The 288,358-nt window shown below is 38.4% G+C and overlaps 1 protein-coding gene and 1 pseudogene across 6 annotated transcripts; one reads left to right on the plus strand and one right to left on the minus strand.

The window, feature by feature from the left end:
* Nucleotides 1-9,329: 9,329 nt before the first annotated feature.
* Nucleotides 9,330-137,735, minus strand: ATP2B1 (ATPase plasma membrane Ca2+ transporting 1). 6 transcript variants are annotated; one of them, XM_049884027.1, is made up of 22 exons: nt 136,830-137,384; nt 128,539-128,631; nt 80,943-81,371; nt 70,758-70,955; nt 61,812-62,066; nt 61,593-61,718; nt 55,788-55,928; nt 52,806-52,844; nt 51,665-51,826; nt 49,758-49,972; nt 47,186-47,428; nt 45,620-45,861; nt 43,345-43,582; nt 35,724-35,903; nt 34,979-35,066; nt 34,509-34,615; nt 28,149-28,340; nt 27,707-27,920; nt 27,033-27,244; nt 23,318-23,425; nt 20,797-20,979; nt 9,330-12,592 (listed from the first exon to the last, which is right to left on the minus strand). In XM_049884027.1, exons 3-22 carry the CDS (start codon nt 81,148-81,150, stop codon nt 12,281-12,283), a joined length of 3,663 nt encoding a protein of 1,220 aa, XP_049739984.1. In that variant the 5' UTR covers nt 81,151-81,371; nt 128,539-128,631; nt 136,830-137,384; the 3' UTR covers nt 9,330-12,280. The 6 variants fall into 6 exon arrangements, with proteins under 6 accessions (XP_049739984.1, XP_049739983.1, XP_049739982.1 ...); XM_049884026.1 differs by lacking the exons at nt 128,539-128,631; nt 136,830-137,384 and adding an exon at nt 137,417-137,735; XM_049884025.1 differs by lacking the exon at nt 128,539-128,631.
* Nucleotides 105,212-105,724, plus strand: LOC126075859 (40S ribosomal protein S13-like; annotated as a pseudogene).
* Nucleotides 137,736-288,358: the final 150,623 nt, after the last annotated feature.

Here is a 288,358-nt window from a genome sequence, read left to right on the forward strand (position 1 = left end):
ATGGTCGGGGTTAACCTTTTTTGACTTATCGATTGCCCTTAGAAATTAAAAAAAAAATCAATTAGTCATTTTTTCAGGGTATGTGGTAAGGTGATTTCAGATTTAAAAAAAAACACCTATTTTCAAGAAGTATACAATTAATGATTGTATATTTATATATGTATATTTGCATATTTTAATACAATATTTAATATTCATCATTAAATAAAATCTGCCATTTTCCCATCACATAACATGATTCATGCTGTTTACTTTCAACTATACAAAAAAGCATAATAGGCTAGAAATAAATTTTAAAATGATATATTGCTTTATTTTGAGACTGTACAGACTAGAATTTCAAAACCAAGTAAACTTTTATGACCTGATACTTGAAATGCTTTCATTTAGCTTTTATAAAACCAACTAGTGTATTTTAAAATTTATTGTAATTTTTTTTTTTTTTTTCAAATAATGAGACAAGGAGGCTTTAGTCTGCTATTAGTAAGCACATTTTCACAAAAAATAAATATCAGGCTAGTTTTCAATCACAGTAAGTTAAAAAAAAAAAACAAAAACCTATGTTTAATATAATCGTCCATAGGCATTCTCTTCTCCACAATGATTTTTTGTAGTATTAGAGCTAACCTTTTTTTTCCCCAGAGCATTTTGACCAAGCAAACAAAACTTCAGGTACTGAACATCATCTTGATGAGCAAATTTACAAATTCTTATTTTTTAAACCCTGTTGTTATTTTTTATGCACAGTGATCAAGCACTTGGCTGCCAACTGAAAGGTTGGTAGTTCAAACCCACCAGCGGCTCCCCGGGAGAAAAGACCTGGCAATCTGTTCATGTAAAGATTACAGCCTAGGAAACCCTAAGGGGCATTTCTACTCTGTCCTATCAGAATCGACTGGAGGGCACACAACGTTAACCTCTTGCACTTCAGCATTGTGGTTACAATACTCCCCTCTGTTTAACCCAGTAATTTCCAAACCTTGGCTAAAATTAGAATCATTTGAGAAGGTTTTAGTAATTCCAATACCCAGGCTACACTTCAGATCATTAAATAACAATGCCCGGGGGTGGGCATCTGTGACTGTATTTTTTAAAGCTCCCCAGGTAATTCCAATGTGCAGCAAAGTTTGGGAACTACTGATTTATCCCATGGTCCATTTTGGGATAAAAAGATATAACCAGAAACAAAACAGTGAATTAAAACTGGGTAACAATCATTTTACTTGGGTCCACAATCAGCACCCATGGAAGCAGCAGTCAAGAAATCAAATCACATATTGCATTGGGCAAATCTGATGCAAAAGACCTTTTTAAAATGTTGAAAAGCAAAGATGTCACTTTGAGGACGAAGGTGTGCCTGACCCAAGCCATGGTACTTTCAGTCACCTCATATGCATGTGAAAATTGGACAATGAATAAGGTAGACTGAAAAAGAGTTGATGCCTTTTAATTATGGTGTTGGCAAGGAATATTGAATATACCATGGACTGCCAAAAGAATGAACAAGACTGTCTTGGAAGAAGTACAGCCAGAGTGCTCTTTGGAAGGATAGGAAGACTTCGTCTCATCTACTTTGGACATGTTATCAGGAGGGACCAGTTCCTGGAGAAGGACTTCATGTTTGGTAATGTAGAGGGTCAGTGAAAAAGAGGAAGACCGTCAATGAAATGGATTGACACAGTGCTTGCAACAACGGGCTCAAACATAGCAGTGGTTTTGAGTATGGCGCAGGACTGGGCAGTGTTTCATTCCATCGTGCATAGGGTTGCTACGAGTCAGAACCAACTCCACGGTACCTAACAACAATCCAAAACCACCAGAGCATTTAGTGGTATTCAGCTAAGGAGTTGCTTATCATAGATTTTAGGTTATTTGACAAAGTCGTGCCAGTGACTTTCAATATCTGTGAAATCAACAAAAGCCCTCTATGTTTTTCAATATGTATCCAAAAAACCAAACCAAACCCAGTAACGTTGAGTCGATTCTGACTCATTGCGACCCTACAGGACAGAGGAGAACTGCCCCCGAGTTTCCAAGGAGCGCCTGGCGGATTTGAACTGCCAACCCTTTGGTTAGCAGCCGTAGCACTTAACCACTATGCCACCAGTGTCTCCTCAATCTGTATAAAAGCCCTAAAAATGTCAGCCATGACTTAAAGAACTGAAGGAAAAGAGGCTAATGGACTGTTTCAATGGGCTTTGTTAATGCTGCCATCGGAATGCCCATCCTAGGTGATTTTTATACAATAGCTACAATTTTTAGCCTCTAAAAAACAAATGTCTTAGGAGGTGGACTTTTTATTGTCTATATATATAACCGTCTAAGTTTTTTAAGTAGAATAGAGTACTGAAACATGCAGGTATTTAAGGTAGGAAAAGCAAAAGAGAAAAAGTTACAAAGAAGGGGGAAAAAAGAAAAATAAATTTGTCCAAGAATATTAAAAAGTGACAGTAAGAGTTCAAACTTACTCTACTTTTCTTGGATATGTTTTCCTAGGATTTCTCTTTAGGAATTTGCAATGATTGTGGAAAAGATACTATTAAAACATACACAGTAGCACTGTTAAGAGGTTACACTCTTTTTCTTCTCTTTCTTCAGAATTAACAGAGCTGAGTAATCAAACTTTTTTCCATATTAAAAAATATGAGGTATACAATGGGCAAGGAATTGTGGTTATACATGTTAGTGAGACAAGATTTTACTGAATAAACAACGTACTTACATTAAAGCATCATTAGATGTGATGGTAAATACAAAGATGAGGCAGAATCCTTGGTGTCAGTCATGTAGCAAAATTATTTTGAAATCCTCTTCCAGGACATGGCCTCTGAAGGAGTCTGGGGTAGGAAAGGAGGTCAGATGTTGGGTTGCTAGATATAAACTCAGTCAATTCTGCACATAAAGATTGGCCATTTCTAAGGTAAAACCTGAGATGTATATATTAGTTTATATTTTTATTTATATATAAGATTTATTTTAACTGGGCACAATAGCTGCTTAATGTCCCTTGTGGGAGAAATGGGGATCATACTACACTAGGCAGACTTCCATGTTAGACCTAGGAATTTTAACATCATTGCTCCCAACAAGGGGAATGAAGAATTTCCAAAGTTATTCTCATCTGTGACATCTCTTCACCTATCCCCTCCGGTGAGATGTCAGCAAGATCGTGTCCATCAGATCTATAGGACCATTCAAGATAGATTCTCCATCAAACTTATCTGGGCCTGTAGATTACGGCGTGTGTCGCCGAGCTGCATTCTTGCAAGTAGTCAAAGAAATAGCAAATAATATTAATTGCTAAAGTTTTTTGGCTAAAGAGCATATATGTTCTGCAAAGATTGAGTGCTGTGCTCCCAGGTTCTATAGTCAAAACAAAATTAGTTTCTTAACTGTGCTTGAAGCATCGTTTTCTTTAAAAATTCTAATCACTAGAGGTGTAATAGGTGAAATCTGGAAATATGATACCAAGATTAGAACATGACACACAGGGCTGGAAAACTTCAGTATCGAAATCACATTGTCAGATCACTACCAGGCTCCTCCACTTTTTAAAATGCTTTGGTTGCTATTTCTGATTCACAAGCATAATATTATTTCAAGTTTGGAGAATTTAAGAACATCAAGTCATTGTAAAAATATTTGAATGACTACTGAATAACACTTACACCAAAGAGTTCCTAAAAAGCAAATAAGGAGCTGTTTAAAGCTTTTTTGGGGGTATTTATATTTTGAGGAGAGGAGTGATGATGTGGGCAAAAGGTGATTTAGGAAGGTTCTGGACCACATGTTCAATGGGCTGGTGATGGGAGAGACTGAGGATATGGAGGGAACAGTGATGAAATCTAAGCGTATAAGCCTGAGGCGAAGAGGGAATAGACTGGGTAGTAACAGTGGAAACAGGCAAGAGTACTTGAAATCAAGGAAGGAGTATCTGTAGCAAAGCAGGGAATGTAGCTGTTAGGATTTCCACAAAGCATGATCTACTTTTAATTTGATGGTTATGTGTGTGTAAGATGGCAGAATATTTAATTAGATGGTCCCTAATGGGTTGAGGAGCCCTAGTGGCGTCAGTGGTTAAGCGTTTGGCTGCTAACCAGAAGGGTGGCAGTTCGAATCCACCAGCTTCTCCTTGGAAACCCTACTCAGCAGTTCTACTCTGTCCTATAGAGTCCCTATGAGTTGGATTTGACTCAATGGCAACAAGTTTTTTATGGGTCGATTGGGTGACTGGATTAATGAGCATTAATATCAGCCTGGTAGTGGTTTTCACAAGTCAGGCAAAGGGCTGTTTGCAGATCTGTCTTGGTCAAGCCTTTTGGTTTTGTCGTGGAAGAGTTGTTTCAATAAAGCAGAAACAAAACTTACCACTGTCTTGAGCATCATTTCACTGAGGAGGGTTGAGAGTAAACTAGATAACAAATGAGGAGTTAAAGTGATATGAATTGACAAAACCAAAACCAAACTTGTTGCTGTTGAGCCAATTCTGACTCATGGCAACCCCTTGCGTTACAGAGTAGAACTGAGATCCATAGGGTTTTCCTGGCTGTAATCTTTACGGAAGCAGATCACTAGGCCATTCTTCCACTGGGTGGGTTCAAACCATCAACCTCTCAGTTAGCAGAGGTAAACTGCTTGCACCACCCAGGGACCTCTGACAAAAACAATCGTTTCATAAAGATGTAAAACCCTGTTTTTGAGGACCAAAAACCAGTAACAAAAGAACAATGAGAGGCGGATGTTTGCTAAAATGATTGAGGAATGACCCCGGAAAGATTAAAAGAAAAGGTATGAGTACCAGTGAGGAAAACCAGGGAGTGTGAATTCTGGTCACCAGCAAGATAGTGAGCACACTCTAAAGCTTAGATCAGGTATGAAGTTGAAGGTGGTTCAGGCTTAGGCACGAAGGTGGTGAAAAGTCAAGGAGGCAAACCCATCAGTGGGAGTGAGGTAGCCAACTCTAGTGGCTTGATTAGGCTACAGTCTGTAAAGGTTAGGAGTCTACAGAAGACTGGGGGGAGATGGAAGAACCGAGCATGGCAGTCATACTTAGAATAAAGAATGTTTAGCAGGTGTGAAGAGCTTTTACAAAGCAAGAAAAAGAACGTGTTGAAGACACTATGATCGTGGAGACTGAACAGGTGAAAACGGTTATGTTACAGAACGACCCAGAGTAAAAACAAAGGTTATTATGATCCATGTGGGAAAGTACATATGAAGTCCATGAGGAAAATACATAGGGTCTTGAGAGATGGCAATAAGACATGAAAGGATTGAGTAAGTAGCCCGATTTGTATCATCTGGATAAAGAAAATTAAAGGAGAGAGAGGAAATAATGGGTCTACATGACTCTTTAGAAGAGAGCTACAAATAGAAAAAGCTAATCTGAAATGGAATGAATATAAAAAAGGCACAGCTTCTTAACTGGTTTTCTAGCTTCTAACCTAGCCCTCTCAACAGAGCAATCAATGATCTTTCAAAGGTCAGATACGTTGCCCCTCTTCTCAAAACTTTCCATGGACTTTGTATCTTACTTAGCATAAGACCCAAAGTTCTTGCCAAGACTGTAAGGTCAAGCAGTCCCCTATTATTACCTCTAGGCTTATTTTTACCTCCCACTGGTTCACTTCACTCCAGATAAGCCTAGAGGTAATAATAGGAGACTTTGGCCTCCTTGTTATTCCTAACTTGCTAAGCATAACCTACTGAAACTTCTGCCTGGAAGGCTCTTCTACATAGCCAAGCAGTTAGTTGGCTCTTTCATATCTCTGCTCCAGTATCATCTTATCTGACAGGATTTCTCTGATCACACTGTGTAACATAACATTCATCCCCTACCTGACATAGATTTGGCTCCCCCCGCCCAGAACATAAAAAAATCTTGCTTGGTTTTCCTGAGTATAGATACAGTGCGAACTCCACATGGCAGATACCATTTGTTGAATGAATACATGAAGGGTAGGAAATATAGAGATTAAAGTGGGTAGTAGTTAATTATTGACGAAGGGAAAAGGCGATGGACTCTAGGTTAGTGTTACCAGAAGTTCAAAGAATCGTAGACTCCAAAAACTTGGTGTGGCTTTACTATTAAAATTCACCCACTCGCCCACCACAAGTTCAGATGTTGAGAGACCTACCACTTACCCATTCTAAGTCTATAGCAGTGAAAAAGAGATGAATGATTTTAGATACTACAGATTGACCTTTCTCAAAGAATTTTAAACCTAACTGAAAGGGCAGGCTTGTGGTTAAAAGTTTTAGAATACTAGGGAAATTAAAAGCATACTAATTTGAATTTCTAACCTCAGTCCTCCATGAAGTCTGATTCTTGTATTTTAAAAATACTTTTCAGAATCAACTCGACGGCAATGGGTTTGGTTTTGGTTTAAGGTCAATGCTACCTTAAAGCTTATTAAAATCAGCAAGCATCTCATTTTTACAGACCCTAAAGGGGATGAGGAGCCCTGGTGGGGCAGTGGTTAAGCCTTCGGTGCTAACCAAAAGGTCAGCAGTACAAATCCACCAGCTACTCTTTGAAAACCCTATAGGACAGTTCTACTCTGTCTTACACGGTCACTGTGAGCTGGAATATACTCGATGGCAATGTTTTTTTTTTTTTTTTAAAGGGGTCAACTATTCACAAACTATAAAGAACATTAGGAACCACCATCACGAACTCCCTTACCACATGAAACACTGGTATTTTTATAAGGCTTATTCTAAAAGCAAGGTAATATCCTTCAAAGATTATTATTAGGAAGGTGGCATAATTATGCTAACAAAAGTATCTTTTTTTTTTTTTTAACCTGTAAAGGAGTATAACAGTAATTTAAAAAGATAAAGGTTGGTACGGGGTTTGGGCATAAGAACCTTTGAGTTTGAGTGGCTTAGGCTAAATGAAAGAAGGCAGTATAAAATGGTATTAAAGCAGTAAAATAATGGCTACGATTTTACTTTAAAAATTGACAATCTAAAATCCAATGTGCAATGGTCAATTCTTTTGGGCTAAACATTAAAGCATTAAGGATTTTTTGATGGACAATATAATTCCAGCGAAAACTAACCTGTCTCAAAGTAAAACATCATACTCTTTAGTTCCACAAGTTTCAAATTAGTTTCATGATTAAAAAAAAAATAATAATAATGTGATAAAACTCATTCTCATCTCAAGTTATGCAGGAAATAAATCAATAATGTTAACCTATGAAATTCAGAATAAGCATACCTATCTTAAAAATACTGAACCATGAAATTCTCCAAACAAATAAGCTACTTAAAACATCACTCTACTGAGGCGATTCTTTACCTCAGTCTCTTGAGCTGTTCTTCAAGAAGGTTATGATGAAGCTCAACATTATCTCTGAGCATTTGATACAAGAACAACAACAAAAGGGACATTTACAGCCCAAACACAGGTAGGCACTGGGCCCTGACTCAGGCTAACAAAATGTTAGCTAGCACTGCAGGAAAGTACGGCTCTGAGCTTCCGCTCCAGCAGAGGCTGCTTTACACCTGAATCCCAGCTCTGCCACCTAACCATATGGCCTGGAGCAAGTTACTTCAACTTGCTAAACCTCAGTTTTCCCACTTGTAAAAAAAAAAGGTAATAAAAGAGTTGACAAAGTTACTTTTTACATAACTCTTGTAAAATGCTTAGTACATAGTAACTACTCCACCAATACTAATTTACGTGGTCACAACATCCCTTTTACCTACCTAAGGACAGTACCAGCACTCATACCTAATGATCTGAAAAGTGATTTAGGGAAAGGGTAGCCCTTATAAACAGCTTAAATGGAGAGACTCTTAGGGACTCCCCGCACTGAACTCAACCCCCTCCTCTGTGTTACTGATTTGGAAACTAGTTTTTCTAGGATATAACGCTGGTTAAGAAAGTTGTGCCAGATACTGATATTGTATAAGCACATAGACTTTTTTTTTTTAATTCCCCATGTCAGAGCCATTAGCATTATATTGCTCAGTCATCACACCTTGAACTCAGAGAATACAGATTAGACATTCCTACACATTTAGTATGGAGTCTCTGGGTGGTGCAAACGGCTCCTAACGGATAGTCTGGTAATTTGAATCCACTCAAAGGTACCTTGGAAGAAAGGCCAGGCAATCTACTTCTGAAAAATCTGCCACTGAAAATCCTATGAGCACAGTTCTACTCTGACCCACATGGAGTCATCATGAGTCAGAATCTACTTGATGGCACCTGGTATTTTTACATTTAATATATTCATTTGTGAGCTGAAGTGTTTTTCTAACAAATAGGGAAAATGTTAAACAGTTCCTGTGACAAAAAGTGTAAAAGTAAACCCTCAATTGAAAATTTAAGGGGGAAAATAATCTGTTGGATTTACAAGTATAAAGGTCACTTTGTTTTTTGACGCCCTCATGGACGAAAGCAGCACAGAAAACACCATTAGGAACTCCCTTACTACATGGAGCGTTGTAAAAGCCAGGTAACACATCTTTCAAAGATTACTTTCAGTAAGGTGGCATAACTATCCTAACAAAAGTATCTTTTGATTTATAAAGGAGTGTAAAACAGTAATTTAAAAAGATAAAGGCTGATATGGTGTTTGGAAATAAGGATCTTAGATTGGCTTAGGCTAAATCAAAGAGGCAGCTTCGATACAACCCACATTCTCTAAAGATGTGAGGAAGGAAAAATATCCACAGGCTTTAAAATCTCCTTTTTCTTATTCAGCTAACTTTTACAAAGGGAACTTAATTCATAATTCAATCCTAATACATGATACATATATAAAACTCAATTTGATACAATGACAAATACCTTCCAGGCCATATATGATTACTTACATACAATCAACAATTTACTAATAATTTATCCTTATAGAAAGATATGGTATTCATAATCACTTTAAGTTTACTCAGTATTTGAACGAAGTTGCTAATCTATGCTAATAATTATTAAAAACTAAGGATAATTTTATTAGTTTTTACCAGAGTTCATATAATTGCTACTGACGTTTGGATTAGTTAATGAGAAAATAAGGTCTTAGAGTTAACGTGGAATACTAACCTGTTCTAAAACCAAAATATTACACTTCCGTGGGCTGCGGAAATGATCTATTTTGTTTTAAGGGTTGAAGATGGTGGGTAAGACAGTAGGGACCATGTATTCACTTTCACTTTAGAGGCAAGACCATGCAAATTAGAACACTGATTCACTGTAACGCAACCATTAACATTTCAAGCACATTATAGAATTTTCATCCGACAGAAAAAATTTCAAGTAAAAAGGGTAATTTCAAGATACGATGTTCAAATTAATGTCAATATTCAAAAAGTTCAGTCCCCATTCAGAAACAGATAAACAGTATATTTATTAAATGAGTTAAGACAAATAAACTTTACAAATAGACAAATAATAAAAGGCTCAGTGGCTAAAATAGATGGTAAGCATCATTTAAAGAAATCAACACCATCACGGTATCTCCGTTGGCTTACACGTGTAAAAAGAAATTTTCAAAGAGCAATTTCACAGAAATGAAGCCAGTTTTTTTCTTATAAACAAATCACCATTTCTTGGTTCAAAACTGACATCTGTTATGAAAATTACCATATCACATATTTGTAAGATGACAAGGAGTAACTCATCTTCAAAGTGCAAGTAAGTCTATATACAACCACAAAAAAGGCAATGATGAGGAGACAAGGATTTTTAAAAAATATACAAAGATTAAAAACATTTGGGATGCAAAATTAAACAATTTTTTGGTTAGAGGATAAAAGAGAAAAAGTGATTGAGTTACAGAGGCTGATTTCAGCTATACATACTATATAAAGGGATCCAAGATCTTAACAGCTTGCTTGCATTTTTCTCTACTTACATAATGCTCTGGAAATTTCTGGTAGAAATTACAGTGTCTCAAAGAGAGAAATACACACTAAGCATGTCTTGCTACTACTTCATGGATGTCATAAGACCCGTTTATGGATTAGAGTTGGTGTAAAAAGCCATTGCCTTGAGTTGAAAAATGAATACTGTAAAAGCTCAATACAAATCCCCCAAAGCACATGCACTTCTAAATCTTTTAGTAATTACATTCATATTTAAGCATAACCAAAATAAAAAGTAAAACTAACACTTCCCTTTTCTCTATTCCCTATGCCTCGTAGGCTCTCCAGTTGATAGGGTCAATGTTCATAGTTGAAAGGGTTCAAGATAGTCTAGTCCACCGCCCTCATTTTATGAGGCTAAATGATTTTCTCAAGGTCATGCAGCAAGTTAATGGCAAAACCAGGACTAGAAGGCAGGTCTTGACTCCTAGCCTAGTATGCTTTTCAGCATATCATGCTACCTCTTTTTACAGTGTGATGTGCTATAATTACCTGATGAATAAAATGTACAGTCACAAATGCTGACAGAGCCAATGTGTTTCTAAGAATTGCAGAGGATTACTGCAAGGATTGTTAGAGAGAAAAAGATTTTCCCCCACCCACCAAAAATATCAAGCACCATCAACTAGATGTTTCTTTGCTGGGTCAGCACTTTCAGACGTTGTAGTAGTCCTCGTAAACTTCATGTCAGCCTGAGGATAATATATCTGGTGAAACCTGGGCCCTAACACGATGTCAGTTCCTAAAGGGTAAAGACAGAGGCAAAAAGAAGGTAGACAGATAAAGGAAAGAGACAGAGAGCTGACAAATCCAGTTGGCTTAGAGGTGAGCACTCCAGTATATGATTAATTTTTAAGTCTAAATAAATATGTCTTTTTAGGACTTTTTCTACCTTTTCATATAATCTCATTTTACCTAATCTGTTATTTGGCCACTTAAAAAATTAAAGTAAATGTTATCAAGACAATGGTGGTCACCACTTTTTTTTTAAACTGTGAGACTATTTTACACAAAACTAAATCTATGAAGAGCATCTCAAATGGTGAAATTGCAGTAATTTCCTTACTCTGATTCTATTAGATTACCACCAAGCAATTAAAGTGGTTCTTCATAGGGCTGTTACCATCTTGAAATTTATTCCAATTGTGGCTAAACAGAAAAGACTAATGTGCAGAATTGAGTAAAGCAGCTGAAGTTTCTTTTAAAAAAAAAAAAAAAAGTTGCCGTGTATTTATTTAATAAAAGGGCATATTTATTTATGTTTACAAACAAGTTTCAAAAACAAAAGGAAAACATGTGCTTGTACTTATTAACCTTTTTCAAAATGCCAACAGCCCTCATGCTGTCTGAAGGTTTCTAAGGATTGATTGGAAAAAAAAATCAACACAGTTCACTCACAGTTCACCAAGACATCACTGAACTAACATGTTTCGACAAAAACAAAAAGGACTAAGGTTCTCTTGTAGTTGGAGAGTTTGATTTAATTTGATTTGCCTGAAATAACAAAAGCGTTTCAAGCATCTTTCATTATGTAGTTGATGTCCCGCATTAAACAATCTACTAAATTCTGAACAAAAGGTTATTAGCAAGGTTTTCAAAATCTTTAAAAATTAAACAGTTGTTTCAAAACCATTAAGTAGTAAATGTATTTAAGAAACTAATTAGGACAGATGCCATAACTTCATTAGAACACCACTGCTCGTGTTTTTTTGTTTTGTTTTTTTTTTTTTTAAACAAAGCATTAGTGTTATCTATTTGGCTATTAGTATTAGCAATTTATCTACAATATTTAACAAGGTAAATTGTAGGCAAAAATTTAGTACAGTTTCAATAGAAACACCCCCCCCCCCTTTTTTTTTCCTGAAAATACAGCAGTATTTGAAGGACTAATTTTTCTCTGCATCAGTTATAAGGAAGCTTCCCATCTATGAACAGGAACAAAAAAAGTATCTACAAACCTTGTAAACAGATCTGTATCATTTATAAACATAAATAATCCAAATTATTAACAGCCAACAGCAGAAATTAAAGTATCAATTCAATGATCCAGGGCTCTTTTGCCTTGCCCAGCTCCACTCCTCCCTCACGCCCACCAAAGGCTGAGATAAACTAAGCTCTGCTCATACACTGCTCAGGACCATTCTTAGGTACTGATGGTCCACGGGTCACGTACGCTGAGTTACTGTTTATCTGTCAGTTCATTTCTCCCACCCCCCAAAAAGCACCCTCAGTCTGGCAGAAAGCTTTGCTTTTTTTTAAAAAAATAAATCTACATTCGTACAAGAGTATCTTCTGTTGAAGTCCAAAGACAAGAATACTATCTTGTCCGTCACAATATGTGAAAAGACCCAGTTTCGATTTGTTTCTTTACAATGCAGCTAGTGTGTTCACATTCAGCTTACAATCAGAGCGATGTTTCCAAACTGTGTAGTGGGCTTCCTGGGGATGAAGAGGTAGCAGACTTGTTCATTTCTATGGTGAGGTGAATCCCGCTGTCAACGGCGTTGTTGTTTTTGTTGGGAGAGGGCGGAGGGCTGGGGTTACGTTTTGTAGGAGCATCATCTTCAGCATCAGTGTCATCAATAAGGGGGATATGGGGTTCTGAATCTTCTATCCTAAACTCAGGATGTGACATGAAGTTGTGAATCGAACTTCTTGATTCCGGTTTTTCTAACCCTTCATATAAAGAACTACGAAATGCATTCACCACTCGAATCTGTAAATATCAGAAAACACAGAAAGATGTCAGTACGTTATTAACTTAAGAACAGTCCCTTTATGAGTCTGAATCCACAAACAGCTAGGTATGGGTGAATTATATTTGCATGTAATGCAGTGGAGCTTGCAATACACTGTAAAAAAATGAATATTTTAGTAGGACACTACAGAACAACAAAACCACAGACTCTAAGAACTAAGAGCTGTTGATTTCAAAGTAATACTAAGAAAACCTCATTGTCACTAGCTAAAAATTTAATAGCCATTTTATAGTTTTTCCTAAGAAAATAAAATCAAACACAAAACAAACAAAACAAAAAAACATACACAAGCTTAGCTGATCTAAAGAAAAAAAAATATATTCTTGAAAACAATTCATATAAGTTAAACAAATTCAAGCACAAAGGGTTACTATTTATCATGCTAGGAATCAGGGTGTCACCGACTATGAAAAAGCCAAGCAGATATAAGCTGAATGTCACAATGAACTGACATCTACCCCACAATTCCCTTAATTAAAAAATAAAAATAAAGACACAGGCCAAATAAATATCTATAAAATGCCATTAAACAGCTATAAATAGTTGAGTATATGCCATTCGTCTATAAAGTGTTAGTGTTTTTCTGTGTAACAGAAAGATTAAAACTTAAATCAATTTACATACTATAGATCACTACAAAGATTAAAAAAAAACAAGCACAAAGAAACAAGCAAAAAAAACCCACACCCTGGGATTTTTCTATGAAAATGTCCCTAAGGAGAAGACACACAGTTTTCTAGTATTTTCACCCTTAAACATATAGCTCAACAATTTCTATCACCCTCCTTCCTGGAAGTCTGCTGTATGGATGGAAAGAAGTTATCATGAAATCAAACTTAAAAACATCACTGCACACAGTAACATTAGGTCTCATTAACCTGGTGTCATTGATGTTTAAAAAAAAAATCCAAACAGTTGAGCACCTACTATATATACATGTATATATATATCAATAAAAATAGTGTTCACTTTTGCTTTGATCCAAATGAACTGTTTAATAATGAAGACATCATTTACTCAAGTTAAGAGAAGTAAACATTCTGATATTCAAGAAAAAAAAGATGTGGTCACAAAAATCACCTCATGAGACAATTATGAAATAAATTTATTCAAATGGACATTTGAATATACTGTTTAAAAATGTAAGGAGGAGTTTCAAAACTAATCTACTCAAGGATGTTCTCTCCTAATTTACCAAGCAGGCTACTTTAAAGCAGTCCATGTCCATATTCACTTAGTCCGTTATATGGAGAGTACGGACCCCTGGTGGTGCCGTGGTTATGAGTTTGGCTACTAACCAAAATGTCAGCAGCTGGAATCCACCAGCTGTTCCTTGGAAACCCTATGGGACAGTTCTACTCCCAATAGGGTCGCTATGAGTTGGAATCGACTCAACAGCAATGGTTTCTTTTTAATGGCAAGTACAGCATCAGAGATGAGTGAGGACACTAGAGCTAAAACGTTTGGGTATGAATTCCAGTTCTGCCACTTACCAGCTGAAGGAAAATGGGCAAACTATGTAAATCTCAAAGGTTTACTTGGCTACAAAATGGGTAATGGCAATAGTACTGACCTTACAGGGTTTAGGAGATTAGTTAGTACATGTACAGACTTAGTGTTGGTTTTTTGTTTGGTTTAACTAAATACCAGGGCTTCCTGGAGTTTAATGTGCACATGAATCACCTGGGCACGCATTCTAAGAAGCCCCCAGTATTGTTGATGCTGGTGGTCCATAAACCACACTCTGAGTGGTATGTATATTTCCTATTTCTTTTATTGCTCTTGTTCCTCCTCTACTAAAATGTAAAGTGTTTCACGTATAGTATGTAAACAATGCTTGCTAAATATACTTTTATAATTATACAATTGATTATTTATTGTGAAATCCTCCTATAATTCACATTTTATACATGTGGATATTTAGCGAAAAGTGTTAAAAAAAAAAAAAAAATCTGTCGATGTCAGTGACCAGTAGGAATGAAGGAGAACACGAATTGGAAAGAGAGATTCAAGTAGACCAGGTAGTAAACTTGATCGATGACGAGAGCTGTTGACGATCACCGTGGAGTTGTTGCTTATTTGACTAGGTTGCTAACAGAACTAGAGAAATAGTTATAAGTTTTCTATCACTTCTGTTCTATTTTGTTAGTACCAGTCAGGGCAGACGAGAGTGAGTGGTTAAAGAATCCAGGAGGAAACAAATGCATTTTCTGAACATGCGAAAGATGCAGAACATACCAGTAAAAACATCTCAAACTTAGGAGAGCAGTATGAGGTCATGTTACCGATTTAGGAGCTCACAAAGCTCTATGAGAAGCAGGGTGTCAAGAGTGAGCAGGTGAGGGCACTAAGTTCGTGTGTACACACACTTATACACACACACTTGTGGCTGGTGAAATCAGATTAAACCTTTTTTACCCCAAATATTCAATTCTAGTAAGAATTTTTCCTTTCAGAAAAAATTAAAAAAAAAAAAAATCCTAGAATTTCAGAGCTTGAAAGGACATGAGAGAGATTTTATTCTCACCACTTTATAAATGATAAACTGAGCAACTGATAGGTGACTGACTTGTCAAGGTCATTCCTAATCAGTGTCAAGAGTCTCAGAACCAAGGTTTCTGAACTCTCATTTCCAGGTTCCTTGGAAGTGAACGTAAGAATAGAATATTTACTTAATAGAATGCAGTATCTCAGAAGATTAACGCTTCTTCCCTCTGACTCTTCTTAAGTCACATGCCGACTGGTAATTGGTGTCAGCACAGTAAAAAGACAGCTTAGGAAAGCTCCAAAGCAATACAATTTTCCAAAGTTCTCGCATTAGATACACAACAAAACCCATCGTCAATGAACCAGATTCCTTTTACACTCTAAGAACAGAAATGAGCGAGCACTCCAATCTCAGGCATGACATTGAGCTAGCTTACACTTACTGATTTTTTTCTTTCTCTACGTCAAATTCTCACGATACAGTAGTAACTCTAAAGAAAAAATAACTGTGTTCAGGTAGGCAGTAGACTATATCAATACCACAAAGAATTCAGTTTAAGCAGAAATGTAAGAAGTAACCCTAACTACCCATTCTTGAAAACTGAAGCCTTGCATTTATTTTATTCTTTTAATATCTATTAAGAACCACTATGCACCAACATCATTATCACTCTTAAAATTGAAGAAAAATTCATGTCAAGAAAATTATGTCTAAATTATCCAGTACAAAAAAATCTGAGGAAAGCACATATGAAGAACACATAATAAACAAAAACAAAAAAATTGAAATGATTATTATAATCATAAAGTAACTTTAAGAAACTAATCAAAAACCAGGTCACGTACCCTGCAAAACCACCCATTTTTCCTAAATACAACCTTAACTTTTGATAGTAGAAAGGCGTAACAACCAATTGTCCAAAATATGATATGAAAGGAGACAGCTTTAAAACACTAGGCTATTTAATCACTAGCTGGTATATCTTACTTTATACAACAGATTGCCTATTTCTGAAATTTGTTTTCATTATTACTTTCCCTATGTACTAAGAAAATAATTGCAATGGTAAAGCAAAAGATACTTGGAAATAAGAAAGAAAATCCTAGGTTACTTTCCAAAGTTGGGTCCTTGCATATCGAATTTTCTCAAAACCAGATCCACTTCTGTAATATATAATGTCTGAATTATCTGGGACAGGGCTCAGCAAGTTTTTTCTGTAAAGGGTCAGACAGTAAGTATTTCAGGCTAATATTATAGTCTGTCACAACTACTCGACTCTGCCTTCATAGCACAAAAACTGCCATTGATAACGCTTAAACAAGTGAGTGTGGCTGTATTCTAATAAAATTGTGACTCAAACCTGGCCCAACACTGGTTTTTGGGAAAAAAAAAAAAAGCTTTATTGGAACACAGCCACACTCACCTAGAAGACCAATTTGTCTTTCTCTCAATCTGTCCTCCAGGCAGGCTCAGCTAGCTGTTGATTCAGCAAAAGAATTTACTAATGATGAACACTGATATTATAGAATGTTTTTTCCAAAGACCTTTAATAGTAAAGATCTGAATAATAAATGAGGGGAACAAAGGTGACCTCTCCAGAGTGGTTTCAAGCCTAGTAACAGATGAAGTTGAGATGGATAATTATTTCTTCCATTTAGCAAGGACTCCAATAAGTCCAAGAAGTCTGACATTCACAGGTATTTCTACATAGGGCAGGAACACAGTGAGGACTAAGCCTTTCATCAAACGTATTAACATTATCCATTAATTCTGTATATTGGCTGATGTTCTGTGCCATCTAAGAAAATGCACCACCAGCAAGGTTGAAAGAAAATTATGTTAACAGCAATACAATTACTACAACTGTAATGATAATTACCTCACATGCATTATATTATATATAGTCCTTGGATGCCTCCTTATTTCCAAAAACACAGAATATAGAAATGAAGAAGTAAACATCCCAAACCCTGATAAAGAAACACCTACAAACCTTCCCTTGCCATTCTCTGACGTTTGCCCCAGGAATGGAGTGCTAGTTCCCCAGGCCAACGGATCTTAGGTTGGCATCAGTATGGCCTAAATTTACCTTTCTATCATCATCAGCTATGGCCCTGGCCTCATCTCCTAGCAACTTGGAGACTTTTATACATAGGTGGGCAGAAGAGAGACTGGTGCATGTGAGTGTGTGGGCAGAAGAGAGACTGGTGCATGTGTGTGAGGAGGGTTTGTGATCAATTTGATATTTAAGATAAAATCAGGAACATAATTAAATGAAAAAACAGAGTATACTGAAAATGTGTATGTGTATAAGGTATATATATGATACTCCCAAATAAAAAAGAATAAGTCAATTATTTAAAACGATGCTTAAATAAAAATGCACAGAATATATATATGCATCAGTCATGAGATATCTTTCTTGAAAACGTTTAACATGAAGCTAATTTGTCAGAAAATAATCAGACAAAGCCAGACTGTAGGACACTCTCTAAGACAATTGGCCTAGACTCTTCCAAAAGGTCACTGTCAAAAAATAAAGGCAGCAATGGATGCTAGCTCAAAAAAGACAAAAGGACATTTGGGGGCAACTGAAAAAATCTGACAGTGGGCTATAAATCAGGTAAGATAGTATCAATGTTATATTTCCTGCATGTGATAAAACAGTATGATTATACAGGATGCATCTTATTCATACCAAAACGAAAACCCAGTGCTGTCGAGTTGATTCCGACTCATAGCGACCCTATATAGGACAGAGTAGAACTGCCCCATAGAGTCTCCAAGGAGTGCCTGGTGGGTTCGAACCACTGACCCTTTGGTTAGCAGCCGTAGCACTTAACCACTACGCCACCAGGGTTTCCATCTTATTCACAGGAGGGACAAACTCAAATATTTAGGGATGAAATGTCATGATGTCTACCATCTACTTTCAAATGGTTCAGCAAAAAAAATAAATAAATAAAATAATGTATAGAAAGATAAAGTAGTGCTCATATTAAGAAGTGTTTGCAAACCCAAGTAAATGGTTTCAAGATGGGGGGAACTTTCAGGATAAAGTCTTAGTTTGGTTCCTTCATGTAGCATATGAATGGGCCTTATCTTCCACTCCAGCCTCATCGACCCCTCACATTTTATTACTCTTTAGTACCAAACAAGTTATTGTGGCCTGGAATGCATTCTCTGCTTTTCTTAACTGGCAGATTTCATCAAGGGTCAGCTTGGGAGTCATTTCCCAGGGCGGATTAAAGACCATCCTCAGTAATAATATACTGTTCTATTATTCTTATCATGTAGAAATTTCCAGCTACTTTTTTGTTTCCCTCACTAGACTTCTAGAGTAGCCTGGGTATATGGTAGGCTCTCCATAAATGTTTGTGGAACGTAACCGACGAAACACTAATAGTAAAGCATGAAAGGTTGGGTAGTAAGAAGCCCTAGAAAGCCAGTACAGTATAAAATTCAAATCCAGGGTAGAGGGAGGCAACTGAATTGACTGTATTAAGCCTAAGGCTGGAGCCCCTGTGGTGCAGTGGTTAAGAGCTCAGGCTGCTAACCAAAAGGTCGGCAGTTTGAATCTACCAGCCGCTCATTGGAAACCCTACGGGGCAGTTCTACTCTGTCCTATAAGGTCACTATGAGTTGGAATCGACTTGACGGCACACAACAACAACAGGCCTAAGCAATTTGTATTTGTCATCTCATTGAGGTAGGAGTTACCATGCTAAAGTTACAAAGAAAGAATCATACATGTTTATACTTGTAAATTTAACATCCTATCTAGTGTTATCGGGTCAGTTTGTCCTTAGAGCACTTGTCTGTTCTTGTACTATACCATGCTGCCATTGCTTACTAGCCCTGTAACCAGACAGGTCATTTAAACACCAAATCAGTTTCCACACCTGTAACATGGGGATAGTTCTTGTTTCGCCTGTCTTACAACATTGTTAAAAATATCAAATGAAGTAACTGAGCCTTCTGAAAACTATAAAACCTCATGGAAACTGCCAAATATAAGGAAACATTTTTTATTACATAGGCTTTGACTTCTTCTGAGCTCCAGAAAGGCTTCTGTCAAGTTGCTGAAACGCACAATGAACAGGCAGACATTGAGTAAATGGTCCTCCTCAAAACAGTACTGTTTTCTCCTTCAATTTATCCTCTCTACAGCTTCCCATCAAATATGGAAAAGGCAGGCCTCTACCCAATACAAAGATAACCTTAGGTGCTGGAGCAGATTTCTTGGGTGGGGGCAGGGGACGGGTCGATATCTTCAGTGCTTCCAAAATACAAGAATCCACCATGAAATCAGAAGACGAATCCACAGTAAGGATAACATAATAACATAGATGATAATGCTTTTAGGGAAGTCTGCCATTTTCCAAAAACCTTAAAGGAAGTTTCTTATTCTAGTCAATTAATGGAAATTACAGACATGAAATTGTTCAGTAATTAATCAATGGTATACTTTTCCTACTTTTTTTTTTTTTTGAACACTTAAGATAGCAGAGCATTCCTTATCTATGGTGTAGTTTTAAGTTATACTGATTATACAAATGAAAACAAACACCATAGAACTTTTAAGTTTATACAGAGACCCTCTTTTAAAACAAAACAAAAATCCAAAGCAAGGCAAACAAAATTCAGGCTAAGAAAGCAAGCAACTAGCTCTTTTATTTAGACTACTAACTTACTTTTCTAAACTGAGAAAGATGAAAGTCAAAATACTAAATTCATTTTTAGCTTTAAAAATGCAATGTCCTTGTTCTGTTAGATCAGTTTCAAATCACATGCTTCTGGGACCCATGCAGTATGAACATGTTTAAAGGCATATACTCAAAAATTTATAGTAGTTTCACAAATTCTAAGCTACAATTTTATTCCCCATATTAATTATAAGCATAGAGATAAGCTCACAGATTTCACATCTAATCTTTGGTTGTAAATTGTTCCACCTGTTATCTAGCCCACTAAGAAATAAAACAACAACAACGACAACACTTTGAGGTCTCAATCCACTTTACGAAAAGAAAGCTTTATGAAAAGCCTGAACAATGAATTTAAACATTAAGGAGAAAATGAGAAACGTTAGGTGTGTGAAGTAGGAAATGTTAATTTCATGCACTTAGGAACACACACTCACACCCCACAGTAGTAGAAGCAGTAGAAGAGGAAAACACTACATGTGTAGGGGTAGAAATATTTGTTACATCATGATGCTGGCTGGCGATGGAGGGTTGCCGCCTTAGAGCCCCCTGAATGGAACTTCCACTCTGGAAAGCATTCACTACATCCATCTGCAAGGAATCAGAGATTGTGACAGCTTGCTCAGCAAGAGAGAGAGAACAAGAGAAAGAACCATTCCATCTATTAACATACAAAAAGTAAAGAAAAAGGCACTTTGTACACAGCAGATAAATAGGCAAGAGTAGCATTTTGAGATGAAGGGGGAAAAAGCTAGGAAAAAAGGAGCTTAGAGGAGTATCGACACATTCTTTCATGACCCTTAAAACTTTCGCTCATTCCAGTCACCAGTATTATTTTTCAAAAGAATAAGTTTTGTGGGCTGGGAAGGCTAGAAAAGAAGTTAAGGAGCACACTCAAGTCTCCTCCCCAGGCCGAAAAGCCCTGCTTGGCCCCGTCACCTCTCCTACCTGTCTACCAGGCCCGTACCTGTGTCTGGATTCTGTTCAGACCTCTAAACCACAAGATCTGGCCACGCCGCAACTCCCTTTCCGCATGATCAATTTCTTCAACATCTTCTGCTAATTCTTCCTCAGGTATTTCTTCCTTTTGTGTCCCATGACCAGCTTCTTTTAGGAATTTTAAACGGCTAGTTGGAATTGTTGAAATAAGCTACAACACAGGGGAAAGAATTTAGAAACAAATCCTATCAAGTGCAATTAGTGATCAACTTTAATACAAAAAATATTACAACTTGAAAGCATATCCAATTCGCTTTACCAATGAAGTACTGAGATCCTGTTGCTTAGACTTACTTTCCAAGAAAAAAAGATAATCTTCTGGTAGCTACACAAGTGAAGGATAAAAAGTTTCCCTAAATGGAAATTAACCTGATTATATTTTTCAAATTTTAACTAGGACATATAGGACAGTAAATTACATGGCCATGCCTTGATATATTTATTTAAACTATTATTAGCTGTATTTATTCAAAATAAAATATAAAGGACAGGAGGCTTTACTGGACATAAAACAAGTTTATGTTAGTGCTGCAGAGTTTATGAGAAAAACATGCCTAAATTCAAAAAAGCTTCAAACTTAAATTGAAAAGTTTTATTAAATGAACTTTTTTTTTAAATGAAATATAACCATTTGAAATTGGATTAACACTGATTGATAATGCCACCAAATAGGAACAGATGCCCCCAAACATAAAGGATACAAAACACCAATAAATATGTATTAACTTATAATTATTTATGGCCATTCCTTAAGGCAATATGGCTTATCAGGAGGAAGCAAGCATTCAGTCACATACAGAACTGCTTGGGGAACTGCCAGTCGAACCTTCTAATTTCAAAAAGGTGAGACAGGCTGAGAGCCACATCGAGAGACTAAGACCCTGGGTCTCTAGGTCATCAAAGTCAGTGCTTTTTTTTTTTTTTTTTACCATGGCATACTTAAAATCAATAGAAGACGTCAATCAAAGAGAGTAACCAAAGTCCACTGAGTACACTGTATCGACAGGGAAATTTCCTCTTCCTAAAGTTAGGTAAATATTTTGGGAGGTTGTGAGGTTTGTTCTGACCATGGGGGAACCTTATAAAATAATTGAAATGGTAATCAAAAAATAAAGCTGAACCCAGTATGGATCCTACTTAAAAAAGATCTCTATTAATAAGGTTTTCAAAATGAGTACGATGAGAAACCTTAGAACCTAGAAATACAATGAAGAAAAAGATGAGATGAAAGGTAGGAGCCCTGGTGGCACAATGGTTAAGCACTCAGCTGCTAACTGAAAGGTCAGCAGTTCAAACCCACCAGCTGCACTCCTCGAGAGAAAAGATCTGGCCATCTGCTCATGTAAAGGTTACAGCCAAAGAAAACAGATGGAGCAATTCTACCCTGCCCTGTAGGGTCGCTGTGAGTTGGAATGGACTCGATGGCATACCACTAACACCACAAAGTTAGGCAAATACTTTGGGAGGTTATGAGGTTTGTTCTGCCCATGGGGGAACCTTAAAACGTAATTTAAATGGTCAAAAAAGAAAGGTGAACTAAGTATGGATCCTACTTAAAAGATCTCTATTAGTGAGGTCTTCGAAATGAGTAAGATGAGAAACCTCAGAGCCTACAAATATAATAAAGCAAGAGATAAGATAAAAATGATATAAAAATTGAGCTAAGTGTAAGTAAAACGTGGATGTTTGGTTCGACTGACTTGCAGAGTAATAATACATTCACACAAGTTATATACTGTAATATACATGTTAACTTATGAAAATGTTAGTACAGATTCTCAATTAGCTAGTTTTTTAGTAACGGTAATGGGCTTAAAGTGAACTATGCACACCACACTACGGTATCACTTACTTAACTTTAAAAAAATAATGACACACATTTGCAAATAAGTTACCTACTGTAAAAAGTGACGTATATCTCATTTTTAGAATATACATATACTTTTAAAGCTAAAACCCAACCAAAAACCAAAAACTTTTAAAGCTACTCAATCTAAATAATCTAAAAGAGTTACTTTGTAGGCCACTTTTTCCAGATACCTTTATTTAAAAAAAAAAAAAAATTCTTTACGTGAAGCTCAAGATTTTTTCTATGCTACATTTTGGATTATTTAACACAATCAAAAAGTCAACCGCACAAACTAATTTTACATTTTTGTAAAACAAATTATTCTAAAAGTATAAAAATAGATCAAGCATAAAAATATACAGATAAGAGCATCCTAACTGGCTGTAAACATATCGTCTTTAATAAACGTAAAACTCATTGTAAAAAACAAGTAAAAAACTCACTAAGAAAATTAAAATAGTCTCTTCTCTGTATAGGCAGGTGACATACTGGAACAAATACTGCATTTTTAAAAAACAAATCCATAAATGGCCTCTCTTGGTAACTACTTAGCATCAAATAACAAAACTGATGAAAGAAAATAAAATACTAGAAATTAAAAAAAATCACTTTAGGTTTAAACAAATAATGAGATTTTTACCTGGCCCCAGAGTAACGTTCCCATTCCTAGGAATATTGACCATAGCCACTGTTCTATTGAAAGTTCTGAACAACTGAAAGGTTTTCCACCAAACTGCACAATTATTATCTAGAGGGATAATCAAGAGTAAATTTATTGAAATCTTTAAAAATTTTCAAATCAATACTTTTAAAAATATGCAAATTTTTATCTTCTAAAACTCAGGCTGAACAAGTATTACTGTGATGGTGAAGTGTATTATAATATTTGCAAATGAATATATGACAAATGAAATAAAGTCTCTAACCAAAATATCAAATACATGTATATTTTAATTATGCTTACATAAATAACAAAAAAATTCTTATGACCAAGAAGAATAACTTCATACTATTTGCAATGGAAAATTCCAAGTAACTACATTCCTCTGTATTTACTATAATTCTTTGAATAATTTATGCCTTTCTACAAAAGACAGTGCACTTCTGTGGCAAAGACCATGTTATAGAAAAGCGGACATAATATTCAATCTCTTTTTCCCTGTATAGCTGTTCATTCGCAGGTAACATTTCGATGTTACGATAAGTATGAATGGACTGGCAGAGAAGACAGGCAACTTGCGAAGTTCTATGAAATATGCACTAGCTCAGGTGACACGTCCTCAGAGGTTTGCTCTCCCTTATAAAGACAGTCAAGTCCAACAATCTATGTAAATAAAATTCATAATATAATACTTACACTTCTCTTCCTATTTAACAAGACCTAAAACAGTCTGTGTGGAAATATTAAGACTTAAGTAGCTATATTCACCCTCTTGTGAGTCTGACAAGCCTCTCTTCCATATGGCAGATAGTAGCTGCCAAACATTCAAAGGAAAAAGAATCATTTCAGCAGTTTAACATGTTTAAATTAAAAAAAAAAAAAAAAAAAGATTTTTTTTTCTAACTCCATTCCTAGCAATTGTACTTTATTCCAATTCAAGTGATAGGTAACTGCCAATTCTACTATCCTTCAAAGTCAAGAATATTTCTATGCTTATATTCCCAACTTGTTTGTTAACAGCCCAACCAGCTGGACTGTAACTGATCTGACAATCTCACTTGGGTTTTAATAGTGACATAAAAATAGAATAATTTTCCTTTGTAAACTAATAATGAGCACAAAAAAAGTTCAACACTGATTTTTATTTGTGCTCTCAAAATGTTTTAAATTTAAACTTCATCTTTTTTTTGTAAAATAAAAGATATAAAAAGGAAGATATTATAATACTGGGGAAACAAACCAATGATTATTTTGATTGGCTAGTTTAGCTTCACTAGGAATACTGATCTTTTGCTTTAAAGTTGGAAGAAATAATATTCTTCAGTAGACACCTCAGATCAACACTGTACTAGGGAACTGTAGTTTCAACTTCTGTCATTTTATTTATCACTGTATACTACACGACTAGGTTAATATAAATAGTAATGTGTATTTTAAAAAAAATTTTAAAATTTTTATTGTGCTTTCAGTGAAAGTTTACAAATCAAGTCAGTCTCTCATACAAAAATTTATACACACCTTTATACTCCTAGTTGCTCTGCCCCTAATACGACAGCACACTTCTCTCCACCCTCTATTTCTGTGTCCATTCAGCCAGCTTCTGTCTCCTCTGCCTTCTTATCTCCCCTCCAGACAGGAGCTGCCCACACAGTCTCCTGTTTCTACTTGAGCCAAGAAGCTCACTCCTCCTCACCAGTATCATTTTCTATCTTATAGTCCAGTCCAATCCCTGTCCGAAGAGTTGGCTTTGGGAATGGTTCCAGTCTTGGGCTAACAGAAGGTCGGGGGGCCATGACCTCCAGGGTAGTAATGTATAATTTTAAATTTTGCATATTTAAATGGACTACTGAAGCATTTCCTAAATGTGTACTAAAGAAATCAGGTGTTATCTCTTAAACAGAATATGCTGAATTAAACAAAGACCAAACAGGTTTCCTAACTGTACGATTTCTACAAGACTTTGAATTGTTTGGGGGAAAAGAAAGCAGCTGATATCTGAGTGTTTACTTATTGTCAAGCACTAAGTGCAGAGCTTTATACGCATGGTCTTCTTTAATGCTTCACTATTTCTACGGTGTGACCTAACATTTGATCTCCATTTCACAGATGAAAAAAATTGTAGCTTATATAAGGTCATACAACTAGCAAGAGGCAGTGCAATGATTTGAACCCAGGGCTGACTGACTCCAAAGTTCACACTCATAAGCACTAAAATTATATTGCTTTAACAATCTCCAAGAGGTAGGTAAGAATAGGAAACATTTCCTAAATGTATCATCTGATGATTTAAGGGTAACTCCAGGGCTTAATGTTTCTTGGAACATATTTTGAAAAAACAGTAATTTTGTGTTAAGTGCTACAAAGAAGAAAAGAAACTACAAGTATTTACAAAGATCTAAGGATTATTATGTACTTCATGATCTATCATAAAAAGGGTAAGAATGAGAATCAGCTGTTAAATAAAATAGAAATTAAATTTAATACAATTTATAAGGCGAAGTTCTCCAAGTACTTCAGATCTACAACCAAGACTCTGGGTAGACTGCCTAAGAAACAAAAGGAAGTACGTGTAAATCAAGGGTCACATATTCCCACCTAACCGTCAACAACAGTGCTACCCAAAAGTGTTGGCCCATGACAGGGTAAGGCACGTTCACTAAAAGGTAAATCAATGCACTATTTCCTTCGTCAAGGAACTTTTACTACAACTACTTAACCAACAGCAACAATAAAAAATCCAGCAGCAACAACAACAATAAAACCCTCACCTGAAATAGTGTGATAACTGTTGCTGATTTATATCCTGGTCCGAACTCTGTACCTCACTATGGACCAGCAGCTGGTCCTCAGATCACACTTTGAGTAGCATTGAAATTCTTAGATCTTCACTTCTAAACATGTACTGTCCCTGTATGATTCCACTGTTGAAAAGGCTCACTTTTTAATTCTAAATCTTATTTTGTTCACTGACTTCCTGGTGTAAACACGCACAATTCACTCATCTGTCTTGATTCCTGATTCTACCATTAACAATCTTTTGTACAGAAAAGTATCATAAAGCTGAAAATCATATAAAGACACAGATGTAGTACAGAGTTATATAAAATGATTGAATGCAAACATCAGTCCTACCCCTCACACCCCATTCTCCACTTTGTTTTAGGCCTTGTTTTGACAATATTACAAAATGAAAAACTGGTATGTACCACATGATACAGTCATTCAGAATCATGTGGATTTTAAGATATTCATGTCAAAACTGTTATTATTTAATAATAAGCTCAATTATAGAAATACAACTGCTATTTACTGCTAGAAGCCCTAAAGTGATCACTATGACTAAACTAGAAAAAGTGGTTACCCTAACGTCTATTTTAAACATCATCAAAATTATAATAGCTTTGATAATGATGTAGACTGAACAATTAGATCTGACGAGTGTGAAGTACCACAACCACAGAATCACTAGTACAACTGAGGTTATACAACTTGATATACTCTTCTCACATTCAGAATGCCAGGATAGGGCAAACTGTCACTTAAGATACTTAGAACACTTTTTAAAGCATCACTGAGGTAATACGTAGAAGCCCCAAACATGTAGCTGTCGCATAATTTCTGAAACAAGCCATCTGTTTACCTGATCTTTCCTACATAAAAACTGAATTTGAAACTATCTTCTATGATTACCCACCTGTACCACAAAAGTCCCTAAAACAATTGCGCAGAAGATGGCATTATTAAAGATTCCTTCAAACACATTTCTTTCGCCATGAATTTTCCGGGCATTTATTTCATTGAAAAGTTGCATCAGCACGAAGGTATTAAAAACAATAGTATAATGTTCCGAAGGAGGAGCATGCAAAGGAGCATTTCTTCCACTATCAATATCAAAAAATTTTTCTCCTGAAAGAATGGAAAATTACTATTTTGAAATTAACACACAAAACGACATTTCAAAGAAGTATGAAATAATAAAGCTCAGCCAGACCCTTTATTTGATCTCAAGTGACAGAAAGTAAGGGTTGGAAAGGACCTGTAATTATCTAGTACAACTCTGTTGTTCTATAGCTGAGGAAACTGAAGTTCCTAACACTATGGTTGTATGTACAAGGTCATATATCTAGGTTAGTGGCAGAGCCAGGACAAGAAATCAGGACTCTTTACACTCCACCCCACCACCTATCATACTGATTCCCAAAATTTACTAAGCATTCTCTGATCAACGGGAGACGTTAAAAGATAAACAAGGAGTTGGAAGGAAAATTACTAACTTCTTGAAAAAATTGTAACATTAAAACATCTTGGATGATACTGGCTTTGAACAGAATCAATTAACTGAAGTTTTGTTAGAGATAAAATTCTTACCAGCAAATAAGAGTGTAAAGACTACCACAAGTTGATAGAATGCATGACCCAAAATATTCTTCATCATCGTGCGTGAGATGAGAGGCTTATTTCTACCGTAAGGTTTCCGAAGCAAGAGAGACTCAGTGGGTGGTTCAGTTGCCAGAGCCAGGGAAGCGAGTGTATCCATTATGAGGTTTACCCATAGCATCTGCACAGCCTTAAGCGGTGAATCCTAAAAAAGATATGTTTCCTAATAGATATTCAGAACTATCCAGGGACTCAGCAATTCTCAGAAAGCCTTTAGTATTTTAAAAATTTAAGAAATGGGACTACATTCTTATAGCAATTAACCTAAAATATTAAGCGTCTGCTTGTTTAAATATTAAGTATTTTTAAAAGGTACGTTACATACATTTTTACTTTAAATTAAACAAGTTTCAATAAATAAACTGTCACCTACTTGAGTAATACAGGCACCCGTGAAAGCAACAATCACTGCTACTACATTAACAGTAAGCTGGAACTGAAGGAATTTTGAGATGCTGTCATAGACATTTCGTCCCCACATAACTGCTTTAACAATGCTCGTAAAGTTGTCATCTGTGAGAATAATATCAGATGCTTCTTTAGCTACGTCAGTTCCAGCAATACCCTATTAAAAAAAATTCTGTGAATTAGACTAGACGTTTAAAATATTAACTTCTAAATATTCAAAAAGATAATATAAAATTAGCAAAAGACACTCATGCTTAATAATTACTGACTTAAATTTACTGTGAAAGAAGGCAATTTAGTTAAGAGATATATCTCAAAGACACGGTAGAAATCAAACACAAACAGCGAGGCATTGAAAATAAAGCTCAAATTGGATTAAAAATGGAGGAATAAACAAAGGCATTTACCCAAGTTCTTTTCAAAAGTCACAAAAAAAATGGTTTAAAAAAAAAGTCTCACCAAAACACAGACAGTGGGAAAGGAGATACTGAAGGAAACTCAGGCTGGAGAGCAAATAACTAAATGGTAAGGAATTTAGCAGACCCAGGAAAGCTGAACCCTAAGCCAGCAGTAGGGAAAGCAGAGAAGCAACCTTTAGTGCTCTGCAGAACCCTCGTAAGGCTAAGGATTTGGCAGCGTTAGTAACACTGGAAGTCCGAGTGAAGATGGGACTAAGAACAGGAGGATTTCTTCAAAGTCTACTGAAGACAATGAGGACATACTTAGAAACTCCACACTATGAACAACCCAAAGGTCTATCAACAGTACAATGGGACAGCTTAATTGTGGATTAATAAAAATAACTGAGCTATAGCTATATGCCATAACATAGATGACTCTCACAAACATAATGCTGAACGGAAGCCAGATTTACAATTACATACATTGTGTGATTCTTTTGCACAAAGCTCAAAAACAGCCAAAAGTAATCCTCTTTAGCATTAAAGATCAGAATACTGGTTACCTTTCCAAGGAGAGAGGGCTTAGTAATTGGCAGGAATGAATGGGGCATCTGGGGGTATACATAATGTTCTATTTCTTGTTCTGCATGCATTGAACAGGTTTGTGCACAGAATGGTAATTTATTCAGTTGTACACTTATAATTTGTGCACTTTTGTGTATATGTGTTATATGTCAATAACAAAATTAAAAGAAAAAGCAGTTAGATCCTTAAAGCCCCTTCTCACATCCATGCAACCAGGCAATTTGCCACTTCCATACTCTGGGAGGAGACTGCCTGCTTATTGGCTAGAGGTGATATGACAGAGAACGTCTTAACTGGAGAACACCAGGCACTGTTGAGTGAAGGGGGCTGCCATATTGAAAAACGAGGGTTAAGAGTAATTCCATTTATTGTATGTTGAGACCTCCAGCCTTCTGGATCCAACATTGTCCTGTAGGCAGCAAGCCTGAAGACTCTTTGTGGATGAATCCGATCAGCCTTAAACAATACTGCAATAAAGGATCCCTAAGGAAAAGACCAAGCCAGATCACTTTGAGAAGTTTCCAATTGACAAATCCCACCTATAGAAACAGAGCTTTCCAGCTTCCTAGCTTCTCACTGATAAATATGCATAGACAACCAAGAATCACCTGACATCTGAGGAAAGCACTAACCTGAAAGAGACTCTGGGGGAGACAAAAGCTGATTTAAGGAAAAAAAAAAAAAATCCTGAGAAAGGTAAAAGGTATATCATTAAAACAAGATCAGATTCTAAAACAAGAAGACAAATTTAGAGATCAAAAAAGTACTCTTGGAAGTTAAATACAAAACAAAACGAATATCCCTGAAATTAAGCAAGATGAAAAAGGTAAACAGGAGAAAAGAGATAATAGGATAATAAGTCCAAGAGGTCCAAAATAAAAGGGGATGGGGTGGGGTGGGGAGAAAGAAATTACAGAAAGAAGGAACAGTAAAAGGAAAACAACATTAATTTAGGAAAATTTTGTAAAACTGAATAGGAGTTTTCAGAGTAAAAAGCTACCTTAAGACAAATCATTATGACATTTCAGAGGACTGAAAATAAAGGATCTACATGCCTCCAGACAGGAAAAAAGAGATCTTACAAAGGTTCAACATTCAGAATAGTATGATTTATGATGGAGGAATGAATTAAAAATTCTGAGTGATAATGATTTTTAATCTAAATTTTTAGATCAAGTCAGATTAAGAAACAAGAGTCAGGGAGGATAAGAGATTTTCGGTCATAAAAGTTATGAAAAAGTTTACCTCCCATGAACCCTTTCTCACGAAGCTATTGGAAGAGACGGCTCTACTAGATAAAAGAGTAAAGCAAAAGAGACCATGGCATCAAACCCAGGAAATAAAATGCCAACACAAGAGAGGTACAGGGGATCCCCATGTTTGGAGATCAATGAGATTAATAGCCAGTCCACATTAAAGCAGGTCAGGAGATCTGGGAAAGCTAATTTCAAGAAGATGAGATTCGTAAGAGTGCCAGATGTCTCTGGGGGTACTGAAAGGAGAATCTGGAGATGAATTAATGTAAATGCAAATCTTATCATTCCCTTGTTCAAAACCCTTAAACATTTAAAAGGTAACTTTAAGATAGTAACTGGTGAATAGAAGGTGCTAGACAGAGTGGGAGAAAAATGTAAAACAAAATTCAAATTTATAGAAAAGTCCACACTTGCTGGTATGACAGAGACTGGAGGAACCCCCGAGACTAGGGCCTCCAGACACCCTGCTAACTCAGAACTGAAGCCACACCTGAAGTTCACCATTCAGCCAAAGATCAGACAGGCCTTAAAAACAAACAATAACACACCCATGAGGAACGTACCCCTTAGATCAAGTATACAAGACCAAATGGGCAACACCTGCCCAAAAGCAAAACCGAGAAGACAGGAAGGGACAGGGAGACTGGATGAATGGAAATGGGGAATCTGGGTAAGTGCTCACACACTACGGGGATTGCAACCAATGTCATCAATTTGTGTATAAATTTCTGAATGAGAAACTAATTTGCTCCATAAACTTTCACCTAAGGTACACACACAAAGATATTTGTAATTGGTGTCCAAATAAAAATTGCTTCCATTGTCAAACAAATTTGAGCAACTTCAAATGAAAAAAAGTTAAACAGCTTTGAGTCTCCATTAGGACTCTGCTTGGGAAAGGCTCATCTACAGGAAAAAAACCCAGAATTCCTTATTTTGGTATTCAAGGCCCTTTTTAGGTGGCCCCCTTGTCAATCCTCCCAGCTTCTAGCCCACTACTCACCAACGTCATACCCTCCTTTAGTTATGTTAAACTACTTCTAAGAAGCCCTAGCGGCACAGTGGTTAAATGCCAGGCTGCTAATGGAAAGGTCTGTGTTTTGAACCCACTAGCGGCTCCACGGGAGAAAAAACTTGGCCATCTGGTCCTGTAAGGAGCACGCCTAGGAAATCCTAGGGGCAGTTCTACTCTGTCACGGAGGGTTGTTATGAGTTGGAATCGACTGGACAGCATGCACCAACGCTAAAAACAAAAAAACAAATCCAAATTTTTTGCCATGGAGTCAATTCTGACTCAGAGCGGCCTTACAGGACAGAGTAGAACTGCACGCTAGGTTTCCGAGGAGCTGCTGGCGGATTCTGACTACTGGTCTTTTGGTTAACAGCTGCAGCTCTTAACCAAAAGGTCAGCAGTTGGAATCCACCAGTGAAACCCTGTGGAGGAGCAGTTCTACTCCGTCCCACAGGGTCAAGTCAGAATTGACTCGATGGCAATGGGTTTGGTTTTTCGGTTTAATTCATTGTTGAATGAGGGTCTCTTTGCTGGTATTTTCCTACTGCTCTTCTCCCTCAGCTCCAATGGCACCTCTTTCAGAAAATCTTTCCCAGTCTCTACAGTTAGAGTTAAGGACTTCTTCCTGGAGGCTCTCAGTGTGTTGCGTTTAGTCCTTTCTTGGCTTACTCTGCTGTGATTATTTATTTGCATGTCTGCTGAACATTTAGGAGGTAGGAACTATTCCTATTCACCTCTGGTCCAGATTTTTAAAAACCTCTTAACGTCTGGGGGAATAAACTGACTTCTCACTAATCAAAATAAAGCTTAAAAAGACAGTATTTTAATTACCCTGGGGAAGGTTTTACTACCATAGATGTATTTAGTTATAGGAATATGTCACAGGCGTTTAGCCTTTGATGACAGAAATATCTGTACATGTGGTTAACTGATTTTTGGTAAAAATGTAATATAATAATAATACAATCATACTTTACATGTACCAATGAAGACTTGCTATCTGAAGGAATTCAGTGGGCAGTGACTATACTGTAAAACCCTAGACCTTTGCAAACTAATAATGTACCCATATTAGATTTCTCTTGTAAATCTTATTTTAAATTTTCTAAATTTTATTTGAATGTTGAGTTTGTAAAGTACTGAGTGCTCAAAATGCTCTTTCTGCTTGAAAAATAAGAGACATGTTTACCATTAGAAAGGACTGATCAATAGCAATTTTTCTCGTGGGTATCTAGTAAAATCTCTAAGACAAATAATTTTGTTTTTCAGTTTTAAAATAGGAAACTGAAGAATTGAATACACAACCAAAGCAAATCCAAGCTTGAACAACACTGCTTTCAAGTCCAAGCCACTACGCACTTCTTTTTCTGTATTTTTCAAGTAAATTTAGATTTTTGATAAGCTACCATTAAAAAAAAAAAAAAAAGAAAGGTAGAACAATGGACCTAAGACCGTCAGGGCTTTGGGGGAATAAAGACAAAAAAAAAAAAAAAACTAAACCCAAAAACCAAACCCACACACAGCCACTGAACAATATGTATTTTTGTTTGTAGTACTACATTTACCTGTACTTATTTAAAGCTCTTGGTATATCTGTCTCACACCCAAGTTTTGGGAAGGAAGCTTTTTTAATTTTAAAATGGATTCTATTATGTAAATTGACTTCATGTTCAACTGTCTATAAGAAAGTAGCCAAAAAAAAAAAAAAATCCTACTACATGCTCAAGGGCAGTGATGAATGATTCTGTTCTCCTAAACTCAATGATCCTGTGTGCCTAAAGCAAAAGAAGAGCACTTAATGACTTCTTCAGCTACTCTTCACGAACCTTCAGAAGTTCATACTGGCTGAAGCTGCCGACCCTGTTCGGTTTGCGATGGGGAAGAGTGGGTGTATTTGGGTTCAGAGCAACTGACTGAGAAACAATTTATTCCATTTTTTCCCCAGCTCTCTCTCTCCCTACCTCATATTCAAAGAACCACGATGGTTCTTCTAATGTAGCAGCAAAATGTCAGGGGGACAAATTATGCAAATAAACACTGGAACAGGTCAATATCCACTTGCTTGAAACCTTTCTGATGGGTTTCAAAATGCAAAATCTCTTATTTTAGAAAGATAATGAGTGCACATACCTTATAGTATGAAATATTCCCCGAGGGGAGTTAGCACCCCATAAAAACACATTAACATCCTTACAATTACTATGAAGTCTCACACTAAGTGGGATAAATGATTGCCTCACATCAATTCACAACAAGTTTTGCAGTAAAACGAGTCTGCTGCAAATGTAGGAAAAACATTTCAGGTTTTCAGAGATTTCTGGATTTGGGAATCATAAATGTGGATCTGCATTTTCTAAAATTTAGTAAAACACTTCACATGTTCTATGGTACTGAAGGCATTATGATTCATTCCAACACTGAAAAACTCTACAAGAAACTGATTCTAAGATTTAACAACTTAACTTCATTCATGTACTACTTGTACACGTGTACATGTATTTCATGATATCCATTTTATAGTAAACATTTCATCTATACCTATACTTAGAGTATAAGAAAATGGTAATAAAATGCTGAAATTTTCTAACACTTTAAATAATCAAATTTAAATTGAGGGTTTCAGTGAATACAAGTAGGTTTTTCTCAGTCAAAAAGATGATGTCCATATATTAAATGATGACATTCAACTACACTTAAGAGACATTTTTCAGCTTAGTGGAAGATTCTCAATTATATTTTTAATTTAAATACACATAACTGTTCTAAGCATGTCTTTACTTAAAGAGGGTTGTTGTGAGGTTCCCATGAGAATGACAGATATTAAAATATTTTACGGAATACAAGGTAAACGAATATTATTGCAACTGTCCAAGAAATAATTTTCTAGCCAGACTGAGTGTATCAAATAATAGTACTGTATAAACTAATTAGATTTATAAACCAATTTAGGCTTAATTGATTATCCCTCAAACTAATCTGAGGGACAGTATTTAAAATCAATAGTAATTAAAAAAAACAAAAAACCCCAGCCAGTAAATTACATCTGAGTATCGGAATAGGTAAGTTCCTACCATTGCAAATCCAACATCTGCTTTCTTTAGTGCCGGGCCATCATTCGTACCATCACCAGTTACAGCTACCACCTGGCGTTGTTCTGAGACAGTGCTGTCAATTATACCTTAAATAAAAATATTTGTGCTTTAAAGACATTCTCATTAAGTAATAAGGTAATTCTGCAGAATACCCTGACTAGTTCATTATGGAGACTCACTGTTAAAAATAAACACACACAGAAATGGGAACTGTTTAGACGTTCAGTAAAGACCAACTTTAGAAACCAAGATACGTAAGAAGCAATATCCTAACCTAATCACCGAAGATAAACATATTCACCTAAAGTAGCAAAAAGAAATGTATTTTGATTTTACTGGAAAAGATGATATCCATGATTCAATCTAATATTCAGTATCTATTACTATTTTCCTAAGTAGGACATGTTTCTCTGTTAAGAAACTGTGAAATAACAGTAAAATCTACTCACCTTTAACCAGTGTATGTTTGTCAGTAGGAGATGATCTTGCAAGTACTCGAAGTTTTGGCCAAATCTTGTCTATCCGCTCCTGCTCAATCTATAAATTTTTACCAAAGTTAAAATGTGCCCAAAGCTAGCTTCATCATTCCAAAATTAGTTATCATATGTACCAGTGGTCCTCAAAGTGTGGTCAACAGACCAGCAGCAGCCTCAGCAACACCTGGGAACTTGTGAGAAATGCAAATTATGGAGCACTACTCCAGGCCTCTCTCATCTGAAACTCTAGAATGGGGCCCAGCAAGCTGTGATTGCCAGGTGACTCTTGAGGAGAACCGCTGCTACATATCAGTGTAAGATCAAATTTTCAAAATCTCCCCATTGCCTAAGAAAATGGAAACTCCTTGGTTTAGCACGGAAAAAGCTCAGGGAGTTTGAAATATACTCCGTCTCAAGTTTTCCAAACTCATCTCCCCATACTTCCTTACACATACTCTACTTCGCAAACGGACCTATACTGAAGACTACTTCTGAAATCTCATACAGCATACCTGGCTGGAAACATTCACTCCCTTTAGATGCATTTCTCACTTTTCCTTTTGATCCCCTAGAATGTTAGTTTTTTGCCCTTGAGGGGTGGACTGCATTTATACATATGTGGTGCCTAATATATAGTACATCTTTAACACATATTTAATGAAACTCCTAATATTAAAAAAAAAAAGATCAACTAAAAAAAATTGTTTTAAAACCTTACCTCTCCTTTTTCATTTCGTATTCTTCTGTTGAAATCTTTACCTTCTAGGCACAGGAAATCTTCCCCAGGGTGTAAAATGCCACATTTGGTAGCAATAGCCCGAGCAGTATTAATATTATCACCGGTAACCATCCGCACAGTAATTCCAGCCCTCTGGCATTTCTTTATTGCATCTGGTACCTGGTTTACAAGGAAAAATTCCTGTTACCATTAGAAGAATAGTATTTCTGGGGGTGGGGTGGGGGGGAGATATCCTACAGAATATGCATTACATTTAAGTTCCCCAATAATTTCATCTCAAAAAAAAAAATATTTCTTGAACTGTTTCTAGTAATCTTTTCTTTTTCTTCCACTGCCACAGTCCTAGTTCAGGCTTCATTTTCAGTTGTCACTCTACTTAAACTGTTTGCATTATTTAGTTCCAAAGGCTTTGGAAAGCTCCCCACTCACCATCATTCAGTTATTCTTTTCCAGTTGGCTTTTTACTTTTCTAGTTTTACAGCCCAGATAACACTAGAGTAAATGTTAGGTGGTTCTGGTTGGCTCACTTTTCTTCTCACTCTATATATACTTTTCAGGGATACCTCATCTACTCCCATACCTTCACCTACTATCTACGTGATAACGACTTCCAATTCTCTATTTTTCCCTCACCTCACTGTGAGAGCTGGATTCATAATTCTGCCTGAAAACTGAACATCAGTATTTGGGTGTTTAAAAGGGAGGCCTTGTTTTCTAAACCTAACTATCTATCTAACAGAACCCGAAGGACCACCTGCGCCTCTTTCATCTCTCTTACCCTGCCATCTCTAAAGGCTAAGCAGTCTTACAGATACTACCTCAAACCTTCTCTGCACCACGCCTCTCTATTAAACAGCTTTTTAATTGGCATCTCTGCCTTTATGTTTGATCTTCCTTTAAAACATCTTATATACTTGATGGTAGAGTTCTTTTTCCTAACACCAATACACTTTCTTAAAAATGTTTGATGATTGCTCAACTGTTATACTATAAACCACAAAGTTTTCAGTACAACAGAGTACCACAACTGAGCCTCAGCTTCGTTTTCTGGCTTGTCTAAAATTATTCTCTATTACCCATCACTTGTTATAAATAATAAGTCTATGTTTTTGGTTTTATGTATCATTTCTATGTCTCTGCTTCTGCCCTTAAAAAAAAAAAATCTTTTCCTACTCCTCTCTAACCAGATAATCCATACTGATTCTACCAGAGCAGGGACTGCATATTCAAATGCTAGACAGTCTCGTAGGTAACATAAATAAGAAAAACACTGAAAAGTGACAAACCTGAGACAAATACCTAAGGAAAGAGCTACTCAGCTTTAGATTATTTCTGCCATGGCAGAATTAAAGTCGGAAGATTTCAAGAGAAAGCAGAAATCCAGATTTGTGTGTCACCTCCCAATACTTAAAAATGTTTTACACACACACACAGGCCAAAGATAACTTGACCAATGGCTAAATTTGGCCTGTAGACATTCACATACGTGATGTCTATTCTAAATCCAGTTTAAAGGTAACTTCTCTGGAGCTTTCTTGGCCTGCATAGGCAGAATTGTTCCCTCATCTTATACAAACCTCTATTATAGGTCATTACATCATATTATAGTTGTCTACCTGAGTCCTTAGAAAGTCAATGAGCTCCTTGAAGGTAGGGCCTTTATCTTCTCATCTCTGTATCAACAATGCCTGGTACAATACCTTTTGTGCATTTAACAAACAAGTGCCTGGCATACAACTGGAACTTATACTAGTCACTGAACTATTAAATACCTTTAGGAATATAATCACTCTTAGATATTTTCTAAGAGGGGCACTTCCTGATAGGGTACCATGAGTCTTAAAATATGTGCGCAATATAATTATTTGCAACTTAAACACGTATGTTATCTCTAAGTATTACGGTTTACATCGTAAAGATTTTTCTCCCTAATCAACTGTTGGTCATTCAAATCATCACAGGGGGATATCCTATGTATTCACTCAAATTAATATTTACTGAATACCAGGAACTAGGCTTGGTATCAGTGATACAACGGTGAGCAAAAGGAGAGAGTCTACCCAGATTATTTAAAAAAATCAACATTTGATTTTGAAAACATTAGTCAACTGTATAAGTATAATACATATCCTGATATCCCATTTAAGACAAAAAGAAAATTAATTTATATAAATGCTCACTGATTAGGCAGTAACCCTAAATCATTTGGACAGGGGAACAATGAATAAGAGGAAGAAATTGGTCTGAAATCAAACTGTGTAGCAAATAATGTTTAAGAAAGGCAAACTAACATGTATTGACTACTTATCGTGTGCTATTGGGTAAATTCCATAGCGACCCTATAGGACAGAGTAGAATTGCCCCATAGGGTTTCTGAGGCTGTAACCTTTACATATATAGGGTTGCTATGAGTCAGAACTGAGTCAACAGCACCTAACAACAACAATCTTTATGGAAGCAGACTGCCACATCTTTCTCCTGTGGAGTGGCCTGTGGGCTCAAACCGCTGACCTTTCAGTTAACAGCCAAGCGCTTAACCACTGCACCACCAGCGTATTTTATGGACTACTTAACAACCACCAAGTACTTCCACTTAAAATTCAAACTACCTCCACTTGTACAGAAAAGGAACTGAAGAGAAGTCCAGTATCCAAGTGCCTATGCATACATAATAAAGCTGGATTTCTTCCAGGTACCTAATTAATCAAGATTCCCTACACCGAGAGTATACAGTCTAGAATATTCAGAGAAAGCTTTTATATTACAGTGTTTGATGTTAGTTTAAAAGTATCCATCTCATTTTGTGATACCGAAAAATAAAGTGCCGCTCACGTTTAAAAAGGATGACGTTCTCCATCAACCTCAATGCCAAGAGCATTATACTAGTAATGTTTTCAAAGGACAAAAGCTGAAGATATCTTGGTTTAACATTAAATTTAGATTAAGTTTTAAACTATAAGTCAGTACATAAAACTTTGAATGGTCTTCCTTCGATCAAAGGTTGGTGGATGTATCTACCAGAACTCACGGTGATTTCTAAAAGGCTGCTTCTTCTGTCTTATTACATCTGTAATACCATCTACCATCGACCTAGTCCTGCAATTTAAAGGCTGGTTCCTCCTCCTCTGCAACACTTTTAATTGTTCCCGTATCTCAGTCTTACAGCCTCTTCTGTAGCTACACTTTCCCTGGATCTCATTTAGTCTCACCTGTGAATTCTCCAGGCTAGACCACTTTCAGACTCCCAGGTCCAAACGCCTACTTGACATATACACTTGAATGAGACACCTCAACAATGCCTAAAATAGTATATCCAAACCCAACATATTCAATCCTATTGGTACTATCTCCACCTAGTTTAACTCATCCTTTTCTTTCCACCTTCAGTGCCACAACCATAGTCCAAGCCATCATCATCTCTTGTCTGGATCACAGCAATAATCTTACTGGCTTCCTTGCATTTACTTCTCTTTCTCTCTAATCCATTTCTTACACAGTACCCAGAATAGTATTTTAACAACATAAATCATGTCACTTCCCAATCTGAATTTCTTTAATGACTTCTCACTGAATTTTAGAATAAAATTCAGAGTCCTTATGGTTTAGTAAGGCCAAATATAATCCTGTCTCCCCCTTCTTCTCCACACTTACAGCCACACTGGCCTCCTTTCCATCTCTGCAAATAGCTATACTTTTCTCACCTTCAGGCCTCTACATTTTTTTGTCCCCTTTGCCTGGAATGCTCTTCTTCCAAGCCACATACATGGTTGGCTCATTTTTGGCTGTCTGATCTTAGCTCAAATGTCATAGCCTGAGAGATTCTTATTGTGGTCTCCTTCAGCTGGCTTACTTCATCATCCTGTGTATAGCCTTCCTAGTCCTTATCACATTTGTAATTGTCTTATATGACGTCATCCTCTGTATGCCATCCAGAATGTCAGGTCCCTGAGAGCAGGGACAAAGTCTGATTTTTTATGTTTATTTTCACTTGGTATACCATCCATGCAGCTATCACTCTATTTTCCCTCTCTAGAATATAAACACCATGACTAATTTTGTTCACTGGTATGTTCCCAGTGCCTAGAAGGGTGCTTGGTACAACACATTAGGTGTTGAATCAGTTAGGTGATACATCAATTAGCTGATAAAGTCATGTGCTTTTACTCATGTTGCCTTCTTTTCTCAGAATGTGCTTACTGCTATGTCTCTTGGTCTAACTAATACATCATCATTCTTTAAGACCCAGATCAGGTAATTAACCTCTAGGAAATCTTGTCTAATCTTCTCCCAGTACTTAATACAGCATTGTTGTTGTTAGCTACTATAGAACTGGTCCTGGGCTAATGGTACGCCAATGCACAATGGGACTGGACTGTTGTGACCCATAGAATTTACACTGGCTAACTTTCAGAAGCAGATCACCAGGCCTTTTTTTTTCTAGCCTGCCTTAATCTGGAAGCTCTGCTGAAACCTGTTCAGAGTCACAGAAACATGAAAACTTCCACTGATAGGTGAGTGGTGGCTGTGCTTTAGGTATACTGGCAAGGAACTGAACCTGGGACTCTTGCACGGAAGGTTGAGAATTATACCACTAACCACCACTGCCCTCTAACATAGCAGAGTGGTGTTTTAAGACCATGCACTTTTGACAGAGGTGGGATTTAAACCATACTAGTTCTATTGTCTAGTGTTAACCTCTTATGTCTCATTTTTTTTTTCATCTGTCAGAACGTGGCACATGATGAGAACCCAAGGAAAGAATGTTGTTGCTTTAGACTAGGGCAGGGGCTCATGTGTGGTACTCTTTCAAAATGCTCTGTATATTATATAGCCAAAAACACAGAAACATCCTGGGTTATAATTACCATGTGTGTGTCCTCCCCCACCCAAGACAGTGAGTGACTTCTTTGAGGACATGGATCAGATCTCAAAAATCTTTAGGTCTCTAGTGCCTAGTACAGTGCCTGACACACAGCAGTTATTCAATAAATGGTTTTTGCTTTGAATGAACAAAACAAAACTTTTTTTTTTTTTAAGAAGAAAAGCAAAGTCTAGAATTGCAAATTTTCCAGTAGTATAGTCATTAGTCACATGTGGCTATTAAATTTAAATTAAAAGTTCAGTTTTTCAGTTGCACTTGCCACACTTCAAGAACTCAATAGTCACATGCAGCTAGTGGCTACATGTCATGGATTGAATTATGTCCCCCCGAAAATGAGTGTTTCAATTTGGCTGGGCCATGACTTGCAGCATTGCGTGGTTGTCCTCCATTCTGTGATTGTTATTTTATGTTAAGAGGATGAGAGTGGGATTGTAACACCCTTATTAAGGTCATATCCCTGATCCAATGCAAAGGGAGTTTCCATGAGGTGTGGCCTGCAGCACCTTTTATCTTACAAGACATAAAAGGAAAGGTAAGCAAGCAGAAAGTGGGGGACCTCCTACCACCAAGAAATCAGCGCTAGGAGTAGAGTGCATCCTTTGGACCTGGGTTTCCTGCGTGGAGAAGCTCCTAGTCCGGGGAAGATTAATGAGAAGGCCAAAGATTGATGAGAAGGCCAAAGAAAGAGAAAGCCTGCCTCTGGGGTTGATGCCCTGAATTTGGACTTTTAGCCTAAATAAATTTCTCTTTGTTAAATCCATCCACTGTGGTGTTTCTGTTAAAGCAGCACTAGCTAACTAAGAGAGAATCTGGTACCAAGAGTGGGGTGCTGCTCTAACAGATATCTAAAATGTGGAAGCAGTTTTGAAACTGTGAATGGATAGAGGACCAGTAGCAGTAGAACCAGGAGACCAGCGCAAAATGGCACTGGAGCCAATCCACAGAGAGAGAGAGAGAGCTGAGTGCCTGTGCATAGGAGGCTTCCTGGTGGAGTGGGGTATCTCCAGGTACTTATCTGTGCAGCTACAGAGCTTTGGAACACTTGCCCCAGCAGGGCAGATGTGGGCGTGAGGCCTGAGGAGTCAAGGCACCAAGAAACCAGGAAGCAGAAGCTGAAGAGATAAGGAAAACAGGAAGCTGAGGTGCCTCAGTCTCAGAAGGTATGGTCACAACCTTGTTGGTTTCAAAGGGTGGGGCCGTGGACTGTGGTGTTTCTAAGGGTGGACTCACCACTCAGATGGACTAGGATAATGGTGCCCTACAACTGAAGGTGCAGAGCTGCCATCCCAGTGGGCCCAGAAGGTGGAGATGAAGCCCAGGGCCAATAGGCCTCCACTCAGAAATCAGAGTGTGGTGAACACCTAGAGTCTGGAGGGCAGGGCCATTGTGTAAACTGTCTCAAGAGAACAGAGGACTACTTTCAAAGCCTTGAGGGCTAATGTGTTCTGCTGACTTGCTTGGTGCCTGTTATCCCTTCTTTTCCTCCACTTTCTCCCATTTATGATGGAAATGTCTAGCTTGTACCTGTTCTACCATCATATCTTTGGAAGCAGATAATTTGTATTCTAGATTTCACAGATGAAGAATCTTCGGATTTTGAATGTGGAGTTAGGACTTTTGCTATGATCATGGGATGAATATGTTTCGCACATTGCCAAGGATGTGATTTTTGGGGGCCAAAGGGTGGAATGTCATGGATTGAATTATGTCCCCCCAAAAATGTGTGTTTCAATTTGGCTGGGCCATGATTCCCAGTATTGTGTGGTTGTCCTCCATCTTGTGATTGTAAATTTATGCTAAAGGAAGATTGTGGTGGGATTTTAACACCCTTCCTAGGGTCACATCCCTGATCTAATGTAGTTTTCCTGGTGTGTGGCCTGTAGCACCTTTTATCTTACAAAAAGCAAGCAGAGAGTGGGGGACCTCACACCACTAAGAAAGCAGTGCTGGGAGCAGAGTGCATCCTTAAGATCCATGGTCCCTGCGTAGAGAAGCTCCTAGTCTAGGAGATGACTGATGAGAGGGACAACAGAAGGAGAAAGCATTCCCCTGGGGCTGATACCCTGAATTTGGACTACTTGACTGTGAGAAAATAAATTTTTCTTTGTTAAAAGCCACCTGCTTGTGATATTTCTGTTAAAGCAGCACTAGATAACTAAGATGCTACTGTACTGAACAACACAGAGAAAATTTCTATCATTGCAGAAAGTGCTGTTGGACAGTAATGGTCTAGAGACTGTGAAAACAATGATTTAATGGTCACTAGTAGATTATTTAATTTAGGAGCCCAGGTGGCACAGCGGTTAAGAGCTCAGCTGCTAACCTAAAGGTCAGCAGTTCGAACCCACCAGCCGTTCCTTGGAAACCCATGGGGCAGTTCTACTTTTTCCTTTAGCGTCACTATGAGTCAGAATTGACTCAGCAGCAACGTGTTTGGTCCTGGGTTTGGTTATTATTTAAACATCAAATGAAAAACCTACCCAGTGTGAAAGCACTATTCTAGGTAATGGTGCTATAAACACCAAGGAAGCTAATTAAAAACTCTAGAAAGGTAGCGTATGCATCACAAACACTATTATTTCAATTATCTTGGATTCACATAGAAAAAAATAAAATCACAAATACCAAGAATTTTACCAGAAAATTAATTACAATTAATGTCTAGGTCTTCTACAGTTAAGAGATTCTGCATATGAAGAACACAGAATGCTTTATCACCTCAGGTCTCACAGGATCTTCAATTCCCACAACAGCAATGCATGTGAGGCCGGTGACAATATCATTTTCATTATCCCACTCTGGTTCTGGTTCTCCTGCTGGGAAATCTCTGAATGCAAGACACATGGTTCTCAAGCCTTCCGATGCCATAGGTTCAATCACAGTTTTTACAATATCATCACGGTCCCTTGGTCTGAATACTTTTGCCTCACCATTAGCACTCAAGATTTTGAAACACCTAAAAGAAAATGTTGAATCCAAATAAATATCAATGATTAACAAAAATAATGGTTAATGCCACTTAAGTGAACTGGAAGGGCTGGAAATCATGAGATCTGATGATCTGAGAATTACATGTATTGCATTTTTACAGACCTAAATCATATCCACTTTTCACCTTCCCCTTTACAAAAGAGAGGGTTGTTATCTTCAGGATTTTCATTTGCTAGTCCTCCATTTTGTCAGTTATGCTATATATTCTCTAATCTTTCTCATCTGGAAATGCAGTGTCTTTAAATTTTTAGTATAGAATGGGTCATTAATTTGAATTAACACAAACTTGGCAAATATTTTCTTTTTAAAGTAAAAGCTTATGTTTAATCAGCTCTTTACCCAGGTGCAGGAAGTTACTTTATTACCTATATGTTAACCATGGAAAAAAATAACTTATTGTTAAAACACTGTCTCCAGTCCATCCTTTTTCTTCCTACCCACCTTATTCCCCGATGCAAAAATTTTCAATCACAGCTTGATTAAACAAAACAAAACAAAAACTTCAGTTATACTATCTGGTCTACTTAATTAAGTTTTAATTGCTCAGCCTAACATTCCAGAGGCTCTACAACAAAATGTGAACACAGCCATGGGAACACTTACTGTACACTTACTATCAGGCCTGCACTAGATGTTTTATATTCATTGTTTTATTTCACCGGCAAAGAGTTGATGGTGAGCACTTCCTTCTTCAGTGAAGAAAACAGAAAAATCTGCCCAAGATTCCATAGTTAGATTGCTAAGAGTCAAAGCCTAATCTGTCTTGATTAAAAAACCTCCCTATTCATTCCACTATACCATCTACCTGCTACTCAACTAGCCACAAATGAGAAAGAGATTTCTAACCTTTCACACTGAAATCAGATAACCAGGTATACCCTGAAGGTAAGAAAGCTCTGCTTGCCCTGTGGGCCATTACAGCCCATCACTCCGCAGTTCGCAGCTGACCTACACAACAGCTCTTCTCTCAATGTGACCTGCACATTCCTGTCTCCTTTTCTTTGATGGAGCTTCCTTCACACTGATGATCTTACTTCACACTAAAACCTATCTTAAATGTCACATACTCTGTAGAGTGATCTCTCATCTTAAAACTTTGTACCCATTTATCATGTGCTACTTTTTCAGTTGTCTTAAACCTATTAAATTACAATCTGTCAAGTGTTCACTAAAATAACCTTGTTTCCACACATAATTCACATATAAACAAATTAAAAGCAGGTATTTTAAATGTTACAATTTCAAATGATTTCCAATTCTTCCAAAACTGTCTTAACAGTTCTTTGCTAGGATTAAGGAAAGCAAAATAATTTTAACACCTGTAGTAACAAACATTACGGAAATTACACGTAAACAGATAAAGTCAAAACGATGCTAACAGTCTGCAAGAGGGCAGTAAGAAACACTACCATTCAAAATGACAGAATATATTTAAATATGACATTGAAGCAGAATAAATATGATAAAACTCATTGATATAAAAGAATTCTCAACATCTAACTTTAATGCCTTGCTATTCTAGGGACACTGAATCGGAATAGACTCGACGGCACTGTGTTTGTTGTTTTTTGTGTTTTTATTCTAGAAGCTAATCTATAGTTCATTCATCCCAGTTTTTCGAGCCTACAATCTATAATGCAGTGGTGAAGATAAAAACTTGTTTTTCTTCCCAGGAGGTTTTTAATTTTCATGATACTATAACAATGGAATCAACAGGTCTAAAAACAAACATCAAAGTTTACTTCATTAAATCTACCAGATTGAATGTAATGGGTTTTTTCCTCCCTGTATCAAAATACAAAGGAATAAGAGAAGCTAGAGTATGAAAATGGTAGAGTACCACGGACAAATGTCTAGATACCATAAAATACACAGCCCAAAGCTCTGAAGGCCCTGTCAATTGTCTGACGTTCATAAAGAGAAGACAATAACAACAACAATGTACATATGCCATAAAGCAACTACAAACAGCAATTTATTCATCTAAGTGTTTTACTCTTACTTTTTCAGAATTATCTCAGAGGCACCCTTGCTGAATATTCGAAAACTTCCATCTGAATTTTTCAAGACAGTACTCATGGACTTCCTAACAGAATTGAAGGTGTAGACTTTGTACAGTGCTTCTTCTGGTATTTCATTTCTAACATCCTGATAATCCCGTTTTAAATCCAAAAGAAGTCCCAACAAGGCACATTCAGTTTTATTACCAACATGACGAGGTAATCCACCCTCTTTCTCTGGTGGCTGTAAGAGAAAAAGGTTTAGAAGCTAGAATCATTTTGTTTCTCTATGAAAGTTTTATTTATAATGTAAAACAGAATGCTACATTCCAAAATGAAATCATACAAGAAACTTTTACTGATGTCAGCATTTTCAAGAGGGACACAGAATTTAAGGTAGAAAAGAACTCTTGGCCGAGAATGACACTGATTCCAATCTCAGCCCTGACGGATACTAGCTACATGAACTTCCGGCAAGTTACCCAACCACTGTGATCCTTGGCGTCAGCATCTGTAAAACAGCACTTATGATTTATGAATTAAATCTGCTAAGAAGCATCACAGTGGACTTAATAAATTTTAATTTTCCTTTTTTCATTGAATATCCACTTATTTGTAAATAACTAAAAATTAAATCTACATTAAATATTCTTTACAAGCTTAAAATAAAACTACATGAATTAAAATAAAGTACTGTTTGCCTTAAATGTATAGAAAAACTTTAGTTCCTTTATTGTCTCTTCACAAATATTATAAGATCATCACAATAGCATTAAGGGCAGATGTGATCATCTTAACAACTGAAGAAAGTAAAGCTCAGATTTTTAGCTATAAAAAAGGCAAAGTTAGATCTAGAACCAAGACCCTGTAAGTCTCCAGTCCAATAATTCAATTCATGTATATTTTCAATAGTTCAACAACTTGGATGTCAACTTTGTCAAGAGTTTTCACACATACATCACTGAACATTTATCAACAAGTCAAACAATTTCATGCTTTAACTTATAAATATGATTTAATAAAACCTGAGAAGTTGAAAATATTCTAAGGTAACACTAACCTAGAATTACTTTATTGCATTAAAAGTGAGAGAACCATCTTACAGGTGGGACCTACTGAGAAACCAAAACAGAGTATATATCAAACATATAAAATGTATTATTTTAAGTTGAAATCCGGTTTCAAAATTTCCTCTAGAAAATTGAGAACTGACTTTCTATTCTATAGTAAAATAGCCTGGTCTTTCACAAAATAAGCTTAACAAGAACGTAAAACTAAGAACCACCCTCCTTTGATTATAGAGCTTAAGAGTTCTTGAATACAGGAATTTCAAAACATAGGATAAAAAATACAAGCAAACAGAATGTATATGTGATCAACGGACCTTACTCATAACACAAATTATTATCAAAAGAAACTTTATACAGTATATTGATACATGCCTTTTAAAAACCTAAAACAATCCAGTTCCTCAATTTTTTAAAATAATGATAGGTATGAAGAACTTTAATCATTACAGGTTTGAAAATTAATTTTAATACATAAACTAATTATTGAAGAAATCTCACCAATATTTTTGATGTATAAGCACAGTTCACAGAAATTCCTGTTACCAGATAGGACAGAATATTTGGTGGAATAGCTTCGGGTTCAGGAACCTTTTTATAATGTTTTTCATTTATGTAAGCTTGGACAACTGTCATCCTGTTCATTGTCAATGTTCCTGTTTTATCTGAACAAATGGCTGTAGCATTTCCCATGGTTTCACAAGCATCCAGATGCCTTACCAAGTTATTATCTTTCATCATTTTCTACAGTGACAAAAAAAAAATAATAATCTAGTTAAAGTTACTTATAAAACCCAGTCATCTCATTGTATTAAAATTATTACACCTGCTTTAAAAATCACAACTAAAACTCCCAAATACATACAGTTGCATAGTAACTGGAAGAATTTAAGCATATTTGACATATTCATATAAACTGAAGAGAGTACCAGCTTTTTCTGTTTTCAATCATTTTATCACCAAACAGCATAATCTAGTAAATGAATGCAGTTACCCGCATGCATACCCAAATCACCTTGACTATGTGCCTCCAGTAGCTCCTGCTGAGTTACAAGAGCAGTGACAATCTGTACTCTAAGTATAAGGTACTTAAAGTAGTATAAGAATATATTACATTTAAGCGTTAAGTCTCCTTATTAAATGGAAAACACAAGATACTTGTATCAATCACCAAGAGAAAAAAGTAGCATTTAACAGCTAAAATAAAGAGTTTGTGGGCATGAAGTTGTTTGACTTTTAAAATTCTGATTGACTGAGTTAACATATCAAAACCAGAATGGATCATTTGCATCTATTCCATATGCTGGCTGACTTGGAATTATCACCCTTAGCAGCAGAATATGTCTCACCTCTTTTTCTCACTTAACAACAACAAAAAAATCACTCTAAAAAAGCAACAGTTTTCAGAATTGGCCCAGACAGCATTTAAATTAAAATACAGCAAGTCTCCACACATATGTGGAACGGGTTAAAAACTACCTAAGGTTATTTTTACAAAGTGTGTCCTGTGACAACTAATATGCAAGATACTGCAAAAACTGGTTCCTTGAAGAAATAAATATGGGGAAGACATATGTATACCTCCCAAATTACTTCTGATTTGCATTAAATATTAAAGATTAAAAGAATAAAGTTCTGCAGTAAAGAAAACTTGTTCAATTTTGTCAAACACTAAGAGAAAATCCCTTATGAATATAACCCAGTGAAAGGACGAGAAACTGGTAATATAAGAGATAAATTACATATTTAATCAAGTTTACAGGACAACAGTTAAAATGCTTTTATTAATTTTCTACTCAACACAAGTCAATCTTGCGTATCCTTCTGATCAACTGAAAAACTGTTATCATTAATGACCACTCATAAAAAATTGATACTATTGGTAAAATGACTGATCAATGTGTCTGAAACTTGTATTTCCCCATTATTTCTAATTTTAAACATCAAAAAAGAATAGATGAATACATCATAATTCATCATCATTTTGATACATTTACCATTTTATTTTTGAAACAAAAGATGTTAAATGCCTGAAAATACTCCACGATAAACAAAAAGTATTCCCATCATGGCAGGTCTATTATAAAACACTTTGGAGTATTTATCTATTCTTTATATTGCTCAATGTCATCAACGCTACTTAAGGAGAACTGCTAATTAACATTAGAAAATTTATAAGAACATCTTCTTCCATAAAGCATACATTTTTTTACTTGGAAAGCCATTTTGGAAGATCAAAATTATACAAGCTAAACTTCCATATGATATGAAATTAATAAAAATAAATGAACAATCTTCAAACAGATTATTACTCTCTGTAAATGGCAGTTAGCAAGGCCATTGAAGCACACTTTCGGTATTCTACTTGGAAATCAAGGACTGTAAATCCAGTGGTCTGAATAGTTATTCAAGGGAATAAGCAAGTGGGCACTGAAGTGGGAACACAGTCGGGGTATTTGAAAAGCAGCAGGTAGGCTGGTGAAACTAGGCCAGAGGGAGTGAGAGGAAGAATGGCGGGGAAATGAGTAAGCAGAGGCCAGACTGCGGAGGGCCATGGTGTAAGGAGTTTGGATTTGATTTTAAGTGTGATGAGAAGTCACTGGAGGGTTTCAGCAAGGAAACAGTAGGCTCTGAATTAATTTTTAGAAACATGAGTCTGTTACTATGCAGAGATTAGACTACTTGTCAGGGTGTGAGGAGAGAAGAGTGGAAGCAAGCAGGCCTTGAAGCCTGGACTAGAGAGAAGCCTCTTTTGGCCTTGTACCACAGGTAAATGACCAACATTCTTACCTTAATTTTACAGATGGGAAATGGAGACGATATGATTTGACAACATAACTTCCATATAATGAAAATGAGGCTAAAACTTTGTCTAGTAGAGTTGTGCTTAGCTTTGTGTCACTATGTACAGAGACACTCAACTGGGGAGAGGAGACAGCAATTCTAAAGCAAACAGTGCAAAGTTATGTGAATCCTCCACTTTCAAAACCAGAAAAGACAGGAATCAGATTTGCATTTCTATGCCAGATGTGGCTTTCAATATAATACATCTCCTTAACTATTTTCTACTTACCTTGACTGAATAAGCCAGTGAGATAGTGACCGCAAGTGGAAGACCTTCCGGCACTGCTACCACTAAAACTGTAACTCCGATAATGAAGAACTTCACAAAATATTGTATGTAAATCGGTGTACACTCAGCAAGCCATGGTCTCTTCTGAACCCAGAATGTATCAATTACAAAATATAATACTAGGATGATAACCGTGATGGCAGACATCAACAGACCTTTCAGTGTATTTAAAAAAAAAAAAAAGAAAAAAAATGTAATTACTTAAATATTTCAGACACTACCCATTGCAGTTACATTTTAGCCTCTGAAAGCATTGTAATTGGCTTGATAAGATTTTTATTTTAATTTCTCTGAGAAACTGTTACCTCCTTTCTGCAGCTAACTCATCATTTGACACCGTCAGACTAAATTTTCTTTTTGCCTCCAAGTGTAGCCTGTCCTCAGGAAGAGCTAGGAGAAAAGCATTTAAGATTCTTTCCTAAACTTCACTGTATCTTCTGCTTCCTACAAAAGCTGACAAAGTAATAGGAAAAACCAAAGAAAAAATGAAAAGCTTAGCAAAAGTGGGTACTTTACATGCTTAAGAGGCAACCTGCCTAATGATAAAAAAGAAGCAAGTAAGAATCTGATCAATGGGGACACATGAAATTAAATATTCAACGCTATGCTTAAAAAAAAGAACGAGAAAAAAAAAAAGGAGCCCTCCTAACGCAGTTGTTAAAGCTTAGCTGCGAACCTAAAGGTCAGCAGTCAAACCCATCAGCCACTTTGCAAGAGAAAGATGTCAGTCTGCTTCTGTAAAGCCTTGGAAATCCTATAGGGCAGTTCTATCCCGTTCCTATAGGGTTGCTGTAAGAGGGAATCATCTTGATGGCAACAGGTTTGGGTTTGGATGATTAAAAACCACATACAAAATTTTCTGAATTATTATTACTTAAAAAATTGTGGTCCATTAACTTAAAAATTATAGCTCCATTAACTTAAAAGACTAAGAACATTTAATTCTACTTTGTTGGATGTTTAGCGTTTTATCAATGAGTATTAAAAAATACATCAAGTGCATGTATTTGGGTCTAATAATTCAATCCAATGTCTACTAAACACCATTAGCCACTTCAAATTGACCCTTTCTCCTAACACTATATGAATTAGTATTACCATTTGCTTTGCTTACATATTACAAAAAGCAAGTATCTGCTATTAGATAAAAAGCTTAATGAGAAATAAAAAGTTCACTTTTTCCAACATACTCCTAGAAACTAGTAAGAAGGATGCAATTTAACTGATTTTAATAATATATGCTGATTTATCCAGTTTTCTTTTGTGAAGATGATACTACTGGAGGGCATTTGCGAAGTAACAGTAACAGGTGCTATTAACAGGTGTTTTAACAGGTGTTTTCTAGTGATGATGACAATTTATCAAATTCAGCCTCACTAGGATCACACTTCCATTCAGTTTAAAATATAACCGTTATAAAAACATATACTTAAATTATTACACAGAAAACCAGTAAAAATGATGAACAAAATGTGCAGAGAAGCTTTTTATTTAAATGCAGTTGGGTGATCTGTACTGAATAACCTCACAGCTACCTGGAGTGTTTCTTCTGTCCCCGAAAATTCAGAGATGAGAGCAAGGGCTTGTGAATGGGCACTAATCTTAGCGTGGCCCTGTATTTACTAGCTGACAGTGGACAACTGTTTCTGTGTAAAATCTGCAAGTTGCAATGGTATTATGAGGATTTACAGTAACTCAAAGGTTACTGGCACATGGTGGGTAAAACTGAATTTTAAAAACTCCTTTTCTACTCACTAAGCCACAAAGTTACGTCAAAAGACAACGTCTAAGAAGAAAATCGGTGTATGCTGAAACAAAACACCCTTATTATTTTTTATATATCATACCTGCTTTGCCAATCTGAACAGCCAGTTTTGTAAGTTTCCCCTGTAAAACGGATTTTTCCTTTTTTGGCAAATTTGCTTTCTTTTTGTCTTTTTCATCACTATCTCCACCGTCTTCACTCTTCAAAGGCTGCATTTCCATGGCTGCACCATCTTGGGCTTTTGCTGCATTTAAAAGCAAACATCACCTCATTATATTTTAAAGGCACAGATCACTCATCACATTCGAAGCATTTTTTTAAATTAGTTTTTTATTACAGAAACTAGAAAAGCTTTAACCACCCAAACGTGTGTGTGTTTCTACACAGACAAAATGAGGCAATTGATACATGAGGTTGTGAAACTTTGCACAAAACATGAGAATGTTGTGCTAGTTAACAAGAAATTAAATCAAGTGTCTTTAAAGTAAGAACTAAAAAATACTACATCATCTCTCTTCACGTGCGCTGTTAGGTTATGCGACTTATCCCAACTAGCACACACTTCTCCCGTATAATGTAGGATGGTAATGTAGGCCATTCTGTGTGATCACACATGCAGACAAATATGCATACATTTACAGACTCTTTTTAAACTAAATGCAAGAATCTCTGGGTTGTACAAACAGTTAAGTGGTCAACTACAAACCGAAACGTTGGTGGCTTGAACCCACCCAGAGTTGTCTCAGGGGACAGGCCTGGCAATCTGTTTCTGAAAGGTCACAGCCTTGAAAACCCTATGGAGCAGTTCTACTCTGCACAAATACGGGCGGGCGCTATGAGTCAGAATCAACTCCACAGACAACTAACCTCGATGACAAGTAAATGCAAAACCACTTATATATACATATAGTGTTTTTTGTTTCTTATGCATTTTTGCTAGCAATCATCCAAAGTAACTGATGTTAAAACACCTGAAATGCTTAAGTTGAAAATTACTTACACGTGAATCTTCCTGAACTTACTATCTAAAATTATAATCTTATTAACACTGTAGAGGTGGCACACCTACAGCACTAGTAGGCAGAGGTTAAGCCAAGTTAACATATATTGCTGGTTTTCCCTGCTACATATATCTTACTTCTGGGTGAATATCTGTACACTGTTGATATATTTTTGGGTATAAAGAAAACAATCTAACTGTACTTTTATCCTCCTGAGTTTACCTTTGTTGCGATTCTCGATAGCTCCATCTTGTTTCTTATCTGTAGGAACAAAATGGGAATTTAAAGCTTTCCAAAAGAAATGAATACAGCCACGCTAAATTATGCAGAGGTAGTTCACATTTCTATAACACAATTACTACACAATGGGTATGGTGTGTGTGTGTGTGTGTCTACAGATTACACAACACTTGGCTTGTAAGGACCTGCTTGATCAACCACTCCTTAGATATTGCCCATAAAGGAATATTCCAAAGTAATTTGGAACATCTATACTTGTTTGAAACAACATGTTATCAGGAGGGAACAGTCCCTGGAGAAGGACATCATGCTTGGTAAAGTTAGAAGGTCAGAGAAAAAGAGGAAGACCCTCAACAAGATGGACTGACACAGTGGCTACAACAATGAGCTTAAGCACAACAATTGTGAGGATGGGGCAGGACCGGGCAGTGTTTCATTCTGTTGTACACAGGGCCACCATGAGTCGGAACCAACTTGACAGTACCTAACAACAACAACATACTTCTTTGATTTCTCCTTCAATCTTCACTCTTTTATATACTGTAATAAAGTCAAATATTGTAAAAGAGGTTTCCAAATTAAATACAGTTATGACTCTAAGAAAGCAGAAAAGGGTTGAGAGGGAGGGAAGAATGTCATAGAAACAGGCACACAGGAGAGCTTTGATGGCAGTGAGAAGAAAAACATGTATTAAAAATAGGAGAGACAAACAAGTAAAACCAGACTATGAATGTATGAATGTACAGAATAAACCAGTAAGACTATCAGTTAAGGTAATACCCCGAATTAGTACAGATTTTGAGAAAACATAAAAATGAGAATGTCTGTGTGCGTGCAGCAATAAAGTGACCAAGGCATGATCTATTGTTTAGAGTACACAATAGGATATTAAAAACAACAAAAAAGCAGAAGCATCCAGTCTATTTTTCTCCCAACTTCTCTATCAAGGAGAACTATCTTCAAACTGAAAAGGTGGAAAAACATGGTCACTAAGGAACTGAAGCTCAAGACAGATGAGGAGATAGTAAGAGAATACCTAGGTACTTTCAGTGAGCTCAAGTTTGGAGACAGACCAGATAGCCACATTCCAGGCTACTGAGGGAACTGAGACATTACCCTTGGACTGCTTTTGAGTAATTGCCAAAGCAGTCAAGAGAAAGGGAAAAGGGCTGGAACTCCACAGATAGAAAAATGTTTTCTGTTCTACAAAAAACAATGATAACAAAATAAGATTAAAAAATGGTAGACAGTGAGTTAGATGTTAATTCCTGGGAATATTCTGGACTGGATTAATAAAAATGGATGCATAAGACCTTAGAAAAAGGGTGCCTATTGGAAAAGATATCGTGGGGTCAAATACAGAGTCATGCAAACTTCTCTTCCTTTTTAGAAAGGATTCTCCTTGACTTGAGGCTCCTGTATATTAGGATGCAAGTCTGTGGTTAAGAGAACAGATTGTGCCAAAGAGAAGAGGGTCTGATGTATCACTTCCTAGCTCTCTGACCTGGAACAAGTTACACAACTTCCATAAGCCTCAGTTTACTCATCAGAAAAACAAACAAACAACAACAACAACCTTTACCTCATAGCTGTAAGGGCTAATGAGATTATGCATATAAAGTGCTCAAAAAATGACGTCACTGCCGCTCGTTTTTAAGTTACATTCCACACAGCCTTCAAGAACCTAAGCAGGCACATCAAGGGCTGCCATAAGGAGTGGTACAGGGGAAACCCAGAACATGGGACTTCCCCTTCTCACCTACAGTCAGAACTTTTTAAAAAGGCTTTTGTTTGAAATATGGGCTTCATAGCTAAAGACAAAACCCAAAAAACAAAAGAAAATATCTTAGTATTAAAAACACTGCTGTAGTTAAAAGAAACCAAGACTTTTGCAAGGCATTTATTTTAGAACTTAAAATACGTAATGTGAGAAAGAAATATGGACTTACTATCCTAAGTAAGGGGAGCCCTGGTTGTGTAGTGGGTAAGAACTTGGCTACTAAGCAAAAGGTCAGCAATTCGAACCCACCAGCCGATACCTGGAAACCCTATGGCACGGTTCTACTCTGTCCTACTGGGTCGCTATGAGTTGGAATCAACTTGATGGCAATGGGTTTGGTTTTGGTTGGTTTGCTATCCTAAATAAAATTAAGTGGTTAGACCACGGTAAATTGCTGTTAACCTAAAGAGAAAAAATTCAAAAGCAGTGATTCCAAGTTAAGGGTGGTATATCAGAAACTATTTCTAAAAAAACAGTTCAACTAAGATATTCTGAGATGTCTCCCTGTATATAACAGCGCTTCTTGTAAGATCCTTAGGGATAAATACTATGGTTATCAAGTCTGCTGATGACAGATCACTTGGAGGGATAGCAGATAACAATGGATCAAAATAAAAAAGATCTCAATAATGACGGGCTGAATATGACGGGGCAAGCATAAGAGGTATCAAACTCAAGTCCTAGCCTTGTGTCAAAAAACCAACTGCATATATATAGAATGGGAATTGTGAATAGTAAAAAAAAAAAAATTGTAGCCAGCTTTAAAAGACTAAAAGCTCACTGAGACCAAAATAAGATACAGTTGACAAAGAAAGCTATTATTGAAGACACAGAAAAAACAGAAAAGTAGGAAGTGATATTTTGCTGGTCAGACAACACGGGGAGATTCTAAACCTAAGTAAAAAGCAGAAAAACGTCAATGGAAGTGTAAAAGCAGATGATGAATTTGTCTGGCTACTGTAAAGGGAACTGATGTAAAGTCACTAGATGTCCTTCATGGACTATTAAAAAAAAAAAAACTTTCATTAATTCTACTACTCAAAAGTACAACACTGAGTTATTAACTTTTTGTAGAATTTTCACATCAGAGTCTCATGAAGTCTGTATTTTGTACCAGTCCTTAAGAGTCTAACTGCCATATCAATTTCCAAGTATCAACTCTTAAAGCAAATCGGTACACTTACTTTTCTTTTCCTTTTTCTTCTCATCTTTCTTTTCTTCCTCTTCACCTCCAGCTCCAAGTAAGGTAAAGATAATTCCAGTTTGAGAATTTACACCTACAGCTGTAACTACCATTCTTCCAGAGCCTTCCATTACATGAGTACCTACAACAGAAAAGTTTGTTTCCTATAATTATGACAGGCCTCCCCACCAAATGTCAAACTTTAGTAACACTGTCTTTAATATCCTTAATATTGACTAAAATAAGAGGATATTAAACAAAACCTAAATACTTGTGCTTAAGGTTTTAATTCTTATCAGTCATATCTGAGTTCAAATCTCACTCTGCCTCTTATTTACTATGTGAAATTGGACAAATTACAACACCTCAACTCCTCCTCTAAAATGGGACGAATAACGGTACCTACACTTCATAGAAATATGAGAATCCAAAAGCTATGCATGTTAAGTGCTTAGCACACTGCCTGCAATTTGTACAAGTTCAATGAATGCTTACTATAGTTATTATTTATAACCCAAGGTTATTAAAACTCTATGGGGTAGTTCTACTCTGTCCTATAGGGTTGCTCTGAGTCGGAACTGACTTGAAGGCAGTGGGCTGGTTAGGGGGGTAAGGTTTTTAGGGACAGTTTTTCTAAGAAATACACTGCTTATAAATGAAAGGATTCTACAGCAGCGAATGTCACATTTCACACCCCCAACCTGCAACCCAGCCCCCTAGATTACTGCAATAGCCTCTTATCTAGTCTCCCTGCCTTTTCAGCTCATCCTGCGATCAGATTAATCCTCCTAAAATACTGATTTCATCATATGGCTGGCTTTCTTGGCTCTAAAAAACTTCCAACTCTATACTGTCTGCTGAATTATGTCCGAATTCTTCATCTTGACACCAACCAACCTTTCAAACCCTTTTGCCCACTACTTTAATGTAACATTCCATTACAGAAAGCTAAGGAGCAGAGATGGGAACGTTTATTGAATTCTGTGTTCCTCATAACAATCTTGCAGGTTGGCAGGCATTATTATTATGTTCTAGAAACTTGTCCAAGGTTACACAACTATTACGTGGTAAAGATTTAATCCAGGTCTATCAGAGGATACAGACCATACTCTTCCTACTGTAATATATAATGCTGATAAATTTACTTAGTTTTCCAACTTGTGCATCCTCATTTATGTATCTTTCCTCACCCTTTTGAAGGCTTCCTTCCCTTTCAGTCTATAATCTGTTTGTGACTCTTATGTACCCTTAAAAACTTATATATATATTTTAAAACCCAATAGAGCCTTCTTTACAGTAATTACTTATTTGTACTCGATCTCCTAGTTTAAACCTTATGGAAGGGCAGGATTGATAGCACCTACTACCATCCTCTGTACCAAACTGATACTCAGGGGTTATTTACTAAGAGGATAAAGTAGTTGTACTTAGGAATTTTTTTAGGGCACTGGTTCTACTGCTTTTAAAAATATTATTCTGGGACACTGGACAGGTTATGGAGACTGCATTAGCGCCATCACCATATTCCTATCCACAGTCTCCTTTGCCAAGAGCAACTCAAAAAACCACCCTGGTGAAAATGATGAGACAAGCTGGGACACGTTAAACCTTCAGCAACAAGAGAAACTGACTATAAGAAAATGACTCTTCTGCATTATGATCTAAATGCATACAAAAAATTTTCTTTGTGAAAAAGAAAAAAAATATGCCCCACTAAACAATGGATTAGATATGAATTTGATTTATAAGTGAGAAGTCTGGAGGGCAAGGATACAGATTCAGAAATCCTGTAGCATGTAATAAAAGAGAAGGAAATGGCATGGATTCAATCCTCCTATGATTTGAAGGCCATTATGAACATGGCGAAAGGAAGTTCTCCATAGTAGGACATGTATGGTTGTGTTGCTGTTGTTAGGTGCAGTCAAGTCGGCTCCAACTCATAGGGACCCTATACACAACAGAACTAAACACTGCCCTGTCCTGCGCCATCCTTACAATTGTTGTTATGCTTGAGCTCACTGTTGCAGCCACTGTGTCAATCCACCTTGTTGAGGGTCGTCCTCTTTTCCGCTGACCCTGTTCTCTGCCAGGCATGATGTCCTTCTCCAGGGACTGATCCCTCCTGACAGCATGTCCAAAGTATATAAGATGCAGTCTCACCATCCTTGCCACCAAGGAGCATTCTGGTTGTACTTCTTCCAAGACAGATCTGTTTGTTCTCTTGGTAGTCCATGGTATATATTCAATATTCTTCACCAACACCACACTTCAGAGGTGTCAATTCTTCTTCGGTCTTCCTTATTCATTGTCCAGCTTTCACATGCATATGATGCGATTGAAAATACCATGGCTTGAATCAGGCGCACCTTAGTCTTCAGGGTGACAGCTTTGCTCTTCAACACTTTGATGGGGTACTCTGCAGCAGATTTCCCCAATGCAATGCGTCTTTTGATTTCTTGACTGCTGCTCCCATGGCAGCTCTTCTCTAGTCATCTTTTGAGTGCCTTCCAACCCGGGGGGCTCATCTTACAGCACTATATCAGACAGTGTTCCTCTGCTATTCATAAGGTTTTCACTGGTTAATGCTTTTTAGAAGTAGACTGCCGGGTCCTTCTCCTTAGTCTGCCTTAGTCTGGAAGCTCAGCTGAAACCTGTCCTCCATGGGTGACCCTGCTGGTATCTGAATACCAGTGGCATAGCTTCCAGCATCACAGCAACACACAAGCTCCTCAGTACGAAGAACTGACAGGCAAGTGGGGGATGTATTGTTGTATCACAGTTATTTACCTAAGCCCTTAATAAAAAATATTTTTAAAATGTATATTCTGAACAGATCACTAATTCTTAACTTCTTTGCTAGTGAAAATACAAAGGAATTTATTGAAGCAACAAAAAATGAAATTCAGCACGGTAAAACAATATTTACCAAGTAAGTACTATATGCAAAAGACAATGTATTTCTCTTAATAATTCTGACCTGCAGACTTCAAATTTTTACTTTTTTTTTACTATATGCAAAAGACAATGTATTTCTCTTAATAATTCTGACCTGCAGACTTCAAATTTTTACTTTTTGTTCTTCCTTACCACAGGTAACTAGTTAAATACCACAGGTAAGGAAGTTAATGTGCTCTGGCAAAGTAAACAGTTTTTGTTCTGGTCATATCCCCACCAACCACTGACTGGATAACTGCTTTTAAAAATCTAAATTTAAGATGCTGAGAACAGCAGTGGGAGATGGCATCATGAGAATAAATTTAAAAATAAATACATTTCTTTTTTCAGTACATTTTTGGAATAGGGAAATAAATGCAGAAAAACTTTCCCACCAATAATGCGATAAGGGACTCAACAAAGTTATTTCAGTCTTTTCTTAAGCATGGAAAATTTAAAGAGTTCTCCTAGTATACTTGGTGTGTTAGAAACATGAGTCTACATAAAACTTACAAGTCATCTCTGCCAAAAGAGCAAAGGATCAAACCTCAGTTAAGGGAGTCAATCTGAAGAGCTAAGCATGATGTAAATAAGCTAAATGCACATCAAAGTCCATGTAAGAGTATACAGCAAAAGGGCAACAGGAGACTCTCTCTGTTCCTGAAGAGCATGGCTGAGTTAGTCTGTGGTGGAGAGCTTCCTTCCCCTTTAGAGAGTTTACAGGTTTAATTTAGTTAATATTACAGTTTCTTGGAAGCACTGCCAGGAACAAGTGGAATATGTATACATTGTACTTAAATACACTTAATATCCAAATATGCTTAAGTATATTATATCCAAATATAAACACATCCAAAATATACTTAAATATCTAAGATATTTCTATCCATTTGGTATGAATAACAAACACAATAACATAAAGAAGCAACCCATGTAGAGCATGAATTTTCTAAATGGTACAGAATATATACTGAAGGTATACACATCTCAAGATTTCATCAAAGGAAGGCTAGAACTTTTACCCTAAATAATATGTTTATATACATTTATATAAGTAATTATAACATGTATATGTGTGTGCATGCATAAACACAATATACATATGTGTAATCACTGATTTTTAGTGGTGAGGATGTTTTGCGATACGCTTTCTAAGCACACATCTATAAATCTTAAAGGTAATGTGCTTTGAAGTTGTAATTCTATCTTAGTAGACTCTTATGAGGATATCACAGGTTTGACTTTGGCGAAATCATGTTCAAACAATTAAAATATAAAGTTCACAGAGGACTGAAAAATTAAAGCTGCAAAGGTATTAAATAGTTAAATAAGCAGGAGTCTTGTGACAGTGTATAAAATGTTAGTAATCCACTAACACTGCCTCTCCAAAACTGGAGTATGAATTCAGCTGAACAAATTACAGTTCATACAGACAATTTTATAAATTCTTTAAAGAATATTAGAAAATTAAGAGTAAGAGCTTGTCATGGATTGAATTACATCCCCCCAAAAGTGTGTGCATCAACTTGATTAGGCCATGATTCCCAGTATTGTATGGCTGTCCTCCATTTTGTGATTGTAATTTTATGTTGAGAGGATTAGGGTGGGATTGTAACACCACCTTTACTCAGGTCACCTCACTGATCCAAGGTAAAGGGAGTTTCCCTGGGGTGTGGCCTGCACCACCTTTTATCTCTTCAAGAGATAAAAGCAAAGGAAAGCAAGCAGAGAGTTGGAGACCTCATACTATCAAGAAAGTAGCACCAGGAGCAGAACGTGTCCTTTGAACATGAGGTCCCTGTGCCTGAGAAGCTCCTCGAACAGGGGAAGGAAGACTGAGGACAAGGACCTTCCTCCAAAGCCAAAAGAGAGAGGAAGCCTTCCCCTGGAGCCGATACCCTGAATTTGGACTTGTAACCTACTAGACTGTGAGAAAATAAATTTCTCTTTGTTAAAGCCATCCACTTGTCGTATTTCTGTTATGGCAGCACTAGATGACTAAGACAGACCTGGAAACCAAAAGTTAAGGAACTGACATGCTTTTCGAGTCATGTTATACTCTGGCTTCCTCCCATTTAGCATTTTAGAAGGCAGCTTATAATTTTCCTCATCATCCCTTTCATTTCATTTTTAATTAACTTCAGTTCAGATTATCATAGTTAGGCTGTTACATGAGCCTCCCAAGTAGACACCCACGTCTTCCTCTCAAACAGTACCCTTACTTACCACAAATTCTTCCCCCTCCATTTCCACAACATGTCTTAACCATTAGCAAAGTCAATCCTGACTAGTAGAAGTGGGTGTTACTTTTGGATTTACTGTCCATTAGTCAAATAATCTTAAACAGTTTATGTCTCAGACTCATCCCTCAGCGAGTTTAGGAGGAAGTTAAATTAGGTAGACTTCAAGAATTTTATCATTCTTTAAAAAAAAAAAAAACAAAAAACCTGTCCTTTGTAGACTATCACATAGAATTTATTCATTTTCTTTAAACACATATTCATTTTAAATTTTATACCTCAAGAGGCCTTAAGAAAAAATATGATACAGAAAAACAGAACAATTCAATAGATGTCATTAGTTCTCCACTTTAGTTTTATTGTTACACTAACCCATTGTTTGACTATTAAATCTACTGATCTCATGGACTCAGTTTCCTTATTTTTAAAATGCAGTTTTGGATTCAAAGATCTCTAATGTCTCTACCAGGTGACAACAACAAAAAAAGGTTTCTAAGAACTAGAAGGGCAGAAGACAGCATCAATTACAGAGTCATCTTCACAGTACAGGCGATCAGGGAAAATCTGTGTGCTGACAACAGTATATAGTTGTGGGAGAAAAAGCAGTTCAAACTTATCAAAGAAATTCATACCTGATAAAAGTAAAGGGTCTTTATCTAATGACTTCTTAACGTGATCAGATTCACCAGTCAACGAACTTTCATCAATTTTAAGATCATTGCCTTGAATAAGTATGCCGTCAGCTGGAAGAAGATCACCTGAAACAAAAAGCAACAATGTGCTGAACTACAATATCCAAGATCACAATAATTTTACTTGTAGTGTCAGATGTATTGTTCTGTTTTACTTACCATATTTCACTTGAGCAATATCCCCAACGGTAATGTCAGCTACAGGTATCTGAATGACCTGACCACCCCTGATGACAGTGAACTTCTGTTCTTGTTCAATTCGACTCTGCAAACCTCTGAACTGTTTTTCCTTACTCCAGTCATTGAAAGCTGTTACTAATACCACACACACTACTGACAAAAGGATTGCAGCTCCTTCAATCCAACCAGTTTCACCTTCACCTTCTTCCTCCCCAAGAGAAACTTCTCCACAAACTATTTGGAAAAAAAGAAAAATGTTTATCAAAAGACATTCTGAATTGATGGCAGCACTCATGCAATAAGTCCAAACTACACACATTTTGGTTGTTAATTATGACCGTGTTTATTTACTTCATCAATTTTATAAAGCATGCTCTCCAATGTGAAATACAGGTAAGATAACTGAGAGGGCCGCTCCCTTCCAAAGACTTTATTTTCAAGCTGAGGAAATGACCATGCATCACTGTGTATGTGAATCAGTTAAGTGACTCTGAAGTTTACATTCTTTTCAATAGCAGATGTTATAAAGACAGCTTCTCCCTCACTCCTTCCCCTACCCAGAAGACAGGAGATTAATCTCTGTCAAATCTGAACTCAGGAACAGCTGAAGGCAGAAGTGCTATGCTGACTCTTTTCCCCAAACTGGAAACACAGCTAAAATATTACCTTCCAAATGAAGCATTTCACCAAGTTTTGATCTCATTTGGTAAATGTATTAAAATGCAATACATTATACTAGTACGTAAGAACAAAAGATTGACAACAGACATGAAATTTACCAGTTAAATTTCAACAATGACAAATCAGCCTCAGTATTTCGTTTCACAGTTCTACTCTATAGTATACGTATAACATTGGAAGGGCCTTGAAATAGATCATAATCGAATATTTCTAGAGACTTAATCATTCCCCTACTGACAACCATAAAAATTTTTACATGAGCTGCAGGGGAAAAAAGAAATTAATCCCAAGAACAAAGTCAAAAAAGGACTGTAGTTTACCAATGATAAAACATATTTTAATAGTGTTTTCAGTAAAGTCCAAGTATAAATATAATAACAACCTGTTTTACCAAAGGTGTTCCCTTGTAAATCTATCCATTTGAGAGAGATGTACAATCTACATTTAGTCCATGCTCTCAATCACAAGGCAAACATTTCACTTTAAATCCCTACTTGAACTATTCCTTGAGTGGCGTATTAAGCATATGCATTAATAGTAAAGAGAAGCAGTTCTCAAACTATTGTCCAGGAACCCGTGGGAGACCCCTAGAGTCAAAACTATTTTCATAACAATACTAAGACACCATTTGCCTCTCATTCTCTCAATGTATAGTGGAATTTTCCAAAGATTGTATTACAAATGCGATAATGCAACACACTGAAGACAGGAGCAGATACGAGAATTCAGCTTTCTTTAATTAAGCCAGACATTAAAGAGGCACAATAACATGGAAACAATGCCACTGTTCGTATTAATTTCTTTGGAACATGGCTTTTTTTTTTAGTCAAAATTTTAACACACAATGGGTTTATTAAGGAGCCCTGGTGGTGCAACGGAGCCCTGGTGGCACGGTGGTTAAGGGCTTGGCGGCTAATCAAAAGGTCAGCAGTTCAAATCCACCAGATGCTTCTTGGAAAGCCTATAGAGTAGTTCTACCCTGTCCTATAGGGTCGCTATGCGTTGGAATCGACTCAACGACTATGAGTTTGGGTTTTTATGGTGGTGCAATGGTTAAGCTCTTGGCTGCAATGCAAAAGGTTGGCAGTTCAAACCCAACAGCCACTCTGCGAGAGGAAAGACCTGATTTGCTCCCACAGAGATTACAGCCTACTCTGTCAAATAGGGTCACTATGAGTCAGAATCGACTCGATGGCAAACAACAACAATGGGTTTATTATTCTTTTTAAATGCAATGACAAATACTTTTAACTTTTCTTAATTTTAATTTCAAATACATAAATATCCATAGATAAAATTCACATAATAAAAAGTTCTTTGGAGTCCTCAATAATTTAAGAGTGTACAGGAGGCCCTGAGACAAAAGTTTTGAGAATCACTGGATGCACATACTAGTAGATTTATTTATGGTGCAGCTACAGTGCATATTTTCATACCAAACAATACTATTAGTAAATCTTGACGACTCAGATTTCTATGACTGCAGATTTAAAAGTAATGGATTTTCTTCTAGCAAATTATTACTTCTTAGTATTAAAACATAAAACATGATGAAAACATGCATACACTACACATTTATGGATTGAACTGTGTCTCCCAAAATGCTGTGTTATAAATCCTAAGCCATATACCTGTGGTTATAATCCCATTTGGGAATGGGTTTTCTTTGTTATGTTAATGAAGCAGTAATAGTGTAGGGCGTATCATAAATCAGTCTCTTTTAAGATATAAGAGACTACTGTATTTTTATGGACGTACTAAGGAAACCCTGGTGGTGTACTGGTTAAGAGCTACGACTGCAAACGAAAAGGCTGGCAGTTTGAATCCACCAGCCATTCCTTGGAAACTCTATGGGGCAGTTCTACTCTGTCCCATAGGGTCGCTATGAGTCAGGATCGATTCAACGGCAAAGGGTTTTTGGTTAGTAAGGAAGAAGTGTCATTGACTCTGGACTTAATGGTAGAATATTTGCATGTTAACCCAGATCTTTGCATGTTAGAGGGTAGGAAATTAATACAACAAAAATTCAGGCACCTTCCACCTCAGTGCAATTTTTAAGTGTCCAGTGGTGTGGGGGCACGTCAAGCTATCCCTCTCAAAGTGAAAGTTACTGCATCCGGCCCCTTCCAAAACTAAAAGGAAGGCACAACGCCTAGTGGGTCTCTTTGGATTTTGAAGGCAGCATATCCCTCCTGTGGGTGTGCTACTCTGGACTATTTATCAAGTAACTCAAAAAGCTGCTACTTGTGAGTTGGGCCCAGAACAAGAGAAGGCTCTGCGACAGGTTCAGGCTGTCATGTAAGCCACTCTGCCACTTGGGCCATATGATCCAGCTGATCCAATGGTGCCTGAAGTGTCAGTGGCAGACAGAGATGCTGTTTGGAGTCTTCAGTAGGCTCCTATTAGTGAATCACAGCACAGACCTTTAAGATTTTGGAGCAAACCCCTGCCATCCTCTGCGGTAACTACTCTCCTTTTGAGAAACAGCTTTTGGCTTATTACAGGGTCTTAGTAGAGACTGAACACTTAACCATGGGCTACCAGGTCACCAGGCAGCCTGAGCTGCCCACCATAAACTGGGTATTGTCTGACTCACGGAGTCATAAAGTTGGACACGCACAGCAGCACTCCACCATTAAAGGGAAGTAGTACATACGAGATTGGGCCTAGCAGGACCTGAAGGCACAAGTACATTGCATGAGGAAGTTGCCTAAATGCCCACGGTCTTCACTCCTGTCACATTACCTTCTATCTCCTAGTCTGCACCTATGGCCTCGTGGGGGAGTTCCTTATTATCAGCTGACTGAGGAAGAGAAAACCTGTGTCTGGTTTACAGATGGTTCTGCACTATACACAGGCACCACTTGAAACTGGACAGCAGCAGCACTACAGCCCCTTTCTGGGACCACCCTGAAGGACAGTGGTGAAAGGAAATCCTCTCAACGGGCAGAACTTCAAGCAGTGTGCCTGACTGTTCACTTTGCCTTGTTAGAAGAACACTAGATAACTAAGACATACACTAATAAATGTTAAAAAAATAAATAAATAAAATGCAAACACTAAATAACTTTTCGACTTGTAGCAAAAATATCTTTGTATGTTTTATTAACACCTTCCAGTGGGTTTTGACGGACAAAAAAAATCCTAATTGTCTGCAATGTAAACATCACAGATTCATTCACTCTGTTTTAACACCTAACACTCATTAAAAAAAAAAAATGTTAAAGTAGTAAATGCAACCACGCCCCCAATATTATGACTGAAGAGGCTCTACATCAAAATCTTTAGTGTTAATATATAATGCCTACACAGCAGTCTCTAACATCGTGGATATAAACCCAGTTATTAAACTTTGACAAGAACTTTTCTCCAGTTAATACAGTGAGTTTAGTCTGTTAGTTTATATAGCACTATCAAGAAAAATCAGATTGAAAATTCATAATTGTAGCCAACTACAGACTCTAACCTAACAGAGACGCACTTTCCAACCAATAATCAGACAGCATATAATCCACGTGAGTCCTCTTTAAAGCCATGGTGTTTAAATCCCTACAACCAGAGGTTCCAACAGTAAAAGGTTAGTAATCACAGGTGAGGAGTTATATCCTTTTCTTTCCTCATCTTGTACTTTCAGAGACCAACAATGGAAGTGCTGAGAAAACAAACAGAAGTCCTCAGGAGGGACTCATCTTTAGGTGGAGTATATCCTGCAATGGCCATAATCATATCTGTTCCTGACTTTCTTAAAGAAGAGATGATTTGAAACCATTAGAGCTATCCTCTTCCCCTGCACCCAAATCATTAAGTCATCCATGCCAGTCGGGAGATCTGGTGGCATAGTGGTTAAGAACTTGGCTGCTAACCTAAAGGTCAGGAGGTTGAATCCACCAGCTGCTCCTTGGAAACACTATGGGGGCAGTCCTACTCTGTGCTATACGGCTGCTGTGAGTCGGAAATGACTTGCTGGCAATGGATTTTTTTTTTTTTTTAAGCCCCAATTTATTAAAGTTACAACAAGCTTTCCTTAACATCAAAAAACAAAGGGAAAAAGTAGATAAACTGTAAAAATATACTTTCCCCAAATTACGTTAATTAAAAATCTTGGCAAACCATTATTCTGGTACTGTTAATTTTCATTTTAAAAAACTAAAGGATGAACAAATCTCACACCTGAAATTCACTGGGAATAATGCTGCATTTGTTGTGCTTCCTGTGTGTCACCTCAGAGCCATGATTTGCTTTGCTCCTTCTCTTGGCCGTGCCCTACTGGTCTGCTTCGAGTACAGTACTGTGTGTTTTCAAAGTTTTATGGCCTTGATCCAGCTGTAGTATTACCCTGGTACTCAGAACAAGTCCCACTGATGACAACTTTTAATTTAATACATTAACCACTTTCTCTTTTTTTAAAAGAAAATCACTTGTTTTCCTTTGAGTTTAGGACAAAAAGCTATAAAAACAGTGATTTTCATAATACTCCCCTTTCAAGCCACTTATTCTCTTGAGATATAACCAGATGATATAAAGAGCAAAAGCAGGAAAAATCCCTGGTAAAATCAAACCTTTAACTTCAAATTACTAACAATTCAGATTTAAGAAGGTGAACTTAAAGCAGGGCTGAACTGTGTGAGATAACATTAGGCCTACTCCACTAGAAAACTATTGTAATTAAGCAGACTAGATTTTAAATACTTAAAGATTGAATTTTCTAGCACAGAAGTGAGCCGAAGTTTACAATTTTACCTTGGAAAGGCTATCTGAAACAGACAAAAAACAAGATTTAAAAATTATATGTATGAATAAAGTAATACATTTAAATTTACTGTTCAGAAAGTATTAAAGTAGAATTAAAGTGTCTAAACAGTCAGAAGAAACAACAGCTATTAAGGATAAACCAAAAAGTAACTCTCAAACATTTCTAAAGAATCTAAAAGGGTCAATTACTTAGACGCTGCAAGTTTTAAGATCACTTGGGACAAAAGGGTAGCGATGACCAATTCTTTTTAAAGGTTCTTAATGGCACTGACAAGTCTACACTTTCCTCTCGGTTGAATTCTAATACCAGTATCTCCCTAAGCAAGTTTGGGAAAGGACCTGTCATTATACAAATGAAGCAGTACAAATTTCAAAAAGATTAGATCTAGTGGGTGACAAATTTTCCACTTATGGTGAAAATACTTTTCTTATATTCTTGGAAAGTAATGTTTAAAGTGAAATGTTTTTAATGATCTGCTAACTCACTTAAGTCTAGAATGCCATTCCCAATATTCTATAGCGAGCTGGGTAAACTTTTTCAAAACTAAAGAATTCAGCTGAATGTGGCTAAACAAGATTGCATGACCTAACTTTTCACATAACAAATACCAACATCTACACACTCCCATATACACACACACACAACATACTTTTAAAATCTGGGAGGATAAATATTCAAAATGCTACATCAGTTATTTCTAAGACGTGGAATTCTTGGTGAACATCATTTCCTTTAGATTGCCCTTTCTCCCTACTTCTATAGCAAAATAGGTCCTATGTATTTAATTTCCGTACAGTTAATTGCTTAATATGGGCCTTCTAGTAATGAAGGCCACAAAGTGATTGGGGGGGACTACGCAAGTAAGGTGCTTGTGGTCCACTAAGGGGACTGGACAGCCTGTTCATAATGCAAATAAGGTACACGGAACCCTTGTGGGGGTGCGACCATGCAAATAAGGTATATGGAACCCTAACAAGAAGTCTGCCATCCCACTAGGCTTAAAGGGAGCCAATTCCAGAGGCAAGAGGGGGAACCTCACTACCATCAAGGTGAGTTGGGAGTCAAGTGCATCCTTTAGAGCCAGGGTTTCTGCACTAAAAACCTCCCCAACCCGGGAGACAGAGAGAGCTGTAACACTGGAGACTGTGTGAGATGGCAGCAGAGAACCAGTGGCAGCAGAACCAGGTGGCATGGGGGACTTCCCAGTCCAAGATGCTAGGTAGCTACAGTGGGTGTGCCGAGCCACAGAGCGAGAGAGAGCTGAGTGCCTTCAGGCATGAGGCTTGCTGGCAGAGCGGGGTGTCTCCGGACACTTAATGGTGGAACTAAAGAGCTTTGTAACATTTGCTGAGGGTCTGAGGGCTAAGAGAAAGTCTGCTTGCGGGCATGGCCAAGCTGTCCTGACCAAAGAACTGTATCCTGGGTTGTTCCTGATTCTGAATTGTAACCTATCACTTCCCTAATAAACCACGTAACTGTGAGTATCATCTATGAGTTTGGGTGGCCATTGCAATGAATTATCAAACCCAGCAGAGAAGTAGAAAGTGCCATGAGAGGGATGACTAGTGTTAGAACTGATAAAGAGGTTGGAGAGAGAAGGTATGTTTCAACTCCACCTCAGCAATCAGCCTTGGCTGATGATCTTGATTCTCTCCTCCCTCTTGTGAAGTCAGATGAGGTCTGCTGCCATGCCACCCTTTTTACATAATAAAAATAAATGAAAGTTTTAAAAATAATTTGGCTCAATGCTGACTAGAGTGCTCTTAAATCTCTTAGTTACATCAATGATTCTCAACCAGGAGCAACTGTGTCCCACTAGGGGATACTTGGCAATACCTGGAGATACTGCTTGTTGCCCTGAATAGGAGTTGGGGTGGGGGTTGTTAGTACTAGTATCTACTGGGTAGAGGCCAGTGATGTTAATAAACACCCTACAATGAATGGGGCATCCCCCCAAAACAAAGAATTTTTTGGCAAGAAATATCAATAGTGCTGCAGCTGCTGAGAAACCCTCATCTACACTGATCTCAGGTAAACTGCCTTACTTCTCAAAAATAAAAAAGTTCTCATGTGAGTCCTAGGCCCACCTTCAAGGAAATCACTTTAAATGATTACCTAAACCTACTTTTCTCTCTGAGTCCTGGGGCATAATATTTAAGTGCTTGGCTGCTAACCAAAAGGTTGGCAGTTCAAACCCACCCAGCAGCTCCATGGGAGAAAGACCTGGCAATCTCCTCCCATAACAATTACACCCTAGAAAACCCTACGCGGCAGTTATATTCTGTCATATGGGGTTGCTATTAGTCAAAAATTGACTCAACAATAACCCAAAACAATAAACCAACTTTTAGACTCAGGCAAGTATTTATTAAACTTTTCATAACTTGAAAAGGCATGAGAAGAAACTTTCATAAACAAAAATATTTTCATGAATCACTCTTCTGATATATAACATAATCTTGGTTCACTTTATAGCTACTCTAATACATAGTGACCAAAACCCAAGCTACATTTCCTAGTAGTTATAAGATGTACTGGCAAAAACATTCATTTTAAATTAAAACAAAACAAAAAGGCTAAGAAGAAATTTAAAAGAGAAATGAAGGGCACAAAAAAGTGGGAGGAAAAAAAATTTTAGATACAAGTTAAAAGCAGATCTACCATTCTATAATGTATTTCTTGGTTGGTCAGAATACTTTGTAGTACTGTCTAAACATTCTCAGAATAGCAAATAAACTACCCAAATGGGTATACCCAAATGTTATATACATAACAAAATATCTTAAGATCATGAAAGTAATGAATTTGGAAAGACAATAAAATTTTACTTTAATGTTGATGCACAGACCACATCGTAAATATTGCTTAGCTCTGTGCTAGACACGTAGTTTGTGTATGTTGTTGTTAGATGCCATTGAGTCAGAGTCGACCCCCAGCCCGTGTGAGAGAGCAGAACTGCTGCACAGGGTTTTCTAGGTTGCCGCTTTTATAGCAACAGATCATCAGATTTTGACTTCCATGGAGCAATACGGGCAGATTATTTTACTCTGTGCCTCCCTATAAAATTAAGGGGATGCTCAGCACTATATTTTTTTTCTCTACCTTATAGGGTTATTGTGAAAATTACCCAAAGTAATATATTTAAAGTGCTTAGAATAGCACCTAAAACCAAAACCAAATCCGCTGCCTTCAAGATGATTCGAACTCACAGCAGCCCTACAGGACGCAGTAGAACTGCCCCACAGGGTTTCCAAGGCTATAATCTTTACAGAAGCCGACTGCCACATCTTTCTCCCAAGGAGTGGCTGGTGGGTTCGAGCCACCAACCTTTCGGTTAGCAGCCGAGCGCTTAATCACTTCTCCACCAGGCGCTCCTTAGAATAGTGCCTAGGACATAGTTCAACAGTCATGAAATGCTGGCCTGCTATTATTATTATGTATTAATGAACTGAGGTCCGTACCACATGTGAAAGTCATTTTTATTTACTTACGTGCACTATTCCCTTCTGGAGGTTGATAAAAAGAAAGGCCCAGTGATACTATGGCTGCAATTTCTAATATAATTAAAGTAACATCTTGTAATGCTTCCCATACTAATTGAAGAAAAGTTTTTGGCTTTTTAGGAGGTATAAAATTCTTTCCAAACACTGCTTCTCTTCTTTCTATATCTGCAGGATTTCCACTTAAACCTTAAAAAAAAAAAAAAAACCAACAGTTTTAGTATTTACAAATGAAAATATTCATTTGATCCAAAATATATCAATTCATTACACTTTAAATCTTTATTTATAAAAACCCCATCAAATTGATTTATTTTTGTGCTTCAGATTAAGTGTATAGAATTTAAATCACCGAAAAATAAGTAGGTAACTCAAGAATGGATTAAAATTTTTCACTTTTCCAAACTGCTTATTTTTGACCATTCTATTTTATACTATCACGAGACGGCTGTAGATTAGAACTGATAACAACAGTTTGAGGTTTTTATATTGTAATTAAACAGTTCCCTCGCCTTTACCAAAGATGCTTTTAGGACAGAAATGGGGAAGTGTATAAAGGTACTTATTGTACCCTGGGTAACTTTAATCAGTAAAAGTCTGTGATTTTTATTCTTATTTAATGAATAATAATAAAAAATTAATCTGTCACAAACTCTAAAAGCTCCCCTATTGAAATGTCTGTTACACTTGATTGATAAAAAGATTTGCAAGTCACAAAACACAGTATACTTGGAATGACTTTTCTTTCAGGTTTTACTTTTAGGATTAATTCCAACTGAAGAAAGAGTTGCTATGGGTTGAATGTACTTACTCTCACCATAAGGGAAATGGTACACTGTAGGGTATACTATTTATTGTCTGGAGTATGAAACTGGAAGAGGTTAAAAGAGAGTTGGATGAACATGAATATTGCCTTTCCTTCACCTATCAAGTACTTCTTTAATCCTGTTGATCCCACCAAGCCTAGGTACATCCAAATGCAAGATATGTGCATCTGCACATTAGTGTGGGCACATAAAAACTGACAGCAGTGACAAATGACATTTCTCCTTAATCTATTTAAGAGGGGGCAGAGATACCAGATGACACAACTTTTAATTTATCATATTAAACCTAACTTCAACCTGAAATTTTTTTGGCAAGAGCCTATTCTAAGAGAACCTCAAAGGAGAAAAGACAAGAAAACAGATTACTGGAAGGTTCCCAGATTTCCCTGTTTCAGCCATTAACCTCAATGCTAAGGCTGGAAGAGAACAGAAGCGAGAAAATAAAGAGTACATTGTTAGAATAAACAATGAGAAATGGATATGTAGATTTAAAGTAATTATTTACTCTGTTGAAGGTACCAAAAAGTTTCAAGAGGATGTTTTCAACAGCAACCATAATGGGGTCCACAGTGGGAGGCTGAGAAAACAATTTAGATTTCTGATGACAAAAGTAATCAATGGGAAGCCTCCACAGAGCTCTCAGCTTTGAGAGAGTTACTGGAAAGGCAGGCAGTGAAGGATTTTAATAATTCTGATTAGAGGAAAAGACAACATGAGAGCTGAAACATACAAATTATAATTCAGAATGCTCATACTGTTTGTGTAGACTAAATCAATGCTCCCTAATCACATCTAACCTGTACCAAACCAAAGCCGTTGCTGTCGACTGCGACTCACGGCGACCCTACAGGAAAGAGTACAACTGCCCCATAGGGTTCCCAAGGAGCAGCTGGTAGATTCGAACTGCCCATCTTTTAGTTAGCAGCTCGTAACCAATCACACCTGGTTGCAACCAATTCCACCGGTCAATGGCATTAAATGGGGGAGAGGAGAATCACTGTAACAAGGTTTTCCAAGAAATAAAATTTATTCATTTCAAAGAACTACACTTTGACATGCTCTGAGATTATGCCCTTCCTGCTTTTCAGATTAAAAATCATTCCTGTTATGACAGGATGATATTAGATAGTGGATAGGTTTATTTTGTCTTATATTTTAACGTTCTTACTAGTAAAAATAAAAGATTGCTATCCCTTCATGTAATGTCAAATTTCTGTTGTTGAAATTTTACTGGTAAAAGAAATCCAGACCCTAGACGGAAACTAAATTCAACTGCTTATTTCCCAATCTTTAAAGCACATATATTTTTTAATTTCAACGAAGCCTCTCACAGCAAGCCTTTGGTGTGCAAAATGTTTGTATCATTTAAGTGTACGTAATAAATATTTTATGTCCCCATTAATATTCTAAGAAATTTGAAAATAATGGTTACATCAGTTTAACTTACACTTCATAGGGCCTACCAGAAACTGCATATATATAACACTTCTCTGCTCCGTTGGGAAAGATGTAGTGTCTACTTCCGTAAGGATTACAGCCTAAAAAACCCTGTGGGGCAGTTCTGCTTTGTCCATGGGGTTGTTATGAGGTGGAACTGACTCAATGCCAACGGGTTAGTTTTAAATATCACTACTGAAATTACGAATAGAACTGATCAACTCTTAACTTACATTGGTTATAATAAGGACAAATATTTTATGTTAATGCTGAGAAGTCACAGAGCTAAAGATAGCCCAAAAATGTATCTTGAGCAGATTTTGGAAAGTAAAAAAAGCAACTGTTCCTAAAGGGTATTATAATTCTTCTAAACCACCACTACCGCAAACACAAGCACATACCCGGGGCGCTAAACTAAGAACTTGACTTGTTTAGAAATCAGAAAACCTAGATTCCAGTTCACATACTGAAATCTTATATAAGTCACTTAACCTCGTTAGGGACAGGGGGTCACTAACATTTGTTCATCTAACTAATGCTTTGAAGTTACCAAAGGAAAAGGTAAGTGAGCACAGTTTGTAAATCGTAAACTATAGGGGTATTGTTATCAAACTAAGGGAAAAGTCATAAAGTGATTAAACACTCTAGGTTTTAACTTCGTTTTGGAAGTATTTAATTTCTATTGGAGCCCTGGTGGCGTAGTGGTTAAGAGCTTGGCTGCTAACAAAAGGATCAGCAGTTTGAATCTACCAGCTCTTCCCTGGAAACTCTTATGAGGCAATTCTACTCTGTCCTATGAGTTGGAATGGACTCGATGCCAACAGGTTTTGGTTAATTTCTATTACTATAAAATAATCAATTTATATAATCTAAATATAATTAAGAGCTTTGTACTGATAGTCTGTTGGCCAATATTTACTCAACATCTATTACTTTCAGGGATTGTTCTACAAGTGAGGAGTCAGTGTGAAGAAGACAAGTCCTATATTCAAAAAGCTTGTATTATGCTGGAGAGAAAGGAACAAGTAGACAATTAAAATAATTATAGGCACTATTAAGTACAATGAAGAAGATAAAAGAAGGTAAAGGTAGAGTGCTTGTGGACTGTGTTAGCCTTTCCGAGGAGGTAACATCTGACATGAGGTATGACCGGTAAGGAGCCAGGTATGGAAAGACCTTAGAGCAAAGCATTCTCATCAGCACAAAAGCAAATGCAAAGGCCCTGAGACCAAAACAAGGTTAGAAGATTCAAGGTTAAGAAATACAGCCAACTGTGGCTAGAGCCTAGTGACCAAGGGGAAAAGAGGAGAGGGTTGAAAATAAGAAAATCGGCCAGAGGCAAGATCATGGGGGATTTGGGGAGGGTTTGGGCATTTATTCTAGTGCAATGGGAACCACTAAGCCACTGCTGTTAATTCCAACCCATAAAGGTTTTAAATCACGGTTGTGGTAACTAATTTGCATTTTAGAAAGATCATTTTAATTGTGTGACGAATCAGTGGAAGAGTGCTGGAGTGGAGGAGAAAGACCAGTTGGGAGGCTGTTGCAGTATTGTCCAAATAAGACATGTTGGTAGCTTGAACCTGGGCTTTAGAAATGGAAGCAGAGAGTAGTAACTGAATCTGCCAGGTATCTTGGAAGGAAAAAATCAGAATTCGCTAAAGGATTGGATATGGGTGAGTTGGAAAAAGCAGAATGAAGAATTATTTCTAGATTTTTTTCACCAGGCACCTGAGTTAGATGAATTTAAGAGTTATTTACCAAGATACAACAGACACTGGGAACTGCAGAGTTGGAGGAGAGATGGAGGCAAGAGTTAGTAGTTCTGTCCCCGGACACCCTTTTAGCTCGGTAGTGAAGTCACTCTTGAGGTTCACTCTTCAGCCAAAGATTAGACAGGCCCATAAAACAAAATGAGACTAAAAGGGCATGCCAGCCCAGGGGCAAGACTAGAAGGCAAGAGGGGACAGGAATACTGGTAATAGGGAACCCAAGATCAAGAAAGAGAGTGTTGACATGTCGTGGGGTTCATAGCCAACGTCACAAAACAATGTGTACTGTTTAATGAGAAGCTAGTTTGTTCTGTAAGCCTTCATCTAAAGTACGATAACAACAAAAAAAAAAGTTACTAGTTCTGTTTTATACATTTAAACGAGAGATGCCCATTAAACAAGTAAGTGGAGATGTCTACTAGGCAGCTGGTTATCCAAATTCATAAGTGAGAGACAGGCCTGAGATATATGTATGTGTGTGTATATACACACACACACATATATATGCATATATGATTTTGAAGCCACTGGCCTACATGAGAGCTTCTAGAGAAAGCGGACAACAGAGCAGGGCTGAGGCTAGAATCCTGGTGCACCCCAACATCTGATGGTCAGGTAGAAGAGAAATCAAAGGCAACCAGAAAGAAACGGCTAGAAAGGTGGGTCACTTTTATTGGAAAGGGGGACAAAAGATGTATGCTTTCAGAGGGGAAAGTTTGAGAGGTTGAGACAATGGAAATGTCTAAAAGAAATCAGGCTTTCAAAATTTGGGAGGAAAATCTGGACCAGAAATACAGATTTAGGAATCATGGGCACAGAGATGATAAGCGAAGTCAAAGGAGTGGATGCTGACAACCACAGAGAATAAATAGATGAAGAGGAAAGTACACAGAAGAACAGAAACGTGAGGACCACCAACATCTAAAGAAGAGCACAGGAGACTGATAATACTGGCCAGATAGGAAGAAGAAAATCCTCAGAGTATAATGTTATGAAAGCCAGTGGGGAGTGTTTGGAGGAAGAAATGTCTGTTGTATTCAGATAACTGAATTTATAAAACCTCTAACTAAAGCCATGCTACTTCAGACTATCAAATTAGACTTTAAAAAATAATACATATGTTACAGAGTTGCAGAAGTATTCAGTATTAGAACTATTTTCAAAAAGTTCACGGCCATTAAAAATAGTAAACTGAGCAGGTATTAAATTAAATTTGTAATTCTCTATTATGGCAGGAATAAATTTCCAGGGCAAGGTTATGCAGAATCATCAATGTAAAACCCTCACTGGTAACTCTATAAAAGTATTAAGATGTACAGGACTGGCACAACGAAAACACCTGTTGGATGCCTGAATAAGCAGGCTGCTGTTCCAGTCTGGATAACCAAGCAAATATATCAGAGCATTAGAGTGTTATTATACTTGCCTACAACAATGATTTATCCTGGGCAAGGGTCTGTTTTTTGTTTTAAAAGTTAAATATGTTTCCCAAATTTGAATGTTAGTTTTAATATATTATACCATAAACCAGACCAAACCCAGCGCTGCTGACTGGATTTTGACTCATAGCAGTCCTACAGGACAGAGCAGAGCTGCCCCATAGGGCTTCCAAGGAGTGCCTGGTGGATCTGAACTGCTGACCTTTAGGTCAGCAGCCACAGCTGTTAATCACTGTGCCACCGGGGCTCCATTATACCATAAAGACAGTCAAAGCACACCATTGCTAGAAGTCTTATTTCTACTAATTACAAACATAAACTGCTATCTGAAAAATTATAGAAACATTAGGCAGGCAGGGACAACTGCTATTGGCCCTACCCTGCTGCCCACCACATAGCTCTTTCGCTTCCCTCTACCACGGTCTTTATTTCCTCTGCTTTTTTTTTTTTTTTTTCACTTCTACCTAATTTTAGCAACCGCTATTTAAAAAGCTTGGTGTCTCATTTGCTTGCTTGCCCTTTACAAGCTAATGACGTCATGCCTCTTAACAAGATACCACATGGCACCTGCCTTTAATTTTTATAAAATCACTTTTGTCCCTTGATTAATGCAGTACTACTGAATGATAAACATGTTATCGGTGCTAGAGGCTTCCATTCCAGAAATCTTACTGGAGATTCTACTCTATAATTCAATATAAAATATAACATAGATAACATAAGAATACATTAAAATAGAAAAGATACTAAAGTTAGAGTAAAAATAAAAGGGTCAAGAAATGTGATTTAGAACACAAATAAATGGTCAATGTAGGAAAACAACAAGGGTATAGAATTAAAAATATATAAAGGTAATTTCATGCAGTTAGGCTATTATAAGCAGCTTATTTTGGTATAAAAAGGGAATTCTTAGATTTAGAGGATTATGAGATAGGTACTTGTTCTAACAGATAGTTGAAAATATGAAGTTAGGAATGTCAATTGCAGTTAACTTTGAAATCTACAGTTCCAATTCCTGTAATAAGAGTGACTATCATTAATCAAAACCAATGGAAAATTTTTACTATGAAAATCGTATTTGGTTCACAACACTTCCTGTTGATCAATATACAGACGGCATTTTTCAAATCACGTTAAAGGAAGACTCTGAAGAAAATGAGTGATCATTTGATGGGCCAAATGAGGAAAAAACACAATTTCCTTAATACGGTACATTTTTAAAGACCAGGCTGATAAATAGAACCTTAAATTAAAATTTTTTTCATCATGTAGTTTCTGCCATCAAAAATATTACCAATATAAGGGAATGCAGGCACTTCTTTTTCAATATTTTGCAAGCTCTAAGTCAGAATCGACTGGATGGCACTGGGTTTTATCAGCTGAACTTAACAGTATGAAGTATAAACCCCAAACCAAACCCAATGCCGTTGCGTCGATTCCGACTCATAGCGACCCTATAGGAAGAGCAGGACTGCCCCATAGAGTTTTCAAGGAGCACCTGGCGGATTCGAATTGCCAGCCTCTTGGTTAGCAGCCATAGCACTTAACCACTACGTCACCAGGGTTTCCAGTAGGCAGTATACTACGGGTAAAAGCAAGGCCCCTGAAGCCAGAATGGCAAGGTTTGAATCTCAGCTTCGGTAGCACCTAAGAGCCATGGGTTCCTCAGCTATAAAATAGGAAGTGCTAACAACCAACCTGGCACAAAAAGTACTATTATAAATGTTACCTATCATTTTTTGTTATTAATGTTCTTAAGAAATGTCTTGGGTTGTTCTCTCAGATTGTATAGCAATCTGATATTGGAACACCCAATAATTTTGATTTTCCTTCTCCACTCATGTTTTTCTTTTAAGCACCTATCACTAACACATTACATATTTCATTTCATTTCCTTATGAATTGTCTGTCTACCCCATGTGAAAATAAGGCAAAGATTTTTGTTGTAATCATGGTGTGTGCCCACAGCCTAGAAAAGTACCTGCCACACAGCAGATATAAATGCTGAATCCCAGCAAGCCTAAGAGGCATATATTTTTACATTTTATTTACATCTCTAAAATTGGGATATGATTCAAAATTGATGGCATCTTACAATTCTAACTGCCAACATTTTTTCTTCTTAGGGGTTATATAAAGCGTATTCTGATCAATATCTGAGGTCTGATCAAAGATGTATCAATGAATGAATTAACAAATGAAAGAATGATCAGGTAAGATGAACTAAAACCAAACACCAAACCCGTTGCCATCGAGTCACAGCGACCCTACAGGACAGAGTAGAACTGTTCCACAGAGTTTCCAAGGAGCACCTGGTGGATTTGAACTGCAGACCTTTTGGTTAGCAGCCACAGCACTTAACCACTACACCACCACAAATAAACAACTTCAGTTGTACCTAATCAAAATTCATGCACTTGAAAAATCATTTAATTTTCACTTTCCCAAGTACAAATGGGTTACTCTTACAAGAGTACTTGCTGTCTATGTCATTTCCTTGGGCATACAAATTGATAATTCCTGATCATACTTGTTTACTATGAAGAGTGACAAAATGTTCACTATGAAGATTCCTTTGTAAATAATATTGAGACGGCTGCTGCTGTTTTTATTTATACTTTCAACAACCATAAACACAAATATAATGCTTAAAATGGCTTGTTTCACATTTTGAAATGACAAATATACATAAATGAAGATAACTGTACAAATTTTAGCAAAAATTAAATTCAAAATGCTAGAAGATAAGCATGACTTCCTAAGAATAAAAGGGAAAATAAAATAAAAAAATACAAAAGACTATTACATAATAAAAAACTCAGGCATATTAAACTCAAAAGGCAAGAAAAACAACACAAAAAAACACTGAGACCTCAACGCGAAAGCAGACAAAGGAATGAAACAGAAATACAAAATGGAACTACTGGCCAGGAAGTCACAAACACACACACACAATCCTTGACTCTTTATACTCCACAAACTAAAAATAATACTCAACCCCACTGGTATTCAAAGAAATCAAACTCCTCACTTATGAAATTAGAAAACTGAGTAACTTAATGCTAATAAAGATTTGTTAAAAACAGCTTTCTCATACATTGCTTGTGGTGTGCAAATTGGTAAGATATTTCTAGAAATAATTTGAAACTATTTATCACCTTTAAACTTGAACATATACCAATCTGATCCAGTAATCTCATTTCAGGGAGGAAAAACTGCTTAGAAAATAATCTGAAATTTATATAATATTAAACGGCAAGTAAGAGCTGTCCATAAATCAGACGTTGGTAATCCTGGGACTTACTGCATTGGAGACTTTTTCACCATGAGCCTAACAGCTCAAGGAAAACCAATGAGGGGTCTTAAACAAAAGATAAAAATGAGTGCATCCTTTTATTTTAAAAACAATGCTCTGACTTTAAGGTGGAGAACGGGTATGGTAGGGGGGTAAAAAGGGGGTCCCAGCTACCTTAAAATGAAAACGGATGATCTAAATAAATAAGATGTGCGTGTTTCTAGTGGTACCAACCTAAGGAAAAGATCTTGAAAATCTTGAAGAGTTAACAGGCCTTGCGCGTGCGCACGCGTGCACACACACACACACACAAAACACTCCAAGTGGTCTGCTGAAGTCCCTTTAGGACAGCTGTGAATACTGACACAGGCTTCCTCAGGGAAATCAAAGTAACTATCCATTATTAAAATAATTAGCAAGTCACACAAAATTACATGAACGCTTTAAAGAATTTTTTAGTGTGATTTAAAATTCTTCAGCAATTTTGGAGATAACTCTTTGCTATTACTTTAAATCTTATAAGGAGCACAGCATCAGATGTCTCAGGAAAAATTTTCAGAAAAACACTGCTGCATAATTTCTCTAGAACTGGCTTCAGAATATACACTAAAATAATTTTAAGTTTTCACATCAATAATTTCTCACCCTTACTCAAGCCTTCCTTTTTCTCTAAGTGAATGTCTTCACCCTCATGTGTCCTCCTCCTGTCCCTGCAATTTGGAAATACCTTCCTGAAACTCCATTCATATCCTTAATTTTATATTCGACATGATCAATGTATATAAAAAGTCCATCCTTCTCAAACCATCTCAAAGACCATGTACAATGAAGTTATAATGAGTCATAATGAATTTTCCTTGCTTGAGCCTCAAGAAAAAACTTACTACAAAATCAAAGGCTTTGCTGAGCAAAGGGAAATTCAACAACATTGAAAGACTGGATAACTATTTTTAATCAAAGGAAACATTTGCTAGATCAAAAACTAACTGCCATTTAACCTATTGCATTTGGTTTAAGGCTTCCTGCACTAATTATTAAAGTTTGGATTAAGCTCCATAAGCTAAACACAACTTGGTCAGCTACTATTTTAAGCCACCCGGCAAAAATGAAGGGGAGTGAGCAGGGCTTATTTCCACGGAATCCCTGGGGCTACTGACAGCTCAGCTCCATCCCCTGTAGCAGGAGCTGAGAGACAATCATGATATCATAGACAGGTAATTTGCAGCATTATTCCTTGAGGTAAAATTACTTTAACCGCACCAATCTCATAACTAACTCATCTGTAATGTCACTAAAATTACAGCATAATCATACAAGAGCCTAAAAATTATAAGCATATTTATTTATGAGCCAAATATACAACACTCTTTGCACAAAGGACTAAAAATGAATGTAATAAAGCTCACCTTCATTGGGAGATGTTTTCAACTTGGTGCAAATTCCATAGACGTCTCCATAGCTTTCCTGTATTTTCCGTAATGCATCTGTGGATCTGAGCTCCATGAGAGCTCGCAGTTCCGCGAGGGTAATTCCAAAGTCTCCATCATGATTAGCTTCCTTCAAAGAGTTTTTCACACCACCATATGAAACTGAGTTGTTTGCCATATCGCCCATTACAAGTATAACTTATTAGGAGGAAAATGTTTCCCAAAAGAATCTAATTTTCACTTGATATAGTTCCAAGATGAAAATCTTTTAAATATGAAAATCTTCCTTAAACCAAACACTCATTGTATCACTTTATAAAGCAGCATCAGCAGCAACATTTCCCAGAGAAGTATCTTGACCTTTGGCCCATGACTAGTTTCTTCATATCAATCATGAGATGCATATATCTGTAAGAAGAAAATATTTAAAAGTTAATAAAATCCACTGTACAGTATTATGTATATAAGCATACTTTCTAAATGTCATCAAGTAGCTAATCAAAGCATATCAATTAATTATAAAAATATCTGTTAACATTTTCCAACAGTAGTTTCATGCCTCTAAAATTTGTTGCATGATAAAAAATCAAAGTGCAACTCTGAAATGAAATTGCATATAAAGACATTATAGCTCAGGATTATTAAATGAAACTGTGCTCTGCATGACTGAATTTTATATTCTATTCAGTATTAGTATTAATACCATTAACTACTACTAGTAGTTACCAGTTAACCATTAATAGTTACCAATATCAGGACTTACTTCCAAGCACTATGCTAGTTGCTTTAAACTCATTCTCTCATTTAATCATCCCTTAAGGTGTTATTACTCCTCAGTCTACTGAGAAAAGTTAAGACTCAGTGAATTTGAGGATCTTGTGCACAGCTAACCCTAACCCTAATGCTGGTGGTGTAGTGGTTAAGTGCTACAGCTACTAAACAAAAAGGTAGGTAGTTTGAATCCACTAGCCACTTCTTAAAAAACCCGATGGGGCAGCTCTATTCTGTCCTACAGGGTCACCATGATTCGGAATCGACTCGGTGGCAATGGATTTGGTTTTGGTTTTGGGCACAGCTAATAAATGGCTAAAATGGCTGAGCTGGGTTCTAACCCTCTAAATCTTTCAAATCAGATAGCCTCTGAAAGGGCAAAAAAGTACAACGAACCCCTTAATAGGGCCTTCTTGCAACTCTCCTTGGCTGCACTATGACTCTACTATCTTTTGGCTTCCTAGAACTATCTTCCACCATGACTTTTGTCACTTGTCATTGCCTCAGGTCTTCCCTCGGCTATCTAAAGAAATATTCCACCCCTTAGTCACTTTTTACTGTTACTGTTCTCTTTGCAATCTTTATCTTAAATTATCTTCTTCATTAGTTTAGGTGTTATATTTTTGTCATCCTCTACTTAGAATATTAATTCTAAGGGCAGGGCAATGGTTTGTCCATCACTGTATTCTGAGACCCTCGAACTGTGACAGGCACATGGAAGGTGCTTTGGTAGATAAATGAATAAGGAATGGATGCATTACTTTCTCTTCAGAATACTTTCAAGTCCTTTTCTTACTCTAATCTGAGTTCTCTTTCAATATATGTTCTTTAAGGAACTCATCCACCATTCTCTTCAACTAGTTCAGTCTATTAACTCCTAAGTTCTGCACTCTTAGTGATCCTTCAATCACCTCAAAGTTAACATGTATAGCATTGCATTCATTTCACTCCCGACCAAACACCTGCTTTCCCCAATTTTAATCTGTCTGAGACTCACCATTATCCTAACCACCTGGGCTTGAACTTGTACGTCATCTTTGATTCCATCATCTCTCGTTTTAGTTAAATTACTGAGTTCAATCCTTTCTTTGAAAAGTCTCTTCCATATAACCATTTTTTTAAGTTATAATCACTACTCCTAAATTCTACCTCACTCTAATATTACATCCGATCCCTTGTGCATTTCACTGTTACATTTATTTTTTATATAGGCATCATGCCACTCCTGATCATATGCCACCTCTTGAAATGGTTGAACACTGACTAATTCTTTTTGGTATAATGACTCTGTGTATTCCTTCCATCTTCCTTTGATGCTTCCTGGATCGTTTAATATTTTCCCCATAGAATCCTTCACTATTGCAACTCGAGGCTTGAATTTTTTCTTCAGTTCTTTCAGCTTGAGAAATGCCAAGTGTGTTCTTCCCTTGTGGTTTTCCATTTCCAGTTCTTTCCACGTTATTATAATACTTTACTTTGTCTTCTCGAGCCACCGTTTGAAATCTTTTGTTCAGTTCTTTATCAATTCTTCCTTTTGCTTTAGCTGCTCGACGTTTAAGAGCTAGTTTCAGAGTCTCCTCTGACTTTCATCTTGGTCTTTTCTTTCTTTCCTGTCTTTTCAATGACCTCTTGCTTTCTTCACATATAATGTCCTTGATGTCATTCCACGACTCATCTGGTCTGCGGTCACTAGTGTTCAATGCGTCAAATCTATTCTTCAGATGGTCTCTAAATTCAGGTGGGATATACTCAAGGTCATATTTTGGCTCTCACGGACTTGCTCTGATTTTCTTCAGTTTCAGATTAAACTTGCATAGGAGCAATTGATGGTCTGTTCCACAGTCTGCCCCTGGCCTTGTTCTGACTGATGATATTGAGCTTTTCCATTGTCTCCTTCCACAGATATAGTCAACTTGATTTCTGTGTGCTCCATCTGGGTGAGGTCCATGTGTACAGTCGCTGTTTATGTTGGTGAAAGAAGGTATTTGCAATGAAGAAGTCGTTGGTCTTGCAAACTTCTATCACTCGATCCCTGGCATTGTTCCTATCACCAAGGCCATATTTTTCCAACTACTGATCCTTCTTCTTAGTCTCCAACTTTTGCATTCCAATCACCAGTAATTATCAATGTATCTTGATTGCATGTTTGATCAATTTCAGACTGCAGCAGCTGATAAAAATCTTCTCTTCATCTTTGGCTCTAGTGGTTGGTACGTAAACTTGAATAATAGTCGTATTAACTGGTCTTCCTTGTAGGCATATGGATATTATCCTATCACTGACAGCGTTGTGCTTCAGGATAGATCTTGGAAACCCCATTGAGCAGTTCTACTCTGTCCTCTAGGGTTGCTATGAGCTGGAATCAACTGGACGGTAATGGTTTTTGAGTGTGTGTATAGCCTTCTTATGAAAGCCAGACAGCTACAGGAATAACGCATTCTGGTCTCTATTTTTTGGAGTAGACTCCCAGGTAAAAAACTCACTACTGTTCAAAGAACCTGGGTTGGGGGAGTAGATAAATGTTTAGCTCTAGAGTTCAATATTAGAACCCTACTGTTACCACTCAAAAGCCATACAAGAAACCTAGTTTTTCCATTTCAACTTGCATCAGTAATAAAACTGATACTTTTATTTCTATGTGCTGAAATTTGTTTTTTCTCTCAACAGAATTCAAGTGGAAGAAAAAGGGGTTATTTAGTGGGTACCCATAATAAATTCCTCAACAATAAGGACAATACATACGTGGTGCCATAGATTGCTTTTGTGTAGGCTTTCTAGCCATGGTCTTGTAACTCCCACCCACATGATTGGACCGGACTGTGTGATAGGGTAATTGTTGCCCACCAAGGGGACTGATCATTTTGCCATCCTTCTGGGCTTGAAATGAGCCACCCCAGAGACAGCAAAGAGAGAACCCTACCACCACCAAGGAAGAGCAGCCGGGAGCCAGGACGTCCTTTGGACCTGGGATCTGTGTGCTGAGAAGCTCCTAGAACCATGTGACCAAGACAGAGAATGAGCTGTACTCCTGAAGACAGTGAGAAGCAGTGGCAGGAGACCTGGCAGCAGAGACTTGGCGGCAGGAGATGGTGTGGTATCCTTCCTGCCCCATGGAGAAAGAAAGCTGAGTGCCTCTGGGCAGAGACTGAGGGCCAGGGAGAAGTGCGCCTGTGAGCACGGCTGGGAAGAGGCTGTCCTGATGAAAGAACTGCATTCTTGAGTGTTCCTGAGCCTAAATTGTAACCTGTCACTTCCCTAATAAACCCCACAATTGCTGAGTATGGTCTGTGAGTTCTGTTTGGCCCTTGCAATGAATTATCGAACCCAGAAGAGAAGTAGGAAGTGCCGTGGGATGGATAGTTGGTGTCAGAATTGGTAAGGATGGTGGAGAGAGAAGGTATGTCTGACCTCCGCCTCACAGGAATCAGCCTTGGACTGTTGATCTTGCTTCTCCTGCACCCTGGTGAAGTGAAAGGAGGTCAGACACTACCCCCGTGCCATATTTATAGTACCTAATAGGTCTTTTTTTTTTTTTTTAATACAGGATCTGAACCTAGATTTGTGATTCAAAAAGCCATGCCCCTTCATTTTTAGAATGAACGAAAGTTAGACAGTGGTAAATTCTGGCTAAATAAAGCAGACCACCTGCACCCACCCCCCCCAAAAAATCATTCCCGTAGAGTCGATTCTGACACATAGCAACCCTACAGGACAGAGTAGAACTGTACCATAGGGTTTTCAAGGTTGTAACCTTTACGGGCTGTCACATCTTTCTCCTTAGAGCAGCTGGTGGTTCAAACTGCCAACCTTGCAGTTGATAGCTGAGCACTTAACCACTACACAACCAGGGTTTCCAAAGCTACTATATCTAAATCAAAATACAGTAAAATACTACCCATAAACAAATGCCACCCATCATTCTGTTAACTAATGATTACAAAGAAAAAAAATCACAGAATTTAAGGGTTAAAAGGGATGTTGGAAACCACATCCAATTGTTCATTTTATAGCCACTGACACCAAAAACTCATAATCACCTACTTCTCAAAGGGTAAAGATATTTGTAATAATAATAAAAAAAAAGCATTAAACACAAAAATCATTAAAACAACAGCAAAAGTCCAAAACTTAAATTGTGGAACAAATCATAGTAACGTAGAGATTTTAAGTGACTCGATGGCAACTGAAAAAAACTATAACGGAACATAAATGACATTGTACTTCAAAAGCACTAACACCCCAGCCATTAGATGCACCATTTGATTGACAAAGAGTCAAAAACAGTTTTTGACTACAGCCTTTCAAAAAAGAACACTTGAGATTTCTTTATTCTTCGCGTTTTATATATAAAAATCAATTCAATTCTCTCTGTACGCAGACAAGTAGTTGTGGAAAGAGGGTTGCTACTGGCATGTCTGGTGATGATTCTTCATTGACAGTGAACACGACCACATAAGTTAAGGAAACCACAACCCTCCAATCCCACTAGATGCCAGCAGTGACCCTCAGTAAGTGTGACAATATAAAAGCCACCACATTAAATGCTGTGGGCGGGGGGCGGGGGGGAGTTGGACAATATAACTACTATATAATTAGTCTTAAATTTACGGTCCATTATACTAAAAAATTATTTAAAGGCAAAAACCGTGGCTTATTCATCTTTGATCTCCATGTTTTAGGAAGAGGTAACCACGCTCTATCAACCTTCTTAAACAGTCACTTTCTGTAGGGGGAAAAAAACTTTTACCTAATTCACACCCTGAAAATTTGAACTATCCCAGCAATAACATTCAAAGAGTCCAATTTTTAATACAAAACAACAATCTTTTACTGTAAACTACTAAATATAAAAGTACTGAAATTATTTTTACTTCAGGTTTTTAAAAATTGGAATCATTCTAAATAACAGTATGTGTAGAATCACAGGTTTGATTTACTAGTTTGTTTTTCCTGAAGCACACTAAAATACATGACAATTACAGTTCTTTTTTAAAAGCAACTTATCAGTAATCTCTCACTGTAATGAGAGAAAAGCAGATAGTCTAATATACATATAAAAGAGTAGCTATCTCAACATTATCAGTGGTGGGGACTTTCTTTAAGTTTTGGTATATTCAAATTACTTCATTAAAACACTCCAAAGAACCAAAGGATGACTCAATTTTAACATTACTAGGAACTCCCATTTTTCATTTTTGAGGTGGCTTAAAGAAAGCATACATACTTGCATAAATGCACACTAAGCCTATAAAGCTTGTTTAGGAAGTAATTTTTATCAGGTGAGTATAAATAAAAGTAAATTCATCAAACAGGATTTCAGTTTTATAGAACCGATAAAGCAAAAATAAGACTTGCGTTTTACAATGCCTCATTTATTCGTTTCCAGGGATTTATAATCAGCACTAACTACTGTGTCTGTGGTGGCTGAGACTGGTACCGCCCCTCAATATCTTACTTATCATCTACTAGACTCTTCCAGAGGCACAGACCAGACTGAGTTCTGTAAGTGAAGGGAAAGTTACCTGCTGCCAATTAAAAATTTACCACGACCCCTTCAGCAAATCTCTCAGGGGGATAACAAGGAGATGAGAATAGTGGAGTCACTATTTTGTTCTTACTTCTATTGCAGCTCTTATCACACAGCTGCAGTGATTTGTTTACTTGTCTGTATTTCCCAGTGAACTGTGAACTATAGGCAGGATTTGTGCTATTTATTTTTAACCCCCAGGACCTAGCACTGTAGGCGTAGCACCTAGTACATGTTCAATATTCACTGAATAAAAATCTTCCTGTTTGAACCTTCAACTGAAAATCAAATTGAAAAACAGTTTCTGAAATAACAATGACAATTCACACAGCAGAGCAAAACAGAACCTCCTAACACTGTTTAAAATAATATGATAGCTGTGTAAATGAGTTAAGAGAGAAGTCAGAGTATTCGAAGAGTTTTCAAACCACCTTGGTATGCAAGATATATGAAGTTTACTTTCATTTAAATCCTTTCAGAGAGCAGAAAGTAAAAGGCTTTTGAGATTGCCAAAAGAATTATACAAACTGACTGAGGCATGGCAATCACTTTCAACCAGGGTCCTAGATCTCTAAGGACATGCAAAGCTAGTAATAAAAAAAAAAAAAAGTAATAATACTGAGTTTTAATGTTTCATAAAGCCTGGAGGAAATGATACATTTACTTGGGAAATAATTTGTTAGGGTTACCCACGCTAAACAAGATTATACCAAATCAAATATGGTAATAAGGTTAGTTGTTATGTGTCAATAAAAAAAGGAAATAAAAATCTTACCTAGTGAATGCAATTTGGTAAGAAAACCTTCAAACTTACATCTAGCTATCATCCTCTAAATGAAATTTGTCATTTCTACTTTATTTTCCACTCACAGTTCAATCCAATGCAATCTAGCTTCTTCTCCTGTGCTGCACTGAACTACTTACTCTTCAAGATGACCACTGACCCCTCTTATTGCTAAATCAGACAGACAGGTTTAGTCCTTCTTATCTGACTTATTGGCAACCTTTAGTTACTGCTAACCACTCCCTCACTCTTGAAAGGTTCTGTTGCCTTAAATGCTAGACTCCAGCCCCACCTCACACACACCCACACGCACACCCCCCTCCACACACCAAGCAATCTCTGGCTGTTGTTCTTACTTTGCACTGCTGCTTCCTCTTCCTTGATTGACAAATCAGCAATCGTCAAGGGAGTCAGTTGGGGAGGGGGGTGTTGGGTGGCACTGTAATATTAAAAAGCAGACCCAATATCTTGTTTTCAGATAATAGTAAAAATTTATTTGCATGTGCATTTACAAACCTTATTTTTTTTGTTTCTCTCATGTTTCAGAACTTCACAATTCAGTTAAAATAATGAAGCCACTCTACAGCAGTCTGGCTCTGTGAAAGTATGAAAAAACCACCCAGGTTCCTTATTCTAGTCTCACATCCAACTCCTGCTCTCTACAGCAATGCCAGCCCAAATCAAAACAGGTTCTATAAATTGGTGACTCACACCCCTCCCTGGGGCTGTAAAGCAATTGCTCTGGCTTTTGATAACTATCATTTCCAGCACAGATGATTTGTTTATGCCAACGAAGTACTTAATTAAGCAGAAAATGTGATAATAAAATTAATATGAATGATTCTAATCAGAGTTGTCCTGAGGTTCACTACAGAGATTTTTGCTTTACAGTCAGGTTAACTGGAACCATTTTATGCCAAACACTGATGATACTTGCATTTCGGGGGGGGGGGGGGGAGGGGATTCGCCTAATATTGCAAGGTTGTATATAAAGAAGCAAAAAACATAATCCCTCTGAATTTGCCACAACTAGGATAAGTTTTAAAGTTCTGGCTCACACAGCGGATTATTAACATTATTTGTATACTAATTACACACACTGCAGATCAGTAGTTCTCAAACTTCATCAGGGTCAACTCACCCCGGGGGCGTGGTGGTTAAGAGCTATGGCTGCTAACCAAAAGGTCAGCAATTCGAATCCACCAGGTGCTCCCTGTAAATCCTACGGGGCAGTTTTACTCTGTCCTGTTTTTTTTTTTTTTTTTTTTAATAGGGTCGCTATGAGTCAGAATGGACTCGACGCCAACGGGTTTCACATAAATACTGCAAATAATTTCCTTCATTCAAAATAAAAATGTAGGACTCAGACTGCTACACTTTGCATATCTGCAAGATGGTTTTAAATATCTGAAAGTATTAATTTTAAAAAAATTTACCAGAAATTACACAGAGAACTGTAACAGAAAATGGCTCTCCCTCAAAGTAAACTACACTTGTTTCCGGCTATTCTATTTTATTTAGACCTTTTAGGAAGCTTGCATCTTTATGGAGGCCTGCTGGTACAGTGGTTAAGCATTCAGCTGCCCCACGGAAGGAAGACGTGGCAGTTTTCTTCCATAAAGACTGACAGCCTTGGAAACCTAATGGGGCAGTTTTACTCTGTCCTAGCCAGGTGCTCCTTGGAAGCTCTCCGGGGCAGTTCTACTCTGTCCTATAGGGTCGCTATGAGTTGGAATCGACTCTACGGCACTGGGTTTTGTTTTTATGGGGTCACTTCGAGTTGGAGGAAACCCCGGTGGTGTAGTGGTTAAGTGCTACGGCTGCTAACCAAAGGGTCGGCAGTTCCAATCCACCAGGCGCTCCTTGGAAACTCTATGGGGCAGTTCTACTCTGTCCTATAGGGTTGCTATGAGTCGGAACTGACTTTACGGCACTGGGTTTCTGGGTATGAGTTGGAATCAACTAGACAGTGGCAGTGGGTTTGCATCTTTATAGTAAGTTTCCTACTAAAATATAAGCCTTTGAATAACTCAAAAATAAGAAAATTTTATATAATGCTGTGCCGTTTACCATCAAATATAAGAACATATTATATCTCCAGTTAAATATCAGAACCAAATGTTCTATCATTTTCTAGTCTCACTGGTGTTGAGAATTTCAGCTATAGTCAAAGAAGAGATTTCTAAATTAAAACAGTGTTTTTTTCCTTCTGTTCAGGAGCTAGAAGGCAATATGAACACTTGAATGTCACACCAGCTGCTCTGTCAGCCTACTCAGTTCTTAAGAGCTTCTATCCTGTCAGTTCACAAGAACCTACACTTAAATGCTTAAGGAAACAGGATGCTCATTATGTCACTGAACAAGCTCACAAAAATAAAGTTGGCAATATTTAGAGAAGCATAACTCCTATCTGTAAATGTAACATGAGCTTTCTGTTTTCTTAATTAAGAACTCTAGATTTCAAGGATGATTTATTCCAATATTTGAACATTTGAATATAGAACTACAGGTAGAACACATGCTTTCATTTCTTTATCTTTTTCTTAATTTATAAAGTATGATTGGTAATTCACCATTTCCAATTGGGATTAGGCTCAGTAAATCAATACTCAATTTTGTAACATGTTCAAAGAATCTCATTAAAAAGTAAGGTAGGCTGTGTTTTTAGAGGATGCTGGGCAACAATTTATGTTTAACTCACCAAAGCGCAAAGAATATGGACATTAGGGATGTGTTGAATTGTAACCACTCCATCACATCATATTGATTGATCCTTCAAACTCTCTGGCTTCACACAGTTCCTGACCTTCATTCCAAGACTCTGATTTGTACTCTGTGACTGCCATTCAAGGGTACAGCCACACATCATCACTTGGAATTTTCTGTTTTCAAGATTTCCTGTCTGGGCATAACTTATCTCCCTTTATTTATTCTTTACTTACACTGAACTTGTGTACACATTCTGACCTCCAGGCTCAAAGGCTGTCAAGAGCCTTTCTGATCACACTTGCCTCCCCAAAAGAGCTAACTTCCCCGTAGTCAATGACTCCAACTTTGCTCTCGCAGCTCTTCCCGTGCTCTTTTTATCTTCCCTACTACACCTACCTGCTTAATTAGCTAACCCTGAATAGATACATCACCTGGCTGAGCAATACTGGTAAAATTCAAAAAACTGAGTTGTTAGTTCCATTAGAAATTTATTTTTCTCAGTCATATACAATCCACTGATGCATTTCCATCTCCTAGCATGTTCCTCTTTCTATACAAGTCTTTCCTAAATTACTCCAGCTCTCACTCTCTATCGACTGGTATTCGTAAGGTTTTCACTGGCTAATACTTTTCAGAAGTAGACTGCTGGGTCCTTCTTCCTAGTCTGTCTTAGTTTGGAAAGCTCAGAAGGATGTTTACCTGTGTTTTATTGACTATGCAAAGGCATTCGACTGTGTGGATCATAACAAACTATGGATAACACTGTGAAGAATGCGAATTCCAGAACACTTAATTGTGCTCATGAGGAACCTTTACATAGATCAAGAGGCGATTGTTCAGACAGAACAAGGGGATACTGATTGGTTTAAAGTCAGGAAAGGTGTGCGTCAGAGTTGTATTCTTTCACCATACCTATCCAATCTGTATGCTGAGCAATAATACGACAAGCTGGACTATATGAAGAAGAACAGGGCATCAGGATTGGAGGAAGATTCATTAACAACCTGCATTATGGAGATGACACAACCTTGCTTGCTGAAAGTCAAGAGGACTTGAAGCACTTACTAATGAAGATCAAAGACCACAGCCTTCAGTATGGATTGCACCTCAACATCAAGAAAACAAAAATCCTCACAACTGGACCAATGAGCAACATCATGAAAAACGGAGAAAAGATTGAAGTTGTCAAGGATTTCATTTTACTTGGATCCACAATCAACAGCCATGAAGCAGCAGTCAGGAAATCAAAAGATGCACTGCATTGGGTCAATCTGCTGCAAAGGACCTCTTTAAAGTACTGAAGAGCAAAGATGTCACCTTGAAGACTAAGGTGCACCTGACCCAAGCCATGGTATTTTCAATCGCATCATATGCATGTGAAAGCTGGACAATGAATAAGGAAGACTGAAGAAGAATTGACGCCTTTGAATTGTGGTGTTGGCGAAGAATATTGAATTTACCATGGACTGCCAAAAGAACGAACAAATCTGTCTTAGAAGAAGTACAGCCAGAATGCTCCTTAGAGGCAAAGATGGCGTAACTGCGTCCTAAATACTTTGGACATGTTGTCAGGAGGGATCAGTCTCTGGAGAAGGACATCACGCTTGGCAGAGTACAGGGTCAGAGGAAAAGAGAAGACCCTCAACGAGGTGGATAGACACAGTAGCTGCAACAATGAGCTCGAGCATAACAACAATTATAAGGATGGCTCAGGACCAGGCTGTGTTTTGTTCTGTTGTGCATAGGGTCGCTATGAGTCGGCACCTAACAACAACACTCTCTATCCAGGCTACTCAAGTCTTTCAGCTCCAAGAGCTTATTTCCTTGAGTGCCACTGTAAGCCACTACCCAGCTTCAATCTCCCGTTTTCTATTGGTTTCTTCACTTAGCCTAACACCAGGTATAATTTACCACATAAAAACAAAAAAGCCCAACCCCCAAAAATAAGCCTCTTCTGGATTTTATTAACACTTCAAATTATGGTCCTCCCCCCTTTTTTTTCTTCCGTCATACCTCTTAAAAGGTCTATACCTCAATGCTTCTTCCTATTCACCCTCTCCCCTTGACCACTAACAAACTGGATCCATCCATACTATTGAGGCCACTCACAAGGGTGATGATGACCTCATCCTCCTCCATATTTGTATCATTTTTCCAGGATTCTCTCCCCGCACCCAATATATCACTTATTTAGTTCTCATGGGTGTCTATCCAGTTCTCCTCTGCACACATTCATTGGCTTTTAAAATTTTTACCACACCTTAAACCAGAGAATATCGCTCAGGGATCTTGCCACAGGCATCTCTTGCCTACAACTTTCTCTCCTCTCAACTCCTACTATGTCAGTGACCTACATCTAGAGCCTTGATCAGGCCTATGTTTTCCACTGTTAACAGATCTCTCCATTTGAATATTTTGCCTGATTTCAAATGCAATCTCCAATCTGAACTTATCTTGTCCTTCCCAAACCTGATTTTCTTCAAAGTTCCTAACAATCTCTAACTTATCTGAGTAAGCCCCAAGTCCAAGGCTGTATCTTCTAGGAAGAAAAACAAGTACCAAGCAAGTAAAATTATATGCTGTAGAAAGCATCACAAAAGGTATGAGAAACACACAAAGGAGAAAGTAGTAAAAGGGATACATGACTTGAAGAAAGGCTCAACTGTCTGGGATACACCCAAATCTGGTTGGAGTGGGACAGAGGTGGAAAGTGGCTGAAAGCACGTAAGTGTGACTGATAGTTTGATATAGGTAAGCACAGGGGAACAATGTGGCACCACAAGGAAAAAGCCGATACTCTGATGAAAACTCATTATCTATTTGTACTTGTGTAGATTTTCTTAAAAGTTCATCAACTCTCCTCAAGTAGAATTTGGGCTTCCCTAGGGCAGTAACCACAACTTGTATTTCTTTTATAGCCCTTACAGTAGCTAACCAATTGCTTAACTGTTCGCTAGAATAAAAATGGGCAAGTGTGAAGTTTAAATTGTGAAAGATTAATGCTACTAAAGTTCTCAAGCTCCCCAAAAGAAAACCTGGATAACTCAACAGGCATATGCATACACAGACACCCCCAAAACTCACTGAGAGGGAGAAATCACGTAGTTTTCAGAAGTTCTGACTTCCTAACCCTTTCTGAGAATTTTTTAATATAGGTGGCTGAACTCATTTTATAAGATGATTTAGGAGGTTACAATTGGAGTCATTATGCCCTGTCCTTAAGCATAAAGAATGTGGCCCTGCTGCAGCTGGACTCACAAGGACACATCAACTGGGCTCTGAGGTATAAGACAATAGCTAGGACAAACCTGGAAAACATCTTTTAGGGAATCTTTCATATAAACTAATTATATAGAGCAAAAAAAGACCTACATACTTTCCACTCTTATCTTTTTCTATTAGCATTTAGTGAATAGTAAGATTTTTGGACCAATGAAGATCTTCCTGACTGTCCTTACTAAAACCTGTACCAATGATTATTAAGAAAGACAATTCAAAATGTAGAATCACAGTGATTTGGCAGTGTTTAGCCAATGTGTGAAAAGGTGAAGCTTTCAATGATTTTACCCCTCTGTAACATTAATATATACTGATCATTCTGTAACTCGGATTTGGGCAGACATGGCTCTAGTAGCATGCGTGTCCATTTTCCTACTTTTGCCTACTCTTTAATATTCCCTGGACTTGGGCAGACATAGCTCCAGCAGCATGCTTGCCCGTTTCCCACTTTTGCCTCTTTGAACACAGGCCTAATTAAACTTTTCTTTTTGCCTTACTGTAACCTTATGGTGATTTTTCCCTAGAACAAAGACTGAAGAGAGAGTTATGCCATCTTTTGAGAAGATCGGAATGTCTAATTCCCTTCCTAGAAACTGGAGAAAGTAAAATGAATTAACCAGGGAGGCAATGAAAAGGAGGGATTAGTTCCATGACAGTCATGGAAACTGGGCAGCATCTAGCCTGTAAGCATCTCCCCTCAACAGAAGAGGCGAGGCTATTGACAGCGGCATGTGGCCAATCAGCATCCCTCTTCTCATCCATTTCTACCAGTACAGCTCTCCGACCCTTCACCTCCTTTTTTTTTTTTTTATTTTTGCCAAGTTTCAAATAACTGTCTCCTATTGTCATTTTGCGAGTCCCTGGGTGGTACAAAAGGTTTGGTTAGCTCTCAACTGCTTACTAAAACATTGGAAATTCGAGTTCACCTAGGGACACTTCGGAAGAAAGGCCTGGTAATCTATTTCCGAAAAATAAGCCACTGCATACCCTACTGAACATGGTTCTACTTGGCATGCATGGGGTCTCCATGCAGCCACCGCAAACCCTATGGAGTACAGTTCTACTTGACACACATGGGGTCCTCATGAGTTGGAACTGACTCCTTGGCAACTGGTTTAGTTTTGTTATTGTCATTCTGAAGAAATTTTCCCTACAGAAAGCTGGCTTATTCCTTTTGCTTTCTACTAACTTCTTCTGGGTTTAATCTGTTTCTTTTTTTTTTTTCTTCAAGTCTTTGTAACACAGACATTTACTACAATTACTATACACAACTCTAAGCTCTGAGACAGGGTGGTCTTGCTCATCTCTCTATCTCCTAATGACCACTATAGCAACAGCACCTTGCCTATCCATGGGAACTACTCAATGCAGGGGAGCTGAACTGAATTAGCAAACATTTGACAACGCCATTGAAGACAAACAGTAGTCCTTTAGTAAATCCCATCTCAGGTGCTAGCAAAAAAGACTGTCAGTCTCAGAGATGCAGAGATTCTTTCAACACTCAAGAAACTGCCTGGCCTGCCAGTGAATCATCACTAGGATAATGGCAGGTCCATTAATTCTTAGATTACACTCAGCACTTTCCCTTACTAGCTGAGTGACCTTGGCCAATTTGCCCAGTGCTTCAGTGTCTTCATCTGTAAAATGAGGATAACACTATCTCTTGAAACTTTTTAGGAAATTAAGTGAATTAGTAAGTGAAATATCTTAGAACTATTCCAATGTCTTAGAACTCGTGCCTAGCATTTAATAATACTCAATAAACTACAACTATTATAACTTATTATTAGCAGTAACATTTTTAATTCACTTCCAATAAACTGTCATATTCAGTATGCATTGTATGTTTTAGTTAGCCTAGTGATACAGGAGACACACAACACTTATCTGTTAAGTAAATACAATTTAATTCAGTATTTTAATGTCATGTCCTTATACATAATGACACATAATAGCATTTAAGATTTAGAAAGCTAGAAGGCTATATGACACATCTAGAAATTTTTAAAAGCTCAACTCCAAACTAGATTGGTTTACTTTAAAAAGAAAAGTGACACCCCAGGGGTAGAAAAAGATTTTCTTTCCACAATTAAAATAAGATGATTAGCTGTTTAAGATTCTTAAAGGCTTAAAAATTATGATTAGGAAAATTAAATACCAACCTGGAAAACTATTTGTGACACAATGTTCAGAGGGGTAAAGGGAAGACACAGAAATATATCTACCCAATGATTACAACCATGCAGAAGTCATATACTGTACATGGGGGAGAACTACAAATCTATCAGAGAATTAGTTCTACAGAGTGTTTTCTTTCCTAAGTTTGTTAGGCATTCTGACTTTGATCCATCAGCATTACACTGACATTCAATTCCAGTGCAACCGAAGAGTTTGCCACCTCTGGTACTGACACACAATATCCTTACCAAACTGTGAACATAGTAAAGTTGATGCTTATGATCTAGGATATCATACACGGAATGTATACTGAGCAGCAAACACTGGCTTAATAATCAGAATTTTTACTTAATAAACACATAGTTTAAATTACCAATCCAGGAAGTACAAATAATCGTTATATGTTCAATGCTGGCCTAAGCAAATGGCTTAAATGTAAAGAGAAAAGGAAAAATGATATACTACATGGAAGACAAGCATACGTACAATAAACGGAACCTTCTCAGAACCTGATCACAGGTAAAGAAGAGAAGTATAAAGGCAGAGACTCCTGCATTTAAAACAAAGGCTTCAGATCTCATCAACGTGGTCAGCCTCTTTACCAGGAAATGCTGGGACCATCTGAGAGGAATTAGATTTTAAAATCAGTATTACATTAAACCATACGATACTGCTATTTTTGCATGTCAAAAACCAGTAGAACACCAGCAATTTCACAGAGTTTAACCAAATATAAACAAATGGATCAGAGCATCCAAAGCCACCTAAATAGGACAGAATGGAATCCAGGACCCAAGACCTGATATTAGCTAGATTAAATGAATCAATTTAATTTAATGGAAAAAAAGCATTTAGCAGTCAGAAATGGGCTGGTCAGCCATGAAAGCACAGGCAATGGACAGTCATCAGAACAGGAAAAGAAAATCTGGCTATTATTCAAAAAGCGTTTAGGAGAGAGTGTGTTCTAAGCCCACACTGCCTCTGGGGTTCCAGAAGTGCTTTTGTCCTAATTGTGGAGAATTATAACACTGATTTTACCCATTGTCATCGAGTCAATTCTGGCTCATGGAGACCTTACAAGAAGACAGAGCAGAATCACCCCAAAAGGTTTCCAAGGAGCGGCTAGTGGATTCGAACTGCCGACCTTTTGGTTAGCAGACAAACGCTTTACCACCATGCCACCAGGGCTCTATAACATCGAGAGCAGTTGCCAATTAAAAGTAAGACACCTGTGTCAGGTATTGTGTTGAGCAACTTGCAGTACATGGATCGTTCTACCTAATTATTCCAAAACCCTTTAAGCAAGGTACTATTATTACCCTCAATTGCCAGATGAGGTTACTAGTCTTTGAGAGGTTAAGAAAAGCCTGATTCCATTACACATTCCAAACATACCACTTGTTCTTCCTACATACTCACTAAGCAACCTTCTAATTATAATGTGGTTTTCCACATGGCAAATCTATGGGGAAGAGAATGTGCTAGCCAAGACTTGCGAGTCTGTTTCCCAAGGCAGCTGTATTTTTTTTACTGTAAATTAATAAACTGACAACTGATTTTTACATCAATCTCATGAGCTTTGTTAATGAGTATGGCCCCAAAAATTGATCACTGAAGTGTGGATGAATTGGGTTTTAGAGACTACAGATTTCAGACTCTTTACCACGGTAAATCCACTAAGGCCATGCAATCACTAACATATGAGGCCTCTTGGGGGACAGTCACCCTTCCCCCAAGGGATGATATTTCTCACCATCACCATTAGCAATCTCTTCCCTTCTGAACCTCTAAACAATTACAAAGGGACACAATTCTAATCCTAACTTTGCTGTGCTAACATTTAATCTTGAGCAAATCACTCTAACTCCCTGAGATTTAACTTTCTAAACGTATGAAATAAAGAGATCGGCTCAATGATCTTATAATCCTTCCATATCTAACACCTATGGCTACCTATCCAGTGAAGCACTCCTCTTCTGGTTTCTAGTTTTCTATCCACCTCTCTGAGCATTCCTTTTCTGTATCTCACTGGATTCCGCATCCACTTTCTAACTCTTCTTCATGTAACCAATGTTCTGCCTGGGGTCCTCTGCTCTAACCTCACCAGTAACCACAGTTATGATTCTAGATTCATATTTATAAATATTACCTGTACCCCTCGTTATATGACCACTGCGGGTCATATAGAGTCTAGCATGACATCTGTATACACCTTAGGTCCTGAAAAACTGAAAGACACACACAGCTCAATAGTCTTTTGGGTTCAGGATAATTGGCATTAGTATTTTCCTTTACAAAATTTGCCTTCTTGCTTCCATTCAGCTGACCTATAAAACTATACTTTCAAGCCTCATTTCTCACTCTTTTCCAAAATCTCCGGTAATTTCTAATCCTAACCTCAAACTCAATCTCAAACTCAGAAACTACATTCCTGTTCCCAATCTCCAAATTCCTCTAGACAAGCCTTTTGCAAACTGGAGTCTTACGGAAGACTAATTCACTGTACATTAATAGTTACGCTGTAAAAAGGTGTTTTGTGTTCGGTACAAACAAGTTTCTTCAGTCAGTGACTTTTCATAGCCTTGAGCATTTGTGGATCTACAAGAGGGATATATAATATGAAACGTTTCCTTATTTATTTTTAACTACTCTTTTTTTTCCATGGAACACCTATTAATATCTCCTGGAACTAATGTTTCACAGAATACTGTAGGTAACACTGCTCTAGTCTTTCCTATTTCAGTCAAAGTATCCACCACAGATGCCCAAAAGCACCTCTTGATTTCTCTTTCTCCAATATCTGATCAGTAGCTAAGGTCCTCTCCCGGCACAATCTTACCACATTCATCCCTTCTTTCTATTCCCCCTAAAATCACTTAATTTCAGACCCTGTCACACATGACTTATATGTCTTGTCTATAAAATAAATACTAGATATGCTGCTATCAATTCTTCAAGGTTGTCATGAGGATTAAAGAAGAATGAATGTGACATTTTGCATAATGTCTCTTTGCCTAAGCATCCAACATTTCTCCCTGAGAGACAGCTGTAATCTTTATTATGCTAAGTTTTAATTCAAAGCTTAAGGATTTCCATATCCTTGATAAAGGTATATAGCCAGCACTGATGTTACATGCATTAGCCATGACTGGAGACTTTTAAATGAAGTAAATAAATACAGAGACTATGAATACACCATGAGTAAGAACAGTGGTACAGTAGGCATCATAGCTTCACACTGAGTCACTATCTACTCCAAAATATAAAAAAAAATAGATCTCACTTATTCAGGTATTTAGAATTGGGGCTTTTCTTACTCTTCATGTCTGTATTATGTACCTCCCTAGGTCTCCAATAAGTTTCTGAAGAAGTGAAGATTATGCATATTTTTTAAAATCCCTTATCATGAAAAGAACAGATATTCAAAGATTGTCTTATTCAAGGAGTATCTGAGCACTATTCAGTGCTAGTGTTATACTGGGAACACAAGAGGGGAGCAAGACAGACTCATCTCTATCCCCATGGTGCTTATATTCTTTTAGAGGAGACACACACACAAAAATAATAAATATACAGATGTTTAATTACATTTGTGTAAGTATACATCAATCAAATAGGCAACCAAATTATAGCATGGTACAAGACCAGGTGGCATTCTATTCTATCATGCATGTGGTCACCATGAGTCATGGGGCCAACTTGATGGCGGCTAACAACAACAACAAAGAACAATCAACACATTAGTTGATTCTTTTTTAACCTTTGGTTAGTCCTAGTTCAATAAGAAGAGGCTTAAGGAGTTATTATTTTAAGGAGTAGGTATTACGCTCATACCAAAACCAAACCCACTGCCATCAAGTCAATTTCAACTCACAGAGTAGAACTGCTCCATAGGGTTTCCAAGACTGTAAATCTTTATGTGAGCGAACTGCCACATATTTCTCCCATGGAGCAGCTGGTGGGTTTGAACCACTGACCTTTTGGTTAGCAACCAAGTGCTTTAACCACTGCACCATCAGGGCTCCTACAGGGCTCAAAAGAGTATGCTTCATTACAACTTTTTGGACTGGCCACAAGATACAATTTTTGAACATAGGGTATTTGGGAAAGACAGCCATGGGTAAGTGGGGAACCTGTGACCACAAAGCAGTATTAGAAGCAAATTCTTTGAAACTGGGCCTATGATAGGAAACACACTTCAGAGTATTACCTGTTTGGCTTGTTGTCTAATGTAAATGAAATACCACCCAATTTTGAATGATTCCTATATAGAGTATTATGATGTCAGTTACGGTGCAATGGGTTTCTGTCTATATGGCCTTTCTGGCCTTGGGCTTGTTCTGCCAAAAAAAATGGTTGGCTGCAGCCTACCCTGTGACTGATCAATTTTACACACCTCGCAGAGATTGGTCAGTCTACTATGAAATAGGATGCATAACACCACTCAATAGGATTAAGTGACCTTGTGGGCACTGTCAATTACTACACAAATTAAATGACTGTGGCCTACGAAGGGGACTGGTCAGTTGATGGTATGGTGGGAGAGTTATAACTTGAAATGACAAGTAGTAGGCTTAATAAGCACCAATTGCACAGAGGTTTAGTGGGACCTAACTACCATCAGGAGTCTGGAGCAGACCAAGTCCTTTGGACCCGGGGTCCCTGGGCTGAGAACCTCCTCAACCCAGAAGAGAGGGCTGTAACACTGAAGACGGCCAGAGACTGTGCAAGATGGCACAGGATGGCACAGTAATACAAGCGGCAGCAGTAGGAGCGGCAGGCACCAGGAGACCAGCACAAGGTGGCTACAGTGGACTTGCTGACCCAGAGTGAGAGAGAGCTGAGTACCTTCAGGCAGGAGGCTTGCTGACAGAGTGGAGTACCTCTGGGCACTTGACTGAGCTAAAGAGCTATAACACCTGCCCAAGGAGGGCATGGGCAAGAGAAGGCCTGGAAGTGGGGCACAGCCAAGAGAAGGGCCACCTGCCTGCAGGCATCTCTGAGAAGAAGCTGAGAGCTCCCTAGGTGGGAAGCTGTCCTGATGGAAGAACTGTATGCTTTCTCCTCAGTTGTATCCTGTTACTTTCAAGTTGATCCTGATCCCAAGTTGTAGCCTGTTACTTCCCTAATAAACCTCTTAACTGTGAGTATGGTCTGTGAGTTCTGTGCGGCCACTACAAAGAACTATCAAACTCAGCAAAGAGGTAGAGAGTGCCATGAGGGGTGGACGGGGTAGTATCAGAAATAGTAATGCTGGGAGAATGAAGATATGTGGGACCTTCGGCACACAGGCATCAGTTTTGTACTGATGGTGATTCTCATCCCTCCTCCTGAATGCAGACAGGCCCTGATGCTACCAGACTGCATCAATTTTATATAAAGTGACTGATTATGATGCAGCAGATGCCAGTAAAATAGCTAATATTTACTATGATCCCATGAAATTGGTATGATTACTTTTCCACCAAGGCAAAGCAGGTTAAATCACTTGACCAAAGTCATACAAGTATTAAGGGGCAGAGCTGGGATTCACATGTAGGCAGTGTGGTTTGCTCGTCACCACACTGCCCTAACTACCTTTGCATGTATGTATATGGAGGCATGGCACATGACCTCTCCCAGATCATCATCTGTTTGGAAAAACAGCACATACAATTAAGAAGATAGGAAATAAAAAACAGCCTACCAAGGAAATATGAAATATTGTCCCACAGAACTGGAAGCATGGCCTAATGAAAGTGAATTTACTTGAATCAGATATTTAAGCACTTAAAATTGTCACAAATCTGTAAAGCTATGCAGGTATCCCTGGTGAGGAGTGGAAGAAAGGGTGTTATGTAGTAGGAGACCATGCACCAAAATTCAGGGGAATTTTAACTCTGAAAGAAATTCTAATTTCCTCTGATGTTTACGAGATCAGGTTTTTATTATCAATATTTACCAAAGCCCATTAAAAAATTATGTAAATATACAGGTGGGTCCCAAAAAAGTTTACAATTCAAGAACAGAATTTTTCATTAAAAATGAGCTAGAAACCTCAATGTGTTCTAGCAATTACGCATATTCTCATTCTTTTCACAAGACTTATATGTAACAAATTACAGAAAACCTTACATAAATATCAGTTTATCTCTTTCCGAGTCAAAATACTCAGAGGTTAACTCATCTACACTGAAGGATGGCACACTTGTTCCTGAAGGCACTTTACTATTACTAGTTGCTCCTTCTTTCAAAAATATTATTCTGAACCTTATGAATATTTGTGTTATTGCTATGTTTACAATGAGCCTAAGAAGCCCATCTTTTATCCCTAGAGTGAAGTATGTAGTCTGGCACAAGGAAGACATCTAACATTTGCCAAATGAACACAAATGGTATTTATTTTACTATAATGCTTAAAAAAAAATGCAATTATAAAATCTGCACAACCCCCAATATTGATGAAGCAATGAAGTGCTTTTATTATATTTCAGAAAAGTCAACCTCACAACTCATGTTCGTGACCACAAATATTTCACAAGATTCAGTCACTCTAATAACCAAACCCAATGCCATCAAGTCAATTCCAACTCATAGCGACCCTATAGGACAGGGTAGAACTGCCCATAGAGTTTCCAAGGAGCGCCTGGCGGATTTGAGCTGCAGACCCTTTGGTTAGCAGGCGTAGCACTTAACCACTACGCCACCAGGGTTTCCAAAACTCTAATAAAGCAGGTAAAAAAGGGGCCCTTTCCATGCTGGCCCCCCACACGATTACAACTCCATGGTAGGTGTGCCGTTATCTTTCTGAGGAAGATATTCCTTTTGCCTTAAAGCTTTGATAGGCCAGGACTTATTTTCAGGTGTCATCATTTCAAAAACAAATGATAAAATGTCCCCAGAAAATAATGTTGCTCAAAGAACACTTCAAAGCCACTGAAGGTGCTCTGGAAAAGTTCTGGGAAGTACAGATTAAATGGTTAAAACCAAGGTTTTTCAATTTACTCTCAATAATATATATTTCCTGAATTCATTTTGGATGCACAGAACCATAGAAGGCACTGCATAAGAATTACTGACAAGGTTGACAAAGCTGATCACTGGTACAACTGCTGGTGATATATTTTGTTAGATTTCAGGTGGCAGTATCAGATGACCTGCATATGGCTTGGAACATTCATTTAAAAATTATTATGTTCTTCCAGATAAGATCTGAAAAAGAAGCATTTACTATATTTCAATTTTTTTTTAATGGGAAAAATGTTTCTACTGTTTTGATGTTCATGCAGGTAATATTTAAAAAAATTTTTTTTTTTTCAATTTTTTAAAAAAATATTTAAAGGGTTAACAAAATGGTACTCACAGTCTGGAGAATATATGAAGCTTGGTCCCTAAGCAATGACATCACTTTTAACAGACGGTATAAAAACTGCAAATAGGTGCAGCTTATTCCTTTTACAACTGTTGCTACAGTTGTGCTACATGTGCACAAAAGAAACCAAAACTTTTTGGCTCTCACATTCTTGTAATTATTCTTCTAAATTCACGTTAAAAAAAAAAAATTGTAATTTTCAGACTTACAAAGCAGCCATCTTTTTACTACTACAAGTCAAAAACAAAAAGTGAGCTTTTTTTACAGTGGCAAATCAACTTATTTCCTCAGAGGAAAACTTTGTAGGAATCACTGTCCACTATGAAATAAAAATTTTTTTTTTTTCTCACAAGTTTCTCTCTCTCATCCTCTCTCAAAAAACAACCAAAAAAGGGGGGGGGGGGGGGAGAAAACTATAGCGCTACTATGAAAAGTAATTCACAATTCTGAAGATTAACACTACTTCATTATGGCTGATGGTGCCAACCAAGTAACACAAGGACCAGGGATAGAAATTTCCTTTATCATTGCCAAATGATACTGAATACATACCCAGTAGGATATTAAACACCTGGTATTTTTTTTTTGTTTTACATGGATCCCGGACCCAGCTTTTGAAGTACTCCTATGCAGAGCCCAGCTGTTCTTAGTGATATATCCACAGGAGTTTAATTTCAATTGTGTGCTAAGAAGTAGGAGGCAGTGATTATACCCTAGAAACAGTTTCCAACTGGGGTTAATTTGTCCTTCAAATATTCTCCTCCTAACTCACTAATGGCAGTATCTGATTCACTATACTTTAAATGGAAGAACACAAGACCAGGCTTGGGAAACTTATGCTTTACTCATTTTAAGATTGAAAATGCCACAGAACAAATGTACTCTCTCCGCAGCTTCCTCTACAAAGAAAACTGTACTGGAAGTACTACTACTGTTTCTTTGAAAATACGTACATGAACTGGTTCTTTCAACTCTTTTCTCACTTGCTTATTCCTCCTACTATAAAACATTACCAGTGTTCATTTCTTCTTCTCTACAGTACCAGAAAATCAAGTGTGGCTATTCAGAATTTAGCATAATAGAATAACAAATTAAATTATTTGCTCATCCTGTGTTCACTGTTTTTAATCAACAACTTGAATGAAGACATAAAAGACGCAATTTTCAAATGCCACAAGGTGATATCTCGTAAGCCAGATGACAGGCTACAGGTTCAAAAAGTGGGACAAAATAAGGAACAAAATGAAATTTTACAAATACAAAACCCAGCATTCAGATTTCTTAAGGGAAGAAAAAGCCATACATAAGGACAGAATATTCAGAGTTTCAAAAGAAGGTGAGCTTTAGTTCACTATAAACTCAACTCAGCCTAAACCCACCTGCAGAACATTGGGCTAAGTAAGCAGGAAAGGTAGCAGTGGATCTCCAGTTTCCTGAAGAAATTAAGACTAAACATTAGTTGCCTGAACGGGTCTTTGGAGCTGGGAAAACTCTGTTCAGTTTTAGAAGCACACGACTCATGAAAAGGGAAGGGGCTAAAACCTGTCAACGCTTAAGGCAACTTCAGGGTCAAGTCACTGCTACAGAAATCTAAATTCAGTTTCCACCCTCGCTCTCTTTTTCGTTGCCTGACTGCCACCATTGTGGGTCCCATGCATGCTCCTGGGAAGCACCTGTCCCAGTTGGCTCTGCCCTATCGCTGCAGCGTCCCCGCCTGGCTGAAGCTGACGTCTAACGACGTGAAGGAGCAGATCTAAAAATTGGTCAAGAAGGGCCTGACTCCTTCACAAATTGGTGTGATCCTAAGAGATCAGCAATGCGTTGCACTAGTATGTTTTGTGATAGGCAATAAAATCTTAAGAGTCCTTAAGTCCAAAGGACTTGCTCCTGATCTTCCTGAGAATCTCTACCATTTAATTAAGGAAGCTATTGCTGTTCAAAAGCATCTCGAGAAGAACGGAAAGGATAAGGATGCTAAACTCCGTCTCACTGAGAGTGGAATTCATCAATTGGCTAGATATTATAAGACGAAGACAGTCCTCCCCTCCAATTGGAAATATGAATCATCCACAGCCTCTGCCCTGGTTGCATAAATTTGTCTATATACTTCAGCAATAAAATCATTGTTTAACTACCAAAAAAAAAAAAAAAAAAGGAAAGAACTCTAAATTCAGATGCTCTTACAGGAAAACAGACATACAACTTTGTTTTTCTAGAAAACAAAAGCACAGGTAAATGCAACTTATTAACTAACTCATGAAACTGAACACTGAAATAATAATTAAAAAAAAAACGGTAACTGATTACAGATAACTCTCCCAGTTACAGTTAAGAGTCATTATTATATGGTTATCCTTAATGATGAAATCTTCCTTTAAATAAAACTTTACTGCTACAAACCATGGGTCAGGGAAAGTCAAACCATGGAAGAGATATCACCAGTTACATTAGCCTTTCACTTCCACTGAATTTCTTTCAGTGGGGTAAGGGAATGCATACACCACTGTATACATTTTATCAATAAAGAAAGATACTTTAATTGAAATAAAAATCACATGGATTGGCGAAAACTTCCATTCATTCCTCAAAATGGGTGCCTACTGTGTGCCAGACACTATTTTGGGAACAGGACTCATTGGTGAACACGGCAGAGTCCCTGACCTAATGAGCACTGGATTTCTACTAATTATCCATCTTCACCATCTAATCTACTTTCAAAAAAGTGACAGGGATACTGTGCAGGTGAGGGCACTATTTTAGTGAGCATGATTCAGGAAGAAGAGTATCACATGCATATTGGGATGACATTATCTGAGGTGATAAGCAGTCTCCAAAACAATAAGGAGGCAGCTTCAAGAAGATACAAAGGAAGAGCATTCCTGGTGGAAAGAATAGAAAGGTCCTGGGGCAAGAATGAGTTTGAAACGTTTCAAAGGGGCAGAAAAAAGACCAACGTGGCTGATACAGTGTACAAGAAGGAGACGAGTAGGCAATGAGGTGGAAAACTGGACCCAAAAAAAAAAAAAATCAAACCAAACCCGTGGCCACCGAGCTGATTCCGAGTCACAGTGATCCTACAGGGCAGAGGAGAACTGCCCCACAGTTTCCAAGGAGCTGCTGGTGAATTGAACTGCTCACCTTTTTGCTTAGCAGCTGAGCTTTTAACCACTTTGCCACTAGGACTCCAGGAAAGTTGGGACGGGGGCCAGACACTGAGGACACTGTAGGCCATGGCAAGGAATTTGATTATTATTTTAATTACAAAGTGATATGGTCTGATTGGAAACAGTGGTTAAGTGCTATGGCTGCTAACCAAAAGGTCAGCAGTTCGAATCCGCCAGGCGCTCCTTGAAAACTCTATGGGGCAGTTCTACTCTGCCCTATAGGGTCGCTATGAGTTGGAATCGACTCGATGGCAGCGGGTTTTTATGGTCTGATTTACGCTTTATGATTACTCTGGCTCCTGAGAAAAATGGATCATAAGAGGAAAGGGCATAAGAGGGAATGAAACCATTTAACAACTACTGTCCATTTTTCTTGTTTGGCAAGGAAATGAAAATCATATTATCTCCAACACAGGGGAGAAGGAGCCCAGGTGACTGTACCAAGCAAAACTATTATGTTAACTGCAGTCCCCCACACAAAGTAAGAGTCTGTGTAAAAGGACTTTTAAACAGACTGCATCAGTGAATAATGAAGATAAACAGGATAATTTGTGACCAAAGAGAAAGCTGACTAACACGCTGCCTTTTTTTCCACCAACTCCATGTTCAAATAATAGTGATTCAACAATGGAAAATCAATGTTTTCACAAAATACGAAAGGCTTAAATGACGTGGCTCTAAAAAAGTTAAAAAAAGTCATTTTTAAAAAGTGGGCATTTGGTCTCCATTTCATGCTTCTTCTAGTGGGTGGAGGAAGAAGAACCTGTCAGTGAGTGACATTCGGAGATGCTCGATTACTAGTGAGCCTGCTAATAAGCCCACTCCTTCTCACTTCTATACTGTTATTCAAGTATCTAAGAATGGCCTCTGTGCTCACTGGGTGAACGCTAGTCTTTTAATACTACTGTCGGGGAATCAGAAATGGTAAAGGTGGTCATTCAAAGAGTAAGATTTCACCCACCTTCTCCAATACATTCAGACCATATGATACAGCTTTAACACTAAGAGCAAACCCTCTGACCATGAGCAATAGGAAGACATTTTGTCTGTCTTGCTAACACAAATCAGAAGTTACATTAAGAAGTAACTAAACCCGTATACTGCCAGAAAAGCTCACTATCAGCCATGCAAAAGTCAAAATAACTTTGGTATAAATTCCTTAACATTTAAACAAATAATTTTGGAGGGATCTTTACAATTTATTCTCCAAGGACTTGTGATTCACATATTTACAGGCATAGTAGGTATAGGTACTAAGCAATGTGATGATCTGTGTGCTGGGCACCGAAGTACAGCATTTTGTGAACTCAGGTGTTTTACAGGTATCATATAAAGCTCTTCTGTTGTTGAAGCAGCAAACTGGTAACATCTACATTTATATTTCTCATTTCATATCGTCACTTCCATACTTAGTGGCTTGCACCTCAACCCATGCCCTGGTTTATACTCCTGAGTAGATCCAAAGATGCTTAAGGTAATAAAAACACTCCTTGTTTCAGGCTCTCAAAAAAGTAAACATCACACTAATTTTCATACCAAGCTGGGGGGGGGGGGGAGGTGTTTGAAGCAGGTGTTCTGGGGCAGGGGTTCGTCAAAGTCACCCACAGCCTGTTTCTGCAAAGCCTAAGGCTAAGAAAGGAGTCCTAGTGGCACAGTGGTTGAAACGCTTGGCTGCTAACCAAAAAGTTGGCGGTTCGAACCCACCAGCCACTCCTTGGGAGAAAGATGTGGCAGTTTGCTTCCGTAAAGATTTATTGCCTTGGAAACCCTACAGGACAGTTCTACTCTATCCTATAGGGTCGCTAGGAGTTGGAATTGACTTGGTATCAGTGGGTTTGGTTTTTTGGTTTTAAGGCTAAAAATGATTTTTTTGGGTACAATTTTTAAAGTGTTATTTAAAAAAAGAAAAACATGCAATAAAGACTATATGATCCACAAAGCGCAAAATATTTAATATCTGGCCTTTTATAGAGCAAGTTTGTTGGTTCCCTAAGACAAGCAGTTCCCTAAACTGGCTTTGTATCAAAAAATCATCTAAAGCACTTAAAAAAATTTCAGAGTCCTAGGCCCACTCCATACTGACAGAATCAGAATTTCCAGGATTAGACTCTTCATTTTAAAAAGCTCCTCCGGAACTCGTGAAGTCAGGAGGAGATAAAAGCAGCAGCCTGAATCCCAATCTTTCCTCACATCCTTCATGAAAAGCATAAAATCAGAAGGACTACAAATAAAACAACACATGGCCCATACCTCTAGCATTACTAGGAGACAAAATACCACAAATTACTTGTAAGAAGAGAAATAAACACCAAAATCCAACATAGTACCCAGTGCCTCCGCAAACCTGTGATGCTTAGCACATTAGAGGTGAGGCTTAGGAGACCCTATGAAAAGAGAAGAGAGGATCAGAGGGCCCAAATGAAGTACAGAAAAAAATCATCCAGAAAAACAAAGTCCAACACCAATTGCCAAAATATTTAACACTGGAACTTGCTAAGCTCACAATACTAGCTACACAGAAATTGAAAGGAACAGCAACAGAAGTGGTAGGCTCAAACAGTGCTTTGGGGGACAGGTGCTTCTCAGGGATACGAAAGTAACGGAAAAGAAGGGAAAACTAAGGATTCTGCAGAAGCCAAAGAGAAAAAGATATACAACACCCTGCCTCTTCCTTTTACCACCACTAACACTTAAAAAAAAAAAAAATGCATCTTCTCTATCTTAATAGAGGAAAGCATTCTTGAACTAAGAACCTTGTCCACAAAACACCTAGGAATAAGGGGGATTAAACCAACTTCATACAATACTAATGGAAGAAGACAACAGAGAATATAAATCATAACATTTCACCTGATAGATTCTCCCTACACAATAGTAACACTACCACCACATACACACAAACCATGAAACAGAAGACAACTGTGAAGCAACACCTCATATTGAATAAAATAGCCTCAAACAAGTATTTGGAGATATCGTGAACAAAAATAAGATGGCCTAAAATAAAAAATTCAAAAGAACTAAAATCCAGGAAGAAATGAGTATCGTCCAAACTCAGGGAAGTAATTGGCAGAAAAAAAAAAAAAATCACAAAATCATCTCAGAAATTAAATTACAAAATGCCCAAGGGAGCACAAATTTGAGTGAAAATCTAATAAGGCATATGAAACGCAGGAAAATAAGAGAATGAAAATGAGATAAATTAAGTAAAAAGGGTCAGAACAAAGTGGGTGAAACAGAAGACATGCAAGAGCTCCAACATATGTATAACTGGAATCCTTTAAAAAGGAAAAAAAAGGGAACAAAATATTTTAAACTGTAAGTCAAGACAAGAAACCTTCCCAGAAATAAGAGATAATCTAAACTAGCATACTGAAAAGGTCCACTGTATACCTGGGAAATCTGATCTAGAACAATCCAAAACACATTCTAGTAAAATCAGTAGAGTTTAAAGACAAAGAAAAAATCCTCAGAGCCTTAGAGCAAAAAAAAATTCAAATTACTCAAAAAAAAAAGAAAATTAGACTTTGAAAGCAGCACATAAAGAAAGTCAATAGTGGAGCAGCACTTCTAAGAAACTTAAGGAGAGTATGTGGGAGAAAGCTTTCCTTCCAATACTAGGATTACAGAAAGAAAAGGAGTTTTGAATGTATAAGAACTCAGAAAACACTGTATAAATCTTCCCTTTCTGAGAAATTCACTAGAGCATTAGCTGCATCCAACCAAGACAAAACTAGGGAAGCTTTTGCAAAAAGACTAATGGTAAGCATTTAGCATGTTTAACTGCAGAGGTAAGACAAAGGTGGAAACTGGATAAAAGAGTGGAAAGTAAATGTTATATATGCTGGCAAAGAAGAAACAATGCATAAATATACAAAATAAAATAGCAAAGATGGAACTATTCATACAGAGAAAACTAAAAAAAAAAAAAAAAAAAAGAGATTGCACACCTCTATTCAAATAATAATGGAAACCCTGGTGGCATAGTGGTTAAGTGCTACAGCTGCTAACCAAAGTGTCAGCAGTTGAATCCACCAGGCGCTCTTTGAAAACTCTACGTGGCAGTTCTACTCTGTTCTATAGGGTCGCTATGAGTCAGAATGAACTCGACAGCACTAGGTTTGGTTTGGGTTTGGTATCAGAAAATAAATAAGACAAAGCCCCAAACTGAGCCACAATTTAGATTGAGTATCAAGTTCACTTTAATGGTTCAGAATCTTGGTTCACTGTATTGACTCCAGTGTTTCCATTCTGCATCTAAAAACCTCCTGTCCACTCTGGTCCACAATGATCAGATGCTCTTCAAACTTTGTTTCCAATATTGGTATCCTTTTAAAAACTTTTGTATTATCTGTCTAGATGTTAGCTTCCTGTTTTCCACCTTAGACAAACAATTCATCGACTGTTTCATCAAGTGCTAGCAGGGCTGCCAGATAAAATGCAGGACACCTAGTTAAATTTCAGATAAACATCAAATAATTTTTTAGTATAAGTTTGCCCCATGCAATATGTTGGACGTAACCCATTCCCATCAAGTCGATTTCGGCTCATAGCGACCCTGGACAGAGTAGAACTGCCCCATAGAGTTTCCAAGGAGCGCCTGGTGGATTCAAACTGCTGACCTCTTGGTAAGCAGCTATAGCTCTTAACCACTATGCCACCAGGGTTTCCACCTGGGACATACTTACACTAAAAAAAAAAAAAAAAAAAACGAAATTCAATTTAACTAAATAATCTGTTTTTTATTTGCTATATCTGTGAAGCCTAAAACCAAAAAAAAAAAAACCAAACCACCTGTTGCCATCAAGTTAATTCCGACTCGTAGCAACCCTATAGGAGAGTAGAACTGACCCATATGGTTTCCAAGGAGCATCTGGTGGGTTTGAACTGCCAACCTTTTGGTTAGCAGCCATAGTTCTTATCCCCTACACAACCAGGATTTCCTGGCAACCCTAGTCCTTGATAAATCAAAACCCATTTCCTATTTATATATCACCGCCCGCGACCCGCGGCCGTCAAGTCCATTCTGACTCATAGCGACCCTATAGGGCAGAGTAGAACTGCCCCACAGAGTTTACAAGGTACGCCTGGAGGATCTGAACTGCCAACCTCTTGGGTAGCAGCTGTAGCACTTAACCACTACGCCACCAGGGTTTCCTAAATATCACCAGTATCCAATAAAATATAATTAAAAAAAAGACTAAACACTAAATATAATATCTTTCTGTGTTATACGGTCGCTATGAGTCATAATTGACTTGATGGCAACAAGTTTGGTTTTTCTGGTTCACTTCAGAAGCAAATTCAGTCTTCATGTAGCTGACCTTCACCTCACTCTGTTCCCTTAGCCCACAACATGTGCAATACATTGTAAATGGATTACAGCCCCTTCCATCTGTCCTACCTTATTGGTCCCACACTAACCACTCCCCCGCCCCCTGCAAAAAAACCAAACCCATCACTGTCAAGTCAATTCTGACTCATAGACCCTATAGCACAGGGTAGAACCGCCCCATAGGGTTTTCAAGGCTGTGATCTTTATGGAAGCAGACTGCCACGTCTTTCTCCTGTGGAGCGGCTGAACACTTAAATCACTGCACCACCAGGGCTCCTTAGCCCACACTAACAGGACTCTAATCACGCCTCTGAAACAGAATTAAAAAACACCAAGTCCCCAGTTTACAGCCCAGAGGCTCCTTATTCCATATTCACTCCATAGTCAACAAAGTTCTTTCCTTAATCCTCACCTTCTCTTTAATTTACTATACTAGTAGTTAGGGAACTTTTGCTTTTTTTTTGGTACCCTCACCTTCACCTCTATTCCCATATGCACAGTAGACACCGTGTTTGCTATGTACACAAAAGTTCAGCGAGTGTCTTCTAAATATTAAATGTCATTATACCCCACTGCCATCGATGTAAATACATGAGTTGTGATGGGCTGCATTACATTCATATTAATCCTACCCTAGAATTCACTTTTTGAAATAAACTCATAACATCAATTATTTTCCTGACTTTTCTACAGTTTATATATAAAATGTATAGAAATTCCGGTTAAGGAGTTTCTGGAAGCTTAGAACGTTTCCAGTTAGCATTTACTGAGCATTTACTACATTCTAGACTCTCCTAGATGCTGCTTATCTACACAGTATGACTATACCTACCGATATTTTAAAATAAATAAGTATTGGAACATATACAGCCTAAAACATATTTATTTTTCTACCAAGAATTACTTTAACTCATCCTGATAATGCTGCCACTGCTTGAAATATTCATCCATTTCTGTTTATGAAATTTCTTTTAGGGACTAAGGCACTTTTTCCCCCTTCAATAGCAGCAAATCTTCACGTTTTTTACAGATATACTATCAAGAACAGAGCCTTGGTGGTACAGTGGTTAAGAACTCAGCTGCTAACCAAAAGGTCAGCAGTTCAAATCCACCAGCCTCTCCTTGGAAACCGAATAGGTCAGTTCTACTAATTGACTTGATGGCAACGAGTTTGGTTTTTTGGTTTTATTATCAAAAATAATTTTGTAAAGACATTTCATTAATAAGGTGGAGGGGTTAAAACACTGTATTTTACAGGAAGGTTAATAAAAGGTTATGTCACAAAAATTGTTTATTAGAGGTAAGTCTCTACAAAAAACTGTATTTTGCAATAGTCACCTGAATCAATTCGTAGTACGTCAACATTCTAAGCTCAATATCAATCCTGTGAGATGAACTCTACAGATCCGTGCTCTTTCACATTAACACATTTTGTCATTTACAGTTTTGACATAAGTGCTTTCTTGAAGCTTGAGTATATTCTTCTACTACAAACTTTTTCCCCCAGGTATCATCCAAAACACTACTTTTTATCAATGGTCACTATTTTCTTTTAAAATGTGAAGTCAATTCTGACATAAATCCATCCAAATATGTGCAGCTGATATTTCACAAAGGCCCAGAGTCAGTTAAATAGGGAAAATACAGTCTCTTTAACAAATGGTGCTGGCATAACTGGATATTCATCCGCAAAAAAGTGAAACAAGACCCATACCTCACACCATCACGAAAACTAACTCAAAATGGATCAAAGACCTAAATACAAAATCTGAAACGATAGAGATCGTGGAAGAAAAAATAGGCACAACGTTAGGAGCCCTAATACATGGCATAAAGAGTATACAGAACATTACTAACAAGGTACGAACACCAGAGGGGAAACTAGATAACTGGGAGCTCCTAAAAATCAAACACCTATGCTCATCCAAAGACTTTACCAAAAGAATAAAAAGATTACCTACAGACTGTGAAAAAGTTTTTAGCTATAACATTTCCAATCAGCGTCTGATTTCTGAAACCTACATGATACTGCAAAAGCTCAACAACAGAAAGACAACCCTACTAAAAAATGGGCAAAGGATATGAAAAGGCACTTCACCGAAGAAGACATTCAGGCAGCTAACAGATACATAAGGAAATGCTCACAATCATTAGCCATTAGAGAAATGCAAATCAAAACTAAAATGAGATACCATCTCACTCCAATAAGGCTGGTGTTAATCCAAAAAACACAAAATAATAAACGTTGGAGAGGTTGTGGAGAGACTGGAACACTTACATGGTGCTGCTGGGAATATAAAACGGTACAACCGCTTTGGAAGTCAATTTTGCGCTTCCTTAAAAAAGCTAGAAATAGAAGTACCACATGATCCAGCAATCCCACTCCTTGGAATATATCCTAGAGAAATAGCAGCCTTTACATGAACAGATCTATGCACACCTATGTTCACTGCAGCACTGTTTACAACAGCAAAAAAGATGGAAGCAACCAAGGTGCCCATCATTGGATGAATGAATAAATTATGGTACGTTCACATAGTAGAATCCTATGCATCGATAAAGAACAATGATGAATCCGTGAAACATTGCATAACGTGGAGGAATCTGAACAAGATTATGCTTAGTGAAATTAGCTGCAAAAGGACAAATATTGTACGAGACCACTATTATAAGAACTCAAGAAACAGTTTAAACAGAGAGGGAAGGAGAGGGGTATTCACTAACTAGATAGTAGACAAGAAACTATTTTAGGTGAAGGGAAAGACAACATATAATATAGGAGAGGTCAGCACAACTGGACTAAACTAAAAGCAAAGAAGTTTCCTGAATAAACTGAATGCTTCGAAGGCCAGAGTAGCAGGGGCGGGGGTCTGCGGACCACGGTTTTAGGGGACATCTAGGTCAATCGGCATAATAAAATCTATTAAGAAAACATTCTGCATCCCACTTTGGTGAGTGGTGTCTCTGGGGTCTTAAATGCTAGCAAGTAGCCATCTAAAATACATCAATTGGTCTCAACCCACCTGGGCCAAAGGAGAATGAAGAACACCAAAGACACGAGGTAATTATGAGCCCAAGAGACAGAAAGGGCCACATAAACCAGAGGCTACATCAGCCTGAGATCAGAACTAGATGGTGCCTGGCTACAACCGATGACTGCCATGACAGGGAACGCAACAGAGAATCCCTGATGGAGCAGGGGGGCAGTGGGATGCAGACCTCAAATTCTCATAACAAGACCAGACTTAATGATCTGAGACCAGAAAGACCCCTAAGGTCATGGTCCCCAGACCTTCTGTTAGCCCAAGACAGGAACCATTCCTAAAGCCAACTCTTCAGACAGGGATTACACTGGTCTGTAAGACAGAAAATGATACTGGTGAGGAGTGAGCTTCTTGGCTCAAGTAGTCACATGAGACTATGTGGGCAGCTCTTGCCTGGAGGGGAGATGAGAAGGCAGAGGGGGACAGAAGCTGGCTGAACGGATACAGGGAATACAGGGTGGAGAGAAGGAGTGTGCTGTCTCAGGAGGAGAGCAACCAGGAGTACATAGTAAGGTGTATATAAATTTTTTCGTATGAGACTGACTTGATTTGTAAACTTTCACTTAAAGCACAGTAAAAATTAAAAAAAAAAAAAAAAAGAATTCTGCTGCTAATCAAAAGGTCTACAGTTCAAATCTACCAGCTGCTCCTTGGAAACCCTGTGGGGCAGTTCTACTCTGTGCTAAAGGGTCACTACGAGTTCGAACCAACTCCACGGTAACAGGTTTTTTTTGGTTTTTTACAGGGCATATTTAGAGTCAGTGAGAATAAACCAAATCCCTAACCTATTTTACAGTTTTCCTCAATCCTTAGATAAGCGCTTTAAGAATCATGCAAAAATATTTTAATTCTAAGGAAAGAAAAAAATCTAGTTCTTGACATTACTTTAAACTCCTGGTACATGTCAGAGGTATACCAGTATATAACAGGAAGAGTAGTGGACTAGGGAGTTAAGAGACTTCAGTCAACATGGCTTTTTAGCTACTCATCATTCGGATAAGTAAACTGACTCATTTCTGTCTATAGAGAATGAAACCATCACCTTACCTGGAGGCCTGTTACAGAGATTAACTCAAATGTTACATGCAACACACTTCTGACAGAATCACTCCTCTTCTAACTCTATTCTCCTAACTGTAAATATGAAAGCAGTAAGCCAAAGTCAATTTCTCAAATTAAAGCAAGGTCTGAAGTCCGGGACTGCTACCGGTATAATACTCAAACTTTCTCCCTGTCAAAAGCACTCATTTTATTTGGCAGATTCAGGTTATATTTGCCATAAGCTGAAGCTTATCCTTATAAAATGAAAATTTTAAGCATTTCACATAAAAATCTCTCAATGATATAAACAAATTATCTTGGACAATTAAGAAATTTCAAACTATTTAAAAAAGCAAATGATGATACCAGGTTACTACTCTTTTTTTTCTTTTAAGGCCCACTCTGAACCAGGGTTCCACCCTTTCACGCTTATTAAATCTGTATGCTGAGCAAATAACCTGAGAAGCTGTACTGTATGAAGAAGAACCGGGCATCAGGATTGGAGGAAGACTCATTAACAACCTGCAATGTGTAGGTGACACAACCCTATCTGCTGGAAGTGAAGAGGACTTGAAGCACTCGCTAACGAAAATCAACGACCACAGCCTTCAGTACGCCTCACACCTCAACATAAAGAAAACAAAAATCCTCACAGCTAGACCGGTAAGCAACATCATGATAAACGGAGAAAAGATCTAAGTTGCCAAGGATCTCATTTTACTTGGATCCACAAGCAACACCTATGGAAGCAGCAGTCAAGAAATCAAAAGATGCACTGTACTGGGCAAATGTGCTGCAAAAAACTTCTTTAAAGTGTTAAAAAGCAAAGTGTTCACCTTGAAGACTAAGGTGCCCCTGACCCAAGCCATGGTATTTTCAATCACCTCATGTGCATGTGAAAGCTGGACAATGAATAAGGAAAACTGAAGAATTGATGTTTCTGAATTTTGGTGTTGGCGAAGAATATTCAATCTACCATGCACTGCCAGAAAAATGAACCAATCTGCCTTGGAAGAAGTACAGCCAGAATGCTCATTAGAAACAAGGATGGCGAGACTTCATCTCACATACTTTGGACATGTTATCAGCAGGCATCAATCCTGGAGAAGGACATCATGCTTAGTAGAGGGTAGGCAAAAAAGAGGAAGATCCTCAACGAGACGGACTGACACAGTGGCGGCAACGATGAGCTCAAGCATAACAATGATTGTGAGGATGGCACGGGACCTGGCAGTGTTTCCTCTTGTACATACAGTCGCTATAAGTCAGAATCGACTTGATGGCACCTAACAACAACTGTACCAGATGGAGCCCTGGAGCGCAGTGGTTGAGTTTGGCTGCTAACCAAAAGGTCAATAGTTGGAATCCACCAGGTGCTCCTTGGAAACCCTATGGGGCAGTTCTACACTGTCCCGTAGGGTCTCTAGGAGTCGGAATTGACCAGGTTTGGTTTCTGGTTTTCTGTACCAGATACTACGCTAGGTCCTAGGCATACAAACTACCACCAACTTAGAACTTCCCCTTGAAAAACTCAGTCTACCTAAGGCTATCTAAGCAGACAGACTTGTAATAAATATGAATAAATACGAATTTTAAAATACAATATTTCCCTTGCTCAAATAATTTCAGGAATCATTCATTCTACCTCTCAGCATTCTTAGCCCCCAAAATAGGACATTCAAGTCTTTTTTCCATATTGAGTCTATGAGAATTTGAATCCCTCATTTTTGCTTAAAATTAGTAACTCTATAATTAAGAAGTAGCAGTAAACCCAAAAGCTAGTATACACAGATTGCCTGTCACAAGCCAGGCAAAGCAATTAAAAAAAAAAATACTAAAAAAGGGTAGTGTCTCCTTTTTATGCATTAGCACTCAGGGTCACTATTCCACTAAGGATAAAAAATTTAAAAAGCACAAAGACTATTACAGAAACTGATTTTAACAAATAGGAAATTCAAACAAACATCAACATACTTCATTAATTTTCAAAGTTATAGGCCAGTTTTAAGAGCTAAGGAAATTACGATCACAGAACATAGGTTATAAAAAGCAACATGCTACCATCATATTCTTACAAATGGCCAAAATGACTCAGTTGACTTCAGAAGCCTTGGCAGACTCAATTTTTTTGAATATTACTGAAAAAAGTGGAACGTGCCTAGAAGAATATGCTTTTGTCAGTTAATAAAAATACTTCCGCATTTTATTTAAGGAGCCAGGGTTGCACAAGCGTTTTGCAATCAGTTGCTAACTCGAAGGCTGGCAGTTCGAACCTACCCAGTAGCTCTGCAGAAGAAACAGCCCAGCAATCTGTGACAATCACAGCCAAGAAAACCCTATGACGCAGGTCTACTCTGAAACATATGGAGTTGCCATGAGTCGGGGACCGAATGCACTGCAGCTAACGACAACTGTAACATGTTTATTAAATGTAATTTTTCATTTTTAACCTCTAAACTTTTACTAAATCATTATTTTCTAATTGATGTTTCAGAATCATGGAAGCACTGATTCAATACAAAGTTATGGCAACAGACATGGAACTGACCCTACCTACAGAAGTTGGGGGAATGTCTCATCGAAAAAACGACTTTTAAAATGGGTCTTGGAGCAAGAGTAAGACTTTGTAACCTGAGAAATTTGGGCAAGGAGATTCTTAAAAAACACCATTTTCAGCAACAAGAAGTCAGGTTTCACTTCTTTCTTATAATACTTTTGCTTCCCTCTGAACCACCTTTCCAGTTTCTTCAAATTTGGTTAAGAGCTGGGCTGTTAACCAAAAAAGGTCAGCAGTTTGAATCCACCAGTTGCTCCTTGGAAACCCTAGAGTGAAGTTCTACTCTGTTGTATAGGGTCGCTATCAGTTGAATCTACCTGCTATGAGTCGAATCTACTGGACAGCAATGGGTTTATCTGCATTCACAGTGTGCTAGAAAACTACTTAACAAAATATTATAAAAATGTATCCAAAATATGAGTAAACATACTCAGTAAGCACCTAAAGTGAGGCATGAGAGTTTTAAAGCATGGCCTTCTGGCGTCTTAGACAGCTTTCTTGCCAATTTCCTGGTTCTCTACCTTGTTTTACATGGTTCAGGGAGCTGGATAAATAGCCTTAAGCCAGGAGATAAATTACTGTACATCTATGTCTCCTCATTCTTCCTTAGTCTTCTTCCTTCTTCATTCCTTCCCATGCCAGAGACATTCCAGATAGCAATTAGCCCCCAAAGCTGCGTTTCAGTACAAGAAGCTCATTATGCATTGACCTTAACAACATTAGAAGAATGGCATGATACAGTTAATTTGATATATTGCATCCTTTTACACCTGTAACTTTTCTAAGTAATTAAGAGGCACTACCTGAGAGGAACAGCCCTGGTCACCCAGTGGTTAAGAGTTCAGCTGCTAACCAAAAGGTTGCCAGTTCGAATCCACCAGCTGCTCCTCAGAAACCCTATGGGGCAGTTCTACTCTTTCCTATAGGGTCGATAAGAGTTGGAATTGACTCAAAGGCAATGGGTTTATTTTGGTTTTGGTTTACGTGAGAGGTTTATTTTGGTTTTGGTTTACCTAGTGAGGCAGTGGTTAGGCGTTAGGCTGCTAACCAAAAGGTTGGCAGTTCTAATCTACCAGCTGCTCCCTGGAAACCTTATGGGTAGTTCTCCTCTAAGGAGCTCTGGTGACACAGTGGTTAAGTGCTCGGCTGCTGCTAACTGAAAGATGGGCAGTTTGAACCCACCAGCGGCTCCTCAAAAGGAAATACTTGGTGATCATGTCAAATCTATTCTGATGAACAGTGACCCTACAGGACAGAGTAAGGGCTCTAATCTTTACTGAAGCAGACTGTCACAACTTTCTCCCATGGAGCAGCTGGTGGGTTCAATCCTCTGACCCTTCGGTTGACAGCTGAAGCCTTAACCACTATGCAACCAGGTCTCCTTGTATGAAGATTTCAGCCTAGGAAACATTATGAGGCATTTCTACTCTGTCCTATAAGGTTGCTATGAGTTAGAATCGATTCCATGACACACAAAACGTAAGTGTAAACAAAGTAACATTCAACCAACTATATAATCTATCCCGTTCTCCCTCCCCATCATGGTTTACTTCTACACTTGTCATATTATTTTAAAGTTCCCAATATCACTATCGTCCAGTGAATTTCAATGAGGACCCAAAACTCTCTGCATACATCTGCAGCTCTAGGTTCAAGTATCATTTCAGAATTTATAATTCAAAATTATAATACTCAACATTCCTTCCTTTCAACTTCATGGGACATACAATTTATGTGGCTTTCTGGTGTTACATACAGAGGGGCATGGCCAAAGAACTCCTCAGAGGTTTTTATCCCTTAAGAGTTTTCCCTCCTGTCAGGACAAAGACTTTTGTCAATACAGCCCCCATCCTGGAGAAATGATCCACTTATATCTAGGGTTGCAGGCATGTACCAAGAAGAGAGAGAATAGGAGCAAGTCCAAGTTTATGACTCAACTCACAACTGATACCCCAGCTCTCTAACTTGGTTGTACGTAGAAATATATGCAGAGCTCAGTGCGATGTAGAAAAACCCTTCCAAAGTAATAGTGCCAGAAGGTCAGAGGTCACCATCAAGAGTTCTAAGACTAGGATACAATGGTAGAAAAACCACTAAGGTTTTGATGATTAACAGCAGATTCCAGAATGTATTCTTTGTGTAAGAAGAGCTGGAAACAATATATTCCCATGCATTATAGGAAGAGAACAAAGATCAGGAAGAAAACATGTGCACACACTTACACTGGTTCCCTGGATGAACAGCACCTGATGAATCACTGCACAAATAAAGAAAACAGGAAAGGAACACTGGACACTGATTGAGGCATTACCTACAGAGCTGCGTAACAGCATCTCTCTTCTAGGCAGGTCACAGTTGTTATGGTCTAGCACAGTGATCATATAAATATTATTTCAAGGAATCTATCCAAAATCTTAACCTTCCCACTGCCTGAAGATTAAAATTAAAAATAAATAAATGAAATAAAATGTCATAGAAAGAGCCTGCTGATTCACCTTCCTAAAACTTCTCTAAAGTTTTATTTCATATACAACACTGAATATTCACTTTTTTTTTTTTTTTTACTTTTTCTTTTTTTATTGTGCTTTACGTGCAACTTTACAGCTCAAGTTAACTTCTCATGTGACCCTAGTTACAATCCCTATAATGTGACAGCACACTCCCCTTTCCACTCCGGGTTTCCCATGTCCATTCGACCAGCTCCTATCCCTTTCTGCGTTCTCATCCTGACTCCGAACAGAAGCTGCCCATTTAGTTTCGTGTATCTACTTTTTTTTTTAAAAAAAAAAAAAACAAAGCACGTTCTTCTTAAGTAGTATTTTATGTTTTATAGTCCAGTCTAACCTTTGTCTGCAGAGTTGGCTTCAGGAACAGTTTTAGTTCTGGGTTAACAGAGAGTTTGGGGGCCATGTCTTCTGGGGTTCCTCTAGTCTCAGTCAGACCATTAAGTCTGGTCTTTTTATGTAAATCTGAGTTCTGCGCCACACTTTTCTCCTGCTCCATCAGGGACTCTCTGTTGTGTTCCCTGTCAGGGCGGTCATTGGCGATAGCCAGGAACCATCTAGTTCTTCTCGTCTCAGGCTCACCGAGTCTCTAGTTTATGTTGCCCTTCTGTCTCTTGGGCTAATATTTTCCTTGTGCCTTTAGAGTTCTTCGTTCTCCTCCTTTGCTCCAGGTGGGCTGGGACCAATTGATGCATCTTAGATGTCTGCTCACAAGCTTTTAACACCCCAGATGCCACTCACCAAAGTGAGATGCAGAACATTTTCTTAATCAACTTTGTTATGCCAATTGGCCTAGGAATCCCCCAAAACCATGGACCCCAGACCCCGCCCTGTATTAACTTTTAACATGCATTTGCACTTAAAAAGTTTGATGTTAAACTTGTATAGAGTTCTCTCCTTTATTAAGGAAAAGATTAATCTGTAAAGAAGCATTTAGAAAAACTGCTCAACTATTCACTGATATTTTAAATAAAAGTAATTTCTCTTTCTATAGGCTTCTCCTTAATATGCTCTTCCATTTAGAAAAGTCTACCCTGTCGTTCAGAAGCAGAGATGGGGGAGTTTTTTTTTTTTTTTTTTCCAGAAAAGAGTTAATTCATAAAACATAGTTATAACAAAATATTTCTCTTCTCCAACAACGTCATTCACCCGACACATCATTCAGCTGAAGTAAAAGCAGAAGTGCTTTGTGATAAATTCTCACCCCAAGCGTATTACAGTTTCCAAGGAGAAAACAAGTATTTTACAGGAGTCAAAGGTCAGTGGGATTCAGGCTCATGACTGGACAAATGATATTCATTCAAGGGTCATCAAGAATCTCACAGGCATACAGCACTGTGCCAGGGGCAAATAACAGGAAGATTACCAGTAACAGTCCTCCTCTACATGGAGGTGTCAATTATGGAAACGACAAAAATCACTGCACAAATTATTTTATAACGAATTATACATTGTAACAAGTGCTATGGGAATTTGAGAAAGTACAGCAGAGACCTAGAAGTCGGTGGCAAAAAACAGGGAGAAAAAAACAAAGATTCCCAAAGACTGAATCAGTCTCGCAAAAAGGAGGCTGAAAGAAAATTTCAATCAGAAGACCACAAACAACCAAAACCCTTTAAACTCAATAATTACAAAGGAAATAATCAGACATAAAGATAAGCATCTACAATAAAGATGTTCACTAGAGGATTATTAAACAGAGAAAAACTCAAAAATGATACGAATTAAAAACATTTTAAAGATATGAGAAAATTATATAAAGTTTTTTAAAAGCACACAATTATATCTACATTACCTCAAGCATGTTAATAGCTATACAAATAAACAAAAATAAATCAAAATGTTAAAAGCTAGCTACTTCTCAGAGGTAGAATTATGAGTGATTTTTTTTTGTTTTTACATTCTTCTATACATGGCCAAACCTGCTGCAAAAGACTTCTTCGAAGTGCTGAAAAGCAAAGATGTAACTTTAAAAGGACTAAGGTGCGCCTGACTCAAACCATGATGTTTTCAATCACCTCATATGCACTCCAAAGCTGGACGACGAACAAGGAAGGCAAAAGAAGAGTTGATGCTTTTGAATTATGGTACTGGCGAAAAATATTGAATATACCATGGACTGCCAGAAAAACAAACAAATCTGTCTCAGAAGAAGTACAGCCAGAATGCTCATTAGAAGCAAGGATGGTTAGGCTTCGCCTCATGTACTTTGGACATGTTATCAGGAGGGACCAGTTCCTGGAGAATAACATCTTGCTTGGTGGAGTGCCAGCAAAAAAGAGGAAGACCCTCAACGAGATGGACTAACACAGTGGCTGCAGTAATGGGCTCAAGCACAACAATTGTGAGGATGGGGCAGGACCAGCAGTGGTGCGTTCCACTGTCCATGGGGTCGCTATGAGTCAGAATGGACTCGAGGATACCTAACAACATATTTTCTAAACAAATGCAGTATGCATTGTTACATTTTTAACTGGTAAAAAGATTACGTAAGTCACCTTACTTTAAGATTTTCCTTTAAAACCATCAATTACCCTTTCATCTTTTCCTGTAGACAATATTTCACCCACAGATTCCACAGAGCCCACTCATTTAAATGAACTGGTATTTGTAAACTGCTTAGGACAGCATCTGGCAGATAGGAAGCAGCCACATAGGTGTTCATTTTACTCAATCATTTTAATTTTCCTTTCTAGTCAAAGTAACTAGTTTTAGAGCTAGTCTATTTTTCATGGCACCTTGGCAGAAGAATATTCTTTATTCCCCTTCTGAATTCTAACATCTCTTAAAAGATACCTGTTCTCTCCCTCTAACATTCTAGTTCTGTCAAAGAAAGAGCAAGAAAAATAAATTCAAATATCAAATTCCTCAAAGGGAAGATGGAGAATTAATGAAGGAATCAGAATTTTAAAATCAACTGTTTAAGACACGTCACCTACAAAAATGTGCTCCTTAACAGATTTATTAAAGCGCCTCTCTTAAATCAGCATTTCATGGGATTAAACGCTAACATTAAAAAGAATATACACTTATCCTGACGCACAAATGAAGAAATCATATGCCAGATGCCAGACTCTCATCAGAGGCAGCTATGTGTAACTATTTGGAAATAAAATGTCTTCAAAAGTCTTTATGAGCAGCTTGGTGTGTGTGTATGCATGTACATGTACTCGATGAGGGAAGAGACAGTGGTGGTGAGGGAGATCCCAGGGGACTCTGCAAGAAACCAAAGATGGCAGAAAACTGTTCTACATAAACGGATGAGGAATTTGAACCTGGAAAGTAACGGAAGACTTGAGGGAAAAATCAAGGAATCAAAGAGGATTTTAGGTTGTTTGCTGTAGATTTATTTCCACTAGCACGTTTTCAGTAACGTCCCCATTGCTCACTTAAGCTTTTGTATAAGCTGACTACTTTATCCAACGTAATACTGAGTTCTACATCTAATTTCTACAAAAGTGCACAGACACAGGAATCAGAGTGACATATTTGGGTTATCCACACATTTAAATGTACTCTGTATATATATTAATTCTTAGTTTTGACAAACTTATACATGCATAAATCTTGTTTAGAGAAACAGATATACGAAAGAGTTTTTTTTTTTAAACATCAGCAGTCCTCTTGCCCTACTTTCCACTCAGAGGCAGCTAGGACCAGAACTTTCAAATCTTTTAGCTGTTTTGGTACCTAACTCCATGCCCACAAATAATGCTTACAATATTACTCACTTTCTCAATTTTAAGCATCATATATGTCTTTCATCACCATTCTTTCCCCAAATCCCAGCACAAACACAAATGCTTTTCAAAATGCTTTTATTTTGAAATAAAAAGAAATTACAACTCAAAAAAAGACAACCCAATTAAAAAGTGGACAAAATATTTGAACATATGCTTCACCAAAACAGATATATGTTGTGAGAATCCAGTATGTCAATCACCAAGTAAAAGGGTAAACTAATTGTGGTATACCTATACAAAGAAATATTAATCACCGATAATAAGTAATGAACTGTGAAACATATGCAATATGAAATTTGAAACTCAAAACAGTTATGCTGAGTAAAAGAAGCCGGACCAAAAAAGAGGACATACTATATGACCACATGTAAATAAAATTATAGAAAATTCAAACTAACCTATAGTGACAGAAAACAAATGTGGTTACCTATGGAAAGGAGGTGGGGGAAGCGAAGGAGACTGCAAAGAGGCACCAGGAAAATTTTAGGAGGATGGCTGTGCTCATTAACTTGATTGTGGTGATGGTTTCAGTGGTATACACTACATTTTTACATAAATAAAACGTGACCTCTACATTTTTTTGCCAACCATGCCCTCCGCTGTGAGGTATTTTCGTAAGTACCGCTATGCTCATTTTTGTTTTACATGTTGCTGTGAGAAAAAATGAGCACAGCGCATTTATAAAAATACCTTGTGAGGAGGAGGAGGGCGCTGTTTGCAAACACAGAAGGTATGCATTATTTGCATAAAAATATGTTACAAAACACAAGTTTTTCACTTTATACATGTGTAGTTAACTGTGTTGGTTATACCTTAATAAGGGTTTTTTTTTTTTAATTATGACAGAAAAGAGCAGGTATGAATAAGCTAAATAGAAGCTCTGGATCCACAGGTGGGGCTCTCGACTCTGGAATTTATTGTAGGGTGATCTGACTGGGTCATTTTCTTTGGGCAACTCCCCCACCAAGTCCCAGTGTCAACATCTTTAGGTCTTTTCCCTTGAGCTGGTTAGAGTTCTTACAGAAGACTCATCCACTCTTGCTGCCAGCATTCTGAAAGCTAAGTGAGGAAGGTGGCTGGGTCTTAACAGTAAATATGTAAACTCACTTAGTTTCAGTGTGGTACCCTGGTTGTCAACCGTGCCTGGTGTTCCCCAACATGCTTAGCCTTTTCCAGAAAATAAGCTTCCAGTCTTCTGCAAGGATGGAGGAAGAGGGGGTCACCGAGCTGCAGGGAGTGAGGAAAGGGATCTGGGTATCAAATTCTTAAACTTCCAGTTAGCTCTCTGGTTTTCCTCTCACTATCACCTAGTTTCCCCAAACTCTGGAGATTCTGTAATATACACTGAGTTGCTTTGGGGCTTTTCTATTACTGACTTATGATTCAGTTTTCTGTGTCTACTAAGCCAGGTAGCACTCAGCCAGCTCCTTCCAAAATTTTGCTGTGGCTTTCTCTTCTCCCTTGTGGATTTATGGCTTCTTAAAAAGTCTCCTACAGTCATTTTAGCATACTTTTGGCACGGAACAAAGTTAAATGCCTATTATATGCCACTTCTTTAACTGAAAATCTCAGATTAGGTTTTCAGTAAATGTATTCATCTTCACGGATGAAACACACATTATACCACAGATAAAACATTAAATGATAAGCCAGTCAGAAAACCAAATTACAAGGCAAACCTAAAATAATTAAAAAATAAAACAAACTATATTTTGAAAACTTAGGAGGAGGATAAACCTGCTATTGACTCCCCGGGTAGTACAAACAGTTAACACATTTGGCTGCTAACCGAAAGGCTGGAGGTTTGAGTTCACCCAAAGGCACCTCTGAAAAAAGGCCTGGTAATCTACTTCTGAAAAATCAGCCACTGAAAACCCTGTAGAGCACAGTTCTACTCTAACACACAGCAGTTGCCATGAGTTGGAGTTGACCCAACCGCAACTGGTAAACTTGCTGTAGCCACACATTTTTTTTTTTTTTTAAACCAAAACTACAAAGAGAAAATCAGTAAAACCACCTGACTTTATTTGTCTAATACTTTGTAACCTGGGGGGAGGTAACAAAAAAGCAAGTGATTTACCCAAGGTCCCTTGGCTTTTTTGGGCTAAGATAAAACTCATGTTTAGATCTAGAAGGACCTTAGATGCCATCACAGAGTAAAAATCAAAACCAAAAGTTTTAGGTTGAATCACAGACAAGAAAATCATAAAGACACACAGACTCTGAGAAAGGTGAGCGTTCCTAGCAAAAGGAAAGCTCTCAGCACGAGATCCACGGGTAGGTCCCAACATCAAATAAACCAAACCTACTGCTGCCGAGTTGATTCTGACTCATAAAGACCCTACAGGACAGACTAGAACTGCCCCACAGGGTTTCCGAGGCTGTAAATCTTTAGAAAAGCAGACTGCCACGTCTTTCTTCCACGGAACAGCTGCTGAGTTTGAACTACCGACCTTTCAATTAGCAGCCTAGTGTTTTAATCACTGTGCCACCAGGGTTCTTTCAACGTCTGATAACGTACATAAAAAGAATGGAGTTTAAATTAAGCTCTAAAAAAAAAGCTCTAGAGCAGATTAATTTAAACTTTACCCTAAATCCACTAAATCCAGAGAAAGAGTACATGACTGATCTTTGTTTCTCTGAGACGGGATATCCAGAGGGTTTGCTGCTGGAGGATCTTTTCTTAGGCTTTGTCACCATGTATTGCCCATTGCATCGACTAACCCTTCCTTGATTTCAGACCTCTACCTGCACTACCCAGTCACCTCAGTGCCGTCGAGTCGATTCCGACTCATTTACCTGCACTAGTGTCCTTTAACTCAGTTTTCAACCACTGTATTAGTTGTAATAAGCATCAAAAGTAAAAGTACCTGAAGTTCATGAGTCACTTTTTTAAACAAATAAAAAAAGCAGTTATCCTTATAGCATCACTTGATTTTGGGCATGGTTTCTTGAGTAGAGAAGAGGACAGAATTACAGCAAAGGAAAAGAAAATCTCACATAACTGTAGGTATTAGCAAAGCAACATGTAGTATACTTATCAATGTCATTCATTTGCGTTACAGTAAAAAAGATGGAGACTTACCGCTCTAGCCTATTTCACTTTTGCTGGTTCCATTTATCTCTACCTTTATAAACGTTTTACTCTTTTCACTAACAAAACCATGATCTGTTTCTCTTTTGACCAACAATTTCATTACGATTACTATTGCAATGTTAAAGTTAAGAGCAAATCCTAGAATTCCTTCTACAATATATTACCAACCAGTACATCTATAAAAGTCAAAAAAAAAAAAAGGATTGAGAGAATACTCAAAAGAAGCGCACCTGCATAATTTCAGCTGTGCTAATTGCTGGAAAATCTTTGCCAGAACAATTTTTATTTTTTCATCTTTTTTTAATATAAAGGCTTACATACTAAACCTATACAAATCATCAATTGCTCAAACGTTTCAAACTACTACTCCATGTATTACACGAGCATTCAACAGAAATGATAAAGTACATGCGTTCCTTCTTGACCTAAGGAGGGCAGGTGGAAGAATTACACTGCTATGTTTTAAACTTTAACAGAGATTGTATACCTACACTTCTTCTGATGTCTACAGTGATTCTGTACCAGTCATGGACCAACAGTTCACTCTCAGTTCATGGAAAAGAACTCTCCAGAAAAATTAGAACCTGCAGCAAACAGAGATTTCAAAACTTAGTTCCAATAGTATTCCTATGAATAAATAGCAACTACAAGAGTATCACAGTTTAAACTGTAAACTATAATACATGCTTTAAATTACAGCATTTTGTATCATACGATGTGCTAATGGAGTGTAAATCCAACAAGCACATCTTAACAACATCAATCCTGATGAAAGGGAAAGATGCCACAAGCCAAAGGAACGTGAAATCAGTCATTTTAAAAATACAAATTTTAACTGCTACTATAACGACTTACTACAATCAAAATAAAATCTAAAATGAACAAATAACCATAATGAAATTCAGAAATGGAGAAGTACTTCCTACATAAAAGCTGAATTCTACTGTCTTAGCGACGTTCTAGGAAATGAGGCTGCCCTCCAAAAGTAAAACAAGTTGTCCTATGAAGTCATCTGAGAAAGGTCAGAATTTCAAAGGTAAAAAGGCTTTAAAATTTCTCCAACAAGAATTTCCTAAACCTTATCAGCTTTAACAAAGCAATCTAAACAATGTCTAAATCATAAATCTACTTGTCAAAAAATACTGATAGAAACTCTACATAGTCTCAAGAAGCTACCTCTTATCTCAACACCACTATATTATGCCCAATTGAAATTGGTGAATAAGACAAAAGGATATAAATTTAGGTGGGACACTCAAGACCCAGACTACAAAAGCAGAGAAATTTAGACAAGAAAATCAGTGAAGGGTGACAGGAAAAGGTAAACTAACGCTTAGTTTTGAAGGATGGGCAGACTTAGACAAAAAGATTGAGGGGGTACTATGAAGGAAGAGAAAACCCTGGTGGCGTAGTGGTTAAGAGCTACAGCAGCTAACCAAAAGATGAGCAGTTCAAATCCACCAGGCGCTCCTTGGGAACAGTATGGGGCAGTTCTACTCTGGACTACAGGGTTGCTATGAGGTGGAATCGACTCGAAGGCAGTGGTTTTTTGGGTTTATCAAGGAAGAGGAAAAACATAAGTGAAGTCACAGCGCGGGTATATACAGGAGACTGCCAGACTACGCGGCTGTCATACAGTGGGCAATCAGCAGTATAATCTATAGTAAGTACTACAGTACTGCAGCACTGCTCAATGACAAGAAGCACGAGTCATATTGTGTTCTATGTGAATAGCACCACCTGGAGGTGTGCAAAGTGCTGATTCTGGTTAGTGGTACAGAAAAGTTACAGTGAGATACTTCACAAACAGGGATTCTGTGAAATAAGGGAGCAAAATGCTATATGCCTTTGGATAGATTCAGTCCATATTAGCATATTAAATATTCACAAAAGTTCCAAACGTGAACGCTGCATAAACCAGCATATCCTGGATCTTGGTCTTGCCCGCCTTTCCCCAGGAAACCTCTATTAACATTTGTTAGAACAAGTGTTCTAAAACTCTTCAGAAAACACTGAACTACTACAGCATCCAGTCATGTCTTTATAAAGAGAGAAATGAGGAACTGTAGAATGTGTTAGTAAAGAAACGGCAACAGGAAAGCTATTTTAAAATAACAACAACAAAAATCTAGCACAAATACGAAAGATTGAAGCCACAGATCTATGAATTTTGAGAGTTTAAGATTGTTTTAAACTCTCCTCCTGGGAGCAAAGTAGCTCACTGGGTTAATGTAACTAACAGACTCAAATAGCTAATAATCAAATTATTAAAACGCATCTTTTAAATTAAACGGTCAAATCCTTTTTTAAGATCTATTTTTTCAAGAAACAAATTTTACTCTTAAATTTATCACGTTTTTATAGTAGCCATACCAGTTTACAGTTAGATGGTATAATCTCAGATTTCACACTATAAGCACGCATTGGTCGATTCAAAACTACCCTTATTCTTTCCCTGGTGACAGTTAATATTAATACAAAGCAAGTATCCCAGATTTCAAGAAACCATATTGTTAGAAGTTATAATACTTAGAAACACCACATAATATTCTTACCAAAAAAGTAATTAAAAACACTATACACTATTTAGAATAGTTAGCTGTCCCAGGAAAATCTAAAACAAGATAGCTTTAAGTGACTATGGAGAAAAGTTTACCCATAGTTTATCTAGATTTCTCTCTGCCAGTAATCTCCATTAATTTAGATTTCAACAAATTTCACTAAATTATAACCTATGATTAGAAAATATACCTTAAGCTATGGCCAACAACCCTAACTTTTTGGAACAACAACAACTAACGGTCAACACAGTCCTGAGATGGACTGCTTTGAGATTAATATCACTGTAAATATATTTTAATATAAGTCCAGGCTATTTATTTACTATATTGATAAGAGTGAAGACAACTGCAATTTGAAACTGGTCTTAAATAGAAAAATTATTAAAGGAGAGTAATCCGTACGTAGTACACAATATTAGATAAAACAGTTCAAAAGTCAGACTGGTTTATATCAAATAGACCTTACAATAGCTTGCTAAACTATACAAATTGTTATACATAACTTAAATGGAATACCACTAACTTCTGTTTTAAATGCACAGAATGGTAAATTAAATTATCAATTAGCGATATCACTGAACTCTTAAAAGAGATCATTCAGCACTAAGCTGCTGTTTTTGTGGAACAGCATTGGACCATTGGACATCTACCAGCTTATGTCCTTTTAGTCTGATGGACCATCCCAGCTCGTTCCTTCTAGCAAAAAATAAGAGCTAAATATACAGTAATGGACTAACATGGCATACAGTAGTTTTATGAAAACAAAGCCTCATACGCAAGTCATCCAGAAATAGCATTAAGACAAAAAGTGAAGAACATTGTCTAGTTCACTGCACTTCGAAACTTAACAAGTAACTACCGATGAATCTTCTGAAAGAAGATAGTGCACACACAGGTAACAGAAGTATTTTAAATCTGTCAGTTCTACAGTTGGAAAAAACCCACCCAAATCAACAAATCAAACTGCCACAATAGTCAAAACTATGTGAAAGTGCTAACTCAGCTATGTTCAAAGTCAAATAAATCAATAACATCCTTCAGATTTATAAAGGCATTTCTACTACATAATACAACTGTAACCTAGTTATAGATTCAATATAAGTGTTTCTCTGAATGCAAGTTTCTGGGGCCCCACCCCAAACCTGCTGAATCAGAATGGCAGGGGCAATGCCAAGGATTCTGCACTTTCAATAACTTCCCAGGTGATCCTCATGGCCACTAATGCTGCAGACACTCTCTTCCTCGTGAGATTTATAGCAAGGTTTTGGGTTTCAGAAACTAAAAATCTCATTTGAGACCTCTTTTAAACTAAATTTTATTACACAGGTTAGTATCTCTAAAAGATTTAGGTAACAAACATACTGTGGCAAGAAAAACCAGAGTATTAAAAAAATTAAAGCAGAAATTACAGGAAAAAACTTTTCATACAAATATCATTTTCCAACAGGTCTCTGAAAACAAATTTCCTAACATTAAAAAGCCAAATTCCCAATATTAAAAATACAGTATTTTAAATACCTTCAATTCACTATCTGTTAAGTAAGTGTATGAACTGTTTATACTATATCGAATACAAGCAATGAATGAATTTATAAAGCCGAACCCAAACAAACCTGTTTATATTCCACTATTAAATTTACTCTGGCTGGAAATCGATTTTTTATAAACTTAAATACAACTTTCACAAACTTACATAAACATGTATAATGGAAAGAGTAATGGAGCAAAAGTTAGAAGCCACCTAGATTCCAATTTTGGCTAATCTACCTGTCAGCTATATGACCTCAAGGCCTAGTCAAATCATTTTATCTACCTGTGGGGGGCGGGGGGAGTATAATTGTCTACCCTACTCATATCACAGTTACTTTTCGTGAGAATCAAGTAAGATAGCACTGTATGTAAGTAAAAACGTTTCAAGAATTATACGATTTATGAAGAAACCCTGGGGGCACATAGGTTGAAGAGTTCAGCTGCTTACCAAAAGGTCAGCAGTTTGAATCCACCAGGCGCTCCTTGGAAACCCTAAGGGGCAGTTATACTCCGTCCTATAAAATCACTGAGTCAGGACCAACTCAACGGCAAAGGGTTTGATTTTTTGGTTTTACAGTTTATGATTTATGAAGTGCTGTACAGTTTTTCTCATTATGTAAATAATTCCGAAATACTATAAAAAAAAAAAAAAGCACTTCATAAACCATAGGCATTATTAAGGCAGAACAATTTGAGGCATATTATCCTTAGCTGCTTGCTATAAAACAGACTATCACCAGAAAAATTAAAATGAATATGCTATATAAACAATGAAAAACATAAGAATTGATCTTTCAGGTTCAATTAGATATTGGGCACTACTGTATATATTTTATAAATTATAAGCATAAAACATAAGATTTTGACTAGGTTATTTTTCCTATGTCCCTATTTATAACAAATTTATTTCTTGTCTGGAGATATAAATGAAACTAAACGGGCCATAAATTGATAATTGTCAAAACTGGTCAGTATATAAATTCAGTGTACATATTTACTCATAAAGTGTATATAATACATATACATATACACTCAACTATACTTACAGGGTTGCCATGAGTCGGAATTGACGGCAACTGGCCTGGGGCTTGGCTTGGTTTACAAATATACATATAGATATATATATAAATCTACTTTCACAGGTATTTGACAATTTCTGTAACAAAAAAATTTAAGACAACATGTAGGTGGTATAAATACATAACACTTGTCAAAATTTTAAAAAAATTTTTTAAAAGTTTACATCTATCTGAAAATTCTTCCCATACTATCTTTTTTTTTTTTTGCAATGTTACCTCAGATTCTATACATTGTAAAATAAGCTACTACCAGAATCTGTCTACATGTCATGACACCTAGTAGAATATAACTATTCCTTTCAACTGGTTGAGTAAATACTCTTACCTGAGCTGTAAAAATTTAATTCTTACTTTTCTGCTTCCTGACCTTTACTGCTTTTGGTGGGGTTTTTTTTTGCTCATTCATTCCAAAAGCTGTGGAAACAACCAGTTTTAGCTGTATGTTTGAATAAAAAGTTAAGAGGAAAAGGGCAAATACTCTTTCTTTGCTCAGTATTGAAAAAGATAACGTTATCTGTTATTTGTTTTAAAATCTGTTAACCTATACCATTCACTTCACATGGTAAAAGACTGTTTCTACCCAGGTGAAGTTAAAGTGTCTGCCAGTCAAAGGAGATTAGTAAATCTGAACCCAAAATGAAAGATTCTATCAAAGCATATACAATAACGTGTAACTACCCTGCACACATCAACCTAACTGCTCAAATAAACCTGGGGCCATACGGCTTGAAAAAGACCACGGAAAAGTAAGGGTATAAGCTACCTTTCATCTCAGACAGATTTTCTGTTTAATTTTAACTTAATAAAGACTTATCTACAGCTCTAATGTTTTATAGTAGACTATAAAGGAATAGCAAGTGTTAAATCAAAACTATAATGCAAATAGGTAACAGTATTGTGTGGTTTGTAGTTACAACTATATTTGGTAATATCCGTACATAAACTTACTTATTATTTGAACGCTCAATTACTAACTCTTCATGTTGCATCTTCAGTCACAATAACCAAAAAGTACCCTGTGCCTAAAAAAAGTGTACCTTAAATTTTTTATTGGGGGGGTAGGTAGTAAGCAAGTGGGTAGGAAGGAAATCTCACTACAGCATTTGTTTTCTAAGCATTAAAAACTCCGTTTATTTTTATAGGAGGTAAATATGAGAGAAGGCATGTATAGAAACCACTTCTTCCAACATGGACTCTAATAACTTTGAAAATAAGTGCTCCTGCTGGAAATTTTTATTGGGTATTATTTAAAAACAAATAATTGTAAAACCATAAAAGACAGGTTGTTGGAAGATGGCAAAAAAAATTATACCGTATTCAAGCAAGATTAATAATTTTACTTGTTTATCTTATTATCTGTTAATAGCACAGCAGCTAACAAATTGTAGAACTGTTATCATGCTGGCAGGCACCCTTATTTGGTGGCAGTGGCTACTTTTAGACATGTATTTACAATGCAGCTATTACCTTCTTTCCCGAAGAAGAGTCAGGCTATCAACATCCTTATTAAATTATCATAAATACATATCAAAACTAATTTCTCATCTCATCTCTGAATCCTACATTTAGTCCCAAGTTGCAATTAAAAATCCAAGATTTCCCACACAACTGCAGAAACTGCCCCCAAAAGGAGAGTGAGGGATAACAAATACAGAACAAGAGAACAAGGATGTCAGTAACGAAAGTGCGATAAAAATCAGGAAGGCATATCTAAATTTTTCCCGTTTTAATAAAATAAAATCACAAAATTTTAAATTAAAGGCGGCGCTCTGTCCTCAACTCACCCGAATGTGACTCACTTTTGCAGACTATATGGTGGGAAATAACAGTTACTTTTCAAAGATCCTTGCAGTTACACTCAAGCCAAAATCAGGACAGAGATCCACACTTAATTACAGCAATTTACTGTCTCATCCAAAGCAAGGTAGAATCTAAAACGTCCCCCTGAAATCAAGGCTAAATAAGCCCATTTCTCACACTCGCTTTCAAAAGCTTCCGATAAGGAAAAAACGTTTCTATTTACTTCAATTTGAACTAGCCAAGAAGATTAAAAAAGAGAGAGAGAGAGAAGGGGAGGGACCCAAATGAAAAGCACAAGTACAGAAAGCAGATTCTCCAATCCCTCTTAATTCCCCCAATCCGCCCCTGCCACACACCAAGGACAGGGAGTCTAGAGAAGGCTGGCAGCCCGGCAAGTGGTGAAGGCCCTCCATTCACTCACGTGGGCCACCATTCAAGGGGTTACACACCCTCTGACCGATGAGAGTCTCATACAAACGAGGCCATTACAAGTAGTTCTTATTATAAAATACACCCACGCTTAGCAAGAACCTTATTTTTAAAATAAGGCTTTCCTCAGGTGGGGGAGGGCAAACACAACAAAGGCTTCCGTGTTGAAAGGCAGACAGTACAGATATATACATACATCTACATGCGTAAAAGAAAAAAACTCATGTAACTGATTGATATTGGCAATCGATACCAACGGGAGCCATTTAGATTATTAATAGCCCAAGAAAAGTAGCGAGCACAGCAGCCAAAGGTGGCTCTCTACAGCGCTGAGAACCCCGGGGAAAGGTGAAAATGCGCCCGCTGATGAAGGTCCAGCCCTATGCGGATTTACAGATCCCCTCAGGGCACCCCGACCAAACTCCTGCCCTCCACTCGGCGCGAAGCACCGCTACACCGCGCAGGGTGCGAGCGCTCCCAGCACTGCGAGTCCCGCAGAAAGCTGGTGAATGAAATGCGTACAGACCAACCTGACTAGTGACTGCAGCACAGGACCAGGGGTCGCTAACTAGCTTAGCCACAGGATTCTCCCGCAGGAAGGCATAAAGGGAGCACAACTTGCCCCCTGAAACTGGAAGGCGGTCTTCTTTCTTACTGACCCTTTCCGAAAAGGTAGAGCAGGGGGCGCAGATTTTTTTTTTTTTTTTTTTTTACTAAGTCCATAAACACGAATCGGAAGGAACCGTGAACATCTCGGGAGCCTCTGACAGAAGACGCGAGGAAAAAAGCCAGGCGAAGTGGTTCTCCAATTCCGGGGCATCACCGACCCGCCTGACACACATAAGTCAACCAGCCCCGGCCAGGGGCCGACCAGGGGCCCCAACTCCCCGCCCGCGAGATGCCAGGGGGACTGAGGCCGGGGATCAAAGGGGTGACCCTCCCGGCGAGCGGGGAGAAGGTGCGCCGGGCACCACTGCCCTCAAGGTCACCACGAGCCGGGGCGGGGGCGGCCGGCGGCGGGATGGGCTGCGGCGCGACCGAGACGCCTCGGATAAGCCAAAGAGTTGCGGGTGTGGATACCAAGCCCCACGGAGCCCCGTCCCTCCGGCCCTGGGCGGGGACTCCCGGTAGAACCAGGCGCTGAGGCGCACGGCGAGGAACCCGCTCACCTTTACGATCTCCCCGGGCGCGCAGTTCAGCAGGAAACCTGTTAGGGGCCCCCGGGACGCCCCCGCCAACTTCTCCCGAATCTGCCGCAGTCCGCTCAGCACCGGGCTGTCAGGATCCCCTCCGCGACGCCCGACCCCCGCGTTCCGCCCGGCCTCCCCGCAGGTGACCTGCCCCACCGTCCCCCGCCGCGGGCGGGCGGCGGCCGCCACTCACCTCGCCCGGCACCAGGAACCATTTTCCGAGGGGGGAAGGAAGGGGAGGTTGCAGGAGGGTCGGGGGACACTGAGGAGCAGCGAGAAGCACAGAGAATGCGGGCTTGGTCCTAGGCGACTCCGCAGCCTGACCGCAGGGCTCGGGGCGCCACGCGGAGGTGCGGCTGCACCTCGAGGATGAGGCGCCCGCGCAGCCGAGAGGCTCGGCGTCCACCAGCCGGGGTTCACTACTCACGCTGCACTGCGAGGAGGCGGCGGTGAAGGAGGAGGAGGCGGCGCCCGGCCCGGCCCCCGCCCAGAGCCCAGCAGCCTCCGAGTGGCCGCCCGCGTCCCCGCAAGACCCGCCTCCTCGGCTCAGCTCTCGGCACGGGCAGCTCTGCCGGCCTCACGCAACCGTCCGCAGCGGTAGCGGAGGGAGGGGTGCACCCCCTCCCTGAGCACCGCAGCCCGGCCCGCTCGGGGCGGATCCCGCGGCCACCGGAGAGCCTCCAAACACGAGGGGGCTTCGCGCCGCTCCGGGGAGGGGCCCCGGCAGCACCGGGTGGCCCGCAAGATTACCGGGGTAGGCAGGGGGAGGAGAACTCTCACCCGTTCCGGCCCGGCGCTCCTTCTTTCCACACCCACACGCCTCCCGCTCCACGTTGGCGGCGCAGCTGCTCCCGCTGCCACTGCCGCCGCCACCACCGCCGCCGAAGCTCGCGCCGTCGCTGCTGCCGCCTCGGCTGGGCGCGGTCACGTGACGCGGCCTGCGGGGAGCCTGGGGGCGGGCGGGCGCGCGCGCGGAGGAAGCGCGCCTCGGACGGGGACCGGGAGCGGAGCCGCTCCAAGGGGGGCGTTTAAGGGGAGGGCCCGGTGAGCGCGCCCCCGGCTGGCGAGCGTGCGCCAGGCGATTAGAACTTGCGGCGCGGTCAGGAAAGGGTGGCCGGAGTGAGGGGCGGGGGAACTCGCGTCTCCAGGAGCCCCTCCCTCTCTTCCTTACCGAGCGCCGCGGCTGGTTCCAGCTCCCGCCTCCTCCCCCTCCCTTTCGCCCCTTCTCTCCTGCCGATGCCTGCGATTGGCTGAGAGGCTCTGACGTCCGTGTTTCCATGACGTATCGGGGCGGGGGGAGCGGCGGGGGAGGTGGAGGGGGTGGCTCGGGCGCGCGGGGCGATGATTCCATCAGTCACCGCCGCTGCTCCGGCGCGGGGCCGAGCGGCTTGTGCGACGTGTGGAGGCCCGGGAGCGATGACTGCCGCAGGAGTGCGGACGACCTTCACCTGGGGCCCCGCCAGGGCACCCCTGGGCCTGCGCCCCTCTAGGGCCATGGAGATGGGCTGGCGGGCCGACGAGGGCGAAGGCTCCTGGCGAGGAAGGTTAAGGCGGACTCCGCGTGAGCGGACTCTTGAGCGGCTTCTCGTCCTTTCTCGGCCCTCACCCCTTACCGGACTCGATGCCTTCCCCAGGCCGTGACGCACGTGCCGGACATTCAAAAGTGGCTCCCGGCTTGATCTCTTTTTTTAGGAGGAGAGCCCACTCCCCCTTTGGGTTGTCTTGTCTCTGTCCCCGCCGCCCGGGCTCTCGCGCCGCCGCGGCTGCTGCAGCGCCCCAAGGGTTAACTCAGGCGGGCGGCCGGTGCAAACAGGCCCGGTAGGATCCGCGCTTAAGATCCCCGTGTTTTCATTTTGGCTTTGCTTTTTTCTACCTATGCCAAGCATTTGGCTCGTTTTGTTCACTTGTACATCTCAACCCAGCACCCTTCCTTCATGAGGGGAAAAGAAAATGGAAAAATACTGGATAGTAATGTGCAGAATTTAGATGCTAAAAGGCAACCTGCTTTGCCCCAACCCTCAATTAGTAGAAAATAACCACCCTTCGAACATCTACTTTAAAAATAAAACTTGTTTTTCCTTACCCCCCCCCACACGTGTTTATTAGATGTGTACTTTAACTAGGATACACATCTTCGTCTAATCGCCTCACTCAAAGACCTCGTCAGTGTCATTTTCGGTACCACTTACGACAAAAAATCAACTCTGCAGAGCTCTCTAAACCCAACCCTGTGCCGTCGACTCGATTCCGACTCATAGTGACCCTATAGGATAGGGTGGAACTGCCATTCACTCAACAGCAGTGGGTTGGAGTGAGAGAGCCCTCCACTCTCTTCTAACTCCAACCCACTGCCATCGAGTGAATGCGGACTCATAGCGACCCTATAGGACAGAGTAGAAGTGCCCCATAGAGCTTCCAAGGAGCGCCTGGCGTATTGGAACTGCCGATCTCTTGGTTAGCAGCTGTAGCACTTAACCACTATGGCACCAGAACTGGCAAATTGATGTTTGTAATGTCTTCTCAAAAGCGTACAGACGATGCAAAGTGCTTTATTATGTATTCCCTCTATGGTAGCATTTATTTTCAGTTGTTTTTACCAGGTTGGAAACAAGATAAGTAAAAGAAGCTTAAAACGCAAAAATTTCCAAGTTAATCCTGTTGAAGGAGAATATAAATTAGTTTATCTCCTCAGGTTTGACGTTACCAATATTTTGAACTGTGCCCTTGATTTGAGAAATTAGCACTGGGCAGAATGATACTGTTTTCCTTTTTAATCAATCTTAGGGAATTGGTTGGTATGGTATAATAGCCCTTCCTGACACTATTTCAGAACTTAACAGAAAAAACAGATTAGCTAAATTTCATTAGCTGATCTTCCGTATTTTCTCATTCAGAAATATTCTTCAAAACGGTTCAGACATTTAAGAATCATTGGCTTTTTTTTTTTTCCAACTTTTCTTCCGAGGAAGTCAATACAAAATTGAGTTATGCATTCTGCTTTAATCAAGAATTTGACATTAAAGGTATATCTGAATCATTGCAATAGTACACTACAAAATGAGTAATAGAATCTGTTGACTGGGTTTGTTGCAGTTCCAAAATATAAAATACATGCTCTTAAAGTGTTGTGGTCATGAGAAATTACTCAGCATGATTTCAGTAAAGTTCATTTTAGAGCATGATTTCAATAAAGTTTTCATTTATGGGTATATATATCCCAGAACATATTTATATGCATTTTAATGAAATGTGAATCACGTACAATGGTATATTTTTACTGTCATTGTCAAGACGATTGTGCTCTGTAGTTTTACTTTTATATTTTCATTCTTCAAATAGCAAGTAATTGCACATTACATTAAGAAATATAAATTTCTATCAAAGCTTAACTGAAACCTTCTTAATGGCACATTTCTGATTGTGAAAATCAAGAAAATATTGGATTGTAATGGACCACCTCACCTTTCACCAGACTGAGTCTAGCACAATGAGATGGTGCCCAGCTACTGCCACTGACTGCTCTGATAGGGATCACAGAGGGTCCAGAGGGTCCTGGACAGAGCTGGAAAAAAAATGGAGAACAAAACTCTAACAAAAAAAGACCAGACTTACTGGTCTGACAGAGACTGGAGAAGCCCTAAGGGTATGGCCCCCAGACACCCTTTTAGCTCAGTAATGAAGTCACTCCTGAGGTTCACCTGTCAGCCAAAGATTAGACAGGCCCATAAAACAAAATGAGACTAAAGGGGCACACCAGCCCAGGGGCAAGGACGAGAGGGCAGGAGGGGACAGGAAAGCTGGTAATGGGAAATCCAAAGTCAAGAAGGGGAGAACGTTGACATGTTGTGAGGTTGGCAAACAATGTCACAAAATATGTGTATTAGTTGATTAATAAGAAACTAATTTGCTTTGTAAACCTTCATCTAAAAAAAAAAATACAATTAAAAAAATTACTTTATTAGTACTTCCTGAGAAATTTAGCAAACTTAATTCAAAGATGCCACTGTATATGATATAACCATATTCTCTTATATACCTCATTTATTCCAGGGATTTAATTTAATATGAATGTATATCACTACCTAATAAGAAACAACAATAATATGATTTTCTGTTGAAATGCTTAATCCTGCAAAGTTTTTAAAAATACCTTTTGAATATCTTTTTAAAGTTACAGTACAATATTTAAAAAAAGATTTAAATCCTATAGCAAATGACTATATGGGATATTAATTTTCTTTGAAAAGAGACCACATATTTGAAATAATGTATTTAGAAAATGTATGTTTTTTTTTTCTTTTATAGAGTAGATTCCTTTTAATGGAGTAAATCTAAACTATTGACCTCTTTGCTAATAAGTCAATCTATCCAAGACAAACTAATCATGTTTAACTCAGAGACAGCTTTCTAAAATCACCAGTGTAATTAAATATAAAGGGGAACAACATTAAAAAAAAAGCCCACTGCCGTTTAGGATCTTTATTTTCTCAAGAATACTATCACATGCATCTAGCAATGGAACAAAATAAGGAGAAACCAATGGGAACATATTTTTTAAATTATACTCTTTCTCAAAATGCACATTTATACTTACATGAATTCATCAGTCCTGATCAGTGGAGAATGCTAATGAGGACTGACAGGTATGGGGAGGTGGGGGAGAAGGGATAGTCAATGCTTCATAAAAATTATGTACTTAAATTTCTGTTGACCTGGAGCACCAAAGAGAGATGTTAAGAGAAACATTCCTTAGCTGAAAAAAACAGAGAAGAGTTATCTATTAGTTATAAATTAATTATATTTATTTAAATGAATGAAGTATAATTATAGATAAGCCGAAAATATAATTTTCAAGGCACATAATGAAATATTTTTATAGGTCAAAAATACCTATACGTTATTTATTGTCATTTGACAGAAATTATTTAGTGCCTAACCAAAATATTAGCTGTTCAAACCCACCCAGCAGCTCCATGGAAGAAAGGCCTTGCCATTATGCTTAGATTAAGATTACAGCCAAGAAATCCCTATGGAATGCAGTTCTACTCTGCGGCATATGAAGCCACCATGAGTTGGAATCGACTGGATGGCAATGGGTTTATTTTCATTTTGTTTTGTTTTTGGTTTAAACACCCTGTACAATTTGTGCCAAAATTGACTAGACAACAACTAAAAATAACAACTCTTCTAGGTATAAGACATTTTTTTTCTGCCTCAAATGTTGTGTAATCTAGGACCAGATAAGTACGGTTTTAATCTAAATTCCAGAGGATCATAAAAGGGAAAGCTCATACCTAAATGTAGTTCAGGAGAATTTGGACTTGACTTGTGCCATGAAAGGGGAATAGAATTTAGATTCATGCAAAAGAAGATGCACAGTGGAAATGCCAGAAAAAGTACCTAGGAATTTTTTGCCACATCCATTTTCTCATCCTTTCATTGTCCACGAAATATATATGTAATACCTTTGAAATATTTAGAAATAAAGATGTTCCTCACCTCCATAAATGGAACTCTTATCAATTTTCCTGTTAATTATGAAGATTTATGAGGTATTGTAAGGTTGTTCTGAGGTTTTGATGGAATATTTGTGTAAGACTCTTAACATAGTGCTTGGTGGGTAGTAGATCCTTGATAAATGTCATTGTTATTCATAAGCATTCACTCTTTACCTATTATTTCCAGGTAAATGTACTGTAACCAAGAGTATGCATTTTTACTTGGTAAAATAGATTATTATAACAGAATTGTTTGTTTCCTGTGAAACCCTATTTGAGATTCTGTTAAAACACACCAAGTTTAACCACTACTCATCACTTATGTTGACTGATACAGTCTAAGCCTCTTCCCAGCAAATAAAATCTTAAATGTACTGAATCAATTAGATGTGCTTTTGGCTGCAAGTAACCCAAAACCAGACAAATAGTGACATTAATAAACAGGGTTTATTATTCTCCTATAAAAAGTTTAGAGAGGATGATACCGTGATTCCTGTAGCTGCTCAGTAGGCCACCAAGGACCCACACTCCCAGATTGCTGCTCCGCCATTCCTGGTGTTTGTGTTCTTCAATATCTTTTCATAATAACAATAAGAAAATCAGAGTTTTCTCATCTATTGAAAAATGCAAGGCTGAAAGCAATATAGAAATAACCTACATCTTTCAGATTTTTAGTGCTTAAATTTTTGTATAATTTTCCATTTTGTCTACCTTTTATTTTAAACTCCTTTTTTTTTTTAATGACATTAGCCTATGCAGAAGAATAACCTGAGTAAATGTAACAAAAAATGGAGATTTGGGGCTATGCTCCCAAAGCTTTTGAATAAACCAGTTTAGATTGAAGCCAGTGGATCTGCAATATTGAGTCTTTTTAGATGATCTGATGCACCACATGTCTCTATTTCCCTTCTCTGCCGTGGTATTCTTTTGCTGTGTTTTTCACAAACTCTGCCCTTGGGTATTTCCGATTTTAATTTCTTGCACTCATGTGGAGCCCTGGTGTGGAGCTCAACTGCTAACCAAAAGGTTGGCAGTTCGAATCCACCAGCTGCTCCTTAGAAACCCTATGGGGCAGTTCTACTCTGTCCTATTGGATTGCTATGAGTTGCAATCCTTTCACGTTTTATACTGACGTATTTCTATCTATCTTAACTTCTATGTAGCCTACTCATTTTTATGACTTCAGCCCCTTAAGGTCAAGGATAATGTTACTCATTCATTTATTCATTAATCATTTGTTGATCCTGACAAACATTGTCTCAACCAGGATGGGAAAACAAGGAAGATTTCTATTTAGGAGTCATTATTTTTTTTTTAATGTCAATGTGATAGTTTGTTTAGTCTTTTTACCAAGATGCTTTTACTAGGCACTCATTATGTGCCATGCCTAGCAGGGCCTGGCACAGAATGTTGTTGTTAGGTGCCACTGAGGTGGTTCCAACTCATAGCAACCCTATGTACCACAGAACGAAACACTGCCCAGTCCTGCACCATCCTCAAAATCATTGCTATGCTTGAGCACATTGTTGCAGCCACTGTGTCAATCCATCTCATTGATAGCCTTCATTTTTCTCTGACTGTGTTTTACCAAGCATGATGTCCTTCTCCAGGGCCTGGTTCCTCCTAATAAGATGTCCAAAGGATGTGAGATGAGGTCTTGCCATCCTCGCTTCTAAGAAGCATTGTGGCCATTCTGCTTCCAAGACTTGTTCATTCTTTTGGCAGCCCCTGGTATTTTCAGTATTCTTCACCAACACCATAATTTGAAGGCATCAATTCTTTGGTCTTCCTTATTCATTGTCCAACTTTTGCATGCATATGAGCAGATTGAAAACACCACAGCTTGAATCAGGTGCACCCTAGTTCTTAAAATGACATCTTTGCTTTTTTAGCACTTTAAAAAGGTCTTTTGCAGTGGATCTGCCCAATACAGTGTCATTTGATTTCTTGACTGCTGCTTCCATGGGTGTTGTGTTAGTCACTTAGTGCTACCATAACAGAAATACTACAAGTAAATGGCTTTAACAAAGAAAAATTTATTTTCTCACAGTCTAGTAAGTTACAAGTCCAAATTCAGGGCTTTGGCTCCAGGGGAAGGGTTTCTCTCCCTGTCAGCTCTGGAGGGAGGTCCTTGTCCTCAATCTTCCTATGGTCAAGGAGCTTCTCAGGCACAGGGATCCTGTGTTCAAAGGACATGCTCTGCTCCTGGTGCTGCTTTCTTGGTGGTATGAGGTCCCCAACTCCCTGCTTGCTTCCCTTTCCTTTTATCTCTTGAGAGAGAAAAGGTGGTGCAGGCCACACCCCAGGGAAACTCTCTTTACCTTGGATCGGGGAGGTTTTACAATCCCACCCTAATCCTCTCAACATAAAATTAGAATTACAAAATGGAGGACAACCACATGTGGCCTAACCAAGTTGAGTACACAGATTTTTGGTGGGACATAATTCAATCCATGACAGGTGTTGATTGTGAATCCAAGTAAAATGAAATCCCTGACAATTTCAACCTTTTTCCTGTTTATCATGATGTTGCTTATTGGTTCAGTTTTGAGGATTTTTGTTTTCTTTATGTTGAGGTGTAATCCATACTGAAGGCTGTGGTCTTTGATCTTCATCAGTAAGTGCTTCAAGTCCTCTTCCTCTTCAGCAAGTAACATTGTGTCATCTGCATAACGCAGGTTGTTAATGAGTCTTCCTTCAACCCTGATGCCCTGTTCTTCTTCATATGGTTCAGTTTCTCAAATTATTTGCTCAGCATACAGATTGAATAGGTATGGTGAAAGGATACAAACCTGACGCATACTTTTCCTGACTTTAAACCGTGCAGTATCTCCTTGTTCTATTTGAATGACTGCCTCTTGGTCTATGTACAGATTCCACATGAGCACAATTGCATGTTCTGGAATTTCTGTTCTTCACAATGTTATCCATCACTTGTTATGATCCACACAGTCAAATGCCTTTGCATAGTCAATAAAATGCAGGTAAGCATCTTTCTGGTATTCTCTGCTTTCATCAAGGATCTATCTGACATCAGCAATGATATCGCTTTTTCCATTTCCTCTTCTGAATCTGGCTGGAATTTCTGGCAGTTCCCTATGGATTATTGCTGCAACTGCTTTTGAATGATTTTCAGCACAATTTAACTTGTGTGTGATATTAATACTGTTTGATAATTTTTGTATTCAGTTGGATCACCTTACTTTGGAAAAGGTGTGAATATGATCTCTTCCAGTTGTTTGGCCGGGTAGCTGTCTTCCAAATTTCTTGGCATAGGCGAGTAAGCACTTCCAGCGCTGCATCCACTTGTTGAAACATCTCAACTGGTATTCCGTCAATTTCTAGAGTCTTATTTTTTGTCAATGTCTTTAGTGCAGCTTAGACTTCTTCCTTCAGTATTCTTGGTTCTTGATCATATGCTACTTCATGAAATGGTTGAACATCAACCAACTTTTTGGTACAGTGACTGTGTATTCCTTCCATGTTCTTTTGATGCTCCCTACTCATTCAGTATCTTGCCCATAGAATGCTTCAATATTGCAAGTCGAGGCTTGAATTTTTTGTTCAGTTCTTTCAGCTTGAGAAATGCTGAGCATGTTCTTCCTTTTTGGTTTTCTAACTCCAGGTCTTTGCACATGTCGTTGTAATACTTTCCTTTGTCTTTTTGATCCATCCTTTTACATCTTCTGTTCAGCTCTTTGGCTTCATCATTTCTTCCTTACACTTTAGCTACTGGACATTCAAAAGCAAGTTTCAGAGTCTCTTTTGACATCCATTTTTGTCTTTTTCTCTTTACTGTCTTTTTAATGACCTCTTGCTTTCTTCATGTATGATGTCGTTCATGTCTTTCCACAGCTCACCTGGTCTTCGGTCATTAATGTTCAATGCATCAAAACTATTCTTGCGATGGTTTCTAAATCCAGGTGGGATATACTCAAGATTTTACTTTGGCTCTCATGGATTTATTCTAATTTTCTTCAGTTTCAATTTGAACTTGCATATGAGCAATTGATGGTCTATTCTGCATTCAGCCCCTGGCCTTGTTCTGACTGACGATACTAAATTTTTCCATTGTCTCTTTCCATGGATGTAGTTGATTTGATTCTGGTGTATCCCATCTGGCGAGGTCCACATGTGTAGTCACCGTTTATGTTGTCGAAAAAAGGTATTTGCAAAGTTGTTGATCTTGCAAAATTCTATCATGCAATCTCTGGCATCATTTTCTTCACCAAGGCCATATTTTCCTACTGCTGATTCTCTTTGTTTCCAGATTTAGCATTCCAATCACAGTAATTATCAATGCATCTTGATTGCATGTTCGATCAATTCACACTGCAGACCAAAAAAACCAAACCTAGTGCCGTCGAGTCGATTCTGACTCATAGAGACCCTATAGGACAGAGTAGAACTGCCCCATAGAGTTTCCAAGGAGCGCCTGGTGGATTCAAACTGCTGACCTACTGGTTAGCAGCCGTAGCACTTAACCACTACACCATGAGGGTTTCCTCAGACTGCAAAAGTTAGTAAAAAATCTTCAGTTCCTCATCTTTGGCCTTAGTGGTTGGTGAGTAAATTCGAATAATAAGCATATTAACTGGTCTTCCTTGTATGCATATGGATATTATCCTATTACTGACAGCATTATACTTCAGGATCTTGGAACGTTCTTTTTGACTATGAATGCAACACCATTCCTCCTTTATGCACAGAATAGGTGCTAAAAATAAAAATTGATTGAAATGAATGACTGATGATGATGAATTCTAAATTTGTATCCATAACCTTGTTTTTATTATTTTGGTGACTTGAAACTTCTTTCAGAGTCATTTTATTTTTCTTCCACATAGAGATAATGGGAAAAGGTCAATTCACTAGTCATCAAAATTCATGTCACTGAAAGCCAATTTGTTTACTTATGCATTTTTTTATGGCAGGGGCCAAGGGAGGAGAACTGAAAATGCTGGGGAATGGAGGAATAAGTGAGAGGAGTGAAATCCATAACATATAGAGGGGATTCATCTTGAAAAGGAAAAGGAACACCTTTTTCTCTGAGGTAGAAGAAAAAGGCAAAGTTTTGTTTGTTTATTATTGTTTCTGGTAGCGTGTTAATGAGACTAACATCACGTAACAGGATTTCAAATGAATATTTCTTGTTGTCTAGAAATTTGAGCTTAGGACCCAGTTTCAGGAAAAAGGGGCAGTAAACAACCCACATCCTCAACAGAGCCATCAGCCATTGGGCCACACACCTAAGGCTTATTAAGGGCTTATTAAGCTCTTATTAAGAACAGCCCAACTGTGTTAATTTTATCAGTCACCCATCATCTCGTTTTTAAAGGAGGGCTTGGGTGTGGTGGGAAGAAAAGGAGTGATGAGGGAATCATTGGCCTTCTATGGTGTGTAGTATTCCTAGTGAAATGTATTTTCACCCAACTCCAAACAAAGGGAGTGGGACTCACTTATAAATGCTGAAAGCTGCTGCATTCCCTAGTTGGATGTTTGCATAAACAGCAGATGTATTGATTAGCACCTGCTTTTATCTAAGCAGAGTAAAGAGAAATGGTGAGGAATGTCAGTGAGGGAAGGAGCAGCAGTAGAGCAGTTTACTCACCCATCAGTTGTCTAAGAATGGATGACTGGGTTACTGGTGGGACCAGTTGGAAGGTAGCTGCCAGCCAGGTGATGGCACCTATGAGGAAACTACAAGGTGAAGCTCCAGTAGAGACAGTGGGGGTGAGGGAGCAAGAGGTTGGTAGGGAGCGTATCTCCTACAATACGTAACTGAGCAGTGGGAGGCCTTACTGGGATCTTCCAAAAATGTCCACATGAGTGTCAGCGTTTGGATGCCCGCCACCGAAGAAGACACAGCAGCCAGGAGGGACTGCAATCAAGCCTAGCCAAGAAAAGAAACTTTTCCCTTTTCTCCTCCTCTCTCCTTCCTGTCCTCAGGAAGAGCCACAGCTTAAGAGGGCAAATATTGAGCCCTCCCTCCCCCAAACCCCCAGACAGTAATGAGAAGGGGAAAACCTTTGACTCAGATAAGAGATTCAAGTTTTAAACAGTAGCAGACTAAGTTTTCAGAATTGAAAAGTCCCAGAAAGTGAAAGAATCTGTTCCAGATATTGTTAAGGAACAGGTAAGGGCGATTCATTGGCTCACGTTGAAATCAATTGTTTAAGAAAAACGGTTCATTGAGTTTTGTTGAGGCCATAACCTAATAAAAACCAAATGTCATCCCAGTAAGAATAATCGAGTGAATCGAATGAATGGGAAGAGATGAAGCAATTGCAAATCATAGTTACATAAAAAATAGCTTTGGTAGATTTCTAGAGAGAGAACTGAGGTGACAGGTAAGGAGTTACTTTGTGGTGAGAGAAAGGGAGGGAACACCAACTTTGAGATTTTTGTAGATAAAATTGATGAATGATTATTACCATGAAAACCTGGCTATAAATTGTGTCTGGTCAGATGCACCTTACAATTTTTCCTCCGGAGACCTGGAATGCCAAGACCTTTTCTTTGTGGTAATGGCGAAGAAACTTCTGGAGCTTGTCACAGATTCAAATTGTTCTACCTACTTTACCCCCATGGCTACTGTGAGTTTTCTGATCCCAGATCATCAGTCCAGTTCTGACTACATTCCTTGCTTTTCTACTCCGGAGCCTGTGTCCTCTGAATTCTCACCATTTGCCCTGAACTCTAGTAACTGTGTTCTCTCATTAATCTTCTCCTTGCCGACCTAGCTTCTGACCCAATGATTAGGCTTACTTCTCACATCTATTTATACTCAGTTGTGCTTGCTTGTTGCTTAGTTTCTAACCTCACTGATTCTCATCTTGAACTTTAATTATGAGCGTTTCTGAAAAATTTCCTGATGGCTGAATCCCTAACCTTATTGAGAGTTTGAAGTCCTCCATATTTCTGGCTTTCCCAGTTCCAAATTCTAGCTCTTTTTTAACGCTCTGCTACCATTACCATCACACACAGTCCCAGCATTGAGAGTTACCATTTCATTTTTACTTTATTGACTTTTGTTTTTCTTGATACATCTCTCAAATGCCTTGTTTCTATGTTATGTGAAGTCGCTGTACTCTAGAACAAAAACTTTACCATAGCAAAATTGTCTTTTCCAAGGCCCAGTTGATGACATAGTTATAGTGTCTTGTTTATAGAACTACAAATACACTTCTACACTAAATAATTCTGTCAAAAAGAATGAAGTTTTAATCATTTGGATTTGGTCATGTTAAATTCTCTGTGAGCAGCCATCATTAGTCCACAGATATAATAACATATTTGTGTGGCCGTTTGTATTCTTCTTAATGTATTTGGGAGTAGTCCTATTCTAAGTAAAGATTGTTGTATTTCTGTTTCTCCCATTTTCTTAAATGTGATCCATCTTTTTTCCTTTCATCATTTTTATGCTTGTTTTGCATACATTTTACAATCCCTATCTGACTGTGATATTTATTCTCACCATCCTTAAGAGTTCCTCTTTGTATCTTTAAAAATAATATAACTTAAGTGCTGGGTGCTCCATGACCTTATATTCTTCCTATTTCTGTGCCTTACCCATCCTTTTCCAGATTTTTAGATTCTTATCCATTACTGTTATAAACTGAAAAAGTAATTGATCTGCCTCCTGATTTTCTGCCTGCTGTTTTCTTTTTTAACCTGCAAGAGTTCAAGCAGTAAAGCCAGGTGTATTACCGTATAAATGTGTGTGTACTCTCTGTACTTTTTTCCCTTAGTATCTTCTATATTGGACATTTATCATTAGATTTTTTAAATACTAGGTATAGATAATTATCTAGTATATGCATGTATATTTTCAAATATGAATGAGGAGCACTCTGAACAAATTATAATAACTATTTCCCCTGGTTATATTTGAATATGGTTACAGATACCTTTCACTTTGTACATTATCCTTTTCTGTATTGTTTAAATTAAAAAAATAATGATATCCTAAAATCTAACAAATAATGCCTTCATATTCTCTGTAGCAATGGAATTTTTGAATGATTGATTTGATTTCCTACCAGCTCAAAACTAGGGTGATATAAAACCACTTAGGAAAAGTTTCCATAGCTTTACACAGAAAGTGGCAAATTTCAGCTTGTCTGAATGACAGGCGAGGTATTTATTTTTTTCCCAGTCTTTGGTGAGTAGATGATAGTGCCTCACAGAGATGGAAGTAAAGAACGGGTTTATTACTTTTAGAGTGCTTATACCTGCCCACTGACCCTTAAAGTTATCTTTTCCTTCTCCGATTTTTCTTGTACCTTGCATTACTATTACACTGATGGTAACTTTTCTTACTATCCAGGATTCCAATGTTTTCCCTCTTCTTTACTTGTCATTGTTTCAACCAGTTCTGGGTATGGGGAAACAAACTAACATGTCTGTTTAACGTACTTTTGTTTAATATTTTTAGGCTGTATTTAGGAAGAGTCTAAATAAGACTGCATCTTCCTGCTTATTTAAAATGGTTTATCAATAGATGTTTGGATCAAGATGGAAAAAAAAGCATAGCTAGTAAACACATTTATTAATTCTTCTGCTTATTCTTTAATTGTCAAAGGTATTTCTTTGCCTAAATAGAAGCAGACTAGTATAAATTACAAATATACATATTTGTAAATACATTTTTATTTTTAATAATACATTATAAAAATTTACAGTTCTTTCATTTCATGTTATGAAGTCAAACTCATCCAGTACTTTTGACACACCACTCTTAAAAAGTACATGAGATTTTATTTAAATAATCAATCAACTTTAGAAATAGGGTATAACTTTGTTTTTTTCCCCATGGCAATAATGAAATACTTAACAGAAATGTAATTACTTTGGTTTCCATCAATACTGGTATTTGTTCTTGGTTTTTCAGAATTTGTCAGTGAATTTATCATTATAAGCATTTCATATTTTCAAGAGTTAAATTGGAAAGGATAGGCAAACCATCACTTCCATAATTTTTTTTACACTTTTAAAAGCTACTGATTTATGATGTTGCTTTATAACATTTTGCTTTCTTTTTCTTGTCTCTTTTTCTCAAATTGCTTTAGGTTGTAAAGGCAAATTATCGCTAGTATTTTCCTTTACCTACTACTACTTCTATACCTGATAATTACTCTTAGGTATTGTTTGTACACATGAAAAATTCAAGGTATTTTATACTCTGATAACAATTTAATTTCAATTTCTTCATTCACCTCTCATAAAATCATGTAACAACAAAGTAATGAACTAGCTATATTTAGCTTACTGGTTGAAAGTTCAGGCCCTTAAACCAGAATTTTGGCTCTGTCACTTACTAATTGGGTGAATGTGACTAAGTTAATCTCTCTGTACCTCAATAGTTTCACCTGTAATCTGATAACATATGGTGAGGAATAAATGAGTTGACATATGTAAAGTGCTTGAAAAAGTAGTTATCATATCGTAAAAGCTCAAATAAAAGTAAGCCGTTACATTAAAAAAAAAGTCTCTTAAAATCTCTGAGAAGAGAGCCTGCAGAGAAACTAGCTAGATGAACTGGTATGTTGACTATATTTTTTATATTAATTGGAAAGATCATCATGGAGGAGGACAGCCCAAGATGGTGGCTTAGTCAGACATACCATGCCATCCCCCTCCAGCAAAGATCTGGAAATCAAGTAAAACAGATACAGATGACAATTCTGGAAATGTGAGCATCAAAACAAAGGATGAAAAATTAGATCAAACGCCAATTCAAAGGAGAAACTAAACAAAAACAGCAAATGAGGAGAGTTATGAATCAGAAGTGTCCTGCCAGCCGGCCCAGTGCAGTGTGACTATCTTGAGACAAAGCAAGCAGGTGAGGAGCACATGAAGGGAACTTCATGGAATTGCCAGTAGGAGAAAAAGAAACTGTATAGACAAACAAGGAGTGTTGCAAGGTGAGTAGGACATGAACCTGATTTAAGAAGGAAAAGTACAGGAAGGTGGGAGACAGCTCCAGGGATCCTGGTGAGCACAGAAGAGGGAGGAAGCCAGGAACCAGAGACGGGACTACTTACCAGTGGCAATCCCTACCATTAGAGTGAGTGGCACCCACACAGTGGTGCATCCATAGAGTGTCAGCAGAAGGTCCCCCGACTGACCAAACTCTGGGCAGCTCCCATCTCCTTCACACATTTGGTCAGGGCCAGGTCCTGACTGCTGGCTACAGCCTACGGGAAGTACACCAGCACCCATGCCCAGTAACCAGAGGAACACACTTCCCCCTGCCTCCTCTCCCTCCTGGTGACCAGCACCATGAACCCCCACCCACCCCCACTACTGCATCTTCCCAGGGACAGTGGTACGAGTTCCTTCTTCCCCTCCACCCAGCCCTGCCTTGTCTGCAACTGGCAATGTGCACCTGCCTTGTCCCCCACACTGCTGCCACACCACCCACCAGGTGAGTGGCAGTGCACACACCTGCACTGCCAGACCAACAACTGGTGGCAGCATGCGCCCACCCTGCCTACCTCCTTGCCATCCCACCCACCTAGCAAGCAGTAGCACACACTGCTGTACCTGCTCTGCCTGACCTCCCACCACCCCACCCATCCAGTGAGCGGCAGTGCGTGCTCCTGCACCACCTAACCAAGAATCAGCAGCGATATGCACCCACCCTACCTACTCCTACCATCACCTCACTCGCCCAGTGATTGGCTACATGCACCCATACCACCTGCCCCCCTCCCACTATCCCCCCTTCCGTCCTGCCATTGTTGTCCCACCTACCTGGCAATAGATGGCGAGTGCTCCCATGCCACCAGACCACTGATCAGTGTTGCACACCTGTCCCACCTACCCTGATATATCAAAACAAAACAAAATAAACAACAACAACAAAAAGTCAGGACAAAACAAATACACAATCAATCAATAATGTCTTAATGTGTTGGAGATAGCAGACAATAACAAACCATAGGAAGAAACAGGATAAGATGGCTAAAAGAATTGAGCAAGACAGATGGAAAGAGACCCTTTAGAACTACCTGAGAAGGAATTCAAAAGACTTGTATTTAGGATTTTCAAAGAGATCAAGGAAAACACAGGGAAAAAAAAACAAAAACAAAACAAAAAAACCCTAGAAGAATTCAGGAAAACAATACCAGAACAAAAAGATAGACTCAATAGAAAATTAGAAACCATATGAAAACAACAACTAGAAATTCAGGAGATTAACAATAAAATATCAAGAGATAACATAATGGAAGGACACAGAAGTAGAATTGAATCAATGGAAGAAAGAAGTAGCAAACTAGAGGACAAATCCTTTCGTACTGATTTTTTTGATGAATGATCCCAAAAAAGAATGAAGAAAGTCTAAGAGTGGGACATCACCAAGAGGAATCATTTACATATAATTGGAATTCCAGAAGAGGAGGAGAAAAATAAAAGTACAGAAAAAATATTCAAACATACATTGGTAGAAAACTTCCCAAATATCATGAAAGACAAGAAGTTTCCATCCAAAAAACTCAATAAACCCCATACAGGATAGACCCCAAAAGAAACTCACAAAGACATAACCCAACTTTCCAAAGACAAAGAGAATTCTGAAAGCGGCTTATAAAAAATGAAATATCACTTACGAAGGGGCACCAATAAAACTAAGCAGTGATTTCTCATCAGAAACCATGCAGGCAAGAAGGCAATGGGATGATATATATAAAATCCTGAAAAAAAAAGAATTACCAAACAAGAATCATATAAAAAATTCTTGTTTGGTACATATATCCAGCAAAATTGTCTTTCAAAAACAATGGTGAAACTAAGCTATTTCCACATAGGAAGATATTGAGAGAATTTGTAAAAACCAGAAATATTAAATGGAGTTCTTCAGATAGAGAATCGATGACATCAGACAACAACCTGAGATAAAGACACATGATAGAATTACCCAGATACCAACCCAGATAAAGATGTCACAAAAGTAAAATAAAGCTACAAAACTGGCTCTAGGGAACCAGAGTTATTAAGCTGTGAATGAAGACAGCTGTAAAACATAAAGGGGGAATAAAAGGTGTAGTTATAGAACTTCCATACGAAGAAGAGGTCAACGTGATTTTACATATAACAGACTGTTTTAAATTTAAGAGGATAAAGGTAAACGTCAGGGTAACCACAAAGAAAATTAATAAATCTACTCACCAAAATAAAGAAAATGAAAATAAAAAAGACTCAGAGAATACAAAAACAACAATGATAATTAGGAAAAGAAAATCCACCTACAAAAATATCTCAGTGCAGAAAATTAAGAGGAACAAAGAAACTATTAACAATAAAAATAGTATAATGAAATGATAACAAAATTAATTTTTACCTATCATTAATCACACTGAATGTAAATGGATTAAATCCACCAGTCAAGAGACAGAGAGTGGCAGAATGGATAAACATGGCCCATCAATACGTTGCCTACAAAAGACACACCTTAGACACAAAGACATAAATAAGTTAAAAATCAAAAGATGGAAAAAAATATTTTAATGAAACAGTAACCAAGGAGAGCAGGAGTAGCAATAATAATTCTGGATAAAATAGGCTTTAAGTCAAAATCCACTATTAGAGGCAAAGACAGATATTTTACAATGATTAAAGGGTCAATTTACAAGAAGACATAACAATAATAAATACATATGCATCCAGTGACAGAGCTCCAAAATATATAAAATAAACCCTAACAGAATTGAAAAGAGAAATAGTTCCACAATAATAGTTATTAGGTTCTGTTGAGTCAGTTCCAACTCATAGCAACCCCATGTCCAACAAAATGAAACATTGCTCAGTCCTGTGCCATCCTCACAATCGTTGTCATGCTTGAGCCCACTGTTGCAGCCACTGTGTCAATCCATCTCCTCAAGGATCTTCGTCTTTTTTGCTGACCCTCCACTTTACCAAGCATGATGTCCTTCTCCAGGGACTGATTCCTCCTGATAACATGTCCAAAGTATGTGAGACATAGTCTCACCATCCTTGCTTCTAAGGAGCATTCTGGTTGTAGTTTTTCCACAACAGATTTGTTCGTTCTTTTAGCAGTCCATGGTATATTCAATAATCTTTGCCAACACCACAATTCAAAGGCATCAATTATTCTTTGAGCTTCCTTATACATTGTCCAACTTTCCCATGCATATGAGGCTATTGAAAACACCATGGCTTGAATCAGGCGCACCCTAGTCTCTAAAGTGACATCTTTGCTTTTTTTTTTTTTTTTAACACTTTAAGATGTCTTTTGCAGCAGATTTACCTAATGCAAAAATGTCTTTTCATTTCTTGACTGCTGCTTCCGTGGGTGTTGATTGTGAACACAAGTAAAATGAAATCCTTGACCACTTTGATCTTTTCTCTCTTTATCATGATGTCGCTTATTGGTCCAGTTGTCAGAATTTTTTTTTTCTTTATGTTGAGGTGTAATCCATACTGAAGGCTGTGGTCTTTGATCTTTATCAGTAAGTGCTTCAAGTCCTCATCACTTTTAGCAAGCAAGGTTGTGTTATCTGCATTATGCAGATAGTTAATAAGTCTTCCTCCAGTCCTGATGCCCCAATTCTTCTTCATATAGTCCAGCTTCTCAGATTATTTGCTCAGCATACGGATTGAATAGGTATAGTGAAAGGATACAACCTTGACACACACCTTTCCTGACTTTAAACCATGCAATATCCCCTCGTTCTATTCAAATGACTGTCTTTGGACCTATGTACAGGTTCCTCACAAGCACAATTAAGTGTTCTGGAATTCCCATTCTTTGCATGTTACCCGTAATTCGTTATGATCCACACAGTTGAATGCCTTTGCATAGTCAATAAAGCAGGTAAATATCTTCCCGGTATTCTTTGGTTTCAGCCAGCATCCATCTGACATCAGCAATGATATCCCTGAACAATAATAGTAGGAGAATTTAACACACCACTTTTGATGATGAACAGAACAACTAGAAAGGAACTCAATAAAGATACAGAAAATCTAAATAACACAATCAACCAACTCAACCTCATAGATAAATACAGAACACACCACCGAACAGCAGCACAGTACACATTCTTCTCCAATGCACATGTAACATTCTCCAGAATAGACAGTGTTCTAGGCCACAAAGCAAACCTTAATAAATTTAAAAACATCAGCATAATGCAAAGCATCATCTCTGAGCATAACAGTAGAAAACAGTAACAGAAAGAGCAAGGAAAAAAATTAAATACATGGAAACTGAACAGCACCTTACTTAAAAACTATTGAGTCACTGAAGAAATTAAAAGTGAAATAAAAAATTTGTAAAATTAAATGAGAATGAAGACACAACATACCAAAACCCATGGGATACAGCAAAAACAGTGCTCTGAGGCAAATTTATAGCAATAAATGTACACCTATAAAAAGAAAAAATGTCCCAAATCAATAACTTAACCTGGCAACTTGAAAAAAAAGAGAAGGAACAGAAAAAGAAGTCCACAGTCATCAGAAGAAATGAAATAATAAAAATCAGAGCAGAAAAAAAAAAAAGAAAAGAAATAGAAAAACAATAGAAAGAATTGATGAAACTAGACGTTAGTTCTTTGAGAGGTTCAATAAAATTGACAAATCACTGGCCAAATTGACAAAGCAAAAAAAAATGAGAAGGTGCAAATAACCAAAACAAGAAATGAAATGGGCAACATTACAATAGAACCAACCAAGGTAAAGAGGATCATAGCAGAATATTATGAAAAATTGTACTCCAACAATTTTGAAAGCTTAGAAGAAATGGACAAATTTCTAGAAACATGCTACCTGCCTAAACTAAGACATAAAATACAAAGGTAGAAAATCTAAATCGACCCATAACAAAAGAAGAAATTGAAGATGTCATAAAAAAAAAAAAAAAAACTCCCAACAACAACAAAAAGCTCTGGCCAGATGGCTTCACTGGAGAATTCTATCAAACATTCAGGAAGAGTTCCATAAATTCTACTCAAACAATTCCAGTACATAGAAAAGGAAGAAATATTCCCTAATTAATTCTATGAAGCCAGCATAACCCTGATAAGAACACCAGACAAAAAAAGAAAATTACAGACCAATATCCCTCATGAATACCAATGCAAAAATTCACCAAAAAATTCTAGTCAACAGAATACAACAGCATATCAGAATATAATACATCATGGTCAGGTGGGATTCATACCAGGGATGTAAAGGTGGTTCAACACTAGAAAATCAATCAATGTAATTTACCACATAAATAAAACAAAGGAAAAGAATCACATGATTGTCTCAATCAATGCAGAAAAGACATTTGATAAAATTCAACATCCTTTCCTGATAAAAATTCTCAGCAAAATAGGAATATAAGGAAAATTCCTCAACATATACAAGTACATATATACAAAACCAACAGCCAACATTATTCTCATCGGAGAGAGATTGAAAGCATCCCCCTTGAGAACTGTAACAAGACAAGGATGCCCATTATCACTACTCTTATTCCATATAGTACTGGAAATCATAGCCAGAGCAATAAAGCAAGAAAGAGAAATAGAGGGTATCCAAACTGATAAGAGAGAAGTAGAACTATACTTATCCTCAGACGACATGATCCTATACACAGAAAATCCTAGAGATTCCACAGGAAAGTTACTGGAACTAATAGAAGGGTTAAGCAAAGTGGCAGGGTATCAGTCAACATACAAAAACCAGTTGGGTTCCTCTACACTAACAAGAACTCTGAAAAGGAAATCAAGAAAACAATACGAATTACAATACCCCCATCCCCAAGGATAAAATTCCTAGAAATAAATCTAACCAGAGACGTAAAAGACTTATACAAGAAAAACTACAAAACACTACTGCAAGAAACCAAAAGAGACCTACATAAATGGAAAAGCATCTCATGTTCATGGATCGGAAGATTTAACACTGTGAATATGTCAGTACTACCAATCCGAATCTCAACAACGTTCTGTAATGAAATGGAAAAACTAATCTTCAACTTTATGTGGAAAGGAAAGAAGCCCTGAATAGCTAAAGCAGTACTGAAGAAGAACAAAGTAGGAAGCCTCACACTTCTCCATCTCAGAACTTACTATACAGCCACAGTAATCCAAACAGCCTGGTACTGATACAATGACAGACACATAGATCAATGGAACAGACTTGAGAACCTGGAAGTAAGTCCATCCATCTGTGTACAGCTGATCTTCAACAAAGGATTGAAGTCTATTCAATGGGGGAAGAGAACATCTCTTTAACAAATGGTGCTGTCAAAACGGGATATACGTTTGTAGGAAAATGAAACAAGATCCACACCTCACACCATAAACAAAAACTAACTCAAAATGGATCAAAAACCTAAATGTTAAAGTTAAAATTATAAAGTTCCTGGAGGATAACATAGAGACAATCTAAGGGCCCTAATTTTTGGCATAAATATACTATCGATTATAATAAAAAATGCATGAACAACAGAAGATAAACCAGATAACCAGGACCTCCTAAAAACTAAATACTTATGGTCATCTAAAGACTTTACCAAAAGAGTAAAAAGAACCTACAGACTGGGAAAAAAATTTTTGGTAACAACATATCTGAAAAGGGCCTCAAGTACAATATATATAAAAAACTTCAACAACTTGACAAGAAGACAAACAAACCAATCAAAAAATGGCCAAGGGGCATGAACAGACACTTCGCTAAAGAGGATATTCAAGTGGCTAAGTAACACAAGAAGAGATACTTTTGATTATTAAAGAAAAAGAAAAAAACCAAACCCATTGTCATTGACTCGATTCTGACTCATAGAGACCCTATAGGACAGAGTAGAACTGCCTCATTGGGTTTCCAAGAAGCAGCTGGTGAATTCAAACCACTGACTTTTTGGTTAGCAAATGAGCTCTTAACCACTGTGCCACTAAAAAAAAAAAAATTAGATGCAAATCAAAATTACAATGAGATACCATCTCACAACTGCAAAAATGGCACTGATCAAAATAACAGAAAACAACAAATGCTAGCGATATTGTGGGGAGATTGAACTCTCATACACTGCTGGTGTGATTGAAAAATGGTACAACCACTATGGAAAATGGTATGGAACTTCCTAAAAAAGCTAGTAATAGAAATGCCTTATGGTTCAGCAATCCCACTCCTAGGTATTAGAGATATAAGAGCAGTGACAGGAATAGACATATGCACACGCATATTCATTGCAGCATTATTCACAACAGCAAAAAGAGAAACAACGTACATGCCCATAACAGATGAATGTAGAAACAAATTGTAGTACACACATAAAATTGAATACTATGCAGCAATAAGGAATAATGATGAGTCTGTGAAACATCTTAAGACATGGATGGATCTGGAAGACATTATGCTGAGTGAAATAAGTCAAACATAAAAGGACAAATACGGCATGATGCCACTTTTACAAAAAGTCAAGAATAGGTTTAGCACTTTTATAAAAAGTCAAGAGTAGGTATACACACAGAAAGGAATGTTCTTTGATGGTTACCAGGGATGGAGGGGGAGGGAGGAAGAATCACTTACTAGGTAGTACCAAACCAAAAAAACCAAACCTACTGCCGTCGAGTCGATTCCGACTTATAGCGACCCTGCAGGACAGAGTAGAACTGCCCCATAGAGGTTCCAAGGAGCACCTGGTGGATTCGAGCTGCTGACCTCTTGGGTAGCAGCCATAGCACTTAACCACTATGCCACCAGGTTTTCCTAGTAGATAGTAGTCGCGAGTTAATTCTGGTGATGAGAAAGGCAATGCACAATAAGGGAGAAGTCAGCACAATTTGACCAAGATAAATGAAGACATTGAGAGGTACACAAGAATAAAGGACAATTACGGTAAATACAATAACATATACAATTTTGCAATGACAGTAGTAACAAGCAAAAATATGTGAATGGCTATAGGGTCACTATGAGCTGGAATTGGCTCGACAGCAATGGGTTTGGTGTTTTGGTTTTTTACATCTACCCAGTGACCTTGAGTTGATTCTGACTCATAGCGACCCTATAGGACAGAGTAGAACTGCCCCATAGAGTTTCCAAGGAGCACCTGGCGGATTCGAACGGCCAACCCTTTGGTTTACATAGGTAGATATCCTGGGTAGATATATATGCTATATGGATGTGGGAAGGCATATGAGAGCACACGCGCGCACATATATAGGCATATTTGTGGGCTTACGTATGTCGTTGTTGTTAGGTACCATCGAGTGGGTTCCGACTCATAGTGACCCTGTGCACAAGAGAACGAAACACTACCTGGTCCTGCGCCATGCTTACAATCATTACAATGTTATGCTTGAGCTCATCGTTGCAGCCACTGTGTCGATCCACCTCCTTGAGGGTCGTGTTCTTTTCCGCTGACCCTGTACTCTGCCAAGCATGATGTCCTTCTCCAGGGACTGATCCCTCCTGACAACATGTCCAAAGTATGTAAGACGCAGTCTCGCCATCCTTGCTTCTAAGGAGCATTCTGGTTGTACTTCCTCTAAGACAGATTTGTTCATTCTTTTGGCAGTCCATGGTACATTCAATATTCTTCGCCAACACCACAGTTCAAAGGTGTCAACTCTTCTTCAGTCTTCCTTATTCATTGTCCAGCTTTCACATGCATACGATGCAATTGAAAATACCATGGCTTGGGTCAGGCGCACCTTAGTCTTCAGGGTGACATCTTTACTCTTCAACATTTCGAAGAGGTCCTTGGCAGCAGATTTGCCCAATGCAATGCATCTTTTGACTTCTTGACTGCTGCTTCCATGGCTGTTGATTGTGGATCCAAATAAAATGAAATCCTTGACAACTTCAATCTTTTCTCCGCTTATCATGAAGTTGCTCATTGGTCCAGTTGTGAGGATTTTTGTTTTCTTTATGTTGAGGTGTAATTCGTACTGAAGGCAGTGGTCTTTGATCTTCACTAGTAAGTGCTTCAAGTCGTCTTCACTTTCAGGGCATATGTATATACGTGTTTATATGTGCTGCATATATATTCATATATACAATAAAACATATGGGGCCACAGTTATGGATACTTCCTAGACATATCCAAACACCTTGTGGGATTGATTTACTGGGCTTGAAGGCTCAGGACCATAGTCTTGTGGGATAACTAGGTCAGTTGGCATAACTAGTTCATAAAGATAATGTTCTATATCCTAGTGTAGTGAGTAGTACCTGGGGTCTTAAAAGCTTGCAAACAGCCATCTAAGACACAACTACTGGTCTTCCCATCTGGAGCAAAGGAGAGTGAAGGAAACCAAAGACCCAAGGAAGAAATTAGTCTACAGGACTAATGGCCATGCAAACATAGCCTCTTCTAGCCTGAGACCAGAAGAACTAGATGGTGCTTGGTTACCACTACTGACTGTTCTGACCAGGGACATGATAGAAGTTAGCAGTTAGAATGGGAGAAAAAGATAGGCCAAAACACAAGTTCATAAAAAAAAAAAAAGACTTACTGTACTGATAGAGACTAGAGGAACCCCTGAGGTTATTGCCCTAAGATACACTTTTAACCTGGAACTAAGCCACTCCTGGAGGTCACCTTTTGGCCAAATAATAGGTTGGCGTATAAAATAAACATTAATACCTATGAGAAATGTACTCCTTTAAACAATCAACTATACAAGACCAAATGGTCAACATTTACCCAAAAGCAAAAATGAGAAGGCAAGGAGGGGCAGAGAACTGGATGGATGAAAATGGAGAGAGTGCTGACACATTGTGGGGACTGTAACCAGTGTCACAGAACAATTTTTGTATGAATTATTGAATGGGAATCTAATTTGCTGTGTGAGCTTTCATCTAAAACACAATAAAATATTTTATATATATGTATCTCATCACGGAAAAGGTGAATCTTAAATTTGGTCTTGAGGAAGAGCCAACATGATTTTTAGAAAGAGCCTGAGCTTTGATGTAAGGCAGGCCTGGCTCAAAACCCAGTTCTGTAATTCACCAGTTGTATAATCTTGGCAAGTTCCTTAACTTCTCTGAACCCTTAGTTTCACCCTATGTAATATGGGACAATGATATCTACCTTCTAGGGTTGTGGTGAGGATATTTAATTTTTCATAGTAGACACTCAATAAATGGAGTCTGTTTTCATCATTATTTGCTATACTTTATATTAAGTCTTCACATCTCTAGTGTATGTACACGTAATGTAAATTACTGAGAAATGCAGAAAATACAGGTAAAATTTACAGAGCTTCAAAAGTAAAATTTTAAAAGTTTAAGGTATTTTTAAATAGTGAAGAAATTGAGATTTAGGTTATATTCATGTGGCTTATGTAATAGTTAAACTAATAACGCAGATGATTTTTTTTTTTTTTAATTGTATAGGATCCCTCCATGTCTAGAAGACTGCCAAGACTGCTCACTGGCTATGCAGACATAGGAAGAAAACTAGCAAATATTTCTGAGTAATGATTAAGCAAGAGAACATATGATCTCCCTGAAAACAAGACAAGCAATTCTTTAAGAAACCTTAAAATGACCACTGAACTCTGACCCAGAGCCCAAGGAAATGTTATCCCAGCAATACAGCTGTGAGCTAATTAAATAGCCTGGACTGTGGTGCTGATCTTTAGCACTGCATTTATGGAATTAATTCCAAGGACATGTTATTAAAGCCTGGAATTTATCAGAAGAAGGCAGCCTCTTTTTCAAGCAGCATTTTAAAAATTAACATACTGGATAACCTACTTATTATAGATGGTGCCTATGAGATCCTTCATAAAGATGCAAAAACCAAGCAATGAATTTCTTAGCAAAATAACGAGGCTACTGCACTCTGACACTCAAATCCTAAAATAGTACTTTGGATACACCGAAAGCACTTTCAGAAATAAATTTATATTCTATATGATTTTTTCTAAGAGTCTAAAAGTCATACTGATGACCACTAATCTGCTAGAGGAAACCCTGGTGGCATAGTGGTTAAGTGCTATGGCTGCTAACCAAAAGGTAGGCAGTTCAAATCCACCAGGCACTCCTTAGAAACTCTATGGGGGCAGTTCTACTCTGCCCTATACGGTCTCTATGAGTTGGAATCAACTCGATGGCAGTGGGTTTGGTTTTGGTTTAATCTAGCATGGGTCTGGGTAGATACATGTCTGAGATATGTAGAGATTCAGTACTTAATTAGAAATATATCAGTAATAACATGTAAGGCAAGGTTATTCTAGATTACTACAAAATAAAATACTTTCCTTCTTAATTAATCTGTATAACTGGGCTGTAAAAGTTAAATTGACAAATCTAAATAGTAAAAAAAAATATTAGTACATGTTGAAAACTATTATTATTTAAGTATTACATATGGGCAGTAAAAGTAGACGTAAGGCTCAGAGACATTTAATGATGGGAAACATTTTTTGGAGGCCATAAGATATGTCACGTCATTTCAGGCACCTTGATATAGTGGATTCAAAAGACACAGAACAGGTCAGTGAATTCTTTGCATTCCTATCCACTCATCTCTAAAGTGATTCCTGTTAACAAAATGAGATGATATAGCAAGTTAAATAGTTTTGATATTTATAATGTAACAGGTAAAAATAATTACAAAAGACTAACAGGAACCTAGGCTGACAAAAGTTCATACTGAAAAACAAATAAGCGTTACCTATGAGTTATTTTACTTTTATTCATAAATTTAATATATGCATAAAGAATTAAGTAAAGCAGAGGGAAATTTTTATGATGGAAATTTTCTGCATATCTTTTGAAAGTTATTTTTAATTTTCATTTTGAATGATGAAAATTGTAAACATATAGCCCCCCCCCCCGAAAAACCAACAAACCCGTTGCTGTTGAGTTGATTCCGACTCATAGTGACCCTATACAACAGAGTAGAACTGCCCCATAAGGTTGCCTGGTGGATTCAAACTGCCAAACTTTTGGTTAGCAGCCATAGCGCTTAACCATATGCTACCAGGGCTTCCTCTAAACATATAGTTAAGTATATTATCACAGATACCTATGTATCATATCTACCTTTGAACTAGGGAAACAAGGAAAATCTGAGAATAACCTTTGTTAACAGGGCTGACTCAGCTGACTTTTATTTCTTTTTAAAGCATGTATACACATCTGCTGTTATTGTTCCACATGGGTTCTACCCGACTAGTTTCTAGACGGAAGAACAAGTCCTTCTCTAATACAGGAGCACCACACTTTGATAAGCGAAAGGCTGGAAGTTTGAGTCCACTCAGAGGCACCAGGGGTATCATTGCTGATGTCTGATGGAACCTGGCTGAAAGCAGAGAATACAGGAAAGATGTTTACCTGTGTTTTATTGACTATGCAAAGGCATTCGACTGTGTGGATCAAAACAAATTATGGATAACATGGTGAAGAATGGGAATTTCAGAACACGTAATTGTGTTCATGAGGAACCTGTACATAGATCAAGGGGCAGTTGTTTGGACAGAACAAGGGGATACTGCATGGTTTAAAGTCAGGAGATGTGTGTATCAGGGCTGTATCCTTTTACCATACCTATTCAGTCTGTATGCTGAGCAAATAATCTGAGAAGCTGGACTATATGAAGAAGAACAGGGCATTGGGATTAGAGGAAGACTCATTAACAACCTGTGTTATGCAAGTGACACAACCTTGCTTGCTGAAAATGAAAAAGACTTGAAGCACTTACGAATGAAGATCAAAGACCACAGCCTTCAGTATGCATTATACCTGTAAATAAAGACAACAAAAATCCTCATAACTGGACCAATAAGCAACACAATGATAAAGGGAGAAAAGATTGAAGTTGTCAAGGATTTCATTTTACTTGGATCTACAATCTACACCCATGGAAGCAGCAGTCAAGAAATCAAAAGATGCATTGCTTTGGGTAAATCTGCTGCAAAAGACCTCTTTAAAGTGTTGAAAAGCAAAAAAAGATGTCACCTTGAAGAGTGAGGTGCACCTGCCCCCAGACATCTGCTGCAAAAGACCTCTTTAAAGTGTTGAAAAGCAAAAAAAGATGTCATATGCATGTGAAAGTTGAATCACAAATAAGGAAGACTGAAGAATTGGTGCCTTTGAATTATGGTGTTGGCGAAGAATATTGAATATACCATGGACGGCCAAAAGAATGAACAAATTTGTCTTGGAAGAAGTACAACCAGAGTGCTCCTTAGAAGCAAGGGCAGAGAGGCTACATCTCACATACTTTGGACATGTTATCAGGAGGGATTAGTTCCTGGAGAAGGAAATCAGATTTGGTAAAGTTGAGGGTCAGCAAAAAAGAGGAAGGCCCTCAAGAAGATGGATTGACACAGTGGCTACAATAATGGGCTCAAGCACAGCAACAATTGTGAGGATGGTGCAGGAGTGGGTGGTGTTTTGTTTTGTTGTACATAGGGCTGCTATAAGTTGGAAGGGATTCCATGGCATGTAACAACTAACAGAGGCATCTCTAAAGAAATTCTTGGCAATCTATTTCCCCAAAATTGGCCACTGAAAATCCTAGGGAGCACAGTTCTGCTGTGACACACATGAGGTGGCCATGAGTCAGAGTTGACTTAAGGGGAACTGATAAACTGGTATATTTTGATCAAGGAGTTGATTTCCTCTCTCGAGTCTCCAAACACCTTCCTAATTAATTCTAAGTAAGAAATGAAAGACTTTCTCAAGGATTGGTCTTTCAAAGCTAATTGAATAAAAACAAAAAAAAGCTTATTAGCAGTGTTATTTTTGTTTGTTTGTTTTAACTAGCAGTGTTAATATTTTGAGCCAAGGCACAGAATTTTCTAAATATCATCTCCAGCTCATCCAAGCCAGACCCTTCTTAATAAGATGCCAAGGTAAGCACCTGCCCCTGCCCAACCACTGCGGCAACTGGTTGGTCAGTTGTGTTATTATGTTTAAAGTGTAGTTTGGGAGAGGCTCTAAGACAAAAATTAAACAACTTGATAATAAAATGAGATATCAGAAATTTTGGAGGGGATAGCTTTAGGAGTAAGAGATGATAGAAGAAATGAGTTACTCAGAAGAATTCTAGCGTTACTCTTAGGATTCAGGATAAGGGTAGAATATTGCTTGGTATACTATTACAGGGCTCCGGTAGTGTTGCTAAATAAATAAATGGGATAAATTTTAGATGGTAATGCTAAGGACTGTTGGAAGTGATGGTGGGGTGGTAGGAAAGCAAGATGGAATTAGAGGTAGAAAATTTGGTCCAAAGGAGTTTGTAGTCACCAAAGCAAAGATGATCAGAGCCTGTGCAACAGGAATTGAGAAGGAAGAAGAGCAGAGGGACATTGAGAAAGATAAACGCTGGATCTTTTAACGGACTGACTACTCTGTAGCTTCCTGCTGGATTGTAGAGATGTTGAAGATAAATTCAGGCATAATAGCTGTCTCCAAATATTAGGGCTATTATTCAGAAAAGGTAGTAACCATTTGGGAAACAGTTATTCAAAGGTAATTTTTTACTTAACAAAAGCAATCTCTCATGTCCATTCAATGATAAATACAGAGCTGGGGATAAAAGGCTCACAGTCTAGTGAAGAAGCAAAGAAGAAAACCTTTTATAATTCAGTGTGGTAAGCACCAGGTGAAAGGTATGCATATGAGCTGTGGGACTTTTCCAGAAAAAATGATGACTAAGTTGAATTATAAAGAATTAGTAGTCATTAGCTAGGCAAAGGAAGGGAAGAAACAAAGGCTTCTAAGGTAGAGGGAACAACATGTACAAACAGGGGGAGGTGTGAGGAAATGCCACCTTTTTACAAATTGCAGGTTATTCACTATGGCTGGAACATAGAATGAAAGTTGGATATGGAAATGAAGTTGGAGAGATCAGCTGGGACCAGAGTCTTCAATATGATGCCCAGGAATCTGGACTTTATTCTAAAGGCACCATTAAGGCATTGTGGGGTTTTAAGCAGGGGATGACAGGATCAGATTTGTATTTTTTAAAAATTACTCTGCCAGCATTATGAATTAATGGTGGCAGAGGGGGGAAGACAACTCTCCAAGAAGGCTGAGCTATTTCAGTAATGTAAGTGGAAGCGGTGAGGCCACAAACCAGGGAAGTAGTGATGAGGATGAAGATGAGGGGAAATAGGAAGGAGTTGGAATCCATAGGACTCTGACGTCAATTGAACTGGAGTGGTGGAAGGGTCACATAAAGGAATGACTCAAATTCTCATTTTTAGGCTTGGATTGCTATCCTTACAAAGCAATGAGTTTTCCATTTCTGGATATTAGAAACCTCCAAGCAGAACGTGCATAGTTATCTGTCAGAGACTTCTACTCTGAGGAGATGCTTGGATTTCCATCTCTAAGGCCCCTTACAATTGTAAGAAAAGTCTTATTTGCTTTTTTATTACTAAAAAGTTAAAAATTGTTAAATGAACAATTTCTCTGGAGATGAAATGTATAGATTTTCCCTTATTTCTGTAGTAGCTTATACAGGCCCATAGAGATTTTCCAGTAATTGTGTAATATAATTGTCCACCTAAAAAAAAAAAATTTTTTTATATGAGTAAATATCTAGACAAATTGTCTTAAATGTTGAGTTTAAAGTTTAAAATATGTGTATACACACGTCCCTCTCCCTTTCTGTCTCTGTATGTATATATATATACATGTTATATATATATATATATATATACACACATGAGAGTTGAAAGTTCTCTGTATATAAAGGTATATGCATACGGTTCCTATAAAAAGTGAAGATAAAACAAACTCCAAAGATTTAGGTAAAAGTATATCTTGGATCTAATATGAATCTTTCTGTATTAAGGCATTTAGTCCATCGGAAGCTGAATATTGTCACATCCAATCAATAGCCATTAATGGCGATTAGAAAGGAATTGATCTGGAAAGGAACCAAAGGGAAAAATCAGTTTCCGAAAAGAAACAAAGACTTTATAATAAATACTCAAAACACAAGTTCATAAACAGTAAAAATGATTGAGCCCAAAATGGCCAATTTAGTGAGTAGGATAAAGAGCATAAAAATATCACTCATTCCTATTGGGCCAAAATACTGGACAATATTAGGAAGAACTATTTTCGGCGTCTTTCCATTTCCCCTTGCTGCCCTTTCTGTGTCATGTTTTGAATGCCAATCGCTCTCATCCTGCTCAGGCTCCCTATTCCTGGTGCTCCACCAGACCTCATTTTCCAACAGACCTGGGGCCTTCCTTTCTGCTCCCTGGTCTAGAATATTATCCAATTTAAGGTGCCAAAGACTGAAAAATTTAGAATATAACGTATTTTTACCTTTCTGCCTGTAAACCTAAAGAGATAAATGATGGTGTGAATTTCAGACACCTCCATTTGTGGGAGGCACATTTTTGGTTGGAGTGGAGGTAGCCCTTTGAGTCGGTCTTCAGATTAGAGAACATACAGGGAGCTGCGTATATTTGTATGTGTAACACTTTTCTTCCAAAGCCATTCCTTATAATGTTACACCTGAGATATCATTCAATTATTTTCCATGGTGCAAACACATATCTCTCTCGACCCTAAAAAAAAAAAAAGGGGATGTGTAGCAATCATCTGGTTCACATTCTTACCACAATGATGACTCAGGGCATTCATAGACATGTGACTCTCAGACTTTCCCCCATGTCATTTTTCCACTGTATCTCCTTTACTGTGCGTGCTAATCACAATATCCTTAGTGCAATAATTCGCAAAATTTTCCATGACTATAAGGAAGCAGAGTTTTAATGCAGCCCATGAACAAAAGTCCATTTTCTTTTGTTTTTTTGTTTCCTTGTTCAGCTGCCAAACTTGCTGATAGTAATTTACTGGGCAAAGAGTAAACTGTTATTCCTTTAATTGGCCTTTGCTGGATAATTCATAGTAGGCTTTTTGAAATGCACTTATTGTATAATTAACAGAGATTTGTGACTCTTTGGTAAGTCGTTGTTCATAAAAAGCTTTGTTTAGTAATTGCTATCACCTATTCTGTTTAAATTTTTTTTTTTATTCTATTGCTCTGTGTCTACAGCAGTCTTACCTTCAGAGATTGCTTTCTCCAAGTCTAAGCCTTCTCCTCTACCTTTGATGTTTCTAAGTTCCCTCTGAAACCTGGGTCTCTTCAAGATGCCAGTGGTTCTGCTGTTCTCAACTGTAGAAAATAGCTTCACAATTTTCAAGATTAGAATCAGCAGACATTGCTTCCCCACCTATTTCTCTCTTACTTCTGTAATTACCATATCCTATTGCTTTACAGTAGTCCTCCTACTCTAAGATTCAAAACTCTGATTTTGTAACTTAGGTCATTATAAAATCTATGCTAATGAACAATTCTGGTATTTCAACGTAGTACTTAAAAATACAGTATTTATTAGAATTCAAGAATGTTTCCATCTTTTGTAATCTGTTACATATCTGCCTGGGCCTGTATGCTAAACTATTCTGCACTTGATCTCCAGACACTTTTTTCTTCTAATAGCTTTAAGCTTTTTCCTTAGGTCACTTAAAACTGTCCTACTTCTACCACAGTTCAATGGCACATTTCTGTTTTGTGTACTTGGGTCACCTACTTGTTCTCAAGTTTATGTTTCATTCTTATTCAGAAGGCACAGAACTTGCAAATGGCAAATGCAATCGATATCCTTTGTTATCTGGTAGGCAAGTAGCTAATTTAAAACTTAAGATAGTAGCATAAATTATTATACATAACAGTTATAAGTGGCTGAGTGCCAATCTTGTGCTTTCAGCTATAGAAAAGGAAATAATTTTCTTACAAAAAAGTAGTAACTATATACTGTTGGTAATAAAATATTCATGCTAATCATAATGGTAAGATTGTGAGAGTTAAAAACACTGATATCCTTATGTCACCATTTCTCCCCCATAATACTTAGTAGAACATGGGCCTAGATACAGAATCTAGAACATTTTTTCTTTCCAATTTTATTTTATAGGTCATTCTCATTCTTATTTTAACTAAAAAGCAAGCATTTTCTAAAACTGTTTCTATTATTGGTGAAAAATTGTGTTGACACCTCTCTACTACTTTGTCAGTGGTAACCTTGCTTTTGTTAGAAGAATTGATTTCAATTGTTCAAACTAGATAGGGCAGAAACTAAGCTTGCTAAAAAAAAAAAAAAAGATAGGTAAATATAAATTTCTGAAGCATCTTTTTCTTTCTCAGTATAAACATTTAATTGTGCCAGGAGAAATTCTTCTGAAAAATTATGACACGCAATGGGATTGATTCTTCCTATAAGTAGGGCACTGAGAAAGGATCACTTTTTAAGTCTTTCTAAGTGGTGGCTCTATTCTGAGCGCTTTAGAATATTCCCTTTAGTCCTCTCTATATCCTACATATTATCATTCCTATTTTACAGATGAGAAATTGAGGCTAAATAAGTTGTCTATGGTTATACAATTAATATTAGAAAAAGCCAGAGTTACAACAGGGGATGATTCTAAAGTCCTCTTCATTTTCTTAAATTAGGCCCTTTTTACTCATTCTTAGGGGGAAAATCAGCCTTGCAATATATTATAAGGCCTATCTAGAGAGCTTCATGGCTTCGTGCGTAATGGTGTGGGCCCTGGGGATGAACTGTCTGGATTCAGAGCTCAGCCCTATCCCCCACTAATTGTGTAATCTTGGGCAATTACTTGACGTCTCTGTGCCTCAGTTTCTTCAACTATAAAAAGTGGGTGATTATAATAATATCCATGCTGTAGTGTGGTTTTTGAGGACTAAATAAGAGAATACATATATTCAACAGAGTGGTTAATAGTGGTTTAATAGATACTGTTTTCAAATAGTTTGATTTTCCTGTAAAAATTGATCTTTTGTGGATAGAGAAAAAAATTGGGGGTTGTAAGTTATTTTCCTTGTGCTATTCACATCTGGCCCATTTAGCAACTAGTGTTCTGTTTTAGAGCATTACTCAGTTTTACACGCTCATTTTTTTTTTCTTCATGCATTATAGATTTATGGCCATAAATTCTTTACTAATTCTCCCTTCGAGCGGTGGAATCTACTTCTCCTTCCCTTGAACGTGGGCTAAACTTAGTGACTTACTTTATGAACAGAAAGTGACCGAGTAATGTTTTGAGTTTTGAGGCTAAGAAATAGGAAGCCTTGCAGCTTCTGCCTACCTCTTGGAATGCTTGCTCTGGGAGCTCTCACTTACCAGGTAAGAAGTCTGCCTGCTGAGACTTCCATGTTGGAAAGGCCACATGTTGACACTGGTCAGGAGGCCCAGCTAAGTCTAACTTTCCTGTCATCCCTGCCAAAGTGCCGTACATGTAAGTAAGGCTGTCTTGAACCCTCTAGACAAGACCATCTACCAAGTGAATACCATTGAGGGTCCTCAGTTGGCAGAAGAATCTTCCAGCTGAGCCCTGCCTGAATTCTTGACCCACAAAATCATGAAATATAATAAAATGGTTGTAGGTTTTGAGTCACTAAATTTTGATATAATTTATTTACATTAAAAAAAAAAAAACTTTTTGCCGTTGAGTCGATTTCAACTCATAGCAACCTTATAGGACAGAGTAGAACTGCCCCATAGTGTTTCCAGGGAGTGGCTGGTAGATTCAAACTGCAGACATTTTGGTTAGCAGCCAAGCTCTTAACCATTGTGCCATCAGGGCTCCAATTTATCACGTAGCAATGTAAAACTAAAATATTCATTTATTAATTTATTAAGCAATTATTGTGCCAAGGACATTTCTAGGCACTGAGGGGTACATCAGTGAACAACCTAAGCAAGATCTGTGCTCTTATGAAGCTTACATTCCAGTGAGGGAGATAAGCAATAAAAAAAGTAAACGAACATATATGCTAGTTTCAGGTATTCATAAATATTATAGAGAAAAATCAAGCAAAGTAAAAAAGACAGACTGACTGACAGGGGTAGGGTAGCCCACTACCCACTGCCATCGAGTTGATTCTGACTCATAGCGACATTATAGGACGGAATAGAACTCTCTAATAGAATTCCCGAGGAGCGCCTGGCGGATTCAAACTGCCGACCTCTTGGTTAGCATCCGTAGCACTTAACCACTACGCCACCAGGGTTTCCAGGGGTAGGGTAGGTGTGGCTATTTAGATAGTCTGGTTAAGAAAGTCGTCTGTGAGGACATCTTGTATGAACAGAAATCAAATTGAAGTTTTAAAATTATGTACTCCCTCTCTCATTAATCCATCCATCCATTCTTTGAACATTTATTCGCCACTACTCTGTGTCAGGTACTGTGCTAAGTATTGAATAAGATAATCATTAAATTCTTGTGAGGCAAACAGACATGTACAGATAAGTAACAGCATCAGCTGGACACATTATCAAAGAGGTATGCACACGGAGCTTTGAAGCACAATAAAGGGGCATTTGGTCCAACCACGTGGAAGCCAGGAAGATATGGTGCTTCTTCAAGTAATATGTTTTTCAAAGGCATCAGCTTGGGAGATCGTCATTCAAATGATGCTGCTATAGCTCAAAACACACCTGGAGCTTCTCTTTTGCTATTGTCCACATAAGAGTGCAGACCATAGGCACTGAATAGGTATTTTTTAAATTAAAATTGCTTTAAGATTCAGTTTATAAATCCTACAAGAAAATCTTTCTTGCTACTTGCTTCTCCTCTCTCTTGAGCCACAATGGTCTTACATAGTATGGTCATTCATTTCCCTTATTCATCAGACTTGGCCCTGAATATTTTTTTCCTGCTCCTCCAAATCAGGCTCGTCCTGAAAGAATGAAGATTTGTTGTTATGGACGATATTCAAAAGAATGTCTTGTTCACTTTAAAGAATGGTCCAAAAAAGAAGTGTTAAAAATATTTTTAGCAGTAGTAACAGCAGAGCCAGCATGAGTACAGGGCCTCCTGAGTGATTCATTTGAAAGATGCATCATTCATTTGGATGTTTAAGTGGTGTTATGTTTCTGCTTTTTGAAGAAGAGCAATTGCATATGACTTTATAGTCATGCCATGCTTTCTGGGGTGTTCATTCAGGTGAGCTTGATCTCATATGTGCCCACAATCTAAACCATCTTCTAATATTCCAATGATTTCATCAAATATGTCTTCTACTTCAAACATCTGACTGATTTCTCATCATCTCTACCCCCAAAATTCCCTAGACCCTAAAATTATGTTTGTCCTAATGTAAACTAATTTTCTTCCATTTCTAACGTTTGCTTCTCCAAATGTTCTAAAAATCTCTACTCAATGATGAGTATTACCACCAGTCTAGTTGCTTAAGCTGAAAGCAGAGAATACCAGAAAGATGTTTCCTGCATTCAATGGTGTGGATCATAATGAATTATGGATAATATTGCAAAGAATGGGAATTCTGGAACACTTAATTGTGCTCATGAGTAATCTGTACATGGGTCAACAGGGAGTCGTTTGGACAGAACAAGGGGATACAGCATGGTTTAAAGTCAGGAAAGGTGTGCATCAGGGTTGTATCCTTTCACCATATCTGTTCAGTCTGTATACTGAGGGAATAATAACAGAAGCATAACGGGGCATCAGGATTTGAGGAAGACTCATGAACAACCTGTATGCAGATGGTACAACCTTGCTTGCTGAAAGTGAAGAGGACTTGAAGAACTTACTGATGAAGATCAAAGACCATAGCCTTCAGTATGGATTATACCTCAACACGAAGAAAACAAAAATCCTTACAACTGGACCAATAAGCAACATCGTGATAAATGGGGAAAAGATTGAAGTTGTCAAGATTTCATTTTACTTGGATCCACAATCAACACCCATGGAAGCAGCATCAAGAAATCAAAAGACACTTTGTATTGGGCAAACCTGCTGCAAAAGTCTTCTTTAAAGTGCTGAAAAGCAAAGATGTCACCTTGAGGACTAAGATGCGTCTGACCCAAGCCGTGGTGTTTTCAGTTGCCTCATATGTATATGAAAGCTAGACAGTGAATAAGGAAGACTGAAGAAGAATTGACACCTTTGAATTGTGTTGGTAAAGAGTATTGTATATACCAGGGACTGCCAAAAGAATGAACAAATCTGTCTTGGAAGAAGTATGACCAGAATGCTCCTTAGAAGCAAGGATGGTGAGACTATGTCTCATATACTTTGGACGTGTTATCAGGAGGGATCAGGTCCTGGAGAAGGACACCATGCTTTGTAAAGTAGAGGGTCGGTGAAAAAAAGGAAGATCTTCAAGGAGATGGATTGACAAAGTGGCTGCAACAATGGGCTCAAGCATAGTAACAACTGTGAGGATGGCGCAGGACAGGGCAGTGTTTCGTTCCGTTGTTCATAGGGTTGCTATAAGTCGGAACCGATTCGACGGCACCTAACAGCAACAGTTGCCTAATATAGAAAAGTGGAAGTCATTTTGGACATCTTCTGCTTCCTCATCTTTATAGTCAATCTCTCATGAAATACTGTTAATGCTACTTTCAAAATACATCTGAATTTCCAATCACCCTTCCTCCTATGATTGCCTTAATTGAGGGTTTTATTAGTCTTTTCTTACATTATTGTCCCTTCTGCTTGGAATGCTTTTGCCACCTGGATTAACTGGTGAACAAGTTACTCAACACTCAGCTTAAGGTCACCTCTTTCATATTCCAGGAGCCCTGGGGGTACAGTGGTTAAACACAGGGCTGTTAACTGAAATATTGGCAGTTAAAACCCTCCAGCCACTCTGAAGGAGGGAGATGTGTCAGTCTGCCTCTATAAATACTTACAGCCTGGGAAACCCCATGGGGCAGCTCTACTCTGTCCTATAGGGTTGCTATGAGTCGGAAGTGACTCGATAGCATTGTTTTTTTGGTGCTTCTGTATTTCACAGCATCTTGTTTTTGTCTCTATAGTAGCCCTAACTACACTGTTGTTTTTATTGTTGTTAGGTGCTGTCAAGCTTATTTCTTCTCTTGAAAACCTCACGTTTTACAGCGTAGAACTGCCCCATAGGGCTTTCTTGACTGTAATCTTTACAGAAGCACATCACCAGGTCTTTCTCCCACAGAGCTGCTGAATGGGCTCCAACTGCCAACCTTTTGGCTAGCAGCTGAGCATTTAAACGTTTGGGCCACCAGGGCTCCTTAAACCACATTATAGTATTATTCATTTGTGGTGAGGTCTGTCTTCAACTCCCCTCCCCCCCCACAACTGAGTATATTGCTTGGCATTCTATTAATTTATTTATTCAACTAACAAGTATATGTAATACAGGGGGCAAGCAGTCTGCTGGATACTACTGTACAAAACAGTCGGGTCTCTGATCTCATGGGGCATATACTGTCAGGAGGAAGATAGACAATAAAGCAGGTAATTAAAGAGCAATGAGCATAATGATAGGTGGATGACAGGTAGCCATGGAATAAATAATGTAATTATATGGGATTATAAAAAGGTTTTCCTAAGGCATTTACATTTAATCTAAGACCTGAAAGACGAGTTTGAGCTCGCCAGATTTAGGAGTGGGAAATTGGAACTAAAAGGGAGAATATTCCATTCCAATGCAAAAGCCTGTGCAAAGACTCAGTGGTCACAGAGAAAGACCATTGAGAGGACTGAACAAAATGCTGTAAATCTATTTACCAGTAAACATTTACTGAATGAATAAGGTCTGGGAAATGAGGTCATCTGTAATGCTGAGTTATCTGAAGAACATAAAACTTTTTTGGTTTACTTGTATAAAAATCTTTTAAAGTAGCTTGTGGACTTCTCTGCATTATTCAACAGAAACCATGTAATTTTACTTTTATTAGACAATTTAGGATAATCAGCAATAACACCAGTAATTGCATTGATAGGACAGCCACGGTTAGTTGCCTATAATTAATATTCATTCCAACCTCTCTTTTCCTATGCTAACACTCTCTCAAATTTATTCTGCAAACAGTAGTCAGTGATTTTCTTCTTCTCCTTTTTTTAATTAATAATTATTTTCTAGACCAACATGGCTCCACAAAAGCTAGCCCCCTACTACCTACCTGATCTCATCTCTTACCATTCTCTCCCTCACTTTACTCGAATCACTCTGGCCTTCTTGCCATTCTTTGACATGTCAAGCTTTTTACTTGCTGTTTCCCCTACCTGTAAAACTGTTTCTTCAGATCCTCTCGTGATTTACTCCTTTGCTTTATGCATGTCACAGTTCAAATGTTACCTCTACAAAGTAGCCTTCCCTGTCCACTCTGACAGACAACCCCTGCATCCCATGTACTTATTGTGCCTTATATATGTTCATAGCACTTATTTTGCTTTGAACTTATATATTGTATAATGTCTCCCTGGTCTTGGATGTAATCTTTGTGATGGCAGAAATCTGTATTATTAATTGCTGTATCTCCAGTGCCCAGAACAGTACCTGACAGAAAATAGACGTTCAATAAATATTTTCTGGAACAAGAGCCTAGAATCTGAACATATAAGAGGACCTTAGGAATCATCTAGGTTAGTGGGTTTCAAATTGTATCTTGTGAAGCTTAACTTATTAATAGGCAGTTGTTCCTAAACATAAAAAGGAGAGGGTTTCATTGTTCATTAACTTCAGGAAACAAACACACTGGTTAAAAAAAAAAAATGAACTTTAGGAGTTCTCTAAACTTTTATCATGCTAATGTACATTATGACTTTCTAGTAGGGAAATACTAGACAAAGATTTTTTACAGTATTTTTGAAATTCACTCACTATGAAATCTTGTTTGTGGGACTCCTCTATTAATCATCTATGGTGCAATGTGTTTCTCTTTTCATATGGTCTTTCTGGCCTTGGGTTTATAATTCTGCCAAAAGAATTGGTTATGCCATAATCTTGCAAAGGGATCGATTAGTTTACTATGCAAATAAGGCATGTAAAACCACCCAATAGCGTTAAGTGGCCTTGCAAAGAATTGGTGGATTACTATGCAAATTGAACAATTGTGGTCTGGGGGTGGAGGGATTCTTCAGTTTGTGGTCTGATTGGAAGGGCCATGCATTGAAACTAATAAGCAGCTTGCTTATAAGCAGCCAAACTGATAGAGGTTTTCAGAGAGGCATAGAGAGAGAGAGAAGAAGGGAACCTCCTAAAAGAGCTGTAATACAGGTCAAGAGCTGTAACACTGAAGATGGTGAGAGACTGTGCAAGACGGTGCAGCATTATGAGTGAAGAGAACCATGAGCTATGGTAGGCTTGCTGGGCTAAGAAGCAACATGACTGTGGTGGGCTTGCTGCCCCACGGAGAGAAATAGTTGAACACCCTTGGGCAGGAGGTTGGCTGGTGGGGTGGAGTGCCTCTGGGTACTTAGTGGATCAAAAAGAGCTTAACACTTGCCTGAGAAGAGCAGAGGACTAGTGAGGCCTAGCAGCAGAGCAGAAGCCTTGGGAGTTGTGCAGGCTCACTGGGCAGCATGGTGGTAGCTGAAGGCAGAGAACTGCACAGGGCAGAGAGAAAGACCATTAATGGCTAGCACAACAGAGGGGAGCCGAGAGAGAGCTGTGCTGGTTGAAGGCTGCCCTGATTGATAAACTGCATCCTGTCTCCTGAGTTGTATCCTGTTAATTTCCTAATAAACCACATAATCATGAGTATGGTTTGGGAGTTCTGTGTCACCATTGCAACGAATTATTGAACCCAGCGAAGAAGTAGAGAGTGCCATTGTAGGGGGTGGCTCTTGTCAGAAATGGTAAAAAGTTGGAGAGTGGAGGTATAGCTGACCTCCACCTCACAGGAATCAGCTTTGTGCTGATCTTGATTCTCATTCCTCCTCCTGAATCTAGACAGGTTCTGATGCTGGATTACATCATCTCAGAAAGCCACTGTTTCATTAGAACATAATATGGTAAATATTGATCTAGTCTAACTTCTTCATTTTACAGATAACATTATTGAAGCTTAGGAACTTACCCAAATTCTAAGAGCGAGCTAGTTAGTCAAATAATTGCATCTTATATCCAGGTTTCTGCCCATTTAATCAATACCATTTTCACTGAATCACTTTTTTTACTTCTGTCTGTTACTTTCCTATAACCTTTCCTTTCTTCCCGTCTAATTTGCTGCTGTCCTTCTTCTGTTGAATGATAAAGCAAATATTCGTGCCTAAAGTAATAGTAAGTAGACTCTTATTAGGGGCCTTAAGTGTTTCCTTCTGATTGGAGTAATCAAATGCATGCATTTTGTGACACTTAGAAACCTTTCTTTTCTTTTGTTACTTCCGGGATCCTGACTGTGCTCTATAGAAATAAGTTGGCCGGATTCTGAGGGAGTCTCCAGTTAGGGGATATTTTACAGGAGAGAAGAATGTAGGGAAGGAAAAATAAAAAGGTAACGACCGAACATTGCCAAGTACATGGAGCAGAAATTATTATACTTCTATTTTGAGGAATAAACACTTGTTAATTAAAATGAGATTTACAGGTTACTGAACATGTTGGTGCAGTCTGAGTCTTTGTTAAGAAATATAAGCTATAGAAAAACTGAAAGCCTGGGAAATTAAACATATTTGAACAGACATGCAAACACTACCAACTTTAATCAAGAACATCTGACTCATATAATGATTATTCTTTATGATATATATGTAATGAGTCTCAATTCTGTTTAATTATTCATGTAACCTTGAGCAACTCACTTAATCTTTCAGTGCCTTTCTTCACCTGTAACTTAAAGGGATTGAATTAAATCATCTCTAAATGTGGGGACTAGAGTAGGGGTGGAAAAGATTGTGATCTAAACGTGGGGTAGGCAAACTTTTTCTGTAAAGGGCCCCATGGTAATTATTTTATGTTTTGTAGATATATGGTCTATATCACAACTGCTCACTTGCCTTTGTAGGATGAAAGCAGCCATAGACACCACGTAAACAAATGGGCCTGGCTGTATTTCAATAAATTTTTTTTTTTTAAACAAATAATGTGGATTATAGTTTGCCAATTTCTGGTGTAGACAGTCAACACACTATCCCTGATTTATATACATACGACCTGAAATTATTTCATGTAAAAATATGACCTGTTATATAGGCATGGAAGCAACTACTAGCAGCACTAGTACAATCTCCATTCCTTTCACATCTTCTGTTGCAGAAACCCCTGTACTTTTTTTTTTTTTTTTTTTAAATCCTTGTCTTCCTTTTACAGGAGACTTTTTCAAGAACAAGAGCCCATTCTCCAACCCTAAGACGGTGTTGGTGGTGGTGTCGGTGAAGAATACTGAATATACCATAGACTGGACAAAGGAATGAACAAATCTGTCTTGGAAGAAGTACAGCCAGAATGCTCCTTGGAAGCAAAGATGGTGAGACTACATCTCACATACTTTGAACTGGTTATCAGGAGGGATCAGTCCCTAGAGAAGGACATGATGCTTGATTAAGTAGAGGGTCAGTGAAAAAGAGGAAGGTCCTCAATGAGATGGATTGACACAGTGGCTACAACAACGGGCTCAAGCACAGCAGTGATAGGATGGCGCAAGACTGGGCAGTGTTCGTTTTGTTGTACATGGGGTTGCTTTGAGTAGGAACTGACTCGATGACACCTAACAGCAACAACACGGCAGAAAATATCCCAAGATATTCTGAGGATTTTAAGGGTACTGATAAAACTAAATCATTCACATTTTGGACTTCTGTAAGTATATCGATTAGGAAGGTTGCAGCTGAAAGTAATGAAAAACAAGACCAGGAATGACTTAATTATCAGGGCATTTGTCATTGTCTTAAGAAGTTTGAAAGCAGGTGGCAGTTCAGTGACTCAGTGAAGGCCCTGGCTCTTTTCTTCTTGCCATTCCACCACCCTCAGCTTGGCTTTTGTTCCCCAACTTAAGGCCTCATTGCGACAAGATGGCTGCCACAGCTTCAGGCATCATTCCCTCACACAAGTGTCTAAAGCAGAAAAGGGGGGAAGGGAGCAAAAAACCTTCTTCTTAGGCATGAAAGAAAATCTTTATCAGAAACTTTCTAGTAGACTCCTTCTTGATTAGAAATAGGTCACCTGCCTACTTCCAGATCAAGCACTAACAACAGGAAATGGAGTGTACATGACTGCCTTAGACCAGGGGTTGGCAAACTATGGCCCATGGGGCCTGTCTTAGTTATCTAGTGCTGCTGTAAGAGACATATCACAAGTGAATGGCTTTAATAAAGAGAAGTCTAGTAGTCTAGAAGTTTCAATTCAGGGCGTCTGCTTCAGAGGAAGGCACTCTCTCTCTGTCGGCTCTGGAGGAAGGTCCCTGTCATCAATCTTCTCCTGGCCTAGGAGCTTCTCCATGCAGGAATCCTGGGTCCAAAGGACCCACTTTTCTCCCAGCTCTGCTTCCTTGGTAGTATGAGGCCCCCCTGTCTCCCTGCTTACTTCTCTTTTATATCTCAAAAGAGATTGGCTTAAAACACAATCTAATCTTGTAGATTGAGGCCTGCCTTATTAAAATAACAGCCTCTAATCCTGTCTCATTAACATCATAGAGGTGGGATTTACAACACATGGGAAAATCACATCAGATGACAAAATGGTAGATAAGGACACAATACTGGGAATCATGGAATAGCCAAGTTGACAGATATTTTGGGGGGACACAATTCAGTCCATGACAGGGCCAAACACATCCTGGTACCTGTTTTTGTAGCTGAAGTTTTATTGGAACACAATCATACCCATTCATGTACCTATTGTCTATGAGTGCTTTTTGTTCTATAAGAGCAAAGTTAATTAATTCTAGTGGAGACCATATGGCCTGCACAGCCTAAAATATTTACTTTATGAATTTTTGCAGAAAAAGTTTGCCATCCTCTGACATAGACTAACTATGATTCATCCCCTAAGGCTGGGCACAAACAAAATCAGGGTTCTTTAACCAAGAATAAGCAGGAATGGCTTTTGGGAAGGCAACTAATAGTGACTTCCACCATCATTTATAACATCGTTTATATACTAAGCTAATGAAAATTCCAACAAATAGCCAAACAGATGTACCTTTTGAAAACCCCTTTCCAAATTTTCAGTTTGGACCCTTCTTGTTTGTGTTGCCATTCCTTTCAATCCTTAATAACATCCCTAGTCTCTAATGCCTTTTCTCTCAATACTTTCTTTCAGCCTTTGACAGTTTAAGAAGAACTCTTCAAGTGAAAGCCCCTGTAGGGAGCATAATGTGGGATTCAATAATTGAGTGAAACTGAATTTCAAAAAATTTCACTCTCCAACATATGATAAGGGTGCCTCCGGCTTCCCACTTCGCTTGTGTCTGATTTTCTTTCCTGGCAGGGCACTGTGGGCCTGGCTGGTATTTTCCTCAGTGTCTGAGCTACTCGCATCAGAGCTGAGGTAGAATCTCTGGAAAAAAGTGCCCTACAGAGATATTGACAAGCAATTAGAAAGCTTCCCACTAAATTCTAGGTAAAAATATGTGCCCATGTTTCAGAAAGTTTGAGGCAGAAGAAAGGGAGAAGCTGGAGGGATTCCCTGAGCTCTGTGAGTTCAGGTTCTATGACTTCGTGTGTTGCTTGTGAGTTTGTGCCGTGGCCAGTTGAAAGGACCTAAGAGAGTAGGAACTATTTCTTGTCATAACATAATCTCCTACTCTTCCCTCTGCTCCCAAATCCTACATCTTTTCATCCAGGTGTAGCAAAAGTAGCTTTTAAAAATAGAGGCACCGAACAAGGAACAAGGGTCTGGTACATGAAGGAGACTATCTCACTTTGTTCAACAGCCATTAGATGTTAGTTTCAACTTTTCAGATCTAATCTTATTGAGAGGTTTATCCTACAGTTTGATGAAAAACTAAACCAGTGTGAAATTTTGCAACACAGAATATCTATGAGTTAGGACACACAGACCTTCTATGACCCATTTTGTGGCTGAAACTTCAATTGAAAGAGGAGACGGTTCAACTGAATTGATCTAATTGCACCTCCTCTTTCCTTGGAAATAATAGCCCTGTAGGACAGGAAGGGTAAATAAGGCTTCCAGGGTTTAATGAAAAAAAATTCACCTGGAACTCTCAGCCTTCCCATTTCCCCCTGCTCTTCCTTGCTCATGTCCTCTCTACAGTGGCCATTAAAAATTTGCTCCTGTAGCAACTGTCACTGTCCACACCCCCCCCACCCCACTCCCACCCTGCTCAATTGGCTCTGGTTCATCCACACTTGCTCTCACTGCAGCTGCTAGTCCTGTCCTCACAGAGGTGTGGAAGGGGTCCCTCCTCACCACTGTTTACAGTTCTGTTTTTGGTTCCCCATGTTAGCCTGACTCTTAGTTTACAGTCACTGTGCCAAAGAATCTGGAGCATTTCCCAGGGGCTGAGCAAAAGGGAGCTTCAGTGACACAATATGTCTTGTAAAAATTTATTTCCTCACTTCTAATAACAAGTAGCACAGGATAGATTCTAGACATTTTGGCAGCCTCCTGCTCCACTTGGAGTGGTACACCTTCCCGTTTCCTTTTTGATGGGAGAATATCAGTTATGGCTTCCCAGGCTTTCCATCTCAATATTTCTCTCAAGAGGACTAGCAAGTTCAAGAGCAACTACAACTCCTGGAAGCCTTTACTTTTATCCCCAGTTTCCAGTGTAGGTATGCTGATTGGATTCCCCTCGCTTCCCATCTTTTCTCATCCCCTTATCTCCAATACCCTAGTGTCTTAGAGTAAAGCCATTAACACATCATGTTTAACTTTGGCTTTTCTGAGGTTGAAAAAAAAATGTTCTCTTCGTTTTCTAACTAATCACCTTTTCATTCAGAATTTCTCAGCTTCAGCACGTTAGCGACGTGGGACCACATTGTTGGTGTTAGTTGCCTTCAAGTTGATTCCAACTCATGGTGACTCCATAAGTGCAGAGAAGAACTGTACTCCATACTGTTTTCAAAGCTGTGACCTTTCAGAAGCAGATAGCCAGGCCTGTCTTCCAAGGCACCTCTTTGTGGGTTTGAACCACCAACCTTGCAGCTAGTAGTTGAGTGCTTAATCATTTATTCTACCTGGGAACTCTTGGAAAAACAGGGGAGGGGCTAAAGCGTGTGTGGTTGGATGCTGAGGTAGGGGTAGGCTCAATACTCATGGTTCTGGTATTCAGTCACTTAGTCACTTATTAAAAAGAGCCTTGATGGCGCAAGGGTTAAGCACTCTGCTGCTAACTGAAAGGTTGGTGGTTTGAACCCACTCAGTGACTCTGCTGGAAAAAGATCTAGTGTTCTGCTGCTGTAAAGTTTACAGCCTAGAAAACCACATGGGGCAGTTCTACTCTGTCACATGGTATTGCTATAAGTCGAAATCTACTCAATGGCACCTAACAACAACATTCACTTATTAGAATTTTTTAAAACACTTTCTATGTTTAAGACAATTTGTTAATGGTACTGCAAGAGGCATAGAAAATGCTTTAAACGGTTAGTAGTACAGAGAGTGGTATAATTTTCTGCAGGTATTAATACATAGAACCGAGTGAATTTGAAATAGAATTTGTATGCCAGAGTTAGAAATTTGGAAATCATTCTCATAGAGATGAAATTTGAAGTTTTGTGAAAGGCATTCATTCCTTCAGTCAACAAAAATTTATTAAGACCACACAGCAACAACAGCATGTTTCTTGTGTCCCTGGATAGTACAAACATTTAAATGCTTGGCTGCTAACTAAAAAATTGTTAGCTTAAGTCCATCCAGAGGTACCTCGAAAGAAAGCCCTGACAATCCACTTCCAAAAAATCACCCATTGAAAACCCTATGGAGCACAGTTCTACTCTGATATGCTATGTGTTGAAAGTGACTTGATAATAAATTTTTTTTTTTTATGTTCCTTGTAAAATATGAATAAGCAAAACAAAGGTCTTTGCCTTTATGGAGTTTATAACCTAGCAGGGGGAAACAGACAGTAAATAATTAGTTATTCATATGTAATAAATGGTATAGAAACCAAAAGTAGAACAGGGTAAGGAGTATTAGGAGTCCCAAGCTGGAATTGTCAAGGTAGGCCTTGCTAAGGATTTGGCTTGCCCAGAGACTTGGAGATGAATCTCTGGGAGAGGAGTGTTCCAAGGCAGCTGGAACAGTGAGTACAAAAGTACTAAGGTGGGAGTATGTCTTAAGTGGGAGCGTGTTCAAGGGACAACAAGGAGGCCAGTGTGGCTGGCACAGAGGGGCGAGGGTGGTAGGAGTTGAGGTTAGAGAAGTAAGGGAGATGAGATCATTTTAAGGACTTTCGTTTTTACTCCAAGGGAAATGGGACCGTGCGAGGTTTTAAGCAGAGTAGTGACATGATGTGACATATTAAAACAACAACAACAAAAATACTGTACATGTGGAAAACACACTGAAGGAGACAAGGGTAGAAGCAGGGACACTCGTTAGGAGGCTGTTCTTTTAGTCTCCAGGCAAGACTTGGTGGTGGCTCGGACCAGAGTATTAGCAGTGGAGGTGGTAGGAAGTAGCTAGATTTTCTAAGATATATTTTAAAGGTAGAGCCAACAGAATTTCCTGAAGGATTAGAGGTGGGGTGAAAAGTAGAAGAGGGAGGAATGACTCCAGAGTTTATGACCTGAGTACCTGGAGGGAAGGAGGGCCATCATGGGAGTGACTTTGCATGGAAATTTTTTTTTTTTCTGTTAGGAAGATCAGGAGCTCAGTTTTGAACACAATTATCTCTGTTATCATTACATTGCATTTTAAAAATTGTACAAGTTAGGGGCATGGAAAGTATGAATCAATAATACAGTGTCTGTTATATTGTGTTGGCTCAGGGTGGGTGTGTCCTTTTAGATGTGGAGTGAAAAAGAGGATGCAGGATTGTGAGAATGCTTTTCATGGCCCTCACTTGTGCAACAGTAAAAAAAAAATTTATTGGGATAACAGAACTAATGGTTATTGAACTATTCCTATGTACCAAGCGCATTGCATGTTAACTCACGGCTACATGTGTAACTAACCCAACAGGAAATGATAAATTTTACTTAGAGCCTAGTGAAAGCAAAGGTGTAATTTCTTCCCTATTCAATCATGGAACCCTGTCTTCAGTCCGGGACTCCAGGTTGAGAGCTCTTTACAGTACTTTACAGTTTACAAGTACCCTCTACGTACATAAGTCATCTTCACAACAGTCTTAAGAGGTAGGGCAATAGGGTTATTCTTTTAATTCTCAGAGGGCTAGAGTGACTTGCCCTAAATAGAATTACCAGTTCAGAGTTCTAGGTTCTCTGAAATCAAGGCCAACAATTTTCCAATGCTTTCCTGTTGCCTGATTTTTTATTTAGAACATTTTCAAACCTACAAAACATTAGGATAGTACAATGAACACTTGTTTATCCTTTACCTAGTTCACCAATTCTTATATTGCCACTTGTGGGTACCAGCCATGCAGTGATAGAAGGAGCAGGAAGGGAGCCATGGGATCAGATAAGAGATGGGTGATTAGTGTGTTCCAGAAGTGCTGGGCAGGGCATATTATTCTGAAGCAGAAGGGCTACTTTGGTGACAGAAAAGTTTCAATTCTGTAATTTTGGGGTGGTCACAGTTTGTGTTACCCAAACTTTCCTTCAAAATGTTTTTTTTTTGGGTGGGGGGGAGAAGGTAAAAGAATTAAGATATATTTGATGTAAATCTGTTTATTAACCCCCTTCACTATTGTTTTCTATATTTTTTGCCTTCTTTTTCTTCCCTCTTGTTTTCTATTTTCATCTCTTTCTAGAGATCCCTTCCTTTAAAAAAAAAAAAAAAGCTGTCCTCAAAATTTCTCTTTGAATCTTCTATTTTCTCAATTTAACTCTTCCAGTTTACCAGTCAACTTTTTTCTTCCAGTTGATCTGTCCTTCTTGTTCTCATAGGTAGGATGAGGGCTTTAATTATGACAATGTCCTAGATTCAATTCTTCATATAATACAATACCTGAATTTTAGAAGATACTCATCTTAAAGGACGTTACAATGTATTCTCAAATAATCATTGATTAGCTCAGTTGTCTAAAGAGTACTCTGGTTATTTTAAAATACTTCATTTTGTTAGCCACACCCTTTCTTTCTCCTTCTATAAAGCTGAAAAATAGGAAGCTGTTTTTTTTCTCTTAATTTCTTCTTGGTAGTTTCCAACCACATTTTTGCACTGTGGTTTCGTGTAAGCAGTTGTTGATTATCAACTGATAAATGTTATGTACAGAAGAAATGCTTTTGAGGTATGGAAAGTGAGTGAAAGAACATTTGAGAAGACCTCTATTTAACTTTTCAAACATCAAGTTTCTATGGCAACAAAAATAAATGGATTTTCTCTACTGCCCTCACCCATCCCACGAACAGTTGTTCAAAGATTATTATCATGATCCACTTTATAACTTAAAATAGGGTGAAGACCTCCCCCCATTTTTCTTTGTCTCAATTTATTTATTTAAAATAAAATCCCACAAGGCTCTATCAACTCTTTCTTGAACAATTTACTACTCCAATGAGTAATATCAATATGATAGTGAGTGACAGTTTTAAATAGTTGATATGATTTTAAATTTAATTCTCAGAACCAGAGTTAGGGATGAGGCTCATTTACAAGGATGCATAAGGCCTTCTGTATTGGCAGTATAAGAAACTGCTTGTTGATGGCTTTCAGGAGTTTGGAAAGAAAGTGTAGAAGGAGACTTTTCTCTGTCCCAGGGTCCTTCACTTGCTGCCATAGCCAGTTTTTTCAGACAAGGAATGCTATTTTCTTCCAAATATTAACCCAATTTCCACAAAAACCTTCCGAGGCTAGAAATTAGGGGACATTTTATAGGATAAATTACATTTCAGAAGAATAAATTGTCTGTAGAAAGAAAATTTTGAAGCTTGTTTAGGTTAACCCAAAGTTTCTCAAACTTAGTTGACCCTGGAAGTTATTCCTGTTACTGAATACAACAAAAACAACACAAAACACATGTTATAAAAATGTGGCACTTGTGTTCTCTAGAATTCACTTAGGAAGTTAAAACTTATTGACTCTATACTGGTAGTTAAGGCCTAAACCAGAAAGCTTTTGAAGTACCCTTTAAGCATTTATAACAATAAAATCCCAGCATAATGTGTCAACAAGATCTCATTTTCAATATTAAGTGTTAATAGATAGACATCTGCTGTAAGTAAAAAAACAAAATATATACATATAGGATTTACTAATGTAAATGAAATTTAAAGGGGAATTAAAATGGTGAGTTTTTGTTACATGACATTTTGGTTAAAATGACAGTATTAAATTGAAAGACTTAATATTTTATTACCTTATAAATATTTATTGTGTTTGTGACTCAGAAATTTTGAGTATACCTTTTACAAGCATTCTGTTGTGGTTTTCGAAAATCAAAAACTAAGAAAAGGTCAAAATCTGCTGTTGCAGGCTTTCTGATGTTTTGGCCTTTGTCTTTGGAACCTGAGATATTTATTCAAATAAAACCAAAATAAATGTTATTGTGAATTTTTTTTTTTTTGTATAATATAATATAACGCTAAAATGGTTTCACTGCACAATCAAACTATATCTAAGAAACTGGTAAGACGGCAAATGCTACAGAATAGTTGAAAATATATAAAACATTTATTTCACTTTTTTTCTCAGAAGAATATTAAAAACATTTTTTTTTTTTTAATCAACCTGTGCTTCCCAGATTAAATAAACCCAGGGATTAAAATAAGATGACAATTCACCACCACCACTGGTGGCCGTTGAATTGATTCTGACTCATGGCTACCCTATGTGTATCAGGGAGAACTGTGTTCCGTAGGGTTTTCAGTGGCTAATTTTTCAGTGTCTCTGGGTGGACTCCAACCTCCAACCATTCCGTTATCAGGTGAAGGCATTAACTGTTTGTACCACCTAAGGACTCCAAGATGACAACAGTCACAAAGCAGGAATCCTCTGGTTCTTGTCTTTTCTGCTACGTAAGAAATCCAGTCCCCATACATTCTTCTTAAGTAGCTCTGGGAATCCCTAAGAGACAGTTTAAAGTGTGACTTGGTACTAGTCTTCCTGACTACCTTGGGGGGGACCCTATATTTTCCTTTTGGGCTCATTGTAGTGACGACACCAAAAGTGGCAGTTATGTCATCCCTATTTTATTCATAAAGTCCCTGCTGTTGAAAGGTTGTCATTGTGTTGTGGTTGCTCAATGTTGTTACTCAATACAGACAACTGATGTCTGCCGTGTTCTGCTGTTGCCAAAGCCACCAACAGTGATGATGCAGTTGATTAGCACTCTCGATGACTAATGGAAATTTTTGAGAATAAAGTGCCCCTCCTTTTTAGCTTTTGCCTTTCACAGTATTTGGGAGTCTATGGGCCTGAGCTGAAGGAAAATTGTGAGTGATCACTATTATCTGATTGGCCTTTGAAGATCTCTACCCTTGGGATGAGGTCTGGTGGTACAGGGCTAAGCACTCAGCTGCTAACTGAAGGGTTGGCAGTCGAACCCACCAGCAGCAGTCTGTTTCTGTAAAGATTTACAGCCTTGGAAACCCTATGGGGCAGTTCTACCCTGTCTTGGGGTTGCTATGAGCTGTAATCAACTTGAGCACAATGGGTTTGTATCCTTGGGATGAATTATGCTCATATAGACTTCTCACCTCTCAAATAAATAAGCCCTAGAATCTCTGTAACACAAGTTCTCCAGATATGACTAGACATTCCTGAGTCCTAGGATAAAATTACTTTAGATTTTGTCCTGGACCCCCTACTGCAATATATTGCTACATACAATATGAAATGTTTTCAAGTTCAGACTGAGAGTTTGCACACTCAAAACCTCTTCTCTTCTCTCGCTCTATGTGTGTGGATATAAACAAACAAACACACATATACACACATACATATAAAATATATATAAGTATGGGTAGGTGAATACACACCACATTGTATAAGTGAGACTTTGAGTCTTATTCACTTGTTTTTGGAGTAGTGCTTGGCATACAGTAGATACTCAATAAGTATTTGCCAAATATATTAATAAATATGTATCAAATCTATGGAAAGACAAAACGCATTCAACAGAGAACAGTTAAGAGAAACTAACCAATTCTACAAAGCCAGTAAAGTAAGTTTGTGTTGCTATATGACAAAACTATAACCACCTCTGTCTAATCATCAAGGTCCTTATTAAAACTGTTTTCTATATTCTTAACATTCCTAGTGTCTTTTAATAACTAGGATAGTTATTTACTTAATAAAATGTTGGATGAGTTATAACTATTTTTGGCAGAATACATTTCTGCAGTAATTTCCAGCATTATGAAACATTTCCTGTAACCCTGTCTTGCTATGGGATCTCTTAGGTGACTCCAGTAGAGAACAGATATTTCAAGATTAATTGTCAGAGATGGCAAACATTCGTACCCTTGTTTGAATGTTACAGAGGCCTGTGGAATGGAAGGAAGCCTTGGAATGGGCAGGTAGGTTTGCGACTGGACCATAGACACAGCTGAGACCATGGACTCAGATGTCATTGTGATTCTCAGTGTTTTCATCTCTTGTGCCTGTTAGCTTTCTCCTTTTCTCTTGTTGCTGAGCTTTCTCTGTGAGAACACAAGTTTGCCAATAGCTCTTGAGTTTTGCATATGACCTCTTCAGCCACTTGGAGCCTCTCAGTTCTAGTTCTAAAAAATCCCCAGAAATTACTCTGATTGGCCTATCTGTAGGATCTTGGGGCCATTTAATGGTGGTGTGGGGGTAGAATAATGTAGCGTCATCAGAGCTATGTATACTGGTGGAGATTGATACCCAGAAATTGGAATTGGGAAGGCAATCTCAAATTTTTACTACAGATCCTCCAATAACTTATTAAAATTTGAAACTCAACTTGGATCAATAACCTCGAAAATTTTGAACATGAATATTTTCTGTCGAATGAATTTGTTTAGTAAAGAATTGGGTAAATAATTAGAAGCTACCTAAAAAATAATTTTCAGGTAGTATATTTTTTATCAACTAGTTTATGTTTTACATGCTTACTTATTGAAATCACTTTGAAAGAAAGGGCTTTCTCGCAATAAATTTGTATTTGCTGCTAGAGGAATTCTTGTGCACAGGTAATTCCTTCTTGGGGAATGAAGGTAAAAATCATGGGGAGGATTAAACTTTTTAGAGCTTTTTTATTGGCAACTATGCCTCAGCACACAAGTCACCCTACATAGGAGGAAAGTAAAAATCTGCTTTTTTTATGTAGATATCTGTTGCAAAATGGAGCTTATGTGAGGAAACCAATAACGGTTAGGACTTTGCAGATAAAAGATGATGTTGAGCAAAGTGGTGGATCCCTGTCTTAAAGTAATAACTGCTCTGATTCTTGAGTGATTTTGGTTCTATTGCAGTTGTGTATTTGATTGTTCTCATTAGAGACATGATTTTGTAACTATGGCCACCTTTCATCATTTCTTAACCTATTCTTCGCTATTACTACTAGTGTTCACCAGGTTAGACTTCATCAGGAAGTAATTTGCATCAGTATAAGACTGTGTCTTTCTCTACTTATGTTTTCTAATTTAGAAATATGGTATCTAAGACTCTAGATCAGGGTTTGGTAAACTACAACTCTTAGGCCAAAACTGGCCTTCCAATATTATTGGAACACAGCCACATCCATTAATTGTGGTCTATGGCTGCTTTTATGTTACAATGGCAGAGTTGAGCAGATAACGGTAGAGATATGGCCTACAAATCCTAAAACATTTACTGCCTGACTCTTTACGGAAGAAAGCTTGCTAACATCTGATGTAGACTGGGTTTTTGGGTGATGTAGATGGCTGCATAAGTTAAAAAAAAAAAGGCTCTTTTGAGTCTTTAGATTAAAACATAATTCCCACATTAACATGACACGGACTCCACATTTCTGAAATGTGGACCACATGTTGAAAATTGAATTCAGTTATTCTTAGTTACAGTGGCTTCTAATTAGCAGTTATTTTGCTCTTATAATTACTTTTTTTTTTTTTTTTAATATTGTAAGTAACTAGTTACAGAACTGAGAACTGGAAAGGTTATCCAAAGGTATCAGGTAAAAAAAAAGTGCTTTTTTTAACCCAATATTTCTTGAAGGCAGGAAGATGTCTGTGCTCATCATCAGTGCTTTCACGTCCTTAGAGGAAATCACCCGGAGCACATCATAGCAAGCTCGGTACATTCTTTTTGATTAATTAGTTGATTGATTTGAAAGAACAAAAACAATAAAGAACGATATTTCTACTTGGGAAATGAGTCTAAAACACACACACACACACAAAGCCATTTATAATAATGTGTCCTTGGAAACTTACCCAATCTCTGTGCTTTGGTGACCTTCTCTATAAAATGGAGATAATGAAAGTACCTGATTTATAGGGTTGTGAGGATTAAATGAGATGGTCCATTTCAAGTTTTCAACAGAGTACCCTGCATAATTAAAGCATGATAAGCTTAACTGTTAGTATGATTGATTTTTTTAACTTCATATCCCAATTCTTCTGCCACATTTAGCTACACAAAACATAATTATTCATCCATTTATTCAGTAAATATGTATCAATTGCTTACTATGTGCCAGACACATGAGCATTTAGTAATAAGCATGAAAAACAATTTTTGCCCTCTTGGAGCTTACATTTAGTGGAGGAGACTAGGGCAAATTAACCAGTAACAAGGTACGCACAGGCTGAATTTTGCTTACTTACTAATCTGTAATGAACAATTTCACACAGGTTTCACCACTACAAATTATTCAGTACTCATCCTTCTAATCTGTGGTGAAAACCATGTGAAATTTTCACTGCAGATGAGTAAATATGTACAAGTAAGCCTTGCATATTTTGCTTATTGGGTAACCTGGCCCTAAGAGACAGATGATAAGGAAGTCCTATGATAAGTCCGGGTGGCGTAGTGGTTAAGTGCTACAGCTGCTAACCAAAGGGTTGGCAGTTCGAATCCGCCAGGTGCTCCTTGGAAACTCTGTGGGGCAGTTCTACTCTGGCCTATAGGGTCGCTAAGGGTCAGAATCGACTCGATGGCACTGGGTTTGGTTATTTTTGGATGATAAATCCAAAAAGTATCACAGAGTTAAGGGATAGAGAGAGATAGGTTAGGGTAGGTGGGGCTCTGTTAGATAGGAAGAGTCAAGGGAAGGCCTCTTAGAGAAAATGTTTAAGCAAGGTAGCCAACCACGTGAAGATATGAGGGGAAAGCATTTTAGGCAGAACAACAAGAACAAAGGCCCTGGAATAGGAGTGATTTTATTTGAGATTAGTGGTCAGAAGTGTGAAATGGGACTACTTGGCGTGCTTTTTTTAGTTTTTCTTCAGTCATGTAGCTGCTAGTATTAGGGCATGGAGTAGGTAAGGAGTTGGGTTTAATTAGGGTTTTGATCAGAAGAGGAGGAGGGGGCAAGGGAGTTGAAGATATACGCAAGTGAGTAATTGGTGTAAGGTGGAAATTGAGGTGATGCTGGTGAAGAAGTTGTAGGGTCTGTCAATTGGCTGGGGATCTCAACAATGTTGAGGAAGTTTTGGAGTAAGGGTTTCTAAACTAAGTGTGTTGGAAAGGTAGGTGATGGCGTTTAGACAATGGAGTACTTGAAATCTTAAACTAGAGCTTTCGAGGGTACTTACCATTATTGGCTACCACCCATCTGTCAGCTGGTTGTACTGTGGTAGCCTAGGAGTTGCTATGCTGCTGAAAGCCATGTTACTGGTATTTCAAACAGCAGCAGGGTTGACCACAGTGGACAAGTTTCAGCAGCTTGCAGGCTAAGACAGACTAGTACCAAGAAGTAGCCAATGAAAATTCTATGAATCACAACAGAATATTGTTCTATATAGTGCTGGAAGATAAGCCCCCTAGGTTGGCAGGCACTCAAAATACATGGTGGTCACAACAATGGACTCAAGCATACCAATGACTGTGAAGATGGCACAGGACCAGGCAATATATCATTATCCAATGTGTCAGTTGTACATTGAAACCAACTCTATGACAACTCACAACAACATGATTATTGCAATGACAAGGTAATACGACAGGAAGGATTCTGGGAGGTTTGAGGAAATAATTATTGCAAGTGAGGAATCAGGAGGCCAGCAAATTGGATGAAACCCCTACAAGTCTGCAGAAGTTATCAAGAATGATGACAAGGGCGGTGGAGGGGAGAGTTGGTGATGGCCTTCCCTGAAGGTGCCATGAATTTCTTGTTTCTGAGACTTGCATATACTATTTCTGTTTGGAATACTCTTCTTCCCGTTCTCTGCCTGAAAAATTCCACTTATCCTTCTAATTTAGATGTCACTTTCTCTGAAAGGTCTGCAATGACTTCCCCTGTGCAGGTCTCTTTCTTTGTGATTTCCTGGCACTTTGTAATTATCTCTATCATGACACTTATAAAATGGTAAAGAAAGTTTTTGTTTATAAATCTTTGTCTTCCCATAGACAGTAAGGTCCCAGAATGCAGACACTGTAGCTTATGCATCTTTTAATCCATCCAATAAATATTTGTTAAATGAATGCTTCCTTTTCAGACTGTGTGCAAGTTAAGGGCATGATTGTATCCTCAGTACATGTACCATGTCTGGCAATAGTAAAATCCCAAGAAATATTTATTGAATAAATTCTATCATCACTTTCTAATATAAAAAAAAAAGCCAAGATTCATTAACAGTAATTATTTCCAAATGTCTGTAGTAGTCAGACACTTAGTAGCATGAACAATAATATTTGATTACAATAAAGTTTGAATTAAATCTAAGCTTTTCTGTCTATAAATATTTAAACCACACTAGCTAATATAAGGCAAACAGAAAGTTGAACCAAAGTGAACATTTACAATTAAACTTTAGGAGAGCTTAGAGAGACTTAGATTCAAAGGTTGGGTTGGATTCGAACTTTGTTTAGCATTTATTGCAGCTGCTGAAAATGGAACATAGTCCTTGAAACTAAGGTGTGCCTGACCCAAGTTATGGTATTTTCAATCGCCACATATGCATGCAAAAGTTGGACAATGAAGAAGAAAGACCAAAGACTGGATGCCTTTGAATTATGGTGTTGGTGAAGAATGTTGAGTATACCATAGACTGCCAGAAGAGCGAACAAATCTGTCTTGGAAGAAGTACAGCCAAAATGCTCCTTAGAAGTGAGGATGGTGAGACTTTGTCTCATGTACTTTGGACATGTTATCAGGGGGGATAAGTCCCTGGAGAAGGACATCATGTTTGGTAGAGGGTCAGCAAAAAAAGAGGAAGACCCTCAATGAGATGGATTGACACAGTGGCTGCAACAATGGGCTCAAACATAGCAACGATTGTGAGGATAGCATAGGACTGGGCAGGGTAATGTTCTGTTGTACATAGGATAGCTATGGGTTGGAATCAACTCAATGGCGCCTAACAACAGAGGTGTACAGACTGTGGGACAACTGCTTTTCTGTTGAGCAATGAAGAGGGGGTAGGTCTAATTTTCCTGATCAGAAAACACCTTTTTTTAAAAGTTTGTGTGACATTTTAGCTAACTTCTCTTAGACGGCTCACCAAAGAATTATTTATGTATTGTTTATATCAGAATTCTCAATCCCACTTGTGTATCAGAGTCAGTTGTGGAGATTTTTCTGGAGAAGGGAGCCCAGGCCACACCCTCAGAGGTTCTGACTCAGCAGGCATTTTTATAAAGCTTGGGTGATTCTGGTACACGGCCAAGGTTGAGGACTGCTGAAGTAGAGTCACATTCCAATAAAGGACATTTTGTTTTTTAATTATTTATTCTTCCAAGTCCAATGTTGACCAAAATCTTTTGTGCTTATTAAATTATTTTAAAATTGCGTATTAAAGACGAGTCAAACTCTTCTGTGGGAAAGTCATTATTTTGGTATAATTCATCCATTAGAAGGAAACATTTTGTTTTCTCTTGTGCTGTGCAGATTAAGCATGTTCATTTATGTGGCCAGTTCCCTGATTTTCAGTTCTTAGACTTCATGACTAACCTATGAGATGATGATAGCTCTTGAGGTCAACGAAGAATAAGGTGTTTACCAAGATAGAGGCAAAACTGTAGGTATTGGGTACTCTTAGGTGAACTCTTAGATGAGAAAGATCATACCAGACTTCTAAATAATATCAGAAATATTAAATTTCCAGGTTTGACAATTAATTTTTTTTTTTTTTTTTAAACCTTGGAAGTACTCCTAATGTTAACACAGAATATAAGATACTTTTTGGATTCTGTGTTAACCCATAATAGATGAAACACAATTTCATGCCACTCTGGAAACATCTGTCCTTTGGCATTTATTTATCCAGGTTCTGCTTTATTATTTTGTCTTAAAGCCATTCTTATTTTTATGTTATTTTTTTTTTCCTTAAAGATAGTGATGTCTTTTTTCCTCTTTTCCTAGCTTGTTCCTTTTCCTCCCTTTCTCTTCTTCTTTTGCTCACTTTATAGCAAGTCCTTTTCCAATTCTTCTTACATATTTAAAGAAGAAACACACCTTTTTGGAGAACACCTTTTTGCAGAAGACTCAGGTTTGAATCCATATCCTTCCATGCACACTGTGATCTTGGTCAACACTTTTAAGGCTCTATTTTCACACAATAAACAACAAGACTATTGATGGTGACGATGTCCCTGGGTGGTAAAAAAAAAAAAAAAATTTTTTTTTTCTGGGTGGTGCAAACAGTTAATTCAATGGGCTACTAACCAAAAGTCTGTTTTTTTTTTTTTTCAGTTATTTTTAATTGTGCTTCAGGTGAAAGTTTACAGCTCAAGTTAATTTCTTATGCAAAAATTTATACACATATTGTTATGTGACACCAGTTGGAATCCCTATAATGTGACAGCACACTCCCCCTTTCCACCCCAGGTTTCCCGTGTCCATCCACCAGCTTCTATCCCTTCCTGCCTTCTCATCCTGCCTCCAGGCAGGAGCCACCCATTTGGTCTCGTGTTTCTGCTTGAACTAAGAAGGACACTCTTTGTGAGTATTATTTTATGATTTATAGTCCAGTCTAATTTTTGTCGGAAGAGTGGACTTTGGGAATGGTTTTAGTTCCGGGTTAACAGAGCTTCTGGGCGCAGTGGCTTTCTGCTCTTTTTACGTGAATTTGAGTTCTGCTCCACACTTTTCTTCTGCTTCGTCAGTGTCTCTCTGTTGCGTTCCCTGTCAGGGCAGTTATTGTTGGTCTCAGGCTGATGGAGTCTCTGGTTTATGTGGCCCTTTTGTCTCTTGGGCTTATATTTTCCTTGTGTCTTTGGTAGTCTTCATTCTCCTTTGCTCCAGGTGGGTTGAGACAATTGATGCCTCTTAGATGGCCATTTGCCAGCTTTTAAGACCCCAGACACCACTCACCAAAGTGGGATGCGGAATATTTTCTTGATAAACTTTGTTATGCCAATTGACCTAGATGTCCCCAGAAACCATGGTCCCCAGACCCCAGCCCCAGCTACTCTGTCCCTTGAAGTGTTTGGCTGTGTTCAAGAAACTTTTTAGTGTTTGATTTAGTCCAGTTGTGCTGACTTCCCCTGTATTTTGTGTTGTCCTTCCTTTCACCTAAGATGATTCTTATCTACTATCTAGTTAGTGAATTCTGCTCTCTCCCTCCCCACCCTCTTAACCATCAAAGAATGTTTTCTTCTGTGTTTCAACCTTTTCTTGAGTTCTTATAATAGTGGTCTCATATAATATTTGTCCTTTTGTGGCTGACTAATTTTATGCAGCATAATAAGGCTGGAGGGTTGAGTCCATCCAGAGGCACCTCGGAAGAAAGTCCTGGTGATCTGTTTCCAAAAAAAAAATCAGCCATTGAAAACCTTATGGAGCACAATTTTATTCTGACACTCATGGAGTCACCAGGAGTCAGAATTAGCTAGATGGACTTGGACTGGTGGTGATAATAATAACAGCTGAATGGAGAGGCCCTGCGAAGGTGCCCAGCATACATGACGTCTGATGCATATTTGGCCCTTAATACACGTGAAAATTTTTTTTCCTTCTTTCCTTTGTGAGGAATCTTAGGAATAGATTCTGTCCAGGGCAACTGGATCCTTGGTCTTATACCTTCCAAAGCATTGCCATTTGCAATCTTTAAATATTCTCAAAATATACCCCAGAGTTGCATCTTAAGGAAGGAAGTAAGAAGTAAAACATTTTATGGAGTCCTTGGGTGCTGAAAACAGTTAATGCAAACAGTTAACAAACACACTAGGCTGCTAACCAAAAGGTTTGAAGTTCCAGTTCACGCAGAGGTACCTTGGAAGAAAGGCTTGGAAATCTAACCTGAAAAATCAGCCATTGAAAACCCAATGGCACGGAGTCCTTCTCTGATACACACGGGGTTGCCATGAGTTGGCGTAGGCTTAAGGGTGAATGGTTTTAAGATATTTTATAAAAATTTCAAACTGATTATGGTTCAATCATTCCTTGGCCTCCAACTTAAAGAACCAAACCTGTTGTCAATTCTGACTCCTAGCGACCCTATAAAAAAAATAGGATGGAGTAAAACTGCCTCATAGGCTTTCCAAGGCGGTAATCTTTATGGAAGCAGGCTGTCACGTATTTTTCCTGCAGAGTGGTTGGTAGATTCGAACCACCAACCTTTTGGTTATCAGCCACTGTGCCACCAGGGCTCCTCTCTAACTTAAAGAAACTACCTAGAATTAGGACACTGCCTGTATTCAGTAAAGGGGAAGCCATTTTAAAAACATTTTCAACTGTTCTCCTCACTATAACCAAATACACATTCAGACACAGTCACACAAACTGGTTTACCTATTTAATCAATGGCACCATTATCCTGACAGATAACTCTAATCCTTAGGATCATCTGTAACTTTTGTCCTTTGTATTTAACACATATTGGTCACCATGTACAATAAAGTCTTTTTGGTTTCTTTCTTAATGTTTTCGAGCTACCCCTAATGTGGGACTTCACCATGCCTTGGTTATTTGGATGGTGTCTAGCTTTCTAACTCATCTCACACCACGCTGCTGAAATATCTTGTCCTTTACTCCGGCTGTGTGATTTCTAAATGTCTGCTGAATCCAGGGTAAATTTCTTGTCTGACAGAACATCCTCCACCATTTAATCTCTTCTGCTTTGTCTACCACTATCACCTGCTGCTTCCCAATGTGAATCTCCCACCCTCAGGGCAGGCCAGACTTGCCACTATCTCATTATTCCCAGGCAGATACCTGACTCTACTATTTTATCTATGCTGGCTGCTTGTGGAATCCTGGGTTTTTCCTCACCTGCATCTACCCCTTTTAGGCACATTTTAGGAACAGTTGAAAGTCCAGTTTAAGCTTCGACTCTTCTAGGAAGGTTTCCTTTCTCACCAAGAAAGGCCACAGGCTCTTTCTTGCTTTCTAACTTAATGAGTGTCTGTTGTTTTTTCTCTTCATTTAAACATCTGCATCTTGTTTATTATTTGCTTTGTTTTAAGAGGTTTTAAGGCAACATTTCTGGAAATCTCTTGCTACAGCAGTGGATCTATAGGTCATTTAAGAGCAAAAACATGTTTTTTGATATAGATACCAAGGTTTGAGTATCAGTTCTGTAATGAACTAACTGTGACCCTAGGCAAATTACTTAAACTCTCTTTTTATTTGTTTTGCTTTGATTTTTAATATCTAAAATGAGGACAATCATATTGTTCCTATCTGAACTACCACACAGGATTGTTATATATAAAAATAAAATTTGCCACTGAAAATGCTTTGAAAATGGTGCTATCCTTTACACACACTATATTATATTTTACTTTTATGTATCTGTAAAAGTGGCTGGCGTAATTGTAACCACTGGGTAGGTCTTATTATAAGCTTATAGAATCGAAGTATTACTAGTTGGTGTCTGTGATGCACTAACAAACACACAGTTTAGCACACTCATTTAGGTATTTAGGTTTGTTTTATTGGAGGGATGCAAAAGGAGTGAATATTAGGAACTCTTAAAAATTCAGAGACATTCATGAGAATAGGTGAACTCCCATTGGCTTTGTGTGGGAAGTAGGCATTCTTGTTCCTACTGCTCTGATATGTTAGATGCTTATTTGGACTGGTATTTGGAGATCTGAATTCCCCTGACAAACTACAAAATGATTGCAGGAGTGAAGGTATAAAGGGCCTCACCCTCACTCTAATGATTCAGTAACTTCCCTGAATCTCACATCTTTCCTCTGCAGTATAGAATTCTTTGCATAAGGAATCATTGCAAACAAATAAACTTTATTATATGTTTCCAACTAACATCTGCAGGGAGTCGGATTAAATCAGAGGTGAAATTCTCAGTGGAATCCTAGGGTTTGATCATGACACCAAAGCTTTAATTCTAGAAGTGTGACAAGATGATTAGAGCGTTTTAAGATCTTGGTACCAGGCACAATACAGAGTTGAAAGCTGCCATGAATTCTGCTACTTAGGCAGAATACCATCCTCAGAGGCACAAGTTGATAAAGAAGTAGAATGTTAAATAAAGAAGTTGAAAGTCAAATCAAGACTAAGGCATATTTGGAATGCTGTCAAACACGCTGTGGAGTTTATTAGGCACCAGATCTTGACCCAAATTAGGAAACAATGAAGAATTTAAGGCCTAGATTTAATAGAGGTTTCATATACAACTCCAAGTAGTTTTATAATTACTCTCTCACATGCCGTATTTTATGTTAAATAAAAATGAAAAATGGTGTTTCAAAATTCCACTGATATGCCTGAGTTAACAAGATTTTTTTTACTGAACAATCATCCTGGAAAAGCTGTGGATCAACACAACAACAGTTGTTACATCTAAAATAGGGTAGACCACAATGATGCCACAAGGCCAATAAGAGCAACATCACCAACACCAACATAGCAGAAAAATACAATCAGGACGGACTTTCAGCAACATTTTAAAGCAGAGGCTGTGTGCTTTCTTCTTGTTGATTCTAAACTTTCCTAAGCTCCTGATGTCCTTGCTACCCAATATTTGTCCACTGTTGTGCCTCTCCAACTCTCATTCCAAAGGAAAAACATACTGCTCAGTGTTTCCATTTTCCTGAAGGATTTACTAGGTAACTAGTTACCAATTTCTGGACTCTAAAACGGGCTATTGAATGAGTGTCATTGCCCCTCCTCCTGCCTTCATGTCATTTGCTTTTTAGTAGGATCCTCGGACTGTGTGATAAAAATAAAATAATATTAGCTACTTTAATGGTATGTACTATTTATTTATATGGTAGGTACTATTCTAAGCATTTTACATATATTAACACATTTCATCTTCAAACCAACTTTATGAGTTGTATACTATTTTTATGTCCATTTTACAGATTATAAAACTGAAACACAGAGGTACTAAGTAGGCCATAAACTAAGAAGTGGCAGAGCCCAGGTTTCGAAACCAGACAGTATAACTCCAGAACCTCTACTCTTAATCACTAAGCTGTCCTGCCTAAACAAGGAGGTATAGCATGTGATGGGAAAATCCCATGCATTCAGTTAGGAATACCTATTCAAATCCTAGAGGAGCCCTGGTGGTACAGTGGTTAAGCACTTGGCTGCTAACCAAAAGCTTTGTTGTTTGAACCCACCAGCTGCTTTGCAGGAGAAAGATGTGGAAGTCTGCTTCTGTAAAGATTTACAACCTTGGAAACCCTATTGGGCAGTTCTACTCGGTCTTATAGGGTTGCTATGAGTTGGAATTGACTCTGCGGCAATGGGTTTGGTTTGGTTTTTATTCAAATCTTGCTTTCTGACCCTCATTGACTGTGTGGTTTGGGCAAAATATTTAATTTCTCTGAAATAAATTTTCTTTTATGTAGAATAGAGACAATAGTGATTACATTAAAAGTTTATGGTAGAGTTTAACGCATGTAAAGCACCTACAACAGTATCTGATCCAAAATATAAAGTATTCTTCATATGTTTGAATGTATGACTGGGTGGAAATGAATAAGACATTTCTGAACAAAGGGATTTTACACAACCACTCAGGTACCTTTCAAAGCCTGTGTGTAGAGCAGACCAGTGTGGAATGTTTGCAACAGCAGCTTCTGACAGGTCAGCTTAGGGCTTGCAAATCTAAAGTGGGAAAAGGTCCAGAGGAATATGCATTCAAAAGACAGAAGTGACCATCAGTATACCTAAAAAACAGGATGCTTGAATTACAGAGTGCATGAGACCTTCATTTTTTGGTAGCCAACTTTTAGAAGGAGATAATAAAGTTATTAAGGAGTGGTTCATAAAAGGTGATGGTGTCCTCAATTGTTTGTTTAATTTATGTATATATAATAAAATACATAATATAAAATAAAATAATAATAGTTACTTTAATGGTATTTACTATTTATTATATGGTAGGCACTATTCTAAGTACTTTACGTATATTAACACATTTAATCTTCAAACCAACTTTATGAATTGTATACTATTTTTATGTCCATTTTACAGATCATGAAATTGAAACACAGAGGTGCTAAGTGGGTCATAAACTAAGAAGTGGCAGAGCCAGGGTTTTGAAACCAGACAGCTTAACTCCAGAATCTCTACTCTTAATCACTAAGCTGAACTGCCTAAACAAGGAGGTATAGCATGTGATGGGAAAATCCCATGCATTGAAGTTAGGAATACCTATTCAAATTTATATATACACATGTATATATAACATTTAAATTTGCATATTATAATATAATTTATTATAATATAATGATATATAATTATAATTTATAAATTATAACATATCATTTACGTAATACTGTATTTTATGCAAATAACCCGTATCTTCTACATTTGTTTGCCAATGGTTCCCTCCCCCATGAGGTATTTTAGTAAGTGTGCTATGCTAATTTCTTTTACAGCAACACATTAGAAAAATTGGCATAGTGGTGTTTATGAAAATACCTCGAGGGAGGAGGGAACCCTCGGCAAACAAACATAGAAGGTGCGCATTATTTGCGTAAAATATGGTATACTTGGTTTCTATGTGAGTATAAAATTTGCATTTATATAGAAACCACTGCAAATATTTTCAACAGTTTTTATATTTGACATATCAAGTAGAAAGTGAATTATAATTTTTTAATATTTCCTCCATGTGTTCCTCAAAATATAAAAATTGAGTTTTGTTTTGTTTCTGTATGGGTAATTTTGTTTAACTTTATTAAAAGAGAAATCTGTGCAACACCTTCATTCATCTTTCCTTCTAATTTTGTAAACATCACGGGAAGATGTTACATGTAACAGATTGTCACATTCAAGAACAATGTCAAGAAATTCACATCTGCCACTGATATCACAAAGACTGCATTCGGGAGAGCAGTTACTTTCCAAGTATTGATTACTGAACTAACGATCCTTAAACTGTTTACCTTTGAAAACCAAACCCTAATAGGCACAATAAGTCTTGGTTTTTTTAAGATTATTTGGAAAGAGTTAGCATTAAGAACATTTTGTATCCGATCCATGTCATTAATAGTTTACATTAGTTTCCCACTTAAGGGAAGACACTACCCTACTTTATAAGTAGGTCTCCTGGAGAAATTGCCTCTTCCTTGAGGTTAAACAGTCTGATATACATTTTTAATGCAGGGATAGTTTAAGGCAATCTGAAAGCCACCCCACTTTAGGTTGTAACTAGCCAAACTTCCAAAATAGCCAAGACTTCGTGGCGTTTTAAAGACTCATTAAATTTGGTCTTCATAGTTTACGGAAAAGAGAGAGATGCCAGAGAATGTACTAATAAAACTAAAGAAAGTTACTCAAGTGTTAAAAATCAGGCAATAGTTATGTGGGTCTGAGACAATATTCAAGTATAAACAAATAATTCTAATAATGGTAAGCATATGAAAGATTATAAGTGGCAAGTGACAGTGATTACCAGCCCCTTCCCTAATTCATTAAGGATGGAAAAGGAAGTGGTTTGAAATTGCAGTAGGAGAGATTTAGGTTAGATATCAGGAAGAACTTCCTAACTGTGAGGGTTGCTGATCACCAAATACAGGATATATCACATTCTTAAAGAGCTCTTTGGAAACTTTTTACCTCAGGGATATTTTAAAAGCAGTCTCATCTAATGAAGGAGTCTTGGTGGTGCAGTGGTTAAGAGCTCAGGCTGCTAACCAAAAGGTTGGCAGTTCAAATTCACCAGCCACTCCTTGAAAACCCTATGGGGCAGTTCCACTCTGCCCTATGGGGTCACTATAAGTTGGAATCGACTTGAAGGCAACAGGTTTTATTCAATGACAGTGGCGTTGATAAGATTGTTCTCTGAAGTCTTGTTTAGATTCATCAGTAAAATTTGGTGTGCCTGTGTATGTATGTATGTGTGTGTGTGAGTGTGTCTTCAAAGATGACTAGATATAACTCATAATCACAAAATAAAGCAATGAATTCAACAGCATAGTGACAAAGCGAGTGGCACAAAAAAAAACTCAGATATCTTGTATATGCAGAGTGACAAATTGAAAGCCAGAACCCTCATTGTATGGAAACTAAGTACTGCCCTGGAGGTTTTTATAAGTGACACAGTGCATTGGTAATACCTTCACATTGGTAAAATCCTGTGTGAATCCCCTCCCCTTCATCCTATCTTGAAAACACTGTTTAAAAATCACAGATTTGTAAATAAAACAGAAAGTTAGAATAACTTGAAAAATAAAAGGTCAAAGTGAAAAATATATCAGTTAAAACTCACCAGTTTCACTTCCCTTTCATCCAGGTAAGGAAATTAAAGCTTAGGAAGGCTGCATAGATTGCTCAGGTTCATATAACTTTCTAGTGGCAAAGCCAGGGTTAGAATCTATAGTGGTGGCTCTGGTGCACTGCCCAGAGCCCCCTCCTCTCCCCACACCACACCTTTTGTGGTCAAGACACTTCTTCCATTAACGGCTGGGAATGTTGGCTCCTGAGACAAACAGCTGATCTCCTCTCCAAGAGGTACCCTCTTTCTCTGGGTATTATCTTCTCCCAAAAGGAGATGCCTTGCCTAAGTCTATGTCTCCTCCTCAGCGACTCATTGATACCAGCGGCAAAAATAATTTAAAGGGCCAGCATCTTGCCTCACTTCAGGACAACTCTGAAGGGCCATTCCAGCTGAAGAGTCACCTCAGGGATCCTACCTTAGAGATCAGCTGAAGCCATAATTCCAGCTGCATCACAGTTCAATTTCTTTGCCCAATCCTGGGTCCCTTACTTCGCCACAGGCATTCGTTGTGAGAGCATTCTCCCAAAAACTTCCTGCATACAAATCTATACCTGAGTCTGTTTCCTAGGGAGCCAGACCTAAGGTATTCAGCGCCAGGGGTAGTCTGAGGAAGAAATCTTCAACATGGGATTTTGGAGCAGGCTCACTTAGTGGCTGGCTGGTAATAGAGGACCTCATCCCTAGTAGTAAGTAGAGTGCTGACACTTGGTACGCTTTGCTGATGCAATTGTTAAAGGTTTCATTGGTGGTGAGCAGGAAGGGATACTGGGACTTTGGGAGAAGTAATCATCATAAAACCCATGAAATCAGATAGGTCTTGCTGAGTGCTATCAGTGCACTGGAGAAAGACAAAAAGAGTGTGGATTGTTATATTACCTATTTAAGGTGAGTTGTGGAAGTTAGAGTATTTCTTTGGCAGTATTTAAGGGGGCTCTCTTTTTTTTTTCATTTTGTGTGTGCTCATTTCTTATAGTCAAAGGGAGGAAATGTTGAAGATCTGAGAGAGATTTAATTGTAAGACCAGTAAAATTTCAGAAAGGTTGAATTCTCAACTCTGGTATCTTCTACTATCAAAAAAGGACACAGAGCTTGCCTGGTAGACCTCTTTGGGTTCTACTGGAGGCAGCATGTTTCACACTTGAGAATACTGCTGCTCCCAGTGGTAACCGGACAAGCATAGCCATGGCCTGAGGAAGAAATTGCTCTAGGGGCTTAGATCAGGCCTAGCTCACCAGGTAAACTATCTAGACCAGTAGAGATGCCAGCCGTGGATAAAGGACATCTACAATGGGTAGCAGAGGAGGGAGACAGTGAACATCATGTATGGCCTCAAGACTAGCCATTGCGGCAGGAGTCATTCTTCCCACTAACCTTTCTCTGGTGAGTTTTCCCAGAAAAAATGACCAATGAGAATCCTGGAGGATCTTTTCCCAGATGGAGTGAACTCACTATATAAAACAGGTGCCATGCCATCCTGATCCCTTCTTCAGGATCAAAGCCCTCATTTTCCCAGCTGTTGGGAGCACAGGCTTCCATGAGCTCCTATACTGTAATTTCCCTTGGCCAAAGTGAACTTCTTTGTGCAAGATTACACCCCTTCCCCTAGTATAGCCCACATGCAATGGTTGGTTGATGTGGGATACAAAGACCCGCCCTCTTGCCTCAATTAAGGATAACTCTGAAGGACCAGCTCAGTTCCTGAGCTCACTCACTAAGGGACCTTGTGAACCCTTTGTTGTAACTCTATCAAAGTTCAGTTTCTCCCTTTGCCTAATTCTGTTTCCCTGTCTTCTCACAGGTGTTGTTCCCATGTGCAACCACACCAATCCTCACCTCAGCATCTCTTTTCCAGGGGACTCAAGATAGAGCTCAAGTCAACTGACCTTACTTTTAGCACATCAATCTACATATATGTTTGCATATTAAATATGCATCTACAATATGATCTTTATGCAGGGGCTGAATTCTTTATTTTCTAAACAAGGTAACTGTAGTTACTAATAGAATGGAAAAGTAGGAGTACTGCCATTTTTAACTCCTTTTACTGCCGGCCAAAAGCCCTGATCTGAGGTTTTCTTTTCATGCTGCTCTTCTCTGGGGTGTGCAGTTGTTGTTGTCTGCCACTGAGTCGCTTCTGACTCATAGTGACCCTATAGGACAGAATAGAACTGTCCAATAATTTTTCCTAAGCTGTAATCTTTATGGGAACATATTGGCAGGTCTTTTCTCCCACGGAGGGGCTGGCGGGTTCGAACCTCTGACTTTTCTGTTAGCAGCCAAGTGCTTAACTGTTGTACCACACTCCTTTGCGGCATGCTGCTGGGTACTTAGTAGTTCAATTGATCATCATCACAGTCAAGCTCTTTTGAATTATAAACACAAATCAAATGTTTGCTTATTTTGGAAACTGCAAATATGGTAGCTGAATTGACTATGAACATAAAGGATCAAAATAAATGTGCTATTAGACCTTTTTATTCTGAGTGATGGAATCTCTTTCAAGACCTTCTCCATCTTAACTCTCAGAGAACTATCCTAGCGTACAGGTATTTGGGCATCAGTTGGCCCTGGAAACGTTGGCTTGGTGTGGGAGCAGATTCCTGATGTGGGAGGCATTGTAGAAGTGACTGCTACTTCGAAGCACTGTGATTCTGAGCTCTTTCATCATTTGGGAGAGAAAGAAATGTGATATGGTGAAAATGGCATTGGATGGGTTGTCTACACTGAGTTCTTGTATGATCCTGAGTAGGCAACTTAATTTTTGCATGATTCACTTTCCTTGTCAGTAAAAAAAGTAACTGGGAGGAAAAATCCCTGACTTTCTCCTAGTCCCAGAATTGTATGTTTAGTTTATTCTTAGACCAGCAAATTATTTCTTGGTTTTTTGAGAATTATCTTTTGCATGCTACCAAAACGTCAACCTAAATTTTCAGCAACCTAAATCATTAACGTTATTAAAAAAAATTATACTTTAGTTTGCCTGATAAAGAATTATACAGTGAATATTTTGTGAAAATGAATCTTCAGAGGTTGTTGAATATTTTGGTTTTAAGCACATACAGGCAGATAAGTTTGGATATGAAGTTGGCAATCATGACAACAGCATATTAAAAAATGTGAGTTTTTGGGGAAATGTGAGTATTTGATATGGCTAGAGCTTTCGGTGGTTTTAAAGATCTGGCAAGAAACGAGACTAGAAAGTAGTCACAGGCCAGATTACGAAAGGAGGGAAACATCTTTCCAGAATGGATTTTAATTTGTAATTCATAAAGGTATGTAATTTATTTCAAAATGTATAAATTGATGATTTTAGGATTCCTTTTGATTAAAACATTCATTTTTTTATTATTCTAATATGAATTGATTGTGACCAGGCTCCTAGAGTCCTCTATGACCTTTGCAAACAACCAACCTAGATGTAGTTTCCACCTTTATTTAATGGGCACCTTCTACCTCTTTTTTTTTTTTCCCTACCTCTAAACCAACACAGTGCCCTTGTATCTCAGGAACACGATTGTTTTCACATTATATTTGGGAACCCACGTTTTACCATTTAATCACATATTCCCTTGACTTGCCAATTGACATATTGTATTTATTAATGGGCTTAATAAATACTTCCTGGTTAACTGAAATCATGCTAAAATAAATTTAAATTATGCTTCTAAATTTGATGACAAGAAAGGAAGCTAGATATGTTATATTTCCTAGGAAACACAAAATGACTAGTCTGGTCTCAAATGGATATTAAGCCTCTTGATATCAAATTGCTAAGTGTACCTCTTTAGAGAAAAAAATATTTAGTGAAATAATTTTATGTATACCATGATACAGACTTCATTTAGCACTCAATCCATCAAGAAATAGATTTTTTTTTTTTTTTTTTGCTGTACAATTCTAGCTGAAAATATCCAATTGCTGGCAAATAATGCTTTTAACATGGTAAACTGGTAAGCCTTGGAAGAAATTACAACAGAATCAGTAGAAACGCAACAAAACTTGGGCTTCTCTGTGGTAGCTTTGTGACAATGCATTAATTACTCAAGAATGTCAGCTTTAAATATATCTAATGGAAGTGTAGGTTTACATGTGGGTGGGGAAGGGGGAGAAAGCAAGAGAGTAAATGCTAGTTTGCCTTTCAGAAAAAAGATCGTCTGTTAGAAGAACACTGCCTTGGGTTTGGAATAAAACAAGTTTGGGATATGAGTCCATTCTTTGCTATTTACTGTGTGTCCTCTGCCAAGTCTCTTATGCTTTTTGAACTTCATTCTACCGGTAAAATGTGGATAATGATAACTGTGGAAGGCAAAATAATGGCTCCCCAAAGATGTCCATGTTCTAATCCCTGGAACCTGTAAACATGTTATGTCACATGTTAAAAGGGACTTTGCAGATGTGATCAAGGATGTGGACCTTGAGATGGGAGATTATCACATTGGTCCAATCTAATTACAAGAGTCCTTCGAAGCAGGGAATATTCCTGGCGGAAACCACAGAGATGCTATGAGAGATGAGGCAGGAGAGATTTGAAATCGGAGAGGGACGTGCCTTCATGTTGCTGGCTTTGAAGGAGAAGAAAGGGGGCCATGAACCAAGAAATGCAGCAGGCTCTAGAAGCTGTGATGATGACCCTCAGCAGGCAGCCAGTGAGGAAACAGCCATCTCAGTCCCAAAACTGCAAGAAAATGAATTCTTCCAACAAACTGAATGACCAAGGAAATAGATTTTCCCTTAGAGCCTTTAGAAAGGAATACAGCCTGCTGACACTTTGATTTTTAGCTCACTGAGTCCTGAGTTAGATTCCTGAACTATAGGACTATAAGATAATACATTTGTGATGTTTACGTCACTAAACTTGTGGTAATTTGTTGCAGAAGCAACAGAAAAACAATAACGTTGCTCAATCTACCTCACAGGGCTCTTGTGTAATAATGCGTATGAAAGTGCACTGTAAAGTGTAAAGACCATACACACGCTAAATATCATCACTGATGTTCTCAGCATCTTCACCCTCTGTCCTACTTTCAAACTGTCAACTTTTTAAATGCCAGTCTTAGAAAATAATAACTAGTACCAGTTGCCATTGAGTCAATTTCAACTCATGACGACCCATGTGTGACCGAGTGGAATGACGCTTATAGGATTTTTAATGACTGTTTTTTTTTTGGAAGTAGATCACCACCCCTTTCTTCCAAGTTACCTCAGGATGGACTCAAACCTCCAACCTTTCAGCTAGCAGATGAGAACATGAGCTAATCCATTGCACTACCATTTACTGAGATTCTGTTTTGTGCAAGGTACTCAACATATGTTGTATAATTTCAACTGCACCATGATCTTATGTGATAGAAAGCTTTATTCCACTTTGCATATGTGGAACCTGACAAGAAATTGGACCTTATTAGATTTTATACAATTTATTTGGTTTATCAGCCTTCAGGAAAAGAGTCAAAGCAAGAGAAGTTTAGAAATGTAGTACCCGTGACAAAATACTGAGACAATTGTAAGTTTGTTTTCTTTGCTCTTTTCTGACCATAACAGCAAAAAATAAAATAGACATTATCAAGAGAAAAGAGAAGCAACACTTGAAGTGACTAAATATAAGCTGTTATCCAGAGTGAAGTTCATGCAAGTATGCACAGTTTACCCTCACATCTTGGCTTGGAAGATCTCTTCTGTGGAACTCTGGTCCGTGATCAGACATGGGCCCCTGTGCATTGTTGGTGAGGTGTGCACATTCTGTGTGATGAGAGAAGTTAAAGAAGAATGCTCAGTTTGAAAATAAGGCTAAAGGTATAAAGCGTTGAGCCCTGAAATTCCAAACGTATCTCCATGGAAGAAAATGTCCTTGGAAAATTAGTTGAAGATGTTCAGCTCCATTCTTGGAGATACTCTTCTAAGCAGCTGCTCAACTTTAGTGACGTTCTGTCATGGATTCAGAACAAATTTAGTTTTTGGCTGAGAGAGAAAGCTAGGCATGGCAGGTCACAGGAAGGTAAGCAAACGGCGAAGGTAGCAAATATCCTGGATTACTTAATGATTTGAATGTACTTTCCCACATTGAATAGATGATGTCAGTGGGGCATGTGCTCTGAAATTTCCAGTAGTTATTTTGAGTATCTGCACTCTTGTTCCTCAACTTTTTTTTTTTTTTTTTTCCAGTAGAATGTGTTTGTCTGAGTTTGGGGATGTAGGCTGTGGACTTGGAAGAGCATTTCTTGACTTTACAAGTTTAATGAAAACACACCCATGCACTCATGACTTTAGTTCCAGGGCTGGCCCTAACTAAAGCTGTGAAGTAGGCAGATTTTTTTTTCCGAACTTACACTTCCCTGTTCTGTGCCCTTTTCTTCATTTCACAACTTATCACTCTCAGGCACCAAAATACTTATGCTGCCCTCGTCCTTCACAATATCTAATAAACCGATTTATCCTTTAGTACCATAGGCTGATATAAAGTTTTATCATACCTGAGATTGTTTGCATCTTATTGGAGACCTTAGTACGTATGGTTATTTCAACACAAGAGAGCTCTAATGTTAACACTGCAGTAGAATTTATGGGTAAAGTTGTCTTTTTGGAGCCTCTCAAAACAACATGATTTAGTACCCAATTGCTGATTTCGACTCAATACCCATCCCTTCTCAGCCCAGTCAGTGGAGGTGCACCTAGGTTCCCCTGATACTAATTGCTAATTGTTCAATAAGAATCAACAAATATTTAGGTATTCTAGTTAGAACCAACATCTCACTAAAGCTGTGAGTAATAAAAAAGATTAGGATATGCATAAAAATAACTAGTTTGCCGTTGTGTCGATTTCTACTCATGGTGACCCTGTGTGTAGAACGGTGCTCCATGAGGTTTTCAGTGACTGATTTGATTTGAAGTAGATTGCCAGGCCTTTCTTCAGAGGTGCCTCTGGGGGGACTCAAAACATCAATCTTTTGGTTAGCGGCCGAGCATGTTAATGGATGATATGTTATGTTGTTGTTAGGTGCCGTCAAGTTGGTTCCAACTCATAGTGACCCTATGTACAACAGAACGAAACACTGCCTGGTCCTGCACCATCCTCACAATTGTTGCTATGCCTTGAGCCTATTGTTGCAGCCACTGTGTCAATCCATCTTGCTGAAGGCCTCCCTCGTTTTTGCTGACCCTCTACCAAGCACGATGTCCTTCTCCAGGGACTGATCCCTCTTGATATCATGTCCAAGGTATGTGAGATGTAGTTTTGCCATCCTTGCTTCTAAGGAACATTCTGGTTGTACTTCTTCCAAGACAGATTTGTTCATTCTTTTGGCAGTCCATGGTGTATATTCAGTAATCTTCGCTAACACCACAATTCAAAGGTGTCAATTCTTCTTCAGTCTTCCTTATTCATTGTCCAGCTTTCGTGTGCATATGAGGTGATTGAAAACACCACGGGTTGGGTCAAGGGCACCTTAGTTTTCAAGGTGACATCTTTGCTTTCCAATACTTTAAAGAGGCCATTTATAGCTGATTTGACCAATGCAATGCGTCTTTTGATTTCTTGACTGCTGCTTCCATGGGTGCTGGTTGTGGATCGAAGTAAAATGAAATCCTTGACAACTTCAGTTGTATTGGTCCACTTGTAAGGATTTTTGTTTTCTTCATGTTGAATGTGTAATCTATGCTGAGGCTGTAATATTTGATCTTCATCAGTAAATGCTTCAAGCCGTCTTCACTTTCAGCAAGCTGGGCTGTGTCATCTGTATTATTACTCATACTCATTAAACATTTAAATCCAAATTCATAATTAGTTCCACAAAACCCACACTATTATAAGAAATACAGCAGACATGCTATCTCACACCCTTGAAGTCACTCTTGGCTGCTAAGTGTGGGTTATGTTGTTATTAGTTGTCATCGAGTTGATTCTGACTCATGGTGACTGACTTACCCATAAATCTGATACTGATTACAAGGCTGCTGCTGTAGCAAAGTGTTCACTACGTGTGTGTTGAATAGATCAGGCCTTAAACAACTGGACTTTGCACCCTGGAATAAGGCAAATGGGAAGACCAGGAGAACAGTGCTAATTTCTTATATCAATGACCATTAGAGATGGACAGACGTCTATAAAACATATATTTCTTTCTTCAACTCTGTGGCTGAAAAAAGAGTTTTACAAGAGGGTAGGCAAATTTGGAATGTTGTCTTTCACGGCTTACTTCCGCATCATTTCCAGATAATCACTCTGTCAGACATCTCAGTTACTTTTGGATCCTAAATGTTCTGCTGCTTTGAAAGATCTCTAACTAACTCTGCACCCTGGGGAAGACTGGAGAAGAGGGACTGACTTGCCAGAGGTGTTCTTTCTCCCCATGCTGTGTCAGTCTACAATTGCCTGCTTTTCTTAGGAGAAATAATTAAGCTCTTATTACTATTGATGAGGTAGAAATTTAGGATTCTCTTTTGGATCTGTTAATATTTAATGACTGTGTCACTCCAATGTCAATGCAATAAAAATGTAATAAATAAGTTATAGAGAGACCTGTATGTATTTGGACTCTCCAGCCAGGGTACATGTAAAAAATTATTTAGGGGGAAAAAAAAGCTTCATTATCATAGAGTCGATTCGGATTCATAGTAACCCTATAAGACAGAGTAGAACTGCTCCCACAGGGTTTCCAAGGAGCAGCTTGTGGATTAGAACTGCTGACCTTTTGGTTAGCAGCTAAGAGCTTAATCGCTCTGCCAGGGCTCCAAAGAAAAAAAAAATTTTTAATGTTTTTAATAAAAAATTAATAAAACCACTTAGCATTCATTCTGAGATTGACTGAAATGATGACACCTCTACTATGTGGTGACCCAAGTCATAAGTCATACGGTCACTGTAGACACCTCATGTATAATTCATCACTTAAATCTTGTCCATCCTGCTGTTGTCAGTTGCCATCGAGTTGGTTCTGATTCACGGTGACCCCACGTGAAACAGAATGAAGCATTATCTCGTCCTGCACTGTCTTTATGATTGTTGGTATGTTTGAGTCTGTTGTGGTCCTTGTGTCAGCTCATCTCATTGAAGGTTTCCCTTACCTTCACTGGCCCTTCACTTTACAAAACATGATGTCTTTGTCCAACATTTGGTCCCTCCTGATGACATGGCCAAAGTAAGTGAGCCGAAGTCTAGGGCAGTATTCTGTGAAGTCTAGGACAGGTTTTCATTTGCTAGTTTGTAGAAGTAGATTTCCAGCCCTTTATTCCTAGTCTGTCTTAGTCTAAAAGCTCAGCTGAAACCTGTCCACCATGAGTAACCCTGCTGGTATTTGAAATACTGGTAGCATAGCTTCCAGAATTGTGGCAACACATGAGCCACCACAATAGGACAAACTGACAGACCAGTGGTTGTCCATTTTACCTCCCACATATTCCTTTCTCCCTAGTCCCAGTCCTATTGCTCCAGTGATGCTGTCCTCATTTTTGTTTTGACATATTTCAGACTTACAGAAAAGTTGCGAAAATAGTGACATAACTCCCAAATGCCCTTTACCTAAATCCCCAAATGTTAATGTTTTATGACATTTGTTTTTTCCTGACCTGATGCCCCCTTACCTTCAAATACTTTGTTGTGCATTTTCTAAAACCAAGTGCTTTTTATTACATAACAATAGCATAATAACCAACATCAGGAAGTTCACAAGTACTGTTATCTAATTTACAGACCTCTTTCAGGTTTCACCTATTTGTCCCATAATGTCCTTGGAACATGTCCTTGTCATGTCCCTTGAGTCTCCTTTCACTTGGAACAATTCCTCAGTCTTTCTTTGTTTTTCATGACATTGACATTTTTGAAGTATCCAGGTCAATTATTTTGCATACTGTTCCACAATTTGGGTTTGTCTGATGCTTCTTCATGATTAGTTTCAGGTATGCATTTTTGGTAGGAAGACCGGAATGTGATGTGTTTTTCTCAGCGCATCATGCGGGGCCACTGGTGCTCTATAACTGGTGATGTGAACTTTGATCACTTAGTAAGGGTGGCGTCTGCTGTTTCTTTACCATAAAATACTATTTTCGCCTTTGTAATTAATAAGTATCTTGAGGGGAGGTCCTCATCATTTCTCACCAGGATTACGTGATGCTGTGTATCTTCTGTTTGCCCAGCCAGATCCCATTTCCACCCTCCTCCAACTTGCTTTGTGGCCTACACAATTGACCCATGTGGGCTATGTCAACCTTGTTCTGTGGTTTCTGGTTGGTTTTGGCTGTTGGAGAGTCCTGCAGGAGATCTGAGAGAGGGAAGGAGTGAGGTCCAGTTATGTATCCCCTCGGTTTCCTCCCCAAGGAGCTGCCTAGGACTGCCTAGGTCCCTCAGTTGAAGGATAGGGCACCTATTAGGCTATAGCTCTGGGGTTTCTAACTGCTCCCTTCCCTTACTGCTTTAAGCCTTTGGGTGTGGCATTCATCCCTTTCGTTTCCCCTATGTTCTTCCTAGACCTTTGTAAATAGTCCCTTTATTAAACTCTCCTCACATTTTCCAGTTGGAATGTGCCATCCATTTCCTGCCAGGCTCTTTCCGATACATCTATTACATAGTTAGCTTTCCGCCTTTCCCATTTTCTCTCAGTTGCAAATACTGCTGGTCTTCAATACCATCTCAGTCCTGCCCAGTTCTTATGTTAATCCTGATCCAGGAAGAAAGTACATTCCATGCCAAAGGCATCAGTGAACTGGGTCTGGGATGAGCTGTTCTGCTCTACAGCCAGTCTTCCAGCATGCCTGGGGACTTTCCCTTACTCCCCCACATGGCTGGCATAACTTGTGACAGCAGACTTCTGCCTTGGTTTCTGCTTAGCATTCTGATTTCCTGTGGGGGTGGAGTTCTCTTTTCTGACCCAGTTTTGTTCAACTTGGGTTCTAATATCCTGTTTAACTCTGCTGGTCCCTTCCCCCAGTATGCTGGACTGTCATCCTCAGACCCCCGCTTATTTTCTGGAATTATGCTTGGAATAGAATGGTCTCCTGGGTGTACTGTCTTTCTTCTGTTTGTCCTTTCAGAATCCCTTTCCATCTGCTTCTCCCTCCCACTTCTCTACTGACCTACATGGACTAATCAACACTTACCTATGGCCCCCAGCTGAGTTTGGCCAGTGGTGCGCTCTGGCAGGAGATCCCAGGGAGTGACCAGAGCTAGGAGCATTTGTACCATCAGCTCTATCCCTTTTGCATTACCTTAAGCTGCCTGCCTCCTTCCACTGCAGGTCAGAGCTCCTCTCCAGGTGGTTCTCTACTTCCAGGTGCCAGGGACTTTTCCCACTCCTCGCCCTTTCTATACTAACAATGGTTACAGTGTACTTATTTTTAAAAAATCGGTTGCTGTCAATTCCAACTCATGGTGACCCCATGTGTGTGGGTCAGAGTAAAACTGTGCTTCATAGGGTTTTCAATGGTTGTTTTTATGGAAGTAGATCACCAGGCCTTTCTTCTGAGGTGCCTCTGGGTAGACATCAACCTCCAACCTTTCAGCCCACAGCCCAGCATATTTTTACCACCTTTTGTACCACCCAGGTTCTCCCGGCTGTCACTAGCTCCTAGGTATTACATTCTCCTTTGTGGTCTAGTTCTACCTTTAGAAATAGTTCCTTTACCAAACCTCCTTTTATTATCCTAACCTGAGTGTACCACATGCTTTTTCTGGGACCCTGATGTAGGTCTAGGGTGACAGTCCCATTTATCTTGATGGATCACCTCATTTTGCCAGGTTTTACCTGCTCGGTGGATCTCAAATACTGATGACCGCTGCAAACAGCAAGAGGATTGTTGTGCCCATTCAGACTGGTTATTCGACTGTAGACTACCACCTTGGGCACCAGTCCTATAGCTAGGTCAGTTTCTCCCAGCTTTGTCCCTGCCCAGTCCTGGCCTCGTTCCCCTCCTCACTTACTCACTCTGTTGAAGTATCAGCATGCCTTGTAGCAGAAGCAACACTTGCCCAAGTGAAAACATGAGTCTCCCTGCCTGCAAGTCACATGAGACGGACTTTTTGTCTGGGCCTGGCCCTTTCAATATTAAGACAGACCCCAGAAAAGTGGTCTTCTAACCCAGTTCTACTATGGATACAAAGATATGTCTAGAATATTCATACATAAACCACCCAGGGCATGATTTCAATATGATCATATAATAATAATAAAATTATATTGTTTTTAGAGCTTGCTAATTCAAATTTGCTGTTGTTTTAGATATTGAAACATAAGTATAGATGAGCTCCATTCTACTAGGTCTTACTGTCAAGAAAATCCTGTACCTACTTGATGACTCTATCAATCTCTTCACCTATAGAGATATTTGAAAAATGTTTCAAAAATTGAGCTAAGAGACTACTAATGTGTGTAGTCAGGTTTTAATATTTTCAGTCTTCCGTTGTTTTTAGGATAATGCAATTCTCACAGAACCCAGAAACACATCTTTGGTAGTACCTTAAATTGTGCTAGGTACAAAGGGTAGTTCATAGCTAAATGTCCTAAATAACAGTATATTACCTGGAAGCATTTTTGGTTTAGCTTGCAGTATGAGATGATTATATTTGGAATTTTCTGGTACGGTGTGTTAACGCTCTCACCTTTGAACTCTAATTTTCGATGGTATATTACATACTATCTCATTCTGGAATTGGTATTTTTATCTGTTTTCAGTTGGTAGGTTCATGATTTGAAAGGATTTGTTATTTGTCTAATACGTGATGACTGATGGTCTTAGTCCAGTTCCTAATGCGCTTGTGTTTATTTCTGTTGAGGCTGGCATTAATAGGTCCCCTCAGCAAAGTTGCCAAGGACTGACCTGGAATAGACTCTAAATTAATTTCCAGCCTTGAAGTTGTTCCTTCTAGGTCAGGATTGAGGCCAACTAGTAGCACGATGTGCTGGAGCAGAATTGTCACTGACCGCATTCCCTGTCTTCTGTAACTTAGAGGGACCATCAAAACTATTTAGTCAAAGATGTTAAGTTAGCTAGAAGCAAGCAACATCCAGGATCTCACTTAGAATGTTTTAAGGCCCAACCCACTTACAGCAAAGACAGATATGGGAAGAATTTTCAATAGATTTCATAAGCAATTTGTGTGGATTCCCGATTACAGACCGTGCTTTAATGTCGAGAGCTTAGCTATATTGTTCATTTGCTATTCGTTTGTCTACGCCATCCTTTTTACTCTTCTTTGCTTATCAGTGCAATTACCAATGAATAAGGAAGAACAAGAGAAAGCATTTAGGAAAAGATCCTGAAATAAATGGATAAAATAAGGTTTTGGTATTATCTGTGACATTATATTAGGTATACTAAATTTACCCCAGTTAATTTAAGAGCTATCTGCAACCCTTTGCCATTTGAAGTAGAAGCATAGTTTATTAGAGCTTAGGGGACCCTAGAAAAGATTAATTCAAGTTTTTTTAATTTATAGATTAGAAAGGTACTTGGACTTTCGCAGCTTCACTAGGCATCCGATTTGCTAATAATATTATCCTATTGCTTACATGTCTCTGACAAAATGATGTAATAATTCTGCAGATGAGTTTTTTAAATTCCTGAGAGGGTAGTCTAATATTTCATTAATTGTTTTATTTTAACTAAACTCATGGTAATGAGGCACAGGATAACTATACAAATATCAGGAGCCTGAAAGAGGTAGAACTAATTAAATTGTAGGATTTTATACCTTTGCTCCTTGGTTTTTATCAAAATTTTTGCTTCTCTACTGCTTGACTTCTTGGAGAGTTGATCTAGTTTATAGCTAGCCCTTGACCTGGGAATCTATGCTATTTAACTTTGTTGGGTTAGTTAGTTTTTGTTAGTGTTATACAATATAGAAGGCAAGTGGAAAAATAAAAGGAGCCTGGTGGTAAAAGAGATTTGGACATCCCCAGACGTTTTTATCTAGCAGTGCAGGCCAACCTGCTAATGGAAACACCAAAAGTCCTTTGCCCGTATCTTAGCTTCCAGATATAATGTGGCTGAGAAGTGGCAGGAGCAGGGAAAAATAAGTTCATGTATAGATACCTTTCTTGCTGTTTTGATAACTGAAAACTGAAAGCTGAAATTTTAACCACTGGCAACGAAAATGCTGTCATGATGCCGATATTCAAGCAGGTTCCTCTCTATCAGACACGGGCTTGGAGAACTGTACCTCTTTATCCACCAAAGTTGGGACAGGCAAAAGATGATGCTATGGGCCTTCTGAAAAACAACTGCTGCCCAGATTGAATAACTAGATGACAAAGAGAATATATTCATTCACTGACTAGGTACTCAGTGGGTGGGTCCTTTTGATAACTGAATTGAGAGACTACATCGCAACTCTACTTAGGTTGCACCTAAAGTATGGTTATAGTTTACCTTAAGGATGAAACCAATTTAAATAAACAGAGTGGCTGAAAATCTCTCCTGACTGCTAACAGTGACCTAAACTGACTAAAATAGATGAGCTCCAGGTGTTTGCACCCTGCCTCATTTTTCTTATCAACCAGCCTCCCAGGCTTTTAGCATGTAATAGTGGAAACACTGTGTGTGATATTGAGGTCAGAGGAAAACTGGTCCAGGGTTAAAGCTGAGTATCATTAGCATGCGGCTGACACCATCCAGAGGCACCAACTGACTCACTAATGTTCCGGCCTAAGGACAAGACACATGGTTTGGGCCTTTGAATTTGGTGAGTTGGTGTCAAATTTAGCTTTGGGGCATATGTGAGCTGCCATAACTAATTGCCATAGTTTCTGAAAATGTGGTTTTAAAGCAGGAGAATATGGTAATGCCTTGCGTTTACGAAAGGCTTTCACATGCTCTGTTTCCTCTGATTCCCCCGATAATCCAGCAAGGCAGGCTGGAAGATGTTTTTTATCCTATTTTACAGATGAAAAAACTGAGAGTTAGAAAGGCTAAGAGATTTTCCCAGGGACAGTGCAGAGCTGATATCTGATCTTCTGGCTCCTGGTCCAGTGTCCTCTCCACTGGCTGTCTGAGAGAGATAGACCTTTGATCAGGCAGCCAGCTTAGCGCTGTCATGGGCTGGACCCATAGGGGATTCAGAGCAATGTACCAGTAGTTATATACAGGTATATATTGTTTTTCTCTTTTTAAAATCTACAATGAGTAAATAATTTCATGTTCTTTGGAAATCACGTTGATTATAGAGTACACGTTACAGAAAATGCATAAATTAACTGTCTTAAAATATTTGGATAAAAATTACAGTTCATATTGTGCAGAGGTTTACTGTAACTTAAAATCTCATTGTTAGGATTTTCATTAGGATTATTATTTTAATAGTTTTTTAGATGAAAGAAACACCTTGGGACCCTCTGAAAGGCTGTGAGTATATGCGTACATACTTAATGTCATACCACTTCTATTTCTGCATTTATTATTATCTTTTTAAGTTTCCATTTAGTGATTAGAAAGGCAAAGCTTTTCTGATACCTGTAGAGTCAAGGAAAGGGAAACACGAACAGATGTGGAATGATTGAAATCCATAAGGTATTATCTAATCCTATATTACAGAAAAAAAGAAATGAAAACTGGGCAGATAGAAGTCTGAAATCAAGAGTTGTCTCAAGTATTTATTTTATAGTTTCACATATTCAGCTAACACATAGATGTTACCTTTGAGGCATATTATGAGTCTCGTTTCCTGTATCCTAGTGAGTTTTTGCTCTGTGAAAACTTCCTCCTTTCTTTTCCATAAATATAGTTTCATATCTGCATTTATATTACCTATGCTTCATGCACGGAGCCCTGGCGGTGTAGTAGTTAAGCACTCGGTTGCTAACCGAAAGGTCGTGGTTTGAACCCACCAGCTGCTCTGGGGGAGAAAGATGTGGCAGTCTGCTTCTGTAAAGATTATAGCCTTTGAAACCTCTGGGGCAGTTCTACCCTGTCCTACAGGGTCACTATGATTTAGAATTGACTGTTCAACAGGATATGCTCCATGCAGCCTATCAGATATGCCATAATATTTATGAAGAGTCTTAGTGTATCTTATTATTTTTTCTGACGAAAAAACCTGATTTCTAAGATTGGAGAGCTGAGTTTTAGAGTTGAAAAAGGAAGCGCAAGCATTCCCTGATTAAGGTGGATCCAATTTATACATAATATTCATGTGTAAGTCACCAAGGTATGGTTATCAGAGAATGAATACCCTTAGGATGACTGATATTATGATGACCAGGGTGCATTTCCATTTCTTTTTAGTGGCCATGGTTCTTCGGGGTTCTTGAGAAACAAAGGAACACAGAGATCATTTAGCAAGAAAAATCTTAGATTTACTTAACACGTGGTGTTTACTATACAATGGAATCAGGTACTTCCCTAGATTAAGGCAAACTCTCAAAGATTTTGAATTCATGCTTGCACTGAAGCAGAACGAAATGTGTGATTGGCATGTGTGTAAGAACTTTGCACGTGGAAACATAGTGGTATTAATACCAGAGTTCAGGGATATCATCAGTTAAGTGGGTGTTTGTGGGATGCTGTGAGGACCTAACTGTCAGGTAAAACATTGATAGACCACAGAAGGGGAATGTTGGCAAGGTGTCATGGATTGTGTAAAAGCTATGGTGGTTGTTCTCTGGAATTTAAATGAAAGGCAGCATTGATCAGAGCTGGAGGAGGTAGAGTTGAGAACTAGGCCTGCATCCCAAAGTTCAGGGCAGGTGAGGGGCTGCGGAAACTCACTTGGATTCTAGGCCCAAGTGTAGAGTGTCTAAGAAAAATATGTCTTTTGACCATAATTTTAGAAATAGTAGGCATCAAGAATTCCAATCAGTTGGGTGGGGCACACTCGCAGATTCTATGGTGATCTTCTCCAATTTATTTGTCTGTTTCTAGCTATAGATCTTAGGATCCTTGGGCTACTTAAAAGAACATGGAGACTGTTTGTCTAGGAGATTTTGTTAACCACATGGCATTCGTCACACCATGGGAGTCAGATAAGGCCCTCGTTATAAGCAAACTTCAAACTTTCGCAAGCAATTTTCTAATTCCATGCCTCTTCTTCAGGGTGGGCCTTTTAACAAAGGGAGTAATCTTGTCCAGGGACTTTGAATTGTTCTTTGTTACTGTCTTAGTATCCTAGTGCTGCTGTAATACAAATGCCACAAGTGAGTGGCTTCAAAGAACAGAAATTTATTTTCCCATAGTTCAAGAGGCTAGAAGTCAGAATTTAGGGCATTGCCTCTAGAGGAAGGTCCTTTTTTTAATCTATTCCACCTTCTGGTAGCAGCTGGCCTGGCAATCTCACATTCCTGGGTTTGTGGATGCATCTGACTCCATTTTCACATGGCATCTTCCCCATGTGTCTCTCTCTATGTCAGTTTTCCCTTTTTATATAACACCGCTCAGAAAGGATTAGGTTTAGGACCCACTCTACTATGATATGACCTCATTAACATAAACAAACCACACTGCCTAACATAACAATGTAAAAATCCTTATTTCCAAACAGGATCACATTTATAGGTACAGCAGTTATGATTTCAACACGTTTTTGGAGGACACAATTCAATCCATAATTGTTATAGACTTTCTATGTCTCAGGTAAGTTCACACTGTTTTGAATATCCTAAGTTGTCTAATAAGGGAGCATTGGTGATTTGGTAGAATTCTTGCTTTTCATATAGGAAACCTGGATTCAATAACTACCCAATACACTTCAGGTGCACCTACCACTCATCTATCAGTGGAGTCTTGTGTGTTGCTATGATGCTAAACAGGCTTCAGTAGAGCTTTCAGACTAAGATGAACAAGGAAGAAAGGTCTGGCAACCTACTTCCAAAAGTCAACCAATGAAAACCCTATGGATCACAATGGCATGATTCACAGCCAATCATGAAGATGGTACAAGACCAGGCAGCTCTTTGTTCCGTTGTGCATGGGTTTGCCATGAATTGGGGGCCACCTCGACAACAACTAACAAGTTATTTGAAGTTTATAAATATGATTCCAGCTGAAACAGCTGGAAATAGTGGAGATGTTCAAAAGTTAGGCCAACAGAAACAAAAGGAATACCTGGAAAGCTGATATCTGTCCATTCTTAGCTCTCTGCCTTGGGATGACAGTAAAATTCCTAGCACAGAAGTGGTGGCAGGGAGTCAGTTTTGTACTCCTTTTGAATATTAGGAATTCATACTCTGTAAACTCAGATCTATGCCACCCTATGTTAACAATATCATTTAACACTGGGGATGTCTAATTCAATTACGGGCTATGGGTCCTAAGTGACTGGTCTGTATTATAGCCTCAAAATACATAGGCCCAATGAAGGATTCGTCTGGAGACATGCTAAGCAATAATGTATGTAATTATACAGAAAGTTGTGCTTCGAGGATGGATATAGCAACTGCCATTGCCTAAAAGCTGATGATAATTCACTTTCTACTAGTACTGAAGTGAGTTTTTGGTGGCAGGAAACGAGATGTCTCATGGGAGTTAAGAATCTAAGGAACTCTGCTTATATCTCAACTCTCAGGGTTATCTGTGTAACCTCCTTGTTCTTGTCAAGTAAGAAGCTGGCTTATATCAGTGTTCCCCAGCTTTTTTGACTCAAACACCTTTCAAGGAAACATATAATCCCTCAAAGTTCCTTAAAAATTAAAAATATTATTTTTATGTGGTGTATGATAAGGAAGTGATTTTAAAGGCAGGCAAAAATTTCTGATCACTAGTAGGTTATAAAAAATTATTGTATAAATATTTATTCCTTTTCTTAATATTATTATAATATTATTATTCCTTTTCTCAATATTATTTTTATATACTTTGTACAATAGTCACTATATATTTATACCTTTTGGATTCATGAAATGTTTAATTTTCCTGAAGTTTATTGTGTGAGGAAAAGCATGATTTGTTGAAGAATCAATTGAAATAATATTTTATCATGTTTCATATGGAATTGAATAGATGTTAAAACATATACTAAAATTTAACTGCATGTTATGGATCAAACATTGACAAAAATACTGCTTTTGAAATAATATTAAAATTCTTACATTTTGCTTTTACTAAAAAAAGCTAGCTTATTTTTGTAATTTTTGTCTTTTGTTTCTAAATGGTAAGATAAAGGAGAAGGCTTCAAGCTGCTAAGTTCAAGCACTTATCCACAAATAACACATTGTGGGTTTGGAAAGTCTTTATTCCTAATAAATTATAAGCTAAATTGGATCAAATGCTATTTTGTTTTCCCTTTCACCACTGGTTTTTAAAGTACTAGAGGTACATTAAATACTTCCATCAGATACACAAAATTTATGGATTCAGTGTTGATCACCTTGAAGAAAACTTTCAGATTATTATTTTTATGTTTCTTATCATGATTGTTGGTTGCAAACAATGAAAAACTATTCTGGGAAACTCAAGCGAAAAAGGGACTGATTGGAAGTCTATGGCGTAACTCACAACATCAAAGCAAGCTCAAGAACCAGGTTTGAGAGACAGGAAGATCCTGGGCAACCCTTAGGATCTTGTGAAAAAAAAAAAATTAATATATTTCTTTAATATATTAATATCTTATTAACATATCGCCATCGAGATGTGTCAGCTCTAGTCCTTTTTATTCCTGCCCTTGGCCATCCAGGTCAAGACTGAAATTTCCAGGAGAGAGAATGGGTTGTCCTCTTCTGGGTCAAGTGCTTACCGCTTAGCTATAGGTGAGAAGGGCTTGTGAACATGGACAACATGTGTTAATATGTTTGTCTTTATGTCTTTAATTCAGAGTATTTTATGGGTATAAGTTATACAAGTTATAACTAAGGATAAAAATCATTAAAACCTGAAGAACAAGTAAAACATTCAACTAGTGGTATTTTACTGGACAATAAATGGACTAAATGATCAAAGTAATGAAAACATCATCTGATCTCCAATGTCTGCCATGAATGTTCATTTAATATGTGCTTGGATCCTTCATGCACAGTTTTTTTTTTTTTTTTGGATCCTTCAAGGTGTAGTGGTTAAGAGCTTGGCTGCTAACCAAAATGTTGGCACTTTGAATCCACCAGCTGCTCCTTGGAAACCCTATGGAGCAGTTCTACTCTGTCCTATAGGGTTGTTATGAGTCAGAATCAACTCGATTGCAATGAGTTTTGTTTGTTTGTTTTTTGAGCCTCTAAAATGGTTCTAATTTAAAGGAAAACATCTAAGACATTGTTTTAATTATCAGTTAAAAATAAAATCTGCCCTCCCCCTCCTGTCGTAGTCATTTGCCATTTTAGGTTGCTTGACATTCATTGCACTTCCCCACAGCAACAGTACCTCAGTTTTCCATTTGAGGAAACCAACTCTGTCCCTCACTCCAGGGGTGGGCCCTGATTGACTGAAGCCCAGCTCACTCTCTTGACCACAATGATTAGGTGCCATGAACCAACGCAGGCCAGGGAAAAACCAAGAGATATTTTCTAGAGACTTCTAGGAAAGAAGAATCCTTATTCTTCCTCAGAATTTGTCTGGAGAGACATTTTCTCTTGGATGATGTGAGATGCAGATTTTAGGCCTGATACTGCTGCTGCCATTTTGCTACAGTGAGAGATGTCAAGTCTGAAGTCAAAGTTGATACAAGGAGATCAGTAAATCAAGGATACCTGTAGAGGAATGGAGTTTGACCCACAGGATTAAACAGTGCCTGAAGCTGAAATTACTTGTGGGCCATAAATAAGCTCAAAGTGTATTTGATTGTTTATGCTAGCATGAGATGGGATTACTTTTATTTCTCTCTGAAAGCATCCTAACTGCTACATCACCAGGAAACACTTGTGAACCATAGGGTCTATGAATCACTGGTCACAAAATGCTAGGTTACAATGTATGAAGGTCAGCTTTAACAATATACATTTTGTGATATTAACCTGGCAATAGGGGGTGTAATTGAAGACAACTTGGAGAAATGCATGTTAGGTGATTGGACATGCTTCTGCAATTGATCTCAGTTTTATTGTTGAAGTACATTTACTGTCTGTTTTAGCTATATTTAATTCAGAAAGAGGAACTTTCTGGATTCTTGTCTTTTTGGTATTCTATGTGGTTGAAGTTTTATAGTTTTTACAACTTTATTTTTCTTATATCCATCATCTTTCAGCTTATTTTCAAATGTTGTCAATGATCTCAATTTGTATCTTTCTTCGGCAACAGGAATTTCCAAAATGTAGTGAGCATTTAATAAATGTATGTTAAATTAAGGTTATGATTTTTATGCGTAAACCATTCCCTAACCAGTGGTTCTCAGACTTGGCCGCACATTAGAATCACCTGGGTAGTTTTAAAATAGTGGTTCTCAAACTTCAGTATGCGTCAAGTCACCTGATAGGCTTGTTAAAACACAGATTTCTGGGCCCCACCTCTGATTTAGTGGTTCTAAGGTGGGGCCCCAAATTTTGCGTTTCTAATTAGTTTCCAGGTGATAGTGGTACTGCTTGTCTGGGGACTATGTTTGAGAAACACTACTTTAAACATTATTCACCACAGATCATTGAAATCAGAATCTCCTGGGTGGGAATGATTTTTAAGTGATTCTAATAGCCAGGTTGAGAGCCCCTGTCTTAAGCGGAGAATGGCTGACATTTATCTCTTCATAAAGCACCACAGGGGCACTTTTATTTTCCTAGTAAGGGTTTCCTTTCCACACCACAAATGAAATCTTTGACCAACACATAATATCTCACTAGGAAAGGCCAATAAACTTTAAATTAAAAAAAAAAAAATCACTAAAGGTAATTACTCAGGAGAATCTCCGGCCAAGTATCAATGATCTCCTGCTCCAAAAAAGAACTGTAGATCAACTCAAAAGAATTTCTATAGTGATTTTATCAGTTGGGGTCCAATCGGGAAAACAAAAGTCATTTAGTACAGGGAATTGGTTATAGAGCTGATGGAAGAGATTAACAACTGCTGTGAGGGACAGAAGTGAGGCGATGTTATCAGAGACCAGGGGCCTGGAATATCTGAAGGAAGCGGGAACCAGGGTGGGCTTTTCCAGTAGTAGCTGGAGCCAAGAAGGAGATGCAGCTGCCATATTTGACATATTTAATCGGACATCTTTGATCACTGGTTTTTAACCTTATCTATTTATAAGAGCAAGAGTCCCTGGGTAGCAGAGATGGTTAAGTGCTCAACTATCATCCAGAAGATTGGCAGTTTGAACCCACCCAGAGACACCTTATAAGACAGGCCTAGCGTCTGCTTCCAAAAGGTCACAGCCTTGAAAACCCTGTGGAGTACAGTTTTCCTCTTCACACATGGGGTCTCCTTGAGTAAGAATCTACTTCACAGCAACTAACGACAACAGCAATTCACAAGAGACCTGGACTATAAAGAATCTATTCTTTCACATTTAAACATTTAAAAAGATTAATTTGTTAGCTATAAAAATTCATCAGTTCCACAAAATTTATTTAACTTCAGGAGGGTTTCTTTGAGTTCCCTAAAATCCTGTAATAAATTATTCCTTTTAATTTTAACTCTGCTAACAAGTAAGACTGCAAAAGACCTCTTTAAAATGTTGAAAAGCAGAGATGTCACCTTAAGACTAAGGTGCGCCTTACCCAAGCCATGGTATTTTCCATTGCCTCATATGCATGGGAAAGCTGGACAATGAATAAGGAAGACAGAAGAAGAATTGACACCTTTGAATTATGGTGTTGGAGAAGAATAGTGACTGTACCATGGGCTGACAAAAGAACAAACAAATCTGTCTTGGAAGGAATAGAACCAGAATGCTCCTTAGAAACAAGGACTGCAACACTATGTCTCATGTCAGAACTGACTCGATGGCACCTAACAACAACAACTAGTAAGACTAGCCTCTGTCACAATGTGCTTATTTTGTCTTTTATTCTCTTTCATATGGTGCATGCATTCAGTCTTTGGACGAATGATATTTTATCAGTCTCTTGATATTTTTTAAATGTTGTAGGGTAAAAACATCATAAAGTTTAGTAAAGCAAAAAGAAAATTTTATTTGGCATATATTCAAAAAGGCAGAAGTAGGAAATGGACAACCATGCTGCCAGAGCCATATCTGCCCAAGTCCAAGGAAATACTACAGAACAGACAAAAGCGGGAAGACGGACAAGCATGCTGCTAGAGCCATGTCTGCTCAAGTCCAGAGAATACTACTGAATAGGCAAGAATGGGAAAACAAGCAATCATGCTGCCACAGCCATGTCTGTCCTAGTCTGAAGAACATTACAGAGTCATCAGTATATTGGCTAGAAACTGTGATCCTACATTTTGAATTGTCTTTCTTAATAATCATTGGTACAGGTTTCAGTAAGAGTCAGGAATGGTCTTCATTGGCCCAACAAATTTTCTGTTCATTAAATGCTAAAGAAGAAGATAAGAGTGGAAAGTCTTTTGTGTTCTGTTTGATCGGTTTATGTGAAAGGTTCCCTAAAAGATACTTTCCAAGATTATCTTAGCTATTGTCTTTATACCTCAGGGCCCAGATGAAGTGTCCTTGTGAGCCCTTGTTAGCCCAGCTCCAGCAGGGTCATATTCTCTATGCTCAAGAACAGGGAATAATGATTCCAATATTAGTCCCTAAATCATAAAAAGTTGCTGTCGAGTCAATTCCAACTCATGGCCACCATATGTGTATCAAAGTAGAACTGTTCTCCACAGTGTTTTCAATGGCTAATTTTTTGGAAGCAGATTTCTAGGCCTATCTTCAGAGGTACACTCTGGTGGACTTGAACCTCCAACTTTTTGGTTAGCAGCTGAGTGCTTAACTGTTTGCACAACAAGACTTCTATTTGTATCTTTTTCATTGTTGTTAGGTGCCGTGAGTCGGTTCTGACTCATAGCGACCCTATGCACAACAGAACGAAACACTGCCTGGTCCTGCGCCATTCTCACAATCGTTGCTATGCTTGAGCCCATTGTTGAAGCCACTGTGTCAATCCATTTCTTTGAGGGTCTTCGTTTTTTTCACTGACCATCTATATTACCAAGCATGATGTACTTCCTTCTCCAGGGAATGACCCCTCCTGATAACATGTCCAAAGTATGTGATACATAGTTTCGCCATCCTTGCTTCTAAGGAGCATTCTGCTTATACTTCTTCCAAGACATATTTGTTCATTCTTTTGGCAGTCCATGATATGTTCAATATTCTTTGCCAACACCACAATTTAAAGGCGTCAATTCTTTTTCAGTCTTCCTTATTCATTGTCCAGCTTTCAGATGCATATGAGGTGATTGCAAACACCATGGCTTGGGTCAGCTGCACCTTAGTCTTCAAGGTGACATCTTTGCTTTTCAGCACTTTAAAGAGGTCTTTTGCAGCAGATTTGCCCAATGCAATGCGTCTTTTGATTTCTTGACTGCTGCCTCCATGAGTGTTGATTGTGAATCCAAGTAAAATGAAATCCTTGACATCAATCTTTTCTCCTTTTATCATGACGTTGCTCACTGGTCCAGTTGTGAGGATTTTTGTTTTCTTTATGTTTTCGTGTAATCCATGCTGAAGGCTGTGGTCTTTGAGCCTCATCAGTAAGTGCTTCAAGTCCTCTTATCTTTCAGCAAGAGAGGTGGTTTCATCTGCGTTACGCAGGTTGTTAATGAGTCTTCCTCCAATCCTGATGCCCCATTCTTCTTCATATAGTCCAGCTTCTCAGATTATTTGCTCAGCGTACAGATTGAATAGGTATGGTGAAAGGATACAACCCTCACACATAACTTTCCTGGCTTTAAACCATGCAGTATCCCCTTGTTCTGTTTGAACGACTGACTCTTGATACATGTGCAGATTCCTCATGAGCACAATTAAGTGTTCTGGAATTCCCGTTCTCTGCAATTTTATCCGTAGTTTGTTATGATCCACACAGTCGAATGCCTTAACGCAGTGAATAAAACACAGGTAAACATCCTTCTGGTATTCTCTGCTTTCAGCCAGGATCCATCTGACATCAGCAATGATATCCCTGGTTCCACGTCCTTTTCTAAACCGGGCCTGAATTTCTGGCAGTTCCCTGTCGATAGATATACTGCTATAGCCGCTTTTGAAAGATCTTCGGCAGAATTTTGCTTGCGTGTGATATTGATGATATTGTTCAATAATTTCCACATTCGGTTGGATCACCTTTCTTGGGAATAGGCATAAATAGATATAAATAGGCATTTATATCTTAGTTACCTGTTAATTCATGTAGGAATTACTGGGCATTTCTATGCTAGAATTAGCAATACTTTTGTTAAAATCTCATCTAGGAGACATCTGAGTTGGAAGCTTATTTTCCTCTGGGCCACTACTTCAGGGGTGCTGATTGAGTCTAAGAAAAAAAAAAACGCTCATTAAATTGCAGACGATGGGTTGCCTGTGTGAATAGGAGGGACTTTGCTGACATCCCTAATCAAGAGGCCAGGAATTAGCTTTTCAAAGTGCCTGCTTTTTGTGCTTGTAGAAGTAATGTGATAGGTGTTAAAAATTAATTTGAAGAAAAGTATAAAGAAGGAAAATTCATCATTAATTCCACAATTCAGAGATATCATCTACTGTTAATCATTAGGAATATCTTTCGGTGAATTTTATCCAGTTTTATTTCACATATATATATTTGTTACAGAAAATTTCAAACATACATAAATGTAGATAGAAGAATATAATGACCCTCAATGTATCCACTATCTGTCTTCCACAATTATTAGCATTTTGTTAGTCATGTTTCATTTGTTGTTGTTGTTGTTAGGTGCTACGCAGTCAGTTCCGACTCTTAGCGACCCTATGCACAACAGAACGAAACACTGCCCGGTCTTGCACCATCCTTACAATCGTTGTTATGCTTGAGCCCATTGTTGTAGCCACTTTGTCAATACCCTTCTTTGGGAGTCTTCTTCTTTTCCGCTGACACTGTACTTTGCCAAGTATAAAGTCCTTCTCCGGGGACTGATCCCTCCTGACAACATGTCCAAAGTATGTAAGACACAGTCTTGCCATCCTTGCTTTTAAGGAGCTTTCTGGTTGTACTTCTCCCAAGACAGATTTGTTCATTTTTTTGGCATTCCATGGTAAATTCGATATTCTTCACCAACACCACAATTCCTCATTCTTCCTTCAGCTTTCACATGCATATGATGCAATTGAAAATACCATGGCTTGGGTCAGGGGCACCTTAGTCTTCAAGGTGACATCTCTGCTCTTCAACACTTTAAAGAGGTCCTTTGCAGCAGATTTGCCCAATGCAATGTGTCTTTTGATTTCTTGACTGCTGCCTCCATGGCTGTTGATTGTGAATCCAAGTAAAATGAAATCCTTGACAATTTCAACTTTTCTCCATTTATAATGCTGTTGCTTATTGGTCCAGTTGTGATGATTTTTGTTTTCTTTATGTTGAGGCATAAACCATACTGAAGGCTGTAGTCTTTGATCTTCCTCAGTAAGTGCTTTAAGTCCTCTTCACTTTCAGCAAGCAAGGTTGTGTCATCTGCATGACGCAGGTTTTTAATGAGTCTTCCTCCAATCCTGATGCCCTATTCTTCTTCATATAGTCTAGTTTCTTGGATTATTTGTTCAGCATACAGATTGAATAGGTATGGTGAAAAGATACAACCCTGAGGCACGCTTTCCTGACTTTAAACCACTCAGTATCCCTTGGTTCTGTCTGAACAACTGCTTCTTGATCTATGTAGATTCCTCATGAGCACAATTAAGTGTTCTGGAATTCCCATTCTCTGCAATGTTATCCGTAGTTTGTTATGATCTACACAGTCGAGTGCCTTTGCGTAGTCAATAAAACACAGGTAAACATCCTTCTGGTATTCTCTGCTTTCAGCCAGGATCCATCTGACATCAGCGATGATATCCCTGGTTCCACGTCCTCTTCTAAATCTGGCTTGAATTTCTGGCAGTTCCCTGTTGATATACTACTGTAGCCGCTTTTGAATATCTTCAGCAAGATTTCGCTTGCGTGTGATATTAATGATATTTTTTGATAATTTCTGCTTTCAGTTTGATCACCTTTCTTGGGAATAGGCATAAATATGGATCTCTTCCAGTCGATTGGCCAGCTGTCTTCCATATTTCTTGGCATAGATGAGTGGGCATTTCCAGCACGGCATGAGTTTTTTGAAACATCTCAGTTGGTATTTCTTCAATTACTGGAGCCTTATTTTTTGCCAGAAACCCTGGTGGTGTAGTGGTTAAGTGCTATGGCTGCTAACCAAGAGGCCAGCAGTTCAAATCCACCAGGTGCTCCTTGGAAACCCTATGGGGCAGTTCTACTCTGTCCTATAGGGTCGCTATGAGTCGGAATCGACTTGACGGCAGTAGGTTTGGTTTGGTTTTAGTACAGTATTGTACACAGTATATTATAATTTTTAAAAATCTCCAAAATTATGTCTCCTTTATATTCCTAATTTTTGTTATTTGTATACCTCTTTTGTTATGTTCTTAAAAATTATTCCATTATTTTTATTTTGGAAGTAATTTTGAATTTATTTTTATTTATAATTATATTCTACTTGAATTTAATGCTTAGTTATTTTTTCTTTTTCTATTAAATAATGAATTATAATAATAAACTTGCCTCTATATGGCATATTGGGAAGCATCTTATAAGTTTTTATATTATGGGTTCTTATTTTTATTATTACCAGTGTCTATTTTTAAACTTTTAGGTTTTTTTTGATAAAATGTTTTTATTTTTAAGTAAGAGAGCTTTAAATATTAATCTAAATGCTAATAGTTTAGAAAAAGTTGATTTTATAAAGTACATAGCATGGCAAATAAAGTCTTGAAGAGATTCTGAGAGATATTTTCTGGACACTCTCAAGAATTTTGTTTATGTAGCTTTGTTGTCCATTATAAAAATTCCAGTAAAACAGAAAACGACCAAGAAGAAAGCAAAAAAAAAAAAAAAAAAAAACAAAAACCCAAAAATTCATATTCTGCAAATGTAAATATTGTCAACACTTAGGGGTATGTATGTTAAGGTGTTTTTCTGTGTTCTCACATGTAATTACACATTTTCTAATGAAGATATGGGAGATATATATATATAGTATTTTATATACGTATTGTTCTTTCCATAAACATAAATTTATATTATCTTTGAAATATTTATATATATTCCAAAGCAGGGATATATTATAATTTATTTAGCCAGTATTTTCTTGGCAACCATTTAGGTTCATTTAAAATTTTTGACTTTATAGAAAATAGCACTGTGGATATCTTTGGATACATATTTGTGACTTGTCCAATAATTTTTTTAGAATAAAAACATATGGCTCCTTGAGTGTCAGTAGACTTGTTTTCTCTTAATTATTATTTTGGGTATTTGCTTCTACTTTTGTGCAATAACAGTTAAAATAATTATTTAGATGATTTCTTGTTTGACTGGATTTAGTGTTCACTGCTAGCCCCCTTCTTTTTTAAAAATAAATCATGTGGTTTCCAAGTTTTCTGATTTGCCTCTGTTATACCTCTACATATGCATGAGTCCATGGCTAATACAAGCTCTTCCTATTAAAACTTTATAAGTATCAGTGTTGCCTTCATATATTTAACATAGTAGGTGTTATGGATTGAATTGTGTCCCCCCAAAATATGTGTTGTAAATCCTAATCTGTATGCCTATGGTTATAATCCCCTAGAATGGGTTTTTCTTTGGTATGTTAATGAAACAGTGTTAGTGCAGGGTGTGTCTTGAGTCAATCTCTTTTGAGATATAAAAGAGAGAATCAAGCAGAGAGGAGAGGGACCTCATTACCACCAAGCAAGGAGAGTCAGGAGTGGAGTGCGTCCTTTGGACCCGAGGTTCCTGCACTGAGAATTCCTAGACTAGGGGAAAATCTATACAAGGACCTTCCCCCAGAGCCAACAGAGCAAGGACGTCTTCCCTTGGAGCTGGTGCCCTGAATCTAGACTTCTAGCCTCCTAAATTGTAAGGGAATAAATTCCTGTTTGTTAAAGCTACCCATTTATTGTGTTTCCATTACAGCAGAGCTAAATAACCAAGACAGATGCCTAACAGTTAAAGCCTAGATTGCGTTGAAGAGACTGTGGGTAGAATTATGGATGTCAAAGGCAATTTTGTTGAGGGCTCAGAAGGAAGTGAGGAGAGCTGTATAGGAAGTCTCTATTGTCTTAGAGAATACATATGGCAGTTGCTAGAAATGTGAACACTAAGTGTGTCTGCTGAGGCTTTAAAAGAAAATGATGAACATGTGATCGGACAGTGGAGGAAGGGTGATGTTTTTATGCAGTGGCGACTAATTTGTTTGAATTACATTCAAATGTTTGGTGGAAGGTAGAACTTGGAAGTGATGAACTTGGATATCTGGCTGATGAGATTTCTAAGCAAGATCTTAAAGGAGCCACGTGGTTTCTCCTTGCTGCTTATAGTAAAATGCGAGAGGAAAGAGCTGGACTTAAAAATGAACTGTACAAAATGAAAGCAAATTTGGAAAATTCTGTTGTACAAACTAAAGACACATGTCCTAGAATGTTCACTAAGGATGTGGGTACACAGTCTATTAAAGAGATTATGCCTGTGACTAATGAATCTAATCAACTACCAGAGCAGAAAACCATCAGCTTAGAGTGAAGGGGACAGAGAAAGAATGAAAAGAAAGAACGCTGCCTGCCTCTTGGAATTCTATGGGCAGAAAACAGACCAAAGGAGCCACATTTATTGTCCTTCAAGAAAAGAAAAGGACCATCCCTGGAGCAGCTCAGAAATCAGCAGAACTGTTGGAAGAAGCACTGGCAGCAGGGTCTTTTCAGTTTCAAAGGGTGGGACCACAGTCTCCTGGATCTCAAAGGGTGGCGCCACAGCCTCCTAGGTTTCAAAGAGATGGATCTTCGCCAACTTGTTTCTGGAGTATGGGTTGTCATTAAGGTGTGCCGGGGGATGGAGCTGCTGCCCAAAGCTGAGGAGGTGGGGCTGCCATGCCCAAGGAGCAGAAGAATAGGGCCTGCCAGGGCAGAGTGGGTTGGGTTGCCAGTCAGATGGACTAGGAGAATGGGGCTGCCTGAAGTTGAGGGTGGTGAGTTGCTATCCCAGAGTGCCTGGAAGGCAGCGCTGAAGCTCAGGGCTGAGGGACTTCCACCCAGAATCCAGAGGGCATGCCCAACACCCAGCATCTGGAAGTCGAGGCCATTGCCCAAAAGATCTCAGAGAACAGAAGATTATTTTCAAGCCTTGAGAGCTACTAATGTAAATTGTTCTTCTGGGTTTTGGACTTGCTTGGTGCCTGTTATCCCTTTTTTCCCTCTAATTTCTCCCATTTGTAATGGTGATGTCTACCTTACGCCTGTTTTGCCATTGTACTTTGGAAACAGAAAACTTGTATACCAGATTTCACAGGTTCACAGATGAAGAGGACTTTTGCCTCAGGATGGAATATGCCTAAAGTGTCACCCATATTTGATTTAGATGATTCATAAAATGAGATTTCGGACTTGGAGTTGATTTAAGAGTTTTAGGATGATGTGATCAGGTGAGTGTGTTTTGCATGTGGCACTGACATGAATTTTGTGGGACCAAAGGGTGGAATATTATGGACTGAGCTGTGTCCACCCAAAATATGTGTTGTAAATCCTAACCTCTATGCCAGTGGTTATAATCCCATTTGAGAATGTGTTGTCTTTGTTATGTTAACAAGACAGGATTAGTCTAGGGTGTGACTTGAGTCAATCTCTTCTGAGATATAAAAGAGATTAAAAAAACAAGTAAGAAAAGTAGAGATGGAGGGAGATTGATCCCAAGTCACCCGGAGATCTCCAAGAAGCTAGGAAACAGAAGCTGAAGAGACAAGGACCTTACCTGAGAGCTGACAGAAAAGAGAAAGCCTTCCCCTAGAGCTGGCACTGTAAATTTGAACTTCTAACTTCCTAAAGTGTGAGAAAATAGATTTCTGTTTGTTAAAGCCATCTACCTGTGCCATTTCTGTTATAGCAGCATTAGATAACTAAGACAGCAGAGAATTCTGAGCCCAAGATGATTTTCTTCTATGGTTATAAATCTGTTTCTTTGTACATATATACTTATAGAACTTTATCTTTGTAATATGAGTTTGTTACGATGTGTCTTACTCTGGACCATTCTCTTTTTTAATAACATAAAGTAAAAACTTTTAATCCGAGGACTTGGGTCTTCGTTTCAGTCAGCAAAATTTTCTTCTATTTTGTTTTCGATTTTGCTTGTGCTCTGTTCATCTGGGGTTCTTTAATAATACCAATTATCTATTGAATTTTTATTTTCTATGGTTGTCTTCGACTTATTTTTTAATTTTTCTATGCATTTTTGGAAAAAGCTTCTAAAGTTTGACTTTCAAGTCACTGATTTAGTATCTCATGGTGTTGGTTTTACTGATATTAAATTTTATTACAGACTTTTATTTTCATTCAGCCTTTTCATTTCTAGTGTCATTTAAATCTTACCTTATTCCAATTCTGTTTTTAATCTTTAATCTGCTCTTCCTCTTTTGAATTCTTCTAGTTCAATGGCTTATTGCTTGATATCTTATTGAAAATACCTGTACGTTTTCTACTTTTTTCTTTTATTGTGGGAAGAATTTTTCAGAGATATGCTTTTCCTTAGATTCTTTAGAATAGTGTTTCATTTCTCTTGTGCCAAAGAATTTGTCATAAGCCCCCGTGTTTGCTTGTTTGTTTTCCGCTTACTCATCCTATTACAATATGTTTGCCAGTAGATACAGTGTATGGCTGGCTTCTCATCTGATTTATGGCTTATTGAATGTCAGTAGAGTTCTTATTTAGATTTTCCTCGAGGTAGCAGATTGATGTTCACAAGTCCTAGCCTATTTAACTGGTACAGGTTGGCTGGATTGAGATGGATTCTTTACCACCACAATGCCTTGTGTCTGATTCTTTAAACCAAGGGAGTAAAATAAAAAATAGAGTCACCAGCGTGATTAATAATATTGTTTTTATTTTTGTTCCCATCCATGGTGCTTTACGTGTTGAAGCTATGTCTCCAAGCATGCAGTATATTCACTTCCACCTTCTCTTCTTCTCCTTTTTACTACACACACACATATGCACAAACACACACACACACTTTTTGGGCTTTGGGAGTCTCATACTTCAAAGAAAAGAAGGTAATAATAAGGATCAGGATGGGGTTATGGCACTCTCTCCGACTCCAAAGATAATTCGTGTGCTGGGATAGGATTCATTGTCTGGTTTTTGGTTAGTACTGATCCTGGTCTTTGATCTGCATGATAGACAGTGAGGAATGAAAAAGCTCTTCCTATTTCCTTTCATGTTGCCAACTGTCTTTATTTCATATGACTGCAGATTATGATTTAGAGTTCATTCCACTAGTTCCTGCAGTTTATGGAATTTTCTCAGTTTCTGGTGGTGTGATGTCTGTCAGTTTTAGTTTTAGATGCCATCAATTTTTGCCTTTCTTCTGCCTTTAAAGGTATTTTAACAAGCAGCTAAGGCCGTTTTCAGCCTGGACCACTAGCCAAGTACCACTTTTTGAAATACTCTCTTGGATTCTAATTTTAAACATTCATATACAGGTTGAGTCCTGGAGTCGCTTAAATCACTTATCCAAATATTACTGTGATGAACTGAGTACATATCTTCCTTCCTTAGCAAACAGGAAGACTAGCACCCTCTATTCTGATGACACAGGTTTATTTATATCAAAGACTGAGACTAAGAACTCACTGAAGTTAGTGTCAGAAAGTGCATTTTCGTATCAACTCTGCCAAAATTAGAACCATCATTTTTTGACTGCTCCTGTCCAGGATGCAGATTGACCAGACTACTTAACCCTATTCAATAGGTCAGTTCTTATAGTTATCAGGAATATATTTTGTAAGTAATTTTTTCCAGGGTAAAAAGGATTTAATGTCATTCAAATTCATATTGGCCAGGAAACAAGTTTTTTTTTTTTTTTTTAGGTCAGCTATCTGCCTGTAACTATCTTCAAATTCTTGCGGTTGTTATTAGTTGCTGTTTAGTTGGCTACAACTTATAGTGACTTTCTTCAAATCCTTCTAGGCCTATGTTACCTCTACGGTGATATATGAGGAGGAATTGGTCATAATCTTTGCTCACTAAGGTACTCTATATGGTGAAAGTTTTGCTTCTTTAAAAAAAACTTTAGCTCTGCGGGTGTACCAGTAGGAAATGAAGTAATTGGCACTATCCCCAAATGAGACTACAAAGTTTTGTTTTCTTTTCAGACTCTGATGTGGTATGGGAGAGTTGAGCACCTGTAGAAGGAATTGCTGTACAGGAATATAGCAGTTATCTATTGCTACAATTTTTTTTTTGTTATGCATAACAAGCTATCCCAAAATTTAGTAGGTTTAAACAACAACCATTTTCTGAGCTCACAATTCTACAGGTAAGCAATCTGGGCTAGGCTCTATTAAATAGTTCTTTGTTCTTGGTGGTGATTCCTTACTTGTCTGAAGTTCGCTGTTGGTGAGGTGATAGGTCAACTGAGGATTGGCTGGTCTGAGATGGCCTTACTCATGTGTGTGACATATCGTTCACTGTCAGTTGGGGCAGTGGAGGGCACCTGGACTACTTGTCTCTCACCATCCAGCACGGTAGACCAGGCTTATTCACATGGTAGCTTGGATGGTTCTTGGTGAAAGGAAGGGAGCATGCTCAGCCTCTTGAGGCCTAAACAAACAAACAAACAAACAAAAAAGCAAACCAAACCTGTTGCCGTTGAGTTGATTCCAACTCATAGAGACCCTATAGGACAGAGTAAAACTGCCCCATAGAGTTTCCAAGGAGCGCATGGTGGATTTGAACTGCCGACCTTTTGGTTAGCAGCCATAGCACTTAACCACTACATCACCAGAGTTTCTGTGGCCTAGACCAGGAGCTGGCAAAATGTTGCTTCTACAGTATTCTATTAGTCAAAGCAAGTCATGAGGCCAGCCTAGAGTCAATGGGTGGAGAAACGGACTATACCTCTTAATGAGAGGAGCTGCTAATCACTTTGCAAAGGAACAGGGATACAGAGAGGGGTGGAGATTATGCCTATTGTTTTCAAGCCATCACAGATACCCAGTTTGGAGGTAACTTGATAAATCTCTAAGTGTCTTAGTTTCCTTTGGCTGCGGTAATAAATTATCACAGATTTGATGGTTTAAAACAACACATACTGATTCTCTTACAGTTCTAGAGGCCGGAAGTCTGGAATCAGTTTCACTGGGCCTAAATTGAAAAATGTTGGCAGGGACCTATTCCCTCTGGATGCTCTAGGAGAGAATCCATTCTTGGCCTTTTCCAGCTTCTAGAGGAATTCCTTGGGTTGTAGCCACAGCACTCCAATCTCTGCTTGGCTGGTCACATCATATTCTCCTTTCCTGGTGAATCTACCTCTGCTTTCCTCTTACAAGGATACATATGATTGCATTTAGGGTCCACTAGGATAACCCAGGATAATCTCGCCATCTCAAGATCCTTAACATAATCATATATACAAAGTCTTTTTTTGCCATATAAAGTAGTATTCATAGGTGGATGTATTTTGGAAGGCCATTATTCTGCCTACTACAATAAGAGATGTATCTGTGAGGAAGTTGTTGACTCTCCAATATATCTGTTTCTTTGGCCAAAAAACCAAATGATAAATAAAGTTGATCTGATGCACCCATACAAAAAGTGTCATCTTTGCCACCTTCAAGTCTGGCACCAATAAAATATGGGTCTTTTTTAAGCCTAAGACAGAAAATACTTATATTTCACACTTTCGACATTCGTTCATTTATTCTACAAATTTACTGAGTGTACAAAGCCAGGCACTGTCCTACTATTTTAGGTTCTGAGGATACACCAGTGAACGAGAGTTTATTTTTTAGATTTGTGCTGTCTAATATACAGCTGGAGCCCTGGTGGGGCAGTGGTTAAGAGCTCGGCTGGTAACCAAAATATCAGCAGTTGAAATCCACCAACCACTCCTTGGAAACCCTATAGGGCAGTTCTAATCTGTCCTATAGGGTCGCTATGAGTTGGAATTCAACTTGATGGCAAAGGGCTTGGTTTTGGATTTGCTTAATATGCAATTAGACACATTTGGCTATTGAGAACTTAAAATATGGCTATTGGGCACTTGAAATCTGGCTTGTCTGAATTGAGATGAGTTGTCAATGTGAAATACACATTGGATTTTGAATATTTAGAATGAAAAAAGAATATAAAATCTCATTACATTTTTTATTGGTTTCACATTGAAATGATATTTTAGGTGCATTAAGTTAAATAAAATACATTGTTAAAATTAATTTTACATTACTTTTTAATGAGACTACTGTTGTTGTCTCACTTTAAACCCTGGTGGTGTCGTGGTTAAGAGTTTGGCTGTTAACCAAAAGGTCGGCAGTTCGAATCCACCAGGCACTCCTTGGAAACCCTATGGGGCATTTCTAGTCTGTCACAGGATAGGGCAGTGTTTTGTTCTGTTGTACATAGGTTTGCTATGAGTAGGAATCAACTTGACAGCACCTAACAGCAACACAGCAGCTGTTGTTGTGTGCCATGGCATCAATTCCAACTTGCAGCAAACCTACAGGACAGAGTAGAACTGCCCCATAGGGTTTCCTAGGCTGTAATGAAGCTACTGGAAAGTTTAAAATAACATATGTTATTTTAGGATTCATGTTGTGTTTCTTTTAGACAGCACTGTTCCAGAGGTAGGGAGAACAGAATAAATGAAACACTAATGAATATGTTGAAAACAAAGTCCAACGATAGATTAGAGCGTGTCTGGACAGGCTTCTGTAGATTGTGTGGCCAAGAAGGGACTCTATGGGAAGAAATATGTGACCTTTGAGCTGAGACCTGAATTATAGGAAAGCATCAGCCCTACAGAGATTTTGGGAAAATGTTTTCTAGAGAGAGGCAACATCAAGTGCAAAATCCTAATGTGGGGAAAAAGTTTGGTGGATGTAATGGTTAATGGTATGTGTCAACTTGGCTAGGCTATGATTCTCAGTAGTTTGACAGGTATTATATAATCATCCTCCATTTTGTGATCTGATGTGAGTAGCCAGTCGGTTGGAATGGAAGTTTCCTTGGGGGTGCGGCCCACATCCAATATGTACGGATGTTTTGGTTAAGCTTGCTTTCTCTTGATCCTGCACCCGACTCATTACGCCCTGACCTCAGATTCTTGGGATGTGAGCCAGCAGCCTGCTGTCTGACCTGCTGATTTTGGGTTGGTCAGCTCCTGCAACCACGTGAGTTAGGAGCAGCCTCCAGCCTGATGCCCAACCCATGGATTTGGGGCTTGCGAGCCTCCACAATTGCGTAAGCTATTTCCTGGAAATAAATCTCTCTATTTATATGTGTACTTCACTGGTTTTCCTCCTCTAGAGAGCCCAGACCAGCCCAGACTAAGACAGTGGGTTAGAGGCATAGAAAGAAATCCAGTGAATGAGGAGGGTACTGGAGTATGATGCCACCGGAGAAGTAGGAGTTGGCCAATTCATTTTAAGGTCAGTGAAGGCTTGGTGGCACAGTGGTTAGGAGCTATGGCTGCTAACCAAAAGGTCAGCAGTTTGAATCCACCAGCTGCTTCTTGGAAACTCAATGGGGCAGTTCTGCTCTTTTCTGTGGAGTCGTTATGAGTTGGACTTGATAGCAGCGGGTTTGGTTTTGGTCAGGGGAGCTCAAACATGCATTTTCTGCTATTCAGCTTCTGTTTAAACTCTGAACAATTAATATATGAGAGGGAAAAATGTAATGAGAATGTCAATAATGTAGCTGTGTGAACTTGAGCAAGTTATTAACTTCTTTGCCTCAGTTTCTCATATGTAAAACGGGGATGGTAACAAGTGTACTAACTTTATAGGTTACTGAGAAGACTAAAGGAAGTAATACATGCACCCACATTCCAAGTGATATATGCTGGCTATTACTAGTTTTGATTCCATATGAAGTTAGAGCATCTGAGAATTTGGTTCATTTTACCTGGATTACTTACAAAAATGTCTTCATAGCAATACAATTAAATATGCTCGCAGTTTCATCAATGATTACTTTAGCAACAGGTCATATGTATGATGTTTTTGTTTTTTCTATTAAACCTTCTTTGCCTACCCGGTTATAAACATTCCGTGTATAAGTTTTCGTGCAAAAATTTTCTTCTGAGGTTTTAATGCAAAAAAAGCATCTCTTGATGATTTAGTATCTATCGTTTTATTAGACAATGAGAAGCAAACAACTCATCACTTTCTCTCTCTTAAGTTGTATTGGATGACAGGATTGTCAGAATTAAGTTTCTGCTTGTTTTAGGTTAGTGTAGGTTTACGGAATTTATAACGTAGTTATTTTCCATAGGCCAAATATATTGCTATAGATATTCCTTTCATTATTTTAAAGGCTTATGAGATAAGCATTTTATTATATTCTGCTTGAAATAGTTTTTAAAATAATCGAAGCCTAAATTAAATTTACAAAACACTATTTATATGAGAAAATGCACTCTATTCCACAGAAACAAGGTATAAGAGAATTTTGGAGCATAGCTCATTTACAAATTGGGGGGAGGGGTTATTCCTATATTAGGATAAAGATAAAAAAAAAAACAGATAGATACTCTTAAATGTCTTATTAAATTATATCCTTAGAGAACACATTCCCTACAAAGAGTAGCAAAATTTAAGACCTGTGTTTTCTGGATGATACATGTTAAGTGTCAGAATAGAGGTGTTATATAAATTTATCTTTATATGTTATTTATTAAAGATAAATAGGAGCCATATAACATTTTTTTTTTAATCTAAGAACACCTTTCTCAGAATTCATCCTATCACTCATTCATTCATTCGCTCATGTAATAAATGCCTGTTGAAGGCCTATTTTGTACCAGGGTTATAAATACACAGATTAACTGAAGTGTCTGTGAGATGTAACAGGAGAAGTGTCCTGGGGCCAGAAAATGAAAGGGCTTGTACGACAGCTGTGCTGTGGAGTTAGAATTTCAACCGGAAGGCAATGAGGAGACACTGAAGCACTTTAGGCAAAGTAATGACATGATCAGATTTGCTTCTTAGAATAATCTTTGAAAACTGGGAGATTAATTGAGAGTGCTTATGGGGAAATGATGGACAGGTGAGTAGGTGGAATCATATATAAACCCCAAACCCATTGCTTTCAAGTTGATTCTGACTCATAGCAATCCTATAGGACAGAGTATAACTGCCCCATAGGGTTTCCGAGCAGTGGCTGGTGAATTTGAACTGCCGATCTTTTGGTTAGCAGCTGAACGCTTAACCACTGCACAACCAGGGCTCCAGGGTCATATAAAGGGAGACCAATAACTAACTTTTTCATAACTCCACAGGAGAAATATTTGGTATAGGCAGTGTTGTTGTTGTTAGGTGCCATCGAATCACTTCTGACTCATAGCGACCTACGTACAACACAATGAAACACTGCCCAGTCACAGTTGTTGTTATGCTTAAGCCCATTGTCGTAGCCACTGTGTCAATCCATCTCATTGAGGGTCTTCCTCTTTTCTGCTGACCCTGTACTTTACCAAGCATGATGTCCTTCTCCAGGAACTGATCTCTCTTGATAACATGACCAAAGTATGTGAGACGTAGTCTCGCCATTCTTGCTTCTAAGGAGCATTCTGGTTGTATTTCTTCCAAGACAGATTTGTTTGTTCTTTTCGCAGTCCGTGTTATATTTAATATTCTTCTCCAACACCACAATTCAAAGGTGTCAATTCTTCTTCGGCCTTCCTTATTTATTGTCCAGCTTTCACGTGCATATGAAGTGATTGAAAACACCATGGCTTGGGTCAGGCACTCCTTAGTCTTCAAGGTGACATTTTTGCTTTTTAACACTATAAAGGGGTCTTTTGCAGCTGATTTGCCCAGTGCAAATTTTGATTTCTTGACTGCTGCTTCCTTGCGTGTTGATTGTGGCTCCAACTGTAATGAAATTCTTAACAACTTCAATCCTTTCTCTGTTTATCATGACGTTGTTCATTGGTCCAGTTGTGGGGATTTTTGTTTTCTTTATGTTGAAGTATAATCCATACTGAAGGCTGTGGACTTTGATCTTCATTAGTAAGTACTTCAAGTCCTCTTCACTTTCAGCAAGCAAGGTTGTGTCATCTGCATTATGCAGGTTGATAACAAGTCTTCCTCCAGTTCTGATGCCCCAATTCTTCTTCATATAGTCCAGCTTCTCGGATTATTTGCTCAGAGTACAGATTGATTAGGTATGGTGAAAGGATACAACCCTGACACACACATTTCCTGGCTTTAGGCCACGCAGTATCCCCTTGTTCTGTTTGAATAACTGCCTCTTGATCTGTGTACAGGTTCCTCATGAGCACAACTGAGTGTTCTGGAATTCCCATTCTTTGCAATGATATCCATAATTTGTTATGATCCACACAGTTGAGTGCCTTTGCATAGTGAATAACAGACAGGTTTTCTCAGCAGTGATATCCCTGGTTCCACATCCTCTTCTGAATTTGGCTTGAATTTCTGGATGTTCCCTGTGGATGTTTTACTGCAACTGCTTTTGAATGATCTTTAGCAAAATTTTACTTGTGTGTAATATTGTTCAATAATTTATGCATTCTGTTGGATCACCTTTCTTGGGAATAGGCATAAATATGGATCTTTTCTAGTTGGTTAGCCAGGTAGCTGTCTTCCAAATTTCTTGGCATACATAAGTGAACGCTTCCAGCACCGCATCTGTTTGTTGAAGTGTCTCAAGTGGTATTCCGTCAACTCCTGGAGACTTGATTTTTTGCAATGCCTTCTGTACAGCTTGGACTTCTTCCTTCGGTACCATTGGTTCCCGATCATATGCTACCTCCTGAAATGGTTGAAAGTCAACCAGTTCTTTTTGGTATAGTGACTGTATATTCCTTCCATCACCTTTTGATACTTCCTGTGCCATTTAATATTTTCCCCATAGAATCCCTCAATATTGCCACTTTTTTCTTCAGTTCTTTCAGCTTGAGAAATGCCAAGTATGTTTTTCCCTTTTGGTTTCCTATCTCCAGGTTTTTGCACATGTGATTATAATACTTTGTCTCCTCAAGCCGCTGTTTGAAATCTTTTTTTCAGCTCTTTAACATCATTTCTTCCTTTAGCGTTAGCTACTTGAAGCTCAAGAGCAAGTTTCGGAGTCTCTTCTGACATCCATTTTGGTCTTTTCTTTCTTTCCTGTCTTTTTAATGACCTCTTGCTTTCTTCACGTATGCCCCCAAGAATCTGTCAGCTTGTGGTACTGTGGGAGCTTACGTGTTGCTGTGATGCTGGAAGCTATGCCGCTGGTATTCAAATACCAGCAGGGTCACCCATGGAGGACAGGTCTCAGCTGAGCTTCCAGATTAAGACAGACAAGGCAGAAAGAATTAGCAGTCTACTTCTGAAAAGAATTAGCCAGTGAAAACCTTATAAATAGCAGCGGAACATTGTCTGATATAGTGCGGGAAGATGAGCCCCTCAGGTTGAAAGGCGCTCAAAATACGACTGGGGAAGAGCTGCCTCCTCAAAGTAAAGCCAACCTTAATGATGTGGATATAGTCAAGCTTTCAAGACCTTCATTTGCTGAAGTAACACGACTTAAAATAAGAAGAAACAGCTGCAAATATCCATTAATAATTGGAACATGGAACGTATGAAGTATTAATCTAGGAAGTTGGAAATTGTCAAAAATGAAATGGAGTGTATAAACATTGACAACCTAGGCATTAGTGAGCTGAAATGGACTATTATTGGCTGTTTTGAATCAGACAATCATATGGCCTGCTATGCCGGGAATGACAACTTGAAGAGGAATGGCATTGCATTCATTGTCAAGCAGAACATTTCAAGATCTATCCTAAAGTACAACACTGTCAATGATAAGATAATATCCATAAAAAAAAAAAACCACACCTACAAGAAAAACCAGTTAATATGACTACTATTCAAATTTAAGCACTAACCACTGAGGCCAAAGATGAAGAAACTGAAGATTTTTACCAGCTTCTGCAGTCTGAAATTGATTGAACATGCAATCAGGGTGCATTGATAATTACTGGTGATTGCAATGCAAAGGTTGGAAACAAAGAAGAAGGACTGGTATTTGGAAAATATGGCCTTGGTGATAGAAATGATGCTGGTGATCGCATGATAGAATTTTGCAAGACCAACGACTTCTTAATTGCAAATATCTTTTTTCACCAACATAAACAATGGATCCCACCAGATGGAATACACAGGAATCAAATCGACCACATCTGTGGAAAGAGACAACGGAAAAATCTCAGTATCATTAGTCAGAACAAGGGTAGAGTTGACTGCGGAACAGACCATCAATTGCTCGTATGCCAGTTCAAGTTGAAATAGAAGAAAATTAGAACAAGCCCAGGAAAGCCAAAGTATGACCTTGAGTATATCCCACCTGAATTTAGAGACCATCTCAAGAATAGATTTGACGCTTTGAACACTCATGACTGAAGACCAGCCAATTGGCAGTGAGCAGGAGAAAAATGGCTGAATACAAGAAGTACTTAGAATTTTGATAAAATTGTCTGGGATGACTTAGATTTCTGACTTGAAGAGGAGGTAGATAATGCTGGTATTTATGAGAACATGGTCTAAGTGAGGTAGTGATTGGTGGGATTTAAAACAATGCAATTGGTTTGAAATACGTTGAAATTTAGATGGGCAGCTGGATTGTTGGTGAATTTATTGGCCTAGAGCTCAGGAATGGAGATAGAGATTTGGGACACACTAAAAGATAGGCAGTCATTGAAGGTATAGGTATAGATAAGATAGAGGTTTGGGAGACATTAAAATATTGATAAGCATTGAAAACATAGGTATAGATAAGATTTCCTAAAGGAGTGCCAGATAGAATAGGTTGTTGACAATGGAAACTTGGTGGAAGTAACAAGAGGGAGAATAGTACAGAAGGAGATGATCTAAGTGAGATCAGGTAAATGGGAGTGGGGGTGGGAGGGTGGAATTCAGGGAATATAACTTTGGGAGAAGAGAGTTTTAAGTTTAAAGTAGTATATAATGCAAAATGCTAAAGAGAGGTCAAGTAAGATGAGGAATAAAAAGAATACTTTGGAATTTGAAATTAGGATGATACCAGAAACTATGGCAGGAACAATTTTAACAGAAAAAAGGATGTGAAAACTGAGTCAAAAGTATGAAAAATGAATGAGGGGTGAAAAACTACAGACAATGAATTTAGACTCTGGCTTTTAAAGAGAAGGAAAGACAGCAGTAGTTACAGGGGTATTGAAGGAAGAGACAGGATTGTTTTAATATTGGGAGTGACTTGACTATAATTTTATGCTGAGTAAACCTTCAAGGGAAGAGTGGATATTTGATGACCAAAGGTCCCCGACAAAAAAGAAGGATGGATTCAGAGTGCAAGTCAAGGGAGAGGTACCTTTCCACTTCAATTCTGTTGAAACTTTATAGAACTCCACAACAATAGGGTAACTTATATGTATCCTTCATCAATTAGTAATCTTCACTTTTAACCAATGGGAATTAAAAAAAAAAAAAGGTTACTTTTCTTTATACTCTCGAATAGAACAATATTTATAGTCATGGCCCTCATAGAGTCTCAGGATTCTTTATTCCTTCTGCTCATTCTTCAGATTTTGTGACTTGGTAGAATTTGTTCTCCATTAATTCCAACAAAATTATGCTTAGTGTCAGGGAAATGATGACGAACAAAACACAGTTCCTGCTCTTGGGAAGTTCTACTGGCACACTACATAACACACATGTCTATTACAAATAGAGAATACTTGGGAAAATTATAGCACCATATTTGACTTGAGTACATAAAAGGACATATTTCAGAAATTAAAAGCTCTCTGAATGGGTTGGAAATGTGTCTTTTTAGTTGATACTACAAAGGGTCTAGCTAAGAGTTAATGTTAAGGAATTTATGATTATTGCTGATGACAGTAAAATGACAGTAGTGTACTGATAATAATAATATAATCCTTGATCCATTTATCCATTAAGTATGATGGTGACAGAAAAAGTGTCAACTTCCCCTTTGCACAAAATTTTAGTGGGAGTTCTAATAATATACACACACAAACAGTTGTGGTATTGATTCCAACTCGTGGTGATACCATGTGTACCAGAGTAGAACTGTGCTCCATAGGGTTTTCAATGTTTGATTTTTCAGAGTACATTGCCAGGCCTTTCTTCCAAGACATATCTGGGTGAATTCAAACCTCCAATATTTCAGTTAGTAGCTGAGCACTTTTACCGTTTGCACCTCCCAGAGACTCCTAATAACACAAGTTTTCACAAAAAAAAACCCCATATAATTCCTCTCATAAAAAAAAAAAAAATAGTACTACTGAAGAACTCCAATTCTTCACAAAAAGTGCTTTCAAAGATGTCAGTTTCTGTTTTTTCACTATTAATCAATTGTCTTGAGGATATGGATCTTGCCTAGTTCTTTTCTTTCAAGGCATGCCATACTGGGAAAAACACAATATTTGAATCACCTTTCTTTGGAATGCGCACAAATATGGATCTCTTCCAGCTGGTTGGCCAGGTAGCTGTCTTCCAAATTTCTTGGCATAGACGAGTGAGCACTTCCAGTGCTGTTTCTGTTTTCTAAAACATCTCAATTGATATTCAGTCAATTCCTGGAGCCTTGTTTTTCACCAATGCCTTCAGTGCAGCTTGAACTTCTTCCTTCAATACCATGGATAGAACAAATAGAACTAACAAGTATGAAACACCTTCTGGAGGGCAAGCACAGAACAAGGTGCTTCCCCAAGAACTGTCTCTCAAAGTGCGAGGGTCGTAATGTATGGACTGACTTGTGCTACTGATTGTGAAAGCTGAGAGGAAAATTGTCATTACACACTGCATGTATGTCCTCAAACTGAACGTCTGACTGGACAAGTGTCAGATCTTCTGCTCTCTGTAGGAACACTGCTGTGTTCTTATTACTGGTAGAAAGAAGTTCTCCTCACGTTATTATGATTAAAGAGTATCATTTGAGGAAATAAATATACTTATTGTCATGGATTGAATTGTGTCTCCCCAAAATATCTGTCAACTTGGCTGGGCCGTGATTCCCAGCAGTGTGTGATTGTCCACCATTTTGTCATCTGATGTGATTTTCCTATGTGTTATAAATCCTACTGCTATGATGTTAATGAGGCAGGATTAGAGGCATTATGCTAATGAGGCAGGACTCAATGTACAACAGTAGGTTGCGTCTTAAGTCAATCTCTTTTGAGATATAAAGGCCAGCAGAGAGACATGGGGACCTCATATTACCAAGAAAAAAGAGCCTGGAGGCTAGTGTGTCCCTTGGACCTGGGGTTCCTGCATGGAGAAGCTCCTAGACCAGGAGGATATTGATGACAAGGACCTTCCCCCAGAGCCAACAGAGAGAGAAAGCCAACCCCTGGAGTTGGAGCCCTGAATTCAGACTTCTAGCCTAGCCTCTTATACCATGAGACTAGGGTATACATGTAAAAGCTGGACAATGAATAAGGAAGACAGAAGAAGAAATGATGCCTTTGAATTAGGGTGCTGGTGAAGAATAATGAATATACCATGGACTGCCAAAAGAATAAACAAGTCTGTCTTGGAAGAAGCACAGCCAGAATGCTCCTTAGAAGCAAGGATGATGAGACTATGTCTCACACACTTTGGACATGTTATCAGGAGAGAACAGTTCCTGGCAATCCCCCCAAAAATGTGTGCATCAATTTGGCTGGGCCATGATTCCTGGTATTGTGATTTCCTATATGTTGTAAATCCTGCATCTGTGATATTAATGAGGGGGGATGGACAGTTGTGTTAGTGAGTCAGTATTCAATCTACAAGATTAGGTTGTGTCTTGAGGCAATCTCTTTTGAGATAGAAAAGAGAGAAGCAAGGGGAGAGACAGGGGACCTCACGCACCAGGAAAGCAGTGCTGGGAGCAGAGCGCAGGTTTGGACCTGGGGTTCCTGCACAGAGAAACTCCTAGTCCAGGGGAAGATTGATGAGAAGGCTGACAGATGGAGAAAGCCTTCCCCTGGAGCGAATGCCCTGTGGTATTTCTGTTATAGCAATACTAGATGACTAAGACAACCCTCAACAAGACGGATTGACACAGTGGCTGCAACAATGTGCTCAAGCACAACAACGATTGAGAGAATGTCACAAGACAGGGCAGTGTTTCGTTCTGTTGTACAGAGGGTAGCTATGAGTCGGGACCGAGTCGACGACACCTAGCAGCAATGACAACAGACTGTGAGAGAATAAATTTCTCTTTGTTAAAGCCATCCAGTTGTGGTATTTCTGTTATAGCACCACTAGATAACTAAGACACCTGGCAAATTGTAGAGGTTCAGAATTTTGGTTGGTTTTGTGCAGCCCACTAAAAGTCAGAGGAAAATGAAGTCAGGCTTCCTTACAGTAAATTGGCAGTTACAGTCATGTCCATGGTCAGCTGAAAAAGAACCATCCACCAGAGATGAATCTGTTAAGAAACTGAATACCTTTGCTATCCAGGTTACTCTTTCAGGGGACATTAATGATTGACAGTACATGTAGAATGATCCGAGTTATACATCACTCTGTAATTAAAGTTTTCTTTTGCCTTCTCTTGACTTCTGTGACTTGACACGTATTTCTCAACCTTTCCTTGTCGACACTTTTGGGTCCAGAAGTTGGGAATAATATTAGTAGCTTCTGTGTTTTGAAGGAACCTAGCTCCCAGATGTTATATCATTTGGCATGAACTTTCGATTAAGTACCTGGCAAACATACCCACATAAAAGCTTAATGAACAATAGCCTTTAACCTGAGTTTACTGATTTCATAGAAAGGCACTGGGCACTCAAACCTGGAAAGTAATATGCACTTTAATCACCTTGGCCCATTGACCTGTTGCCTATTGAGTGGATTCTGACTCATAGTGACCCTATAGGATAGAGTAGAACTGCCCCAAAGGGTTTCCAAGGAGCAGTTCGTTGGTAGATTTGAACTGCTGACTTTTTGTTTAGCAGCCAAGCTCTTAACTATTGTGCCACCAGGGCTCCAGTTAATCAACTTGCCCTTGCCAATTTTACTCTTAACTTTTGAGCAGCTTCATTTCTTTCCATATCCCTGAACTAAGAAAAAAAAAAAAAATTACAAACTAAATATAATTCCCTCACCAAAACTGATTTCTATGGCATTAATTGGTGATTATGCATAAATGCATTAGGACTTGCTGTCTGTCTTTTAGACATGCATGATCTTTTTTATGCCTTGCCCAGTTCCATGGCTCATGTAAATCATGTGTACCAGGCAGCTAGAGCCCTTAGATAGCTGTGTGCTTTATCCTTCTGAGGGCCAAAGCCAAGTTCACCTCGGCAGGTATTGTCTTATGTTCATCAGAAAGTGGGGTTGTTTTGCTCATCTTATGTCATGTGAGGAAATACAGCAGAAGTGCATAAGAGCAAATTCTTTGGAATCCTACAGAGCACGATCCGAACACCACCTCTGCTTTCTGCTAGCTTTAAAGCTGGGCAAGTCCCTCCAAGTCCTTTATGCCTCAGTTTCTTCATTGGTAAAACGAAGATTAACTGAACCTCATATTGGTGTAGGCTTAAATGAGTTAACTGTATAAATAGCTAGAGCCCTGGTGGCCCAGCGGTTAAAGAGCTTGGCTGGTAACTGAATGGTCAGGTGGTTCAAACCCACCAATTGCTCTGTGGGAGAAAAAACCTCGCGATCTGCTCCCATAAAGAGGGTAGAAAACCCATAGGGCAGTTCTGCTCTGTCTTTGAGGGTCACTATGGGTCAAAATCGACTCAGTGGCACACAACAACTGTGTAGTTCCTGGCACAGAGCAAGCACAGATAACTATTATTGGCTATCATTTATGGCTCAAGGTTAGATAAAAAACAAACAAAAACCATGTAGCTTTCTCAGGATGTATTAGATTTAGTCCCTTTAAACTAAATGAGTAGTCCTCAACTGGAGGATGATTTTGCCTCCCAGGGGAGAGATATTTGGCAATGTCCAGAGACATTTTTGGTGGTCCTAATTCAGGGGGAGGGAGCTGCTACCGGCATCTAGTAGGTAGAGGTAGTGGGATATTTAGTTTCTAAACATGCTACTATTCACAAGCCAACCCTCCACAGCATAGAATTATCCAGTTCAAAATGTCAGCAGTGCTAGGGTTGAGAAGCCCTGAAGTAAATGGAAAGGAATCTTTCCATGGATGAGTCATGAGTAAATTATAATCAAGGAACCAGTCTATCAACAAATATTTGTTGCCCTTCTGTTTCAGATGTAATATCATCACCTTCCAGCTGTGGCAACTTTTATAATTTAAGAAGCATCTTCACATATATTAACCTATTTAATTCTGACCAAAGTCCCGAAAAGTAGGCTGGACTGACATTGTCCCTTTCTCCACTCCCACACTTTTTTTTAGTTTTTTTTTTTTTTGCAGATGAGGGAATAGGCTGAGAGGTTGACTTTTTCACAAAAACATAGATGTTAATTAAACCCAGATCTCCTGAGTCCCAAATACAGTGCCCGTGCCACTCTCACTTGCCTGGCATTGCATTTCTGTGAGGAATGCAGGGGATATTTTAGACAGGTCCCTCCCCTTAAGACTCTTACTCAATTGTTAGAGATTTATACCCATGAACATTTATTCATACCTATATAGGAAACTCTGGTGGTGTAGTGGTTAACAGCTACAGCTGCTAACCAAAGGATCAGCAGTTCGAATCCAGCAGGCACTCCTTGGAAACTCTGTGGGGCAGTTCTACTCTGTTCTAAAGGGTCGCTATGAGTCGGAATTGACTCAATGGCAATGGGTTGGTTTTTGGATTGGGCTATAGGGAGCCTTGGTGGCACAGTGGTTAAGAGCTCAGCTGCTAACCAAAAGATCAGCAGTTCAAATCCACCAGCCACTCTTGGAAACGCTACAAGGCAGTTCTACTCTGTCCTATAGGGTTGTTATGAGTCAGAATTGACTCAACTGCAACAGGTTTGATTTTTTATCGGGTTTTAGGGAGATGCTCTTCTCTCCCCTCAGTGTTAGAGAACATTGCAATGTAGCTAACAGGGAACCAGAGTGTTTTCTTTCTCTTGAACCTTAGAGTGCTCTTTTTCAACATAAATGGAGTAACTAGTCGGAAAAACAAGGGTGCTACCCTTTCTTTGCAATCTGTACTTTCATAGCATATGCCATCGTGTTCCTTTCCCCACCAGTCCTCCTACATAGCCCAGATGGTGCCTAGCCTGCTCTTGCAAACTTCGGATTGCCTCCCTTTCTTTCTCATGCCCGTTCTTTCCTGAGCTTTAGTGTGAGGAGCTGACGTTTACCGGCATGACATCCAACTTGAGGCCCAGATGTTAAAATATTCCAAAATGCAAAAAGTTTCAACATGTTAACTTTGCTCTTCTCAGATCACTGGCTATCAGTATGTCAGCACCTGCAGATTATTTCATGCAGTTTTGGAAAGCACTGGTTTTAATTCAGATTTTACGAAAGTTATAGGAATTTGGCTTAGGGGCTGTGGGGGGGCGGGGGGTGGGGAAGACATGTAAATGCCCAGTCATTGCATAGCTGCTTGGTATCTCTGAAGAACAATGTACCTTCCTCTTCACACATGCTGTGTTTATGCTCTCAAATTAGCTTATATTATTTTGACAAGTGAGTAAAATGGGTTCAAGGTGATACACAGTCACAAAGAAGTTTAAATACTCAAGCTATCAAAAAAAGCAGCTTAAGCGTTAGGTAATCTTACGACAGACAAAAAAACAGGTTCATGATTAATTTAGTTCATGTTTATTATCAAAAAGTTATCAAAAGTCTCTAAGAAAACTTTCTTCATGAGGAGTTCGAGGATGGGGATAATAAAATTTGCTCTGGTATTTCTTACTCAAGTGCACGTAACCACTACCAACACAAATATTTGCAAATATTGTGTTAGTTTACAATACTTCAACAAACAATATAGTTTAGAACTACTTGTACCCAAACAAGGGGGTTTTTGTTTGTTTGTTCCTACGTTTATTTTGCTTTAGAAAGTGTACCTTGATGAAAATCATCGAAAGTTCAACGGTGCTTCACAGACAAATAATTTGGAAAGATATAGACCCAAGCTGGCTTTCTTCCTCCCTAAGGACATGGAGGGAAGTGAAGTGTAAAACAGAATCCTTCTTGATTTATTTTTACTTGGGTGGCTTTGGAAGTTACTCAAAACTTATGTGCTCCATAAAAGACAGAACTGAAAGTAATATAAGATGCAGAGACTACCAATGAGAAATATTTTCCAGAGCCCACCCTTACCCCTCAAGGAGGCTGTTAAACAAGGCTTCAAGAACATGTTCCTTCTGGTTTGAACCCCTGCTGAGAATTTGCATTTCCACCCCAGATACACTGAATCAGAACCTACATTTGAACAAGATTCCCAGGTGATTTTTATATATAATAAAATTTGAGAACCACTGCATTACTATTAGTTCTCAGAATTGTTCCTTGACCAAAAGTATTAGCATTGCCTGAGAACTTGTTAGAAATGCAAATTCTCAGCAGGGGTTTGAACCAGTATTAACCAGTTCAAAGCTCTCCTGTTAAGCCATCACAGAGCTGATCAAATAAAGACATCCTAAGATATGCCAGTTGAAGGAGGTATGCTCATAATATTTTTCTCTGAGCAGTCCTTGTTGTTAGCTGCCATGGAGTTGGCTTGCAACTCATGGCAACCCCATGCACAAAGGAGAGAAATGCTGCCTAGTTCTGCATCACCCCCATGATTGGCTGAGAATAGAAACTTTGTGATCCATAGGGTTTTCATTGGCTGATCTTCAGAAGTAGATCACCAGGCCTTTCTTTCTAGTACATCTTAGTCTGGAAACTGCCAAAACCTGTTCAGCATCATAACAACATGGTTGTACATGAGGTACATTGGCGAGGAATCAAACCTGGGTCTCCCACATGGTATTGTTTTTGTTTGGTGCCATCGAGTTTATTTCGACTCATCACGACCCCATGTTAGAGCAGAATTTCCCTATGGGGTTTTCTTGGCTCTAGTCTTTACTGAAGCAGATTGCCCAGTCTTTCTCCAGTGGAACCACTGGGTGGGTTTGAAATGCCAACCTTTTGCTTAGCAGTCAAGGGCTTAACCATTTGCGCCAGAATTCTACCTCTGAACCACCAGTGTCTCCCACTGAGCAGTCCTTACCTAGTGTCATTCCTCTCCTCAGAACCCTTCCAAAGCTTCCCACTGCCTTAAAGACCTTAATCCCTAACATGTTATATGGAGGTTGTCATTGGATTGAATTGTGTCCCCCAAAAATATGTGTCAACTTGGCTAGGCCATGATTCCCAGTATTGTGTGATTGTCCTCCACTTTGTGATTGTGATTACAAAATGAGGATTAGGGTGGGATTGTTCAACGTCGAAAGTTCAACGGTGCTTCACAGACAAATAATTTGGAAAGATATAGACCCAAGCTGGCTTTCTTCCTCCCTAAGGACACGGAGGGAAGTGAAGTGTAAAACAGAATCCTTCTTGATTTATTTTTACTTGGGTGGCTTTGGAAGTTACTCAAAACTTATGTGCTCCATAAAAGACAGAACTGAAACCCTTACTAAGGTTGCATCCCTGATCCATTGTAAGAGGAATTTCTCTGGAGTATGGCCTGTACCACCTTTTATCTCTCATGAGATAAAAAGGAAAGAGAAGTGAGCTGAGAGGGGGAGACTTTGTACTACCAAGAAAGCAGTGCCAGGAGCAGAGCACTTCCTTTGGACCCGGGGTTCCTGCACGGAGAAACTCCTTGTCTGGAGAAAGATTGATCAGAAGGCTGACAGAGAGAGAAAGGCTTTCCCTGGAGCTGATGCCCTGAATTTGGACTTCTGGCCTACTAGACTGTGAGAAAATACATTTCTCTTTGTTAAAGCCATCTACTTGTGGTATTTCTGTTATAGCAGCACTAGATGACTAAGACAGAATTCACTCTAGATCTGGTCTCTGACTAGTTCCCCAGCCTCAGCTGATACCATCAGAACAGTCAGATGAATGCAGGAAACTATCAGCAGTTGATTCATCAAATATTTAGTGCTCAGTACAGTTCGCTATTGTTACAGCATGAAGGAGGAAGCAGGGAATAGAAGGAACTAGCGCTGGGCGGGGCTGTAGGGACTAGTTTTTGAGGCTTCGGTGTCAGTTTAAGAAACTCGAACTTCATCTAACTGGTAATACGGAGTCCCTGAAACATTTTAAACTAATTTGCAATGATGATTAATTGCTTCGAAAGGACTTAGTTTTTGGGGTGATAAAGAAGTCCACCGTCTAGTATTTGAATTTTAAAAAAAGCATGCCAACATAAAGAAATAAAATAATTTTCCCTTAAGACCATTCACTGAACAAATGCTTATTGAGAATTTACCAAGTGATAACACAGTAATATCGACTCATGATATGATATAGAACAAGACATTTTGATTGTTTTCTCACTGAGTTTGCAATCTGGTGGAGGACCAGTAGGCAAAAAATTAAATAGAACAATACAAATTATGATAGGTGTTAAGAAAGATGAAAACAGGATGATGGAATAGGGACTAACAGGAAGGGTTCCCATTTTTGATAAATTTCTGGAAAATGCTTCTTCGAGAAGGTGATCCTTAAGCTGCATCCCAAGAGAAGAGAAGTAACCAACCATTCAAAGAAAGAAAAGATGAGCATTCTGGGGAGCCAGGGAAGGCTTAGATATGGTTGCAGAGCTGAAAGACCAGTATGGCAGGATTTTATGGGGTAAGGTGGAGTAAAACATGAAATGAAATTACAAAGACAAAAGCTAGAATGTGCAGAGACTTGTAAACTCTGGTAAAAAATTTGGGTTATGTTCTCCTTTTTTCTTTGGGGGCAGCATAGAGTACATTTTCAACATGGTTACATGGGTATTTTTTTTACATGGATTATCTGATCAATTATGGATTTATATTTCTCTGTATACTAAATCTCAATACAGTTAAAATAGATTATGAATGATTATAATACATTTTTCAGGAAAAAAAGCCTAAAAATGCTGGTAATTTTTAAATGAATCTTTTTACCTTTTAGCTCATTAGACAAAAGAGGAAAAACAAACACCATTTTAAATTGGTTATCGGTCTTCTAGAAAAAAAATTAACATCTTAATCTTTTAGCTAATCAATGATTGCAGTCTCAGAGACTATAAAAGGGGATTTTGACTTACACAGAGAATTTCTGAGAACTTTTTGGTTAAACCAAAACAAAAACAAACCCATTGCTGTTGAGCTGATTCCCCGAAAGTTGTATCTCTCTTTTTTAAGCCAGCAATCAATTTTATCCTTCAGTGTATGTCATACTCAGCAGAGAAAACAATTCAGTTGCACTGTATCCTAAGTCACAGAGGCTGATATCACTTACAGGCCAGCCTCTTAGATAAGGTTTCACTTTGGTGCAGGAAGATGTAAGGTCTCATGGTGTAGCCTGGACCATTGTGATTTTGACCGGGGCAGAGTTCTAAGTACAAGCTGTAAATTGAGTGTATATTCCAAAAGATGACTTGAGAGATAGTTATAAAAATCTGTTTTTTAAAATACTACTCCCCCATTTAAAAATGATAGTTGCCTTTTCTATTAACTGAGTTAACACAGTACAATGATTCCAATATTTAGTAGTAATTGGAGCAAGACTAAAGGCTGTTTGGAAGCTAAACGACTGCTTAGACAAATTAAAAATTCCTTTAGCTATGTCCCGTGTGTGTTAAATATAGAGTGAAAAGGGGCACTTGACTCCAGCTTCTCTCCAAAAACCAAACCAAATCAAAACCATTGGGTCGAGTCAATTTTAACACGTAGCGACCCTATAGGACAGAGTAGGACTGCTTCCTAGGGTTTCCAAGGAGCAGCTGGTGGATTTGAATTGCCGACGTTTTGGTTAGCAGCCAAACACTTAGCCACTGTGCCACCAGGGCTCCAAATTACCTCTAAGAAGTGAATAAAAATTATCTGCCATCGAGTTTAAAGTTGTGCTAGTGTCCAGATTTTATAATCACATGAAAAATGATAAAAACATGTTTGATGCTCTTTTATTCCAAACTTTCTCCTGGGATTCTTTTTATTTCTCTTTTTTCAAAAATGATCCACTTTATTCTGAGAAAACTCTCTTCCATTGTCATTTGCCTATTAATGAGATTCTTGTTTGACAATATAGTGAAATTACAATAAAGTGTAGTTACTACAAGCTGTCCTGTATGTGAGCTATGTAATAGGCTCAGTAGATCTCTATGAAGCCATATCTATCTAGTTATAATGAGGCCAGCTTCTTGCAGAACACATGTTTCTGTCTCATATAACTAATTAATGAAGACTGAAATAATTGATGGTGAATGTAACAGAAGTATACCAGTAGATACTAAAGTTTATCTCCTTTTTCACCATTGGTTCCTTTATCTGTGATATAATATTAATTGAGTAATTTGACAAAACAATAGCTTTGTTTTCTGTCCAAATAGTACAACGTGCCTATGGAATATACTGTCTAAAATTAAAAAGCCCCAAATAAAATCATGAATAGTAGATTTTTGTAGAAAACAAAAATCAATATTAAATAGTCATATTTAAATCATTTTCTTAAATTTCCAGGTCCTTCTTTAGTGGTCTGTTTTCCTGGTTAAGAAAGTGGTAAGATTTTAAGCTCAGTTTATTTATTTTTGAATGATTAAAGCCTTCACTTTCGTTAAACATGATACTAGGGACTGCACTGATTGATCCTCCAAGAAGTAAAACAATCCTCATTTCCACGATTTGAAAGTCTAAATAAATTCTAAAACCCCCCTTCTGTAGCAATGCAGTAACATCACTTGGTTAGCCAAGCCTGTGTGTATTTATGTAACTACAATATTGGATGAATGGAGTTTTAATAAAATTGAGTATAGGAGATGAACAGAGAAAACAAAAAGGATGTAGTGTTTCAGGAGTTATGGGCCCACCTACAGTAAATAATAAAGCTGAACTAGCTGAGACGCAAAATAGGAAGAAGACTCCCCAGTCATAAAGAAATTTTATAAGAATGATATTACCTTTATGGTTTGAAAAGCAGTGAGAGATCAGTGATGACTAAGCCTGTTCCAGATCCCACAGGGAACCACGTACAGATCAATTGTTTTTAGATGAAATGTGCCTTTTCCCCTCCGCATTCTTAATCTTCCCTTTCTTAGCTCACCTTCTTGATATTAAAAAGACATTCCCCACCCCAGCCCCCCTCAGAAGAATTGAACTTTCCAAATACTTAGCTTATTGAGGTCACAAAACTTTTAGACAAAGATGCCGCCCTGTTGCTAGAAAATCCAAGTATCCGTCCTCACGTGGTTGCATATTATGTCAAGAACGTCTATCTTTTAATAATTGTGCTACCGTGGATTTTCCAAATATGCTCACTTCTTTAGAATAATCTCATTGGATCTATGCAGATACATTTTCTAAGAAGATCTTTCAAAGTCCCTTTGTAGTTGGTGCTATGTCAGAAAGTAATAGGAATTTATCTTTTTTTTTTTTTTATTTTGAGCTTTTGTATCTTTTTCTCTTTGAGGAAAATGGAACAGTCTGTAGATGACATCAATCTTCTTGGTCTTTCGTCTCTTTTTTGATGGCTGAAGTGAGAGCAATGTAAGTTCCTGCATCTGTCTTTTGCTCACAGTACAAAGATAATAAATCAACCTTTTCTGAAGAGTCTGACTTCCACTTTTCAAAAGCAGCTGAGAATAAGAAGTCAAGGAGCTTTCACATTAGTCATTCTTGACCTATATGGGGTTGCATCAATGCCTGCTTTTTTGAAACCAAAGCCAAAACCAAACCCATTGCCATGGAGTCAATTCATAGTGACCCTACAGAGCAGAGTAGAACGGCCCCATAGGGTTTCTAAGGTTATAAGTCTTTACGGAAGCAGACTGTCACATCTTTCTCTTGTGGATGGCTGGTGGGTTCGAACTGCCAACCTTCTGGTTAGGAGCTGAGTACTTAACCACTGTGCCACCAAGCCTCCTTACTTTGTTGAAAGAGAGAACTAAATTCATCTGCTATGCTCTTGGTAGAGTGTCTTTGGCACCGGAGAGGATAATTGCTGATAAATACTCAGTGTTCAAATAGAAATAGTTGGATAGTAGTAATATTAAGTGGAAAAAAAAAGAAAACTTGAATAGCATATAATTCTAACAGGGAAACTAGTCTGTAAGCACCACAGACTTTTTAACTTAAGTTTTCAGATTTTAATAGAAAATTTAATAGAAAAATCATAAAGCCTGAAGATGTTGCAAATTCTTTCCCTTTTGATGCTGTAAAAAGTCCATAAGGCACTAAAAACTTGACCTTTCTACCTTCTTCACAATCTGAGACTTATTTAAGGAGTTTCAAAAACTTTTGATTTTTTGATGCTTTCAAACGAATCCGCATTTAATCATAGAGCCAATTAAAAGTTGACATATTCGTGCAGAGTACGAATTACATATCATGTCTAGAGCTAAGCAAAATGAACACAAGTACTGTGTTCAATGTCATGGTAGGTAAACTGCCTGTTTTAATTATTTTTTTTCCAGATCAGTTTACATAGTGGAACTCTAGCTTGATTTTATCTACCTTCAAACTCAGTTCACCCAACAGTAAAGGATCTGAACTGGCAACACCGTCTAGATAACAGATAAGCTAGTGTCACGTGGTACAGATGGAGGCTTCATTCTCTTTTTTAAAGAAACCTCTTAAGATAGGTACTCGACTCAAAGACAGTTTTGCACACCATAAGCCTAAAGCACAGTTTATAAACCACTGATGACAAAAATAAATTATTTCAAGCTGAGAAACATTTTTTCCTATAGGATAAAAACAACTTTATTGATGGACCAAATATCTAAGGTGGGGGTCTTGTATTCATATCACCCGTTATCATAGTCATCAAACACACACAACGCTTAAGTCCAATTAATGGAAGATTGGACCAAATGGACGTCTGTAAAAGTGACGTGGGTAAGAAGATAATGCTTTGTGCCTTCAGTCCAAGCGCTTTACAAGCATTAAGCTCCTCAGTACCTTGTGAACTAGGTAAGCAATTTTCTATGCTTTGCTTTCCCTTTGTGCCTCAATATATCCAAGGTAAGGCTGCTGCTGCTGAATTATCTTTGAATATGTAATGATAACTGTGAATTTTAAATATCTAAGTGTCCTCAGGAGGGACTGTATCTAATTCTGTGTGTTACATGATGTCTTAGCAGCGAAAATGACCACATCTCTGCATCATATTACTTCTATTGTGTCTGGTAAAGACACACCTCATTTCACAAAGGGAATGTTCAGGCAAAGGCAGATCTTAGCATGAACGTACATGAGGACGGTTTTCAGCATCCTTCCATGACCTGCTTCTGAATGTGAGGGAAAGGGTGTACATTCAACAGTGGCTTTTCCCTTGCACTTTCTTTATAGCTCCTTGTCTGTAGGTTCACGGCCTAGGGAGGAGCTGGTAAGAACCAACGGACATGTAGAAATAACAATTTTGTACCTGCGTGCACAGAGGCCCCAGCCACATGAGGGAAAGATTTTGCAGGATTGCAAAGGAATGCCTTGTTCTCATTTGCGTTTAGAAGTCTACATAGTTGGTGTAAAGTTTTTTGAGCTTAAAAAGACGATTAAATACACAAACTGTGTGTAAAGGACTCACTTCCTAAATATACGATCAATTCAAAGAAATACTGAAGCAGTTTACACAGCAGGCATCATGTGAAACATCTGGGCGACTGTATGTTTCATGGCTTGACTGAACTGACCTGATACTTCTACATCTTATACAAGTAGCATCACTGTTAGCTGTTTTGATTCCTACAGTGTTTATAAGTATTAACTTGATTCTCCTGCAAAATTTCCTGTTGGTGAATTATGCTTTCCTGTTGTCTTGCTGGCATTCATAGAGGCATGGCAAAAAAAATCAGGCAGATAATAATCTTCTGTTTTTTGTTGCAAAACTGATTTTGAAGGCATCGTTGATTATGTTTCTCCATATGTAAAATATAATATCCCTCTGAGTTCTATAAATTTTAGAATTTGGTACCTGAAAGCAATTATTTTTTCTAAGTCATGATACAAGAAAATTATGCATCTCGTAATATTTGCTTTGTTGCCTTGGCTCTCAGGAAGCTCAAAGAGAAATAGTATTAATAATATAGTCTATATAATGACAATTTTATTTACCATTTATATAAAAGCAGTCAAAATCAGACAGCACCTAATATTTGGGTTATGCAAGCTACAGTGCTTGCTCACATGGAAATATCGACTGTACCACCATACACTAGTAAGGCGAAAAGTTTCTTTTGACTCTGGGAAACTGGCGGGCCAAATTTTGTGGCACTGATATGGCTAACCTTTACTTGAAGAAAAATGTAATGACAAAAAGAATGGAGTTATGGTCCCCTTATTCATTAGTTAGGGAGGCATCCCAGTGTACTCTGCTGGAAAGAACCCTAAATTCAGAGTCAGACTTACTTGGATTTGAATCATAGCCCTGATGCTATTTAGCTGTGTGATTTGGGGTGTATTGATAGCCTTGTTGAGTTTCAGCATTCTATTTGTGGAATATGTAAAGCTCTAAATGTGGTGCTCATACATAGTAGCTGTTCAATAAATATTGACTACTGCTGTCATTAATAATAATTACTGGTTAAAGCTTGGACTAGGTTATACTGGTTAAAACTTGAAAATAGACTTTTCTAGATGATTTTGTGGAGATACAAAAGAAATATGAACGAGTTCATGGACATTTTCAATTTAAATGTAGAAGTTTTAAAAATATTCAGCTATGTACATTTTAAGCATTTTATAAAAAGACTCTCTAAGAGTTTTTATTTTACTTGGATAACATGGAAGTCTAAAATATGTGTAGGATTTCATTCAGAGCTTAATCATAGTTTTATTTAAGAATGCCAAAGCTACGGTCAGTGTTTTAAAGAACAGAATCTTGATAATTAAAAGTGATAAATGTCAAATAATTAATGAGTTATGATTAAGGAATGTTCTAAAGTTTCATCGTTCTAAAACTCTAGGAACTACAGTACTGATTTTTAGAGTTTACATGTTTATAGTAGCCTCGCTCACTAATTGAAAAATATGATGCCTTCCAAAAGTTTGCTTGTAACTTGCTTATTTGAAACTCAGCATGAATTTTCTTACAGAAGATGTATTGTAAATGTTGGCAGATTTTCAGTTTAGCCCCCTCTTCCAAAGCCCCTCGAATCCATAATAATGAAGCTAAAGTTATATATGTTTTCAATAAAAGGCAGAAAACAATACTCTGGCATCACCTTTTTCTTCTAAAGCTAATAAAGTATTTTTAAGCATACAGAATATTCATGAAGTTTTTTAATTAAATATTTTCCCAATATGCAACCTATAATCAAGGAAAATTGAAAATGAAATAATTATAAAATTTATTTTGAATGAGTTTAATTAGATATGGACAAGAAGGCCAGAGGGAACGTCTGTATATATCTCAGTGGAAAATTCTGGGCCTTTTCAACGGTTTTGGAGGTTCAATTCAATAAATATGTTTTTAATTGGACCTGCCCATTGAGACTTTGTGCTGTGTATTTCAGGGAACACAAAGGTGAATAAAACACCCCCACTGTACTTACATACCAGTGACGATCAAGTTAAGCTGCCGTATCACAGGAAAGTGCAAAATAATCTCAGTTGAAACAAAGAGAAAAGTATATTTCCCTCCAACTAAAGAAGCCTGAAGTGATGTAGCCCAGGGCTAGTAGAGGGCTTCAGTTCCTTTTCCTCAGCTCTTTTGCTGCATATAGGCCACCTTATGGTCCATGATGTGTTCTGGAATTTTAGCCATCCCACCCACCTGTGTCTGAAGCAGCAAGAAGAAGGAAGGGAAAAGAGACAGTCACATCCCTAATTTTTAAGAAGACTTTCTGGAAGTCCATTCAACACTTCTACTTACCTCTCATTTGGCCAGAACTTAGTCACATGGTCACTGATGTATGCAAGGCAGGCTGGGAAATGTGGTCTTTTAGCTCTTTGGCAATGTACCAGATTTAAAGTCAGAGCTCTATTACAAAAGATGGGGAGAAGAGGTATTGAGGGCAATCATCAGTCTCCTCAACATTCTGAAGGCACTTCCAATATAGAAATTTGTTGGTAAAAATAAAGACAATTACAATACCAGTTGAATGTATGAAACATCACAAGAAAAGCACACACAAAGACAATGGAAGTTAGAGAGCAAAAGTGTTTGGGAATACTGGGAATGTCTTTGTGAGAGCAACAGCATCTGAGAGGATCTAGAGGAATGAGTGGTATGTCAGACACTGTTGCCTACCCCAATCTACTCCGTTCCTTTGTTTCTTGATGGGAGACCTTAACATGAGTCCAACCAATGTTTCCAAAGAATGGAAAACTCTTTACGTCAGTTATTTAAGCCCCATTTAAGCTGAGAACTAAGCATAAAAGTAAACATGTTCATGAAGAGAACTTGAGAGCATCTTTAAGCAGTGTTTGAGGGTCCCACAGCATCATGAACTCTAGGCTGAGAAACACTGGTTTAAGCCCATAAAAAAGATCAAAGTATTTTCTGTAAGGGGCAGTATATTTTGTGGTTAAGGCTTGACCTAAGGCCAAATTGCCTAGGTTTGAATCCTAGTTTTGTCCCTTCCCACCCATCATAGTTTTGGACAAGCCCTTTTTATCATCTGCAAAATGAGGATTAATAATAGTACCCATTTCACAGATTATCATAAGGATTAAATAAATTAATATTTTTAAGTGCTTGGAACAGTGTCTGACACATAGCTTGTGTATATTAGTGCTTATCAGATAAATAAAAATAATTTTAAAATTGTTTTTACAGAATTAGTAATTCTTAACATTATGAAGGGTCTTTTTTTTTAATCCCTATACTTCATTTCCCATCCTGTTTTTCCTTTGTGCTCACTGAGAATAAAAGAAAGACCCTTTTGCTGAACCATATTTCCCTAAGGCCTCACTTCATTAGTCATACAAAGAGAATCTTAGAGACCCCTAGTTTAGCAAAGACTCAACTATATTCTTAGTCAATCTTCTCGTCCTTCTTAGATTCTACCTTGAGGAAGGGACAGAGTAGTTTATTCTTCTATTTTACAAAAAAGAGAAGATCTGGGTTTGAATCCAGACTCTGCCACTTCTAGCTATCTGTTCCTTTAAACTTTCTAAACTTAGTTTCTTCATCTGTCAACCCACAGCTGTTGTGTCAATTCCTGCTGATAGCAACTCCACGTGACAGAGTAGAAGGGCCCCATAGGCTTTCCAAGGTGAAATCTTTACTGAAGCAGACTGCCCATCTTTCTCCTGAAGAGCGGCTGGTGGATTTGAACCGTTGACTTTTGGTTAGCAGCCAACTACTTAACGACTGTGCCACCAGCCATTTTCATCTGTCAAAGGAATACCAATATCTCATATGGTTGTGACGAGAACAAAATAAGATAATAGATGTAGAGTACTTATCATGGTGCCCAGCACATGGAAAAGGCTCAATAAATTACATGAATGGCTATTATTAGAATAGAAGACATGGTGTAGGTGCTATGTGTGAGCCCCAAAGGTCAGTCAGGTGGTGAACCTCTATGTCAGCTAACTAGTCCTTGCGAGTGCTAACCATACAGGTCCAAGTAGAAGCTGGAGAAGAATCAAAGAGAAATCACTGACTGAGGAAGTGATGAGGTAAGAGGAAATTCTGATGACAGGAGGTGACTTCTCAGCTAGGACTTCTGCCTTATAAGTTGTAAGCTCCCAACTTTAATACTAAAAATAAAAGAGGAACCACCAATTAATTTTTTTTAAATAGAAGTTTTGACATTATGCAAAAATTGAAAATGAAATTTGAGTCAACTGAATTTCCCATAGTTTCACCACATGGAAACAATTGCTATGATACAGAATATAAAAACTTAATGCAGAAATAGTAGAAATTAATAGCACATGAAAGTAACATTTTAACTTATGTCTTGAAATTTCTGGGCAGAAGTGAGAATCCACTCAATAACAGCAGATGTTATTAATCAACTAAAAGCCGTAATCAACTATTTAAAAAAGAAAAGAAAAAGCTTCTTGAAAGTCATTTTTCTAAACTGCATTGTGTATAATTCTCAGACTGGACTGATAAGTCTGTTATTTGCTTCAGCTTTCTTTCATTCTTTGAGGTTCACAGATCCTGTGATATAAAAATAGGCACCCCTTTTATGGGTTTGATATTAAATATGTTTTGCCAAATTGCATAGGATAATTAAAAGTAACGATTACATTAGATCATACCATATAATTAATACTTTCTTTCCAAAGTTCAGATGGAAACCCTGGTGGCGTAGTGGTTAAGTGCCACAGCTGCTAACCAAAGGGTTGGCAGTTCGAATCCGCCAGGTGCTCCTTGGAAACTCTATGGCAGCAGTTCTACTGTGTCCTATAGGCTTGTTATGAGTTGGAATCAACTCGATGGCACTGGGTTTGGTATTTTGGTTTAAATTCAGATAGGTCTTTCTGAAAATCTATCTCCAGAAACACCCATTGTTATGATGAAAAGTCGTCACCATGAGATTTTCATTACCTAGTGAACTTGCATATATATAAATAATATATATATTATTTTCTTTTCTGCCCTCTGATCCACACCAGAAATTTCTTGGGGAAACTTAATAATCTTCACTCGCTTCATCTTGTTAGCAAAAGCAAGCATTTATTGATTGTGTGATACAGTCATGCATGCACTTTTTAAGTTTTTTTTACGTCATCTCCTTGAGTTATTTTTGACAGAGTTAAATAAGTATAAAAGTTTATTATCTTATTATTTATAAAGAGATAACTTCCAAAACATTACATATTTTTGGTACAAAAACTCAAAACTCATGGAATTTTTCTCTGAGCAGTACACCTGAACTTGCGGTGGCCTTTGCCCCACTGAAAACAAAATGCCCAACCTATGCTTGAATTTCTTATTATGCAGTAGACATGACAAAGTTAGCATGAAACACATTGTTAAAACTGGGCAGAAACAGTCAAAATAAACTATCCTAAACCTTCAGTCAAGTGAAGAGGTAACAATTTTTACAAAGGAAGGGCTTGCTCTATTTTGGACTAAAATTATAGTTCTAGAAGGGCCTTAAAAGTTCACCAGATGGGAGGCCACTTGAATTTGCAACCATATATATCTTTCTCTTTTGAAAGAAAGAGGCATTTGTTTCCTGACATATTATCAGGAAAATTGTTCATTTTTATTCTTCATCTGTCACTCAAAGTTGTCACTACATTTAGTGGCTATTTATTCTGTGCATCATTCCTGCCTCTAATAGTGCCGTCAGCCTGTCTGATATTCATATGCCAGCAACACATTTCTTTATACTTCAAGCACAACTTCTGGAAAGTAACTTCCTCCTTCTGTTATAAATCCCAGTCGAGTCATTGCAAGCAGTTCCAGTCTGCTTACCCTCCTTTCTGTTCCTCATTTTTAATCAAAATAGGAACTGGAAAAATTTTCCTTGATAAGTGGAGTCTGGTTTTGAATTGTTCTTTGAATTGAAGTGATCGATTGAAGCTGATCTGTCCCTGCCGTCCGCTGAGCCTTCTTTCCACTGAGGCTTCTTTGGGGCCAAAGGGCACAAATGCAAATTCGAACAGTTGGGAATGAAGGTGCAAACTGACCCAAAACTTTCATAAGTATTTCAATAAGCTGAGCTCATTAATAAGTATTAAGAAAAAGTAAAATCAATTTTTTATTACTCATTTCTTTCATATTTTGTCTCAGAGCTCAGAAGCTCATACCCCTCAGATACAATATAGCCTGAACAAACTGGGAATTCCACCTACTGCATAATTTAAAGAGCAGTTCATTTTGCCAAAAGAACCCTGGTGGCGCCATAGTGAAAATGCTCAGCTGCTTCCTGGAAGGTCAGTGGTTTGAACCCACCAGCCATTCCAAGGAAGAAAGATATGGCAGTCTGCTTCTGTAAAGATTACAGCCTTGAAAACCCTACTGGGTAGTTCTACTCTGTCCTATAGGGTTCCTATGAGTTGGAATCAACTCAATGGCAGTGGGTTTGGTTTGGGTTGGTCATTTTGCAAAGCAAAATAAAACAAAAACCAAACCAACAAACAAAAAATCTGAGTACTCTAATCCTTTTTTCTTTTTACCATTAATATACTGTATGATGTGTGTGTGTATGATTATAAAAATGTTAATTAGCCTCTTCATTCCAGCAATTCTCTTGGCTATGAAGTGAAAACCAAAGTTACTGCATGGAACAAAATTATCTATTAAGATTGTTCTTGAATGACTTTCATTAATATTTCCTCATTTAAATGGGAAACCCTGGTAGCATAGTGGTTAAGAGCTACAGCTGCTAACTGAAAGGTCAGCAGTTCAAATCCATCAGGCGCTCCTTGGAAACTGTATGGGGCAGTTCTACTCTGTCCTATAGGGTTGCTATGAGTCAGAATCGACTCGACGGCAATGGGCTTTTTTGGTCATTTAAATGTTTATAATGATAATCTATTTACCAAGAGCATATTCATTAATATCTAACAAAGATAAAGGATTAAAACATAATTATTTGTAGGAACCATGATGATATTCTGAAATGTATTACCCAGATGAGCATAAACCAAAAAATACCAGATGGCTTTAGAATTTCCGTTTCTAAAAGGAATTTTAGCGTTGGATCTTGTATCTCCAGGAGACAAATGTTCCATTGTATATTACTATGGCAATTATTTTCTAACTTATGATTAGTAAATTTAAAAAGCAGGGTTAATATATACAGAAAGTCTAAAATCTATCCTTACCCATTGAAAAAAAAAACAAATCTGTTGTCGTAGAGTCTATTTCAACTCAGAGCAATCCTACAGGACAGAGTAGACCTGCCCCATAGGATTTCCAAGGGGTGGCTGGTAGAATCAAACCGCTGACTTTTTGGTTAGCAGCTGAGCTCTCAGCCACTGTGCCACCAGGGCTCCAATCTATCGTTAGGAAGAAATAATTTCCAGGAAAAGAATTTATTCCTTCTCAATTAAACAATGGTTTCAGGAGACTTAGGATCCAAACCTTCCTATTAAAATAGTTTCCTAACTTTTGGGGGTCTCGGTTTTTTTCATTTGTAAATTGAGAATTGGGCTAGATAATACCTAGGTACCTTCCAATTCAAATATTTTATTTATGAGTTAGAAAGCTAATCTTAGTTCATACAAAAAAGGAAAAATATTAAAAATATAATTTCAGAAATTGAAGGTGTTTTGAATGTAGAGATGGAAGGGGTTACATCACATTGTATTTAGCTAAACTGACTGATTTAGCTAAACTGACTGACGTGTGAATGGTGGCAGGCTCAATTTTTCAAGTTAAATCTATACTCTCTGGTTTGGACAATAAACAGCCTCGGAAAACCCAAGCAAGGCTAGTTACCTGACCTCAGAAAACTATGTTTTCTCTAACTTGGCACTATTGATGTTTCAAGCTGAATATTTCTTTGTTGTGGGGCACTGTCCTGTGCATCCTAGGATGTTTTACAGCCTCCCTGGCCTCTACCCACTAAAGACCAGTAACATCCCCACCCTCTAAACTGTGACTATCAAAAATATCTCCAGAAATTTGTCCCCAGTTGAGAACACTGCTTTAAATTGAACTAGCCTTCTCTGGCTTCCTGTCTTCATTTGTACCTAAGGTACCTGAGTTGACATGATATTCTGACACTATTTAAAGATGTGCCAAAAGCTCATGGTATCTTGATTATAGTTCTATGAACAAAAGGACTAAGAATAATAATTAATTGCTAATATTATTACGGAAATTATAATAGATGAATGCTTACTTGTATCGGGCACTGAACAATCTATGTTTTCTGAATGCAGTGTTCATACAGTCATAGACAGCTTCCCATGCTATTTGAAAAAGATGACCTTTATCCCAAAGGATCTTACTTTCTGTCAGGGAGACCCACAATCGAGGAACTTATAATGGGCTACAAAGTAGGTCATGTTTACATAGTACCTACTGATGAAGTGAGGTTGACTGGAGAGGGTGGTAAGTGAAGGGCTGATAAGAGCAGATGAGGAAGAGAGGGTGGTGGAGAGGAGTGACGTGGGCGTTGCAGTGGAGAGGTACTGCAGGGCAGAGGCAGAGGCAGAGACAGGCTGTGGGTGAGGGACAGCAGAGCAGCTGCTGATGAGAGCCTGGAGTCAGCACGAGGAGTGCAGGAAACTCAAAACTGAGAAGAAAGGCAAGGAGAACTATGGGAGATGCTTGCAGAGCCCTGAGGTCCAGCCCAGGGGCTGAGGTTTAATTTTCTATGTAAATGGCAAGAAGGCAGACCTTGAGTAGTGAAGTGAAAAGGAGTTTTTGATATAGATCATACCTTCAATAGGAGCCCTGGTGGTGCCGTGGTTAAGTGCTTGGCTGCTAACCGGAAAGGTCAATGGTTTGCATCTACCAGCCACTCCTTGGGAGAAAGATGTGGCAGTCTGCTTCCATAAAGATTACAACCTAGGAAACTCTATGGGGTAGTTCTACTCTGTCCTATAGGGTCGGTATGAGTTGGAATCGACTCCAAGGCAACAGGTTTTGGTTTGGTTTTATACCTTCGATTTCTGTGACCAGGGCTTTGAAGGGAATTTAGTAACTACTCAAAATGCTGTTTTACTTCCCAGAGTGGGAGTCAGGGCATGATTTTACACTTTTTTCTTTTCACTCTCACCTGAGAAGCTGACCATTATGACAGTTTAGGGTCTAGCAATTCTTATACACACCACTTTGGAACAGCTAAATTACTCCAAGACCACACATTTCATATTTTGAAGTGGCTATTTCCTCATTGCGTGATGTTAAAAAGACTGCTCTCCTTGCTAAACGAATGCCAAGGACAGCGATGCCAGAATTATTCAGGGCCAGAAACCATACAGAATGCCTGCTATAGGATGGATGTTGCAGTCACATGGGTTGGGTTTAAGTTCTGATTCCATACAAATATACATAATATACTGTAAAATGGGAATACTGGTTGCCCGTTGCCATCAAGTCAATTCCGACTCATAGAGACCCTATAGGACAGAGTAGAGCTGTATTAAAGCAATCAATGGAAACCCTGGTGGCATAGCGGTTAAGAGCTATGGCTGCTAACCAAAAGTTTGAGAGTTTGAATCCACCAGGTGCTCCTTGGAAACTCTATGGGGCAGTTTTACTCTCTCCTATAGGGTTCTTATGAGTTGGAATAGACTCTGAGGCATTTTTTTTTTTTAAAAGGAATCAATAATATGTAGGAAATATTGTTGTTGTTGTTGTTGTTAGGTGCCATTGAGTTGGTTCCGACTCATAGCGACCCTATGCACAACAGAATGAAATACTGCCCGGTCCTGAGCCATCCTTAGAATAGTTGCTACGCTGGAGCTCATTGTTGCAGCCGTTGTGTCAATCCACCTTGTTGAGGGTCTTCCTCTTTTCCACTGACCCTGTGCTGTGCTGAACACGATGTCCTTCTCCAGGGACTGATCCCTCCTGACAACATGTCCAAAGGAAATATTGGAAGAATAAATTACATAAACATGTAAAGCACTTAGCAGAGGACCTGGCGTCTAGAACCACCAGTTGTCTTACTGCCAGTTATGACTCATAGTGCCTCCATGTGTGTCAGAGTGGAACCATGGACCACAAGATTTTCAATGATTTGTTGGAAGTAGTTACCAGGCCTTTCTTCTGAGGTGCCTCTGAGTGGACTCAAACCTCTAACCTTTTGGTTTGCAGCCGAGAGCATTAACCGTTAGCACCACCCAGGGACTTTGGCATCTAGAAAAAAAAAAAAGGACCCAATAAATATGAATGATATTACTATTCATGCTAAAATGTAAATACTTCTCCTTAAGAATTTTAAATATGTACTGAAATCCCCTTGAGGTTGCCGTTCATGTGGAAACATGTATTACAAATCCACAAAATGAGAATTTTTTAATATAGAAGATATGGTATGAGGAGAAAAATTTCGGTGAAGCCCAGAGAATTGGAAGAACTCAAAATCACTTTTTTGGTGACTAAATAAAAGCCTAGAGAGAGAATGAACAGACAGGCTCAGAGCTCCTGGGAAGGGTTATGGAGAGAGGTGAGGCTAAAGGAAGGGTGGTGCACAGCGTGTGAGCGTAGGGACTGATGAGGGGACTGTGCAGCCCTGCCCAGGGGAAAAGGTATTATTTGGCAGGCGTTTTCTGTGCTTTTGGATGCCCCTCAGGGCTACTGGTTTAGTCTTATTGTTTCCTGTATCCCCTGTCCCCTCAATTCTCAGGGAATTAGGAAGAAGTGTCTTGAGTAGCTCAACCTGATCCTGTCACTCCTAGTCCTGGGAAAGAATGGAAAGGGGCATCTGCTCTTGTTCACATGAACTGAGGACATATAGGTTTTGTTCCAGGAATGTTCTCTCCCCATAGCCCCACAGCTCCCTTCCCCAAAGATGAAGCAGGATGTCTCCTGGATGACAGGCAGTGACTAAGGAGGCTACATGGGTAGTAGTTTGAACCAGAAACCAGAGGATGCTGTGAGGGCTCACAGCTTAAGTCAAAGCTATTACCCGAAAGAGAGTCTGACCTGCTGTGAGCTGGGGAAGACAAAATAGGGCAGATAAGAGTGAAGGACCCCAATCCTGTGGTCAGGCAAATTCCTGGGCCTCAGGGGCCTCGATTATAATGAACAAGTTGGGGTGCTAGTTTACTAAAGCCCACGTTGCATTGACTTCTTAGTTCTGTGCTCCTGGGTGCTAGTCTGTGGATCTGGATTTACCCAGGGAAGTAAACAATGTTCTGTCATTTGAGGCAGGCCTAATTTCAGTTTTAAGGCTCTGAAGTTTTGTGATGATCTCTGGTCCTCCTGACAGTTGACTTCTTTCTGTACTAGCACCTAATGTTGACCTGACATCTCTGTTTTCTAACTCTTTGCCTGACTTTGCCTCCCATTTCCCTCTATCCTTTGGCTTTTGTATACCTCTGTCTCTAGGCTATGTGTCCAATGTATTCATATAATTGGTTCCATATTCTGTTTTAGTTCATTTTCTGCCATAGGTCTCCTTGTTCCGGTTTGTGATCCTTCATTTCATAATACATTGTTACTCAAGTTTCAATGTAAATAAAGAGGAAGGTCTGTGGGATATCAGAAAGGACTGTCCAGTGTCCAGAGACGTGGATGACAATCCAAGTAGTGAATTTGTTCTTCTAAGCGCCCTCATAGTACTTTGTAGAGTCTGTACCTGATTGTATAAGCCTGTCTGCTATGAGTAGAGCTGGTGATAAGTAGATACTGGAGAAGATCACCAGGAAAGACTTGAATGAGATAGAATTGTGTGGTTTTGAATAGAAGAAATTTCCCCTCCCACTGTTCTCCTTTTTGCTTACCCTCCTTGCACTGTTTGGTGGGTAATGCCAGAGTTTGCTTGAGTTCAGTCTGTGCTTGAGATGGGCTCCTTACCTGCTTTATTACACAGATGTCATTCTGCCATTTGATATTTATTAAATATGGCACCTTGTTATCACAGGGGATATTTTCCAGAGACTAAGTGTGACAGCAAAGGGCAGTTCAAGCCTCACATTCGTCATTGTGTTGGAAAGCACATAGACTTTTTCACTGTCCAATTCCTATCTGTTCTTCGGCATAAGTAAATTCTCTATGACTTCCTTAAGATGTTTGGGACTTACTTAGAAGTACAATTTCATTGTCATATTATCTGACAGCATATTAAGGGTAACATAATTCCCTGCTGGCTTTCTATTCTGAGTGGCTCCCCATCATCTCTTTGTTTCCACTGTCAGTAAGTAAGGCTTATGTCAGGTTGGTCAAAATGTTAGTAGTTGCTAAAACGCATTATTCTCATCATATAAAATATTGCTTAAAGTAAAAAATTGGGATCAACACAAAGGACTAATTATAGATAAATGGTTATATTTAGAGTTACAGTGCCTGTATGCAAGGCAGCCATAAAAATCATGATTTCAAATAGATGGTGCCTGGCTACCACCACTGACTGCTCTGACAATAGAGGGTTCCGGACAGAGCAGGAGGAAAGCGTAGGACAAAATTGAAATTCACAAAAATAGACCAGACTTAGTGGTCTGACAGAGACTGAAGGGGTCTCCGAAACCACGGCCCCTGGACACCTTGATAACTCAGAACTGAAGCCACTCCTGAAATCCATCTTGCAGCAAAAGATTAGACAGGCCTATAAAACAAACAATAACACATGTGAGAAACATGCTTCTTTGTTCAATCAAATGGGCAACACCTGACCAAAAGCACACAAGAAGGCAAGAAGAGACAGGAAACCCAGCCGGATGGATATGGGAACCTGGGGTGTAAAGGGAAAAGGGAGAGCGCTGACACATTGAGGGGGCTGCAACCAATGTCACAACACAATTTGTGTATAAATTTTTGAATGAGAAACTAATTTGTGTGGTAAACTTTCACCTAAAATGCAATAAAAAGAGCATGATTTCAAAAAATGGTTAGTAACATGGAAAGATGCTCACCACACAACCTATGAGGAAAGAGCAGGATGCAAAGTCAGATCAATGGTATGACTGCAAGTTGGTTAAAAAAAATAGGTGATATATATGAAGGAAAACGCCATGTTAACAGTGTTTACACCTAGTATGCATTTATGGCTGGTTTTACGGTTTTCCTTTTTGTATTCTTGTGCTTTCCAATTTTTCTTTTGTAAGTGTTTAAGTATGTGTTACATTATAATCTGAAAAAAAAAAAAAAACTCAAAGAAGTTTTGTTTAATCAGAGCTTATTTATACAGTGAAACCTGTGAAGGCTGGAACTGGACGAGACAGCCTTGTTTTTCCAGGTCTCGCAAGTTTTCTGCCTTTGATAGAGTGCAGTCCTACCACTTTTCTATCACTCATTTTAGTGGAAAATGTTTGAGTTTTCCTTCTCTGACAGTCTTCTGCCTTACACAGGTTCTCGCTTTCACAAGTTTTACGGTATTAGCTTTTCAAACGACATCTGCCAGTTCTCTAATCTCACCAGAAACAACCCCCTCTTTCTCCTTATATTCGTTGTCCTTTATACCTTTTTAACAGAATACCTGGGTGGTTCAAATACTTAAATGCTCAGCTGCTAACTGAAAGGTTAACTAAAACTTACCCAGAGGTGCCTTGGAAGAAAGGCCTCGTGATCTACTTCTGAAAAATCAGCCACTGCAAACCCTGTGGAGCACAATTCTACTCTGATACACGTGGATGGGGTTGCTGCAAATCAGAATTGACGTGATGGCAACTGGTTTACTGGTTACACCTTTTTAATAATTAAACATTTATAGATAGATCTGGATAACTATCATTGATTATATATATTGTTACTTCCATGTACAGTTTCATGTTTGTGTAGTAAACAATATAGAGAGCTGCTTCGTGTATAAACCAAAACCCATTGCTGTTGAGTTGATTCCGACTCATAGCTACCCTATAGGACAGAGTAGAACTGCCCCATACAGTTTCCAAGGAGCATCCGGTGGATTTGAACTGCCGACCTTTGGCTACCAGGCGTAGCACTTAACCACTGTGCCACCGGGGTTTCCTCAGCAATGGGCTTAGTATATGGTTATCAGAAATGAGTTTTCTATTTTTTCAAAAAAATTTGGTGCCTCAGAAACAGACTGCCAAATGATGCATGCCTTACTCTGAGCTGGCAGAGAAGTCAAAGTGAAATGCAGTATGCAAAGAGAATGAGTGGCTATGGAGCGCTCAGTGCTAGGCACTTCCACACGCTGCCTCACTTACTCTTTATAACCCAGTCCAGAGGTGGATGTTTGCTCTTTCGCAGATGAAGAAATGGAGGCTTACAAGGCCACACGACTTGCCATAAGCCACACAGCTAGTGAATGGTGCCCTTTCCAGGCCTGTCTTATCAACTTCACTGTTTGTAATTTACTTGATCATGATCAAATCCACATGGCAACAAATGTACACTTGGAGAGCAACCACACAAATGAAGATGTAAGTTTGGGGATTCATGACAGAAATGTGTGTGTACCTGCATCCTTATATAGTTCATATCACAGAGACTTATTCTGTGTATGTTATAGGTAACTTATCATCAGAGAACCAATGTTTTAATTCCTTCTCTACTTCCTACAGTTACCAGCACACAGGGCCTTCCATCCAGATTCTCAATAGATGCTCCTACCGAACCGTTATATTATAGCCATTACATTTATACAACACTTCCCACAGCGTACTACTGCTTTGGATACAGAGTCGGCTTGGTGCATTTCATCATGTTAGGGTTTTATGTAGATGGCTAAGAGCTAATGAAACAACACTGATTTCCAGCTGAACAAAACAATTAGTGTGGAAGTTATAGCTACGATCTCATGTATACCTTATAATATTGGGAGAATTAAACTTGGCCTATTTTGTAGTTAAATTTTAGAGAAGAATGTTGGAAAACACATGCATTATTAATGCTATTTATACAACTACCTCCTGGCAGAAGAGCCTCTGAAGGTAGTGGTGATATTTTCTAAGGTATCAAGTATAGTAATAGCCATTGAGTTCCAAATATATTGCTGAAATTAGGACACTTCGATCAGGTCAATAAAAGTGGTAGTAATTAAAATACAAGTGACAAGTGTACATGATAGCTATTAGATTCTGAATGTATTGCTGAATTAGGACATTTTGACAGGATCAATGAGAAAAATGATAATAATTGAGCTACCACCAACAAACTTAAAGTTTCTGAGTTTTCTCTTCATGCATTTTAACTTGTTTCATTTAGCAAACCTTTATAAGTGTCCTAGAATTAATTAATTAATTGACTATCTACTTATGTTTCTGGTGCTGTGCTGGATTTAACATGATCTACAAATGTGAAAAACACATAGTTCTTGGCATCAAGGAATTTAGAGTCTAGGAAGTTATTTGCTACCAAGAAAGAGACAAATAACAGTAAATGAAAGTGGGGAAGTAGAAAAGGTAATGTGTGCTGAGCATAAAATGAGTCAGTCTATGCCTTCAGAGGCAGCGAATCCTCCGGGAAAGATGACGGTGAAGGTAGTTTATCAAACATTTCACTGTTGACCCTTTCAAAAAAAACGTATAATATTTACAAAGCCATGAGCCATGTAGTTTTGTCCCAGGGGAGTGTCCTGGGCAAAGGAACTCAGCCAGCCACCAATAGTAATTTCAGAATATCTTAAATACTTGTATTTCTGGTGGTGCAACTGAAAGGCTGGAGGTTCAAGTCCACTCAGAGGTGCAAAGGAAGAAAGGTCTGGCAATGCACTTCCCCCAAAGCAGCCACTGAAAACCCTATGGAACACAGTTTTATTCGGACACACATGGGGTCCCCACGAGTTGGAGTCCACTTGTCAGCAACTGGTCAGGAAGGGGACACATAGTTCTCAGAAAATTTCCACAAATTTCCCCTTTTTTCATTCCCACAAACAGCCTTTGCACTCCACAGCTATTCCTGTGCTTATCTCCTCAGCCCCTTCTCCAAGCTATTTCCTCTGCCCCCGCTTGCACGGCTCCTGCTTTCTTCTGCCCACTCTCTCTGCTCTTTATCAAAATTGGCTTAAGATGTTTTGTTATGTCCTTTCCCTCTTCCTCCCACCTCACTGGGAACCCTGGTAACGCAGTGATTAAGAGCTACAACTGCTAACCAAAGGTCGGCAGTTCAAATCCACCAGGCGCGCCTTAGAAACTCTGTGGGGCAGTTCTACTCTGTCCTATAGGGTTGCTATGAGTCAGAATTGACTCAACGGTAACAGGTTTGGGTTTTTGGATCGCTTTACTGGCATTGCTTCTCTCTAGGTTCTTTGGTGATTCTCCATTACAAATGACAAAAGCACTGTTTTGGCATTTCTATTCATCTCTTCTCAGAAGACAGAGGGGAAGAAACTGCACAAAGCCAGAATCTTCTTTAGCAGGCTAGGAAGGTTCTGAAATGAATAGTTACAGCCCCTTATAAACCCCTTGCTATGAGTCAATTCCTACTCCTAGCAACCCTATAGGACAGAGTAGAACTGCCCCATAGGGTTTCCAAGGAGCAGCTGGTGGATTCAAACTGCTGACCTTTTGGTTAGCAGCCAATCTGTTAACCGCTGCACCACCAGGACTCCTTGATCCCTTACAGAGGTGCAAAATCTTTCTTAAATCCCACCAAATCTGAGGTCCTGCATGTTATTCCTTTAATCTTTTGTCCATTTGATTTTTCAGTCCTGGAGCTGTTGCCTATGTATTATTAAAATTATATGTCTGTTATTGCACATTTCATTGCAGCTTGAACTGTAGAAACGTAGGTTAGTAGCATACATACTTAGAACGTAATTCATATGGAAGATAAAAGAAAATAATTCCTATCCTAAATTTCCTCTTTCCTTAATCTTTTCTAGGATTTTCTAGCATTATAGGCCTTTTCATTTTGCTTTTCTTTGGTTTCACGTGGAAAAAAACTGAGTCCTTTCATATCAATACTCGTGGCCATGTACTGTATTTTTAAGCAAATAACGCATGTCTTCTATGTTTGTATGCCAACCATGCCCTCCTCTCACGAGGTATTTTCATAAGTGCACTATGCTGATTTTTTTATATTGCACTTATGAAAAAATACCTCATGGGGGAAGGCTTCAGTTGGCAAACAAATGTAGAAAGCATGTGTTATTTGAGTAAAAATAGAGTATATGTGTGATGTAATCAATAAACCACCATTAAGGAGATTATTTACCAAAATATATTATTTTCTAAAATTGATCCAATAAGCAAATAGTCATGATTATTGACATGTACATTGCAGAAATGAATTTGATGATATACACACCCCACACACATATATACACGCTTATATTTGCAGGCATATATATATACACACATACTACATATGTATATATATACACATACTATATATATATATAAATGTGTGTATATATATAAAACTTATTTTAATAATCTCAAGGAGTATAGAAAAAGAATTACACAAATATAATAAAGTCTCATTCAAGTCCTTTCCCACCAAATTCTTCTGCAAACCAGAAATGCTAAAAGAGTGAGAACTATTTGGAGTGAGCTTTCCCCAGCCTTCATCTTCCTCCTGCTCTTGTTGGAAGCACTAATGACTGGATGGCTCACATGGAACCCAGCACAGAGTAGTCACTCAAATCTTTATTGGATGAAGAACTTGGCCCTCAAAATCACAGCACAGAAGGAAGCAAGGTCGAAAGGACTCCAGTGTGTCCTGTTCATTTATATACTGCATAACCAGTCCCTACATAATCACAGAGTGGTTGAAGTTGATTCATTTGAAAGACTTATTTAAGGAAGGAAGTGAAAGTCACAGGCTAAAAAAATGACCCATAATCAGGTGCTGACAGTTGTGTGTTGAAAAGTTCTATGTAAAGCCAAACTTTCCAACCACAAAAAGGGACCTGTTTTGTTCAACATTTTGGAGTGGAGAAATTAAGTGGAAAGCAGAGCTAAGATAAAAGGTCTAGAAATAGTTTTAACCTTCGTGCGTGACACAGAGAAATAAAAGAAATCTACTAAATAGATTAAACAAATACATTTGCAATCATGCATGTAATTTGAATTCCCATGAAAACGTAGAATTTGTAAGAAGACTCCAAAGGTTGTTTTTGATACAAGGTGGGCTATCGCATGTGCCAAAAATGCGAAAGCTCCGTAAAATCACATACAGATGACTTGATGGTTCAAGGGCAGAATGTTCAGATCATTTGTATACTAGTTTCCTAGGGCTGCTGCGTAGTGCCACAAAATGGGTGGCACTAAACAACAGAAATGTTATTGTCTCCAGAGCATGGAGAAACCCCGAGACTATGGCCCTGGACACCCTGCTAACTCAGAACTGAAACCCCTCCCGAAGTCTACCTTTCAGCCAAAGGTTAGACAGGCCTATAAAACAAATAATAACATGCATGAAGGACGTGGTTCCGAGTTCATTCAAGTATACGAGACCAAATGGGCAACACCTGCCCCAAAGTAAAATGTATATTCTGATTCAGTATATCTGGAGGTAGAGATGGGAATTCTCAGCAGGAAACTTGCTAGAAATGCAAATTCTCAGCAGGGTTTCAAACCAGAACAAACCAGTTCAACGCTGTGGTACTAATTCATGAGCCGAGCTTTAAATGAGAATGAATTTATACACATGACGGAGGGTCACCAGAGCACAGGCATTAAATTCATAGATTCTACTGGCCTGTATTGGTTCAAGCCTCAGTTTTACCAGTAACTATGCCTTATTCTAGGCAAGGTGCTAACCTCTCTGTGCCTCACTCTCCCCATGGGTGGTAGCAATAATAGTTCCTACCACTTAGCCACCCCAGATTGTAAGGGTGAATAAGTGAGTTAATATTTCAAAAGTATTCCAAACAGTGCCTGCTTCACTTAAATGCTATGTAAGTGTGTGATGAATAAACAAAGGCAGAGGGTGGTGAATGTCCTAGGTAGCAGGAACAGCTGGTGCAGTGGCCTGAAAGGGCATTGTATTAGCTTCCCAGTGATCTCATAACAAAGTACCACAAGCTGGGTGATTTATAAGAACAGAAATTTATTGTCTCACAGTTCTGGAGGTTAGAAGTTTGAATTCAGGGTGTTGGCAGGGCCGTGCCTCTGAAGGCTCTAGAGTGAGATCCTTCCTTGTCTGTCCCAGCTGCTGATAGCTGCAGGTGTTCCTTAGCTTGCAAGTGCAGCAATCTCTGCCTCCAGCCTCACATGGTCATCTTCCCCCTGTCTCTTCTCCTCTTTATAAGGACACCAGTCTTACTGGATTAGGGCCCATCAGGCTCCACTATGAACTCATGTTAACTTAACTGATAACATCTTCAGAGACCTCATTTCCTAACAAGGTCACATTCACAGATACCAGAGGTTAAGACTTCAACATACCTTTTTGTGGGCCACAATTCAACTCATGATAGGCATGCATGCTGCATTTAGGAATACACTAGAGGGTCCCAGACTGAGGAGTGTTGAGAGATAAGGCTGGGGAGATGTGAAGGCTCTGTTAAAAAATGTGGGTGTTATCCTAGCCACCATGAAGAACCCTGGAGATATTTTATGGAAAGAAGTGATAAGATTACATTCACTTTTTAAACAGTTCACCCTGGCAGCAATTTGGAGAATGGTTTGCAGTGTGGGAAGCAACTCTGGAGGCAGGGAGACAAATTTGGACAGGGTTTCCCCAGATTGCTTGATGACAAGAATCATCCAGAGTGCTTGTTTAAGGTACAGATTCTCAGGCTGCTGCCCTGGAGACTCTGATTCAGAAGGTCTGAGACAATGCCAGTAACTTATGCTTTTAATATGCTCCCAGATAATTTCTGTCTTCAAAAAGATTTTTGGAAACTTCAAATTAAATGATAGTTGTGGGCTTCTAAGGTGAGGAATAATGAAGACCTAGACAAAAGTTGTAGGAGTCTACAGGTGGTGCAAATGCTTAAGTGCTTAGCTGCTAACCAGAAAGTCGGCAGTTAGCATCTACCCGGGAGTACCTTGGAAGAAGGTCCTGGTGATCTACATCCAAAAAATATCCATTGAAAATCCTACGGAGCACAGCTCTACTCTGACAGTCATGGGGTCTCCATGAGTTGAAATTGACTCCATGCATGGTTTGTGAAAAGGGGACACATTTAAGAAGAAAAAAACAACAGGATTGGGTGACCGATAGGACAGAATCAAGGTTGACATTCAGATTTTTGGCTTGGGTAATAGAGTAGACTGTGGTAGAATTTGAAAGAGGAAGAGGTCTGGAAATGAGGCTGGTGAAATCAGATCTGGACATGCTGAGTTTGGAATGTCTATGGGAAGAAGATCCAGCCAGCATTTGCAAATATATGTCTGAAATGTAGGCTAGAGATCTGGGCTGGAGTCATAAAACTGAGAGTCATCAGCATACTGGTAGTAACTGAAGCTTGGCAAACCCCAACATTTAAACTGTGGGTGGGGGGGCATAATTCTATTTTATTTATTCATTCATTTATTTACTCAATCATTCATTCAATAAACCAATTTTAAATGTATATTTTGTGCCAAGGTGAGGCTTTCCCTATGTTCTCTGGCTACAGTCATCCGCTAATGCAGGGATTCTAGGGACAGTTGGTAGCTGTGTGCAGTTTGAAAGGGGCTCCAGTTGCTGTCTCTAAAATATATATGTCGTTACGAGGTGCTGTCGAGTAGTTTTCAATTCATAGTGATGCCTTCTGACAGAGTAGAGCTGCCCCACAAGGTTTTCTTGGCTGTAATCTTCACAGAAGCAGATTGCCAGGTCTTTCTCCTGCAGAACCACTGGGTAGGTCCGAACCACCAATCTTTCGGTTAGCAGCTGAGCACTTAACCATCTGCATATATATATATATATATATATATATATGCAAAATTGGCAGTTAGAGTCTACCCGAAGTACCTTGGAAGAAAGGCCTGGTGATCTACATCCAAAAAATCATCCATTGTTTTTTTGATGGGTGCCAGATCTACATATGGAGTGCTTAACCAGGCTGTATGTATGTTACATGTGTATACATATGTATACGTATGTGTATATATACAGTTGTTGGCTGCTGTCCAGCTGGTTCTGACTCATGACGACCTTATGTATAACTGAATGTTGCCTGGTCCTATGCCATCTTCATATGTATTCTGAGGTGATGACTGATCTTAAATATATATATAAGTATATATATGCATGGAGCCTGGTAGCACAGTGGTTAAGAGCTCACCTGCTAGCCAAAAGTTGGCAGTTCAAATTCACCAGCCTTTCCTTGGAAACCTCATGGGGCAATTCTACTCTGTCCTATAGGGTTTCTATGAGTCGGAATCAACTTGATGGCATCAGGTTTAGGGTTTTGTTTTTTTTAGTATATGTATGGCTATGTCCGACTTGAAGGTACTGGGTTTTTTTTACGTAAGAAGATCCGGTTCGTTTCCTCTGGCATTCTTGCTCTCAAACTTCCTGTTTCTTCTGAGCAAAAGCAGGAAGAGAAAGTCACGCAGTGATGTTTGCTGATCGGAGTAGAATCCTGTCCAATGACTTATTTTTCCCCACTGAGAAGGGAGTGTTGGCCAGGGGAAGGGAGGAGGGTTCTCTGACTTCCCCCCTCTTTTCGGCTTTCTCCCAGTGGCCTTGATCTCCATATGAGCTTTTCCTCATTAGCACATGATAATGATAGCTGTAAAACTCCTGAAGCTCTGTTGTCTCTTAAAACAGAACATTTCAACCAAATTTAAATAGAACCATTTTCGATTTTATTACATAATGAGCTTTCCTGTGTGGCATTTATTTGTGGAAGGGCTCTCTCGGATATGAGGGACTTGGCTTTAGAAAATTAAATCAGACAGACTAAACTGACTATCCGATTCAGGAGAAGAATGAAGATGCTCTATGCGATAGAAGAGTTTTATCTGGTGAATTTATGTTCTGGGCTCCGAAGGCACAGAAGAGAAAACACATGGATCATACTGCTACTTTAGTTCCATGTTTGCTTCAGATTATACGCGCAGTTGGCTGGGCAGCCAGCTCTTTGATCTCCATCTTTGAACGGAGCGCTGCAAGAGATGCTGTCCGTCTTACCAACTGACGATTGGAAATAAAGCACCAGGGTTAACATTGGCAGTTTTCGTCACTGTGGTTACAAAATGGCTGGGCCTTCCAAATTTACACACTGTGAATTGAAGTAGGTAACAGATCTAAGAGCTCTGTGTGGGCAGCTTTGCGTGTGGGCATTCCAATTTGAAAATTTTGTTAGTTGCCATAGTAATTGTCAAAATCACATGGTTTGTGTTGTGGTTGTGATACTGAATACCTATTAGAAGCACCCAGCCAGCAGTAGTGTTTTTCTCTGCTTTGTGCGTGTGTGTGTGTGTGCATACTTATCGAGGAGAAGAATAAAGTGGTCAGATCTTAAGCTGAACTAAAAACAAACAAAAAAGTACATTTGCAGGTCTCTATTATGCTCACTTCCTAATTATATTTTTAATCAGAGTTTTCTTTAGCAGAGAAATCATCAGAAAGTGTCCCCTACTAAAAAAAAAAAAAAAAGCAAAACAAGGAACACCAGAACAGAAACTTCCCTCTTGTTATTGTTATGTCAGCAATGATACAGCTCAAGGTCAGACAGAAATTTAAGCTGAACTGAGAGTGACTATACATGTTACCGCTACCTTCATATGTGGTACTTCCCGTGGCCGCTGGTGACTTAATACCTAAAGGCTTTTTCCCAGGGCTAGGTTTTGCAGGTGGTTTTTGAAACATTAACAGGTGTTATTTGGTTAAACAAAATAGTTATATTGTAATTATTATACAAACTTGAATGGTTATGGGTAAATTTTCACAGACGCGTTTTGCCACCAAAAAACCCAACCTTTTGTGTGTATATTTTATTTTTTGTTGCTGTTAAGAATACAGGCAATAGAAGATACACCAATTCAACAATTTCTACATGTACAAATCAATGACATTGATTACATTCTTTGAGTTGTGCAAGCATTCTTACCCTAGTTTTCTGAGTGCTTCTCCTCCCCATTAACATAAACACACTGTTCCCAAAGGTTCTTATCTAATCTTTTGAGTCGTTGTTGTCAGTTTGCTCCCATATGGATAGATCTTAAAAGAGCACAATGCTCAAGGCAGGCATTCTTTACTAGTTAAGCTAAACTACTGTTTGGTTTTAAGAACATCAGGGATTTTTTTTTTTTTTTTTACTCCTCTGAATATTATTTTTGAAGTGAATTTAAAATAAAACTATAATGATAAAAATCTAAGATGTCTTTTTTTGAGTTGTTTTCTTTTTTATCAGAAGAGGATAAGGCTGGCCCTGATCTTTGGTTGAGCTGCATTGCCTTGGAGAGTTCCTGAGAGAAGTAGAAGGTGGCAGTAGTGGCTTGCCTGGAGTCGGGATGGCTGTGCATGCTGGGATAGGGGCAATAGAAGCTGACCACCTCCTACTGTTGCCAATTAAATTCCCTGAAACAATTTAGGATGAGTGATTGATAACTGTTGCTGTTAAATTGGTTCTGACTCATGGCAACTCCATGTTACAGAGTAGAACTGCTCCACAGGATTTTCTTGGCTGTAATATTTATGGAAGCAGAATAGCCAGCCCTTACTTCCGTGGCACTGCTGGGTAGGCTCAAACCACCAACCTTTACGTTAATAGTTGAGCACTACCCAGGGACCTTGCATGACTGATAAATGTATAAATGAATATCTGCCTACATTTTATGCTTTAGACTTGTAAATTAATCAATTAAAAATTAGGTAGTATTTCTCAACACTGGAATCTTTATACAAGTATGGGTTTTACTGCCTCCAAAGTTAATTATCCTTAGTAGTGTTCGCACTGGTGTTTACTGGGTAGTGTTCTAAGTACATTTTTGTATATTATTAAAAATGCTTTGATCACAAGAATTCTGATGATCAGAAAAAATGACCAGGATACCAAACACTCTTAGCAGACTATTTTGAGTGAAACCATTTATAGTTGAAAAGTCATCAGTTTTATGGCTTGACCTTTCTATACAGTTTCTTGCTGGAACTACTGAAGATTATGCAAATTTTAAACTTTTATTAAAATAGGAAATAATACAGAATTAGTTGTGTTGTTGTTGTTGTTAGAAGCCGTTGAGTTCCTTCCGACTCATAGTGACCCTGTGTACGACAGTCACCATGCTCACAATTCTTGTTATTCTTTTTTTTTTTATAATTTTTATTGTGCTTTAAGTGAAAGTTTACAAATCAAGTCAGCCTCTCACACAAAAACTTATATACACCTTGCTACACACTCCCAATTACCCTCCCCCCACCTTTTTTTTTAATGAGACAGCCTGCTCTCTCCCTTCACTCTCTCTTTTCGTGTCCATTTTGCCAGCTTTTAACCCCCTCCACCCTCTCATCTCCCCTCCAGGCAGGAGATGCCAACATAGTCTCAAGTATCAACCTGATCCAAGAAGCTCACTCCTCACCAGCATCCCTCTCCATCCCCTTGTCCAGTCCAATCCATGTCTGAAGAGTTGGCTTCAGGAATGTTTCCTATCCTGGGCCAACAGAGGGTCTGGGGGCCGTGACCACCGAGGTCCTTCCAGTGTCATTCAGAGCTTTAAGTCTGGTCTTTTTATGAGAATTTGGGGTCTGTAACCCGCTGCTTTCCTGCTCCCGCAGGGGTCCTCTCTTGTGTTCCCTGTCAGGGCAGTCATTGGTTGTAGCCAGGTACCATCTAGTTCTTCTGGTCTCAGGATGATGTAGTCTCTGGTTCATGTGGCCCTTTCTGTCTCTTGGGCTTGTAATTGCCTTGTGTCCCTGGTGTTCTTCATTCTCCTTTGATCCAGGTGGGTTGAGACCAATTGATGCATCTTAGATGGCTGCTTGCTAGCGTTTAAGACCCCAGGCGCCACTCTTCTAAGTGGGATGCAGAATGTTTTCCTAATAAAAAAATAGATTTTATTATTCCAATTGATTTAGAAGTCCCCTGAAATCATGGTCCCCAAACACCCACCCCTGCTACACTGGCCTTCGAAGCATTCGGTTTATTCAGGAAACTTACGATTCTTGTTATTCTTGAGCTCACTGTTGCAGACACTGTGTCAATTCATCTTGTTGAGGGTTTTCCTCCTTTTCGCTGACCCTGTACTTCGCTCACCCAAGCATGATATCCTTCTTCAGGGACTGATTTCTCCTGACAACCTGTTCAAAGTATGTAAGATGCAGCCTTGCATCTTACATACTTTGAACAGGTTCTAAGGAGCATTTTGTTTGTACTTCTTCCAAGACAGATTTGTTCGTTCTTTTAGCAGTCCATGGTATGTTCAACACTCTTTGCTAACAGCACAATTCAAAAGCATCAATTCTTCTTCAGTCTTCTTTATTCATTGTCCAGCTTTCACATGCATATGATGCGACTGAAAATACCATGGCTTGGGTCAGGTGCACCTTACTCTTCAAGGTAGCATCTTTGCTTTTAAACATATTAAAGAGGTCTTTTGCAGCAGATTTGCCCAATGCAACACGTCATTTGATTTCTTTACTGCCGCTTCCATGGGCATTGATTGTGGATCCAAGTAAAATGAAATCCTTGACAACTTCAGTCTTTTTTCCATTTATCGTGATGTTGCTTATTGGTCCGGTTATGAGGATTTTTGTTTTCTTTATGTTGCGGTATAATCCATGTGAAGGCTGTGGTCTTTGATCTTCATCAGTAAGTGCTTCAAGTCCTCTTCTCTTTCAGCAAGCAAGGTTGTGTCATCTGCATAACACAGGTTGTTACTGAGTCTTCCTCCAATCCTGATGCCCCGTTCTTCTTCATATAGTCCAGCTTCTCAGATTATTTGCTCAGCATAGAGATTGAAAAGGTAATAGTGGAAGGATACAACCCTGACACACACCTTTCCTGACTTTAAATCATGAAGTATCCTCTTGTTCAGTTTCAGAACAACTGCCTCTTGATCTATGTATAAGCTCCTCATGAGCACAATTAAGTATTCTGGAATTCCCATTCATTGAAATGTTATCCATAATTTGTTATGATCCACACAGTTAAATGTCTTTGTATAGCCAATAAAACACAGGTAAACATCCTTCTGGTATTCTCTGCTTTCAGCCAGGATCCATCAGACATCAGCAATGATATCCTGGTTCCACATCATCTTCTGAATCCGGCTTGAATTTTTGGCAGCTCCCTGTCAATACACTGCCACAGCTGCTTTTGAATGACCCTCAGCAAAATTTTGCTTGTGTGTGATATTAATGATATTGTTCAATAACTACCGTATTTGGTGGGACCACCTTTCTTGGGGATAGGCATAAATATGGATCTCTTCCAGTCGATTGGCCAGGTATCTGTCTTCCAAATTTCTTGACATAGACCAATGAGCACTTCCAGCGCTGTATCTGTTTGTTGAAACCTCTCAATTGGTATTCAGTCAATTCCTGGAGCCTTGTTTTTTGCTAATGCCTTCAGTGCAGCTTGAACTTCTTCCTTCAGCATCATTGGATCCTGATCATATGCCACCTCTTGAAATGGTCGAACATCGACCAATTCTTTTTGGTATAATGACTCTGTATATTCCTTTCGTCTTCTTTTGATGTTTTCTGCATTGTTTAATATTTTCCCCATAGAATCCTTCACTATTGGAGCTCGAGGCTTGAATTTTTTTTTCATCTTTCAGCTTGAGAAATGCTGAGCATATTCTTACCTTTTGCTTTTCTATCTCCAGGTCTTTGAACATGTCATTATAATATTTTACTTTGTCTTCTCGAGCCACCCTTTGAAATCTTTTGTTCAGTTCTTTTACTTCATCATTTCTTCCTTTTGCTTTAGAGCTTAATGTTCAAGAGCAAGTTTCAGAGTCTCTTCTGACATCCATTTTCATCTTTTCTGTCTTTTTAATGACCTCTTGCTTTCTTCATGTATGATGTCCTTGATGTCATTCCACAACTCGTCTGTTCTTTGGTCATTAGTATTCAGCGCATCAAATCTATTCTTGAGATGGTCTCTAAGTTCAGGTGGGATATACTCAAAGTCGTACTTTGGCTCATGTGGACTTGTTCTAATTTTCTTCTGTTTCAACTTGAACTTGCATATGAGCAACTGCTGGTCTGTTCCACAGTTGGCCCCTGGCCTTGCTCTGACTAATGATGTTGAGCTTTTCCATTATCTCTTTCCACAGATGTCGTCAACTTGATTCCTGTGTATTCTATCTGGTGAGGGGCACGTGTATAGTCACTATGAATGTTGGTGAAAAAAGGTATTTGCAATGAAGAAGTTGTTGGTATTGCAAAATTTTATCATGTTATATCCAGCATCATTTCGTCACCAAGGCCATATTTTCCAACTACTGATGGTCCTTTGTTTCCAACTTTCGCACTCCAATCACCAGTAATTATCAATGCATGTTGACTGCATGTTTGGTCAATTTCAGACTGTAGAAGCTGGTAAAAATCTTCATTTTCTTCATCTTTGGCCTTGGTGGTTAGTGCATAAATTTGAACAATTGGCGTATTAACTGGCCTTCCTTGTAGGAGTATGGATAGTATCCTATCACTGACAGTGTTGTACTTCAGGACAGATCTTGAAATGTTCTTTTTGACGGTGAATGCAATGCCATTCCTCCTCAAGTTGTCATTTCTGGCACAGTAGACTACATGATTGTCTGATTCAAAATGGCCAATACCAGTTCATTTCTGCTTGTCAATGCCTAGGATATCGATATTTATGCCTTGCATTTCATTTTTGATGATTTCCAATTTTCCTAGATTCATACCTTGTACATTTCATGTTCTGATTATTAATGCTTGTTTGCAACTGTTTCTTCTCATTTGGAGTCATGCCACAGCAGCAAATGAAGGTTCTGAAAGCTTGTCTCCACTCATGTCATTAAGATCGATTCTACTTTGAAGAGGCAGCTGATTCCTTGGTCGTCTTTTGAGTGCCTTCCAACCTGAGGGGCTCATCTTCTGACACCATATCAGACAATGTTTCGCTGCTATTCATAATGTTTTCACTGGCTAATTCTTTTCAGAAGTAGACTGCCAGGTCCTTCTTCCTAGTCTGTCTTAGTCTGGAAGCTCAGCTGGGTGTTCCTTCTGGTATCTGAATACCAGTGACATAGCTTCCAGCATCACAGGAACATGCAAGCCCCCACAGCATGACAAACTGACAGACACGTGGAGGGAATGAGCTGTAGACTCAAC

Source organism: Elephas maximus, chromosome 4 (genome assembly GCF_024166365.1).
Source record: "Elephas maximus indicus isolate mEleMax1 chromosome 4, mEleMax1 primary haplotype, whole genome shotgun sequence".
Classification (NCBI taxonomy): Eukaryota; Metazoa; Chordata; class Mammalia; order Proboscidea; family Elephantidae; genus Elephas; species Elephas maximus.

Coding starts and splice junctions, on each gene's coding strand:
- ATP2B1 (XM_049884031.1), bottom strand. CDS start 81,150: ATGGGCGATATGGCAAACAACTCAGTTTCATATGGTGGTGTGAAAAAC. Junction 45,862..47,185: donor CTTATACATCAAAAATATTG/GTGAGATTTCTT, acceptor TTTCTCTTACAG/CCACCAGAGAAAGAGGGTGG. Junction 34,616..34,978: donor CAAACATACACTGGTTAAAG/GTGAGTAGATTT, acceptor TTTTTATTTAAG/GTATAATTGACAGCACTGTC.